The 239,796-nt window shown below is 36.7% G+C and overlaps 6 protein-coding genes across 18 annotated transcripts; 3 read left to right on the forward strand and 3 right to left on the reverse strand.

Moving 5' to 3' along the window:
- The first annotated feature begins 482 nt into the window (after positions 1 to 482).
- Positions 483 to 51,890, forward strand: cog6 (component of oligomeric golgi complex 6). The gene is made up of 19 exons (XM_058745206.1): positions 483 to 670; positions 2,429 to 2,572; positions 3,736 to 3,807; positions 4,020 to 4,078; positions 27,027 to 27,138; positions 27,444 to 27,526; positions 27,675 to 27,745; positions 28,018 to 28,111; positions 34,002 to 34,130; positions 35,597 to 35,688; positions 36,986 to 37,050; positions 37,370 to 37,461; positions 37,643 to 37,760; positions 39,035 to 39,166; positions 39,614 to 39,781; positions 39,877 to 39,984; positions 45,875 to 45,928; positions 46,059 to 46,138; positions 51,193 to 51,890. Exons 1-19 carry the CDS (start codon positions 524 to 526, stop codon positions 51,338 to 51,340), a joined length of 1,968 nt encoding a protein of 655 aa, XP_058601189.1. The 5' UTR covers positions 483 to 523; the 3' UTR covers positions 51,341 to 51,890.
- A 60,091-nt stretch (positions 51,891 to 111,981) lies between these two features.
- On the reverse strand, positions 111,982 to 153,068 carry foxo1a (forkhead box O1 a). 2 transcript variants are annotated; one of them, XM_058799449.1, is made up of 4 exons: positions 152,255 to 153,067; positions 117,141 to 117,332; positions 115,812 to 117,025; positions 111,982 to 115,636 (listed from the first exon to the last, which is right to left on the reverse strand). In XM_058799449.1, exons 1-4 carry the CDS (start codon positions 152,804 to 152,806, stop codon positions 115,633 to 115,635), a joined length of 1,962 nt encoding a protein of 653 aa, XP_058655432.1. In that variant the 5' UTR covers positions 152,807 to 153,067; the 3' UTR covers positions 111,982 to 115,632. The 2 variants fall into 2 exon arrangements, with proteins under 2 accessions (XP_058655432.1, XP_058655433.1); XM_058799450.1 differs by lacking the exon at positions 111,982 to 115,636 and having other exon boundaries at positions 115,808 to 117,025; positions 152,255 to 153,068.
- Positions 153,069 to 153,248: 180 nt separating this feature from the next.
- Positions 153,249 to 166,068, forward strand: slc25a15a (solute carrier family 25 member 15a). Of its 7 annotated transcripts, none has more exons than XM_058799451.1 (7): positions 153,249 to 154,240; positions 155,840 to 155,920; positions 156,226 to 156,484; positions 159,877 to 160,017; positions 162,507 to 162,682; positions 162,877 to 163,035; positions 165,733 to 166,068. In XM_058799451.1, the coding sequence occupies exons 2-7, from the start codon at positions 155,866 to 155,868 to the stop codon at positions 165,852 to 165,854; spliced, it is 912 nt and encodes a 303-aa protein (XP_058655434.1). In that variant the 5' UTR covers positions 153,249 to 154,240; positions 155,840 to 155,865; the 3' UTR covers positions 165,855 to 166,068. The 7 variants fall into 7 exon arrangements, with proteins under 7 accessions (XP_058655434.1, XP_058655437.1, XP_058655436.1 ...); XM_058799454.1 differs by lacking the exon at positions 153,249 to 154,240 and adding an exon at positions 154,264 to 154,368; XM_058799453.1 differs by lacking the exon at positions 153,249 to 154,240 and adding an exon at positions 155,594 to 155,613.
- A 351-nt stretch (positions 166,069 to 166,419) lies between these two features.
- Positions 166,420 to 172,850, forward strand: stoml3a (stomatin (EPB72)-like 3a). The gene is made up of 7 exons (XM_058745352.1): positions 166,420 to 167,284; positions 168,539 to 168,642; positions 168,751 to 168,823; positions 168,965 to 169,047; positions 169,792 to 169,995; positions 171,317 to 171,451; positions 172,298 to 172,850. The coding sequence occupies exons 1-7, from the start codon at positions 167,224 to 167,226 to the stop codon at positions 172,490 to 172,492; spliced, it is 855 nt and encodes a 284-aa protein (XP_058601335.1). The 5' UTR covers positions 166,420 to 167,223; the 3' UTR covers positions 172,493 to 172,850.
- A 296-nt stretch (positions 172,851 to 173,146) lies between these two features.
- Positions 173,147 to 216,911, reverse strand: mtus2b (microtubule associated tumor suppressor candidate 2b). 3 transcript variants are annotated; one of them, XM_058745354.1, is made up of 16 exons: positions 216,794 to 216,911; positions 215,849 to 215,989; positions 203,488 to 205,599; positions 203,118 to 203,328; positions 201,770 to 201,973; positions 194,833 to 194,979; positions 193,609 to 193,707; positions 191,667 to 191,866; positions 184,343 to 184,409; positions 183,504 to 183,718; positions 182,745 to 182,850; positions 179,653 to 179,726; positions 179,472 to 179,570; positions 178,044 to 178,163; positions 177,760 to 177,857; positions 173,147 to 177,414 (listed from the first exon to the last, which is right to left on the reverse strand). In XM_058745354.1, exons 3-16 carry the CDS (start codon positions 205,372 to 205,374, stop codon positions 177,207 to 177,209), a joined length of 3,735 nt encoding a protein of 1,244 aa, XP_058601337.1. In that variant the 5' UTR covers positions 205,375 to 205,599; positions 215,849 to 215,989; positions 216,794 to 216,911; the 3' UTR covers positions 173,147 to 177,206. The 3 variants fall into 3 exon arrangements, with proteins under 3 accessions (XP_058601337.1, XP_058601336.1, XP_058601338.1); XM_058745353.1 differs by lacking the exon at positions 216,794 to 216,911 and adding an exon at positions 211,785 to 212,160 and having other exon boundaries at positions 215,849 to 216,193; XM_058745355.1 differs by lacking the exons at positions 215,849 to 215,989; positions 216,794 to 216,911 and adding an exon at positions 213,996 to 214,081.
- Positions 216,912 to 217,809: 898 nt separating this feature from the next.
- Positions 217,810 to 238,791, reverse strand: rcbtb2 (regulator of chromosome condensation (RCC1) and BTB (POZ) domain containing protein 2). Of its 4 annotated transcripts, none has more exons than XM_058745047.1 (12): positions 238,618 to 238,790; positions 237,703 to 237,834; positions 235,706 to 235,856; positions 233,924 to 234,090; positions 230,504 to 230,662; positions 229,853 to 229,960; positions 228,733 to 228,875; positions 227,548 to 227,738; positions 224,114 to 224,240; positions 221,430 to 221,569; positions 220,865 to 220,995; positions 217,810 to 219,634 (listed from the first exon to the last, which is right to left on the reverse strand). In XM_058745047.1, the coding sequence occupies exons 2-12, from the start codon at positions 237,826 to 237,828 to the stop codon at positions 219,494 to 219,496; spliced, it is 1,584 nt and encodes a 527-aa protein (XP_058601030.1). In that variant the 5' UTR covers positions 237,829 to 237,834; positions 238,618 to 238,790; the 3' UTR covers positions 217,810 to 219,493. The 4 variants fall into 4 exon arrangements, with proteins under 4 accessions (XP_058601030.1, XP_058601033.1, XP_058601031.1 ...); XM_058745049.1 differs by having other exon boundaries at positions 219,555 to 219,691; positions 238,618 to 238,791; XM_058745050.1 differs by lacking the exon at positions 237,703 to 237,834.
- Positions 238,792 to 239,796: the final 1,005 nt, after the last annotated feature.

Raw genomic sequence — 239,796 nt, forward strand, 5'->3', positions numbered from 1 at the left:
GGGGACATTATTATTCTATCTTTATGCAACTAAACTACTCTAACTAAATGAGTATTTAGGATGAGGATTTTATTAGGATATTTTTAAGAATATCTATAATTAAAAACATAAAACTCCAAAGTAAACCATAACCCTAAAATATTTTATTAAAATATATTTAATAATATGAACAATATAAATTATATAACAATAATTATTATAATAATATTATATCAATATTATATCGTTGTCATTATATATATATATATATATATATATATGTGTGTGTGTTTGTATGTGTGTGTGTGCATATATATATATATATATATATATATATATATATATTATAAGATATGTTTTATTCAAATATAAAAAAATACTTAAAACATTTGGAAGCATTGGTCTATTTGGTAGCACATTTCTGGAGATTTTTTTTTTTTTGCGCAAATGTCACTCGAGGCGCGGAACTAATGTGCCGACCTCTTGTTGTTGCAGTGGGACGTTTTTCTTGTTACTCAAAACAGCTTCCTGGAGGTTGACGTGGATGATGGCAGAAACTAAAGCAGAGCTGTCAATTGATGCTTCAAACCTTCACATCTCTAACAGCAGCGGGAATGCGTCCTCACAGCCCAACAACCCTCTATCCAGAAAACTCAACAAGATCCTGGAGACCAGGCTGGATAATGACAAGGTTTGTGACAGTCTGTTCGCATTTGCTAACTTGTTAGATCGCAGTGCACCTGTCACTACAAATTGTTTGCACGTAAGTTATAATTAATAATAATAATAATAAAAATATATAAAAAAATAAACATAATTTCTGAGTCTCTAATTTATACGGTAAATAATATTTCAGTAGCGTGGTGTTCTGCTTGTCAAAACGTTACAGAGAAGAACATTTGTACATGGTTATGTTATAAGATGGTAAATCTTAAGGGGTTTAACAAAGTAATGTGAACACTAATTATTGTAGGGGTGAATATAATTCGTGTAGGCTATAGTGAAAAAACAAATGTTTCAATTATCTTTTTAAATTTTTTTATTAATTTCTCATTGTCTATATTCTCTAGGTTGTATTTCAGTGTAGTAAAGGTAGTGTTCAGGAGTGCTTAGTAAAAGCCATGGGTGAAATAGGAAACTTGTCAGACTTCCAAAAAAAAAGGCAAATCATGGAAGCCCGTTTAGCATGAGCATCTGTAACCTTTACAGCCCAACTGTTTGGTGTTTTAAGAATGCGACACTAATTGCTAAAAATGTAATGACAGACACTACTGCTAAAATATGATGTTATGATAATAAAACCTGGACAGTTGGAGCACCAAGATGAACTTCAACATCTACACAGGCCAGCTCAATCAGCTGGTTTGACTATTATCAAACCACTGTGGATAGATTTGGAAGGAAAATTTAAAAAACAAAGGTTGTATGAATACATTCTAAGAAGGTTGGAAGTTGATAAAGGCAAAGGGTGGTAAAACACTATAATAAAGAAATATTGCATATTTCCCAGTTGTTGAAAATATCTTGTCTAACCCATTTATAATACTTGTGAGTAAAACAACTGAAATTCTTGTACTAGGTATTTATATGGTACTCCAAAGTAAAGAATACTATGGTACTGCCATGTTTGATGTCTGAAAAATATTTTTAGTTTGTTTTGTTATTTTAGTATGTGGAGAAGCATGGTGTTATATGATGTTTTTTTTAGACATGGTAATGTCATGTGTTTTTTTGTTTGTTTGTTTTTTTTTCAAACATAAATCATGGTGCTGTATAATGTAGCCTAAGGTAAGGGTCAGTAAGGTTTTTCTTTTTCTTTCTTTCTTTTTTTGAAAGAAACAAATGCTTTTATTAAGCAAGATCACATTAAATAATCAAAAGTGAGAGTAAAGATTACTACATTGTAACAAACTTCTATTAATCAAAGAATAAATATTAATCAAACAATATATATCATGCTTTCCTCAAAAATATTAAGCAGTTTTCAACATCGATAGTAATAAGAAATATTTCTTGAGCATCAGATCAGCATATTAGAATGATTTCTGAAGGGTCATGTGACACTGAGGACTAGAGTAATGGCCGCTGAAAATTCAGCTTTGCCATCACAAGAATACATTAAAATTTAAACTATAATAAAATAGAAAACAGTTATTTTAAAATTGAAATAATGTTTCATGATATTACTGTTTTTAACTGTATCTTTGATTGGATAAATGCAGCTTAAGAGACTTCTTTCAAAAACATTCAAAGAATCTTATCAGCTTTTGAACATTAGTCTATATCGAACAGCCACAGAATTGCAGTAATATTATTTTGATCAGAACATGCATTATAAATTTTGTAAATGTAGTTGTCATCTGATGTTCATAGGCAACATGCAGTTGATGATCAAGCAGCAGTGAAGATCTTGTTGCTTCACTTATTTCCTATTTTTGTTTCTTTCTAGGAGATGCTGGAAGCGTTGAAATCTCTCTCTGTGTTTTTCACGGAGAACAGTCTGAGAACCAGGAGGAACCTCCGAGGAGACATAGAGAGACGCAGCCTATCCATCAATGAAGAGTTTGTACTAATATTTAAAGAAGTGAAGGAGGTAAATTCACAGTGACAGTTCTATACAGCAGCTCAAAAATGTATAATTAAAAAGCAGTATATGTAATATATGTATAATTAAAATCATCCTGTATCATTACATAACATGCCTGAGACTTTTTTTAATGATCAAAAACTACTACTATTTTTTGAATTAGTTTATTTTTATAGTTTTTATTTGAATTTTAGTTAAAGTCTTAATTAATTTTGTTGTGGTTTTTTATATATATATATATTTTTTTTTATATTTCTATTTAGCTTTCATTTATATTTATTTCAGTTTTAGTCATTTTAGTACTTGTCTACATCTTACAAGGTATATTATATTCAAATTACAAAGTGTGTTTATGCATTTCACTTTTATAGTCTAGCTAACACTGAAAACTATTTGGTTTGGGTTCACTGTAAAAAAAAAAAGAAAAGTTGAGCGAACTTAAAAACATTTTTACCAGCTTCAGCAGATTTTTGAGTTTGCTCAACTTGTTTTTGTGGGAGATTCTCAAATTTTTGTTGTATAAACTTAAAACAACAAGTTGAGAAAACTCAAAAATCTGCTGAAGTTTGTTGCCTTAAAATTTTAAGTTGGCTCAACTTTTTTTTTTTACAGTGTTGGCAAGATTTATTTATTTATTTATTTATTTTAATTAATAGCTTATTTCACTAAGGACAAAGTGACAGTAAAGACTTTTACATTTTTACAATAAATGTATATATTTCAAATAAATGCTGTTCTTTTGAACACCCTATTCATCAAATAATCCAGAATTTTTTTTTATCAAGAAATAAATAACATTTTACAATATATTAAAATAGAAAATAGACAAGTTGAAGTACTAAAATGACTAAAACTGAAATACATATAAATGAAAGCTAAAGAGAAATAATAAAAAAAACTTATAAAAATTACTAAAACACACAACAAAATAAATTAAGACTTTAACTAAAATTCAAATAAAAACTATAAAAATAAACAAACTCAAAATATTAACAAAAGCTATATCAACGATAATAAAATAACGCTAATATGTGGCTTTGGAGAAAAGCATCTGAATAAATGTAAAGATGATGCTGTTGAGGTGGTTTACACAAACTTTGCATACAACCTCTGTAGCACTAGTGAACTTCTTCTGCAATATAGGACTTGAGTGTGTCTTTCTGCTTCAGGAACTAGAGAGTGTTCATGAAGATGTTCAGGCCATGAGCTCCTGCTGTGAAGAAATGACCAACAGGTTGAAGGTAATTATGCATGTTTGCATTTATTTAGCAGATAGCTTTTGGAAAATGATCATTTCTTTACTGCAATTATTAGCAGCCTGCTAAAGATTATTGACAATTAAAAAATCTGAAAAGCATTTCAAGGGATTGAAAAAGATATTTAAATGTATATAGTTGAAGGGCAAACGTGCTCTTTTTCCATAATTTAGCTTCCATGTTTTGTGTGTCAACAGGCAGCCAAAGAACAAACCCAGGATTTGATTGTGAAAACCAACAAACTTCAGGGAGAGAAGTGAGTCTGATATAATGCTCTAAGGTGTTTGAGTGATATGAGGTTTTCAGAGCTGATCTGCTGATCTGGAGAGTGGGTCTGCTTATGGCATGAATTTAAGCAACATCAAAATCCCATTGCTGTTGCACTAAATATCAAAAGGAATACCACTTGACCAATCAAATTCGATGAACTAACATATATACAAAGCTAAATGTACAGCAAATTAAATATACACAAAATTGTTATTAGTTAATTTAAATAAATTCTTAAATTAAATTTTTAAACATTTATAATAATTTGAAATTGATTTCTGAAGGATCATGTAACACTGAAGAATTGCTGCTTTGCCATCACATAATGTTGCCAAAACATAAATTACATTTTAATTAAAATAGAAAACTGTTATTTTAAATGGTAACATTACACAAGTTTTTATCAAATAAAAACATTCAAAAACCTGAAAAAAAATCATACTGACCCCAAATTGTTGAACGGTATGTGTGTGTGTGTGTACTCATATATATATATATATATATATACACATACACATACACATGAAATGTATATGGGGTGTAACCCTGGTGTCCTGGCCAAATTCCCTCCACTGGCCCTTATCAATCATGGCCTCCTAATAATCCCCATCCGCTTGATTGGCTCTACGACTCTCTCTCCTCTCCACCTGTAGCTGGTGTGTGGTGAGCGCACTGGCACCATTGTCCTGTGGCTGCCGTCGCATCATCCAAGTGGATGCTGCACACTGGTGGTGGTTGAGGAGAGACCCCCCCCACATGATTGTAAAGCGCTTTGGGTGTACAGCAATACACAATAAAGCGCTATATAAATGCATCATTCATTCATTCATTCATATGTTAACATGAAATTTTCACCAAACGTATGTGTGAACATGAAATTTTCACCATACATACAAAGAAAACAAAACAAATAAGTTCAGAAATTAAGTTATGTGTAATGAATTGGAATGACAAAGGGAAAAAGTATTGAGCACGCTTACTGAAATTTATTTAACACTTAGTACAAAAGCCTTTTTTGGTAATGACAGCTTCAAGATGACTCCTGTATGGAAAAACTAGTTGGATGCATTGCTCAGGTGTGATTTTGGCCCATTCTTCTACACAAAATGAACACTCTTCATATATTGAAGGTTCCATGATTTTTAGTTCTTTTCGTAGATTTTCTATTGGATTCAAATCAGGTGATTGGCTGGGCCATTCTAGCAGCTTTATTTTCTTTCTCTGAAACCTCTGAGAATTTCCTTGGCTGTGTGTTTGGGATTATTGTCTTGCTGAAATGTCCTCCCTTGTTTCATCTTCATCATCCTGGTAGGTGTTGGGACTGAACCAGCTAATATTAATTTCCACTGACAAGGGGCAGGATTAGTTTCTATGCCTTTTTGCACCTCCCTTTTGTCCATGTGTTCAATACTTTTTCCCTGTGTCATTCCATTTTATTACACATAACTTAATTTCTTAACTTATTTGTTTTGTTTTCTTTATATGCATGCATGTGTTTGTATGTTACCGACATCTGTTGAAAATTTCATGTCAACAGCACCTTTAGAAATATATTTACTGAGAAAAATGGTGATGTGTTCAATACTTATTTTACCTGCTGTATGTATGTGTGTGTATACAGTGTGTGTTACTGACCGCAGTAAGATTCTGCTTTATTCTGATGTTTGTGCCTAGATGAGAAGAAATTTTCTGTAATTTAATTTAAGAGCTTCTGTCTTTGCAATTAATGACTATCCAGCACTTCTTCCAGAATGTTACAGTGTCATATTTCTGGTAAACATCACAATGTTTGATTATTTTTAGCAGTACAACAGAAATAGACATTGTTCTGTTTCACAGCACTGTCAGCAGGTCAGCCTTTCAGAGCAGATGGCAACATATCTCATTTACATTTATACATTTACATTTACATTTAGTCATTTAGCAGACGCTTTTATCCAAAGCGACTTACAAATGAGGACAATGGAAGCATTCAAAATCAACAAAAGAGCAATAATATGCAAGTGCTATAACAAGTCTCAGCTCGCTTAACGCAGTACACGTAGCAATGTTTTTTTTTAATTATTATTTTCAATGGGTGACATGTCCGGTGAGTATGCTGGCCATGCAAGAACTGGGATGTTTTCAGCTTCCAGGAATTGTGTACAGATCCTTGCAACATGGGGCCGTGCATTATCATGCTGCAACATGAGGTGATGGTCGTGGATGAATGACACAACAATGGGCCTCAGTATCTCATCACGGTATCTCTGTGCATTCAATATGCCATCAATAAAATGCACCTGTGTTCGTTGTCCATAACATACACCTGCCCCTACCATAACCCCACCGCCACCATGGGCCACTCGATCCACAACGTTGACATCAGCAAACCGCTCACCCACACAACGCCATACACGCTGTCTGCCATCTGCCCTGTACAGTGAAAACCGGGATTCATCTGTGAAGAGAACACCTCTCCAAAGTGTCAGACGCCATTGAATGTGAACATTTGCCCACTCAAGTCGGTTACGACGACGAACTGCAGTCAGGTCGAGACCCCAATGAGGACGACGAACATGCAGATGAGCTTCCCTGAGACGGTTTCTGACAGTTTGTGCAGAAATTCTTTGGTTATGCAAACCGATTGTTGCAGCAGCTGTCCGGGTCTCAGACGATCTTGGAGTTGAAGATGCTGGATGTGGAGGTCCTGGTGTGTCTGCGGTTGTGAGGTCGGTTGGATGTACTGCCAAATTCTCTGAAACACCTTTGGAGATGGCTTATGGTAGAGAAATGAACATTAAATTCACGGACAACAGCTCTGGTGGACATTTCTGCAGTCAGCATGCCAATTGCACGCTCCCTCAAAACTTGTGGCATTGTGCTGTGTGATAAAACTGCACATTTTAGAGTGGCCTTTTATTGTGGCCAGCCTAAGGCACACCTGTGCAATAATCATGCTGTCTAATCAGCATCTTGATATGCCACACCTGTGAGGTGGATGGAGTATCTCGGCAAAGGAGAAGTGCTCACTAACATAGATTTAGACAGATTTGTGAACAATATTTGAGAGAAATAGGCCTTTTGTGTACATAGAAAAAGTCTTAGATCTTTGAGTTCAGCTCATGAAAAATGGGGGCAAAAACAAAAGTGTTGCGTTTTTAATTTTGTTCAGTGTATATACATCTTCTGCTGGACACATTTTATCCCTGCTATACTTCAGTATTGCATTTCCAATTAATATTCTCTTATCTGTTTTGCTGCTTGTTGTGAATGCAACTGATTACAAGCTAGCTGCTGATAATGAGACAATGTGATACACAAAAGTTAATAATGACACTGAGAGAAGAGGATTCTGGTATATGCAACTAGGTTTTTTGTAGATTTGATTGGTTGAACCAAATCCTGTCTGGAAATTTGGGTTTAGTCAGATACACAAAGTAAAGGGACAGAATGATAAATCGAGGCTCTAGCTTCAGCGTATCTTGTACTTTCTGCCACCCACAGATCAGGTTTATGGCCCTCACTGGTGAAATGTGCTTGTTTATGGCCATTGAGAGGCTGCCAGTGAAAGTCATTTGGGTAGAAGTGATTGAAAAGAGGGCTGATAGGGCATTGACACTGCTGGGCTGTGGTGTGCCGTGTGATGAACCAATGAGATGCAAAGAGAGACAAATCGCTCTGTTCCAAAACCCAGTGAGCTGCCTTGCTGTCTGATTTCTATGGGCAGCTGCCTTCTAGGCAGCATTTATGTGTCCACTGGTTCGGAGCTGAGTGGGTGTTTTCAGTTTAATCTCTATAGGGAGATGCAGGGAATTGTGGGATTGACAGCAGAGTGTAGCATGCGTTTGAAAAGCTGAGAAATAAGTAAACCATATTGAAATCTGTGTGTGTGTACGTATTTCTGTATGTATGTATGTACAGTCATGGCCAAAAATATTGGCATCCTTGGTAAATATGATCAAAGAAGGCTGTGAAAATTAATCTGCATTGTTCACCCTTTTGATCTTTTATTTTAAAAAAATCACAAAAATCTAACCTTTCATTGGATAATAAGAATTTAAAATAGGGGGATATATCATTATGAAATAAATGTTTTTCTCAAATACAGGTGCATCTCAGTAAATTAGAATGTCGTGGAAAAGTTCATTTATTTCAGTAATTCAACTCAAATTGTGAAACTCGTGTATTAAATAAATTCAATGCACATAGACTGAAGTAGTTTAAGTCTTTGGTTCTTTTAATTGTGATGATTTTGGCTTACATTTAACAAAAACCCACCAATTCACTATCTCAACAAATTAGAATATGGTGACATGCCAATCAGCTAATCAACTCAAAACACCTGCAAAGGTTTCCTGAGCCTTCAAAATGGTCTCTCAGTTTGGTTCACTAGGCTACACAATCATGATCTGACAGTTGTCCAGAAGACAACCATTGGCACCCTTCACAAGGAGGGTAAGCCACAAACATTCATTGCCAAAGAAGCTGGCTGTTCACAGAATGCTGTATCTAAGCATGTTAACAGAAAGTTGAGTGGAAGGAAAAAGTGTGGAAGAAAAAGATGCACAACCAACTGAGAGAACCGCAGCCTTATGAGGATTCTCAAGCAAAATCAATTCAATAATTTGGGTGAACTTCACAAGGAATGGACTGAGGCTGGGGTCAAGGCATCAAGAGCCATCACACACAGAAGTGTCAAGGAATTTGGCTACAGTTGTCATATTCCTTTTGTTAAAGGTCCCATGACATGCTGCTTTTTGGATGCTTTTATATAGGCCTAAGTGGTCCCTAATACTGTATCTGAAGTCTGTTTCCCGAAATTCAGCCTTGGTGCAGAATTTCAGCCACTATGAGCCAGTCCCACAATGAGCTTTCCTTAAGACGTGCCATTCCTGTGTCTGTAGCTTTAAGAATGAGAGAGGCGGGGCAAGGTGGAGGGTGGGTGTGTGGCCTTAACCAGCTTGCGCTACCATGCGCTAATGTTGACAGTGGATGTATCGCAATGGCTCATAGACACACAGTCGTTCAAGCTTTTCAGTTTGACCCAGAATCTGATCCGGATGGAGAAGCACTGGATGAAGAAGTTGCAACTCAGTGGCTACAGCAGGACGTCTCCGAATGGTTAGTTTAAAATATTGTGTCTGGATAAAGAACTTTAGTTGGTTTGTTTATGTATGCTGTTACAGTTATTATCATGTAGCTAATGCTAGCCATAGGCTCGGATGAAGGAACTGAAAAAATACTTTGGTGTTCATTTGTACATCCAAACACTGAGCAAGCCATAATGTCTCTCGAGGAAAAAAAAAATATTGCGCTCGTCTTGCACGGTAGTAGCTAATTTTCTCATGGGCGGGCAAAGCAGAGAAAGAGGAGGTAACCTTTCCCCATATGACGACATAAAGGGAAGATTCCAGATTGGGCCATCTGAGCTTTCACTTTCTCAAAGGCGAAGCAGGATACCCAGGGCTCGGTTTACACCTATCGCCATTTCTAGCCACTGGGGGACCATAGGCAGGCTAGGGGAACTCATATTAATGTTAAAAAACCTCATAAAGTGAAATTTTCATGCCATGGGACCTGTAAGCCACTCCTGAACCACAGACAACGTCAGAGGCGTCTTACCTGGGCTAAGGAGAAGAGGAACTGGACTGTTGCCCAGTGGTCCAAAGTCCTCTTTTCAGATGAGAGCAAGTTTTGTATTTCATTTGGAAACCAAGGTCCTAGAGTCTGGAGGAAGGGTGGAGAAGCTCATAGCCCAAGTTGCTTGAAGTCCAGTGTTAAGTTTCCACAGTCTGTGATGATTTGGGGTGCAATGACATCTGCTGGTGTTGGTCCATTGTGTTTTTTTTGAAAACCAAAGTCACTGCACCGGTTTACCAAGAAATTTTGGAGCACTTCATGCTTCCTTCTGCTAACCAGCTTTTTAAAGATGCTGATTTCATTTTCCAGCAAGATTAGCCAAAAGCACCAAAAATTGGTTAAATGACCATGGTGTTGGTGTGCTTGACTGGCCAGCAAACTCACCAGACCTGAACCCCGTAGAGAATCTATGGGGTATTGTCAAGAGGAAAATGAGAAAAGAGAGACCAAAAAATGCAGATGAGCTGAAGGCCACTGTCAAAGAAACCTGGGCGTCCATACCACCTCAGCAGTGTCACAAACTGATCACCTCCATGCCACGCCGAATTGGGGCAGTAATTAAAGCAAAAGGAGCCCCTACCAAGTATTGAGTACATATACAGTAAAAAAAATTTTTTTATTGGTCTCATGAAGTATTCTAATTTGTTGAGATGGTGAATTGGTTGGTTTTTGTTAAATTTGAGCAATTAAATTTTAATTTTAAACAATTAAAAGAACCAAAGACTTAAACTACTTCAGTCTGTGTACATTGAATTTATTTAATACATGAGTTTCACAATTTGAGTTGAATTACTGAAATGAACTTTTCCACGACATTCTAATTTATTGAGATGCACCTGTACACGTCGGACACAATTATGGCACCCCTAGAAATTCTTATGAGTAAAATATCTCTGAAGTATATTCCCATTCATATTCACAATTTTGAGCACTCCAGGGTGATTATGAACATGAAATTATCCAGCCATGACTTCTTGTTTCACAGAAATATAAATAGGAGGGAAAACAAAGCCCAAATTCCCTTAATCATCCATCACAATGAGAAAAACCAAAGAATATATTTCTGATGTGCAGCAAAAGATAATTGAGCTTCACAAATTAGCGAAGTGGCTTTAAGAAAAGAGCTAGAGCAGTGAAAATTCCCATTTCCACCATCAGGGCAATAATTAAGAATTTCCAATCAACATAAAATGTTACACAACTGCCTGGAAGAGGACGTGTGTCTATATCGTCCTAAAAATAGTTGAGTCTCGGGGTCAGAAAACCTTAAAAAAAAAATTGTCAAACAGCACCTACATCACCACATGATGTTTGGGAGGGTTTCAAGAAAAATTCTCCTAGCTCATCCAAACACAAACTCCAGCATATTCAGTTATCAGACACGACTGAAACTTCAAATGGGACTGGCTTCTATGGTCAGATGAAACTAAAAAATTAGCTTTTTAGCAGCAAACACTCAAGATGGGTTTGGTGAACACAGGGATTTTGTTTTGTTTGTTTTATTATTTGACAAAATGTAAAACATAATACAAAAAAGTCCAAAAAGACTAGTTCATACACATTTCAAAACTGTCGAGGATAAAATACACAAAAAAGCCTTCGGCTTATTTCCATTGTGGTCCTCTATATTAAAAAAATGGACGAACAAATCATAAATGGAATGCAATCCACATCAAGTTCAGAAACTCACCACATAAACTCCAAAACATCAACAATAAAATAACCATTTTTTAACTTCCCTTCTAAAACTACTATCAACTTGTATCTCTTGGATACACCCAGGTAATTTATTCCACGCAACCGAGCTAGTATATAAAAAAGACTTTTTAACAAAACCAAGCTTCTGCAATGGCCATTCCAGTCCTCTGACCTGAACCCTATAGAAAATGAGTGGGGTGAACTGAAGAGAAGAAGCACCGACATGGAGCTGGGAATCTAAAGGGACTCGTAACCCAAAAGGTTGCAAGTTCGAGTCTCAGGTCCGGCAGGAATTGTAGGCAGTGAATGTACAGCGCTCTCTCCACCTTCAATACCACGACTGATGTGCCCTTGAGCAAGGCACCGAACCCCCAACTGCTCCTCGGGCGCCGCAGCATAAATGGCTGCCCATTGCTCCGGGTGTGTGTTCACGGTGTGTGTGTGTGTATGCACTGCTGTGTGTGTGTGCACTTAGGATGGGTTAAATGCAGAGCACAAATTCTGAGTATGGGTAACCATACTTGGCCGCATGTCACATCACTTTCACTTTCATACACACACACACACAGTTTGGTCTGTATATATTTGGACACTGACTCAATTTTCATCATTTCAGCTCTGTATGCCACCAGAATAGAATTAAAATGAAACAATCAAGATGAAATTGTAGTGCAGACTTTAAGCTTTAATTCAAGGGGTTGAACACAAATACAAAATAAAATATTTAGGAATTACAACCATTTTTATACACAGTCCCCCCATTTTCAGGGGTTCAAATGTTATTGAACAAATAAATATAATCATAAATAAAATGTTAATTATTTTATATTTTGTTGAGAATCCTTTGCAAGCAATGACTGCCTTAAGTCTGGAACTCATGGACTTCACCAGAGACTGGGTTTCCTCCTTTGTGATGCTTTTCCAGGCATTACTGAAACTGATTTCAGTTGTTGTTTGTTTGTGGGTCTTTCTGGTAAGTGAAATGCATGCTCAATCGGGTTGAAATCGGGAGATTGTCTTGGCCATTGCAGAATATTCCTCCTTTTTACCTTCAAAAACTCCTGGGTTGCTTTTTCAGTATGTTTTGGGTCATCATCCATTTGTACTATGAAGCGCCGGCCAATCAACATTTGGCTGAATCTGGGCGGAGAGTATATCCCTATACACTTCAGAATTCATCCAGCTGCTTCTGCCTTCTGTCACGTCATCACTAAACACCAGTAACCCAGTGCTACTGGAAGCCGTGCATGCTCATGCCATCACACTGCTCCACCATGTTTCACAGATGGTGTTGTATGCTTTGGATCATGAGCTGTTCCAAGCCTTCTCCATACTTTTTTCTTCCCGTCATTCTGGTACAGGTCGATCTTAATTTCAGCCGTCCAAAGAATGCTTTTCCAGAATTGCTCTGGCTTTTTTAGATGGTTTTTGGCAAAGTCTAATCTGGCCTTGTTAGCACCTTGTTGTGAACCCTCTGTATTTGCTCTCTATAGTCTTTTCTTGATTTTAGACTTTTGACAGTGACATGCCTACTTCCTGGAGAGTGTTCTTCACTTGGCTGGATGTTGTGAAAAGGTTTTTCTTTACCATGGAGAGGATTTTCTGATCAACCACCACTGTTGTCCTCCCTAGACATCCAGGCCGTTTTATGTTGTTGCTGAGCTCACTAGTGCATTGTTTTTTTTTTTTGTCAAAATTCACCAAACTGTTGATTTGGCCACTCCTAATGTTCCTGCTATCTCTCTGATGGATTTGTTTTGATTTTGAAGCCTAACAATTTTTCTGTTTCACCTGCATGGAGCACTCCTTTGAGTGCATGATATGGGTTCAGAGCAGCAGCTTCCAAATGCAAATGACACACTTAGAATCAACTCCAGAACATTTACCTGCTAGTTGATGTAGAAAGGACCAAATGAATAGCCCACAACTGTCCAATTATTTATGGTCCCTTGAGAAAGGGGGAGGTAAATATTAAAAAGATGTAATTCCTTAAACTTTCCTCCAATTTTGATGTGAATACCCTCAAATTAAAGCTTAGTGTGTGCACTGCAATAGTATATAACTACTACTACTTTATATAACTGCAACTTGAATATGTTTTGGTCAGCAGCTAAAATAATAAAATGTGTGCCTGTGTCCAAATATATATGGACCTAACTTTATACACACACACACACACACACACACACACACACACACAAATACACAACCAACAACCATGCATTTTTTAAATGCTCACAAAACCAGTAATTGTGAAGTATTATTTACATTTAAAATAAAAAGGTTTAGATTTTAATGTCTTTAAAAACTTATTTTATTCCATTGAGGGAAAAGCTGAATCAGCCATTCAGTAGCCATTACTCCAGTCTTCAATGTCACGTGATCCTTTTAGAAATCATCTTTTTCGAAATAATTTTATTTATTATCAATGTTGAAATGGTTGTTTTGCTTAATTTTTTGTGGAAGCATTTCCCCAGTATATTTTGATGAATAGACCATTTAAAGAATAATTTCTATCTATTTTTTAGAGAATTCTTTCCAACTTAAACTTTTAAACTGTAGTGTATAAAAAATGTATGTAGCACTGAACTAGTTAATTGATCTGTCCATATTTGTTTGTTGAGTTTACTGCAATATATTGTGGGATTGCATTCTTATGAGAGATACAGTGTTGCAGCCTTAAAAACTGGCTTACAGAGAGGTGTTAGAAGGCAACATAGCTTTTGGAACAAATGACAGGCATGCATCTATGATGTCTCGGTAGGTTTTCAACTAGGTTTTCTGATTAGGTTTTGGAACAGAGGTGCAGACTTCAATGAGGTAGGAAACATTGTGATGACTCAGAACAACATCTTTTGATTAAGAGATGAACTGAAAGATGGAAGTTCAGAGATTTGAGTGATTAAACTAGTCTGAGATTGGAAGAGGAATTAGTCCTGTTGTTTGAGAACCAAGAGTCCACTCTATCTATGACCTTGTGGAACGGCCCCTGATTTTGGCACCAGAACAGATGCTGACAGCTGTGATGGACAGTTGGCATTTCTACGCTCTATTGCCATCAACCGTGTACTCATCCAGCAGAAAAGTTTGACTAAATCCACAGTGACACACAAAGAAAGACAGGTGGGAGAGGAGAGAGAGAAAGAGACATTGATGAAACTATAATGAGGTCATTTTTCTGGAATGTATTGTAATGGAGCGCTGTCAGGAAATATTTGTCCTGGCCAATAAAAATGCTTAGTATTAGTTTTGTGCAATTTCCTGAGGTTTCAAATTCATCCATGTCATGGGAACATGCCATGAAAAACCAAAATTCCCTTCCTCTTTTTCCTGAAATAAGAGTTTGATCTAATGAATGCAAAAGCTTTCACTTCAAAAAATTGCTTTTTTATGATGCCACAACCATCATGTATTAATTATTGCTGAAATGTTCATAGTAATACCTATTTCACATTCAGCGTGGTCCTTTTAGATCAGGGGTTGTCCAGTTCTGCTCTTGGAGGGCCAATGTCCTGTAGAGTTTTAGCTCCAACTTGTCCCAATCCACCTGCCTAGAACAGTGGTTTTCAAACTTGTTCCTGGGGACCCACAGCTCTGCACATTTTGCATGTTTCCCTAATTTACACACCTGATTCAGATCATCAGCTCATTAGGAAAGGGCTCCATGAACTCCAATGAGTGTGTCAGATAAGGGAGACATGCAAAATGTGCAGAGCAGTAGGTCCCGAGGAACAGGATTGAAAACCACTGGCCTAGAAGCATCTATATAGTACGTAAAAAAGGTGTGCCAGGTCGATATATGCATTTTAATTTTTATTTTGACAGCTCTGTGAACAGGAATGTCTGAGTACACAGAGCTCACATTCTCTCCATCTTCATTAGTATACTGTCTCTGTTGAAAAGTTCTGTCTAATAAATTATTAGAGCCATTAAAGTAAACAGTATCCGAAAAAATATTATAGCATTTGCTTTTCTGTTATTAGCAATAGAAAGGCAAACGTTTTAATTCTTTTTAGGGCTGGGCGATATATCGAACACGATATTCATGCGCATCTCGTCAGTAAAGCCGGTTCCGTGATTAGCGCTAAATCTCCATCACCTGTATTCAAATAGAGCGCCATTTAATACACAGAGCCGTAGTTCACTGACAAGCTATGCAATATCGCGTTCATTATCACAGATGAATCGCCTTCGATAATGAACGCGATATTGCGTAGCTTGTCAGTCAATCTACCATCAGAAATCATCAAATAAAGATTTATACTATTTAAACAATTATTTGAATATCTAATAAACCTTTCAAACTTTGTTGATTCCAGCTGTGGGATCTTCTGAAGCGTGCAATTGTAGCCTGCCTAAAAACGTGTGTGTGTGTGTGTGTGTGTGTGTGTGTCGGTCCGTCTGTCCATGCAAATTGGATGGAAACGGGAGGTTTGTGCTGTTACTAGACATGCATGATCGACAAACATTAAACCCTTGATGCGCTATAACCAGTTGGCCATTATATATTCTATATATTATATATTATGAATATGTCATATTCACCATGTGCTGTATGTGAAACTAGCACTACCTTGTCTTTATTTAGTATTTTATTATTTGTTTGTAAAAAATACTACAATAGGATTACAGAATATTTTTTTGTAATAGTTTTTTTTTTTTTTTTAAGTATTCATCTTTTAAAGGATTTGTTTATTGCATAAATATAAATTTAATTTAAAACATTATGCATTATTCTGTCCTGCATTCTGAACAAAGTGCTGATGGATAGCTTACAGAAATGAAGTTCCATCACTTCATTTGTGCATACTTAATGCGCTTATAAAGTATAAAGTGATTAACAAAATTCACAAATATTTTCACATTCACCAGCAATCACTTACACATTTGATTAACTAGGCTTTTATCACACTTCCGCATTCGAAAAGCGGAAGCTTCAAATAGTAGTGTAAAATAACTTCTGCTGTAGCATGGGATTATTGATTTGTTGATGAACAGTTCATCAGACACTTAATCTAAACACATAAACCACAGTTTAAAGTAATTATTCGGGTACAATGAAACAAAGAAAAATTGTCATGTAATTGCGAAATATGTGAAATATGATGTATGTTGTTATATTTCATGATTTAAAGGGGAGCGCACAAACTTACTTTATTTATATGTGATAATTCTACATAGTCTGACCACCTTTTTTTTTAACCAAAGAAATGCAATATTTCCCATTAATTATTTGAAAGCAGCTGATTTAATTATCTTAAATGAGTCATATCCTTTGGGTTTGAGTGCAGTGATTAGAGATTAATCATAATAATAATGCCGCAACAATAAAAACAATACCATTGAAAATAACCTTTAAAAAAGTGTATTCCGACAGTAACTTGAGCAGATCCTCGTTTATCTCATGATTGTGGTGACACTGGCAGTGCTGACTGTTGCCTTGCTCACATGATATTGCATATTTAAAATGGAAGATGATGCGCACAGGCTATTGTGTAAGGCTAAATGCACAGTTCGAAATATTGATGTTTATTGTCAAGTTCAACCAAGTTAGTATAATTGTATTAAAATTGCTGACTGGCCATTGACAATAATGTAGGCAGAAATTCGATTGTGCTACTAATCTAAGCTAGATGTGGCAACACACAGGCTGTGTAAAAACTTGTAAACAACCCATATGCCTTAACAATATGCACTTGCATAGAGAAAGCGATTGCACAGCTCCAATAGCATACTAGTTATATCGCATCAGCCCACCACAAGAGAATGTGACACTTCTTTTTTTTTTTTTTTTTTTACAGTTGTTATAACTTACGATCATATCTACTTTAAGAGTTAGGCAGTTAAAAACAATGGTGTGCTTCCGAATACAGACAAAGTCCCTTTAAGACAAATCATTTCACTCTTAAGGCAAGTCATTTTCACATCTTTGCAACGTCTCTTGGAAAGCTATTTCAGTCATCTAATTTCAGCTTCTATGTCTTCGAATAGGGAAAAAAATAAATAAATAAATAAAAATCTCCCAAGCTGTTCACCAGGTGTACTAATAAAATTTCATACTATTTTTCTTATATTTCATGCTAGACTATTCAATGTGCATGTGTAGTCCTAAGCGTGTCTCGAACACTGACTTTCTATAGCAACCAGAGCTTCTATTGACAGCTGCAGTGACACGATTCCTTACCAATAGCGAATGGTTCTTTTATTTAGAAGGCGGAACTGTTGTTTGTTGTCCAATTTGTAAGTAATATGAGTGCACCATCTTTGTATATCTAAAATCTCTGACACATGACAGATGTCAAGTCTGTTCTTTTACTGATTTCCAGATTTCCAGTTATGTTCTTTTACACAGTGCAATTTTTACAGCTTAATACTATAGGAAACAAATAAACACTGTACAGAACGGCATGTGTTTTTGCCTTTTTTTTCTTTCTTTTTTTTTTTTATTGAGTGTGATATCATATATCAGCTTTATATCGATATATCAATATTGGTTGACCACTACTTGTGTGTTTTGCAGCACCTCACACATGACACTGGTCTCTTAAAAACTAGTTAAACTTGAAAATACAATAATTTTTTATTTTTTTTATTCCACTGCCCTGTGTCTCATATTTAAATTTTTTTTCTCATATTTTGCAAAAATGTGTTCTGTATGAATGGCCGGAAACCTTTTTAATTTTGAAGGATGTGGCAACGCAAACTATATCTCCAGCATATGAGAAATACAGCAGCGGAAAAACTGCCCAGTTCTCAGGGTCAGCAAGAGAGTGGAAAATAATTATGAAAAACTAAATTGTGACTGTGATCGATTAACATTAGGTGGACTTAAATGCTAAAAAGTGTAGGATCAACTTACTTTACATCTAAAAATATCTGTTTTAATCCACTGTCCCTATGGAATCACATTCAGTATTCTATGATATAGAGTGTCCCTCCTCCTTATGTTGTCCTACTGTTCTGTTGGGACATTGCCTGTCTCAGTGACATTTTCATCAGACAGATGGGATTGTGCCTGCTTTTCCGGCTGCTTTTTAACCTTGCCTGTTCGTGTCTGTCCCCAGAGGGACAGCTGTGCAAGGGACAGGTCAGGACATGGCTTGTCATGCTTTCATAGAGGACAGAAAGTAGGATCTCAAATATTAATACACACCAGCTGGTGTGCAGTTTTCTAAATCTGGAGATCACCCTGCCAGATGACCTTTCTGTATCTGATATTAAAAGAGAAAATTGTGTTGCAAAAGTACCTGCAAAAAGAGTTGAGTATTACAATATGCATTAATTTATTAGCTTTTATAGCTCTTCTAACTAAAATCACGAACTTAGAGGCTCAAGTCTGTGAGAGAAATTATACAATTATGAAGTTTTGATTCTTTATTCTGCAGTGCTTTGCTGCATGTTGTATAATGTCATCCCGCACAAGTCCCCAATTTTTGACTTCTTAAACCTTGCTGTGCCATAACATGTTTTCTTTTTCTTTTTGTACTAAAGATGTTGGAAGTACTTTGATGTCAGTGGAAAAATGAGTGTCATAGTTTGACTGTTTTTGACTGTTTCTATGGCGTCAAATCTATGCCATTATGCCTCGCGGTAAATCACTTCTGCGAGAGGAAAACAGATCTACACGCGAGGAAACGGGAGCCCGCAAGCTAATTTCAAACACTCTCGCGTGCGTCACTTGTCCTCTGCGTGCAATACAAGCCCTCGCACGCGAGTGATCATCCCCCACATCCTCGCGCTCGATCTTCTCTCACCTGCTCGTGCGAACACTTCTATTTTTGTCAGTCGTGGGGCGGGGCTTGCTGTTTTAATTGTTATCTCTAACGCCATTGGTTACTTCCCCTTTTCCGGAAGTCAGCTGTGATTAGACGCCTGTGAAAAGGCGATCCATAATTCACATGTGACCTGAGACATGGCTTCATCAACAGACCAGATGCAAGTTGTCATTTATTTTTTAAATTTTTTTTATAGATATAACATGGCTGTTTTAATGAAAATGAATTGCATGCATTGTCAGTAGAATACATCATTATAATAAAAGTTTATTAACATAAATTAACATAAATTCTTCCGTTTACTAGTGATTACTAGTGATTGCAATCTTGTGATGTTACAAAGATAAAACAGGACCATAAACCCTTTTTTTTTTTTTTTTTTTTGATAAGTATTTTTATTAGTTTTATATTGCACAATAAAAGAACAAAATACATAAAATAATAATGATTAAAAAATAAATCAATAAATAAAAAAAACAGACTTTTGAGAACAACAATCAGGGCATACAAGCAGTTTCAATGGAAAAATGACTAGGCACTCAATAGAGGGCAGACAAGATACTAAGCATTACGTTGCTGGTCAGAGTCAGCATTACATTGGTCCAAATGATCTAGAAATGGTTGCCATATACTGTAAAACTTATTAAGATTACCAATAACTCCATACCGGACTCTTTCCATATGCAATATTCCAGTAAGATAGTTCAACGAGGTCTTAAACTGAGGAACAGTGTCCGATTTCCACAGCCTCAGAATGACACTCTTAGCAATAATCATTCTGTAAATTATTGTACTTTGTACAGACACATTATGATCTAACAGAGAAATAGAATAACCAAATAATGCAATTTCTGGATCAGGTGTAAAAACACAACCATACATATCCGAGAACCATTTAAATATGTCACAACAGAAATTGTATAGTTTTGGACATGTCCAAAAGAGATGGGTCAGAGAGCCTTCTGCAGATTTAATCCTGTCACAAATAGGAGAGATAGTAGGAAACATTCTGTGCAATTTAAATTTTGAATAGTGCAGTCTATGCATCACCTTAAATTGAATTAACTGATGCCTAGAACTAATAGAGCAAAATCGAATCCTACTGATGCTCTCCTCCCATACATCAGCCTCAATCTGCATAAATCCTTTTTTATAGATTTTAATGACACGTTTCCACGGTTTTTAGCATGGTAAATCTACCAAAAAGGTTATATTTGAAATTTTCATACAACATAAAGCTTGGGCTATATTAACTTTGCAAAATGAAAATAAAATAAAATAAAACTAATAGTCAACTTGTTGCTATATGCTGAATTAGTTGTAGTTCACCACTATATGCTTACCCAACCATATTTATATACAACCTCAAAAATGTGAGAAATGTCCATTAAATAATTGTAAATAATAAGTGTTCCTGTGACTCAGTGGTAGAGCATTGTGTTAGTAGCGCAAAAGGCCATGGGTTCACATACTGATAAAAAAATAACAATAATGTATAACCTGAATGCACTGTAAGTCGCTTTTAAAGCGTCTGCTAAATGCATAAATGTAAATGTAAATTGTAAATGTACATGACTGTAAATCCCAAATTGGTTCAAAGGACATTTGGATGAATAAATTATTTGTTCATATAAATAAGCAAGAGTTGCTGTATAAACTTTTTAATATATTTTGTATTACTATGTCAAATTTTAGGGGTTGATGGTAATATATTCTTTCATTGTAAGAGGGTTCTGCACTTTACCCTACTTATATTTATAAAAAAAATTAAAAAATAAATGACAACTTACATGCATCTAGTCTGTTGATGAAGCCATGACTCAGGTCACATGTGAATTATGGATCGCCTTTTCACAGGTGTCCAATTACAGCTGACTTCCGGAAAAGGGGAAGTAACCAATGGCGTTAGAGATAACAATTAAAACAGCAAGCCCCGCCCCACGACTGACAAAAATAGAAGTGTTCGCACGAGCAGGTGAGAGAAGATCGAGCGCGAGGATGTGGGGGATGATCACTCGTGTGCGAGGGCTTGTATTGCGCGCAGAGGACAAGTGACGCACGCGAGAGTGTTTGAAATTAGCTTGCGGGCTCCCGTTTCCTCGCGTGTAGATCTGTTTTCCTCTCGCAGAAGTGATTTACCGCACGCGCCAGCATAAGTGGTGCGCTCGGTTATTAATGGCATAGATTTGACGCCATATGTTTCATTTAAAATAACTACAAATACCTAATCGTTTGTGATGGCAGACATGCGTTTGCGATAGCAATGAAAGCTCCAACTTATGGACAAGCAAACAGACCGACACCTGGCAGAATTGTTTTTCCACAACCTTCATCACTCCCTCTCATTGTCACTTGCTCATATCATTTAAGCTTTAGTTGGTGTTGAGAGACATTCTCAGTAAGAGGCAGGAAGGGATCATGCTGAAGGCCGTAGCCTGTCACCTGTCTAAAGTCTGAAGTGACGTGATGCATCATATGTAATGCCCCCGACTAAAGATTTTCCTACTCAACTATTAGTCCTTCATTTAAGCCTTTAGTTCACTAGTTGCACATTTGCAGATTTTTGTTTTGTCTAAACTGTTTTGGTGTCCTGGTTTCCAAAGGGATAATTTTAAGTCATTTGATAAACTGTGGTTTCTAATTTGATGTCCCTTTCTTTGGTAGTGATATTGCTGTAAGTGGAGACTGTTATCTGATTGTGCTAATTAAGCTGGGACCTTATTACCAACCCACACAAATGTTCTCTGTCTTTAATACACCCCCATACACAGCAAATAAATGAAAGCCAATAAGTAGGCAAGCCTGCTGCATTGTGTTCTGGGCTTCTGCAGTGTATTCTGGGTTGAGGCATTGATTAATGTCTTCACTACTCATTTTCTGTAATATGTTGTGCTTGATAATCAGAAGGTTTGATTGGAGGAGAAGTTAGCCTGAGGAACGAGTCTCAGCGTTAACAGATCAGACATCAATAATGCATAACTTCATTTATCAGCCGTTTTTCTCTGTGGTAACAAGGTTATTGCGGTACATCATAAAGCTTACAAACATTATTAAATAAATGTATTGTATAGTGGTGAAACTATCATCACTACTGAGCTCAGTATCAGTGAGAGTGGCTTTGCTTTCAGTCACCAGGCTCAGATGATTGATTTGATTTATCATTATTTGTTTTATTTATCGCTTTGTTGACTCATTTGTTGTTTGATTTTATATATATGATTTTATTTCTTATTATTTTATTTATATATTGTTTTGATGATTTATTGGTTAACATTTATTTTGATAGTCCACTTTAGACATTCTTCTAACTGTAACTATAATGTCAACTACTAATCATTGGAGTATTAGTAGACTACTGTATCTGCTTAATATCTGCTGGCACTTTCATTCCCTAACATGCATTTTACTTACTATAAGCAACTGTATATCAGTGACTGGTGGATGAAATGTAGTTGCAAATATACGTAGTAGAATGTCTAAAGTGGATTATTGAAATAAAGTGTAACCTTTTATTGTTTTGATGTTTATTGGTTGATTGCATTCAATATCAAAGATTGCCTGTTAGATATACCCACAATTAATTTGTTTGACTAGAGACAATAGAGCAGTAAGTAAGGCTGTTTTCTGCGGGTTCTTGAGCGCTGAACTGCTGCTGATGCCGTGGAGCTCATATCTCCAAAAATGTTTTAAATGCATATTTGAAGTTTAAACAGCTACATTGTTACCTAAAAAAAAAAAAAAAGACGTTCCATGACACAACAAAAACAGTATTGGTAAAATGACATGGCCGCATTGTTCCATCCATTTGATTTATGAAAAAAGGGAACAAGTTAGTACAACATAGCCATAATTTTTATTGGAATTATTTTTTTATTTGTGGCCATGATTTAACTAAATATGATGAAATTAATTTAATTCACAGGAACAAATTATTAAGGCCACGGTACATATATTTTTGCGTAGGGCTGTGTAAATAAGTCCAAAATTTTACTGAGTAATAATTTTTAGCTTAATGTGAAAATGACATTTGCTGATCGATTAAAACCAGCATAAGTCTAGGTAGGATGTTTAGCCTTGTGGGTTCAGGTCATAATGAAAGCTATAATAATAGAAGATAGTTTAAAATATTAATAAATATTACAATAGTATATAAATAACACTATGACAGAAGTTGGCTGAACTGTTCCTTCTGGATGCCTACAATTCCAGTTTTCTTTTTCAGCAATCTAGTCTCTATGTGTTTGGGTTGTAATTTACATCATCTCTGAAATTTAAGACATCCCTCAGACAAACATACACCCTGCAGAGGTACGCCTTGTGTAGCAGGGAATTACAGCCATTTAATACATCTTTCATATGTTCTCATTGTTCCAATTTTTTAGGTCAGATATCTTTCCCCTGACCTAAAGCAAATGTCATATACTTTATTGACACTGGAAACAGGCAAAATGGTCCCAAAGCAAGCCCACATGACTAAACATTTTCCCTGCATGCTTACATGTTTCCATAGCATGTTAAACATTGTTACAAGCTCATAGCCATGGGGAGACTTAAGGTAATATTATGTATTTAGGGAACATCGTACAGAGAGAATGATTGAAGATGCCTTTAGACTACAGAGTTTTTGCTAATTTCGTGAATATGAAATGAGGGCTCCAATGCTGCCATGTTAATGTTACTTATAAATACACTACTTTAAAAACGTTTGAGCTTCTATAGTTGTTGATGTCTTGGGAATAATATGTTTGATGTCTATTGGCAAGGTTATTGTCAGATTTTAGTAGTTGTCCTTGTCTTCAGATTCTTCACATATTAATTTTTTATTTTTTCTTTGCATTTTCTGACTGTATTTTCTGAGAATGTGAACCAATGTGAAGCTTTCTTTGAAGCATATTGTATTTGTGAAATATCACAATATAGTTTTGTTTTATTTTATTTTATTAAAAATAAAAACAAAGAATAAAATTACAAGTTATAGGACAAATACAATAGAACAAAGATAAAAAATTACATAAAGTTTTTCAGATACAAAAGGCTTATTTAACATTACATAATTGCGTGTGTATCTGACCATTCAAATGCAATAAGAATTGAAACAAAACCGAATTCGCAATCGTATGCTGTCTTAGAGTGGCACTTTGTCTGGGTGTGTTATTCATGAAAATGTTACATTCACATTGTAATTTTCACCTTGTAACATTGTAATGTTTTGCAGAAGTTTTGCAAAGTTCTGCGTTTCCTTACAAATTTTGATGTTCACTCACAAAAATGAGATTTTGTATTCGCTTGAAATAGATTTTTTTGTTCCACCTCATTTTTCATCACCATGCCCCTTTCTGTAGCTCTGCAGCTCTCTAGCTTTCCAAAAACAAGGTAGAAAATAGGGAAGTTCAATTTTTTTTCTCCAACAAATGATCATAAGAATCTATCAGAACGGATGACGCTTTTAGAAACTTTGAATAGACTGAACCAATTGGCAAAAGGATTCGCTCCAAAATGCTGCACGCTGCAAGTTCAAAATCTCACTAGGTCAAAAGGATGGAGGACTTTATTGCAAAATGTCAAACAAGTTGTTTTTCTATGAATCGTTTAGTGATGTTTTATGTCATTACATGTATTATGTTTCATTAGTATTACTTTAACACAAACTAAGAGACATTAGCAAATTACAGGCAGCTCCAAAAAATAAATACATGGTCTGAGTGCTGGTAGGGAGAGAGGAAAGTGAAGAAATGAAAGAGGGCTGAATCAGCAGTGAGTTGCTCTCTGAGGACAGCGGTTCTCATGACTTCTATTGTTCTGATGTCATACTTTATAGATGTTCTTGTTCAAATAATGTTGCCTCAAGCCATCTTTCGTGGTTTTAGTGTTCTACAATACTTTTTATAGTTCTCTTTCCTAAAAGTGTTATGTTGGGCGAAAGACTAGTAATATGTTTATTTCAGGAGTTTGAAGTGTGACTATGGGTTGTGCGCGCCATCTAGTGGTTGGCTCGGGAAAGTTTCTTTGCATAACATTTTCTATCTTTGTATGTATATACTGTAAGTGTGTGCATATACTGTTATTTGAATTTATACGTTTACATAAATGTAGGCAGTCATATCACCCAAGCTCAAGCCAAAAGACTTGCCCACTGAAGCTAAGCAGGGTTGAGCCTGGTCAGTACCTGGATGAGAGACCTCCTGGGAAAACTAGGTCACTGATGGAAGAGTGCTAGTGAGTAAAGCCCTGCACGGGCCTAAAATATAGGCCCTAGCCCGGCCCTGGCCCGTGACGCTCAGGCCCTAGCCCGGCCCGGCCCGTGTCCGACAGCTTATCAGAATTCTCGGCCCAAGTCCGACCCGAGCCCGTCTTTTTTCCCCCTTCTCCCAAAACAGCTTATACTACTGTTTCAGCTATTAAAATACTTCAGTTTTGTATGAAATGGCAAAGTGATTGTATTTCGTTTCGTCATTTTATTGAGTTAATTTATAAAAACGTTTGGAGCATTTTTTTTATTCATTAAATGTTTTTTTGTTTTTTTTTTAAGTAACGACCAAGTGGCAGACAGATTTGATCATGGCCTATGTTTGATCAATTTAGCTTTCTCAAATCACTTGCATTGGAAACATTTCAAAATACGCTGTCATTTTTGCTCATAAAGGTAAGAGTAATAGGCTACATTGTTCGGAACTGTAAAGGGTCTACTTTTATTTGTGTGCACTCAAAATATCAACAAAACGTGCTTTTATTTTTTGAAAAGTTTTTGAGTAGGAGCGCTTCTGAAAAACCGGAAAAACCGGAACACAGCGAAAACTTGCCTCACTGACTTGATAAATATAGTATCTATAGAAAGCTTTGAATTAACGAAATAATTTGAATCGAAAACGAAAACTATTTCATTATAAAATCCCTAAAGATGCATTTATCTCTAAAGGCGCATCCAATTAGGAGACGGCGAGTCAGGATCATCGTCAAATGCACGGATGATCCAAAATGCAGCTTTTCCTGAAGCATTGGGAACTTTTATTCACTCCCCACACTCCAACTTCTCCCTGACGCTCTGCATGGTCAACTGTCACCTGTATGCTAATGCGTGCGAATATGCGTTGTGTAGGCGATGTGGAATATTTATCAGTATTTATTATATTTAGCAATAGTATTGCTAATAGTATGCTAAATTCAGTATTTAAATATTTAGCAATATTTAAGAATATAATCAGTATTTCATACATGTGTGCTCTGCACGTATATGGGCACAATAAAAGGAGAGAGGCTAAATGAGCCCGAGTCCGACCTGAGCCCGATCTGTAAAAAAAAAAAAAATTTGGGCCAAGCCCTGCCCGAATGGACTCAGCGTGTCGGGCCCTGTCGGACTTGCAGACCTCTACTAGTGAGGCCAGCAGGGGGTGCTTAGTCTGTGGTCTATGTGGGTCCTAGCGCCCCAGTATAGTGATGGGGACAATATACTGTCAAAAAGCACCACCCTTCGGATGAGACGTTAAACCTAAGTCCTGACTCTCTGTGGTCATTAAAAGTCCCAGGATGTCCTTCGAAAAAGAGTAGGGGCGTAATCCCAGCATCCTAACCAAATTCGCCTATTCGCCTCTGTCCATCATCATGGCCTCCTAATCATCCCCATATCTACTGATTGGCTTGTGATGGGCGTTCTAGTGCAATATGACTGCCTTCACATCATCCAGGTGGATGCTGCACGTTGGTGGTGGTTGAGAATATTCCCCCTTTCTATGTAAAGCACTTTGAGTACTCAGAAAAGCGCCATATAAATGTAACAAATTATTATTATTATTATTATTACTATTATTATATTTATTACATACATTACCTTCTCTTCTTTAGTCAACGGTTGGAAGTTCGAGCTCAGGTGGCCCAGGCATTCCTGTCAAAGTTCCAGCTGTCTGCCGCTGAGATGGCAACATTACGTTCCGCACGAGATGGTCCCATCACTGAGGTAACCTCATGTTTATCCCACAAAAATCTGCTTATCATTGCCCATGAAATTTCAATTGAGAACCAAAGCACATAAATGAACCCTGAGATTTGATTCATCTTAAAAGATAATTAAAAAAGTAATAATAATTTTTTAACTTCCCATTTAAAAATAAAAAATTCTTAGCTCGATTTTCAAACTTTCTTTACGTGTTACATGACACTGATAAAACTCACAAATTAAATCATCCCATACCGACTAATTCAAAAATAAGTTCAGACAGTATCATCTCTAATAATTGTGTGAACTGTGTGTGTACTGTGCAGGACTTCTTCAGAGCACTGAACCGTGTGAAGAACATCCATGAAGATGTGAAGGTCTTACTGAGGACTAACCAGCAAACGGCAGGGTGAGAGAGAATAGACTAGAATAGAATTAAATAGAACAGAATAGATTAGAAATGTACTAAAAATACAAGAAAATCTAAGAATTAACTATCTTGATTCTCACAGGCTTTTTGCATGTAGATGTTCAGTGATGTCTGTGCTTTACTGCAGGCTGGAGATCATGGAGCAGATGGCTGTGTTACAGGAGACCGCATACGAGCAGCTCTATCGCTGGGCTCAGAGTGAGTGTGCGCTCTGGACCTTACACAGACACACACACACAGCGGAGGCGAGAAGTTTCTGGAATATAAGCACAGTTGCTGCTGCCAGAGAATGTGAAACAGAAAACTGACTCATAGCTTACAGAACGACTTATGACACTCCTGTTTTACATGATGATTTTAGTACTTTAGTAATATGTTGTAGTTACATAATAAAAAAAATATAGATATTTTTTTAAGTTATTTGTGCTTTAGTATTATAGGAGGCCTTATAGATGTTTCTGTGTCTGTAGATGAGTGCAGAGGGTTGACTCAGGAAACATGTGATATTCCTCCCGTGTTGAGTCAAGCTATGGAATCTCTCCAGGATCGTCCTGTTCTTTATAAGTGAGTTCTGTCCCTTACACACACACTTGTCCCAAAACACACTCTTCTAGTGCCCGCAGAGCAGAACAATGCACATCTTTTTTCAGCAGTAATGTTTTTCATTTTCTTAGTGAAATCATTCTAAGATTCTGATTTGGTGCTTTCTTATTATTAATATTAATGCTGAAAACAGTTGTGCTATTTATTGTTCTTGTGGAAACCATAATATGTTTTTAGGATTCTTTAATGTAATGTTATGGAATCGTTTCTGGAAATATACATTTCTTACTGACCCCAAACTTTATATTTTACAACATTAATTACATTTTAATTTATTCAATTTTCAGGTACTGTATACTGTACCGTTTTAGCTGCAGGGAATTAGACTGCAATTCCATCATATATACCACAAGGTGTCAGTCTCTCACATTCTTTTAGAAGCAGTTTCCTGTGTTTAGTGTACCTTCCTCCAACTGTCAGTACATTATAAATGTTCAGACTTCCATAAACGAAAACAACTGTCAAGATTGATTAGTGTTTTTGAGTTAATGAGCCACATCAATACAATGAAACAACAACAAATTGGTTTGAATGGATGAACACAGCCAGAAAAATGACATGTTCCTACAATGTAAATAAACTGTCTTCAGTATGTTTTGAATTCAGTTTAAATTACATAACATATTTTTGGTGAAGTCCACACTGATTGTAGATTGTTCGTACTTTTACTATTACTCATACTTAGGGATAGTCATTTGAACAAACCTCTAACCATAAATGCTAAATAACTACGAAAATGAATGATACCTCAAATTGCGTGTTGAAGAGGTGATTAGGCACATGTAATCAACCTGAACCATATCTAGAGACCTGAAAATCACAGATAGAGACTTACTAGCTTAGGCTAGTATGCATCCACCCAGAAGACCCTGGCAACAACTCAAAACACCACCATGGAAACAAGCCACAACACTTTAGCATCATGAATGGCCATTTTTGAGCTGACATATTTATGTAATATAGGAATGTAAATAAAGTGAACTTGGTGCAAATTGCAGTCCCAAATGTGTGTTAAACAGTACATGCAGAGACGTAATTTGTGTGAAACCGTATACATCGATCAGCCACATCATTAAAACCACTAACAGGTTATATGATTGTACTGTTGTAATAGCACCTATCAAGGGCAGAAAGTGAACAGTCAGTTCTTGAATTTCATTTGTTGAAAAAATGAGCAAGCGCAAAGATCGGAGTGACTTTGACAAAGGCCAAAAAGAGATGGCTAGACGACTGAGCCACTTAAGTAGAGGCAGTGTTATGCTGGAAAACCTTAGGTCCTGGCATTCATGTGGATGTTACTTTTACACAAACCACCTATTTAAAGATTGTTGCAGACCATGTACACTCCTTCATGGCAGTGGCCTCTTTCAGAAGAATAATGCACTCTGCCATACTGTAAAAATTGTTCAGGAATGGTTTGAGGAACATGACAAAGAGTTCAAGATGTAGCATTGGTCTTCGAATTCCCGAAAGATCTCAATACGATTGAGCATCTGTGGGATGTGGCGGACCATCAAATCTGATTCAACTAGGTCCCACCTCGCAATTTACAGGACTGCCGCTAATGTCGTGGTGCCAGGGACCACAAGACAAGTTCAGAGGTCCTGTGGAGTCCATGCTTTGAGCATCAGAGCTGTTTTGGCAGCATGAGAGGGACTTATGTGATATTAGCCAGGTGGTTTTAATGTTGTGGCTGATCAATGTATACTTTGAACTAGGGGTGAACTATTTTTCTGGTACAGTAGGTGTATTTAGCAGTAGCATTAAAGAAATTGAATGAATCAATAATAAAAAAAAAATACACTTCACTGTATACATTTTACAATGATTCCTATTAAAGCAATATCTTATTAAAAAAACTGTATTAAAGTTCTTCAGTCAAGAGCTGTGAGTTTTTTCTTTGTTTTGTTGTTTTATTAACATTAAAGTAATAGTTCACCCAAAAATGAAAATTCTGTCATCATTTACTCAGACTCTAGTTGTTTTAAAACTTGAATGAGTTTCTTTCTTCTGTTGAACATCAAAGTTATTTTGAAGAATGTGGGTATCCAAACAGTTGCTGGTCCCATAATGACTTCCATAGTATATATGTATGTATATATGTGTGTGTGTGTGTGTGTGTGTGTGTGTGTATATATATATATATACTGTGTGTGTGTGTGTGTGTGTGTGTATATATATATATATATATATATATATTATTATTATTATTATTATTATTATTATTATTTTATTTTTTATTTTTTTACTACTATCAAAGTCAGTGGAGACCAGCAACAGTTGCCCACATTCTTAAAATATCTTCTTTTGTGTTCAGCACAAGAAAGAAATTAATACAGGTTTGGGACAACATGAAAGTGACTAAATAATGACAGAATTAAAATTTTTGGGTGGACTGTCCCTTTGATGACAAGCAGAAACAAGTTTAGTACTGTTAGTGTGCTGCCACTTTAAGACCTGCACGTATCTAATATGCAGGCACACAACTGTTTACTTTCACTTCAGACATAACCAACTGTGTTTATATGTAAGCCTTGTGTGTTTTTGACAGTATTAGCGCAGTCAGACACAAATTTAGTCCAGTAATCAGGCACTGTTTGACAGGCTTTTTAGTGAGAGCGCACTTCAGGTGTATGTGCTTCGAAAAATCGAAATGGCACACACATGAAATGTTTAACTGCCAAGGCTTTAAAGCACATGCAATAATGTACTTTTGTGATTGCAATTAAGTACAGTGTCCTGTGAGTGTAACTCTACTGCTGAGTTAACATTTAATGTGAATCTATGTCGCTTTGGAGGCGCCAGAACTGCAACTGATTGAATGTGCGCTGTAACACGATACTATGATATTTCTTCAAAAGCCAATTGTGGAAACATTTTAATCATCCACAATTAAAAATTGTGATATCGCACACTAGAGCTGAATGATTAATCGTTAAAAGGACGCGATCTCGATTTAAACACCCACGCGATCTCATTTCTCAATGACAACGATTCGTCTGTGTTTATTAAACCTTTGAAAAAGTTTTACCGGAACATTAAAATCTGCGTATATAAATATATATAGATATATTTTACATATTTAAATATTTAACAATTAAAAATTTTATTAATTAAACACTTTTAAACTGACTGCATCAATTAATATTTTGTCACAGCCTTTTGTAAATTACACATTAATTTGTTAAGTACAGAATTGTGGGAGAATCGTGATCTCTATTTGCGACAAAAGAATTGTGATTCTCAATTTATCCAGAATCGTGCGGCTCTGTCGCACTATCGCCCCTTCTGTGAACTGAGCTGCTCTGAAAACACTGTATCTAAAGGGTTAGTTCACTCAAAAATGAAAATTTGCCTGTTATTTACTCACCCTCAAGCTATCCTAGGTGTAAATGACTTTCTTCTTTCAGATGAATCCAATCAGAGTTATATTAAAAATTGTCCTGGCACTTCTAAGCTCTATCATTGCAGTCAGCGGGCGTTTCTGTTCAACAGTCCAAAACACGTAAAATAAAGCGCGAATCCATAATAAAACGTGCCTCACATGGCTCCGGGGGGTGAATAAAGGCCTCCTGTAACTAATCCATGCATTTTTGTAAGAAAAAATCCATATTTCAAACATCATAAACTGTGGTACGCAGAAGCAGTTCTGGAGGATGACATCGGCGTTGTGTGATTAGTGACGAATGCAGAGAGGGAACAAAACAAAACGCCGGTCACGAATTAGAAGCACAAAACGAGGATTTGTAAAGAAAAATGTTGGAGGATTTCGATATAAGCCAAGAGGAGACTGGTTTTCCTTTGCTAAAGTAAGTAAACTTTGCTTCCTTTGCTCCTGTAAACAAACAGAGGCGCGCACACAACGCATATGTCCTACGTCATCTGCCGGAGCGGCTTCAGCATACAACATTCAGCGGAAGTGAGAAAAAAGTGTTTATTACATTTGAAATATGGATATTTTTCTTACAAAACCGCAGGGATTCACTACAGGAGGCCTTTATTCACGCCCCAGAGCCATGCTAAGCACATTTTTTATTATGGATGCGCGCGCTTTATTTGACGTGTTTTGGACTGTTAAACAGAAACACCCACCCACTGCAATGATAACGCTTGGAATATATAACTCTGATTGGATTCGTCTGAAAGAAGGAAGTCATATACACGAGGGTGAGTAAAACACAGGCTAATTTTCATTTTTAGGTGAACTAACCCTTTAAGCTGCATACGTGTAAATGAACAAAGTTCCACTTTTTACACTGAAACACACAGTAAAGACTGTTGTATAGACTAATTTAATTAAATTGGAACCTTTTATTTGATATTTAGAATTTTCATAATATATATTGATATTTCAGTTTCATTTAAATAATTGTGCAGCCACATTTGTTTATTTTAATGGGAAACCCTGCTTTAGACAAAGTAAATATTTAGTGTCACATTTTTCCAAAGTTATGCAGTTGTCATATTTCATCTCATTTCCTTGTCGGTAATTCCTTTGCTGACAATCTGTGAAAGCATCTTTCAGTAGTTCCAAAATATTCAGATTCTCTCACACTGTTTGGTATTTCTACCATTTGCAACACTTCAGTTTATCTTTTCATAAACCATACTGTTAACCAAGGGTGCCACAGTACCATCATGCACTTAAACACGGGCTCGCGCATTTCCTTTCTGTGTTTGTTTTTTTTTTCTCACACACTTTTGTGTTATCTTGTTCTTTCTCTCTCTCTCGCTCTCTCTCTCTCTCTCTCTCTGTGTTTGTGTGCCCCTGTCTTTTGTCCTGCACTCTCACTCCCCCCTTTTTATCTATGGGAGTCCAAGGCCGGAGGAGAAAGAGTGAGAGGACAGGGCCTCCAGAGTTCCTGGAATCCATGCCAAACTTCTACATACCTCCTCTCCTCCCTTTTTCTCTGGCTGCTGCGGTCACTACTGTTTAGTCTGCACAGGGCCGTTCTCAGCCCGTAGATCAAAACACAGCCACGTTTCCTAACTGCAAACGGGGCCCTCCATTGTTTTTGTCTGTATGTGTGACCCTGGGTGTCTCTAACCTAAAGTATTTTTCTCTTGCTGATTTCATTGGTATTCCGAAGGTCTTGCAATGTCTGTTTTGTTTCGTGGCCTACTTAATCTTATTTATACTAGAAATGTACAAAATGACATTTTATTATTTTTTTTAAATAAACTAGTCTTTCCAACTAGTCTTAAGGATGCCTTGTAAAATTTTAGGAGGATTATGATCATATGCATGCGCTATTGTGTTCAAAGTTATTGGATCTCTAAATTCATTCAAGGAGGTCTGCAGTAGGACCCTCGGAAGTGCAAGATTTAAAATCTTGTAATCTTTGCTTATGAGACCTCAGAACTCACAGAACTTGTTCTCAGCCAGGGGCCTTAAGATGACTTGACTTAAAGACAAAACAAGCATTAAAATAAGCTAGAACTAGGAATAAAAGTAGGAAATCCTGGATATATATATATTAATAATAAATAATAAACAAATAAATTATTTGAAAGGTTTTTTTGAAAACAATTCACAGATACAAAAGTTTAAAAGAAGAATGGAACATTTTTCATTATTACCTATTTATTTTACATTATTACCTATTTATTTCAGGCACTGCTAAATCATTGACATCAGTAAAACAGCAATATATATTATATGTGGCTTTGAAAAATAATATTTTTTTTGGAAAAACATCTCATTTTAAATGGTTTTCATACAGAAAGATCCTTTTTGCCTGCAGAGCTTGTATTTACATCGACTAATGAGCTAACAGGTCCATGCTAACCAGACAAACCATGAACTGTTGAATTCATATTTAATTCTCACTCTTTGTTTTCATTCTCTCAGGTACACACTGGATGAGTTTGGAACGGCTCGGCGGTCTGCTGTGGTCCGAGGCTTTATCGACGCCCTGACCCGCGGAGGACCGGGCGGCACCCCGAGACCCATAGAGATGCACTCTCATGATCCGATGAGGTAGAGTCTACGACAAGTGCACATCCCAACCCTCCCACCCAATAATTCCATTCAAAAGCTTGTGGAAAGACAATGGATGACATTTTCTCTTCTGCGCACTAAAAATAATCACTTCAAACCGGCTATAATTGAGGGGTCATTTTGAGGGTCACGCCGTTGTTAGCAGCTAAAAGCCTCTCCATTGCTGATTAACGTCTTCGCACGCAGAGCCGCCATGCTCCCTCTATCTGCCGCATCTCCCGAAGCTGAAAATCCAATTCAGTGTCTAAGCACATTAAACCCAACCTGATTCTTTCAGGGAAGTGCTTCCTCTTTCAGAGAATTACTTAGTGCAGGTTCAACGAAAGGTCGGCTGTTGAGATCTATGGATTGTCGCATGCGCTCCAGGCCAGCACCCCGTCAAGCTTTCGAACGCCCTCCTCCCGCATGCCGTTTGGAACCTGAGGAGAGAACATGAGGTTCTTGGCAGAACGTCGATAAAAGTGGGAAGCGGTGGTTCTCAGAACAGCACTTTCCCCCGCTGTCCAGTATTAAAGGATATGGAGCCGACGTAATGATAGCTGACTGTGTGATGGCCTCAAATCTCAGGAAATCTATAACTCTATTAGATGTAACTACAAATCTAGAAGACACTCCAAATAATTATTCATCTAGCCATTCAGTTCCTGACTGTGCAAGCTGTTTTTTAATGATGTTTCCATCACATTATATGCTCAAAATATACGCCATTTGATGCGTAAATGAACACAGGCACTCAACACATTCACTAGAGTTCAAAATGGCTTTGTATTTGATTAAACTAGAGTTGCAAGTATCTTTTAGTAACCTCACACAAGCACTCCTCCATGTGTGTGTCTATTGTTGTCGTCTTCAGAAGTTTGTTGAGTGTACATTGTATGTATGATTAAGAAGATCTGACTGTGCACATACTATGATGATGAGGAAATTTGCATCTTGCACACTATGCATATCCAAGCATGCATGTAAAACAATGAATTATACTTTGGGTTTTTTGGGTTAAGGCCATTACACACCAAGCTAACAGTTGACCATTTTTGGACTGTCATTGAGTCTCTGCTCAGTTTTTGTCGCATGCACCGTCGGCACAAGTTGGACCCTGTTCTGTGGCTTTTTGACCATTTGAGCATGTTGAAACATCAGTTGCTTATTGAGCAGTTCGAGAGAGAGATCAGTCTGGTTGGTTTGTTTAACTTAGTGAACCAGTGCACAAGAAAACCTGAAGTGATGAAAGCAAGCAAATGACAAGTCAAGAGGGCACACATCGATGGCTCTTCTCATTTTACTTCTTCTTTTAACAACCGCCTGGAATAGCAAATTTGGGGGCCTTAGAAATTTGTGATCAAATATGATATGGAAGCCTTTATAGGGTTAAAGTAATTTTGTGTATGGGGTTCCATGCATTTTTATCTTTGTTTACGCTTATACACATACAATCATCCAACCAGGTATGTTGGGGACATGTTGGCCTGGCTCCACCAAGCTACAGCCTCAGAGAAGGAGCACCTGGAAGCCTTGCTCAAGCAAGTTACCGTGCAAGGTACATGTCATTTCACCTAAATCTCATACCGCACAAACACAGTGTATACACTGGAAGAGAGCTTTTCTAGTTCAGAACTAGTTTGCTTTTCATTATGAACAAATCTGTCTACGTTTGGATGTCACATTTGACTAGTGCCCCATTTTTATATCACTTAACTTTTTTCTGTGCATCTAAACATTGATTGTCATTTGATTGTTATAGATTTAATCTAGATTTTTAAATATGTTTTGTTGCATATTTAATTACGTTATTTAAGTTTAAGTGAAAATTATTTTACTCATTGAAAGTCAGTTTTTACATCGATGGATGTGTTCACCCACTGTACAGTTGTGCGGTCACATTAGCAAAACTGCCCTGTAAAAAAGGTCAGTTCCAATTCCAGTAGGAATCTGTGCGATTTTAACTTTCACATGAAGCCAAGTTTTTCTTACAGATTCGCTGACTGAACATCAGAAAGTTGCTTGGTTTTGAAAGTGATTTCTGTCTGAGCTGTGTTTCATACATCTCTAAGTTATTGACAATGGACAGTGGACCTTTTATTGGCCAAAATTTTATTAATGTGACCACACAGAATGACAGAAAATTCTGTCATTAATTACTCATTCTCATGTCATTCCAAACCTGCAAGACCTTTGTTCATCCTCGGAACACAAATTAAGATAGTTTTGATGAAATGCAAGAGCTTTTTGACCCTCCATAGACAGCAATGTAAGTGAAATGTTCCCAGGCGCAGAAAATTGTGTGCAAAGAAAACAAATTTATTCAGACTTGAATTTATTAGACTTTATTCAACAATTTTTCTCCCCCGGGTTACCATCTTCCACCATTATCGAGAGTACCACGACACATGCACTGCACCTTGCTTACGAGCAGAGGAAGTCACTCGGGGGAGAAAAATTGTTGAATAAAGTCTTTTTGTGTGTTTTCTTTGTGCACAAAAAGTATTCTCATAGCTTCGTAAAATGATGGTTGAACCACTGATGTCACATGGACTATTTTACCAATGTCCTTACTACGTTTAGGGGCCTGGGAACATTTCAGTTGCATGGCTGTCTTTGGAGGGTCAGAAAGCTCTCGGATTTTATCAAAAATATCTTAATTTGTGTTCCAAAGATGAACGAAGGTCTTGCATGTTTGGAACGACATGAGGGTGAGTAATTAATGACAGAATTTTAGTTTTTAGGTGAACTAACCCTTTAAGACTATACACATTTTAAAACTGGTTAAAACCATGTTGGGGTTTTTCTGAATGTAGTTGAGTTGTAGATAAATCTGTTCTGCTGTGTTTGTGTAGGGGTTGAAGAAAACATGCAGGAAGTAGTTGGCCACATCACTGAAGGAGTGTGCAGACCACTTAAGGTGAGATGGAAACAGTGTCATTAAGACTGATATTTAAACTTTTATCAAAAAATATCAGCCTGAAGCTGTGGCATAGTTAGTTAATAATTGTGCTTTAGTGCTCAAATGGGCAGCCCAAGTTCAAATTCTGCTTGCAACATATCTCAGTCCCGTAAACTCCTTGATTTGTTTTTATTAATCAGTTTTTTTTTGTGCTTTCCTTGGGACTGTAGCATACTATGTGAATGATTCATATTTTAACAAACTCTTTACTTACTCAACAGTGAATAATGAAAACAGAATTGTTGATTCTTTTTTTTTTGTCCAATTCCTCTACCAGGTGCGAATTGAGCAGGTGATCATTGCAGAGCCAGGTGCTGTTCTTCTGTATAAACTCTCCAACCTGCTCAAGTTCTACCATCACACCATCAGGTACACAAACATCTCTGTGAATGACTTCATTGGGTTTATTGTCTTTATTTTATACTAAATTTAATGGAAGACAAATCCTTCTTTTACTGAAGAACAGAAATCTAAAAATGTAGATCCAGTTTTAGGTATAGCCTATTGCAAGATGCTCCAGTTTTTCTGAATGCATAAGTCTCTCTCTCAGTGGCATCATGGGTACCAGTGTTTCCTCTCTGTTGATGACCATCGATGAGATGCACATGCTCAGTAAGAAGATGTTCTTCAACAGTCTTAGTCTCCACGCCAGTCGCCTCATGGATAAAGTAAGTACTTATCAATGTTATTTTTGAACTTTGGGGTAATAGAAATAAAGGGTAATAGAAATAAAGCTAATATAAAATAAAATGTAAATAATATATGAAAAAGTTAAACAAATTAGAAATGTTGCCTTGGCAACTAACTAAAATATGTAAGTTCAAGTACTAAAATCACTAAAACATTAAAATAAATTAAACTCATATATAGATAATTACAAAAAAAAAAAAAAAAAAACAGAAACTGACACAAAAGCACATAACAAAATTACTGAAAGTTAATATATTAAAAAAATTCTGAAAAGATTAAAATATTTATAAATGCTATAATAGTATTCAAACAATACTTAAATAACTCTTTTTTTTTTTTTTTTTTTTAAATCTCTCCTTTTGTTCTAATGTTCCCACATATCTGAAAAGGTGTAAAAATTCAGAATTTTTTACTCACTCTTATGTCAGTAAACCAGCAAACAATGCCTTACCAGCCAATGAAAACAATTTAGCAACTGTCTAAAAACAACCCAGAATACTTTAACATTGAGGCGCTCTAACACCGCATCCTACTCCTATACCTCTGTAGTGATCAACATAACAAATGTGCCTCACGGTCATTCATGAGTTGGATATGGTTTTTACCAGGCTGAAAAAAACACATTCTCACACCAGGGATTTTAAATTATCCCCAAAATATCCTTGAACACGAACAGGCTAGTTAAAAAACAAAAAAAAAACAGCACTTCATTGATAAGTGGATCAATAACCAGAACAAGATGGCCTCCGCTCTACGCTTCTGAGAGAATTATCGCCTTAGCTGCACACTAATCAAATCACCTCAGGCTTAGGACGTTACGTATCACTCCCTGACGTTGCTTGGTCCCGGGAACACAAGCTTGAGCTAATAAGCTATATTAGAGGCAGCAGAGCTCTAGGTAGTGTTCGCATAGCAGGGTGTTTATTAGTCAGCCTTCAGAGGTGTCAGTCTCGCTGTCAGACATGCCTGGCTTGATTTTGAGGGTCTTGAACGGTAAAAACCGCTCTTAAAAGTCTGAATGTATGGAGTTAAAAACGTGTTGTTAAAGGGTCAGTGACATGATGCTGTTTTTGTGTCTGAATGTATTTAAAAAAAAAAAAAAAAAAAAGTTTATAAAAGCACTTTATACACTGTGATATTAATACATCTCACAATGGACATGTTTTCAATTTTCCTGTGAAATATATACACTATATATTACTTTTTTTAAAACAAGATTTTTAAAAGACTTCTCGCTTTCTTGTTTTCTCAGGTAGAGCTTCCACCTCCTGATCTGGGTCCCACTGCCTCCCTTACTCAGACTCTGTCTCTCCTTAGGGAGGTTTTGGCCTCCCACGATTCATCAGTTTTGCCTCTTGATGCCCGTCAGGCTGACTTTGCACAGGTGACTTTTCTTTTCGTGTTTTTTTGGCAAAATCCAGTGTGTTTCCACCTTTTAATGACTGGAATGTGGCTGAAATAAAGTAAGTATCAAAAATAAATACTCATGTTTCTGTTTTGTTTTGTTTGTCAACTGTATTTATTATACATTTATTAAATGATTAGAAGTTACTTTTTTCATTCAAGAAATGGTGCAGTTGTCTTAATATATTTGTATTAATGTTTATACATGTGCCATATTATCAACTACACTAGAAGACTGATAATATTATACACTATTCCAGTTAGGCATGGAGTACTTTACTCATATTTATACCAGATACATAAATGTATCAGACAGATACAGTGACATAAATGTATCAGACAGATACATTTATGTCACTGTTTTGTTTTGTTTTGTTTTGTTTTGTTGCTTTTTGTTAATCCCATCATCCTCAATGCTGTTTCTCAGGTATTGTCCTGCATCCTTGACCCATTGCTGCAGCTGTGCACGGTATCAGCCAGCAACCTGGGCACAGCAGATATGGCCACCTACATGGTGAACTCCCTATACATGATGAAGACCACATTGGCACTCTTTGAGTTCACAGACAAACGCTTAGAAATGCTGGAGTTTCAGGTGTGTTACATTATAAAATGATAAATTATATGATAATGTAGATAAGTTAAAAATGTGATACATTTGTATTTATTTTTATTGGCCACTTACTCTAGATTGAGGCTCACTTGGACACTTTAATCAATGAGCAGGCGTCTTTCGTGCTGACCAGAGCTGGGCTTAGTCACATCTACAGCTGTGTCCAACAGCACACCGCAGAGCAGGTGAGAATGAATGTGAAAACCACTTAGGATTAGGTAAGGGATGCTAGGGATGTGCGATCCAATATTCAGTATCGGTATCAGCCCAATATTAAAAATCTAGTACTATGTGTTATGGTTGTTACTGTCATGCTTTAAAAAGAACAAAAAACTATTATAAAAGAACAATTATATTCTAGTTCTTCTGAAGACTTTCTGAACTGATTTGAGCTACAGTAAATAATGATATTGTTATCTTTTAGAGCTCCGTAGTTTTAATTCCATTATTGATTCTGCTATTTTCCATTTTTAATACTATCACTTGACATTTCAATAGCCTTATTTGAGGAACAGACAGTATATTAAGTTGTCAAATTTATGTTCCCGGAAACCCTTCCCCCTACTGCAGTTGTCATGTCATTCTCCATTCAGCATTCAAACAGTTATGACAGTGAACATTTTCTTTGCACAAAAGAGGACAGTGGTACTAGAGGAATCATCAATCATGGCCTTACATGTGAAAATATAGCAAAATTAACACAGAATTAAAAAAAAAAAAAAAGACTTGTCATAAGGTCCCTGAAATAATCAGGCCTTCACTTTTAAGTTTTCATTTTGTGATGAGTGATTTTTTTTCATGGTTGTTATTCGCACTGTAACTAAAGCACAAATAGGGCTGGGTATCGACTTCGATACTTTTTAGGCACCGACCGAATTGCCTCGATACCACCGAGTATCGAAAAACGTCTTGTCGTTCGGTGCCAAATTTTGATACCTAAGGGGTTAATCTCATCAACGTCAGTGAGGCCTAGGTGTGTTCGACTAGAAGCGATGCAGCGCAGATTGATCAATCAGTGTTTTGATCAGTGTCTGACATCTGCGAGAGCGACTCGGAAGTGTATGGAGCAGTATGCTACTACACACAGACTGAAGCGTGCGTGACGCTCGCGGTGATTTCAATCACACAACATTTCTTCCATGTTTTAATTTTAATAGTAAACCCCCTTTGTTTGCCAAAATAAATAAATAAACTTTGATTTTCAATAATTTAAAGATTAATGTTATTAATGAAATTAATGTTTTATGCCAGATACAGAACACAGAATTTCTGAGGAAAAATAAAACATTTCATAAGGCTATTTTAAGAATAAATTTGAATAAGCTAAGTTGTTTTTAAGCATTCAAATAATTAGACACACTACACCAGAATTTAATAACAATAAAACATATGGTGAAAGAAAATAAAATGCACACTTATGAAAGTGGATAAAGATTTTAAATTTCTTGTAGTCTTTAACAATCTAGAATAAATGAATAGAAGGGATGATTCTGTCTGAGCTATGTGTTTTAAATTGAAGACGCACTAGTGTAAATGTAGCCTAACAGAACTATTTGAACTTTATTAAAATTATTTGCACTGATTTTTTGTGTCGGATAAATTTTGTTCCTTTGTGCAGTGGCTCAGGAGATGAGGCTTTGAGTCGGTATAAATGTCAACAAGCTGAAAAAATAGTTTTTTGAGATAATGTAATCTTGTTAAAACTGATTTCATAAAATTGGTATCGAAAAAAGTATCGTTCAGGAACCGGTATCGAACTCAAGGTATCGGTATCGATGTTGAAAATTTTTGAACGATACCCAGCCCTAAGCACAAATAACTCCTTTTGCTTTTCCCAAGTCCCATATTTAAACAATATTAAATATTTACAAAATATATAAAATAGAGGAATCCATACTCAGGTCTCATGAGACCAAGTCAGTCGTTTTGGATCTAACCATCCAAAATGGTATGGCATCGCAAGGGAGGAGTATAGTGAGAACTGCCTGGTTCCCACAGTGAAGTTCAGTGGTCATGATGTTCTTATATAGGGATTTATGAGTGCTGAAGATGTGGGGGAAGTTGTGCTTTATCACTGGTGTCATGAATTCACACACCGTTGTGTGATGTAATAGAAAAACTTGAAACAGTAGATGCTACCCTCTCCTCATTCCATGTGTTGTTGATTTTTCAACATGACAATTACTGTATACGGTGCATCCTCCCAAGGTGAAAATCCTTCAGTGTAGAGTCAGAGCAGTATACTTAAAGTTATGGAGGATATATTAACTAATAGATAGATAGATTTGAACTGGCTGCTGTAATACAGTTTTTGACACATGCTAAAATCCAGACAACTCTCCTTCTCACTTTTTGCTCAGTCGCCCGCTCTAAAACTTCAGAAGATTTATAAGCGTTACGGGAATTATATGAATTATTCACAGTTTCACAAGACCCAGAAATAAAGCTTTTAAAGAAATTATCTCCACAGAGCAGCTCATTTACTATTATTATCAGTTATATTAGTGCTGCTTTTATTACGGCCTGAACATTTTGAGTGTTTTTTGCTTCTTATCAAGGGCACAAGAGCAAATGCGTGTTACAAAACAGAAAGTTTAATCTGACTGAATGAAAATTCTTATTGAATAATCAAAGCTGCTGTAAAATATCAGATATATCTTGTCAGTTAATGTGAATGTAAATTGTAAAGTCTTGTCTAATGAACAATATTACATGGTGAAAGAAATAATTTCCTGATTTTTATTTTATTTAGGTCATTATTTTTATTACATTATTTGAAGTTCCATTCACATAATATGAAAGATTAATAATACAAATATATAATTATTACTAATAATTGTAATTATTTATTGAACAGCTGCTCTTGCTGCTGTTTTGTAAAAGCAAGAATCTATGAGAGGCTATTTGTTGTTGTTATTATTATTATTATTATTTTACAACAGTTAAGGAGATGGAGATGGGAAAGACGCAAAATGATGTGGCTTATTATTTTAATAGTATTTTGAAGTTTGTGACATTGTAACTTCTGACAGTTCAGTCTTTGAGCTCTCATTTGCAAAACACCATTTGTGGCTGTCTTTCCCCTTTCATATCACCTCCATCACACATGCACACACTAATAGCGCACATTACTTCCTTATTAGCTTTCTCTCATTTCACAGGAATAGTCTCTATATGTCTCCTGTTTGGACCTTATTGCCATGGTTACCCTACGGTTAGAGGCTCATTAATAAAATCACATAGTGCGGATTTTCACTCAAATTCATCACATGGCAGGAAATGACCTGAGACTGAAAAAGAACACAAAATAGAGCATATTCTGTAAACACGATTACCTTTCCACATCTGTGTCCACATTTACAGCAGCCTGTGCATTTACAGATTGGACAGAGCAAATTATTTATTTTTGTTTTGTTGTTGTTCATTAATGATTTGGCTTCATACAGCTTATGTTCAGGGCATTCAGCATCTCTCTAAAATTGCATGACGTATTATACAGTGTTAAAATTGATTTTTGTTGTAAATAAAACAAAGATTATTGGAATAGGTTTCTTGCATTTTCTAAGAACAATGAATGGCTCACATGAGCTGATTGTTTTTAATGAATCAGAAACATACAGTGGAACTTATGTAGTCTGATTTTTCATTTTAGTGAAACAGTGGAGCCATCTGAGTGAATGATTCTGAATCTGTTTGTTTGATCCAATCTAATACATACTGTACAGCGCAGTCAGTGTGGGCTGATTCTCAAAATAAATGACTTTTATGATCCAATCTTTTTTAGTGATTCAGAAACATACTGCTCAACCAGTGTAGTCTGATTCTCGAATGAATGAATCTTATGAGCTGATTCTGAGTAAATCAGAAACATACAGTGCAGCCAGTGTAGATGTACTGTATTCTTCTGCCAGTGAAGTGGCACGAATGAGGCAGTTCTTTTTAATGAATCAAACACATAAAGCGCAACCAATGTAGTCCAATTCTCAAATGAACGACCCTTAGAACTTTTTTTCTCTTGCACACTGAGTCCGAAATGTTTGTATGTGTTTTTTTGGTTTTTCGTATTCGTCATCCTTTCCTATCAAAATGCTTGCTACGGATGCGAAAAAGCAGAAAATTGAACCTGATCCAAATTTTTTTATGATGGACAAAAGTTTCGGAGGCAGTATGTTAACGTGATTGAGACAACGTGAGGTTGTATTTATTTTTTAATGTGTGAAAAATTCGGACGAGAATTTCGGACTTAGTGTGCAAAGACCTTTAGACATTTATTTTAGTGAATCAGAAACACAGTGAGATCAGTCTAGTCAGATTTTCAAATGAATGATTCTTCTGCTAATGAACTGGTACTACTAAACTACTAAATTGTTACTAAAAATGTACTACTTTCATCATGACTTGAATTGTTACTGTTTTATGTTGTTCCTAAGGCTTGTGAAACATACTCTCTTTTATGGGTCTTCGAGTTTACAACCCAGCTTTGTCTTTGGAGTTCAGTTGAGTAATTGTCAGGTGAAAAAAATACCAGTGAACTTTGTGACTCTTTTTGGACATGTACAGGCACTTTAAGCAAGGTGTTATATTACAGAAGACAGGCGAGAACGCAGAAGCATTGAAAGTAAGCACAGGTTTGTGTGTGGGTCTTGGCAGAGGAGTGCAGTCTGGGCATTTCCACGCCTGTCCTCATCACACACCCCCGTAAAAGGCTGGCGTGTGACTAAGCGTCTTTGGACACCTGCTGTCCACAGCACAGGGCACAACTGTCTCGCCTACTGCATCAATGTCTTCTCTGTCCACTCATGCTGTTAATTACGGCCTGTCTCGCTTTATATGGCTCATGCTGCCCACAACAGACATGATTCATGAATCTGGCCCTCAAAAGCCAACTTTGTGTGTTATGTTGATGGCATCGTTTTAAAAATATTATGACCCTCCAAATTGTGTGTACAATAAATGGACCACTAGACACTAAATGAAGATCCTGTTGATGTTTGACACTCATAATGAATCTTTGTCCTCCGTGCATTAAACTGTTGCAGCAGCATGTGAAGTTCCTAAAACCATAATCAGAATTATTATTTTTATAATAACGCACCCGGACTTCATGAGAGGTTGTGCGTTACAGCACTTCAGAATGTCTAAAACTTAATTGTAGTAAAAATCAGTGTAATAAATGTCCCGTCATATTTTATTGCTGTTATTAATTGGTGGAAAAAGCAATATGGTAAAGGTAAACGTAAAAAGTAATTATTTTATATTTATATTATATTAATATACAAAGTTGATAATTATTTTAATGTTATGGCTGTTAAATGGCCAAGATTGCGTATGATGTATGTTCATTACTATTTTGTCTAAATAAAAATTAATTGTTTTAAATGCTGCAAGTATTTTAGGCATCACAAATATATAGATACACACATACACACATATCCAGTATTGGCTGATTAAAAAAACAAAAAAACATCTCTAGTATAGTCCAATAATATGGTCCAATATCTTTCCAATATATTGAAAGTTCCTAGACTGAAGACAACAATCAATATTAAGTAGTAAAATTTATGATTAATGCTAATCATATTGAACAGTTCTACCAAGTAATCTAGTTAGCATTAGCATAAAGGCATGCTCACATTAGCGAATATTGACAAATTTTGCTAGCAAAAATAGTGTCTTTAGAGAGTTAATAATTGCTGCATTACAAAATATGTCAACTCAATTCATGATGCAGCACAAGAATGTGTTGTATCCTCAGCAACAATGCTTGCACACTGTACAATGGTACAAGTGGAATGTTCTGTACTTCTTTTAGCTTTTTTTTGTTGTTGTTCTTTTTCATCTCCTATTATTATTATTATTATTATTTTATTTCTTTTGGTCTTTTCAAGTGTCACATAGCAGCTACGAATTTGGTTAAAATGTGAAATCTCTCACCTCGTGTGTTTTCAAGCTGTTGCACCTATTATTTCTCTTGTTTGTTTGTTAAATCTGTGCCGTAGGCTGTCTCAGTTCGCGGAGCTGAAGAAAATTAGTTGTGTATTCGTCACTTATGGTTTGCTGTGTTCTTCCTCCTAGGGTCCCTTGACCAACCTCCCTGGAATGGACAGCACATCTTTAAAAACAGCCATGGTGAGACCTGTTTCTTTATTAAGTTCTGCTTGAACAGGACTGTTTTTTCTTCAGAAGGTCAGATAAATTCATGTTTTCAGATGTATTTTGTGATTTTTATTTATTCTTGTTATGTCTGTTGTACTCACAGGTCCAGTTTGACCGTTATTTGGCCTCTCCTGATACGCTTGTGATGCCGCAACTCAACTTCCTGCTCAGTGCTGCTATCAAGTATGAGTCATCTCACATTTAGCACATAATTTGTCTATAATACAGCCAGTTGCAAAGAACATGAAGCATTTTGTTTCGAAACACAATTTTACAATTACACACTTTTTCCCTTTTATAAACAGAGCTCAAGAATGATGGAAAATGGAAAGTTCACAAAAAAATTTATAACTTTCTTTCTTTTGTGGAACTCAAAAGTAGATGCAGAATCTCTAAGCTGCTGTCCTCCATACAATGAAAATAAAGTAGGACTGGGGATATTAACCTATAAAATTGACCAAAAAAGCCCATATTACTGTAGATATCCATCATAACAGAGACAATTTATATACAGTATATAAGTACAATTTCAAAACAGCATGTTTAATTCTAAGTCTGAGAGGGAAGAAATCATTCACGAAAACCTCACTTTACAATAATATTTCTACATACACTACAGTTCAGAAGTTTGGAGTCAATAAGAAACTTTAAACTTTTTGTCTTTTCCCATCAGTGATGAATGTAAAATAAAATGTGAGTGCGGATCATAATCTCCTATAATAAGAAACTTTAAGAATTGCATTCTTTTATTTAGTATTAAATTGATCAAAAGTAACAGTAAAGACGTTAATAATGTTGTAAAAAGATTGGTCAGATAAATGATGTGCTTTTGAACATTCTATTCATCAAAGAATCTCGAAAGGTTTTTCTACCAAAAATATTAAGCAGCTGAACTGTTTTCAGCATATTATTTTCAGAATGTTTTTTGAGTTCCAAATCAGCATACTAGAATTATTTCTGAAGGATCACGTGACACCGAAGACTGAAGTAAGGGCTACTGAAAATTCTGCTTTGCCATTAACTGGAATAAATGAGATTTTAAAATCAATTAAAATAGGAGACAGTACAATTGTAATAATATTTCCCATTGTTACCGTTTAACTGAATTTGTGATCAAATAAATGCAGCCTTGGTAACTATAAGACACATATTTCAGAAACATTAAAAAATCTTTACCGACCCCAAATTTTTGAATGGTAGTGTAAATTAACAATGAAAATAGTATATTTATTGGTATTTTACACTTAAATTTTAAGTTCATCTTAAATGGAACTGGCAATTTCAGTCTATGGCTAACATTTTTTGTAAAAGTACACATTACATTTTTGACCCTCGTATACAATTTAACTGAACAACATTTCAGTTCTTGTCTCAATTTTTTTGCCACATGCATTTATTTACTAGCTACCATTTAGCTACACTATTTCTTACTACTCAGTCACATCCAACCTAAACAAATAATGTTTTGGTCTATAAAATCGATCTGGCAAGTCATTGCATTAACGAAGCGGTGATGAGCATGAGAGGTTTCTCGTGCATTTGTCATGGTTCTTGTTTCCTCCTCTTCCTTGTAGTTGGTGCTTTTAGCATCAGCACATCAGTGTGATGTTGCTATTTGAGTGGTAGAGAGGCGCACACACTGAGTCACATTGTTACTGGGAAATGTAACAGGCTTGAGGAGCACTCACTGTCCCTCAGGTTAATGTTCTCTATTAATGGAGATGGACTCGCGCACAGGCTTGGCACAACTAATTAGCTCCTGGTCCATTTCTCTCTCTCTCTTTCTAGCTATCTCTCCCACACATAAACACGCCACACGTGACTGAACTCTGCATGAGATACAAAGACAAACTAAATAGAGATGGATCCATTTGCACACATAATTTTGTTGAGTACATTTTACTCTTTGTACCAAATGAGCATCGTTTAAACAGCACAACCTGAACATTGTTTCTGACCATTTCCATCCCTCCATGATCAAATTCTGACTCTACCTCCTGAGTCCTGACCCATCTTGTGATGGCTACTTCCAGCAGGATAACACACCATGTCACAAAACTCAAATAATCGCAACTGGCTTCTTGATCATGGCATTGAGTTCACTATACTCAAATAGCTTCAGTCAGAGTCACCAGATCTCAATCCAGTAGAGCACCTTTGGTATGTGGTGGAACTGGGGATTTGCATTCTGGATGTGCAGCCGACAAATCTGCAGCAACTGTGTGATGCTATCATGTTAATATGGACTAAAATCTCTGAAAAATATTTCCAGCACCTTGCTTCATCTATGGCATGAAGAATTAAGGCAGTTCTAAAGGCAAAAAAGGCGATGTACCTTATAAAGTGGCAGTTGTGTAAAGTGAAGATGTATGAAATAGATTTATAATGTACTGTATTTCATGGTAATTTTATGGTGTTTTTACATCCTTTATGAATTTTGCAGTCCTTTTCATTGTAATCACATTAAAGAGAGCAGCATTTTGTTTCAATGGAACGTTTTGACATGTTTGGTACAACTTGAGAGTGAATAAATGACACATTTTATTTTTGCGTGAATTTAAAGCCAGGCCTTAATTTGATATGAGGCCTATTTATGCATGAGATAAACATTTACATGCATGTTAATTGCTTATTTACCATTAAGACTGCAGTATATACATACAGTGCCCTCCAAAAATATTGGAACAGTGAAGACAAAATTGTTCTGTTGGCTGTGGAGTCTAGACATTTGCAAATATGATGAAAAGATGAATATGAGACAAAACTACAGAATGTCACATTTTATTGTTAGCCGTTTCAACACATACATGTTTTACCAAATAAAAATTTTAGAGTTCATCCCACTCATCCAAGACCAGTGTGCAGCATCCACCTGGATGATGTGACAGCAGCCATAGTGCGCCAGAACGCCCCCACCACACACCCGCTTATTGGTGGAGAGGAGACAGAGTGATGAAGCCAATCAGCAGATATGGGGATTGTTAGGAGGCCATGATGGTCAGAGGCCAATGGGCGAATTTGGCCAGGATGCCGAGGTCATACCTCTACTCTTTTCGAAAGACATCCTGGGATTTTTAATGACCACAGAGAGTCAGGACCTCGGTTAACGTCTCATCCGAAGGATGGTGCTTTTTACAGTATAGTGTCCCCATCACTATACTGGGGCGCTAGGACCCACACAGACCACAGGGTGAGCACCCCCTGCCTGTCTCACTAGCACCTCTTCCAGCAGCAACCTAGTTTTCCCAGGAGGTCTCCCATCCAGGTACTGACCAGACTCAACCCTGCTTAGCTTCAGTGAGTAACCAGTCTTGGGCTACAGGGTGACATGGCTGCCTTGACTGAACTGGCAGGGTGTTTTGGGTCACTGTCCTGATGCAATATGAAGCACTTCCCAATGAATCTGGTGGCATTTTCTTGAATATTGATAGGCAAGATGGTTTTGTACCCTTCCAAATTCATTCTGCTACTGGCATCATACATTAAGTCACCAGTAAAGTTGAGAGGGCCTGTTCCAGAGGCAGCCATGCATGCCCATGCCATGACACCACCTCCACCATGCTTTACAGATGAGGCTGTATGCTTGGGATTATTGCAGTTCCCTTTTTTTCTCCACATTTTTGCTTTCCCATCACTTAGATAAAGGTTCATCTTTGTCTCATCGGTCCATAAAACACAGTTCCAAAACTCTTCTGGCTCACCTTTTTTGCAAACTTAAATCTTGCCTTTCTATTTTTGGAGCTGGTCAGAGGTTTGTATCTTGCTGTGTAGCATCTGTAATTCTGTGTCACCCCAGCCTTCTGGAAGTTCTTCTGGAAGTACAGACACGTCTTTTAGGGTTTATTTTCACAGCTTTTATGATTTGTCTGTCATCAACTACTGTTGTTTTCTCAGCCGATCAGGTCGTTGTTGGTTGCTGGTGTCGCTGGTGGTTTCCAAACCCTTGATTTCTCCATGCCCTTTGTTTTTGCTATAGCTCTAATTGACTTCCTCTTTTCTTTTAGCATCCAAATTGCTTGCTTTTCTCTCAAAGTCAGCGCCCTCGTCTTCATCCTGGTTTGTGTGTGTCATTATCGAATGCAAGATTCAGAATGCAGAAGTAATGGTTATGACTGATACATTCTCAGAAATAAAGGTACAAAAGGTGTCACTGGGGCGGTACCTTTTCAAAAGGTACATTTTTGTACATAAAGGGTCCATTTTGGTACCTTAAAGGTACATATTAGTACTTAAAGTGTACATATTTGAACCTAATAGGTACAAAAGTGTACCTTTTGAAAAGGTACCACCCCAGTGAGAGCTTTTGTACCTTTATTTCTGAGAGTGTACGACACTCTCCCTGCTTTTAATATCTGAAGAATTAATGCAACAGGACACAGCTGATCACTTAGAAAGACCTGTGAGGCAACTGTTCCAATACTTATGCTCATATCAGATAGGGGGATGAAACTCTAAAAGTGCTGAACTTCTTAGCTGGTAAAACATCTGTGTGTTGAATCACCCAATAATAAAATGTGACATTCTGTAGTTTTGTCTCATATTCATCTTTTCATCATATTTGCAAATGTCTTGACTCCACAGCCAACAGAACAATTTTGTCTTCACTGTTCCAATACTTTTGGAGGGCACTGTATGTGTAGCTGTACTAGCAGAAGTGCATCTGTAGAGGGCAGTGTTACAGTAGCACTAAACTGAATCCGGATCAGTGTTTTGTGTGGCTCTACTGTCTTTGCTCACTGATCCAGCAATATTCGGACCAGTTTATGTAGTTTTCACTTAGGCGATTCATGTGTGATGTGTTTCCAAGAACCCAGATCAACGGAAGTACCCTCAAGAACCAAAACAGCACCAAGTTATGGCTACCGAAATGTTCCTAGAGTCATTTATCTATGAAGTTGTTTTGATTCACCGAGTTTGCTCAGTCACAAAATATAAAATATAGTTGTCAAGTTAGCCTTGACCAGTTTATTTATTAATCATGTATGGTAAAAAGGTTTCAACGGCTACTCATTTTATTATTTGGGAAACTCTTGTGTCTGTCTAACATGATACATGAAAGTGTAGTCAGCTACAATAAATTCAGGGTGTTGTCCATTTTATTTAATTGCAATGATATCAACAGTGTGACATGAGTACTGTAATGTGATCTGTAACTAATATAAGTTAACTCAAACTGAATGTGTAAATTTAACAAAGTACTACTAATAATTCTCTCTTTCTCTTTCTCTCTCTTACAGGGAGCAGATCTTCAAACAGTCCACAGAGCTGGTGTGTCGTGCGTATGGAGAGGTGTACAAAGTTGTCACCAACCCTACAAATGCTTATAAAGATGCAGAGTCTGTCCTGCACAGAACCCCACAGCAGGTACAGACCCTGCTGTCCTGAAATGTGCTGCACACACCCTACAAACTGTGACAAGCAAGGATTTGACTTCCACAGTGTTCTGGGACTGACACTGAATTCTGGCCACAAGACCATATTCAAATACTCGTCTGGTGATGGGGAGGGGTTTATCATTGTTAATAGTTAATTATGTGAAACAAAGACACTCCAGTGATAATGAGTATATACAGAAAAATTATCTATCTTGATTTCTCGAATGTTGCTTTGCGGACGCTGCTGTTTGCCAGAAGAGAGGAGAGGACAGCTCACACTGAGAAAAAAATATTTATTTTTCCTTCCCATGTGAATGGAGATCTCCACTAGCAGGCCCAGGGAAGCAAACTATAGACCATTTCATTGCCACATACAGATTCACATGCACTGAAATATACATACAGTCATTACATTACATACACAGGGGCTTTTTCGTTCACTGCCACAGAGGCCTGATATGACTCGGTGTCAGTCAGTAATCAGAAACAGCTCTGTCTTTCTTCTCTTCAAATCTTTTTTTTTTTTTTCAACTGCATTAAAATACACACTTAAAAGTTCACAGACTTGTCTTTCTCACAGTTTTTTCCCTCTCAGCTTCTTTTGAAAGAGATAGTTAAATGAAATTTTGCGGCCACCCAGCGGAGAAGTTGACCAATGGGGAGAAAGTCGAAGGCATTCTCTCAGACAATGGTGCTTTCATGTCAGCGGCCCAATGGGCAGTCACGCCATCATTTAATTGCCGACAAAACGCCTGCCAGTGCTCGTTCGTCAACTAAATTTAGCAGAACACTGAAAAACAGTGGAGAAAAAAGCAGTATTACTCTCAGACTATTAATAGAAGTTTGCACCAGTTCTGAAATGGAAGCAGACAGAATAGTAAGGCCTAGCAGAAGTGCAGGGTGACAGAAAAAGACCATTAGGATGTGTGGAGACTACAGTGAACTCAGTGTGTGAGAGTCGCTGGGGGCCACATGGCCTCTCATCTGGTGGAATATTTTAAGCGTGTCACATGGCCGCATTAAAGGGACTCTCCCCGCGGTGCCCGTAGCCAAGACGCCCCTCACATGCCTCGCATTCAGCTCGAGGCTTTCAGCTAGCGAAAAGCAAAGTCAAGTGAAGTACAAGTGCGACACTGTGGTGTGGTGTACTGTGAAATGGGTTATGAATATATATGACTATTTTTAGCCCAGATCATATCTGTGGGAGGCACGGAAACCCATTTTGGTTATCGCACAGCATCTAAACCTGCAACACATCATCTCAACTGGAAACATTTTGTGTGCGGTGCAGGGTCAGTCTGAGTAGGTTTCAAAAGCCCTTGCGTTTTCTACATTCATTGGTTGCAAAAAGTTTTCAAGCACCAATGTGCAGTGGTGTAATACGTACATTTTACCCGGAAAAGCCTGAAAAAACCTTAACTGCTATGTACTCACATTATTTTTGTTACACTTTATTTTAAGGTTTCCTCATTATACATTTAAGTACTGAGTAATATTAATTAACTACATGTATTTACTGTGGTTAGGGTTAAGATTAGGGTTTGGATTAGGGTTACTTGCATGTAATTATGCAATAGTAAGTACATGTAACGTGTAACAAGGACACACTGTAAAAAATTTCAAGCGGTTTCAACTAATTATTATTTAGTAACTAGTTCCACAGAAATGTTTACGTTCAGTCAATTTCTGACCTCAAAGTGTTATCTGAATTGTTATTTTTAGTTGGCTCAACCTTTACTGAACTAGTTTTATAGTCCATTCAACTAAAATGTTTTAATTGGTCAAACATTTAGACTACAGCAAGTTATGTCAATTAAAATTTAACCATTTACTCCATGTGTTTTATATGTTACCTCAACTAAGATTTATTATTTGGCAATTATCGTAAGAAATAAATAAACATATTTTTATAGTTTAACAAAATTATTAAAAATGATTAACTGGTGTTTATCAATCACTAAAAACACACATTACAACAAATAATAGCCTTTATTTAATAACAATCTCCATTTATAGCATATTTCAAACAGACTAAACATACAGGAATGAAGAAAAAAAAGTCACTTACATCTTGGATGGCCTGACTGTCAGTAAATTAACAGCAAATTTTCATTTTTGGGTGCGCTATACCTTTAAAGCTCCAGTTGACAAACATTACATCTGTAATACAACTGCAAAATTCAGTTTAAACTTTGTTTAATGAACCAGTTCTCCTCTGACCAGACAAAACCAGCATGGTGTGGTTTAATTCTAGGCTGCAACACAGGTCAGATTGAGCAGAGGACTTGTCTGGTTCTCGTGGTCCTGTCCCGATGGCCAACAAGGTCTTCGGAGGGGATCTGTCTCTGGAGCTCATCTAGCTGACATGGTCTCCGCTGACATTCAGGGCTGTAGAGGTCATCTCTAGGTGCTGATCCACCATCTGATCTGGATACGGACTGGATCTGGGTGGCTATGGTGACCTTGGAATAAGAATGAAACAGACTAATATTAGCGTAGATGCCACTGAGAACAATAAAGCACATTATAAGTGTAGTAAAAACTCACATATTTACACAACCCTTTTTTATTTATTTATTTTTTTGGCACAAATCCATTCCAATCCATTGCACAACAGGAGGCATTGATTATAGGGCTAGGTTACCTCAAATAGCATAAAAATAATATCCAAATATAACGGTCCTGCCTGTTGTTGATAAATACCAATGGTGACATTTTACAAATTGATTGATCAGTTGTCCCAGTGTTTACTGATCACGGTCTTCCCCAGTGCAGGAACTCGTGTGCACGATCTAGTGATTCACTACCTAGGGAACTGACTGAGACGCTTTGAACGGCCTCGTGAAACGATTCAGTTGTTCATTTTCATTCGTAACGACGGACTTCTCTTCCGAAGTGCCATTCACAAGACCAGAAACGCACAAATAAACTCCATATGTAATCCGCACCATTTGATAACAGCAGTCACGCCATCTACGCTGAAAAATTTGTTGCGCGTGTACATGGCGTTGCGTGGTAGTGATAGCCATGAAGCTTCGAAATCTTTGTAAATCTTTTTTTTTTTTTTTTGAAGAGTGGGTCGGATCGCGTATCAAACTGAAGCCACAGTCAATTAATCAATAATAATAGACTAATTAAAAAAAAAAACACACATTATACAGGCACTTCTTATTTAATGGTATTTTATTGTTTAATTGTATTTAATGTATTAAACTGTATTTAATGTACAAATAAAACATTAAACAAATAAAACATTTGCAATGGGTTTGTAAAATGTTTTATGCATGTTTTGGCCTGAGACACTTGCTGCTGGTATAGCCTATATAAAAATTCATAAAGAAAAAATAAAATAAAATTGTTTTCTGCAAATTCTTGTTACATCCCCCTAAGTACCACTCTGGTGATTTTCATGTTGCTTTACTGTATCATCTTTTAATAATTGCATACCAAAGTCATGACCAATGCTATTTACTACCTCACTATAAAGACACATTTAAAAATTTCATAAAAAGATTGAATCAAATTGTTTTCTGCAAACTCCATCAGATTCTTGGTCTACATCTCCCTAAGTACCATCGTGGTGATTTTCGTGTTGCTTTACAGTATCATTCTTTAATAATTGCATACCAAAGTCATGGCCAATACTATTTACGTTGCTATACAGACATATTTTAAAATTTATTAAAAATCAAATCAAATTGTTTTCTTTAAACTCCACCAGATTCTTGGTCTACATCTCCCCAAGTAACACTGTGGTGATTTTCATGTTGCTTTACTGTATCATTTTTTAATAATTGCATACCAAAATCATGACCAATGCTATTTACCGGTACTACCTCACTGTATCACATACACAAAGCAAAATGAAGATCACCACAGTGGTACTTGGGGAGATGCAGAAGAATCTGGTGGAGTTTGCAGAAAACAATTTGATTTTATCTTTTTATGAATTTTTAAAAATGTCTGTATAGCAACGTAAATAGCATTTGTCATGATTTTGGTATGCAATTATTAAAAAATTATACAGTAAAGTAACATGAAAATCACCACAGTGGTACTTGGGATGAAGAACAAGAATCTGGTGGAGTTTGCAGAAAACAATTAGATTTTTTTTCTCTCTCTATTTATACATTTTTAAATATGTACACCAACAAGTGTCTCAGGCCAAAACATGTATAGAACATTTTACAAACCCATTGCAAATGTTTTATTGAAAGTTTAATACATTAAATACAATTAAACAATAAAATACCTTTAAATAAGAAGTGCCTGTATAATGTGTTTTTTAATTAGCCTATTATTATCATTAATTGACTGTGGCTTCTAATCAAACTGTGGCTTCAGTTTGATACGCGATCTGACCCACCTATACCGATTTACAAAGGTTTCGAAGCTTCTTGGCTATCACTACCACGCAACGCCATGTACACGCGCAACGAATTTTTCAGCGTAGATGGCGTGACTGCTGTGTTTGACAAGAGCAACATTTCACCGTTGCTTGTTGTTAGTCACGTTTAATGTCGTCTTTTTTACCTCACGGGACAATTTCAAAAGTTTACACACGCAAAAATCCATTCAACACGCCCATGTTATCTTCAAATGAGCACATTACTGTGGTTAACCTTAGCACAATGGCTTATAAAAGAGAGAAAGACCGCGCGATCTCTTCATATCTTTTCACATCACGGAAACACAAAAATATCATTACAAAACGCAAAAATTAGCTAAAATTTATTGTAGTAACACCGCTTTTGACATTGTGTTTTATGGTTTTATGGATTATGGACCACATTCCCTACACTTTTCCAAATTTTCCTCATCATACAACCAGGGGCGTAAATTTCATCTGACAGTAGGGGGGGACAATAAACGTAAAATTTCTCAAGAGCAATTTTTGAAGGGGACACAAATAATAAGGCCAAAATTGTACTTGTAAGGATAGATATGTGTACATAGCATGGAGACCGTGTTTAAATATGAGTTCATGGTTCACCACGCGGTCATATTATAATTATTATTTTGCGTCATCCATAGTATTTTAGGTTTCGTCTGAAACCTAGAATGTCTCTTTCGCATTAATTCAACCGCATTAAACCCACTGATCTGCCACTTAACCTCATATTGAATGAAACCCAACATGTAGGTCTACAATATTAGCCTAATATCAGTTCACACACAGCTTATCGCCATGTTAGTTGTACTGGGTGACAAGCTATGTATTAAGCTTGTTAACCTTATAATCGCTCATAGAAAATACATAGGATATCATAATTTTTTTTTGTCATGACTAATTTATTAATGATCCAGCATCATCTGTGTTAAAGAGAAATAATCATTTCACCCGATGTTTAAAGAGAATAAAACAGCCTTGACAGCCTACTTACACATAAATAACTTGCTCTCTCTCACCGGACTCGTGTGTGCATCGGTAAAGAAGGAAAGCAGGCAGTGGACCAAACCACTGTGAGGAAAGGGAGGGGGGAATCAAAACATTTCTGAACTTAAAACGTTTTTTTGCATTTATTTTGTTTTACTAATCACACAGTTATTTTAAGTATATGTCCATTATATAATTTTCAATACACAGAGTCGCTTGTAATGATATTTTTAGGGGGGACAAGCCCCCGGGATTTACGCCTATGCATACAACGCGTATTCGATGTTTTTATATATGTTGTACGTTTGTGTATAAATATATACGTTTTAAATAAAACATTTAGGCCTACACCTTTTTAATATACATTTTGATAAATTCAGTCTAACATTAAGTAGGCTACAAATATTTATTCAGTGCCACTTACCTGAAGCCTGAACTTGACATGCACTTAAATATGCGCTTTTCTTCGGATATACAACTCATAAAACACTTTCTAAATGTCCACTCAAAAAAATTCAAATATGTTACATGATTTTCTCGTTAAATTAGTCTAAAAAATAACATTTATTTAGTGCAACTTGACAAGATGGCGGCGCTGTTTCTCCTGCGAAGTCACTCAGGCGAGTGCATGTGCAGAATGATCTCAGTGTTGGCTGATGTTTAGTCAACATTTAGCATTCTGGATGTTGACTGGATTTGAAAATAACCACTCATTTAATGTTTTTAAAATATATTTGAGCAGACTTAATATAATATGTCTTCTCAACTAAGCCCAAGTGGATTTTTTACAGTGCACCTTAAAATAAAGTGTTACCTTTTTTAATTTGTATAGCGCTTTTTACAATACAGATTGTGTCATTACAGTATTAAGGCCACTTAATATAAAGTGGGAGTAAAAATTCTATAGTATGATAGAGTGAGAATATGGAGTTCATAGTTATGGAGGACGAGGAAACACCTTATTATTACACCGTATTACTCAGAGGCCCAAACTAACCAAAAATGTGCAAGTTGGTGCAGTTGATGATATTTATATGGGCAAAAATTACAATTAAAATTCTGATAGCTTGTAATGCAAATCAACAGATCTTTATAATAGCATGTAATAGCATAGCAGACTACTTAAATGAAATGTAAGATAGTAAGATAAATTTAAATGCTTAGTTTAATGATCAAAGTCTCTGTAGTTTTTATTCTGTGGGGCAAAGCATATAATGCAATGCAATACAATAATGATTCGGAGTCGTACAAATAAGCATTCCTCAAAAGTAAGGTGTATCATACTCACATTGACACTCAATTTTAACATGATTAACATAAAAAATGATACCAGGTCAGTTGTACCACCAATATACTTTTGACTTTATAGCCCCCAAAAATATCAAAATTACATGCTCAACATTGATTATTTATTTAAGTTATTGTATGTATGATAAAACACACACACTGTCATAATAAAAAAATATATCCAACATCCCTTCTCTAAAAACCTTTAACTCAAATATTTCAACAAAATGAAACATGAATTTTGAACATGGTTTTATCCAATGTTCAGATTCTCTTCTGAAAATGTATGCAAATTCATGCATATTCAATTAGATAATACCTCATTTGCATATATAAACATTATATTTCATAACACTAATACAAAACAACTGTCCTAATGTACTGTGACTAATCAGCTTGGGAAGTATGGTAATATCTATGACATTTTTTTTTTTTTTTCTATTCACCTGTGGTGTCTTAGAATTCTTTTTTTAAATCCCCCTTGAATGAATGTGGCTTAAGTGTCCAAATACTTTTTTGGGCCACTGCACAACACTACTTTGGGCTTTAAGAGACTATAAGTTTATTTTAAGTTTCTCCCTGCAGGCCACACTGTACCACCACAACTCTTAACCTTACATGCTTTTAAATGTTACGCTATGAGACGTTATCTAAGCGGGGTCAATACTGAGGTAATGTGATGACATCATGGCTGTGGATAGACCGCTAGATTCAGATCTAGACTAACCCCACCCTGACCCGTCCAAACCCACAATCAACACAGACTAACATAGTCCAGCAAACGAAAGTTGATGAGGTCCTTATATTATAAGCAGACAAGTTTTGTTGCTCAAATTAAGTTATAATTTAAAGGGTATTATCTAAGGGCCTTCTTAATGTTAGTGGTTTGTTGCAACAGGTTGTGAGTCCCTATAGAGTTTATTGTTGTTGGATATAGAGCAGTGTAATTTTAGTAGCATTGATATGCTATTATATATATATATATATTTTTTTTTTTTCACATTTAAATTAGATCATTTTTATTTATTTTTTTTAGATATATTATATCTAATAATATATTATTATATAATATATTTTCTATCCATTTTTGGAAAAGAGACATTCACATTGACATTAAAAAAATTAAGAAAACTATAATAGTATACCAGTGACACTAAAATAATGCTGCTGTATATCCAACAAAAATTAACAGTATAGGGACTCGTAGCCTGTTGCAACTAAAATAATTTGTGTCAAACTTTAAAAACGTAAAAGTTCTTCAAACATGAAACCTTAAAACATTGTTGTTGTTTTTTTAATTCTCACAGAATTAAAATGACTGTTAATACTGTATAGTTACAGTTATCATTAAAGTTATTGTCCTTGTTGAGACCGAGCCTTTAGACTGGTTTAGGATGGTCTAGTCTTGGTCTAGGTCTTGGGTTACACTTTATTTTAAGGTGTCCTAATTATACATTTAAGTACTGAGTAATATTAATTAACTACATGTACTTACTATATGGTTAGGATTAGAGTTTGGCTTAGGGTTACTTGCATGTAATTTATTGTTATTATAATGGTAAGTACATGTAGCGTGTAACAAAGACACCTTAAAATAAAGTGTTACCAGGTCTTGTATTGTCTGCTCTTGACTCAAACTCAGGTTGTTACCACAACAAGTACACAAATACCACCTACGAACATGACTCTTTTGATTGGTCACCTGTTATCAGTTGTTTTTTACACCTTCGCTTCCCACTAAAAGGTTCGTAAAAAGTGCCTAACTGTGTTATAAACATTTATACCTGCTCATGTCGGTGAAAGTGTTCTGTGTTAATGAGTATTACACCAGCTGGTGGTTTGGGTTTGCGCATGTATCAGTGTGCAATGAAGCACACGGCCGTGTTTAACTAGACGCACTCATGCTCATTCCTTCCCATTAGCACGTGTTATATGGCGGCCGCACCAGTGTGCAACAGGTGTTGTGTTCCATTGACAGGTGTAAGAGAAACCATTAGGGTTAACACTTCAGCGCACACAGCTGATATATCCATCCATCCGTCCATCCATCCATTTCTCTGTCTGTTCTATCTTAATTAACCAGAAATGCCCTGTATTTGCCCTTTTGACCTACTTTGCAGTCAAACTGGTTTCAGTATACATTAAACTGGCTGTTACAGTTGGCAGGAGATCAGTTTTGCTTAGAACACTTTGCCCCATGCTGTGTCCCAATTCACTGTAATATGTACTAGGTACATTCTTTTGAGTGTGTTCTTAGACAATATGTGATGCAATCATTTTGAATTGGAAGTCACAATGAGTCGTTTGTGGGGTTGTTGTTGTTAACTAAAAGTAAAACTATTAACATTTATTTATTTATTTTGTTAGTTGAAATAAAGTTGAAATAAAATATAACTGAATGAAAAAGGCAACTAAAGTACATTGATTAAAACTAAAATGGAAATAAAAAAAATAAAGCTAAATAGAAATATTTTAAACAAACATAAAAATCATAAAAGCTCTTAACAAAATTACCAAAAGTATAATTATAAAAATAAAAACTAATCCAAAATAGTAATAAATATTATAATAGTGTATTTAAAAAATAATGCAAAAATAACACTGGTTAATTGTGGAGAAATGCAATTATAAACAAATAAAAAACATATTTGTGTGTAAATTATGTCATTCTTATTACAAAATTCCATTAATAAACATCATTTCTTCTCTTTTATTTGTGTGACAGATTGCTGTAGCCTCCACTGGCAGCACTTAGCCAATAATCTCTTTCATCTTACTATACAAAGACAATATGAATGCATACGCAAACCAATGATCTCTTTTTTTTTAAATATACAAAAACCATAAGAATGAATATCAGAGGGTATTTTGAAAGATACTGTACAATTCATATCTCTCATGCATATTTATTTGCTTTTATTTAATTTTGAATTTCATTTATTTTAATTAAGTATGTTTGAATAAATCTCCTAATTCTGTCATTACAGTGCCTGAAAATTGTTTTATAACATCCACTGTATTCAATGATTATATATTGATAAATATTTAGAGCAGAAACATAGTAATTATGTCATTAGAAAGCAGAAATTGAAAAAAAGACACTTTATTTAGTGCAAGTAATTAAAAATGTGTTTCTGGGTCAAAATGATACTGGGCCAGGCTAAAATATCATAAATCTGTGTCTTTAGCCACACAGCCTCTTATTCTTTACACACATGAATAGTATGCAAATAAGGAATGGTGCGTGAGAGTCAAGATTTGGGTCAAACTGATTTCGGAAGTGCACATAAAGGCCAGCTCAATTCGATGTGATAAAGCTGTTCGATAGGAAGCAGTGGTTAAATCACTGAGTGGTGTTGGACTTTGTCCAGGGCTGCCACGAGCTCTGGATGATGTCAGACATTCTTCAGACTGAATCCAATTGATATCTTGATCTGTTGCATATCTAATTCATTATAGTGAAAGGCATCCAGTCTATCAGTGTCAATAATACTGATCTGTTTTCAAGGCAATGTCTGAGGTTAGTTTAATCTCCTTCAATAGATTTGTGCATTCCTCCTTGTTCTCCCCTGTTCTTCATGCTTCTTCAAAAGTGCCCAAGTCCTTTTTCTGCAGGAATTCACCATTGCAGCCAAATTCTTAGACTGCTATTCTGTGGCTAATCTTGGCACCTGTCTCCTCCCTTTTGCATTAATCAAATCAGAATGAATGCTTCAGTTACGCAATATACATTATTACCCCTTGTTGCAGCTAATGAGGTAAATTAGGATTATTTGTGAAATGCTCTGTGATGGCACCAACATGCAATGACATGTTGGTAGTGATGGGTTTAATCGTAGGTCTGCTTTTGAGAAAAGCAACTGGTAAAATATCAGTTAATCCATGGTCAAGTCACCTGTAATTATATAGGGCTTTGCACAATACAGATTGTTTTAAAGCAGCCTTTCAGTGATAAACAAGAAAATAGTGATTCAATGATGCAAACAAAATTCAATTATGCTGTAAAGTAGATCTGAAATGACAATATAAACAGTCCCTCTTCAGATGAAATCAATTGATTCAGTTCAGTTTAATAATAAAAAACTGACATAATAAAAATGTTTTGCCTACACATAAATTATACATTATACATTAAATCACGTTCAAGTGAAACATGGTCACAATTCTACCTTTTTAATGAGTATATAATCTATCTAAAGTATGATGTCCACTATAGCAAATTCAGCAGTTTTACTAAAATATGTTAATGTTATTGTTTTGTTTTGGGTTGGGTTTTGTTTTTTTGAATAATGGTTTTGTTCTGGTTTGTTTAAGGTTTTTTGTTTGTTTGTTTGTTTTTTAGATAGGAGGTCCACTATAGCAAATTATACACGCTCTGGGCGTCCCGAGTTCGAGTCCCAGTGTTGTGCCCATTTTCGACCCCTGCCAAATTATTACCCCCTCTCGTTGAAATCGCTACCTGATTGCCTAATCCTAACCCCACCCCTAATCCTAACCCCTCCCCCACACCTAACCCTAAACCTACCAATACTAGGGGGGTAGTAATCTGGCGGGGGTCAGAATTGGGCACAACACCGGCTTTTGGACCTGTCCTGATCATGTCTCCCTCTCTCTCCAACTTCGCTTCCTGTCAACTAACTGTCCTATGATAATAAAGGTAAAAAAACACCAAAAATATATCTTAAAACAAACAATAAAGTTTTTTTGGTTTGTTTGTTTTGGGTTTTTGATGTGGATTTTTGTTGTATTTTAAGTTTTGTTTGGAGTTTTTCTTTGGTTTTAGATTTATTTTGATTTTAGGGTTTTGTTTTTTGTCTTAATTCTTCCTAAGTTTGTTATGGACCCCTAGTTAAACACTCATTGAAAGGGCTAAGCAACATAAGAAGGACATGTGGAGTGAGGTGCAATTTCACCAAAAATATTCATGATGAACCCAGAAAAGTAACGAACATACACAAACTCACATATCATATTAAAAATAAAGATAAAAGAACATACAAATGGAATAATACTCGAAATGAAAACCAAAACCAAGACAGTTTCACAATAATCTTCACGTTTAAAAAAGGGAAGTTGGCAAAACGATGACCGACAACACGGTAAAAGACGGCTGACGGGGCATATGTAGATGCAGTACTTATGCCCTTTATTATCATAATGAATGACATCTGAGTGAAAGAGAGTGAGAAAATAAGCTTATCTAATGTAACATGAAACAGAGACATGGTGTCCCAGAGATTGCAGCCGGAAGCTCAGTGGAGCGCTCGGGTCTCTTCTTCATGTGGTTATTCATTGCTCTGTCAGAGAGCCAGACGCTTATGGTTGGACTAACTCTAAAGAGCTGTAAAAAACATTGCCTGCATTTCTGACACTCTAAATGGGAGTGGAACTTTTTATAACACTCTCCAACTAATTTGGACCGCTCAGTGCCACGTCAGTATTATACTAGAGTTTTCTATCTCCCTTTAATTTGAGGACAAAAATAGATGCTCTACTTTTGCATAGGAGAAAAATACTTTTGTTTTTGCACAGTTATAAAGTGATAAACACATTAGAGATAAGAATCACAAATGACATCTCATTAATATCTCACTTGCTTCTCCTATACGCAGTGAGATTATATGAAAAGCAAATGGAGATTCATTTCCTAGCTCTACTCTTATGGTGTATGTCAGCAAATGTCACATTTGTCCTAAAGGTTTTTAGGAGAAACATCTGAGACAAAGATGATACTTAAACTTGATCTCAACAATTGCTTAGCCTGCTAATCATAAATTTCAATATGAACTGAAACCTCTCATAAAAGTATTATAGGAGAAACGTTTGAGAGAAACATGATCTTTATTACATTTACCATGACCTTTATTTATATACCAAAGCAGCTCTACAGTGTCAAACAGGAAAATAGTTTGTCAATAATGCAAAAAAAAAAAAAAAGTCATTTTTTCCAGTTAAAGTCAGTTCATTGATGATTCATTGATGTCATCATCCAGTTCAGCTCTCTTCCAATAATGTCTGTGCAATCGGTGACAGAAATGGAGAAAAAAAAACACCCTTTTTTTGTGTGTGTTTTTTTTTAAACCATTAAGTCTGAGATTAAACAAATAGAGAGAAAGTTTAAATGGAGACTTCAAGTTCGGAGCTCTATACTCTCACTGTATGACAAAAATGTCTTTATTTTGTCTCTACTATTTTTATTTTATTTTATTCATTAGTATTTTAGGAGTCACAGTTGAGACAAAGATGATACTTATGAACAAAAATAATCTCATCTGACATCTAAGATATGAAAGAGATACCTTTGAGCAATATAATGTTTATATATAGTATGATACAATACAATATAATGCAAATTCTAAATAGTTTATAATAGATACAAGTTCATATAATACAAATTCTAAATTAGTCTCAATTGTTTCTCTTAGACAGCTATTGAACTGAGAATAAATTGCATAAGTGTTCTGCTTCTTCTGAGAAAAAGACCCTCACATGTGTTCTCTAGAGTTTCAAAAGGGATCTCAAATGTCTCAAAACTGTTTCCAGGTATTGATACATCTCGATACGAACTCAACATTTCTCATCAAATTATCCAAGCTTCCATACAATTTAATAGCGCTATATTTGTACTGTATCTAATCAATTTGTCTTTCTTTTGTCTCAGTACGTCTTTTTATTTCTCCTAAGGAATTTTTAGGAGAAACATCTGAGACAGTATGCACACTACAGCCGGACGCCCCTCACAGTGCCCCAGAATGCTTTTACTGTACTGAACATGCCAACGATGCTCTATTGTGCAAATATTGTCCTTTCGACGCCAAAGAAATGTGTTTGCTTTGCTAATGTGAACACTTTGTCCGGATTCCTGGAACCTTTACAAAACCGCTTACATAATTTCCAAATAGTGCCACTTCAGACCCTGTTTTTGGCTCTGTCGTGGATCATTGTTATGCTTTTTTTCTCTCTCTCTGTGATGCTGTTATTGTTTTTGTTGTTGTTGAGTGGCAAGAAGGTGGTGACGCAGTTGTAAATATTCAGCTCTGAGAGCTCCGGCGTAATCTCTCTTGGCCGGAGTCATGATTACATGTTGTACTACATCAGAGGGCTGATAGTAGAGTCAGGTGGAGTCGGGTTACTCATTCATGACTTTATGTCTGGCAGTGTGAAACCATGATGTTGACAGTTACTTTCCCCATAACAGTGACTAATTGGTTTATAATTATTAATATTGTGGTGTTATTAGGACTGTCTATATATATTTTATTCAATAAATATATATAAATATAATATATTACTATATCAACCATGACCTTGAGCACATTTTTAACTAATATAATAAAATAGTATATTAAAGATTTAGTATTAAAAATAAGGAATTAGGTGACTGCTATTGTTTATAATTTAGCTTTTAAACCTTGACTTGTTATTTTTAATCAAATAAAAGGGATTTAAATGAGTGTTCTTTTTAAAAAAAAAATACATTTTAAATATGAAAATGTTGCTTTTATTTTTAAGGAAATTTAAATAAGAATTTTGGGTAACACTTCATAATAACTGCACGCTATGAATCATTAGGTAAGCATTAGTAAATAGTCAGTTCATCCTTTATAAAGCATTGTTCCAACATTAATAGTCATTAGTAAGCAGTTTATAAATACAGCTATAAATGCCTTGTTCTTGATTTATAAGCATATCTATTACAAAGGAGATTTAAAGGCTCAGTTATCTTCCTAACAGAAAAAAAAATAAACAAACACAACACAGAGGGATACAGAACTCAGAAATATTTATTTCAAGATGAAAAAAAAAAATGAAACTGTCCAACTGTACACTTTAATTTTTCTTTTAGTTGTACAGTTGTACAGTTTCCTTTTGCATCATGAAAAATATTTCTGTGTTCTGTATCCCTCTGTGTTGTGTTTGTTTAACTTGTCTGTTTGGAAGATAAATGAGCCTTTGTAAATGCTTTACGAGGTATGAATAGTCCTCACTTTAGATGAGCTCACAAAAATAGATGGCTGGCAACTACTAAATGTTTTATAACTACCTGACTTAATCATGAATTACAGCAGGAATATGTGTTAATAAAGCATTTATTAACACATTGAGCAACTATTATCATGTGTCTAAATTATAAGATTCATAAATGTACATTTAAATAGTTTATTAATCATTTACTTACACTTTCTAAATGATATTATGAACCACTGACAACTCCTAAATAACTGGTTTGTAAATAACGTAATAATTTAGAAATTATAAACTGATCATTAATAAAGTATGAAAATACAGTTATTAAACATTATAGATATGCTCAAGAACAAAACATTTATAGCTGTATATATAAACTGCTTACTAATGCTTTAGTATTTGCAAGTATATGTCAACTTATTATTCTAACTCTAAACCTACCCTAACAGTCTACTCTGAGAGTTAGCATACATGTAGCTGCAAATTAATGAGAATTAGTTGACATGTAGTTGCAAAGTTATTTATAGTTATAGAATGTCTAAAGTGGACTATCAAAATAAAGTGTAACCATTTTTTAAAAATAAATATTAAATCAGTATTTGGTATAGAAATGAAATCAATATAAAATCTGTGCCTGTCATTACAACAATAACTACAAGTACAAAAACTGTAAACAGCTTCATCCTTTCCACACTGTTTTCTGCTTTGTCACGCAGAAGTCAGTTCTCCTTGTCAACAGCTCGCTAGTGTAGATCTATATCTCAGGGTCATGGCAGGTGAGGTAAACTGTAGTGCTGCGTCTTGTGGGTGTCAAGGTCGGTAAATAAACAGAGCAGAGATGACAAAACAGAAGGAAAGGGAACATAGAACCATTTCCCATTGTGATATACTCGATCATTTATCATGCAACCTCTTTCTTTGGTCATTATAGGGTTAGAATAGCTTAGAAGAACACTCGGTGGGGTGCTGCCCAACTAAATTAAGGAAAGACAGAAAGGCTGAGGTTAGAAGAGGAGGATGGGTAAATGCAGAAGCGCTGCCTGAGAGGCCTTTAAGAGGGAGGCAATCGCCCTGGTTACTCAGTAACCCGGAGCAACAGTTGTCACTCACCTCTCCCCTAATACCCTTCACCCTCAGGCCCACGTGAAGAGGGACTGCTCCGAACCAGCCAGCTCTCTTTCTCTCTTGAAAGCTGGTTACCCTTCAGGGAGAGACTTATAGAGCCTTCATGAAATGCCTAAAACACTTTGATCATAAATAGACTTCCTCCTTGTGATCTTTGCAATTGTTTTCAGGGCTGGGTGTGGCGGATCAGAGCGTTTATTTAAATGACAGCTTGTCAAATCAGCCAATTCTTCTTATGATTGTGTTGACGTTCTGCATTTCAATACCAAAGCCATAATACAGCGAAATATGCACGGATAGCTTCACCGCATGCACCATAATCCAGAGGCCCAAGAGGTTTGTGTGACTCACTGGAGGAGTGGCGTGGCTTTTGTGCACTAGATGCATGTTGGGATGTTGTCACACACACACACACACACACACATACACATACATACACACGTCCAGACTAGCACAGGGAGGTGCTGAACGGTTGGTGGCAAGAGGAACCAGACTGAACCAGTCAAAGTTCTGAGACTACTTTCCACAGCCAGGGAGGGTGTGACTGAAGGCTGTTTGCAGGCCAGGATTTTGATTAACCCACGGAATGGTACAAACACAAAGACTCTGGTGAGGGTAATTCCATTAAAATTGACTCAAGAATAAAAGAGCTGCTTATGATGGATGCCCCAATGTTTGCTGTTTACTTTTCTATGAAGACAATGTAACTGTACTGTCCCTTTGATCCTCAGGTTGAGAAACACTGTGATGATCATAATAATAATAATAATGTTGCTGGACTATTTGGGTACACCATATTTGGAATAGTGATTTTAAAATGTATTTGATGCCATAGAATATTTAAAAAAATTAATATATAAATAAGAATAAATACATTGCTTTTTATAGTTTCTGTAGCTCAATTTCATCCAGGTCATGACTGCACATTGCTGGAAGTTCTTGGGATAATAAAATGTAAAGTCATAAAAAAAGGATAATATATATTGTATTAAAAATACAGCGAATATATTTACAATATATTTACAAATGTGTAATAATGTTCATTTAGAATTTTTTGATCATTTAAACAAAGTTAAAAATGATAATAATAAAATATATAAAATTGTTTATTTGTTACTTTATTTACAAATGATATTTTACATTGAAAATATAAAATTGTAATAATTATAATACGTACAATAAAAAATAATTTTATACAAAACATTTGATAAGAATTACATAAAACCTATAAACCTTTTCTGAAATTATAAATAATAATTATTGTATTTTATATACTTTTAAAACGTCCTCATTTTCTAAATGAATATACAAATAATCAAATATATACTAATTACTATACTTATTATACTTTTATATATAATAGATCATATTTTTACTTGGAGATTTAACTGAACTTTGAACTTTTTGTTTACAGAAAAGTGTCTGTTGAGATTCCTGGGTGGTTGAATGTGCTGTTTACCATTACTCTTATTTAACCTTTTGAATTTTATAAACTTTGGAAACCATCCGAAAACAACCAGAGACAGAATATGTAATTCAAGAACAGTATTTATACAATTTAAAAACTAAAGATAAAGATGTTGTGGTTAGCTGCTTTAAGTTATGTAACATAAGCAGACTAGAAATGATTCAACAAATTTCAAGTTAGGCAAGTCATGGCTGGAAAACACTGAAAATTTGCCCCACACAGTATGTAATGGGGAGGGGGACTTAACTGAAACAAACTGAACTTCAGTACTGTCACCGAGGGGAAGAGCAAAGCGCTCATTACTTGTAATTGTAAAAGTAAAACATGAACTCTCTCGCTCTGGCCTTTCTCCTGCCGTTGCCAGGCCTAGCAGCACTAATTGAATATTTTTTTCTCTTTCCCCCCTTTTCTCTTACATCAAAGAAAGAAAAATTTAGATTCGACAGTTTAGATTCAAAGTTGAAAAAAATAAACTTCAATCAGTTTTTTTTTTTTTTTCTCTCTCAGGGAAAATGAACCAAATAGGGTGTATACAAAGTGTTTACAAAGTTTGGCCCAATCAAAAGCTCTCTAAAATGACCACATAAACACATACACTGATGCTATGGAAATCCCACATTTCTTCCCTGGCGTTGCATCAATAATGGTCTATTGAACAAAAGCTTCATTCACAGACTTCCCTACAAAGAGCAGAGTAAAGACAATAAGCAAAGCCATTACAGCAGGTTACTGTCCACCGCTGCTGTGAAAAGACTATCTCACGCTCTACATGACTCCTCGTTTTGTTCCTTTGGCTGCTCCGCTTTGGACAGCCATGTAAATGAATGGCCGTGGGTGAATCACACACGGATGGAGATTAAGTCTCGAGTCCTGACTCACAAGATGAATCATGCAACCTGTTGAGAGCCCAAGTCATCAGAGCAGCTGTCTCAACACACCGAGGTTACGAGCCTCCATCGGTACTCGCGGTGGGGTGTGTTTTTATGGCTATCAATCTGTAGGCGTATTTTGGATTCCTTTTTCGATTTTTGGCCTGAGAGAGTTCAGCTGGTCTTCTTCACAATAACAAATGAACTCGGTGGCCACTTCGAAACAGGTTGAAAAATAAACAGTTTTAAGTGTCTGCTCGGAAAAACATGGCCATTTACTGGCTAAGAAATGCTTCATATTGTTTTAAGTTACTGTTACTCAGGAAAAGCTCTCTTAAGGTCATTTCCTGCCATTCAGCGGCGACAGATCTCCACTCACTTTTGGCCGCGAGTCCTTTGCTGGCAAACACGCTCCAAGCTAGTTTTGAAAATAAGCTTGGTAAGCAAATAATAATTGTTCCACCGTGGTACACTGGTAAAAAATTATATTTGTTCGCAGTACAAAAACTATTTAGTTCAGAGTTTGTAATTCATAAGAAAGATTTTACTGTATTTGTGTATAATTATAATAAAAATTTATATTTCTAAAAGTAAATTTCTAAAAGCCTATTTCATCTTTAAAAAAAATCATACAAATAATTTGTATATTTTATATGATGTATTTTTAAAAGAAATTCTATTTTGTATAATATTAGAATTAAAATTTTAAGATATCAAGTCAAGTCAAGTCACCTTTATTTATATAGTGCTTTTAACAATACAGTTTGTGTCAAAGCACTTAACAGTATCAAATTGGAGGATAGAGTGTCAGTAATGTACAAGATTAAACACTCAATTTTCAGTCTTTTTCTATTATTTATATATCTGTCTAAAATTAAATTTTGATTTGATAGTTTTTTTTTTTTAGATTATTAATCAGATTCAGACAATTTTCCATAGCAGCAGCACTTTTAGAGCTTTGTTGTGGTCATGTACTGTGGCTATGAATCATATCAAGAGAAACCAATAGAAATTGGTCCAGATTCATATTTAGTCCTGCTTGCTGGTCGTTATAGAAACCGTTGATCAGATGGTCCACCGAGCATGTGAGTCAGTGATGTGACTGCTCAGATCTCATCTGCTGTCACGATATGAGAAGAGAACGCTGCTGATTGCATAATTGCCATCACGACTCATATAATTACTTGCCATTTTAACAGATGCTTTTTTTGTCCAAATCAAATTACAGTACACCAACTGCAGCCATCAGGAGCAACTAGGGTCTCGAAACCAAGAACAATTACTGAGAATGTAAAACCAAAGGTAGCTCTATAGAAAGACAAGTACTGACTTTGTGGGATGACTGATTTTGTGTCTGCATAATGGATTGAAATATGATAAAATGATTTTAACAGTGCTGAGAATATTGTAATTTTATTAGTAAATCACCTGCAAATATAATTTTAAAAATGTATTAAACTGTAAACAAATTGAAGATGTCTTTAAATAAGTATAATTATTATAATTAAAATTGTTCTACGGATAAGAAATTCTATCTCAGCTGTAAATGTATATTTTAAGAATTGTATTAAGCTGTGAAGAAATTGTGGATTAAGGATAAAAGGATTTTAAAAAATCTATCTCAGCTGTAAATATATAATTTAAGAATTTGTAAAGAACATTTGTTTTTTGACTGTATATATATATATATATATATATATATATATATAATTGACTAAAATTACTGTAAGCTCCCTCATCACTTCTTTAATTGGAATGAAGAGTAACAGTTTATATTATTATTATCATTATTACATTTTTAGCAGTTGTACAGTATGTCTCATTAGGCATTACATGACAAAAACTATTTATGTCTCATTTAAAATTAAAAATTATATGGTAGCAAGGTAAGAGAATAGATTAATCTGCAGCTGCTTCAACACAATCTCGACTATTTATAGTTGCTGATTTTATTTATTATTTTTTTATTTGTACAAAAACTTATGGAACTGCATGAAGGTCCACCACAGACCTAAGCTTTAGTTGTATGCAAGCAGATCATAAAAAAATGTAACAATTAGATTGTACAAACGTAGTTGCAAATTTCCATGAGAGTGTGTTGGCTACTCAGGTTTTCATGTAATAAACTAGTCATTCTCAGTCTCTGTGACGTAAACTGTTATGTTCCTTATTTTATATACTAGAAATGATTACTCAGACTTTGGATTATAGAATCCTATGACGTTGTGTTGAGTGATGACGTTAAATGTTGGGGAATCACCACTGCCATTTCACAACTCATTAATTTACTTGAATGAGTTGCGAAACATGTCTAGTTCACCAAAATATCTGTTCTAGTCATTCCTAACAGTTGATTTAACTTCAGTAAAGGCATATATTTTTAGAGTCCAACTGCACTTTTAGTGGGAAATAATGAGAAGCAGGGCTTTAATTCATCTACCGTGATTTGATTTGGAAAAGTGGGCATTCAATAAGCAGCATGCGATTAGACTTGATTAACCATAATACCAACCATAATATGTGTTCGTTAACACTCATTTTTTTTCATATAAATTGATCAGAAACCAGATTAAGAAGTCAGTGACACTTTTTACTGTCACACAACCAGCCCTCCAGCTGTTTGCGTAACTTGATCACAGATGCGGACCAGGGCAGGATCACTTCTCACATACATCCCGAGAGATACAATGTATCCTGCTCAGACTTGTTGATCTGAAGCAAATCCAAATCCCGCTGGTATCGATCAAGTCTGTTGTCATATAGTAGCTAATAACTTTATCATAGAACTCAAATAAGTACTAGAGCAATGAGGCTGAGTCAGACCACTCTACAGTATTTTATATTGTTTACTGTAACATCAAATGGATCAGGTGTTGTCAGGAATGAAGGTTTCCACACTATAGTTGTAGGTGGGGATGTTTAACTTGGTTTGAAATGAGTAACTGACATCATCTTCATTTTGCGGAATGATTAATTAACTTTGACTCACGGATCGATGGACCTAGCTTCTTTCTTTCTTTCTTTCTTAAATCTCATTTTTATATGCCTGTTTATCTATAAGTACTTGTCTGTTCTTATGTGTTTGTTTTTTCTTACACCACACCTCAAATGATGTATTGTTTAATAGCATTCTGTTACTGAAATGATGGTGGTGAACATTAATTTAATTTATATTTTTACTTTCACATCTAGCTTTTTTATTGTATCCTTACCTTTGTCCTATTCATTTTCTGTTTATGTAATTTTATATATCCTAAATACATAATTGAATAATATTTGTACACATTCATTTTTAAAAGACAGTATTTAAAATACTCATTAGTAAAATAGACAGACAGACAGAGATCGATAGATAGATAGATAGATAGATAGATAGATAGATAGATAGATAGATAGATAGATAGATAGATGATGGATGGATGTGACCTGGCTATTCTCTGTTCCAGACCACAGGCCATACTTAACAGTCTCCTAGTATGAGGCTAATGAGGGGTTAGTATTTCAGCTCAAGGGCTCAAAGCTCTCGAGACGGCTCTCTTACTGCGGCCTGGATTCAGCGAGCCAAAGGCAGGCCGTATTAATTAAAGCAGACTGATTCTCCTGGGATCCAGGAGCGTGAAAGAGAGACAGTGTGTGTGTGGACAGGAAAATGCAGACACCTCTTCTTAGAGGCTATCGGAGCTTAAACTATAGATAGTCCACTCAGAACACCACAGGTGCATGCTGGTTTACGTAATTCATTAAGGGACATTCTGTGCAATCTTATTCCTTGTTAAAGTAATTTTAAATCAGGTTATGTAAAGCTTTTTAGTACTTTTTAGTACATGTGTAATAGTGAATGCAATATTGTCATTCACTCAGCTTGTATAATGCTAACGCAACTGTTCAGGGGCCACAACTGATCCTTTCAAGTCTTTGTTGGGAAAGCTACAAGTTAATCTACAGTCAAGTTACTTGACCAAATAATAATAAAAAAAGTAAGTTACACTATAAGCTACTGACAAAACAAAGCTAACTGCATTGAAGCTAAAATATCAGATAAGTATGTACACTGCCCAACAATAATCTCAACTTGCTGGAGAGCATTAAGGAGCATTTGAACAAATGGAACTAGACATTTTTATTGCAATCAAATTAGCAAGTTTGATTATTGCTTTGTTCACTCAGATGCTGAAGTGTGTCCACAATAAAATGTGACATAAAAACCATCAATTCTTGTAGGAAAAATGAACTTGATATAATAAAGAAAACATTACTCATTACTCAACTTAAACATTAAATTGAAACATATTGTTAATAGCATCACTTTTCAATGTTACTACTCCCCAACACTGGAAAAAGTCTACTCACACACACAGACACACACACACACAAAAATGAAAGGAAAATGTGACATATGACATACATATAAAGAATATTCCTTCTTAACATTCACATACCATTCATGAAACATATGATTCATATTTTGTAGATGTTTTTTGTAGTTGAGTAGATTATATTGCTAAGTAACCCTCTTAGATCCTAAGACATTCATACGGCCTTTTTTTTTTTTTTATCAGTGTAACCATTAAAAATGTCTCTGGCCCTGTGAATTTCAGCAATGACCCTGATGCAACAACATCACCTTTCATTGGAGCAGCCCTATAAGTCTTTTAACTTATAGCACGTTCACAACTGTGTGAGCTTAAGAGCCCAGTGCTGTGTGTCTGTCACTATATTGTAGGTTGCGTTGTAATTTCTTTCTAACCAGGCGCTGATGGACTGGTTTGGAAAAGCTCCTGATAGAGGACGAAAGCACATGTGCTGTACGGCATAGCAGGTGGCAAGCGCTGACTTGACAGCAATTAGATGTACAAATCTTTGATTAGGCTCATGGGAGCACAGTCATTAGTGCGGCTGAGTTCTTCCCTCTCTCTCTACCTCTTTCTCGCACATTCATCACCTCTTTCCCTGATATTTTAAATCAGTCATCAACCATCTTCAGTTGAACTTTTCGTATGTGTGTGTGTGTGTGTGTGTGTGTGTCGGTATAAAGTATGATGTGAGATGTGAAAAACTATTTCACATCTCATATCTGTTTATAGTTTTGATTTTGTAATAATAGGATAAATATATTATTTAACATATTTGTTAATATATTCATAAAATATGAATAATGTATTGTCTAAATACTGTATATTACTACATATACATATTTAAATAACGGTCTGATATTATATTTATTAATATTAAATTGTTACTTAGTATTCTTGGTTACATTGAACCTGGAAAACTTTCACTAACTTTTCAGAACGTTTTATACTTTTTTAACTTTTTTGATATCCCTATAGGTATAGGGCTTTTACTCCATAAACAATGTATCACACAATGTATTTTTGATAATTAATTACAGTACAAATAAAAAATTGATTAGCTCTTAGTTAATTTAATCTCTAAATCAATACAAATCATAATTTTTAAGAAATTTAAGCGAGATGTTTGGTCTTACTTTTGTAAAATGGATGCTTAAAAAAATAGCTTCAAATACAATTTTATTTGCACTTATGAAGTAACAAAGTAGAAAGAGGGTATAATAATGAGTAATGACTACCTTGAAGATGAGGGCTGTTTTGGGAGAGTTGAATTTTGCAGCAAATAACTGTCATTACCTTCAAGATAACGGTTTGTCTTAACATTAATGGCAGTTTGTCCTGCTTTTAAGTGCTTTGGAAATGCCACTGTATTTCACAAGGGCAGTTTGTCACAGACATGCACAGCAATAAAATTCATAGTATTTGTATTGATCAAGGGAGTATACCTGTATATACAGAAAATGTGTCCTTTCCTTTTTTATGCATCAGCAGCATTAAATTCAAAAGTACAATGAGCACAATGTAGTTCAATTAAATGGGTAAAGCCCCTCTAAATTAAATAAATGAAACATTTATGCAATCGTGATTAACTCTTAAATTCTATAATTTTTAATCAAAGTTTATTGTAACAGATAGTGGGGTAACATTAAAGACATTTATAATGCTAAGATTTCTGTTTCAAATGCAGTTCATTTGAACTTTCTGTTCATCATAGAATCCTAAAAAACAAGGTGTCACAGTTTCCACAAAAATGTTAAACACTACCAGTTTTCAACATTGATAATAAGAAATGCTTCTGAGGAGCAAATCAGCATAAGAATGGTTTCAGAAGGATCATGTGACACTAACGTCTGGGGTTAAGATGCTGAAAATTCAGCTTTGCCAATCACAGCAAAAATGTACATTTGAAAATAGATTTTAATAATAATAATAAGCCACACTGTGATAATATTTTACATTATTTTTTGTAATTTTTTTTGGATCAAATAAATGCAGCCTTTGTGAGAATAAGTAACTTTTTTTCAAAATCTTTAACAGTGCCAAATTTTTTGACTAGTAGTTTATACCACTTTTGCAAGCATTTTTATACATGAAAAGCCAATTGTTTTAAATAACCACACACACACACACACACACACACACAGTACAGCTGTCAGCTGAATCCCACAGAGGCAGATAATGAACTCAGTTAGATTTATGTGAAATAAAAATAAAATATGTCATTAAAAATATTATATTAAATGTAAATATTAAATCTTATATTTTAAATGGAGTAAACTGTCAGGTTGATGATATAGTAATAACACAATAGACTTGACTAAAACCAGTTCATTTAGATGTTACTACACAAAGCACATTTTAAATGCTTTATACAGTGTGCTTTCTTTAGTAATGCTCAAACTAACAAGTCCCCTTTGGCAGTCCATCACCTCCAAACTTAAGCATCTCCCTCGTTTGTTAATTAGAGCTTCAGGTCTTTCCCGATTCACTCTTCCCCAGGTGTGAGGTTCACTGTGGAGGCCTCTTACCACGGAAACCAGACTTGGATTGCCCAGAGGCGAGCACACCTCTTATTACTCATCTTAGAGAACATTCCTCAAACAATACACGGCCGCATTTCCCAATGTACTGCTGGTAAATACAAATTCAATTTGTGATAACATGCTTTCAATTTCAAATGTCTAACTCACTGTCTGACATTGAGTAACTGTCTGTGTAGTTGTTAGATATAGGATGGTCTGATGGTTTCAGCTGTGAATCTCAGAGGAGGGCCGTCAGCTGTGCTTTGCTCTGGATGTCTTGGGAATATATGTCACTATGGTGCTAAGATTGTATTCCCAACCCCATTCATTCTAGAAACTGAAGTCTGACTTAACCAGCCCTCTCTAGACTCTGCAATGGAGGAAAAACTCCTTTCACTGTTTGAAGTATAAATAGATTGTTGAGTCATAGAATGCATTTACTGTGGTTACATTCTTTAAAACTGCTTATGATACATTTATGTCTATGGAACAAACATGCAGGAAGGAGTCACTGTACATGCCAAAGCTTAAAGGGTAGCTCATGTAAAAATTTCAATTCTGTCATCATTTACTCAACCTTGTGTTGTCCAAATTTATGTGATTATTTTTAACACAAAAGAACATGACTGAAAATGTTTTTCAGCTGTTTTCACCCATACAATGCACTTCTATGGGATCCAAAGGTTCCAAACTCCAAAAGCCTGAATGGCAATTCATTACTGTACTACTGTATTTTACCTTTTGGCAAATTGATGGCTAATTCATATGAATTTGTACGATCTCATTTGCACACCCCACTGACATTTAGGTTTAGGGTTTGTCCTTCATGCTTACATTTCTACACAAAGAAATCACACTGTACAAATGCATACAAACTTTGTAAAATAGTTATGTTTTCTCATGAGATTGCGTTGGTAATCCACACAATTACCGTGGTTTTATTTAAAATCTTATTCACTCGGGAGTCACGTGACATGCTCATCAACCTAGTCGCACTTGAGTAGAGCTCCGTACGTTTGGCCCCTTTTTGCTGATTGTTTTTTTTTTTTTTCGTTTTATTTTAAGCTTTATTCATTAATAATACTTTCCCCGATGGCACACAATCGGAAACAGCAGGAGCCACCGACCGCGAGTGATATGGTGGACAAGATGGCGAACACTGTTACACACTTTGAGGACATTCTAATGCTGCCTTCACGTGCTATCGGAATTATCGTAAATACGAGTTTCCTAATTGGAAATTGGACGTGAACAGCCTCTCAAGTTGTATTTACTACTGGAAAATTCGGAAATAATTTTGATACCCGAGATTCCGAGTTGGGCGGGTCATAAACTTCAAACATGGTGGAGGGAACAACCATTGCTGCGGTCATTGCTGTTCTCACAACAACTTTGTCGTGTCGCTAAAGTATTTATAGGCTAGATATAAACGATCGTGCAAAGCATATTGTATGTTTTATAAGCAGTGAAATAAGCATGAATTTGACCAAAATTCCAGAATTGTCAGCAAAATGCATACAGGAGCATCTCAATCAATTAGAATTTTGTGGAAAAGTTCATTTATTTCAGTAATTCAACTCAAATTGTGAAACTCGTGTATTAAATAAATTCAATGCACACAGACTGAAGTAGTTTAAGTCTTTGGTTCTTTTAATTGTGATGATTTTGGCTCACATTTAACAAAAACTCACCAATACTTAGAATAATTCATAAGACCAAAAAAAAAACATTTTTAGTGAATTGTTGGCCTTCTGGAAAGTATGTTCATTTACTGTATATGTACTCAATACTTGGTAGGGGCTCCTTTTGCTTTAATTACTGCTTCAATTCGGCGTGGCTTGGAGGTGATCAGTTTGTGGCACTGCTGAGGTGGTATGGAAGCCCAGGTTTCTTTGACAGTGGCCTTCAGCTCATCTGCATTTTTTGGTCTCTTGTTTCTCATTTTCCTCTTGACAATACCTCATAGATTCTCTATGGGGTTCAGGTCTGGTGAGTTTGCTGGCCAGTCAAGCACACCAACACCATGGTCATTTAACCAACTTTTGGCAGTGTGGGAAGGTGCCAAATCCTGCTGGAAAATGAAATCAGCATCTTTAAAAAGCTGGTCAGCAGAAGGATGCATGAAGTGCTCCAAAATTTCTTGGTAAACCGGTGCAGTGACTTTGGTCTTCAAAAAACACAATGGACTAACACCAGCAGATGACATTGCACACCAAATCATCACAGACTGTGGAAACTTAACACTGGACTTCAAGCAACTTGGGCTATGAGCTTCTCCACCCTTCCTCCAGACTGTAGGACCTTGGTTTCCAAATGAAATACAAAACTTGCTCTTGATGCCTTGACCCCAGCCTCAGTCCATTCCTTGTGAAGTTCACCCAAATTCTTGAATCGATTTTGCTTGACAATCCTCATAAGGCTGCGGTTCTCTCGGTTGGTTGTGCATCTTTTTCTTCCACACTTTTTCCTTCCACTCAACTTTCTGTTAACATGCTCACAACAGCCAGCTTCTTTGGCAATGAATGTTTGTTGCTTACCCTCCTTGTGAAGATTCCCAATGATTGTCTTCTGGACAACTGTCAGATCAGCAGTCTTCCCCATGATTGTGTAGCCTAGTGAACCAAACTGAGAGACCATTTTGAAGGCTCAGGAAACCTTTGCAGGTGTTTTGAGTTGATTAGCTGATTGGCATGTCACCATATTCTAATTTGTTGAGATGGTGAATTGGTGGGTTTTTGTTAAATGTGAGCCAAAATCATCACAATTAAAAGAACCAAAGACTTAAACTATTTCAGTCTGTGTGCATTGCATTTATTTAATACACCAGTTTCACAATTTGAGTTGAATTACTGAAATAAATGAACTTTTCCACGACATTCTAATTTATTGAGATGCACCTGTAGGCTATATAGCACGGTGAAGGCAGCATTAGAACTGATTTAACGGCGATAACGAGTTCGCTTCTCACAGGTCAGTTGTTTAGTCGCTATGCTCTAATTGGATCTTCTTAAAGGGGAGAGAACAAAAGAAAGTTGTCACAGATCACGATAGGCATGTAGCCGCACTCGATGAACAGGTTGTGGACTTGCAGGATCGCAATAGGCTCAGCAATCTGCGTCTGGTCGGATTGCCTGAAGGTTCCGAAAAGAACGACCCTATGGCCTTTTTGAAAAGATCGCTACCGACGTGGCTCCCGTCTCTGGCGGGCAAAGAGATTGAAGTGGAGCGAGCGTATCGCGTGTACACAAGGCTGTCCTCAGATCGCGCTAAACCACGGGTTTTCATCTTTCATCTCTGGCATTATAAAAATGAAAATATTATCTCTTATGACATTTTGGCAACTTAAAAAGGTTTTTCAGGCTGTTGCTAAGACCCTTGCTAAGTTTAAATATATATATGATTTACTTTACTTTTCATTTCCAGTTTCTGCAATAGTGCTCATGTTGTGTTTTGTGGAAGTAATAATCAAAATCTTTCAAGAGGCCCACAGCTCAAGATTAATTATCCTGCTCTGATTAGTTGCATCATTTTCTGTTGGAAGGATTGTTCTCCACTTTGCTGTTTCTGCGCTCAGTCTACTTTTTTTTTCTGGGCTGTAAAATTCAGCAGCACTTTAGACTTTATTTTCAGACAGAAATTGTCATCATCATAGGACACCTCCCAATATAGTTGGAATGATATAATGTCTTCATAAGCATATTTAACATAATCACTTATAAAGTCATGTAACAGTGGTGTGGTTTACATTTCAGGAGGCTGTAATTTCTATCCGTTATAATATTTTGCAAATTTAACACAAAATCTAACATCATATTTGGCTATACTGGACTTTATGGTCAGAATATGTTTTGCGTTAAAGCCTATTGATCATTTTCGCTGTATTTTCACAGCTTCCCATTACTGCCAACCAATATGCTGTTTGTTCGGCTAAACCATTTTCAAATCCCCCTTCATATGTTTTCTAATAGACTCATCCTCCTCTTTAAAACCAAGCCAAACCCGCTAATCATGCGATCAGGCCAGTGCTCCGAGCCACGCATGCCTTTGCACATGGCAGGGCAAATTAGAGTGTCTCCAGCAGTCTGGATCTCTAATTCAGCAGCAGCAGGCCTTCATCTCTCCCCTGAATTACAGCTCAACGCTTCCCGCTGTGCATCCCGCTTGGCCCGGCCCTGCGGCGCTCACACAGAGAGGCTGCAGCTTGGTGAACAACACGGAACAAGCATGCAGACCACATGAGATCAATGAGACACAACCTGTGGTAAACACCTTTGAATTAACCATGTGGCAGTTGAGGCAAAATGGGTAATTCACATCACGGCATAGGTCAGGCGTGGTTTGAAGGTTTGAAGACCTTGCAAATATTTGGGGACAAATAAAATCAGTTCCCTTGATTTTGGCAAATGCCTGTTTTGCTTGGAAAAATGTCACATTATTAAATAGAAGACAATATATTAGAGATTTTCTAACATTTGTTCCTGTATGGCTGTAATCTCCATCCCACGATGGCTGTTCTCTCTGGAGACATTCCTAGGGAACATGAGAAGCCCAGAAGAGAATCTTAGGTTAGACCGACCTGAGCTGTTGGAGCCATGACTCACTAAACTTTTAATAAGCACTTATATTTATTTACTTATTTTGCTTTCAGGAAAGAACTGAACAGAGCTGGATGATGACATCACTGAATCATCAATGAACTGACTTCAACTGAAAAATTTAGTGTTTACTATCATTTTCTTGCATTATTGATGCATTTTCTTGTCTAGTGCTGTGAAGCTGCTTTGACACAATCTATATTGTATAAAACACTATATAAATAAAGGTGACTTGAGTATGACTGAGGTCACGCAAAATGATATTCAAACTCACATTACACACTTTGAACATAAAATAAAGTACATAATCAGTACCTGATATTATCTTTGTCATAGTTTGTATGCTGCTGTCCAGCTGTGATGTCAAAGAAATAGAAACCGTTTGTACAATGGAATCCCTGTCATGTATCAAGACAAAAACTGATTAACAAATTTTCATCCTCGTCTTCATTCATGGTGGGGGGAGTTGAGAGAAATGTTGATTTAAATACTTTCATTATTAAAAATATTAAAATAGATAATTTTAAAGGGGTGGCTGACTGTTTTTTTTTTTCTTTTCTAGGCTTGATAGTGTTTATGGGGCACAGTCAAACATGTGTTCATGCTTTGTTTTTTTAAAAACATTTTTTTTTTCACATAATTTACCTTTATTCCACATCGCTCTGTCCCTTCTCTGATAAACGCACTGATCATTTCCTGCTTTTATGAAGCCCCTCCCTCAGAAATACGCGATTGGTTATTTAGACGCCTCTAGTGCACATCTGAACGTCCCGCCCCTTAGCTCAGTGGCATGTGCTCCGCTTGTATTGTAAACAATGGCGTTGTCTATATTTCTTATCAATTTAAGCCCGATTGAGACCCAGAGAATATTAGTGAAGAGGATTGCGTGGAACCTGTGCAAGCACGGCTTTTAATGGTATGTTTGTTTGTAGTTGTCTCATACTTTTAGATACGCTGTTATTTGTAAATGCTAATTGCTTCTGTTAGCTTTTTATATACAGATTCACTGATGATCTGAATGAGAGAGAGAGAGAGATGCAGAGTAGGAGGACGCGAGGAACAGGATTGAGAACCGTTGCTTTAGAACATTGATTTTGAAACTTGTGAATCCATTAGAATTGTTAGAAGAGAGAATAGCGATTCATATATGAATAGCTTTTTACGTGCACCCCTAGTTTTCTTCCTCTTCTCTAAAGCAGCATGGCCTCGCCCCTTCGTTGCGTGTTCCCAGGGTAGGGGTTTATCTGGGTTCATGGCATAACGGACCCAGGAAGTAACTCACTGTAGTCCCTATGAGCCGTTATTGTAGGCATTAAACTGCCAGAATTTTACAAGACGATATCTCCGTTTGCATTGAACTTTCAGCGCTGCAACTTTGCAGATATTGTTTATGCTCAAACAGCAACATTACACACTAACTAACAGAGGTGTAAAAAGTACTAAAAATTTTACTCAAGTGAAAGTACAAATACTCAGTGAAAATTTTACTCAATTAAAAGTACAAGTATCTGGCCAAAAACATACTTGAGTAAAAGTAAAAAAGTACAACTTTAAATTGTACTCAAGTATTAAAAAAGTAGAAGTACTTTCTTTTCTGACAGACATTCAGAAGTTTGGTTAAAGGGAGAAAACGAAACAAAATGCAATGGTGCAGGTCAAACACGTATATATAGTGCAACAACAACAATTAAAATGCAGCACAGCGGAACACTGGGAAAAAATACAGGGAAAGGGATTAAAAGGAAACTCCATCCTTTCCACCCTCAGGCCATCCCATGTGACTTTCATTTATCAGATGAACACAAACTAAGAGTTTTAGGGAAAAAAAATCATGTGTATGGGACATCCAAAAATGACACTTCATAAACTACACAAAGTGAATATGACAGTAACGCATGCAACCCCTGTTAATGAATCAGTGTCTTCTTAAGTGAAATGATAGGCACATGTAAGAAGGATACAAACACTAATATTTTAAACTTGACCGTCGTGTTGTCTTTGTGTGGGTTCTTAAGTGGTTCTGGTTTGCATTATCTGGACTAAAAATCTTTGCTTGTGTTCATCTGAAGAAAGAAAGTCATAAACATCTGGGATGACATGAGGGTCAGTAAATGATGAGAGAATTTGCATTTTTGGGTGAACTATCCCTTTGAAGAGCAAGATGTGATGCAGAGGCTAGAAACATATTCCACACAGAATACTAGAATGTGTTGAATTAATGAGGAGAGTCATAGAATTAAAACATACAACATTAACATTTTGAAAGGCCACTTTTTTTGTTTTGTCTATTCAACGTCACTGTCTGACAGGATAATTAATCTTTTAATTATTTATTAATTATTTATTTTTTATTAATTTAAATTATAATTTTCTCAGCAAATATTGATAAATAATTATGTTACTAATTATATTAATTAATGAGCAAATCAAGTAATTATAGTAAAAAAAAAAACCAAAAACATTGACAGTCCTGATTCCTACTCAATGTGTCATATAATGACATATTATAAATACAACTTATCCACTACCTGGTGAGAACATCACTAAACATGAATTACAATTAATTTAACAAACAATGCTTATTTAAGCACTTTTGGAGATTTTTAATTAATTAAGTGGAAAATATTTCCACAAAAATATTAATGGTATTTAAATTCTCATCACTGATTTTATTTGCACTCAATCTTGTGCATTCAGCTAATATATTACACAGCTAATGGCTCTATCAAAACAGAACAAATAACAAATAAACATTTTTGGGGAAAATGCAACTTTGCTACCTTAATATGCTTCCACGGATTTGATGGTGAACTTTTGAAGCCAGACATTTACCTGATGAAAGTCATAAATGAAGTAGAAATATGTGTGCTTGATGCATGAAACAATGATCATTGGTTCTCACATCAGGTACGCATGTTTGAGCTTGCATTTCCCATATTCAATGTGCATAAGATAAAATAAAAATGTAATGTACTTTTCAAGATGAAATAAAATTGTAAGGAGTAAAAAGTACTGTTTTTTCTTCAGAAATGTAATCAAGTAAAAGTACAAGTAGTCAGTTTAAATTGTACTTGAATAAAGTACAAATCCCCCAAAATAATACTTAAGTAAAGTAATCAAGTAAAATTACTCGAGTATTTTACACCTCTGCTAACTAACTTTTAAAAAAGTGAAATCGCAATCAACCACCCTTTTAACTAAAGGAGGAATAGTTTACTCAGCATTTATACTTGTTTTTGTATGTTTTATTTTCTGTTATAGTATTTATTCCATTAGCTTAGCAACATGGTGTGTGTCGCAGCGCTGGGTTTGCACGAGTTGTGCTGGGTTGTGTCAGGAAAGGCAGTCGGCATAAAACCAGGGCCAAATGGCTATGTGGATAATACCGCTGTGGCAACCCCAACATGCTGACATCAAAATATAGGGTGTGTAGAGTTTCTTCATATGTGTTTGCTTAAATTTTTTGTGTACAACACCAGCACAAAATGTTATGTAACATGGCTCAAACATTTTTTTAACATTTCTATTTTAGCAAAATTAAAGCAACTGATAGGCTTGTGTCTCTAATATCACGTTCAACAAGTCTTCAGATGCTGTGACAGGCTGGGGTCATGGCTTTTGCTTCTCTAATAGTTTGTCTGAGTAATTCTAGTGCTGTAAATGATAGATCAGGTTTGGTTTGGAGTGTTGGTACAGTTTCTCAAGCTCTGGTCTTGAAGCACCTGTGTGTCTCAGCAGTGGGCGACTCATGAAGACTCAGAGCTTATTTCCCTTCACTCCAGAAATCTGCTGAGGAGGCAGAGACTCACAGCAGATGGGCTGAGATGGAGCCAACATAACATATTTCTCCAGGATTAATTGTTTGGCCCTGTGCTCCGTCTCTCTCGCTGTCTTGTGCATTAGACACCATCAGATTTTCATTGGTGATCAGCTAGTAGTCCACAACTCCCTCGTCTGTATTTAAAACAGCTTGACTTCACCCAAGCCTGCAGTGTTACAGGAACATTTCACCAAAAAATTTAAATTCTAGTAATATTTACTCACCTTCATGTCATTTCAAACCCGTACACGTTATTTCTTTGTGGATTACAAATAATAAATAAAAGTTAAAAGTGGTATATATCTAGCACACCCCTTATACATTTATACATTATATACGTACAAACAGATAAGGTACTGAATGTAATGTTTGGACACTTAATTACATATTATTTGCAATTAACCTATTATATGTATTATAGTTTATATTTTTATCAAATGCAATTAGCTGAAAGTTAGAGTGTTTTGACCATTTAAGTGCAACTTATTTTATAATTACATCTATTTTCTTTGATATATGTGACCCTGGACCACAAAACCAGTCATAAGGGTCACAATTTTTATGAAATTGAGATTTATACATCATCATATACATCAATATGTATATTTATTCATGCTGAATAAATAAGCTTTCCATTGAAGTATGGTTTGTTAGGATAGGACAATATTTGGCTGAACAACTATTTGAAAATCCTGAATCTGAGAGCGCAAAAAAAAAAAAAAAAAAATCTAAATATTGAGAAAATCGCCTTTAAAGTTGTCCAAATGAAGCAATGCATATTTCTAATAAAAAAAAAAAAAGTTTTAATATATTTATGAGTTTTGATATATAGGGTCACATATAGTTAAAGAATACTGCTGAATGTACTGACAAGCATTTAAAATACACTTCAACGTCATTTTTATTGAACTTGTATGTTATGTAAGCTATTTATTTCTGTTTAATTACACAGCTATAACGATGAAGTAGCTTTTTACTACATTAAATATATTAAATTTAAATGTAATGCTGAAATATGATGATAAATTTACTTTAATGTAAAACTTTAAATTTGACTATCAAAAAAGTGTGCTTTCTAAAAGTATACATAAATGTGTTAAGAAACATAGACATGAAAGTCATGAAGTACTGTACACTACAAGTTCAATATAATTAAGCAAACGTTTTTCTCAAGGGACATTAGTTTCCAGAAATCAAAAAGTGTGTCCATTCGCAAAGCATTATGGTGTGGGTGACACACTGGAATCATAAACATTGCAACTTTTGACAAACCCATGTAGCTTAATTGAAAGCATGGTCATAAACTGCAGTTTTTAACGAAATAATAAGTTCACTACACAAATAAATGAATGAATAATGCGTAAAAATGCCAGACAAGGACTTCTGGGAACAATATTGTGCGATGACTCAAATAAACCATTTAAATGAGCCATCCAAACGAGTGATTCACAAAATTGATTTGGACTTCACTGCCAAAAATATTTAACTGATGCTTCCTGTCAGCCAGTCATGGATCTAAATGATGTTTTTTTAAACATAGAAAAGAATGCACGCTACAAAAACACTAAACTTTTCTTTTTTGCCAGTGTAAGGGCAACTACTTTACTAAAGACTGAAGAACAAAAACAGAAAAATACATGATTGTCCTCTAATTACCAAATTGCAAAATAGCAAATAACATATAAAATAAAGACATACCTTAGTGTCCATGTTGAACATAAAGAGCTAGCACTGATTTATTGAGATGCTTAAACATGCAAAACATACAAAGAAAAAAAAGCTCAGACAAATGTGTAACACTAATTAAAAACAGTTGTTTAACTTTATGGTAGTTTTCCAAGTTTGTTCATTGGCTTAGAATGCAAATATTTAGCTTTAACACACAACTGGAAATAACATGTTTGGCTGTCGACAAAGGATTTCGTGAGAGCAGAGTGGCGTGGTGAAAGTTATATCCTTTACAGTGCGGCAAATAAATTTGTTATTAGCAAACATGCTTGTTATTGGTCAGTGTTGTTATTGCATTTTGAGAGCGTGGTCCGAAAGCCTCACTGAATGGAGCGTGCTGGAGTAAAGAAACAAAGCAGGGGAAGGAAACACGCTCACACACACACACAATTGTTTTTGCTGCACTACGAGGTGTTGTTTTCAATCCTTTGCCACCCACGTGGCATGTTGGAGTGTGAGGAGAGGGTTCAGGTAACGCCATGTGTTCCCGATTAATACAAAAACAAACACTGGAGGTCAGCAGGCAGAACAGACGCCATTACACTCATTAATATCTACATGACTTTTGACTGGCCTCATGGGCTGATGCCGTGTAACCATGGGTCCTGCCATTGAGAACACTGTGCCACGATTACAAACATCGGTGGGCAAAGATGGCAAACTCTCCAGATGGGAAATTATTGTTTGCAGCATCAGTGTTGGTTGTTTAATTTACATGTACTACTGTGTTTATTTAATACAATTGATTTAATTTTAATATTTAATTTCCTTATTCATTTTCCTATGTATTCTTGGTTGTTTTTCTCCTTTCCAATTGCCAGATGCCAATATCTAGAGAGCAGGGTGGGTGATATATAATACAGATTAGAGACTGATATATCTGTTGGGCTAATAAATAATAAGTGTTTATAGTCAATTGTTAAGTATTTTGTTCATTTTTTGTTGGAAATGGTTATCAGTGGAACAGCATATAGCTCAAAGAGTAGAACACAGCACTAGCAATGCCAAGGTCATGGGTTACATTTCCAGTAAATGCATGAAAACTGAAAGGAAGAAAAGATGAAAGCTGGAAAAATGTGTTGCTTGTGTTCAAATGGCAGACTCATTTGTCTTGCTACAACTAAATTTACAGCTAGCATTTTATGTTTCCTAAATATACATAAATTAAATCATATTTTCACACTTTTTGCATAATTTCACTAAATTATGGCTTGGATGGAAATAACAAAATTAAATATAAATAAAAACTTATTTTTTTTCTACACAACACTTTTTGTATAAAACATAAACTTTTTCAAAACAATTTGCACAAGGGGCAAAATTGTTCAATGAGGTGGAAATGATACATTAGACAAGGACAACTGAGAAACAGTCATAATTTAAAAAATTAAAAAATAAAACAGCAATAATTTTCATTTGCATAAACAAAATGAAGCCTGTTTTAGGAGAATCATGATTCTTTTTTTTCTTCACATTGTGACATATTTCCAGGACAATTCCATGACATTACACATTTGCCCCCAAAACTTAGTGTTGAGTGTTTTATTTAATAATAAATTATAGGCAGTACTGCGAATACTAAAACCAAATAGGATATTTCCATTGGCTTTTGGATTATTAGTCTGTGACCAACAAATGTTTATGATCCTTACATGTTTTGCTCATCATAATAATCTTCACAAATGAATTCAACTTTTATGAATGTTGAAGCCTTAATACAATCACCAGAAGTAAAAACCAACTTCATCAGTCACATGACATCAACATCACCACCATTAAGCTTCAGACTCTTTAAGTCTCAAAGTCTTTATTTAAAAAAAAAAAAACACACATTTTCCATTATAGTTTGAATTAGAAGAATTTGCACGAATGTGATTATAATAAAGCAACTAGTGAGTAGATGAGTTTACCTGTTCAGCGTGATGATGCTTAATGTCCCGATAACCTCTGTAGTCCCATTTAACCAATTGTTAAACAGCCTTTTTCAAGACAAGTAAAACTTTTAAAAAATCACAAGCAGATATTATTTATGTATTTAAAGGGATAGCTCACCCAAAAATGAAAATTTGATGTTTATCTGCTTATCCCAAGGGCATCCAAGATGTAGGTGACTTTGCTTCTTCAGTAGACCACAAACAAAGATTTTTAACTCAAACCGTTGCAGTCTGTCAGTCCTATAATGCCAGTCAATGGGCACAGAATCTTTGAGAGAAAAAAAAAAACATGCACAGACAAATTCAAATTAAACCTTGCAGCTCGTGAAGATACATTGATGTCCTAAGACACAAAATGATCGGTTTGTGCGAGAAACTGAACAGTATTTATATCCTTTTTTACCTCTGATAAACCTCAATGTCCGACTGTCATAACATCCGGGGCGTGACGCATCAACCTGCTCTGGCAAATGGATATATATACATAGATGCCTCATTAACGTATATATCGTCGCAGGGTGAATGAGCACACAGACGCTGAAATGCAATAATTGCCCCCGAGGGTGATTTATTGACACACACTGATCACACATGCTCAGATGAAGGGTGTTCGGTGCAGTAATCCACTCGGTGCTCTTGGGGTATAGTGCAAAGTGTCACTCTTCTGGGGTGCAATCTGATTCTGTGGGGAATGAGAAGAAACAAACATTAGTTCCAGCTGGAGCTCCGTTGCGCCTCTCCACCCGTGCCTCTTCTCCTGGCTTTTATGGTTGAGAGGAACGAGCTCCAGGTGCGCCACTCATCACGCACAGGTGTTAGTGTTGTGTGATCAGTGTGGGAGCGGCGTTTCCAGGGCGACGCTGATCTGGAACTGGGACACTCGCCTGACAGGGGGCAGGCTATAGAGGAGAAGTCGGGGATGAAACATCTATAGTAGCCCACCAACCCCAAGAAGGCTCGTACCTGCATCTTGTTGACGGGACGTGGGAACTTCTTCACAGCCTCAACCTTCTTTTCCTGGGGCATGATGAGCCCTCTTCCGATTTTGTAGCCTAGGTACCTTGCTTCGGTGAGGCCGAGGTGGCACTTCTTGGGGTTGGCAGTGAGGCCAGCCCGCTGAAGCTCTGTCAACACCCTCCGTAGACGCTCTAGGTGAGTCTCCCAGCACTCCGAGTGGATGATGATATCATCCAGATAAGCGGCCGCGTAGGCTTGGTGTGGCCGGAGCAATATGTCCATCAACCGTTGAAATGTGGCAGGTGCCCCGTGCAGGCCGAAGGGTAGCACCCGGTAATGCCAGTGGCCATTGGGGGTGCTAAAGGCTGTCTTTTCCCGGGAGCTCTGGGACAGGGGCACCTGCCAATATCCTTTGGTGAGATCTAGGGTGCTGATGTATCGAGCTTTGCCCAGCCGGTCCAAGAGCTCATCCACCCGCGGCATGGGATATCCATCGAAGGTGGAGACTGCATTGAGCTTCCTAAAGTCGTTGCAAAAATGGAGGGTGTTGTCCGGTTTTGGTACCATCACTATGGGGCTGGCTCAGGGGCTACGGAAGGGCTCGATGATTCCCAGTTGGAGCATCTTCTTTACCTCCTCCTCTATAGCTGGCCGGCGAGCTTCTGGTATCCGGTAGGGTCGCTGCCGTATTACGACTCCTGGGGGTGTGCGGATTTCGTGCTCTATGATGGTGGTTTTTCCCGGGGTCTCACTGAACACATCCGTAAACTGACTGACCAGGGCCTCGAGTTCCGTCTTCTGGGTCGCCGACAGCTGCGGATCCAGGTCTACCACTGGATGGTCTGTTTGGGCGAGCGCAGCGAGTTGCTCAGGCCGGGGAACCCACTTCTTGAGCAAGTTGACGTGGTAGATTTGTTCCGCTCGTCGGTGGCCGGCTTGCCGCAGACGGTACGTAACGGGTCCCATTCATTCCACCACTGTGTAGGGCCCTTGCCAGGTCGCTGGGAACTTACACGCAGCTGTCGGGACCAGAACCATCACCCGAACTCCCGTCTGGAACTCCCGTACTTGGGCGGGCCGGTCGTAGAGGCGTTGTTGGGTGCGCTGGGCTGTGACAAGGACATGGGGCATGGGTCAATTATTTCCCTCATTTCCCGTATGTGCTCGACAAGGCTGCGATGTGGGGCTGGTTGATTCTCCCAAGCTTCCCGAGCGACGTCCAGAAGGCCTCGAGGTTGTCTTCCAAACAGCAGTTCAAAGGGTGTGAACCCTGTGGAGGCTTGTGGTACCTCACGGATCCCAAAGAGCACGTACGGGATCAGGAGGTCCCAGTCGCGCCCATCTTCGGCCACCACCCGCCTCAGCATCTGTTTGAGCGTCTGGTTAAACCTTTCGACGAGGCCATCCGTCTGTGGGTGGTAGACCGACGTCCTCAGATGTTGTACCTTGAGGAGTCGACAGAGGTCCGCCATGACCCGGGACATGAAGGGTGTACCCTGGTCAGTCAGGATTTCCTTGGGTATCCCGACTCAGCTGGCCAGCAGAAACCGCTCTCAGGCAATGTTTTTTTTTGCGTTTGCCACCCGAAGAGGAAGGGCTTCTGGGTACCGGGTGGCGTAGTCCATGGTGACCAAGATGTGCTCATGACCCCGAGCAGACTTTGGCAGCGGCCCCACCAGGTCCATCCCGATCCGCTCAAAGGGCACATCGATGACGGGTAATGGAATGAGAGGCTGGGGGGAGGACGTCGAGGAGCCGTCTGCTGGCAGGTAGGGCAACTACGGCAGAACCGTTTCACTTCTGCATCTAGTCCTGGCCAGTGAAAACGGTCCCGGATGCGTTGGATGGTGTTTTCTACTCCGAGGTGTCCCGCCATTGGATGGGCATGGGCCAGCTCCATGACGGTCTCCGTCTGAGTTTTGGGCACGACCAAGAGGAACTTTTCCTCCCCCCGCCTATGGGTGACACAGTACAGCAGACCATTTTTTATTTCAAAATGAGGGAGCGGGTGTGGGCCCGGCAATCTGTCTACCTCATCGACTCGGCGCACTTGTCCCCAGCAGTGGCGCAGGCCTCTCGTTGTTCCCTGCCGAACGACCCCCCGGTTGTGATCTGTTGAAACACATCAAGGTAGACAGACGGAATGTTAGTAGGTTGACACTCACCCTCCCTCTCGCTGTCCGTGGCTAGGAAGGCCGGTCGCTGGTTAGGCGGTCCCCAACGTTTCCTCGGTGGCCGGTCCCGGGCGGAAGTGGCAGGCCTCCTGGGGGTGCGGAGGAGCTTCTCGAACCCTGGCCAGTCGCGTCCCAGGAGCAGAGGTACCGGAAGGTCTCGCACAATGCCCACCTCGATGGCCCAGGTCCCGGGCTCAGCTGAGATACGAACCGTATGGGCCGGTACATAGCTGGTATCTCTGTGCACGCACGTAAGTGGCAGCTCTGACTTCTGTTCAGGCCTCGGCTTTATCAGGGTAGGTTGCGCTAGGGTGACTGTACTACCAGAATCCAACAAGGCCCTGAACTGGTTTCCCCTCCAGCTTCACCATCCTGATGGGGCCAGGGGGAGGTCCTTCTTTGTGCAGAACGCACCCGGCCATCCAGGCTCGGGCTGTCAGCGATGGGTGTTCGGTGGGCATTGGCTCATCGACGAGGTCGGGGACTGCCGGTCTGCTGACTGGTCGCGGTGCACCTTTGAGCGGACGCCGCTCCATCACCCTGCGGGGCACCAGGCTCACTCTCTCCCCGGCGTCGCGATCTGGAACTGCAACACTCGCCACAATATATATATCTATGTTCCAGAGCCGTTGACACGTCACACGCCGGATGTTGTGGATGAGCTCAGGAGATTTGGACATTGCCTTTATCAGTGGTAAAAATTGTATAAATGATGTTCAGTTTCTCGCACAAACCGATCGTTTCGGTTCTTAGGACATCAATGTATCGTCAAGAGCTGCAAGGTTTAATTTGAATTTGTCTGTGCATGTATTTTTTTTCTTTCTTATATTCTGTGCCCATTGACTGGCAGACTGCAACAGAGTTAAAAATCTTTGTTTGTGTTCTACTGAAAAAACAAAGTCACCTACATCTTGGATGCCCTGGGGGTAAGCAGATAAACATAAAATTTTCATTTTTGGGTGAACTATCCCTTTAATGTTGCTGTCATGGAGGCACCAGTTACAGACACTGAAACACCAGCCACGGCCACAGAACCAGCCACTCAACCATGCCTTCAATCACTGGAGTATTGAGCACCTGCACCTGCACTCAATCACCAGAGCACTATAAGAGCACACTCACCCCACTAGTTTATCGGCTGGTCTCGAGGTTACTTTCTCAGTGGTTCCTTCTTTGACCCTGTGGACTGTTGACACTTACCTGTGCTCTTCCTACCTCGTTGATCCTCTTTGGATTAATGGACTGTGGACTGCTACCTGGAATTACAGATAAGACTATCACCTTGCATTCTCTGAATATAATATTTCAGATTTTATTCTGAGACTTCAAGTCAAGTCAAGTCAAGTCAAGTTGAGCTTTATTGTCATTCCGCTACATGCGGGGGCATACAGTGGAACGAAATGTTGTGCCTCACAGGACCTCGGTGCTACATAAATACAGGCATACAACAATGGAGTAAGACAATATAAACCTATACACAACTATCCTACTGATAGATTTTGACTATAAATATACTGTCTATAAAAAGTACCTATACAAACTAAAAAATACAAACTATACAAACTATACGAATGCTTCAGATAAATACTGTACATGTGCAAGGAGAAACATTGAGTTCAAGCAGCTGGCTGGGGAACAGTGCAGGATGATTTGTAGTGCATGAGCATGTAAACATACATATATTACTGAGTTCTTTTGTGGATTTGTGTACACACAGCAGTGTGTGTGAAAAGTGACTAGTGCGCATAGAGGAGGAGAGTGTGCTACTACAGGTGGTTTGTACAGGCCCACTCACCTGTGTGTAGCACACTTGAATTGCACGTTACATGTTACAGGAGGTAGGGGTTTGTATGGGGGTTCAGAGAGGGCGGGTGATTTGAGTTCAGGGCTCTCACAGCCTGGGGAAAAAGCTGTTGAGCAGTCTGGCAGAGCGGGCTCTGATGCTCCGCACCGCCTTCCTGATGGTAGAAGCTGGAAGAGACTGTGGGAGGGTGTGTGGAGTCCTTCACGATACTGTTGGCTTTGCTGGAGCATCGTGTGAGGAAAATATCCAGGATGGAGGGAGAGGGGCACCGATGATCCTTGCAGCTGTGTTCACTGTCCGCTGGAGGGTCTTGCGGTCTGCTGCAGTACAGTTCCGTACCAGACAGTGATGCAGCTGGTCAGCACACTCTCAATGGTGCCCCTGTAGAAAGTGGTGAGGATGGGTGGAGGGAGACTTGCTCTTTTCAGCCGGGCGGAGGAAGTGTAGGCGCTGTTGTGCCTTCTTGGAGAGTGACATGGTGTTGGTGGACCAGGTGAGATCCTCTGTGATGTGCACCCCAGGAATTTAGTGCTGCTGACTCTCCACAGTCGAGCTGTCGATGGTCAGTGGGGGTGATCAACGGAGTTTCTCCTGAAGTCCATCACAACCTCCTTTGTCTTACTCACATTGAGGGACAGGTTGTTAGTGCCACACCATTCAGCCAGCTGTGCCACTTCCTCTCTGTAGTGTGTTTCATCGTTGTTGCTGATGAGACCTACCACTGTTGTGTCATCAGCGAACTTGATGATGTGGTTGGAGCTGGACTTGGCAGTGCAGTCGTGGGTCAGCAGCGTGAAGAGCAGCGGGCTGAGCACACAGCCTTGTGGGGCACCTGTGTTCAGTGTGGTAGTGCTCGAGGTGTTGTGGCCGACACGGACTGACTGAGGTCTTCCGGTTAGAAAGTCCAGGATCCAATTGCAGAGGGAATTGTTAAGGCCCAGCAGGTTGAGTTTATTTATGAGCTGTTGTGGGATTATTGTGTTGAATGCTGAGCTGAAGTCAATGAACAGCATTCTAACGTAGGAGTCTTTATTTTCTAGGTGGGTAAGAGCCAGGTGGAGAGTGGAGGAAATTGCATCGTCCGAGAGCGGTTCGGACGGTATGCAAACTGGAGCGGATCGAGTGTGTTGGGAGGCTGGTTTTGATGTTGTGCATGACTAACCTCTCAAAGCACTTCATTATGATTGGAGTCAGTGCTATGGGACGGTAGTCATTTAGACAGGACACAGGTGATTTCTTTGGTACCGGTATGATTGTTGTGGATTTGAGACATGTGGGGACGACTGCCTGGCTCAGCGAGGTGTTGAAGATATCTGTTAGGACATCTGTCAGCTGTGCAGCACAGTCTTTCAGTACACGGCCAGGTATGTTGTCGGGACCCGCAGCCTTGCGTGGGTTGATCCTAGATAGGGACTTCCTTACGCCGGCTGGAGACAGACAGAGCGCCTGGTCATTGGGAGGTGTGGGCAGTTTTGTGCAGGTGTGTCATTCTGCATTTCAAACCGTGAGTAAAAGTGGTTGAGTGTATCTGGGAGGGATGTGTCGTCATCACAGGCCTGTGGCGGGGGCTTGTAGTCTGTGATGGTCTGAATAGCTTGCCACAGGCTCCGTGTGTCACTGCTGTCTGTGAAGTGATTGTTGATTTTTTGAGCATATGACCGTTTTGCATTTTTGATGCTGCGGGACAGATTGGCTCTTGCTGTTTTGAGGGCTGCTTTATCTCCTGATCTGAATGCTTCATCTCTGGTCTTTAGCAGCCCACGAACCTCTGCTGTCATCCATGGCTTCTGGTTGGCGCGTGTGGTGATGGTCTTGGTGACTGTCACATCATCAGTGCACTTTTGGATGTAAGCAGTCACAGTTTCAGTGTACTCCTGCAGGTCTGTGTGGTTGTTGTAGGTGGCCGCCTCTTTGAACATGTTCCAGTCTGTGTCCTGGAAGCAGTCCTGCAGTGCTGAGGTGGCATTGTTTGGCCATACCTTGATCTGTTTGTGAACCGGTTTGGCCAGTTTCAGAAGTGGTCTGTATGCTGGGATTAGCATAACAGAGATGTGGTCCGAGTACCCGAGGTGGGGGCGGGGTTCAGCTTTGTATGCGCTCTTAACTGTTGTGTAAACAAAGTCCAGTGTGTTATTTCCCCTTGTTGCAAAGTTCACATGTTGGTAGAACTTTGGCAAAACTGTCTTTAAGTTTGCGTGGTTGAAGTCACCGGCTATGATGAAAAAGCCGTCGGGGTTATTTGTTTGTTGTTCGCTGATGGCGCTGTACTTTGCGCGTCCTTTGCGTTTGCGCACGGGGGGATGTATACCGCGACAACAACAATGGCCGTGAACTCCCGCGGCAGATAGAACGGTCGACACTTCACAAACATAAACTCCACCAGCGATGAACAGTGTTTTGTCACTACTCCAGCATTGTTACACCATTCTTTGTTGACGTACACACACAAGCCACCGCCGCGAGTCTTACCAGACAGTGATGAATCTCTGTCCGCGCGGTAGCAAGTTAGTCCGTGCAGCTGAATGGCGGAGTCCGGGATGTTGTCGTTCAGCCATGTTTCAGTGAAAACAAACACACAACAATCCCTTGTCTCATGCTGTGTAGATCGACTTGAGTTGAATTAAGTCCAGTTTGTTTTCCAGAGAGCGAACGTTTGAGAGCATGAGTGTTGGAAGAGCCGGTCTTGTGGGGTTTTCCCTCAGCCTAGCTCGTATACCTCCGCGCTTACCGCGCTTCCGTCCTCTCTCACACCGCTTGCGACGCCGCCTTGTGCGGGTAGCGACAGTAGGCGAGGCCGCGGTCTCGAGGTCCGGTTTCAGCAGTAAACAGAGGCCTTGTAGCTTCTCAGTAGCCGCCGGCGAGAGTTGGTCTTTGTATGCGTTGCCGATATCCAAAAGTCTTTGGCGAACATATATGAGTTTAGGAGTGATTTCCTTATGAACTAGCGGTAAATTTACACTATTTGGAGACGAACAGACGACATTAAAAGACAAAAAAGCACCGTCTTTCGGACCTGGAGCAGCCGCTGCGTCTGATCGCGCCGCCATCTTGACTTCACCATTGCTATAAATTTATGCTTACACTAATAAAGATAAGTTCACTTTACCCGGTGAACTGTGACAGAAGACCAGCCCCTAAAAGGAAACAATATGGAGACCAGAAATCCAGCTGCACCGGATCCATTCACCGAACTCGTCACTTCACTTCGCGATGCACTTCAACCATCTGTCACTTCATCTGCCTCCGCCTGTCCCATGGCCAAGCCATTCGGATGAGGTGTCAGAGTGTAATGGTTTCCTGTTACAATGCCAATTGTATTTTAACATGCGTCCCCACCAGTTTTCCGGAGACCGCACGAAGATATCGTTCATCTTTTCTCTGCTTTCTGGAAGGGCTCGTCAATGGCCAGAATCTCTATGGAACTCAAAAAGTCTGGTAATTCGATCCCTTGACTCTTGTTGCACATTTTAAACAGTTTGGCGCTAGTACTTCCTCTCTCTCTGCACATGACGAACTGTTTAGACTATGGCAAGCCGATCGGACCATCCACTAGTACACCATTCACTTCTGCATGCTCGCGGCCTCCAGCGGCTGGAACGACATTGCATTCCTCTCAGCATACCGTCGCGGATTAAACCCCAAGCTCCGACAGCAGATGGCTATTTACGATGACTCCGTGGGACTTGAAAGTTTCATGCTAAAGGCCCAACACATCTCACAACATCTATTTGTGGTCTCCACCGAGAAAAAAGCTTCTCCTGACACCTCACCCTCCGGTGATTCCCCAGCACCAGAGGCCATGCAAACGGATCAGTATCATCTCACCGCCACTGAACGTCATTGTCACATACAACAAAAGCTGTGCCTGTACTGTGGAGAAGATAATCATCTCCTGCAAACCTGCCTGGTCCGTCCTCCATGCCCAGCAGTGAGTGCTGTTCATATCAATTATGTGGTTAATAACTCATGATATCATGATGCTGTGTTAATTTATGCCAATCGGTCTTTCCCAGTAAAAATCCTCTTCGATTCTGGTTCATCGGGAAATTTAATCTCTTCACGCCTACTACCTATCTTCAATATTCAACACCAAAGAAGTCCCACATGTTACTAGATCACTACAATTCAAGGAAAACCGCTGGGCAACGGACTGGTGCAGTGGAGAACTCCAGAGTTAACTCTTCGTATTGGCTGCCTTCATGAGGAGACTCTCTCTTTGCTGGTGCTGGAGGAATCCGCGTTGACGTTGTCCTGGGACGCCCCTGGATGGCCAAACACCAGCCTAATATTCGGTGGAGCTCTGGAGGAATTGACCAGTAGAGTAACTACTGAAATCAACACTGCCTACTATCACTTTCAGTTCCTTCCCAAAAAATTGCCATCATGGAATTTACCACTGTTGAGAGCCCTGAAATCACCACCAAAGTCAACCTCCCAGAGGAGTACCAGGCATTCCAGGACGTCTTCAGCAAAGTCGCTGCCACGGAATTTCCACCACACCGGCCATGGGTCTGTGCGATAGACCTCCTGTCTGGGGCCAAATTACCTAAAGGTATAAACTACCCACTATCGATCCTGGAACACAAGGCCATGGATGAGTACATCAAAGAAGCATTACAACAGGGGTTCATTCGACCATCTACCTCTCCGGTGGCTTCTAGTTTCTTTGACCATGTATTGACTATCGCATTCTCAACTCCCAGATAATAAAGTTTGCTTACCCCCTACCTTTGGTACCAACGGCCCTCGAGGAACTGTGTGGAGCTCACATTTTCTCCGAGCAAGACCTTCGCAGTGCTTATCTCGTCCGCATCAATCAGCCACTGACTTACCTTCTTCCAACGGCTTCACTACCTCATAGCAGTAGACCGATTCTCCAAGGCCTGCAAACTCATCCCGCTCAAAGGTCTACCTACAGCCACCTTCAACAACGTCTTCAGACACTTTGGCATTCCAGAGGACATTGTGTCAGATCGACGGCCTCAATTCATTTCCAGGGTGGCGCGGATTCTTCAGACTGCTGGGAGTTTTTCTTCCGGTTCCCACCCTCAGACAAGCGGCCAGACTGAGCGGAAGATCCAAGAAGTGGGGCGCTACCTCAGGGCCTACTGTCACAACCACGAGAACAGCTGGAGCCAATAACTTCCTTGGGCTTAGTATGCACAAAACTCTCTTCGTCAGGAGTCTACCGACCTCACCCCCTTCCAGTGTATACTCTGCTACCAACCACCACTAATCCCGTGGACAGGAGAGCTGTCCGAAGTACCATCTATGGATCATTGGTTCTGATAGAGTGAGAGGGTTTGGGACTTGACTCACGTCCATCTGCAGCGGGCAGTCTGACGTCAGAAGATCCAGGCGGCTGTCCGTCATAGAGACACCCCTCTCTACAATCTGGGTGATCAAGTTTGGCTCTCCATTCGAGACATCCGCCTGCAAGTCCCTGCTACATCTGTCCTTTCACCATCTTGAGGCAGATTAATGAAGTGACTTATGAACTCCAGCTTCCTAGACAAAACCGTATTTCACCAACCTTCCATGTATCATTACTCAAGCCTTTCACTGATCCTGTTCTCCCTCCTTCCACAGAACCGGAATACCTCCTCCTCCACCCGAGGTCAACGCCGACAACAAGCGACGAGGTGGCCGTCTAAAATACCTTGTCGACTGGGAGGGGTACGGGCCCGAAGAAAGATCTTGGGTGGACGACATTCTCAATCCTTCATTATGTCATGTATACCACCAGCTCCACCTGGACTGTTCTGCTCCCAGAGGCAGAGGCCGGCCTCGTCATCATTCCCGGATGCCTGGAGACACCCATGGGGGAAAGGTACTGTCACGGAGGCACCAGTTATAGACACTGAAACACCAGCCACAGCCACAGAACCAGCCACTCAACCAAGCTCTCAATCACCGGAGTATTGAGCACCTGCACCTGCACTCAATCACCAGAGCACACTATAAGAGCACACTCACCCCACTAGTTCATCGGCTGGTCTCGAGATTACTTTCTCAGTGGTTCCTTCTTCGGCCCTGTGGACTGTTGACACTTACCTGTGTTCTTCCTACCTCGTTGATCCTCTTTGAAATGGTGGACTGTGGACTGATACCTGGAATTACAGATAAGACTGTCACCTTGCTTTCTCTGAACTTAATATCTCAGATTTTTAATATCAGAGACTTCACTGTTGCTATCAGTTTATGCTTACACTAATGTTCACTTTACTTGCTTCCTCCTTGTCCTCGTTCTTGGTGAACCGTGACAGCTGCAGAATAAACCTTGAAAATAGTCGAGATTTTGTTGACCATATTTTAGGCATTTAACCAAAAATCAATAAAAATCACATTGATTTCAGGATGATGGAATCAGAAGTTTCTAGGGTTTAGCCTACAAAACTATGTTTTCCCCTGCAGCACTTTATAATATTACAGTGCAAACATTTTCTTTGAGTAAAACATAATTTCTTAATCCTTTATAGTTACATGGATGTGTTCTTGACGGTTTTCATAAGATTCAGCCATTTTCAGACCTTAAACAAATGAAATGCATCTAAATATACTGAATATGAATAAAATCCATAAATATAATTAAGCGCACTATGTTAAGAGCCATACAACAAGGATAGCATGAGTTGTGTTTTGCTCAAAAATACAGGGAAGAGAGTCATGAGACTGGTGCTGGGTATCAGCACAGCACCACCCATGAGTCCCATTTCTGCCTCACGTGTAATCATCAGTCTGCTGCACCCGTGCAGAACACACTTCCTCCTCTACCTCCTAATTGTGTGCAGCTTGCTGTCATATTAAAACGTAATCTTGGGGTGACAATTACTGCCTGTGAGAGTCCGAAACAGCTTAAATTAGTTGAGTTTCAGATATTTTGGTCATTTTGGACATTTTTGTTTTGATTTTGTGTTTTTTTTTTTTGTTGTTGTTGTTTTTGTTTTTTTAATGTTTTATATATTTAAAAATACACACATGAATATAAATATATACACACAGTATGCATTATATATATATATATATATATAAACACACACACGTGGTCAGAATTGTTGGTACCCTTGGTCAATATGATCAAAGAAGGCTGTGAAAATGAATGTGCATTGTTAATCCTTTTGATCTTTAAGTTTTTTTTTAAATCACAGAAATCTAAGCTTTCATTGGAGAATAAGAATTTAAAATGGGGGGAATATATCATAAATGGGAGTAAAATATATCATAATATATATATAATTATAAATATATAATTTTGAGCACACCAGTGTGATTATGATCATGATCACCAGCCATGGCTTCCTGTTTCACAGAAATATAAAAAGGAGGGAAAACAAAACAAAAAGCAAATTCCAAATTAATTGCCCATCACAATGAGAAAAACCAAAGAATATATTTCTGATGTGCAGCAAAAGATAATTGAGCTTCACAAATTAGAAAGTGGCTTTAAGAAAAGAGCTAGAGCAGTGAAAATTCCCATTTCCACCATCAGGGCAATAATTAAGAAGTTCCAATCAACAGAAAATGTTATGAAACTGCCTGGAAGAGGACATGTGTCTATATCGTCCTAATGCACGGTGAGAAGGAGAGTTTGAGTGGCCAAAGACTCTTCAAGGATCACAGCTGGAGAATTACAGAAAAAAGCTGAGTTTCAGGGTCCTTAAAAAATAATTAAATAAAAATAAAACGTTTTTTTTTTCCAGGAAAACCTTAAAAAAAATTATCAAACAACACCATCACCACATGTTGTTTGGGACGGCTTCAAGAAAAAAATCAAGAAAAGAAAATGCCAAAAAACAATCTCCAGCATATTCAGCTGTCAGACACGACTGGGACTTCAAATGGGACTGGCTTCTATGGTCTGATGTAACTAAAAAAATGAGCTTTTTAGCAGCAAACACTCAAGATGGGTTTGGTGAACACAGGGATAAAAAGTACCCCATGTGTACAATGAAACTGTATTTTTAATGTTGTGGGCCTATATTTCTGCTGGACATTCTGGACATCTTGTTTAGACACACGGCATCACTGATTCTATCAAATACCAACAAAAAAAAATCAAAAAGTGACTGACTCTGTTAGAAATCTTATAATGGGCCATGTTTGGATCTTCCAACCGGACCCAAAAACAATATCTCCGCTCCCTATATGCAGAGTACACCGTTTGCGTAGGGCATCATCTCCCAGGGGGGCACCATCCCAGTTGAAAACAAACAAAAAATAATTTCGTTCTATATTAATATTAAAATGAACACACACACATATATCATTATAAAAAATGCATTTTACGTGAACGCATTAGAGCACATGTGACGCGCCATTCCCGCGCCCGCGCCCGTTTGCGGCTGAATACAAATTATCATAATTTATGGACAACTATACCTGTTAGCAATCACAATCCGGCGCTGAGAAAAGAAAAAGAAAAAATATGTTTCAGGTACATTCATAATCTTGTGAAACTTAACTACCCCTGATTAACTTGATGTTAATATTCTCTCTGAGTTTCCATGTTCCCTTACGAAAATTAGCCATGGTTTTACTACGAATAAAACCAAAAATCATGGTTCTTGTAGCCATGGTAACCACAAAGTAGCCCTGGTTTTGTTACTTCAAATAGCCTAATAGTTTACAAAGAAATATTAGGATTATGTATATATATATATATATATATATATATATATATATAGTGGTTATAAAAACAGACCTAAGCCAACAACAGCCTTTCAAATGACTTAAAATGCATTATATACAAAACGAGGCAATAATGATTGGTTAATTAGTAGTTATATGGTTTCATTGAATAACACTGTTAAAATACATAATGTAATACAAAATAAACAATTTATGTACATTATGCCTACATATTAGCCTATTGCAAATGCCTGTAAAGGGAGCCAAAGGCCTGGTAATTGCTGCTGTTAAACTTACAGGACGATCATATCCTTGTTTAATAGGCTACTGACCAAACATTTAGGCTAATTAAAATATCCACTTAATCTTACATTTTTGGCCACCTTTTTGTGATAGATGACACGGCCTCTATAATTTTTTCAACAAAAACATGTGGACATCACAACCCTTACAAAAATGAACCATGGTTTTATCGTAGTAAAACTGCTTAATTTTCTTTTGCGTGATTTCTGAATGCTTGAGACAATAAAATCAATCAGACAAGTGTAAATCTTAGCAGTAGGTAACTGTCTAGAGCTACAATTGTTATTTGTAAATAATATAAATTAATTACAATTTATTTATTTATTTACTTTTATATATTATTAAAGTTCTATTTTGATCCCTATATATACAATGGGTACGGAAAGTATTCAGACCCCCTTAAATTGTTCACTCTTTGTTATATTGCAGCCATTTGCTAAAATCATTTAAGTTCATTTTTTTTTCCTCATTAATGTACACACAGCACCCCATATTGACAGAAAAACAGAATTGTTGACATTTTGCAGATTTATTAAAAAAGAAAAACTGAAATATCACATGGTCCTAAGTATTCAGACCCTTTGCTCAGTATTTAGTAGAAGCACCCTTTTGATCTAATACAGCCATGAGTCTTTTTGGGAAAGAAGCAACAAGTTTTTCACACCTGGATTTGGGGATCCTCTGCCATTCCTCCTTGCAGATCCTCTCCAGTTCTGTCAGGTTGGATGGTAAACGTTGGTGGACAGCCATTTTTAGGTCTCTCCAGAGATGCTCAATTGGGTTTAAGTCAGGGCTCTGGCTGGGCCATTCAAGAACAGTCACGGAGTTGTTGTGAAGCCACTCCTTCATTATTTTAGCTGTGTGCTTAGGGTCATTGTCTAGTTGGAAGGTAAACCTTCGGCCCAGTCTGAGGTCCTGAGCACTCTGGAGAAGGTTTTTGTCCAGGATATCCCTGTACTTGGCCGCATTCATCTTTCCCTCGATTGCAACCAGTCGTCCTGTCCCTGCAGCTGAAAAACACCCCCACAGCATGATGCTGCCACCACCATGCTTCACTGTTGAGACTGTATTGGACAGGTGATGAGCAGTGCCTGGTTTTCCACACATACCGCTTAGAATTAAGGCCAAAAGTTCTATCTTGGTCTCATCAGACCAGAGAATCTTATTCAGGTGTTTTTAGCAAACTCCATGCAGGCTTTCATGTGTCTTGCACTGAGGAGAGGCTTCCGTCGGGCCACTCTGCCATAAAGCCCCGACTGGTGGAGGGCTGCAGTGATGGTTGACTTTCTACAACTTTCTCCCATCTCCCAACTGCATCTCTGGAGCTCAGCCACAGTGATCTTTGGGTTCTTCTTTACCTCTCTCACCAAGGCTCTTCTCCCCCGATAGCTCAGTTTGGCCGGACGGCCAGCTCTAGGAAGGGTTCTGGTCGTCCCAAACGCCTTCCATTTAAGGATTATGGAGGCCACTGTGCTCTTAGGAACCTTAAGTGCAGCAGAATTTTTTTTGTAACCTTGGCCAGATCTGTGCCTTGCCACAATTCTGTCTCTGAGCTCTTCAGGCAGTTCCTTTGACCTCATGATTCTCATTTGCTCTGACATGCACTGTGAGCTGTAAGGTCTTATATAGACAGGTGTGTGGCTTTCCTAATCAAGTCCAGTCAGTATAATCAAACACAGCTGGACTCAAATGAAGGTGTAGAACCATCTCAAGGATGATCAGAAGAAATGGACAGCACCCGAGTGTCACAGCAAAGGGTCTGAATACTTAGGACCATGTGAGATTTCAGTTTTTCTTTTTTAATAAATCTGCAAAAATGTCAACAATTCTGTGTTTTTCTGTCAATATGGGGTGCTGTGTGTACATTAATGAGGGGGGGGGGGGAATTAACTTAAATGATTTTAGCAAATGGCTGCAATATAACAAAGAGTGAAAAATTTAAGGGGGTCTGAATACTTTCCGTACCCACTGTGTATATATATATATATTTATATTTGACAGAGGGGGCACAACAATACAATTCTGCTAAGGGCACCCATTTGGCCAGCAGCGGCCCTGCTTAAAAACAACACAAAAATGGGTCGCTGGGCACAAAACTCCTGTACTATTTTGACAAATGGAGGTTTCAAAAAGTATTTAATAAAAGGGTACCATTAATTGTGTCCAATGTGTATTAGAGAAAAAACATTTCATAATGATATTTCGCCCCATTTTAAATTCTTATTCTCCAATGAAAGGTTAGATTTTTGTGGATTTTTTTAAATAATAGATCAAAAGGATTAACAATGCAGATTAATTTCCACAGCCTTCTTTGATCAAGGGTACCAACAATTCTGACCACGTGTGTATATATGATATTAATATCTTTGATATTATTAATATATTAATTATGGTTATTAATTATGGTAATTTCTATTCATATTCACACAGGAAATGTGTACACTACTGGACATATTTGTACAATTTCTTTGGTAAAAAAAGATGATGAAGATACTACAGGGTGTTACTATGACAGATGAGTGTATAGTTAATCAGGCAAAATTTTATGGCAATGTTAATATGAACTTCAGTATATCATATGATTTATTTTCATATCAGTGAACACGTGACTGGCCTATGGTCTACAACTATTTTTAAAAACTGGTGGGCTGCACTGGCTGTGGAATATGAATGTGGTACTTGAGGCTTGAATTACCCTAATGGTTGGAAAATCCATTATAACAGAATTTGTGAATATATCAAGGGGCATGGTTAATCAATTTTCCTGTGTCATTAAATCATTAATCACACTAAATTGATGTTACATTGAATGAACACAAATTGTTTAGACCAGTTTTTAGAATTACAGTCACAAGACTGACTAAATTCATTTTAGTTTTCTAAAACAAAATATGTATCATCAGAACATTCACTCATGGCACAAATATTGAGGTGCCCCCTGAGGTGAAATAATTCTCAGCTACATTCATACAGATGAGCCTGTGCCGTTTTTGTGTTTTTTTTTTTTCATTGGTTATTAGCATGTGGCCAGATATCTTTCACTTCCCCAGTGTAAACTCCATGACCTTCTTTGGAACTGGTCTTTCTTAGATTCAGAAATGCTGCATCATTTCAAAGTGATGAAATATCACTGGCACATATGCAGCAGTGTGATTCCCGTACTCTTAAGTTCCCAAAAATGAATTAAGATTTTTTTTGTCACTTATTTTAACTTGTTTTATTGGTTTACAAAGTGCAGTAGAAAAAAAAAAAAAACTTTACTGTAGTTGGTTTTGTTGTTTTGTTCATGTAACATGAGGTGCTGACTGGAAATTCAACAGGAGTCTCCTAACCGCACAGTCTTCAAAAGAGGAAACAGATTAAGTTATAGTGCTGTGGTACTTCCAAAATACCACATTATGATCAACCATGAGACTGTCTGCACGGTCTCATGCACTTCCCGTAAGAGAACTGAAGACTCATGCCACACCATGACCAACACATGGACTGAAAGAGTCAGGTAGATGGAAGAGCTTTTCCAAACAGTGTGAAAAGAATCTCCCACACAAAAGATAAATGTACACACTAGAACCTTCCGCTGAATATGTGTTTGTTTATTTTTGTGTTATATATTTTGTGTTATATTCTGTTTATTTCTATTAAATACAAATATTTGGTTTTGATGCTCATCTGAAACAATACATTTGGTAACACTTTATTTCGATAGTCCACTTTAGACATTCTACTAACAGTAAGTAACTTTGCAACTACATGTCAACTAGCAGTCATTAGAGTATTAGTAGACTGTCTGCTTAATATCTTCTAACACTTTATTTTGATGGGTCCTCAACATACAACATACTGACTATAAGAAACTTTGCAAGTATATGTCAACTTATTCTACTAACCCTAAACCTACCCTACTGAGAGTTAGTAGACATGTAGTTGCAAATTAATGAGAATTAGTTGACATCTAGTTGACATGTAGTTACAAAGTTACATATAGTTAGTAGAATGTCTAACCATACATTTTTATGTACTTTAAGAGATGATTCAAGAAGGCGTAAAAAGTATGTAAAAAGTACTACGAAATACCACATAAATAGAGGGATAAAAAAATCTATAAATAATACCTAAAAATAATAATAATAATAATAATAATACTAATAAAATATACCAATATACTTTAAAGGCTTATTTATGACAATAACCTATTATTAAAAAGGTTCTCGTTCTTGGTGGTTTGCCCGGATCAGAAGAGCCCAGCCACAAGTTTCTATGATCTGATAACTCTAGTTAGGACCCAGGTCCCTCCTTCAATAAGTCTATGAAACATTTTCAGCTGTTTCGTCGCCCTCTAAGTGAAAATTGTATATCTGATTGAATAAAAAACTAATATGCAGTATGAATGAATTTATATCATCTATTTACATCAACTTTTTGAAGTTGAGGAGCAGAAGGACTCTCTGGCTTCGCAGTGCTTTGGTTAAAAGCTGGAAAACCAGGTCTCTCTAAAACCAGACTGTTCAGACCATGCTGTATACGCTCAAGAAGGGTAGCTATGTGTTGTGTGATATTAAGAGATCTTATTGTGTTTATCTCAAACGGTCAAATTGTCCTCCTAAGCAGCTGAAACAGTGGGAGGTGATTTAGAATGGTTTGCTGCAAAACTGCTCTCTCATCTGCTTCAAAGTGACAGTTTACCTAAAGATGCTAATTCTGTCATAATCTACTCATCATTTAGATTATGTCATTCCAAACTTCTATTTTCCAGTTAAGTAGATGTTTTGCAGAATGTCCAAGCTGCACTTTTCCATGCAAAGAAGGAGAATGGGAACTGGGGTTTTCATCCTCCAAAAATGTTCAGGTGATATGCAATGGTAGTTTGATAATTGCAGTTACATGAGTGATCTTAATGACATGCTTCTGAATATGAGTCCCACTGCAAGAAATTTGAGAGCTTCAGCAGAGAAAAAGATTTTCAACAAATGACTCAAATGTTTTTACAAGACTTGTAATATTGTGCATGACTTGTTTGGACTATTTTTTTTATGATACTTCGGTTGCCTTTTGTGTGGCTTGACTAAATCACCATTCACTTAAAGAGCAGCTTGGACATTCTGCAAAATAACTTTTGTGTTTCACAGAAGAGAGATTAGGTTTATAACGTCATGAAATGGAAAATGATGACAGAATTTTCATTTTTAGGCATAGAAAATGTCCATATCCATGAGTCAATGAAATCTCAGACTCAATGGCACTTGTAACATCACTCATGTAATTTTGCAAGATTTTTTCCCACCCAGTCCAGTGATCGTCACACAGTGGGAAGTCAACTGAGGACAGCAGTCTGAGATGCCTCATCTCTCTTCACACAACCGTCCGCTACATCTGCTTCTCTTTTTTTTCATCCTTTTCTCTCTCCAAGTGGGTTGATGAATGTGCTAGTTACGTTTGCTCTTGGCAGATCGTCTGCAATTTAGGGGCTGAATGCTTTTTCAGAGTCAGTAACTGGCTCCATATGGAGAAGCAAGGTGAGATACTTCAGCATCTCGTCTCCAGCCAGCAGAATGAATTCCATGCAAAGACTGCCATCATATACAGTATATACATCACATGGGACCAAGCTGCTGCTTAGACTGCAACGCAAACCATATGATGACTTCATATTGTACGAAGCCCCTGTTTTGCGAAAGCTTGGCTGTAGAGGCATTTTGTAAATTTTTTTGTATATTGAAAAAACAAAAACATCTATTTCTGGCAGTATTGAGGTGTTTGTTGCATTGAGTTCTGAATAGCATGGTCATTCTTTTACTGCATCAACAAATTTGATGAGTATGAAAAAGATGGCTATTGTTTAATCCCTAAAGTTTTACCGAGACTTAAAATGAAATGTCCTTATTTACACTTTTTGTTTTTTTTCTTTAGTTTGAGTATTTTTTTCTAATGTTAGAGCTATATATTAATAAATTATTTTACAGTTTTAATGAGTTGATTACTATTATTGTAATGCAGGTGTAGAGGCAAAGGAAAGTAGGAGCCAAATGAGCTGATTTATTAGAAAAAAAAAAAAGAAAAAAAAATGAAACAAAACTAATTAACTCAGAAACTAGGATCATAAAGAACCAAATTAAGCATGCCAGCTATACATCCAACAATGGACAAGACCTGACCAAGAATACCGAAAACAAAGGCTTAAATACACACAGAGTAATAGACTAACAAGAAACAGGTGAAAATAATCACGCAATAACAAGGTGAACATAACACAGGAAACAGGAACAAACTAAACGTCCAAAACACAAAGACACAGAAACATCTTAGCAACTGTGTAGCAACCACTGTGAACTAGTGATGGGAGAAACAAAGCTTTTCATAGCTTTGAATAAACTGAACCATTCGCTTCGCAAAACACCACACATAGTCAAAATAGTGTAAATGCAATGAAAACTCAGGCCAAACATACATGAAAAACAGCATTTACAAAAAAAGTGTTTTATTCAAAATATAACTTATCAAATGTCATTAACTAATAATCTTATACCATTAAATATTAAATCTAGGTATAATGTGTTGTATAATGTTATTAAATGTCGTAGGTATAACTGATCAATTTTCAGGGCTTATTTTGTTTGTTGTATGGACGGCTCATCTAAACAGATCAACTACTATTATTCTGTTTAATTATACAGATGTCTCACTGAAACATCTGCAAATTTATCAAACTGATCCGAGATCAGGTACAAACTATAGACACTTGTTCATTGGTTTGAATCATTGAATATGCATGATTCAAGGGTTCACAGAGATCACTGCCACCAACCCCAACAAGCCCCAACTGTGAACCAATGAAATTTCAAAGCATTTCAAAACAGTTATGATGTAATGAAGCTTTGTTTACTGAACTTATGTGACTTTGGCAGTTTGATAGTGCTCTAATCCAGTGATTCAGTTTCAAAGCTCCATGAAGCAGTGTTGAAAAGCTGCCATCACTACTGTGAACACCCTTGCACTGGAAAGTCTCTTTCATTGTATTCTAAATGCAGGGTTAAAGAGTTAAAGATGACAGAAACAAACTCTTGAGCTGCTCTTTAAAGGTAAAGTGTATGATTTCTGCACTACTGGCAGCATGAAACTGATAATGTTTTCAAACAGGTTTCCCAAACATCCCCCAAAATAACGCCATTGGTCGAAACAATGTTGCTATGTTGGGCTGGTTGGGAAGTTCAAACAAACAAAGAAATGTTTTGAAAGTGCCACAGAGACACATTGTTTAATCTTTCCAGGGGATTCAACCTCCAAATGCTTCAGTTGTAATAGCATAGTAAACATAGTAAAAAAAAAAAAATGCCACACATTGCCTTAATATTTTGTTCTTGAGCTTTTTGCTCAATAATGCAGGAGGTTGTTGAAAATAACCTGAAAAAAACACTTTAAAAGACTCCAGACTGTACGATCATCACACATGTGTCCTCAAGTAACCTGTCTTGCTTTGTGGCCTCTGCAATGTAAGGGCCATGTATGCAGTTGGCTGCCGTCCACACCAATCTTACGCACATACGCGGAAAACTCACACGCACTGCATTCCACAGGAGCTGCTCATGAGGGGCCTTCAGCAGGGTGGCGTCCCTCTTCCCCGCACTTCCTCCTTCTCTCTGTCAACACATGCAGTTTAAAGAGAATGCTGGACCACACTGCTACACAAAGGACTGAGATGGAGAGCGAGGCAAAAACTCAGGAATGAGTGAGAAAAAGTAGTACTGTAAATGTCACTTCTCATATTGCATCAAGCTTTACCACCTGTTTGTCTCCCAAAACCCAGCTCAAGTCCTTGGGTGACCCACTTCTGGGCATTTCAATAATCATTTGTTGGATCTTAAGAAATATATATTGGACAACCCATATATTGGATCCAGATAACTCTGTTAGCTGGGTGTTGTCCAAAAGCAGAGAGATCAGGGCACAATGTCAAGATCGTTCTAGTGACGCAGACCAGCTGGAAGCCCGAACCATAATAGAAATCCAACACCCAGACCTGGAGAGAAGTGCAAAGAGAAAAAAGTGCCAGTTAAGCACTTTTTTTCCTGGCGTCCTTTACTATCAAAGCCAGGACAAAGATCCCCACTGCTTTTCACACGATTGCTTTCCACAGGACCATCTGGCTCCAGAAACCCCCAAGCTGATCACATCTCAGTGCTGAGGAGGAGCCAGAAAGAACCCAAAGCCTGAAATGGGGTGACTGAGTTCATTCTGACTAAAAGCAGAGGGCTATTTCAGGGAGAACAGTGAATGCGCTCCACTTTTTACAAATTTTGATTAGAATTTATTAGTGAAAAATCTCCAGCAAGTCAGGTTTTGCATTGTTACAATTTTTACACCTTAACAAATAACTAATTCTTTAGACACAAATTTAGGTTTTTACAAAAGCTTTTTGCTGAAAATTCTGCGTTGCCATCACATAAATTACATTTTACAGTACATTCAACTAGAACACAGTTATTTTAAATTGTAATAATATTTCACAATATTGCTGCTTTTAGTGTATTTCTGATCAAACAAATGCTTCCTTTGTGAACGTAAGAGATTTTTTTTTTTTTTTCAAAACCTCTTTAAAAAAAATATAGTCTCGCCAGTAGTGATAACCTTCCACAAAAGGGTGGTCCCTTTTTTTCATTGTTATTTGTTTTTAATCTTATTTCTTGAACACTTTACAGAATTTTATGATTTGTTAAAAGGTAAAAAAGTATACACACCCACACGCACATATATAGTTGCAATTACAATTATTCAACCAAGGCATTCATAAACAATTACAGAGTGACTCTGAAAACATAATGTTGATGAAAAGTGAAAAAGATCAAATAGGCTCTAAACATTCAGGCTCTAAATTATTCAACCCCCCAAAAGTCAGAAATTGTAGAAACTCTTTATTCTTTATAACCTCCAAAAACACATTGCCTCTTTCCTTGTGTCTCTCAGAGCATTTCTTTCTGGGCATTTCAACAACCATTTGTTGAATCTTAAGAAATATACATTGTATAACACAAAATCTTCCAGATCATTGATAATCTTCAAGAACATTCTATGACCGATCCCTGAACCAAGATAGAAAATATGTGTTTAAAAAAAAGGGAGTTATGTTTGGAACTGGAACTAAAGTACATTTTTAAATGATTTTTTTTCAATTTTTATTCTTGCATTAACACGTAAATTAAAAGTTAAAAGTAAAATTGAGAAAGTATAAAAGCAGAAGTTAAATGTAAATTTATAATGTTCAATTTTTATATGAATTTGGACATTAATAATGAGCATTTCAATGGCTTTGCAATGTAATCATAATACAGAATAGAAATATGTGATGGTTCTACACTCGTGTTATTAAAGTCTAGCCATATAATGCAGTTTGATTCAGTGTTCAAGTACTCATCCTCTGGCTGAGTTATGAAAAACAAAATGAGACTAAAATTATTATTTAAAAGTTCAACTGACCAGCTGACAGATCTGACAGTCGATCGTCTGGAATGACTCTTTTCAGTGCTACTGACTTAGAGGAACATCTTTGAGCATGTGTGTACATTCAATAAATCTGCTAAAATGAGTGGATATCCCTGATAATAGGGATGACATTGTTCATAATCAAAATAATCCAGGTTTGTCACATACCTTTACCGTACTTTTTGGACATTGGTTTTAAGATTTCCCAGAAGCCACCAAAGCTTCCAAAGTGTTTCAAAGTTCCTTGTGATTGAATAAAGAGACAGTCACATTGGATTCTTCTTTATATAACATAATTTATATACACATGGCTTTTTACAGCGGCAGCATGTTTCTTGTACAGGAATACAAGCACAACATCGGCATAAAGAACAAAATCAGAGCGCTATGGCCTCACATTTCACAAACTGTTTGCTCACTGCTGATGAACTTAAAGAATAAAGATATAATATACATATGTCAGTATTGGCATGTCAGCTTAACAATATCATTTCTCTCTTATAGATTATTACTTTCTCAACTACATAAACAAATTGCACCTTTAGTTACATCATTTTTTTGATTGTGAATCAAATCATTTCTGTACATAAGTTAAGAAATGTAACAGTTTGTTTCAAAATAGATAATCTTCACTTTTTTCATCTCTCTAGGAGAACTCATTACATCTATAGACAAAGTGCAGTATTTTAATTAATTAATTGATTTTTTCATTAAAAATTGGTCCAAACTCCACAATCTGAAGAAAAACAGCTAAATTTTCTTCCAAATTTGTTTCAATGATCATTATTAGTTTTTTTTTTCTTTTTCAATTGTTCATGTTTTTTACAAACTGCTGCTAAATACAAGAATAACAGTGTACAATGTACAAAAAGCTGTGCATGTAAATTATCTTCTACTCTCTAAATATACTTCATATTCTTCAGAACTATGAACTAACATCTGTGACATTAACATGACTCCACAGCTCTATCAAACATGAAATATCAAATATCTCGTCATCGTAAAAACATACTGGAGATGACAATAATCTTAATAATCATTAAAGTACATGGATGTGCATAGGTGGGGTCACCTGCTAAATTCACAAAGCAAATGCATGTTCATGATAATTGGGCACAAAGTAATCTGGTCTTCTTCTTGTGCTGAGTGAGGCAGTGTGGGTCAGAGGTTAATAATAATATTTTAATGACGTGAGCTTGTTTAAGTTAACAAACGTCTGACAATCTTCTCACGACTGAACCTCACTGTCCGAAACAGGCATGACAAGAAATTTGTCTGTCCATACTAAAAAGTGAAAATTATGGCACAGCCAATCATATTTTAAGTTACATATAGAGTTATGTAGAGTGGGATTTTGGACCAATGAGATTTTGCAATGGGTGGAGCTACACAGTAGGAGGCCACAGGAACAGAAACCAAAACACCAACAAGTGACTTGTTGCTTGTTGCTCTATCACATTCCGCCTGGTTAGAAAACAGTGTTAACGTTCTTAAAGAACACCTCTAATAACATTAAGCATTTAATATTAACAAATTGGCCAATAGTGAGAACCTAATATATCTTTGTTTTCTACAAAGCTTTAAAATGTCTTCAGCATTTTTGTATTATAACACTACTCAAGAAACCATTTTGAGTATTTTCAAGTCTTCAATGAATTGTCTGAGATATCTGTAATTTTTGCTGGCCAATTTGAAAATTAAGTCTAGTAATATGGGTGTAAGGAACCTAAAATAGTCAATTCCTGGTAAAGGCAATAAGAAACTAAAATTAAATGGAAATGAAAAACAAAAGTTGAGGCACCACAGACTTTGAAAATCACCACAAACTTGAAGAACATATACATCACAGTGCCTGCAGTTTGAGAGAGATGTGAATTCAAATAGAAATATAATACAAGTGTAAATAATACACCATGACATGATACAATCACACCACTTTTCCTTCAGCCAAATAATGTTGTCAATGTCTCTACACTTTCTTAAAGGCAGAGAACTGTAGCTTTACTATAGCAACAGATTCAATACAGTGGCAAAGGCATCGAAATCCCCTAGCGCTGTATCTCTAAACTACATTAACCTCTGTTAAAGGCTTTGGTGGTGTCCCGGCCCCTTGAGAAATTATGAAGAGCAAACACAACAGTTTATTTATTTATTATTATTATTATTTTTAATTTTGAGGTGGTGTCTTACCCTGGGATTTAGCTCTTATATGGGTCACAACAAAGACAGGCCTAATCTTTGTAGGAACGAACAACTGAAAAAAAAAGTTCTGGATTTTAAAGACCCAGAATCTCATTAAAAAAATACAATACTATAAACGGCTTAGAAGAAGTAATGTATCCAAAAATTCTAATTCTGGGATCATTTTTTTGTCTGCATGTCATTCCAAACCTGTGTGACTTACTTTCTTCCATTATACACAAATTAATTTTGTTTAATAATGTCTTGGCTGCTCTTTTCCATACAATGAAAAAAATTAAAGTATTGGGTCAGTCGAAATTTGTCATTTTTCACATAAATCCTCCAAAACAAACATGGCGCTATAAGATGTGCAAAGAACCACACAAAAACCAATGGTGTTTGCCATCAAATGGCAAAGATGAACCATTTTTGTAGACTCCATGCATTTTCATTGCATGGGAAGGAGCAGCCATGATATTGTTCAAAATGTCACTTTTTGTGTTTCACAGAATAAATAAATTGATTTGGAAAAAAAAATAAGTTACTGTATATTTTTAGTAAATTATAAGTTTTTCATTATTGGGTGAGTTATTTCTTTAAATAATAATAATAAAAATGTCAACCTGAAGCCAATAATAAACAGCAATAAGAATAATTGTGAAAAAACCCTTCTATATATAATAGCCTTCTTATTTTTCTACTTTATATGTTTTTGAAATATATTTCATGTATTTACAAGAAATGTGGAAAGATGTATATAATTCAGATGAGAAACACTATTCCATGTAAGCCTACCAAAATTTAAAATGTCAAGTCCAGTTTCTCTCAGATTTACAAAACAACATTAAATCTGTTGCCCTGATTGTTGATATCATTGTGTAAACTCTCTGTACACCAATTAATAGTAACACACTATTTAGAAATGTAGTACATCTTCCCTATGTCAGATGCTGAGACAGAATGAAAAATGTTACAAGACAGAAATGAAAGTGTAATGATGTGCTGTATGTGACGCAGTTCAACTAGTCTGCAGCAATTTCCCTAACATTTTCAAGGTCATGTTTGTGTAGGACTATTTCTAAATAAATCTATTTACAGTCATTCCTGCCTACCGCTGTTCCAGTTCTTCTTCCCAATAAGGCCAATCATGGAGTCTCCATGAAGCACAGCATGAATGTGTTACTCTCAGCAAAAATTGCAGAGTAGGGTTTTGAACTGACAACACAACAATGAATGAGCTATTACCTTGGGAGTCGCTTTTCTGAGGTGTATCGAATGAACTTGAGTTGTGCTGCCTGGTGTTGGATTTGATGGTTATACCTTATCACAGTTTGCCCTTAATGGAAATGTGGCTGTAAAATCATTACTGAAAATTGGTGTGGACATTGGTAAGTTTGTGTTGCAGCAGATGTAAGGGCCTCAGGTTTTCGTTGCCCTGATTTTTGACGACTGATTCTCTACAGCAAGAAGAAGGCAGCAAAATAAAGCTTGTCAATTTGGCTATGGAGCACAGGCACCTGGTTTGGCACTTAGTTTGAACGTGAGTCCCAATGTCTGAGGAAAATGTCCTTGCAATTTAGCTCTGTACTGAGCCAGTGTGCTTGGCAGTGTGAGGTCGTATCTCAGCCGCCTCTGCTGAAGAAAGCAAAAGAATAATGGGGGCTACGTTCCCTGACGAAGGGTTTGGATGCGTGTGGACAGCCGCTCTGTGCTGCTGTTTTCCAGTTGAGAGATTTTTACCTGTAAAAATAAAAATAAAAATGTCAAAGAAGCCACTTCATATATCATCTACACAAGTCAAAGTTTTTACATGTGTGTTTTAAACACTACTCAAAAAGTCCTTTTGAAAAGTTTCCGGACTTCAGATACTGTTAGGTTGTTAAAATATTATAAATTTAACAAAAGTAGCTCCTACCCAGACACCCAGCTGTGGGTGGTGGTCTTTACACTGTGAGGTGGGAACCCCTGTTGGGTGGCCATGGGGTCAAAGTTGAAGTCCAGCGATTCTCCGTCCATGAGCGTATCATGCAAGATGGACTCAACATCGCATTCAAATCGCTCCACAGGCATCCCGTCTAGATCACTGGGCAGCTTCTCCAGGTGTTGCTGTTGCGGGTGGGGCATCATCCCTGGGCTGCGCCCATATCCGTTGCTGTTGACACTGCAGTAAGGAGGAAGCCCACCTCCAAGATGACTGGAGCCTCCATACTGCATCTGCATGGCTGACTTGACGCTTCCCAAGCGTCCACCAGCACTGCTGTGACCAATCCCGGTCAGAGGGTGCAACGATCGCCCATTCAGTGCCAAAGATGTGGCTTGTCCGTGCATATTGTGTGGATGAGAGAGAGCATGGCTGTGGGATGCTCCACCTCCCATAAGTTCATTCCGCCCACTATTGTAGGGAGGCAACATACATCCACTGCCTCCAGCTGACTGGGAGACGACGGTGTCCACTGAGGGCATGAGCTCTCCAGGCTCTCCATCAGATGTAAGAAGCTCCTTCAGCAGCCCTGCTGTGCAATTAAACTGGCCCATAGTTCCTGGGCCAGAAACAAAACTTGGCTTGATTTCTGGCAGAGGCTGCATCGGCATGGAGGACATGCTGCCCATTCCTGCCTGGCCGTAAAGACACTTACGATAGTCTTGTTGGGTCTGCTGGTTGACCGCAGCCAGACCTGGGGAACTGTAGGGGGAGTAACCAGGGCTGGCCTGCATGAGCGAAGAAGGCGAGGACTGGTTGGATCCTGACCCAGGCCCTACTGTGGACCCCACCGGTTGGTTCTTAGGTGAGAGCAAGTTGAGGTTATCCAGAAGGTTCTCCATCACATTCTCAGAGCCACTGTGACCCAGAGAACCAGCCATTTCAGACAAGCTGGGGAGAGTGGAGGTCATTTTGGCACCTGACCCAGGGCCTGGGTAGACCATGTGGACATCAGAGTCGCCAATTTCGTCGTCAATAAAGGGCGAGAGACGGCCACTCAGTGTGCTGGCATTGGAGCTGGTGCGGGGACGGAAAGCCGTCCAGGCGTCAAAGTCATCATTGCTGTGGGAGTTCGGACTGCCTGGCCACTTGCCATATTGAGAGCCTGGGCTATCGGCGCCCCCCTCGGGACCACCCTGAAGAGCCAGCTATAAAGTTAGAGATGAACAAAAAAAACTTGTAAGAAAAGTAACTGTATGTACAAATGTATACTGTGTACTGTTTATGGAAGAGAATGCAGCAGGTCTAGTGTGCAGCTTTTACCTTTTTTTTTGCTGCTCGTCCTCTGCTCTTGGCAAACTTGCTGTTGTTGTCCATGGAGGCAGCCCGGCGTCGAGGTGACTTGCCGCTTTTGCCGCCTTCGGGGTTGAGCATCCACCAAGAGCTCTTACCTGTCCCCTCATTCTGCACTCGGATAAACCTGCTATGTAGGGACAGGTTGTGTCTGATTGAGTTCTGTGGAAGAGAGAGAGACAGCGAGGAGAAAAAAGTGTGAGTGTTATGTTCGTAGTTTGCCTTGTTCCCGTAAATTCCCCTCTGACGGTAAATCAGCAGAGTGCAAATCCTCACAGCAGCTGTTTTCTATTAAAGCCTTTTTTCTCTTCACCTCCACTTTCGTCCACTCACCATTTCCTTCACCTATATGCATCATTTTCTGTCATTCAAAGGAGACTTGAGGACAGTTTTCCTTGAACATTGGCCACTCTTATAAACATATTCTTGCAAATATTTACAAATTTCTCTCAGTGGTCTATTCAAACAGAACAAGAGAGTGCCTTCGATGTTTCGCTGTGAATCATGAAAACATAATTCTACATTTAGTGACAAAGGACATTCCTAATCCTCAAGTTCAGAGCTCTGAACATGTGCGCTCTTAGTTTTAAGTGCAGATGCAACTATGAGTAAGCCATTCGTAAGTTGATTTACCAAAAGTGCATAAACACTGTGACGTTTTCAGAACATTGCTTTGTTTATTTGAGTGGCTTGGCCTGTCAACTTCTGCCTTCAACCAATGACATGTGTTTCTTTATAGGAGCACAAAAATTATGAAAGAAAAATAAATAAAAAATGCACTGCCACATGGTCTGACATAATTAGCAACACATCACTTAAATAGCAACCTTTCTTAATGACCAACCAAAACAGCCATTTCTGTGCTTGTTATTCTATTCTTGCCAATGAATAGTTGTGGCACTAGGGCACATGTAGTGAAGTAAAAAAATATGTACTTTCTTTCACTCTGATGAGCTCACATCCCATAATGTCTGGCAAACACAGGTAAACATTCAGCCTGGCATATACGCATTACCTATGTTGTCATGGTGATCTCAATCATTAGTACCATTTTCCCTAGAGAGGTGGAAAATGGGGGATTTTTGAAATGCTGGCCTAATGCCTCCTGTGTCTAATTTAGAGTTGTTAATGGATAGTTACAGGATGTGATGGCAGCTTAAGATGGTCTTTGCGGTTGTTTGTGAACTAAAAGGCTTCAGGAAGCACATGCAGAGACACATTTATTAATTAATTTATTAATTTATTTATTTTTGGAAAATCTAGCCTATAAATCCTACGTGCTGAAGAGAAACAGATCTTGAAAGATCGAATGCAGTTCATATAAACAATAACCTATGTGTTCTTTCTTATTCTGAAATAAAATGATTTTTAATCAAATCAAATTTATCAGTCGTAATCCTAGTGAGGTTGCATCTGTCTTAGTCCTGTCTTTCTGAGAGGCCTCCTCAGCATTAAACTCTAAAATGAGACAGTCTAGCAAGTCTTCTAGCTATGTCATTAAGGTTTCCACCTCCATGGTCACAGCACAAAAATAAAATTAGCATTTTTTATAATCAGTCAATAAAAAAAGTTGTAAAAATTAAACTTATTTTGTAATAGTCTCAAGTCTCAATGTCTCACTTTAATTTTTAACTAAAATAACTAAAACTAAAACTGAAATAAAAAAGAATAAAAACTATTCACTTTCTATTAATGCAATACAGCCAATGACAACTATCTGTGGTTTTCATCATGAGCAGTTTAGCATTATGTAATTATTTTTCAACAACAAACATAATCCTTATATCTGCAATAGTTTTTTTTTTTTTTGCATTTCATAATGATATTGGACAAGCTCAGTGCTGACTCATTTTCTGCTAATTCCTTTTCATGAACTGGAATGTGTAGTGCAGGATTATGGATGGTTGGAGGACGCGAAGGATACACTTGATGCATCCTTTAAAATATGAATAACAAAGGATGTGAAAAGAAGGCTGAGATGATCTTCATTGGAGCCTGATGAGGTGTCAGCCTAGGTATACAACCTTACTAGGATACAGCCTTTACAGTCAGTGTGGTGTAACCAACATGCAGGAAGCCATTTTATTGTCAAGTGACAAGAAAGGAAATTATATCACAGAAAGAAGCCCCACACACACTTATGACTATGTCAGTCCATTTTTAAAACTAACACATATTTTGATCTTTTTAAGTTCAAATAGTCAAATGGAGTAACCTTGGGAATAAAAAAAAAAAACAGACACACAGTTGATGTTTTTTTTTTTTGTGAAAACATCAAGATAGATCAACTACTTTTTACTTCACATTCAAGTACTTTTTAATGCATGGCTTAACCACTTTACATTTAAAAAATGAAAAATGGTATAAAACATTTTCAAAAATGCATGAAAACATCTAGACTCCCAGAAATTGAAATAAAGCCAGCCAATTGGAAACACCTCTCACCATTCTTGTGGGCAGTATGCATCACATGGCACAAAAAGGGGAAATTATCAGAATAACTTCAAATAACATCCTATGATGACGTACATTATGTGCATAGTATTTACAGAGTGAAGCAAAATCTAAAAATCAAATGAATCACAACAATTCAGAGCAATGAATCCAAAGCCGAACAATACCAACTGAAGTAATTTCGCTCTGCTAACTAAAACTGTCCATCTGGCTCAAATTTTGAACAGAAAACTGCAGAACTGAAAACAGCGTCACTACTTTAAAACACAACTTCGCATGTCATGTGAAATATCTCTTGGCCAGTCCGCAAATTTGTATAGCGTGACAAATTTAACCACAACCACATTAGAAGAGGATTCACTGATGGATATATGGAGAGGTTTGGGAGAATGGGCGCCCTGGGGGTCTGGGGAATACCAGGACATAACACGGCATTCTGAGTGGGAACAGTCTGGCAGATCAGTATGTTTGGATGTGGCTAAAAACTCTTCCACTTCCTGTTGAGTGTTATCAAAGTGTCCGTGCACTAGCGGTGAACTATTGAAACAGCAGTTCCCTCCCTGATGCTACCTTGGAATGATGACAAACTGGAGCTATGAGAGAGTCCATTTATCCTGTTTGACTGCTGCACTGTATGTTTGTGTCCTCTGAAAACCACAAGCCAACTGAGTTTCTCCAAACCGCAGTTGAATCTGTCCCTAAAAGTATGAGAACAAACGGCCAGAAAAACGACAAAGAGAACCCAAATGATATCAAAGCATGTTCATCCTGTGTGCAGGTCTGCAGCTTCCTTCCCGATTGACACATTTTTAGCCTGTTTTGACAATAGTTGATGTATTAGTGGCGGCAGAACACAGGAACTTCGGCATTCCAACTAATCACTGTGTTCAAAGTTCAAACGTAATCACAGCTAGCCCACTAATACCCTATCTCTTCTGGAACTACAGTGTCCCAATCCACATTCCTGTCGGTGGATACTAAACCCCAACCATCACTCTTGTTGTGTGAAGATCCTATAATCTTGGGTTTGCAACAATACTGCCATTCCACAAATACCACAACAGTACACACAATGAGACGGCATTATATAAAACTGAGCAATTTCTAGAATGTTATGATCAAGTAAGAACACAATGTGTCATCCATGCGACTGAATCATGGTATTATATTGACCTACAGTGAAAATGTGGTATAATGTGCTGTGCTAAAAATTGTCCACATTTCAGTCATTTCATATGGTTATAACTGTAGAGTTATAAATTAAAAAAATTAAATTAATTTAGATCAATTATTTTATGGTGTCCACAATACCACAGTTGTTACAGTTATACTATAATAAAGTTATAGTAACTTGGTATTATGCCTTATTCCATTCAAAGTATGTGCATGATTATTAACAAAGAAGGGGAGATTGTTTACTGTGTTTAGCAGTTCAATTGAGTCACATTTCCGCAGATCACTTGCTTACTGAATTTACTCTTCTCATGGCATTGGAAAGAAGTTATTATCCCAATACCAAATCTGCTGTTCTCATGAAACAAAATTGCTTGACGATTGCTGGCTGTCAAAGTTACAATCATGCATTACATTTATATATTATTATTTATTAGGTTATATCACTTTCTAGATGAGCTGAGCATAACAATCTCCACAACTCTCCCTTGGCTTTTTTAAGATTTATTAGTTACAGATTATTAGATTAGGCCTGAAAAATCAAACATTTTAAATTCCCTGATAATTCCAGGTTGTCCATAATCGTGCAAACCCTGACAAATGTGTCAACATTTGTCGCATGTACAGCTGTTGCATACTCAAAGAGTTATTTTCACACACACACGATTTGAAGCCCCTGTTGCAGGAACAATGAAGAAAGTCAACAGCAAAAGCCAAACACCAGGAAGTGACCACATGAAAGAGGACTGTCACAGGAAGCCGGCCTCACTTCCTGTCTTTCAGGAAGCAGTGGTTGTGCCTCTGAGTTTGTGTGTGTGTGTGTGTGTGTGTGGAACGGACTGGAATGCCAGGCCACAGAGCCAAGCTGGGGGTGGAGAGAGAGCTGCCCTACTGCACTCCTCCTCTGGCAGACTTCTGTTTGGCACAAGATCCAGCCGCAGTCATTCTCACTCCAGAGAGAATAAACAAAGCCCTACAGACCACAGATACAAACCCAAGAGCTCAACTACAGCCAAAGCAGTGCCCACTCCACTGCCCCCTTAAATAATGGACATCTAGACATTAAATATGCCTTAAAATATCTCTGTAAAACAGGGTCCCATGTCCTGATAACTATAAATCTTACAGAGAGCATAACGTTTTACAGAAATACAGCAGCTTTAAAGGAATATTCCAGGTTATTTATAACAAAAGTACTCCACATGTAGCATCTGATTGCATACCATGCATGTGATACATAAGGGTGAAAATAACTTAAATATTGGACATGTAAGTATGCATACTCTACCCAAGTATATGAACTCAAATTCTTTGATTTTTATGTGTCATTACGTTTAGAAATATGCTTCATCATGATTTATAATGCAGCGCAAGTACACATGCATTTTCTGTGTTGCCACAAGGGGCAATATTGTGGGCATTAACTTGAAAAACCATCATCTTTTGCTCTTACCTACTAGGCACAGTAACTGGTTCAATGATTTGACATGATTTTTGATCTGACTTTCTTTTTTTTTCTTTGTCCAGAGCAATTAATTTATTCAGAAACATAAAAAATGTAATTCATATACATTCACTTCATATATACACTTCTTCTATGATTAACACAAACCCAGACATTTGTACCTTTATACAAATTGATTTTATTCAATTATTATATATTTTTTTAAATAATTACAAATGTAAGGACAATAAGTGTATCATTTTATTTTTTCTTTATTTTGGACACTCTCACACTGTGTCTGTGTGATGGGGCAAATTTACAGATAAACCATTATAATTAGTGATTATACACGCCAACAGTAAACTGATTGGTTCAATTTTTTTATGTAATCCGTGAGGCTTGCCCTATTTTCAACAACAGTACAAATGGATTTTGAACGTTGCCTTGATGTGTTCAGTGTAGACACGTGTAGACATGGCGTTAATTGTCATTGTAACAACTAAACCAACAATGGAACAGAGAAAATAGTTTCAAATATTTTGATTAAACAGCATGGATCAGCATGGTCAGTTAAACTGTTGACATGTTTATAACTAGCCAACTGAATAATATAGCACAGGTATTTCAAAGTAACTCTATCACCTCCTTGAGTACTGACGTTGGATTCCGCCAAGTACGCATGCTTGGATTAGGTGTGTGGTCGTATATGTCTATTTGAGTATACATTAAAATGTTAGTGATTTTATGCAACACACTAACATACACTAGTGTGTGTATTTGAGTGAGTGTGCGTGTCACTGTAAGCTGCACAGGCAGATGGAGGTCATGTGTTCGGGGCAGTCCACAAGCCAAGGACACAGAGTTCCATTTCTATTTCTCTCCCTCCTTACTTCAATCCCTTCCTCCAAGGAGCCTGAAAGGCCACACTGTTCTGTGACTGCGACCCCTCCTTCCCCCTCTCATTCCATCTCTAAGCATCCAAGATTTACTGAAGGCATCAGCACTGGGAATCAAAATCCAGTTCTTTATCAGAACTACGGATGTGAAAAACAACATTAAAACAATGACATTTCAGAACTGATTAGAAGGTGGGTTTGCTGAACGATTAGTTGATTATTTCAGACTTAACTTCTTAGTCTCTTATGATTGGGCTGGTTTAGGGTATAGATGTTTCAATGCCTGTGGTGGGCCGCTCAAAAGATGCACAAAGATGACCAAATAATGTGTATTGTAGCGGTGCTTTAAGCCATGGTCACACTAGACTTTGAGCATACAAAATTTCTTTGGACAAAGCAACGAACAAGACATGATGTCACAATCTGCGGCAGCGGTTAAAAAAAAAAAAAAACACTTTAAACAATTTAAAAAATACTAAAATGTAAAAACATAGGATCTATTCGATGTCCGTGAGCTTTATTGTTTTTAATTTAGAGGTCATGCCATAATGTGTTGATTTTCTACTGGTCACACGTCTTCACATGATACGAATTTGCAGGTCAGAGTTCACCACACTTGAACTTTGGAACACATATATAAACCATATAAAAACTAAATGATTTTAACTAAAACAAACAAACTAATAAACAAACAAAAACTAAAATTATTGAAATAAAATATCTAAATAAATTCTAATCAAAACACTGGTTCAACCAATTGATTTGATTACACTTTATTTTGATAGTCCACTTTAGACATTCTACTAACTCGAAGTAACTTTGTAACTACATGTCAACTAATTCTCATTAATTTGCAGCTACATGTCTACTAACTCTCAGAGTAGACTGTTAGGTAGGTTTAGGGTTAGTTGACTAAGTTGACATATACTTGCAAAGTTTCTCATAGTCAGTATGTTGTATGTTGAGGACCCATCAAAATAAAGTGTTAGAAGATATTAAGCAGACAGTCTACTAATACTCTAATGACTGCTAGTTGACATGTATTTGCAAAGTTATTTACTGTTAGTAGAATGTCTTAAGTGGACTATCGAAATAAAGTGTTACAACTGAATTACATGAAGGAGCAATGAACTAAAGTTGGCGAATCAGCATAATTTCAAAATAAATTGTGTTTTAGCTGATTTGTGAGTATGCAGTCTGATTTCGATGTGATGACAGAACATGTAGGCCTGCAGAAGCAAGGAACAACTTCCAAAGCAGAACTAAATGCCACTATAATCGTCCTCTATGCTCTATAATGGAAAACTCCCCAGGAAAAGACAGCAAAAAGAAGGCTGTTATGACTCAGATGTAGCCACATGTGAGAGCTTCTGTTTTGGTTAAAATACACAAAAGACCATTTCCAGCCTGCTCTAGATAACTAGATGTCAAAAAGACTAAAAAATAAATAACACAATGTGTGATGACATAACCTCATTCCTACAGGACTTCAAAGCAGTTTTATGCAGTCGTGGGACCGCAAAAGGTTACAAAATATGAAGCTCCTCACAACGGTCAAAAAAGCCCAGCATAAATCGAGGGTCTAATTATGCATTCATTTAGAGCGTTGGTCTCGTGTTGGGTCATGTCTGGTGTAGAGAGCGCTGCTTTCTGCTGACAGACGTCAAGAATGTGTGAGTGTGGTTAGCAGGAGACAGAGAGAGCGCCCAGACCTGTCATTAGCTCATCACTAGCTCAGCAGGTCTCACACATACTAAGTATAACCCAAGCCCCAGAACTGAAGCAGTCAGGTGGAAACAAACTCAAATGCTCCAAAGCGTTAGCCCTGAAGAAAAACTGGAAGTTTAGCATTATGATCAAAATGATAAAATGACAGTATCAAGTATTGTTACATCACAATAAATAAAGGTACTTTTGTGGGGAATTCCATGGAAAAAATGGCTTCTGTATTTATTACTCACTTGCTAATGCATAATTTTGGATAATCCAACATATTAAATACTTTACAAACAGAAGGTAATCCCATTTGACTTAAAAATAATAACAGTGTCATTACAAAAATTAGCTCATGCCTTTCAGGAGATGTCATGTCTACCATGACCACTAATACTGTATGCTAATATGATGTGTTAAGATTTCACAAATACTGTAACTTTGTAACTTTCAACTTTCATGTTCAATTGTTGTTGTTCTACATCCCCAACTAGACATGACACTATTCGATGACTGTTGTCATGTTGTTCAGTTGCTCAGTTCTTGAGTATGCATCACACTGTGCTGATTTGTAATAAAAAATTAAAAAAACATTTACCTTTTAAAAAACATAACCTTTAGTCAAAGTAGATGTAATTTGACAGACACAAATTAAAATGTACTTTTATAGTGTATGTATACATTTAAGTTTTTTTTTTAAAGCAAATACTGAAATATGTGATTAATTGTGATTTATTCGATTAATTACTCACCATATCATGTAAATATGATATGATTAAAATGTTTAATCGATTGACAGTTTTGCTTCTTATGCAACCATTAGGCAGCACATCAGGGAATTCCCTGAGCTGGCAACAAGACTGGAAACTCAAAAACAATGTCCGTGCCAAGTTCTGTCTGTTTTAAAATTATCTTTCAGCTGTTTGGCTTTTTATTCAGCTCTCCCCAGACAAACCTGAGAGGCAGTCGATGCCAGTGGTTCATATTATCGGTTAAAACTGGGCACGGGGCTTGCCTTTGAACAGTGCGAGTATGCAGTCGCACAGAGATTATAAAGAGACAGGAACAGATAAGACACCCAGATGAGTATATCTCTGTACTCAGCAGAGAAGGAGACATTGATTTATTGCCACATAAAAATGAACTCACAAACTCTTTCTTCCTGTCATGCATACATACACGTACAGAAATTCAGAAGAGCAGAAGTTCCAGTCAATTTTTTCCTTTCTCTATCTTTACACACAGACACACAGGTGCAAATATTTTCTAGCGTGCCAAGTCAGGTCAGTATGAGTGTCAGGTGTTCAGCACTAACAAGGAAACAATCTTCTCTTAGATTTGCACTATGCAGACATACTATGCTCGCCACTTCCTGTTGCGCACTTCCTGTAAATTCCGTCAGTGGCATGCTGAAGCTGAATAAATAATTGAAATGAAAATTCACACCTGATAATCAAAATCTTTAGCAATTGGGCTGCATATCACCAGGTTCCACCAGAAAATGAAGATTATCAATGGTAATTTATTAATGCATTATCAAAGGAATTATTCTAAATTCACTTGGCATCAATGCAACAATGTCCATACAGAACATATGTACTAGACTGCAATGTTTTCGTGCAAATCATAATAGTAAAATTGGCTTTGGATCTGTATTTATTGTGCAAAGCATGCTTGAATTATTTATTTTCTTTTTTTAAATACTAATATTTGAATTAATAATAATTTTTTTACATTTTTTTTTAACTTTATTTCCAGTTATTTTAATCATTTCTTTTGGAAACGACAGTGCATTTTGTGATTTTAAAGCCGCAGTCCGTAAGTTTTGCCTCTTTGTCGCCATCTCTGTTTGAAAACCTGGAATTGCAGCTCTGTGCGGAATTATCTTCCGTGCGCGGGGTTGTGATCCGGTGTTCCGGATGAATCTAATGTTTTGAGGTGAATATGTGGCAGTCTGGCAGTCACCGCACCAGTGTGGATACTCAGGAATCACAGATTCTAGCCTACATCTTGCAATATGGGTAGTTCACAAATAGGCAGTAAAAAATGCTTTTTTTGTAAAAGACCTTTTTTGAAAAAGAAATGCATATATTTATGTAGTGTGAAGTCTGATCTTTGAGAAAATATAAAGGGTCACAAACTTCGTCAATTCTTTCACAGCTTTTTTTTTAACATTTAAACTGATCTCTACCATAAATCTGTCCTATGGTGTGACATAGCAAAATAAAGGGGAAAAAACCCTCTTTATAATACATAAATAGCTTGAGAGAGATTTATCTTCATTGTTAGACACTTATTTTCATATAATGCTATTTATTTAATATGAAATTATAATGAACATAATTTTTTCCCCATGACTTGTTGGACAATTTCAAGACAAACTTTGCTGTCATCTGTTCAAAACTGCTGAAAATTATACCATTTTAAGTTGAGTGATATTTGTATCTCCCCTATTGCAATACTCAACTGTTTTTTTAAGATGTTTTGAGATAAAAACAAACCTGTGGTTCTTTTAAGTGTGTCACACCATAGGACATTATGTCACACCATAGGACATCACGTCACACTAAAGGACAGAAATGGTAGTTATTAAATTATTTCTATTTAATTTTGAACATGTCAAAGGAGAAAGAAAGTTTAACTTTGATACAAACAATATCAACGTGTTTTAAACAAAACAAAAAATAACTTATCAACAAAATTCAGTCTCTTAGTCAATCAGTATGTTACTGAAACTCTTCTAGCCCCCCGCTGCATGTGCAGCACAGCTAAAAATGATTAATATTCAAATTATATTAATTAAGATGTGAATTAATTTTTGAATTGTCCTTTATGGGGGTCTTTGGCACCAAAAATCCCTACTCTATGCAACTTCTAAAGTACAGTTTTTTGACATAGTAAAACAGGAAGTTCATTACTTATGGAAACCACCAAAATCCAAAAATGATCTGAAGTATTTTTGCTTAAGCTCTTTTATAACTTATACAATAAAAATGTATATTTGCATAGTAAAAACTGGAACTGTCCTTTTAAGTTAAACTGTAAAAAACCTGGAGTATTCCACTAAAGATTATTGAAAATATTTTTTTCAGAAAGGGGTGAAATGTTCAAAGCCTTTCAGAATAGGACACTAAACCAGCTTGGAGTGATGGTTGCCAAGTCCTTCGTGACTGACTCTGGCCTGAATGTGTGTCTGTGGGGCCGCCTGACTCACTGGATCAGAATGTTTCTCAAATCAGAACCAGCTCCAACCAAGGTCTCGCCAGGCCTCTAGTCTGTCTCTCTGTTTCGGATTCCACTCCAGGGAAATGAAATATTGGACTCCAGCTGAACTCAATACATCCAGTCAATAGCGGAACACAAGACTTCAGAGTGGGCTCATTTTCCTTCCAAATAAAGATCACGCTCTGTAATCCTGGATCATGCTGGTGTAAGAGAACCGATTTAGAGTCTGATTTCCTCCAGGTTGGTCTAATCTTATTTAGTGTGCTTATAAATACAAACTATCCCTGAATCAGTCAGCTGAACTTAAATACATTGACCACACCTGTTACTGCTACACTTTGGCCTAGTGATGCAGTCAATTCCTGGGCTGCTCATAAGGAAAAGCGTGCAAAGAAAATCATAATAACTATTCCAGCGTTAATGTGCACATTAGACAGTGGTGTCTCCTCAAGCCTGTGTTGATTTCCGAGCTTGTGTTTGCACTTTGATAAGCTATCTTAGCCAACAGGGCACAATCACGGTAATACACGCTGGCCTACTTTTGAAAGTCAATAGAGGAGCTCTTAAACAGCCTGAACATGGGAGAGGCGGATGGGGAAATGTGACGCGCCTGGCGTCCTGTTGTATTTACATATCTGCTTTCATTAAAAACCATCCACAGAGGCGGAAATGACAATTGTCATTACAATCCTCACGTACCTGGCAACTGCAATGTGTTGCCAAGGAAAAGCAGCTAAGGAAACGTAACAGTTCAAGAGGAAATCCCTGAACAGAAGGTGGACCTCTGAAGAAAGTGGTGTAAAAATGAACCAGCATGATTTTGTGGTTTGGGCAGTTGGGTGTAATGTTCTTATTGACTTTTAAACTATATTAAAGAATACAAATTTCAGGCATGTGATAAGCTAAGGACATAAATAAAAGGAAAATCTGTTTTCCCCCTATTTAATATGACAAAATAATATTTTACATTTCATTATTATTTAAATTATAATTAAATAAATAACTAAAGAACTAAGAAATATAATATTATTATTATAAATACAACCCGAATTCCCAGAAATGTTGGGACATTTTTTAAATTTGTATAAAATGAAAACAAAAACACTTTCAAATCACATGAGCCAATATTTTATTCACAATAGAACATAGAGAACAAATGTTTAAACTGAGAAATTTTACACTTTTATCCACTAAATGAGCTCATTTCAAATTTGATGCCTGTTACAGGTCTCAAAAAAGTTGGCACGGGGGCAACAAAGGACTGAAAAAGCAAGACATTTTGAAAAGATTCAGAGAAACTGGAGAAATCTCTGTGCGTAAGGGACAAGAGACTTTGTTGGATGCCCGTGGTCTTTGGGCCCTCAGACGACACTGCATCACTCATCAATATGATTCTGTCATTGACATTACTAAACGGGCCCAGGAATACTTTCAGAAACCACTGTCGGTAAACACAATCCGCCGTGCCATCTGCAGATGCCAACTAAAGCTCTATCATGCAAACAGGAAGCCATATGTGAACATGGTCCAGAAGTGCCGTCGTGTCCTGTGGGCCAAGGCTCATTTAAAATGGACTGTTTCAAAGTGGAAAAGTGTTCTATGGTCAGACAAGTCCAAATTTGACATTCTTGTTGGAAATCACAAACACTGTGTCCTCTGGGCTAAAGAGGAGGGAGATCTTCCAGTGTGTCATCAGCGTTCAGTTCAAAAGCCAGCATCTCTGATGGTATGGGGATGCATAAGTGCATACGGTGTGGACAGCTTGCATGTTTTGGAAGACACTATGAATGCTGAAAGGTATATAAAGGTTTTAGAGCAACAAATGCTCCCCTCCAGACGACGTCTATTTCAGAGAAGGCCTTGTGTATTTCAGCAGGACAATGCAAAACCACATACTGCAGCTAATGCAACAGCATGGCTTCGTAGTAGAAGAGTCTGGGTGCTGAATTGGCCTGCCTGCAGTCCAGATCTTTCGCCTATAGAGAACATTTGGCACATCATTAAACGAAAAATGCGTCAAAGATGACAACGAACAGCAGCTGGAAACCTATATCAGGAATGAATGGGACCAAATTCCAACACAAATACTCCAGAAATTCATTACCTCGATGCCCAGACGTCTTCAAACTGTTTTGAAAAGAAGAGGAGATGCTACACCATGGTAAACATGTCCCCGTCCCAACTATTTTGAGATCTGTAGCAGGCATCAAATTTGAAATGTGCTCATTTTGTGCATAAAATTTTACAATTTCTCAGTTTAAACATTTGTTATGTTATTGTGAATAAAATATTGGCTCATGTGATTTGAAATTCTTTTAGTTTTCATTTTATTCAAATTTAAAAAAACGTCCCAACATTTCCAGAATTCGGGTTGTAATATAATATATTACTCTAACAAGTATTTATTAATACTACTACTATTACTACTACTACTAATAATAATAATAAGTTTGCTGACAACACTGCAATAATTTCAATGTAACATGACCCCGGAAAGGCATTTTTTGACAGTTACCATTTAGACATGACTCTTTTTTTCTTTTCTGAGTTCTCTCTTTTGTCCCCTTTTTCTCTCAGTGTCATCTAGAAACACGCCACTCTGACACACCATCGGCTCATAAGCCAGCTGATCACACACTCGTGCTGCCATGGCTGGCCATTACAAAAGAAAACCTGTGTCACGCGATGATGTCAGCTCCTACTAATTGAATTATGGGCAAGGAGAAGCTAGTAGACAGAGCTCCCAGTGTGCAACTCCTCAATCCAATCCTCTTATGTGAGTGGGTTCCTCGCTGCTGTGCTTCATATTTCTTGGAAGAAACCTAGTTTTTGCTGGTATCCATGAAATACCCCTCTTTCTACTAAATTACCAACATTCTGATGCAAAGTTGACGATAACTTTGAACTTTTTGACAACTGAACTATATGACAGTCTGACCCTCAGTTTGAAATGAATGACGTTACTGATTCAAAAGAAAGATAATCTAATTTTTTACCCAATTTGAAAAATTATCATGAGGAGTTTGAGGACACCTATATTTTCCATTTAGAACTCCATCTCTGCTTCCCAAACCACGTACCTCCATATTTTACATAATACGAAAAGCAGAAGAGTAGATCGTCTGAATCCCTTCCCTGAGTGTAGCATTTAGCTTGAAAATGTACTCTCGCATAAGTAATATTTGAGTTAAAGAGTTTTGATGTGTTGTGTGAAAAGACAGAGCGGTCTGTCATGACTGAAGGGTTGCTGGCAATTTTCTTTCCTAACATCTGCAAAAAGATTCTGGGTACACACAACCCAGACAATATCAGTCAGCTAGCTTAGCTGAGCGTTAGCCAAGCACTTTATGCGCTTGCCAAAGGGTCCTTCTTCAGTATTTGAGAGCAAACTCCCACTAGCATACACCACAGTGGTTTCCTAAGGCAGTCCTTTAGTGTTATGCAAACTAGTAACTAATTTGTTTTTGCATAAATCTTCTTCATGCTCCAGGTTTTACAGCTTAACCCATTAGCCTGCAAAGACAAATACCCATAGCAGGCAGAGTCCTAAATATATCTGAATTCTTTATCTGGGTTGGAAGAAGGAAAGATTGTTTCTAAGGATGATTAAAACAACATATTTTCAAAATGGACTAGTCGATAAACAAATATTCAACATTACTACATGATTAGTTATTTTTATACTGTTAGCATAGTATGCTAAAAACCTTCTGAGAGGTTGTCTTTTAATTCATCAATTTCTAACCAGCACAACTAAAAACATTACCTGTGAAAAAGGGCACTTAAATGTACTGAATGTGCATTTGTAGTGCACTTTAAATCAATATATTTTTTGAAAAACTTTACTTGCAGGTAACACAATATGAAATAAAAGACCACTTGTACGTACACTTTCATGGCTGTTTCTTAACATGTTTAAGTACACTTTTAAAAAGTGAATTTTGTAATAATTTCAAAGTTTTACTTCAAAGTACATTTTAAATCATTATGTTTTAATAATCTATTGTCATGCTTTAAAGAAGAACACTTATTTTGATGTGTTGACTAACATACTAAAGGACATATAAAGTATATATTATACTTTTAATATTTTAATATATTTAAACACACAACAAGAACTAACTATAAAATATATTTTAGTTTTGCATACATGCTAATTATAGCTATAAAAACATGTACTCCCACTTACGCGGGTTAAAAAAATCACCCTAATATTCAGGTAAATGCATTTAATATAAATTTAAACTGTAATACATTTTCTAGTACTAACAAGGGTTGAAGCTAACTAACTTATCAGCTACACTAATCAAATAGTTAGTTGTTGGAAGACGTCAACTAGTTGAGCATCCTGGCCAATCCCTAGATCAGCTAAAAGAGTAGCATATCTCCACACATGAGTGTTAAACGGGTGTATGTTATGCCCTCAATGGCCTTGTCATGGCATACAAAATGATGGACGGAAGGTTAACAGGGTTTCAAAGAGCAAAGCAAAGTCGTCGAGTGTAGCACTATTAGTTGACTTCCTCTCCATTGTATTAGAGCAGGAAGTACTGGCTAGCCCTGATACGCATCCAGCTAATATCACCGTTCCATGCAAAAACAACGGAGCCACAGTCCAACTCACAAGGGCAAGTAGCACACGTTGCCCCGAAGAGGACAGGTTCGAGAACGAATGCTTCCTTATCAAAACATACCCGTCCGATAGCAGAAAAGACGGGAGAAAGGGAGGAAAAAACCACAGGGTAATTCTAACAAACGACAATGATTACCAAAGGCATACATTGAGATAAAAACAGCATTGCTAACAATGAACTTCCATGACTGTAGTACACACCATATTTTAAGAACCTCATTCTGAAAGTCATTTCCTTTGAGCATTTGTACAGCTGTTCCGTCAGAAAACATGCTAATGTTATAAATACAGGTCCTGTTTTGGTCTCAAAGGACTCTCCTTAATTTCAATGGAGAAGATTCAATCGCTAATCTAAGTGACCTTTCTTAGGAGCACACAAACAACACAGCCTCTTTATGTAAGGACGAAATTCTATATGAAGAGTTTATTTGCAAAAACAAATAACATGTTTTTTATTGTGTTATCATGTTTTTATTGTGTTTGTTAGCTGTATTTTTTTAGTTATTATTATTTAATCAAAACAACCCAACTGCAGTTTGATTGATTTTAATTGGAATGCAGGATAAAAAAAAACGAAATTTTTGAACATTTTTAAAAACGGAGTTATCAGTTTTTGCAAACAAATTCTACATATATTTATTTATGTTCGCAGTTAACTGGTGGAAAAGCATGCTTTGGCCACAGGGTATCAAGCAAGCTAGGCTACCCGGTGAATCAGGTTGACGTCAGCAAATGCAGGTGATGAATCAAACCAAGAGAGCTGCCAGAGCCAGGGTGGGCGGTCTCAGAAGGAAATAGATATGGCACCTCTCACACTTATTTTCTCACACATTTTGCAGGTTGTGGATGTTTCCTCGTTGGCAGGAAGTGCATCAACGTGACCTTTTAGTTGGCGGTTTGCTGTAGCTATTCTGCAGTGAAAGCCCTGCACCAACTTGCCCTTGTAATTTCTGAGATAAGGTTTGTTGCTAATTTTAAAATGGAAAGACTGAGAATAAAAATATAAAGGTGGAACTGACCCTAAATCTACAACAAGTCACTGTGCTTCATGCTCTACGACTACTTAGTGAAGACTGAGAACCAGACGTGTTCTGCACAGACCTCTATGGCCAGCTTCAACTCCCCTTACATGTTGTACCCCAATCTTCTAGCAGAAGGAACCGAAAGAAATATTATGAATGATATTAATCACCAATTAAACCTCACCATGATCATTTGTCTGGCTAGAGGAGAGCCCTTGGGTTTGTAATGACATGGGGCGAGAATTGTATTTTTTGGGTGAACTATCCCTTCAAAATTGCAGAAACAGCATTACAAATATTATGCTAGTATGCAAAATAATTGATTCATTCAATTTTATTTCTAAGTTTTTCACAATTTCTTGACTATGTAATAACTGTACAGTATCTTACATTTCTCCCACTTGTAACTAAACATTGCTACAAGTAGGGCTGCACAAACTAATCAAATCAAAATCACAATTGAATCATTTGGTTAATTGCGATTATGAAATCGCGAAGGCTGTTATGCGCAGCTTGTCAGTGAAGCACAGCTCTTTGATCAGTAGTAAATGCTGAGTTTGAGTCGCTCATAATGTGCATTTGAAAAAGCAACACACGTCAAGCATCTTTCCAAACATGAGAAGTATTTATGAGCAAAACTTTAAAACTACTTAAGTGACTTCAGATGATGTTTAATTGCATCCTCTGGGCTGCACATATCGTACTAGTATCCATATAGCCAATGGTTGTACAGAATGGCACTGTGCATGGACAAAGCCATGTTTGTGGCGGTCATGAAGGGAGACATTTTAGAGTGTGCTCAGGAGAAAGTGTATTTTTCTGTGCTTGGATAAAGACTCTGTGTGGTCACGACACACTACTTCATGTCTTTGTGGTGAGGAGGGGTTTCATAGGTGGGTCCGAGTGTTTGTACAGTGGACGAGTGTATCCTGACAGATGTCTGCCTCTAGGGTGTTATTGCAGCCAGGCTGCAAGAGAACTTATTCGAGTGCCGTAGATGCTAACAGTCACGCAACCTTGAACCGTGGGTGGTTGGACTGAAAGGTTTTAGTAAGAATTACAGTTTAGAGTGAGCGTGTTAATAACTGTTCAACTAATTCATCAAATATGAAAATTTGGGTTGTTTTGCTTAAATTGCATACTATGATCATGCTGAGGAAAATGCTAATGGTATCAAGAGTGATGATCTCTGACATATGTTCACTTTAAATGCAAGTTAACAATTCTTAAACTTCATTTGAGGTCATGCAAGTTTGAACTGTGAGTGGTTGGCCTGCAGGGTTTTAGATGAAGCACATTTCTAACTGTGAGCTCAATTAGATATTCAACTCATGCAACAAATATGAGGCTAATGCTGCTGCTTCACACTGCATCATCTTTAATTATTTCAGTAAAATCAATTTAAAATGCCAACAATGTAGGTCTCTTTAAAGGTGAGATATAAAGAAAGTCAGCACTATACAATAGACGGACGGTGATAATAGGTAGAATGAATGTGTTGTTGCGCAAATAAATGACTAACGATGAGTTGCTTAAGTCTGTCATGCCACTATATGTGTAAGAGGGGAAAAAAGACTCTACCTAATTACTCAATGCTTGGTTTGCATTGAATAAGCCCGTCTGCTTTGTAAAATCATACCAGATGCCTTGTGTATGAGTGGAATTGTGTGAGTTTACAGGTCACATCCAAATTGAGAGTTATATACTGTATGAATGTCATGATGCACTTTATGGTGAAAGAATTTGAAATATTTAGCAAAGTGGAAATGAGGACACAGAAAGCATACTTGAAAAGAACGCTTAGGCCTAATTTAAGCAACAGTGGTCAAATCAAGGATGCAGGTAAATCTGATTAATATATATATATATATATATATATATATATATATATATATATATATATATATATATATATATATATATATATATATTTTTTTTTTTTTTTTTTTGCAAATTTAGGAAATGCAATTCTTTGTACATTATTAGTTTTTATGGAAAACACAAAGTAAGTGAAATATTCATAGGTGTATTGACGCAAGAAAGCCCTATTACTGTAAATGTCTCAGACTTGTCTGAGTTATATTTTCCCTGAAATCAAACTAATAAATTAAAAACTTATATATTGTTTATTAAGCCTATGAATAAAATGAAGATTCTATTGAACATAAAAGAAGATATTTTGAAGAAAGTGGGTAACCAAACAGTTGCTGGTCGACATTGACTATGGACTATGGACGTGAACAAGGACCAGAAACTGTTTGATCACCCACATTTTGCAGCAAATACTATAATATATATATATATATATATATATAAATATATATACTGTGTATATATATATATATATATATATATATATGTATTTTCCTTTCTTTGTTTAAAGCATTGGCCTCAAACTCAATTCCCGGAGGGCCACAGCTCTGCAGAGTTTAGCTCCAACCAGCTCCAAAGCACACCTGCTTTGGAGGTTTCTAGTAATCCTGAAGACCTTGATTAGCTGGATCAGGTGAGTTTGATTAGGGTTGGAGCTAAACTGTGCAGAGCTGTGGACCTCCAGTAAACATTACAGTACAAAGCGCATAATATTACAATAATAACGCCTTCCGTTCTCTCTTGGTCTACAATAGCAATCAAATTGATTTCTATAGCACTTTATACAACACAGACTGTGTCAAAGCAGCTTCACAGAGATAAACAGGAAATTAGCAGAATCAATTAAGGAAACCCAGCTATGGAGACAATTCAGATTCTGCCATGCAACAACTCTAAAAGACAATAGTGTCATTGTTTAGCTCAAGTCAGTTCAGATCAATAACAGTTTAAGTTTAATCATTTACCAATCATTTATGGATTTATGGAGTCATTTTGTCATGTTGATTCAATTCAGTTAAGTACCAGTGTCGATGCTGGAAGTTTAATTCAGTTCTGCTTAATTCAGTTCAAATTTTGTTAATATCCGATGATGTCAGTCAATGCGTTCATACTCCAAATAAGTAAGCCAGAAGGCGACAGTGGCAAGGAAGCCAGACTATCAAATTTAAGGGAAAAACAACCTTGGGAGAAACAAGACTCAATCGGGGGACCAGTTCTCCTCTGGCCTTAGCAAACGAAAACGGTGTGATGATGATTGAGGTACTTCACACAAGCATTAGGGGAGAAAAGTAAGACTTGTAGTCTGAAACCTGAAGGTAGTTGGTGACTGGCTTATCAGATGAAAGTCCTTCCTGATAAAACTGTTTGGTAATAATTAACTTAAAACCTTTGTGTATAATGCATTATAAAAATAGATTTAGTGCATTAATTATGCCTTGTAACGCACCTTATGATGCATTGTACAACCTCATGAATAATTGTAACCACAGTTGATACATTATAACACTTAGCAATTCATTGTTACACTTCATTGTTGCATTTTAAATTTGACTATAATTATTTACGACAAGATATAATGTATTACATCGCACATTATGAATAAATGTAATGCATTATACCCTTTTAATAATCCTTTAAAATGTATTATACATAAAAGCTTTAAGTAAATTGTTACCAACTGTTTTTCTGAAAAACTGATTGCTGATGTCTATAATGAAAAAATTCCAAATATCGGTCAATATATCAGCGATATTGACGTTATTAGTTGATGTTAAGTTGAAGTAGTAAAAAATTACTAAAACTGAAATAAAATAAAGCTAAGGATATTACTAAAACAAACTAAAATTAAAATTAAAACAAAACAAAAATCTAAAAATAAAAGCTAATTAAAATTATTATTATATACAAGTAGTATCGTTATATACTAATAGTATATAATGATACTAAAATAAACTTTAAAAAAAATGTATTACAGCAGGGAAAATAATTATGAATTATTGATGAGCAGTTATATAAATGAGAATAAAAAGGTTTATTGTCTAAATACAATGATTTGTAGTAACATAAGCAGTTCTGGTTCTGGTTCAGATCAAGACGTGTGCGGATCAGAGGCCAGATCTAATTGCACGCTGAATTCGATCCCTCTTGGCTTCCAAGAGGCATCAGCCAAAAGCCCTATCATGCAGATTCCTCTTCAACTGCTGTAACATTCCGACGGTTCCTTGTGGGAGACAAGGAATGTGGAAGAGGAAAGAGGTTAAGAAAGGGAAGGATGAAAGGAAGGCTTGGGAGGTGATTTAGAGGAAACAGGAGAACAGGAAGAGGCCACTCATGTGGCGTCAGAGTCAGCACTCTCTCCTTCAGTGATGACATCACCAGTGCACTGCCACATAGCCTTGACTTTATTCAAAGTCATGAGTTTGAAAACAGAAGAGAACTTAAACTGATGGTCATATTGTGAGTAATGTGGGTACAGTGTATCATTTTTTTTCTTTAAATTTTTATATAATAATATATAACTATTTTATAATCTATTATATTTTATTATTACATATTATATTTTACATCTGCTATAGTATTTATATATATTATTCTTTAATTTTACAATATACCTTTGGTGATAAATCATTACTATTGACATATTATAAATTACAATATGTGACCATGGACCACAAAACCAGTCTTAAGTGTACATTTTTCAAAATACATATACATATGTATTTTGAATGAATTAATAAGCTTTCCATTGATGTATGGTTTGTTAAGATCAGATTTGGCCGAGATACAACTATTTGAAAATCTGGAATCTGAGGGTGCAAAACAAATCTAAATATTGAGAAAATTGCCTTTAAAGTTGTCCAAATGAATTCTTAGCAATGCATATTACTAATGAAAAACAATGTTTTGATATATTTACAGCAGAAAATTTACAAAATATCTTCATGGAATATGATCTATACTTAATATACTAATGATTTTTGCCATAAAAGAAAAATCTATAATTTTGACCCATACAGTGTATTTTTGGCTATTGCTACAAATATATCCCAGCGACTTAAGGCTGGTTTTGTGGTCCAGGGTCACATATCTAGAATATTAGTTTAATAATTAAAAATAATAGAAAACAATTAATTACTAAGAATTTCTATTAAATTTGTAATAATTAATATTTAATTAATAATGTATTTGACAATAAAACACTTATAATACATATAAATAATATTTATGAATAATAATAATAATAAAATGATTAATATTCATAAAATGTTTACATTATTGCAATGTAATGTTATTTAATATTTAATAAAAAATTAAAAATCCACTAGAGGTCTCAGACTTTTGTGTCTTTGAAGTTCCTTCCTACTCTTTTGATAACAGACTTCATATATATATATATATATATATATATATATATATATATATATATATATATATATATATATATATATATATATATATATATATATATATATATATATATATATATATATATATACACATATTTAGCATATTAGCAAGAAGCAGTTTGAACTTGTTTTTGGATTGTAATTTTGGAACTGCTTTTTGGATTTTATTCGGCATTCAGTGCAAATTACAGTCACTATAATACTAACATCTACACTACAGACACACATTCCACTGAGAAGTCGATCCAGCTTTTCACTCCAAGTTTTGTATGAGTCACAGAAACCCCAGCGCCTTTGACAGGAAGAGACTGACGCATGGAAATATTGGTCACCAAAACATCAACAACATGGAGCGAACAAGCAGAAACAAAACAAAACAGAGCGAAGAGGCTTAAAACTCCCGCCACTTGTTTTTTCACTCTACTGTGTGGTGTTCAGCCTCAGTGAGTCGGCAGGCCAACAACGACATGAATGATTCATTGAAACAAAACGAAGCACACATGTGGGCACACGTTTAATCTGCCCAAATGGCTCTGCCTCAACCCAGGAATTCACTATCACAAAAACAGCCGCCACGTACACCCAGCTCAAAAGAACCAGTGAAAACAGGTTACAGTCACAGGGTAGGGCCTATGAATTTTTTTCCCAAATCTGTTTTATTTTTCCCCAAATCTTTTATTTTTTTCACATTTTTCCTGCTTCCATTTTAATAGTTAAATTAATTTTTATTAAATTTACATGATAAAAATTAAACAATTTAACAACCTTTTTTTAAACTAAAACTTACATTTTTTAGGGACCAATTACTTATTTGTTTATTTATTTTTTATTTTTTCCCATATTTTATTTTCTTCCATTTTAAGTTTTAATATGTCTAGATTTCATTTTAATCAATCAATTCTGCATTGTCGGTTTTAATTTTTCTAGACTCATCATTTATTACAAAATAATTATCAAAACTGGTGATAAACAAATAAAGGCATAAAACATTAACAATTGTTGAAAATGAATGAAAATGTGATAATTCCGTTTATTTTTTGGCAAAGAGCTGAAGATGATGATGATTATTATATTACTAAGTACATTCTACTGTACAATAGTAATATATTTCGGTAACAAAGTGTCCTTGTTACATATGTTACATGTATTTACTATTATAATAACAATTAATTATGCATAATTGCATGCAAGTAACCCTAAACCAAACCCTAATCCTAACCCTAACCATATAGTAAATTCATGTAGTTAATTAATATTACTCAGTACTTAAAGGGTTACTCCACCCCAAAATGAAAATTTTGTCATTAATCACTTACCCCCATTGTCATTCCAAACCCGTAATAGGTTCGTTCGTGGACGCAAAGTGCGTACGCTATTCTCTGTCATCAGTATGGATCAAAGTGTAAATAAACGTACAATACGTATCCATGCGTTACTGATAATAGCATAGACAGATAATAGCGTACGCACTTTGCGTCCATCGGATGCTCTCCAAAATGCCGCTACGCTGACACAGAGAGGCAGAGAGGACACGAATTGTTGAATAAATGTTGTTATTTTTATTTTCTTTGTGTGCAAAAAGTATTCTTGTCTCTTCATAAAATTCAGATTGAACCACTGATGGCAGATGGACTATTTTGACTATGTTTTTTATACTTTTCTGTGCCTAGACAGTGTAATTTACTTGGCAGTCATTGGGAAAGTCCAAAGCCTCATGGTTTTAAATTGTGTTCCGAAGACAAACAAAGCTTTTATGGGTTTGGAACAACATGGGGGTAAGTGATTAATGACAAAATTTTCATTTTGGGGTGGAGTATCCCTTTAAATGTATAATTTCACTGTAACAAGGACACCTTATACACCAAATAAAGTGTAACCTATACTTCTGTCACAATTTCAGAAAACTTTTACTTTGATGGGCAGACTTCACATTTAAATAGCAGTCTTTTTGGTTTTGCACTTTTATATTTACATGCACTTGTCTATATCACAATTTGACTGATTGTACAGACCTCTTTTTTTAGTGAAAGTGACGTGACATACAGCCATTTAACCCATTAAATTTATGCCATGGCGCCCGGGGAGCAGTTGGGGGTTCGGTGCCTTGCTCAAGGGCACCTCAGTCGTGGTATTGAGGGTGGAGAGAGCACTGTACATTCACTCCTCCCACATACAATTCCTGCCAGACCTGAGACTCAAACCCACAACCTTTGGATTACGAGTCAGACTTTCCAACCATTAGGCCACGACTTCCCACAAGCATTTTATTTATTCATCAAAAATTAGCCAAATTTCATGACATTCTGCAATATGAATTCCATTTTATGACTGATTTCTGATTCAGTCCCTGGCTCTACAGAGGTTGTTTTAAAACCAGTTACACAAATTGTCTGTTCTTATATCTATAAAAAAGGCAGGAAAACGCAAATGTAGATATGTCAGTGATGTCAAATGAAATCCCACAGTGTATGCCTGATAAAACTAAAATGTTAACATCTCCATATTCTCTATCAATCTTGATACAAAATCAAGATTAAGTACTTGATATGCTTTTTGGCACGGAAGTGGGTCAACGTTTGAATATTGTGTGGAAAGGCATGTCTATGTGTGTGAGAGTGTGTTTGTGTGAGCATGAGCCAGTCACTCTGTGTCTATGTGTCATAATAGTGGGCCAGTCTGACAGGCACCACGTATAATCGCTTTAGGGCAGGAGTTGCACAACAGTGGAGAGGGTAATGCCTGCGGTTTGGGGCCTCGGCAGCCGGCGGGCTCATAAAAGTGACGGCTACAATATACTTGCACACAAATTCTGGCATGAAGGCGCATATTTCTCTCTCTCTTTCACTTCCATGCACAAGAATGACCCAAAAAGGGGCAAAGTGTAGCTTGCTGAGAGGTGGCCTCTGTGATCAGTTTGGGTGGTCCTGTCCATCGCTCTTATCGGACTGACTCCCTCATTTGTCACTCAGCAGCAGACGAACCTCTTCTTTTTAACAGGAAATGTTACGTGACAGCTCAATCTTCTTACGAAGAAGCGCTGCCTAATAACAAACATCATTTCTGTTGGCAAAGTGCACAAAGTGATTTTCTTTTCATCACGACTCAGCTCTCCACACCTATAGACCAATTATATTTCCATAATATTGTGCTGACCTACATACACATAAAAGTGCCTGTATACAAGGTCAAAAAGAGTGTCAACATTTGTCTCCAGTTTTCAGAAATCATTTGATTTGCTGCTTAAGAAATACTGTATTTGAATGTATAAAAATAAAGTTAATAAAAGAGAAAAGAAATACTGTTTTTTTTATTATTATCAAGGTATTATAATACATTTCTTCAGGATTTTGGAAGACTAGGAAGAAGCGTTTAATTTGGATTTTTATGTAATAGTGTAAAAGCCTTTATTGTCTCTTTCTCAATGAAAGTATTCGGGGTTTTTTTCAACAAAAATATGGCTGCCGATTTAACGCATTAATTTGGTGCGATTAATTATGAAGAAAAAAATGATGCGTTTAATGCAACTTGCTTTCAGCCCAGACCTGTATGTCATCTTAGGCTACTTTAACACTGCAAGCATTAGTGCTCAATTCCGATTTATTGCTCAGGTATGATTTTTTTGTATGGCTGCTTACATTATCATTTTTAAATGTGGCCAATATTAGATTTCAGTGAGAATGAATGACAGTCCTGAACTGACCCACATGTGTGAAAGAACACTGAAGTGCCCGTTCACACATTCAGTTATAAGCTCCTGTGCCACAGAAGCCAGCAAATCCATAAGTAGGCGATAAGGAGGACGAAGATTTTTTAAATATTTGCAGTACAACCCAGTAAGTTTAGCTTGGCTGTCTCTGTAAAACAACACCTCTTGTCGCAACTTTCGGTCATATTCACAGAGTGATCAAAAAAATACTAGTATGTAAAATCTTTAAAGTGAATCCCAACAGTGTGGAATTATGACAAATGTCTTTTATTTATGTAAAATTATATAGTTTAGCAATATTACATGAGCAACAGTGCAAGAGTGCAAATGTTTTTTTTTCTTGAATATCTGCATGATTGCAAATGTGATCTTGTTTGTTTATTGAACTATTGTATAAAATAGTTAATGGTTAAAAAAGTTAATATTGTTTATCATTTTGGACATAATATTGTCAGTATTACCTGTTTTTGCTCAGTGTCACCGACGAAAATAGTTCCAAACAAAGCCAGAACTGCTTTGCCTTTCACAACAACACACAGCATTACTGAATGAATATGGTTTTTGAAAAACATTTTCAATAAATGGTACAGGTGAACTGAGGAGGAAGCTTAACATTGTGAATGTTAGAGGATATCTATGTTGTTTCTAACTCAGGGAAAAATCTTGTTTTCCATCACATGATGGGCCCTTTAATGAGAGTGTTGATTTACAGTGAAGACAGAGTAGATGTGTTTCTTACACTGGTGCCGTGCTCACCTACTGCCATCATACCAAACAACTTTGTGACTCACTCTGACTCACTCCCCATGACTATTTGGTTTTAAATGGTCCAGTATGTCTACCCTCAGCATCAGATGGGCTCTTAAATCTAGCAAAGAGAAGGAAAAACAAACCAGTTGGTGCAAATTCCTTCAGTTGGATTTTGCTGTGCCAAATTTCCAGAATATCTCTGACCTGTAGGTTAATATTACGTGATTGAAGTCACGCAACCATGTTGTAACATTGTAGAAAGAGCTGCAAGTGGAAAACAAAACTTAAAGCCACAAACTTTAAGTCAGTTGCTACCTAAATATTCACCGGGAAACCTAAATTTATTTGTGTGGTAACAGCCAAGTCAGACAATCCTTTTTTTTTAATCCATAGATAATAACATTGGAAATCTGAACTATATGTTGACCAACGGACTAGAAAGGCCCCCGGTCTTCATTTCAGAAATCTGGTCACCTTATAATAGCCCAAGGCTCCAAACGTCTACATCACCGCTGAAACATATAATCAGTGGTGAAACTGTCCGATATGTATGTCCAAATATTTGCCATCTTTCTACTTGTATTTATATGTTATGGGGTTGGGGGAGCATGTTGCAACCCAAACAGCAATCCTGCCAACATGCAGCTCTGTGGCCTGTTACCTCATGCAATCCCCAACCCTGTTAAACTGAATCATGAGGATGTGATGTTCTGTCCCTGGGCTGCGGCCAGCGGTCCGTCGAGATATCAGCATGTTCTGACCACAGCGAGACCGGTTACACCACCCTGTCACCCTGCCCAGACAGGCAGATGGGCACAGGAGGGTGTGGGGAGAGGCATGCTAACCCCCGTTGGCTCTGTCGAGCCCCAAAATAATTCCGCTGTCCACCTCGTCCACAGTTTAAATGCAGCAGATGGTTTTAAAGGTCTGCTGCGGACTTGCCGGAACTGTCCTACTTGGAAGGTTTTACCACAGTGCACTCTTACATCATAGGTGAGGGACCTCAGATCGCTATGTAACACGGCTCAAAATACACTGCCTTGCCTAAGCTCATTGTTGATAAACAAAATAAGAACAACTGTTAGTAAACCCTGAGCTGAGTCCAGGAGAAAAGGTCTCCCTTTGGAAATTGTGTAGCCATTCAGATCAAAATACTGTAATGACAATGAATTGCTTGAGTTTGATTTCTTTGAACACTGTACTGCCAAGCACTTGCGGGAGAGCAGAAATCTGCAGTACATATTTTCAACGCTTGCAAATGTGTCCCTTGGATCCCACGGTACTTGAAGAATATCAAACATTGCTCTTGTTAATTCCTTTTTCTCTGTCAGTGGTATGTTTAGTCTGGAGAAGGGCGCAACATAAATCTCTTCTTCTTGTCTCTGGTTCTGCTGCATTCTCTGAGGTCAAAAAAGGTAAACAGAGTATTGAAAAAATCCAGAGTTAGGATGGTAATCTCGACTTCCATGCAAATAATATGTGCCAAACCAAGTCTTTTTTTTGTGCAGGGGTATCCAATCCACTATCCTTCTATCCACTATCAGTCTTTAGGATTACTAGAAACTTCCAGGCAAGTGTGTTGGGGAACGTAGACCCTAAACTCTACAGGACATCTTCCCTCCAGAAGCAGGATTGGATGTTTTAGTCCTTTTTATTTCTATTTATTCCCTCACATCGTTCTAAGTCATTTAAGTCACTTTTCACTAAAAAAATCTTCCCCTCCAGTGATCTGCTAAGCATTGTGACCAGATCAGTTTGATTCCTGAATCCTAAAGTATTATGACTGTTTTTTGGGGGTTTTGTTTGTTTTTTAAATCTAGATATGAACTGATTAATTGAATACTGAATAAACTTGAAATCCAACTCCAATTAAGTGTTGACCATTCACATGTTGTTTCTTGTCTTATGAACTTTCATGAATGCACCAAGGAGAGCTAGGGAGAACGTTAAGACAATGAGTGAAAAATGTCTTAAATTAACACATACAAAAGTTATCGAATTGGAATATAATGTGTTATTCATGTGGACCATTTTTATGGTGATTTTTACTTTGACAGCACTATGTCATTCACTTTCATTAAATGGAAAAGAGTGACCAGGATGTTCTTCAAAATAAATTATTTTTCTTCAGAGGTCATACTTGACTGTATGTCATTTGGAACGAGTTAAGCTAATTAAATAATGACAGATGTAACATTTTTGGGAGAACTCTTTAAGGCAGGGGTGTCCAAATCCTACTTTTAGAGGGCCACTGTCCTGCAGAGTTTAGCGGCAATCCTAATTAAACGCACCTGAACCGGCTAATCAGGGTCTTCAAGATTACTAGAAACTTTAAGCAAGTGTTGGGGGCAGGGTGGAGTTAAACTTCGCAGAACATTGGCCCTGCAGTAGCAGGATTGGATATCCCTGATTTAAAGAGTCTGAAGTAAACCAAACGAGCCTTTCAAACTAAACGTTTCTTCAAAAAGCACAACCATATGACACTGGTTTTTCATACACGACACCTTCACACACGTATGCACTTGCATGTGCATATGGCTACTACTCGCATGCCAGAAATAGTGATTCAGCATATAAAACATTCACCATAACAGGGTGTAGACTAAAAGAAAGGATAGCAATACCTCAAGCTGACAGGAGGAAGGGAAAGGTTAAAAGAGGTTTATTGCAAGACTAAAGGCCTGGGATGGAATGTGCTCCGAAATTACATGTCCACCGGCCCTTTTATGTCAGTTTGTTGGGTCTACATTTGGAAATGCAGGTCACATTAGTGCACAAGAGAGGCAGAGCCACCCCGTCTCGCTCACTCTCCGCTGAAGGAGTTCCACTGACTAACAAGTGGCACCAGACTTTGGCCTGAAGCTCTCGGATTCCAGTAAACGTTTCATTATGCAACTTTTAATGAGTGTCGCCTTATCTGAACTCGAGCGAAAGCGCGCGTCAGGCAGCAAGAGCCTGAGGGGATGACTGAGGAGCGCTCTATCCGTCGCTTTGGCCTAGCCTAGCTTTTACAGTTATAAAATAACAGCCAAAGACCCAGGTTATGCACAGTTATATTTGATTAAGTGTAGCGACCCATGCGTAAGCACAAGCTACAGCCAGAAGAGAGGCTGTTGCCAGGATGCGAGACGAGGGAAGGGGTGAGAACAGAGGGGAGGTCAGGGCTTTTGGATGAATGCAAGTATCCTTCATACTCAAGTACAAGGGCTGACTGCACTGTCCCAGCAGGAGCTTCACAAGCAAGACACAGATTTCCTTCGGCCAAAATATGTGATTCTTGGAATGATGTTTCATCTAATGTTCTCAGCTCTTCAAGGAATTAACTGCTCTTTCTCGCAGTAATAGAGCAGAAGGCAATGTGAGCATCGCAAGGAGCAGATGTGATCAGATTTTCAGAACCCAACTACCGTCCTCAAAGAAAAAATGGCATTAAATAAATAAATATTCAATATTTATGTGATTGCCTAATGTGCCATGTAAGACTCATTTGTGTGTTTATTATTAAATAAATTATATTCATTAATTGATTAAACTTTGTTTTTGGTTTTGGTTTTTCACTAACTGAAATCTTTAAATTTAGTTTAGGTGAAAAATGCATTTCGCTGCATCAATTATATAAACAATATGCAGAGTCAGGTGGAATCTGCACATTTTCTTTCAGATTATCTCCACTGGGCAAACATCTGCACAACACATAACTTAGTAGTTACACACTGATATCAACCCAATGTTTGACCATTATAGATCTTACTAAATTTATTTAAGATAATAATAATAATCATTCAAATTTAATAAAAATAAATATACCAGTCAAACTTAATACTAAATAGGCTAGCTTAATATACAATGCATATATTTGTTTACAAATATTTTTTAACTTTCAGTATTATAATTCTATAATCTATCTATTATCTAAGCACAATAATAATAATAATAATTATTATTATTATGGTTAATTTTACTGTATATCATAACTGCATTACATTGATATTCCAATCTTATCATGACATGACATCCACAAAAAATCTTTTACAACATTTCTAAGCTAAACTGTTTTCTTAGATGGCCAGACCAAATGTACCTGAACTGGGGTCTATGTTTTGAAAACAGTTTTCAAAAAGTGTCAGTTGATTGGAGGATGGGTTATCACAGGAGCAAAGTGTGACGTACCACAGGACAGGAAAATCGATTGCGGACATCAAAGAGCGCTCAAGTGATTGGCGACAGAGACCTGCATCAAATATTTACACTGCAAGAGTGACGTATGTTTCATAGATATAGCAAAAGCAGACGGAGGAACAACACAGGACAGATCAAACTGAACCGTCTAGGCATGTTTGTTTAGAAACACTCAGAGACCTCATATCACGTGTAACCTTTCAAAACACATGCAAGAGCAACTAGAGTTTACCGCTCTACAGACAGATATACACTACAGGAGCTTCACAGCACAACACAAGAGCCTCTCTAGAGAAAGCATCAGACTCGATATGCACTGTCATAGCTTGTGCCTTTGCAAATTCTGAATTGAAAACTCAAACTAAGACTGAACTTGTGAATTAGTGGTTATGCGTATGGTTATTCATAATAGAGGTGTAAAAATGATGAAATAAATAAATAAAACAGCAATAATCTGGTATAAAATCTGTTCAAATCTATTCAACTGCACAGATACTATTTAAACTAAACTGAGCTAGACAATGACATCTCTGAATTCAATAATGAAATGCCTTTAACTGAAAATTGAGTGTTTAATCTTATCATTATACATTACTGACACTCTATCCTCCAATTTGATACTGTTAAGCGCTTTGACACAATCTGTATTGTTAAAAGCACTATATAAATAAAGGTGACTTCAACAAATGCCCCTTGATGGTAAATGATGTGCTATGGACGTTCTCTGCAGGGAAGAGACGAGCTATCATGTCAAGTTGCTCAGAGATGGCTGACTCACTAGTTTCCATTTCCTATTAATAGAGGTAATTTGTCAATTACTAAAATCAGGAAGGAAAATGCTCTAAACAATACATGTCTAAATGTGACAGTTTTCTATAGATATCACAACAGTTATTACAATCAGAATTCTAAAAAGAACGTATGATGACAAATATTTTATTTAATTATATTTATTATTATTTAACGAATTGTATGTTTTCATACATATTCATATGACAAATATATTATTTAATTATGTTTACTATTATTTAATAAATTGTATGTAATCTTTTTGTTGTAAATTATTTAGATTTTATTTATTCAGATTAGATATATATTAAATGATATATTAAATGAAAAATAGAGATCATATTATAACACACACACACACACACAAACACACACATTAATATTTGTCTGAATAAATATGTTTTTTTATTATTATTATATATTATTATATAAGTATGAAGCAGGTATCCAACCTGAACAAAAGTTACAAAACATTGATTTAACTGAAGCTAAAGAGTCAGTAAATGTAAGATTTATCTCAGCTGGCCACTGAGGAATGTGTATTTAATGTCTGGTATTCACTTTTCCTTTGAACTGTTTTCTGTTTCCCTTCACTAAACAACCAACATCACCATTTAACTAATGCACAGTTAGACTTTAAGCACATCTGTTACCATGTAAATTTCACATGCCAAAGTTCGTGAACATCTTGTTACAAAAATACATCAGTGCGCTAGCGTAACTGACACTGATTTTTAGTAGATTGCGGGAACAGGATAAAGGGTGACCTGTGCATGGTAACCTTGCTTCAAGAATTCACCCATTGGAGGTGTGACATTAAACTGTTACTTTGTCAAAAACAGTTACTTTATCCCCTGGACTGAAGCCCAGACTGCAGCAATACAGAGCTCTTCTCTGCTTCACGAACCGACAATTTAGCCAGATGATTCAGCACTGAGGGTTGATTGGGGGGTGTTAGGGGGCTGTCAAAGATTCAATTCTCTTGTCACGATCAGAGCGTGCAAGGAGCAGCGCTGATAGATTTCTCCCCCTCTCACCCTTGCTTTTTTCTTGTGTGACTACCATCTCTCTGGAGAAAGCAAAGCTGGCAAAAAGTAAAGTGCCTGCGTCTCTGTGTCTTCCCCAAGAGAACTGACTGCCTGGAGAAAGATGCCTGCCAACATGTTACAGCTTATAGTTTAAGTTACAAGTTACATTCTTCATCAAGATTTTGGATTAAAATTCATATGGACGTAAAAGAGAAAGTTTTCCACAAATTTTAATCAATGTTTTTGATTTCACTAGTTAATACGACAAATGCACGCAATATGACAAATATATTTTAAAAGTACAAATAAACCATGCAGTCTCTTATTTAATTAAAAAATAAATAAATCTTATTCTCAATGTATTATTACTATATGTAAAAGAAAATAATAATTTAATAAAATATATTTAATAATGCAATAATTTAATAAGTATAAAATGACTTGTTTTTAAGATACTATTATTACAATTGATAACAATAACAATAATAGTAATAATAATAATAATATCTTAAATATATAATAGCCATTCGCCAACAAAACGGCCTCAGATGAAATTTTGAATTTCTCTGGTTGTTAAAACAATTCAAAACCGACGATTTTCAAACTAAGCCTCTCCTTCCTTTCAAGCATATTGGTTTGTATAGTGACAGAAGCTGTGCCCCCGAGGGACCCTTTAACTGATCATTACCAGTGCCACATTGTTTATGAGATCAGAATAAAATTGAACAGTTCCTGCGGGAAATTTCCTGTGGTTCTCAAAAACATTGCCCCATTATGAGTCACATGTACTGAGCATCCAATCACAGCACAGATCATATCAGTTTTACTACCACAAAACAAACACACACATGATTTGACATTGGGTTTATCAGATGTGCTTCCGATAAGAGTGGGAAAGGCGTTGAGTGCTGCCCTTGCTACTAAGAATTTTGTGTCATCAGAGGTAAGAGAGGTTAAACGCATCCGTTTCCAAATGCATTCAGTCATCAATTCATATACGCCTCTGCAACGGATGCACAAAAGCATGACAATTGAGGAATGCTGGCACACAGACACACAATAAATCAGAGGGTGGAGCGGATCTTTCCTTGCATGCATAGACTGCCATGCTTGCATACTTGGCAAACATCAGTGGGGTATTGACAGTTAATCCCGCGGATATTAATAGTGTGCGGTGTGATGATGCACTACACCTAACAACACAACTTTGGACCCACTTAAAGAAGAGGTTTCCATGGATATAAAAAGCACTGTTTTCCTGTTTCTCTGGTTGCCAGGGTGGTTCAGGCATACCGGTGGTACAACAATGTAAGACTAATAAATCAGTCAAACTGATTTATTAGGATCTACCTTATCACGTATCATGTGATTTGACGTCTTGATCTTCATGACACATAAACATGGTCAAAGCTCAGTCTTATGGATCTGTGCTACACTTACGTTGAACTCTGCTTTGAATGTACGAAAAACCTCAACCTCTAGTCTGTGTGGTGTCTTTTCATGACCTCAAAAACTTTATTTAACCCATTTAAACTTTTTTTTTCAATTTTATTTGCAATGCTTATTTAGTTAATTAAATCAGTTAATATAGCATTTATTTCCTATAATGGAATTTCTCTTTTTGGAAAAATGAAAATAAGGTGAAAACCTGATTCTCTTGATTAAGGAACGCTGCAATAAATTCATCCTGATCTGATGAGAAAACAACTATTTTAGTTACAAGGTGATGATTTCGTATGAATTTGTACAATGTGATTTGTACGAAAATGCACAGTTTTTAGAAAGAAATATGGAGGTCCACGCATAAATCTAACCGTCAGTGGGCAGACTGTATGAAAAAGTACAACTGAGATTCATAGAAAATAATAATAGCCACCAATTTGGCAAAAATAGTGTAAAAGTTATGAATTTTCATGAGTGTGTTGGATAAATGCAGCATTTTCTCAGTGCTAGTCTAAGTCTGTATCTGGGCCTTGATGGTTCGTGTATTGGTTTAACGTTAGGGTTTCTTGTATCAGACCTGAATTCAAGCTGTGGTCACATTTACCATTGTTATGCACATTTTGCAGGTGAAATACAGTGTCATATGCTAGTCATATGAATTCACTGTATGCTTGGTTTAAAAGTGATATCTGTCTGAGCTGTGCTTCAGACTTCACTACATTATTGACAATAGACAAATCGCCTTTTATCCCACAAAATTTTTCTAATGTGACTAGACCTTACCTAGACTACTGTTTTGTAGTGGTCTGGCACTTAGGGGTCTGGTATTTGAACTGGGTCCAAGTTTTTTCTTGTCCTAACTTCAACTCCAACGAGTTCCACCTGGAAATGTGGAAAGATCCTAGAAGTCTTTAAAACACTTGTTACTCGGGACCTGTCATGTGACATGGGTCAGCACTTGAACTACTGACTGCAGTGCACCACCTCGCCATGTCCTGCATGTAACGAGAGGCAGTCCTACACGACAATGAATGCAGGCTATTGACAATCCCATGACAATACTAAAACAATAAGTGAAGGATGCATAATAATCAGCCCCTAAACTAAGTAATTAGGTTACACGGGACAGCAAGAATCAATACCAACTGAGCAAAACACAAAAGTTAGCATGACGAGGGGGCGTTCACACAAGACGCGTATTTGTTTTCATAACAGCTGGATGGGAGCGCATCTGAATAGGAACCATGGTAACCAAGACGCGTTTATAGAAGTTGAACTGTTTGGCGTGAAAACACAAGGTAAAACCGACTGACGCATGAGTGTAAAGACCAAAACTGAAAACATAAATACCTTCCAACCAGCGGAGCTGTTACTATCCCCCTTGTCCTTAAAATAAGGGACGTTTTTCACCATCCAGTCGTAGATCTGAGACAAGGTGAGCCGTTTTTCGGGGGAGCTCTCGATGGCTTTGGTTATCAGGTCCGCGTATGACATATTTCCCCAGGCGTTGCGTCTGGACGAGCTGCTCTTGCGCTGAGCGGCTGCCGCGGCTGCAGCGGCGGCGGCCACCGGAGAGGAGAGCACAGGCACCTGTTGCTGGTGACTCGGGATTTGCTGCTGGTGAATGCAGTTCTCCTGGCATTGGAAATCGCCGCATAGCATGAGGGGCTTCTGATCAGGGTAGTCCTCATTCTCTTCCAGCAAACTGAGATTGTTAATAAAGTCCGTGTTGCTGGAGGGCTCTTGCTTGACGGACGGAGCCGGGGACGATGTGTTGGAGTCGGCGGCGGCGGGGTTGGGGAACTCCGGACGCGGCAGCGGCCAAGTACAGGAGCGGGGTCTGGAGAGCGGCTCGAAGTCCGGGTCGATCTCGACCATCTGGTTTTGGGCTGCGTCAGCCATGGTACCAGCAATAATGTTTGTCTCTTAAAATGTCACATATGACAGTCACAAGAAAATATGACGTGAAACGCGAAAGAACAAACAGAAAGAAAATGCAGTTACTTTCAACTGACTTGGTTACATTGGAAACGACTGAAAAGTCACAACGTGGCTAGAACGGCATCAGATTGGTGTTGTTATAAAGTTTTGTAATCCAGTCCAGTCCAGTATTATGTGATAGTCCTGTTGCTGTCGCTTGTTGAATGTCTGTGTACCAAAACTCTAAGTGCGCTTACTGGAACTCACTATCATATGTCACCTGACACCGCCCACGTACTTGATTGACAAGTGTCGACAGCCAATCACAGGCGCGCTTTTGAAAGTGAAACAAGCAGGGTTTTCGTCCTTTAAAAACTAGTAAACAAACTTTCACGGAGTTTGGATGTTATGAAAACACTCGCGATTTCGACCACATGGCTTCTAGCTTCATTATATTGCTTGTACATACACAGACGCGTATATTTTTGTTTGTTTAATTATGTTGTAACAAAATGTAGCTAACTAATCGAAATCAAAGAGAGAAAAGAAACAGAAACAGCCTCGACGCTTAACTTTCCAACAAAGGTGTTTTCGCTGACCACAGCGGTTATTTCGAATAAAGATCTTTTTAATGCTATAATGTAACTGGAAATCGCCGATATATAGGCTGTATATATAGGCTATATCTGTTTATTTTGGTGTATTTATTATAAATACAAAAATAGTTATTTGCAATATATGACTTATTTTATTCTAAATAATTTATTATTATGTAATAGGCTATCAATACATGCTTGAATAATTCTGATTTGAATTTTTTTAATCTTTATTTTTTATTTTTTACTTTAAAGAAACTAAACTATGTGTGCAAGGGGAATTTTATTTTTAAATATACTTAATATCAATAGACCATACTGTACCTGCATAAAATATTTTTAAGAATTCATGACCGCATCTTATCTGTACATAGTTTGGATGCTTAGATAACTGTTACTATACTCAAGGCTTATTCTGCCATCTAGTGTTTGAAATACATAAATGTCTCTGGTATTTGTTCTGCTCATATATCGCGTTTGATGAAGTGACCTTGTGTCACAATCCTTATGTTGAGTCAACAACTTCTGCAGGATATGACAGCAACACGACCGCCTTCTCTTATTTCCAGAGCACATGTTTCCAGGAAGCCCCCATACGACGAGCCCTACACACCCCTGCCCTGCGTGTGTGGCATGTACACACCTGTGGGGCTGATCAAGGAAGTGTGAGTGTTAGTACTGGCTTCAGGTGTGTTTTGCGTCAGTAGTAAGAATACTTCTTTCACAGGAAGGTTTGTTCCGAGGCTCTTCAACCAAGCACATTATTGGATATAGTCTGAAGTGTCCTCTGCCAGACAGTCAGCTATCCAGGAAAGGGGCGGTGAGTGTGAGAATACCTGCTCTGTGCGATCATGCGGAGCATATGTGAGATTGCAGTAGCTGAGTTTAAAGTTACTAAGACATTCTGATCTTGGCATGTGAATGTTGGCACATGAGGAGGTTAGGATGGTAAGTGTTGGGCTCAAAGGGACTCTTGGCCCCTCAGGGGGATTCCCTCTAAATCTGGTTTAAAGATTTATGGCTATAAATAGAGTGCTAAGATATAAATAATTCCCTGTTCTTACTTAAGCGCTGAATTTATGTTCTGTGAGGACATTTTTTATTTTTATTTTTAATTTCTCTTTACATTTTTGTGATACTGTATGCCACTATGCATTTTGGATGTGTGGGACCAGGCGAATACTTTTTCTTCATCGTCTATATGTGCCATGGTGTTTGCACTAGTCTTATATTAGGAGTATGTCTAGCCTTTAACCAATACGCTGTAAAAATGATTTTCTGAAATTGTGAATAAAACACATTATTGGTAACAAGAAAATGCTTTAAAATAGTAATTCTACTTAAAACTTACATTTAGTTCAACAATTTATTTGCCATTTAATTGTGAAATTTACTAGTAATGTCTAGTCTAGTAAAGTGTTTTTTTTTTTTTTTTTTGTGTGTATTGGGCACAGGTTGATACTTGTCTTTTTAATATGGTATTGATATATTATGGATATAAACATACCACAAGGTCTAGAGCAGGATTCCTCAAATCTTGCCCTGGAGGGCCAATATGCTGATCAAAAACTCACCTAACTGTGATTTTCTAAGGCTTCATCCAAAAACTCAGGCAGCTAACTTGCTGCCTTATCAGGCAATGACTTTGCAGGCAGCGTTTTTGCACAAAGGCACCTCAACTGATTTTGGACTGGCTTCTGGGGCAGGATAACGGTTCAATGATCTACAACAAAATACAACAAGTTTTTGTGATAACTAAATGAATATTTAATTATTATTATAATACTGGTTTCTCGCTAGAAATAACATCAAAATTGCAAAAAGTTAGTCATGTACACACAAACTGACCACCAAAGGCAACTTTCAGATGTCATCTTTTTTTAGTTCAACCATCACAGATGGAATGCACAGGATTGTGGGATATCAAAGGCAGCAAAGGATACATACATGCTGCCTTCAAAAATCGATCAGATGAAGGTATGCAGCTAACATTGGATTCAGATGTGCCTTGATGCCTTACCTTAGAAAGCATCCTCCGAATTTTTCAGTTTTCGGATACAGCCTAATTATCCTGAAGACATTGATTAGCATGCCCAGGTGTGTTTGATTAGGGTTAGTGCTAAACTCTGCAGGAAAGTGGATATCGTGGGTCAGATTTGAGGATCCCTAGAGACACTTCTAGACCTGTTTTATGTGCGGTTATAAAAAACGCAATCTAAAGACGTCAATCTGTCACATGTTTACATAGAAAAACAATGGCAATGCTTTCTCTGTGAATGTTCTGTGTTTTAATCTGTTGTTGTTCTTCTTGTTTGCTGCCTTGTGAAGTATTCTGTTGATCCTGTCAATGTGTATACTATGGTAAATCTGAATTAATCCGGGTGAATCTGAGTAAAATCTTTTGTCCTGCATTTTACAGGAAGTGATGAAATATTGAAATTAACTATGGCTCCACATCCTGTCACTCAAGCCATCATTGATCTGTCAGCTGGAGCATGTGGTAACAGACTTGTATTATTCATTTCCTGTGTCTACATTAACAACTGTAATATATGGGGGGCTTTATATGCACATCAGTCCAGAACTGTTTATATTTAAAATCCCAATTTTTAATCAGAGTAATTTTGACTGTGCTAATAATACGAGGCTGCTTTAATACGATGTACTGTATTTTCCACCTGCCTGATTTGCACACATTTTGCATTATGATGAGAATTTTGTTACAGTAAGAAACAAGAAAGATCAGTTAAAACATAAAACATAAAGGCATGTTCTGCACTGTTTCCTCTCTTCTGTCTTTTTAAGGTGGGATTGCATGTGTGTTAAGCGGGCAGCCCTTTGATACAGCCAAGGTGAAGATGCAGACTTTCCCCGGCTTGTACAGAGGCTTTGTCCACTGTTTCGTCTCAGTCTATAAACAGGTTGGACTGCGAGGGCTCTATCAGGGCACCACGCCTGCCCTCATAGCCAACATTGCTGAAAATGCTGTGCTCTTCATGAGCTACGGTTTCTGCCAGAATGTTGTCCGCTTTGTTTCAGGGCTGGACCAAGGCACAGAACTCAGGTGAGGTACTATTACAGTAAACTGTCACAAATAAGAATAAGACATACCACTGTACCACTAAACATTAAACTCTAGCACTAAACCTATGAAAAGCTATCATAAAAATGAATTATTAGTTGTTATAATCATCATATGACAACTAATGAATTATAGCAAGTATGAACATCTAAACAAATAAACATAACCTATTTCTATGTATGTATGTATTTTTGTTTGTTTTTTGCATGAAAAGGATTCATTTAATATTTTTTGTGACCATTTTGTGGTATAAATTCCACCACACCAAACTTTTGCCCCAGTAAAGTATATATATATATATATATATATATATATATATATATATATATATATATATATATATATATATATATATATATATATATATATATATATATATATATATATATATATATATATATATATATATATTATTTTATTTTATTTTTTCAATAATCTAAGCCTTTGGGACTCAAAGGCCCCCAAAATTAAATTAAAATATAAATATTAAAAATTTTATGTTGCCTTATCAAATAATAATAAAATAACAGTGATATATATATATATATATATATATATATATATATATATATATATATATATATACTCAGTATACTGTATATACACTATATGGACAAAATAATTGGGATACCTCTTAATTATTAAATTAAAGTGTTTCAGTCAGACCCATTACCACAGGTGTATAAAATCAAGCACCTACAGTCTGCATTTACAAACTTTTGTGAAAAGAAAAAAAAATTCTGAAGAGTTTTACAGATTATCTATAAAGACACTGAGTGGGTTTTGCCGAGTGCTGAGGCGCATGGTGCATAAAGGTCAGCAATGCTCTTCTGATTCCATAGCTGAAGAGTTAAAAAACCCACTGGCATTACTATCAGCACAAAAACTGTGCAGCGGGAGCTTCTTCATGGAATGGGTCTCTATGGACAAACAGCTGGATGCAAGCTTCACATCACCAAGTACAATGGCAAGCATCAGCTGGAGTTGTAAAGCACACCACCACTGGACTCTGCAGCAGTGGAAACATGTTCTGTGACAATCACACTTCTCTGTTTGGTGGATGCCAGGAGAATGTCACCTGCCTGACTGCATTGTGCCAGCTGTAAAGTTTGATGGAGGAAGGACAGTGGTATGGGCTTGTTTTGTTTTTTTTATCTTAATGCCTCACTCGACATTTTGGAGAATGCCATGCTTCCAAATTTGTGGGAATAGCTGGGGGAAGACCCTTTTCTATTACAGTATGATTGTGCCCCAGTTCGCAAAATAAGGCCCATTAAGTCATGGTTGGAAGAGCTCACCCCTAACCTCAACCCCATCGAATATATTTGGGATGAACTGGAACAGAGATTGCAAGACGGCCTTCTCATCCAACATCAATGTGTGACCTCACGAATGATCTACTGGATGAATGGGCAAAACTGACCACAGAAATACTCCAAAATCTTAAATAAAGGTATTGGTTTGAAGAAAGGATTTTTTTTTCTCCAAAAATTTTAAGAAACACATATATTATTGAATGACATATTTATATACCATTGTATTTACATGGGATACGATTGTACATTAACATTAATGGAAAACAAAATGATATCACCATAATACCATGTCCTAAAAAACCTTTTTGGTCCTTATTTGTTAGTGCTTGTCCATGCTGGAGTAACTGTAAAGATACAGTCAAAAACATGGGCTGTTAATGTTATATACTGTGTATGGTGCGTAATTCTGATGTGCTTATGTTTCACTAGTCCACTCAATATGCATGATGCAATTCAATCCTCTAGGACAGACGCTATGTCATGTGACCCACGGTGTGCATGTTCAGAGCACCTTTCTTTATTGGATAAACATTAGATGTTTATGGTTAATACAAGGGTTACAGTTTATTGCATGTCGCTTCTTAAAATACTGTGTAAAACATCATAATATTAATGGATCCCAATAGTGAGATCAAATGGCAATACTATGGTACTTCAAAAAAAAAAAGGCTAGCATGGTACTCACCATGGGATATTTATGAACCATGATATTTTATTCTCTATAATAGATATTTAAAAAAAAAAAAAAAAAAATGCTATAAACTTTTTGTTTGTCATGTCTGTTTATGGTTACTGTTCAGGGAACGTTATTCTGAAGTTTATTTCGTTCCTATGGTTTGTGATTATCTTCACATGTCCTTGTGAGTTATCCTGTTTATTTATAACCCTTTGTTCCCTCTGTTGATTGTGAGTCATTGTCTTTGTGTTATTGCAAATCTGTTTCATTGATGTGTAGCTTTTGGATGATTCCTCATCCTGAATTGCCTTCTTGTTTAAATAAAGAGCTGCGCTTAAATCTTTGTCTCAACAGTTAAGCGAATCCCCATTCGCTGTAGGCGAGATGTATGAGGATCACAATCACCCTGTGGCTCCCCCAGACCCTGGATATTCTCCCTGAGCCCTCCTAGCCATTCATCGCACCTGCCATGGACCCCAGGCGAATATCATGCTCGCCACACACTCTAACCTGCGACCACAGCCACCATGGACCCTCAGCCTAGACCTGCTGCCACCCAGGAGCCAGAGCTTATTGACCTACTGGATTTAAGTCCCATACCTAAAGTACGTCCTCCTCTGCTGGTCCCATCCAGCACTAGTGACTCACCGGTTCTGTCCAGTTTTTTGTTTTTTTTGACCCTTCCTCTTCTCTGCCCTGCATCATAGCCTTGATGGTTGTCAAGGGCCACTGGTCATCCTTCTTTGACTCTGCCATGGTCCTCTTGCTCCTCCGGTTCTTCTTAGCCCACTGGCTCCAACAGTACAATCACAGTCTCCTGATCTACCATGGTTTTTGGGGTTGTAGAATGGAATCCGAAAAGACCCAACCCTCAGGCCCAGGCATCTCTGCCTCGGCTTCCAATTCTCTGGCTCTTTCATGGTCAGCAACTCCTCAGTCTCCACTGTGGATTTCCATTCCTCCGGCTCTTCCAGGCTTTTGGTGAGGGGGATACTGTCATGTCCAGTTTGGTTTCTGTTGAAGAACTGTATTTCATTCCTGTATTTCTATTGTGAACAAAAATGTGTAAAAAAAAAAAAAAGTGTGACCAAAATGTCTTTACAATTTGTCCACTAATTTATAATGGTCATAATTAAGTTTTTAATCTTCTTCGATTAACAATGCAGTGTTAAATTTAATTTACTCCAGAAAATGTAAAAATGTAGTTTGTTTTTTGTTTGGTGTTACTGTTGACTCAGAAATGGTGTTATGATTCATATGCAGACATTCATATTACATTTGATTCAGCATGAAACGATACATGAACTATAATAACAGTGTCAGCGTGACCTCTCCTGAAGTTCAGCAGTGTGTGTGATTAGTAGATGTATTTTGTGTTTCAGTGATGTTCAGAAGGCCTGCTCAGGCTCTGTCGCTTCCGTCTTCTCATCTCTGGCTTTATGCCCCACTGAACTGGTTAAATGTCGGCTGCAGGCCATGCATGAAATGGAGGCATCCGGCAAGATCGCCAGTGGACAGAAAAGGTCTGGTTATGGTTTTTAAAAATGTGTATTTTTTATTCAAGTCAAATAAGACAGTACAGTACAGTAATATACAGTGCCATGAAAAGGTTTTTGCCCCCTTCCTGTTTTTTGGGGGTTTTTTTTGCATATTTGTCACACTTAAAAGATTCAGATCATCAAACATATTTGAATATTACACAAAGATAATGCAAGTAAATACAAAATGCAGTTTTTAAATGATGATTTCATTTCTTAAGGGAAAAAAGCTGTCCAAACCTGGTCTACACTGTTAAAAAAAAAAAAAAAGTTGAGCGAACTTAAAAAAACTTTTTTTACCAGCTTCAGCAGATTTTTGAGTTTGCTCAACTTATTTTTGTAGGAGATTCTCAAATTTTTGTTGTATAAACTTAAAAAGACAAGCTGAGAAAACTCTGCTGAAGCTGGTTGCCTTAAAATTTTAAGTTGGCTCAACTTTTTTTACGTGAAAAATTAATTGCCCCCTCTTGTTAAATCATGAAAGAACTGTGATTAAACACATTTTAGAAAGCTGAGTGAAGTTTCACTAGCCAAACCCAGGCCTGATTACTGCCAGACCTGTTGAATCAAGAAATCCCTGAAATAGAACCTGTCTGACAAAGTGAAGCATGCTTAAAGAGCAACACATCAAAATCTATAGAAATGCAAGAACAGATGAGAAACAAAATAGTTGACATATCAGTCTGGAAAGGGTTATAAAGCCATTTCTAAGGCTTTGGGACACAGTCAGAGCCATTATCCACAAATGGAGAAAACTTGTAACAGTGGTGAACCTTCCCAGGAGTGGATGGCCTACCAAAATTACTCCAAGAGCACAAAGACGACTCATCCAGGAGGTCATAAAAGAACCCAGAACAACATCTAAAGAACTGCAGGCCTCACTTGCCTCAATTAAGGTCAGTGTTCATGATTCAACAATAAGAAAGAGACTGGGCAAAAACGGACCTGGACAACTTGATGGAACCATGAATTCTGCACTACATCAGAAAATCTTGAAGGAGAATGTCCGGCCGTCAGTTTGTGACCGCAAGCTCAAGCGCACTTGGGTTATGCAGCAGGACAATGATCTGAAACACACCAGCAAGTCCACCTCTGAATGGCTCAAAAAAAAACTAAATTAAGGTTTTCGGGTAGCCAAGTCAAAGTCCAGACTTAAATCCAATTGAGATGCTGTAGTATGACCTTAACCCTCTGGGGTCGACAAACGCGGATACGCGTTTTGTGACAGATTTTTCTGATAAGGCCGAAAAGAGCTTGAATTACTCTAATAAAGAGTACTTAAAATAAAGAAAACAAACAGGGTGCGTTCTCAGTCTTCACTCTCTCCGCTAACTGCTTTTTGAAACGAGTCACTAAAATAAACTGAATCTCAGCAAATAATTTACACAGAGACATGATAAATATATCTATAGAAAGTTTGACATGTCTACTCTTAAATGAAGTAAGTCTTACCGAAAACAAATATCCTGTGATAAACAGTCCATTCATGCCGGAAAACCCTCCAATGTGGCTGAATTAAAACAATTCTGCAAAGAAGAGTGGGCCAAAATTCCTCCACAGCGATGTTGCCAGTTATTGCAAACGCTTGATTGTGGTTGTTGCTGCAAAGGGTGGGACAACCAGTTATTAGATTTAGGGGGCAATACTTTCACATAGTGCCAGGCACTATCTTTGTGTAATATTAAAATTTGTTTGATGATCCGAATCATTCAAGTGTGAGAAATATGCAAAAAAATGAAAAGGGGAAAAAAAAAAAAAACGTAAGGGGGCAAAAACTTTTCACACCAATGTATACAGTATGTATAGTAAAGTATATATATATATATATATATATATATTTAAATAAATTGTTTGGACACAGATTTTTTTATTAATATCTGCATAAATTAAAGCAATAACAAGTACTACCATGATCTAAAACACTTTCAATTTAAACAACATAACAGCTTTTTATGAATCACACCAATGAAAATAATTTTGTTTTATGTTACATCAACAAGACAATGAAAAAAATGGCATAATTAAAAAAAAAAGATCTAATTGCTTTTTAAAGTAGACTCTTTGCAAGTAGCATTTTCTATGTACGTGTTTTTGACAGGCCTTGCGAATTCCCTGAATACATGTTTTTACCTGTCATAATTTACTTACTCTCATGTGGTTACCAAACTTGTTTGCACTTTTTCCTGTGGTATTCAGAAGACAAAATAGCCCACTGAAACATTTCTCAAACTTTTTATGTATTTATTTGTTTGTTGTCCCACATACAGGTTAGGAATGATATGAGTGTGCATAAATGATGACAGAATGTTAATTTTTGGGCAAATTAACCTCTTAAGGGGCTAATTTTGGTTGAAGCCATACACTGTTCCTAAGTTCAGAGTGCCTATAACGCCATTGAACTTGGACAAATATGACGTCAAAATCATAGTTGTCCAGTAGTTTGTATCTTGCTGAAATTCCTTTCTCTCTTTCAGCACGGTGTGGTCTGTTGTGAAAAATGTGTTACGGACAAACGGACCTCTGGGTTTCTATCAGGGTCTCACCACCACTATAGTCCGTGAGATACCTGGATACTTCTGTTTCTTTGGAGGATATGAACTCAGCCGCTCAATGTTTGCCCAACACATGGGCAGAGACAAAGAACACATAGGTCAGTCCATGGGAAGACCACTTAAAAATTTAAATTCTGGCACAATATACTCATGTCATTGCAAGAAATGTTTTGAAGAATGTCCAAGCTGCTTTTTCCTTAATTTCATTTTTGTGTTGAAAAGAACAGCTTGGACAGTTCTTCTCTATAAACAGGAACTTCTGCTCTGTATCCTATCCATGTGTTTCTGACAGGTGTTGTGCCCTTGATGTTCAGTGGTGGTTTTGGCGGTGCCTGTCTGTGGTTGGTTGTGTACCCCATAGACTGTGTGAAGTCTCGTATCCAGGTTCTGTCTTTAGCAGGGAAACAGGAAGGCTTCCTCAAGACTCTTAAGGGGATTTTACGAAATGAGGGTGAGATTTCAGTATTTATCTTTGTTTCAAAACCTAGTGACACATACTGTATGTAACATCCTGTCCGTCATGGAACCTCGTAAGTGATTGATAAATTCTCGACACAGGAAACTCAACTTATTGTTTAAATACAGTTTACTGTTACCTAGGCTAATAGCATGATACTCTGATAAGCCCAAAACTGCACATTACACAAATATTGAGTAAAATCACTTTTTGCTAATATCTTTTAAGTATTGAATGAAATATACATTATGAAATGCATTTTTAATCTGAGGCATAATACCCATTCAAACCGAGGGGCATGTGCCTCCTCGGGTTTCTGAGGATTTTGAATGCAACTTTCAAAAAACAAACAATAAATATTTTTACATTTGACAGTTATGTTCCTTGATCATTGCAGATTTAAAATGAATACAGGAGAAGTGTATGGGTCATTCTCAGGAGACAGTGTCACTTGTGCCAGAAAATGTATCTTTCTATGATGTCTGACATATGACATAATAGTCGGAAAATAATATATTTTTTAATGAAACAGTTTATTGATCTTAATTTATTTTTAAAAATAGAAATAAATCTAAATAATAAAGTGTGCATATGATTTTCAAATTAGGTGCTGATATTTAGCCAGGAAGTAAGATTGAATTTCGATACCTTGTAATGTAATTCACAGCAAAAAAGACATGTATACCACAGAGGTATGTTTTTATTATGCTAAGATACCTTTACTTGCTAAAAAAAAGAACTCTGCAAAAAATAAACAAATAAAAAAATCTGCCAAACAAAAACCATAAAATTAAAGTATCCTAATTATAAAATATCCTAAGTGCAAATCAATTTTACGGAAATTTTAATTGAATGTTTTACAGAAAAATACTGTTTTGTTTTTTACAGTTGTTTCCTGAAATATTATGATCAAATACCTTCACTTTAAAATAAAATGATAAAAAATTGTTGAATGACTGGCAGCCAAACAAAAACCATATAATTAAGGTAAAATATCCTAATTTAAATAAAGTGCAAAAATTTGTACTGCGATTTTCATTAAACACTTTAACAGGAAAACACTGTTAAATGTTTTGAGAAAGCAACGTTTATGCGTGGTTAGTGAAAAACTACAATTTAGAAGTCACTGAAATAAGGCCATAAAAAACATATCGAACATTTGTTCACAAGACTTTTGAGAACTGGATCTTGTAGTCAAAAACTCTAATTTAATTGCTCACAGAAAACAATATATTGATTTAAATTTTAAATAGAGGTTTAGATATTAAAGTTTCATTGAAAATAATAAAGTTTGATGTTACCATGATGGAGATCTATGTCTGCTTTAGATGGGCTCTGGACCGTTATCTTTCTAACATGTTTTTCTATTAAACATTTCATGCATATTTCTGTAAAAGTTTTTGCAATTTATGTGATTTAGTATATTTTACTTTAATTTTGCATTCTTTGTTTGGCAGCCAGTAATTAGACCTATTTGTAATAATTCAGAAAGCCTTGTAAGATAAGTTTTTATTTTATATATATATATATATATATATATATATATATATATATATATTTATTTAATAAATAATTTCTGTAAAGGTTTTTGCATTTTAAATTATTTTGCTTTAATTTTATGTTTTTTGTTTGTTTGTTTGGCAGCCATTGCTGCCGTAATTTGATCGTTTTTATTTTATTTATTTATTTTTTTTTAAAGCTGTGAGCAATGGTGAAAGCAATCCTGTTCGTTTGCACCATCTGGTGGTGATTTCACAAATTACTTTCGCCATTATTTTTGTAATTTTACATAAATTTCTATGTAATTTAAGAAAACATAAAAATACACTATATATAATACAGTATTTCTCTGTAAAAAAACCCCCCCAAAAAAAACAACAACAACAAAAAAAACAATTACTGTAGTTTATGGTTAATGATATACTTAAAATAACAGCCACATTGTTAATCTTACAGATATTGTTAGTAATTTACAGAGTTGCATACAATTTAGAGTGAAGCAAAACGACTATATATAAAAAAAAAAAAAAATTTTTTTTTTTTTTTTTTACATTGCACTGCAATACAAAATAAATAATTTTGTTTTATCATAAAAATCTGATGCAGTTTCATAAAATGAAACTCCTTTCTCAGAGAACAGTGGTGATGCCCATTATTGTCCTATATTGGTGTCCTCACTATACTGATACAGTTGATATCCGAATATTAAAATGAAATGTTAACTTAAATGTTTGTTTTTCTTTGGAATATCAGCCCATGCATGTTAAATAATTAGGTAAAATGTAAATTTTTTAATTGTCAGTTGTTGGTTTTTTTTTTTAAATATTGAAGAAATTTTCTTAGTTATTACCGTACTGTTATTCAACCTTGTTGTGTTGTTACATGTCCCCCTTTAAAAACCATTTAAACAGTTGTTTGTCTTTCTGATTTAACTCTACAGTAGGGTTAAATCAGAAAGACAAACAACTGTTTAAATGTTTTTTAAAGGGGGACATGTAACAACACAATAAGACAACACAACACACAATGTTCAGCTTTGTCTGTATCGGGTACAGTACCCGATACAGACAAAGCTGATCATTTAAGGCCTTTTAAATTATCAACATGATCAACACTTTGCTGAAAAACCTGTTGTACAAAATCTGACGCATTGTCTGTCTGATAGTTTATATTCTGCCATCTTGTTTGCAGGAGTGGCACCACTGTATTCCGGTTTGACCCCAACTATGATCCGAACATTTCCTGCCAATGGAGCTCTCTTTTTAGCCTATGAAGTCAGTCGCAAGATAATGATGCAACAGTTTGAACACTGAGTCCAGTCTGTATAATGCCATCTAGTGCATTTGGTTGCTTTTAAAACATGCCTTTGGAAGTTTTTTGTTCCTTTTATGTTGGAGAGAGACAATGGAACTCTCAACAATGTGACTCTCGAGACCCAAAGCTCTCCATAGCTGCCTTAATGCGGTCTTGGTATACACATATCTGAACAACTTTAAAGTCTGAAAAGGCCTATGTTTGACAAATGTGTGAACAAACAATACTGTATTTTACTGTATTTTAATGTTTTTGATATTTTATAAAATGCACTCCTTATGTTGCAACCTCTTGGACATTTATCTACACAAATACATGTCATTCAGCCACTTTACAAACACAAGCTGCACTGTCATTTTCATTTAAATATGATTAAATATTTAGTAAATATTAGTTAAAGATTAAAAATTGTTTATTTAAAAATTAAATATTGAATTATTTTTTTAAATCTTTTATTAATGAAAAAAACTACTACAACTATTAACATGTTTATTTAAGGATTATTTAAAGATAGTTATTTAAGTATAATCAAATGAAGTCAAAAAAAAAAAAAAAAAATACAGTTTCTCTTTATGACCAAGTATCTAATTTACAAAAGGTATACATACAAACTTTATGAAAGAAAATGTAATTGTGATTTTACAAGAACATCAAACAATGGTTTTGGCAAACTTAAATTGTTTTTAATATACTGTATACATATAAAACACATAAGACAACCTGCCCTAACATGCCATTTTATGGAAAATACCCTTGTCTTTAAAACTAAAAAATGTAAAAAAAAAAAAAAAAAATTTAAATAATAATAATCCATCTTCCAATCCATGTCTGTACCTAAATAGACTTTGATAACCTGTAATAATGAAACAATTTTGTAGGAAATTGCATACTTTATTTGCAACACTGAGGAGCAGAGCTTCACCGAAAGGGGCCAAAACTACAGAAATAATATGATATTGGAATGTCAATTTAGAGAATACAACACACAGGTTATATCTGGTCGTATATCAGCATTTGTCATGTGATTTAACAGCTCATATTTCCACTGCCATGTGATGGTGCAGATATCTATGAATTATAAATGTCCCACAATATGTGTTAAAAAACAAACAAACAAACAACAGGAATGGAAAACTCTGAACAAATAAAATATTATTGGATTTATTTTGCACCACGTAATATTCAGGTTCGTGGTATTCACATCTGATATCAAATGAGTCCGAATATTCCTCACCTCCAGTGTTGGTTTACATGCAGCTGGTCTAGTGGGAAGCAGGACACACCCTCATGGGAAGGTGAGCACACCTTACCAGCTTCTGTAACCTGCTGTTTACAGCAACACATCTCAAGTTTGTGTCGCTCTTCAAAATGACCACCGTGATCAGGGTTCAAGACCGGGAGACTGAGAGTAGCAGACATATAATACAAGGTACACCTTTGTTCATTTCTCAAACAAAATCTTAAAAATATTTGAAATATTACACTTTTCAACTGTAACTGTAATGATTAAACAAAGGATATATATACAGCATATACAGGCCACGTTCACACAGCAGCATAATACGGTTGTCAGTCCTGTATTTGAGTCCTTAATACGGTTACGTTCACACACAGTTCAGTGTTTTACACTACAGTCACACCATCTACGCCGAAAATCTTGTTGCGCGTGTACATGACGTTGTGTGGTAGTGATAGCCATGAAGCTTCGAAACCTTTGCAAATTAAAGATCGCGTATCAAACTGAAACCACAGTCAATTAATGATAATAATAGGCTAATTAAAAAACACATTATACAGGCACTTATTATTTAATGTTATTTTATTGTTTAATTGTATTCAGTGTATTAAACTTTCAATAAAACACTTGCAATGGGTTTGTAAAATGTTTTTGTAAAATGTTTTATGTATGTTTTGGCCTGAGACACTTGATGTTGGTATACATATTTTACAAAATTCATAAAAAAAATAAATAAATAAAAAAAAATTGTTTTCTGCAAATTCTTGTTCTGCATCTCCCCAAGTACCACTGTGGTGATTTTCATGTTGCTTTACTGTGTCATTTTTTAATAATTGCATACCAAAGTCAAGACAAATGCTATTTATTACCTCACTGTATCACATATTTTAAAAATTCATAAACATATAAAATCAAATTGCTTTCTGCAATCTCTACCAGATTCTCGTTCTACATCTCCCCAAGTACCACTGTGATGATTTTCATGTTGTTTTACTGTATCGTTTTTTAATAATTGCATACCAAATTCATAACAAATGCTATTTATATTGCTATACAGACATATTTTAAAAATTCATAAAAAGATCAAATCAAATTGTTTTCTGCAAACTCCACCAGATTCTTGTTCTTCATCTCCCCAAGTACCACTGTGGTGATTTTCATGCTACTTTACTGTATAATTTTTTAAATAATTGCATACCAAAGTCATGACAAATGCTATTTACATTGCTAATATGAGCACTTTTTAAAAGTTCATAAAAAATATAAAATCTAATTGTTTTCTGACAACTCCGCCAGATTCTTGTTCTACATCTCCCCAGGTAGTAATAGTTCTTAGAAAAAAAGAATATGAGATGTGTGCCTTTTGCTTGTAAAAACAGTCATGGTGCAACAAAATGTACCATAGGCCTACTCATGGATTGTCCCTGTTAATTCCCTGTCTTTCAGATGATAAACCTCCCTCAATGGGATGCATTGGCTGGTTTATTATTTTTATCGCCATCATTATCACTATAGGATTGCTTCCTGTTACCATATTTATGTGCATTAAGGTAAGATTTGTAGATTTTCCATAGACAATTTAATGTATTTTTCAACACAGAAATGATCATCTAGGATGACTAACTGTATTTACAATGTACTTCACTGACTCACTCTAGATTGTGAAGGAGTATGAAAGAGCCGTGATCTTTCGATTAGGTCGTATTGTGGACAAGAAACCAAAAGGACCTGGTATGACAAAGGTTTACATTGAAATAGTAGCCTACATATTTGTATAATTGTATGTTATTAATAAAGAACATCCCTGATAATAATTACTGTACTTTAAATACATAATCATCTATATTTGTATATTATTTCTACGTTATATAGGAATTTTCTTTGTACTGCCATGTACTGATACATTCAGGAAGGTGGACTTGAGAACGGTGACATTTGATATTCCTGCTCAAGAGGTACGAATAATATCATATTACTAATCATATAATTGTTATTATAGTATTTTTTGTGCTTTTGTATTTTTTATTAGTTTTTATATTTAACTTTCATTTATATTTAAGTTTATATATATATATATATATATATATATGTGTGTGTGTGTGTGTGTGTGTGTGTGTGTGCTTGTTTATGCTACACTGTGGGGACCAAATGTCCCCACAAGGATAGTAAAACCTGAAATTCTTCACATTGTGGGAACCGGCCTACGGTCCCCACGAGGGAAAAAAATGATTAAAAATTAGTAAATGATGTTTATCTGAAAGTGTAACAATGCAAACAGGTTTTCTGTGAGGGGTAGGTTTAGGGTTAGGGGATAGAAAATATAGTTTGGTCAGTATAAAAGTAATAGAAATCTATGGAAAGTCCCCACAATTCACAGAAACGTGTGTGTGTGTGTTTAAATATATTAAATATTTTGAATTTTCAGTAAGGTTTCTTAAGCTTTTCATCTACTAATTGTATTTTATTTTATTTCAGCTTTATTTTAAGAACAAAAAAAGTTTTAGTTTTTTTTAGTTTTCATAGTTAACTTTACTTATTACTACACCTTATTACTGAGATAACCCTTGACCAAGTACAAGTGTCCAAATAAAAGTGTCATACCAATAGAATGTTAAATAAACTAGATCTGATAACCTAATTTAAAGATTCAGTTCATTATATGAAAAGATGAGCATCTATTTGTGTTTATGTGAGAACAGTTCTTGACGAAGGACTCTGTGACTGTGAGTGTGGACGGTGTGGTGTACTTTCGTGTCTTTGACCCGATCTGTTCCGTGGCCAACGTGTTCAACGCAGGCCACGCAACACAGCTGCTGGCACAGACCACCCTGCGAAATGTCCTGGGCACAAAGAGTCTGTCAGAGCTGCTGTCTGACAGAGAGGGCATCTCATACAACATGCAGGTACATGAACTCTCAGAGCAGCAGTATAACGATTCCAAGGGCCCCCAATGGGAAAATAAATGAAAGGATGAATACATAAATATAGAGTATTGTGACAGTATGACAACATCTAAAGGAAATAAAGTTAAAGCAAAAATATTTTTCATTAAATTTAGTCCTTTAATTTACTACATACTTGTTTTTGTTTATTTATTATTTTATATATGTATTCTTTTTATCTTTTTTTTTTTTCATTTTTAAAATTTGTTTATTAATATATTTATTCATTTATATTTATTACAGTTATTTATACAATGACAGTTCACACGGACCATACTGATTAACTTTCAAAGGGACAAAAAGATGTTAAACATATCACAAAGTAGTCAATTGAATTTGTGCATAATATTACAAACATTTAAAAAGTTATGGAATTGGCTTTAATATAAACTTTCATTATGTTCTTCACAACATAATCACTCACTGTGAGTTTACAAGCTGCTGCAAATGGATCGCTGAATCAGTGAGGTGAATTAGAGGACCTAATCATTTAAATTTGGTAATTTTGGTATGGTCAAAATTTTAGTATGTCCCTTATCCAGTTATTTTATAGTATCAGAATATGCTACTCACATTGTGCTTTTATATTATACTTATATTGTGACAACGGGGAAGTTGTGGCCTAATGGTTAGAGAGTAAAGGTTGCGAGTTCGAGTCTCAGGTCCAGCAGGAATTGTAGGTGGAGGGAGTGAATGTACAGCACTCTCTCCACCTTTAATACCACGACTGAGATGCCCTCGAGCAAGGCACCGAACCCCCAACTGCTCCCCGGGCGCCGCAGCATAAATGGCTGCCCACTGCTGTGTGCGTGTGTGTGCTTTGGATGGGTTAAATGCAGAGCACAAATTCCGAGTATGGGTAACCATACTTGGCCACATGTCATGTCACTTTTCACTTTCACTGTGTGTAAAAGAATGAAAACAAGTGTGCAAAAGTTCCGCTGTTTTTTAGTTTGTGCTTGCTGTTTAATACATAAAATTCCTTTGTGTCAAGCACAGTGCTTACTTGCACAAGCATTTACTGCTAAATTTGTCCTAGATGTGGAAATTAATTTGGTGTGATCCCTTGCAGTTTTCAGTTTCAGACATAACTACAAATGGCTGTCCCCCTAAAACTGTCTCCTCTATACCCTTTATAGGGAGCAATTTCAGACACAGTCCAGAATTATTTATTTGCTATTAAACTGATGCATCAGCTATAAAGCTAAACCCAGGGATCTGCCCACAAGAAGGCTATATCATATTTCCAGATCCTGACAGCTTTGTATCATCATGATGACAGACTGCCTTGGATGAGGCCACAAGCGTGTGGGGCATTAAAGTGGAGCGAGTGGAGATAAAGGATGTTAAACTGCCCCTCCAGCTCCAGAGGGCCATGGCTGCAGAAGCTGAAGCAACTCGAGAAGCCCGTGCAAAGGTGAGACCATCGCAACAAAATCGAATGCAGTCATTCATGTACTAGTATTTGATTATGAAAGTCAGTACTGCCTGAATAATGGACCCAACATTGAACTTAGACATGACAAAATAGTGCACTCATATTGAATATTTAGTTTCAACATCACATGGCATCAGTGCTGATGTATTCTGAAGAAGACTTGAGCAGTGCATTGTCTAAGCAAATACATATAATCCAAACCAAACACAATGGCAACAGCTCCTTAAAGATAATGTATCTGATTTTAAATGTAATTGTAAATGTAATTTTAAAAAAAGAAAGACAAATTCCAAATAGATTTTCTAAAAACTCTCACACCCAACTAACTGGAAATATATATATTTTTCTGAATTCATATAAACCAAAATTTGGTGCCATACTAGCTAACTTCTACTGAGTGATACATTAAGCAAATTTGCAACCCTGTTACCCATTATGGCATACGTTTTAATAATTGTATTATTATTATAATTATTAGATAGATTATTCGATTCTTAATTATTATTAGATTTTCATTATAAAAAACTAAATCATTTTGTTTTAATTTTTAACCCCCTTATAAATGGCAATATTTTTAATATGGGTTTTTTTTTAATTAAAAATGTCACACTTCCCACAAGTAAATGTTTTATTTGGATTGAGACTCCCAAAAGCAATGCTCTACAGGCCTTCTAGGGTCATTTGGAGAAAATCAGTGATTACAGCCCTACAGTTTAATATTATAGCTGAGCCAAATATGGAGGAATACATTATGTTGAGGAAAATCCACATCAGGCACAACATACAACACAAGCGACTCAAGTGTATTATTATGTCTCTGTGTAGGTGATTGCAGCTGAGGGTGAGATGAACGCCTCACGGGCACTGAAGGAAGCATCTCTGGTGATCGCTGAGTCACCATCAGCTCTGCAGCTGCGATACCTCCAGACTCTAAGCACCATCGCTGCAGAAAGAAACTCCACCATTATCTTCCCCTTGCCTATTGATATCATTCAGCATTTCACATCCAAAAAAGAATGAATGATTCACAATTCAGAGAAATAATGCAGCCTTTGCAAGGAATAGTTCACCCAAAAATGAAAATATGCTGAAAATTGACACCCTCAGGCCATCCAAGATGCTGATGGGTTTCTTTCTTCATCAGAACAGATTTGGAGAAATTTAGCATCACATCACTTGCTCACCAATGGATCCTCTGCAGTGAATGGGTGCCGTCAGAATGAGAGTCCAAACAGCTGATCAAAACATCACAATAATCCACAAGTAATCCACACAACTCCAGTCCATCAATTAACATATTGTGATGTGATGTTGTTTGTAAGAAACAAATCCTTATCCTTATATATACTGATTTCACCAAATCTGTTCTAATGAAGAAACAAACTCTGAGGCAGAGCCAAAGCTGGTGTATGTGGGGAGTAAATTTCAGCAAATTTTCATTTGTGGGTAACCTATTTTTTAATAACCAGATTGTGAAACAGTTTCTGAAGTATTAATTACTGTAGTATAATAGCAATATTATAAATATATATAATATCTTAGCAATAATAATTTATAATTTATTAATTTATCATATTTTATTTTGACAGACTCTTGGAAACTGAAAATAATAATTAAAAAATATATATCTTCTCTCAAAAGTTATACCTCTTTTTAAATGAGTTGAAAGTCAGCTCTAAGAAACAGGATGTTTTTACATTTTCTTTTAATATTTAAACCCAAAGGGCAATAAAGTGCAACATAATCATCAAAAGAGTTTTTGAATGCATTACAACAGTGAGTAGATACACTAACGAGGTTTGAACGAAACAAATTATATCACAGCTTTAAGACATGCTTTTCCATTAACGTGTTGTAACATAGATCACGCATAAAGCTCATACAAGCTATACAACACAAATTAGGAGAAGAGAAAAAAAAAAATCAATAGGACATTTCATTAACACAATCCATGTTACAGCCCTCTCTTAAATATCCAATGACAGACAGTTGTGTTTGTATTCCAGTTGTACTCCAGTTCATCAAAAAAATTAACATGCAGTCATTATTTACTCATTCTCTTTTAATTCTCAAACGTATACGCTTTTCTACTCAATGCAACACTAGTTCACAGTATGGATACATTTGGAACATAGTGCACAAGTTGTAAAGACTGATTATAAACTATGATGTTTATGGTGCTTTTTAAATCCAATATTTGGTGATAATATAGCTAATAAGATATTTACAAGCAATTTTTAAGTGTCTGGAATACCAAATTAGGTAAATAATTTTTAGCACGGCACAATTGTTAAAATTTGAAGTACGCTACATGGACAAAAATAACAACACACAAGTTTGGAGCGATATGAGAATGAGTAAATAGTGACAAAATTTTCATTTTTTGGCTGAACTGTTCCTTTATGAATGAAAGAAGCATTCAGAAACTCCATAATTATGTCCATGGGACACACACAGGAAAGGAAGAAAAAAAAAAGACAAACGAAAAAAACAAAAAATCTGTGCATTTCACAACCTGATTGATTGAAGATTTCCTTTCATTTATAGTTCAAAAGCAGAGATGAGCATAATCCAAGCAGACACCCAAAGAACTGTAATAGCAGACAGGTAGTTGATTTTTATATTTCATTATTTCATTCAGAGCTTTCAATTTAATTGCTATATGAGTGAAATACATTTAAATAGAAGTCTGGTATTACATTCCGTTCAGTAGATTCAACATGAAGATGTTTTAGAATGCATTGAGTCAAACTGTGAATGACATTGTAATGCACCTTCCTAACCTGAGCTGGATCACTGACTGAGATGGGAGGTGGTACTCTCAGAACGAGCAGGAATAAATAAATAAAATTCTCTAGTACAATGGTCTAAAATCAGCCATCATCTTAGTTCAAGTGTTTGTAAATGGCAGCAGCCATTTGCACTCTCTGTGTTAGTACAGTACAAATGTTAAGGCTGAAGAATGTTAATGATTTTATGTTCCTATAAAAAAATCAATCATGGTCATTTATGCTAATCATAAAAAATGTAATCACTAATAGCTGCAATACTAAGTACACTTAGACATAAAATAAAACATGTATACTGTCCCCTCAGGACATTAAAACATTCATGAACAAGATGACTTCCTAACTCCTTTCTAAAGTTCCCAAAGATTGAGTCCAGATTTTTACCACAACGTCAGCAAGAATACAAGTGCATATACACATACAAATGATCCAATTAATATACAGGAAAGTTGTTTTAGGCCATTCAGGGAAGATAAATGCAGGTATAGTTTAAATACTTTCTGGTTATTATTCACGACTAAAGACTTTCCTGTATTAAGACCATGGCTTTGACACTGTAGACCCTGAATGCATTACAATAAACAATACGTCTCTGTAGAAGCCTGCATTTTTTAGAACTGAGGTACTCATGATCACTTAAAATGCTAACGTAATGCTCTGTAGTACTTTTGCAAACAACTTTCAGCTAAATATTATGCAAGAAAGTCTCTATGAAGTAGGACAAAAGCCCTCATAGTGTCCACATGAATGCAGTTTAAGCATATTGTCTGAGTCAGAGCAACCGGAAGACTTATGATACATACTGTACAGAGAAGAGGGACATAAACAGCCATGACTGATAACTGTGACATCAGTTCATAGGCAGTTCTTACAGCTTAATGCATTCCCGAAGATTTCTGTAAACATGGACAGTTGAGATGAAGGCATGAGGCTTGTTTACCCTCACAAACATGAGATGAAGGTAAAGACAGCAGGTTGAAGTTTTGCATGTTGTTTACACTACTGCATTGTCAGCCCATGCTAATATTAGCATCCATGTATAGTGGTCACAAAATGCGAATGAACCACCTTAAAAAGTGTAAGTACATCTTAAACTCATTTGTATCACCATTTAAGCCCCTAGACTACATAATTATTAGTTGACATCCTGTTTTGACAAAGTATTTACCTCATTTGAATGACAGCTGTCCGTCCTAAACTTGCCTATAAAGATGTCTTCCTGTGCTTTCCTGTTTGGTGTATTGAGTACAGTAATGCCTGGGCTTGCACAGAAGGTTGCTGGTGGGTGGTTTTCCTTTGAAAAAGGCAAATTCCTAGTAAAACTGTATAAGCTATCATGTTGTCCTGATCAATCTTTGGAAAAGCTTGATACAATAGGCAAAGGTTAGGGAACAAGCACCATGATGTCCTGTTCAAACGGAAAACCTCAGCACAAGCCCAAGACCCAAATCCATTAGAGTGGAAGGTACAAAAAGATATATTTCCAAAATTGCCTGTGAAACATAATGCACAACATTGTGACTCACATTATATAGTCTTACAGTAAAAAAGGGAGAATCATTTTCCTTTTTTTGTTCTCTCTAGTGTAGGCTCATTTGTTAATTTAACAATTTTGAAGCTCAAAATTCTCTCATTTCTCATTGTCGTGTTGTTCCAAACTTGTACGACTGACTATTTTGTGGAACGCAAAAGGAGAACTTTTGAAGAATGTGCTGGTCATTCTTTTCCATGCCATTACGGGACTGATGCTTTCAAGCTGTCAAACCACTATAAAAGTGTAGTAAAAGTGATCTATACAACTTGTGTGCTATATTGCAAGTCTGCTAGTCAACTGACTGTGAGAACTGACCAAAATCATATTGGTCGTTGACTGAATAAATGAGATTTTATTAATTAAACAGTTAATTCAATTCATGGAGTTGTCTGCATTTCCCAATGTAATTTGCTGCTTAACTACCTCATCACTAGTGAAATCAACTAGCTAGTCATGACTGTTACCTGAATCCGTAGTAACTTTGTCGTTAGTGGCATCATGCAGGTGGTGCAGTAATAACTTCTGCTAATTATGTAAGATTATTGCTTTATATAATGAACATGTGACCTGAGGACTACTTTGCTTCTTTTGTCCTCTGTTGTTTGGCTTCATTTCCAGATGTTTGATTCCTTTTGACATCAAACTCTTTCATTTCCATGAAAAACTAAAATATGTAGAATTAAATTTTCTTCAAGAAGAAAAAGAAAATAACTTCACTTCTAATCACAAGTTAAAGGCAGTAGTTCCCACCAAACAACTTTGTGAAGCTGTTTGAGAGTTTTTTGGAACTGTTTTTTCATGAAAACATTCAACATTAAACTGGTAACAATGGAAAAAGTATTGGTAACAATGGAACTTTCAACTTTTGCTTGAAATGCTTTAATAAAACGCACCCCCAATTGATTCTCCATGAATCCGACTAATTCTCGAGATCAACTCGGAGTAGTCGGAGTATATCGGTGAATTTAAATTTGACTTCCATGCATCTTTTTAAAGCTTACAAGCTTCAGTCCCTAATCATTGTAATTGTTCGAAAAAGAACAAAAATTTTTTTTTTTACAAACTTCTCCATTTATGCTCCACATAAGTAAATCAGTCATGTAGGTTCAGAACGAGTAAATTACGACAGAATGTTACATTTTTGGGCGGACTATCCATTTACATGTACACACCTTCAACTATTTTGTTCAGTCACACTCAAAAAAGTCCACTCAAACCCTGATCACTGTACCAACTAATATAGTAACTGACACTGGCATGATGAAACTGAAAGCGCTATGACCACCACCTATGGTGAAAGAGGTGTGAGAGCATCCTCTGTTCCATCCAGTCAGAATACAAAATGAGAAACATGAGTTACAGAAAAAAAAGAGTGCGAGAGACAGAGTAAGAAAGGCAGATAATTGGACACTCATCTAGGGAAGGGCTGTTGTCGGGAGGGTGAAGTTGGACTAGAGGCTGGTCGATGAAGGGGCGACTGGGTGGGAGACATTCGAGGGCTCAACTCGCCCGTTTGAAGACGCCACAGAAGCTCTTCATTGGTGCGACTCAGTCGTTTCTTCTCGTTGCTCTCTTTCTCAACGTACACCTGCAGGTTGGCATTTTCCTCTGAAAGTTGCCTGGTAAAATAGAGGAAACAACTACTGAGCTTGTACTATCTGTAGCTTGAAAGGGGTCATGCACTATTACAAATTAAGGTTTTCTGCCTTTTCACAGTGGTGCCAAAGGACCTTTCAGTAAACAGTTCTTCAAAGAATATCTATTGTGAAGAACATTTAAAAAAAAAAATCTAAAACTTTTTCCACTCTGAAGAACCTTTTGTGCAATGGAAAGCTTCCATGAATGTTAAAGGTTCTTCATGGAACCATCAATACCATAATACACTTTTTTAAATAGTGTATTGTGGAAATCCTCTCAAACTAAGGTGCCTTTAATGGTGTAAATTTGAAATGTTTTATAAAAACCTGGACATAGCAAGGTTGCGGTCAATCCTGTCCTTTAGGTCTTCATTTTGCTGCTGTAACACCTGAATACGCTCCTCCAACAGAACATTCTTTTGGGCCTGTGTAAAAACATGACAAATACACTAAATCACTGATTTCTGATTTCAGAAGAGCACTTTAGCTTTATTCTTCATTATATACATTAAAATAATTAATTAAATAAATACAATTAATTAATTAATTAATTAATTAATATTTAAAGCTATCTTTAACATTGTTCTGTAATGTTTGTTATTGTAATTCACCATTTTTTCCAGCTCTGAAATTTTGAGCTCTTGTTGATGAATCTGCTGGTTCTTCATCTCCAGGACCTCTTTAAGGCTCTTCAGGTCTTCCTCAATATGCTGATAAGGAGCAAGGGCATCCTGTACACACACAAACAGAAAACAGATGCAAACTACTGCGTTTCTAAATCCCAGAACCATAACTGTTTTTTTTTTATTTTATATATTTGATTATAATTACATTATAAAAAATAAATTAAAGGATTAGTTCACTTCCAGAATAAAACCTTCCTAATTATTTACTCACCCCCCCCGCATGTCATTCAAGATGTTCATGTCTTTCTGCAGCTGCATTCTTTGTTTCGAAAAGAAATTAAGGTTTTTGAGGAAAACATTCCAGGATATTTTTCCATATAGTAGACTTCAATGGCAGCCAACGGGTTGAAGGTCCAACTTGCAGTTTCAGTGCAGGGTTTTACACAATCCTAGCCGAGGAATTAAGGGTCTTATCTAGCTAAATGATTGGTCATTTTCTAAAAAATAAAAAAAAAATACTAAATTATATAGTTTTTTAACTACAAATGCTTGTCTTGCACTAGCACAACCTCACACATTATGTAGTCGCATTGGAAAGGTCAAGCGTGACGTAGGCAGAAGTACTGCCCCAGTGTTTACAAAGTTAATTTGAAAAGAAAGTCAAACGCCCTTTACCAAAAAGGTAAAACAACGATATTGGATGAGTTTGAAGTTGGAGGAGAAAATTAGATGAGTTTTTCACTCTACCCTACCTTTCTGAACCGAAGTACACCTTTCCAACTTGATTAGTTAATGTGTGAAGTTCCGCATGCGCATTGCAGAGCTAGTGCAAGATAAGCATTTGTGGTTAAAAAGTACGGGTATATAAACTTTCATTTATTTTTAGAAAATGACAGATCGTTTTGTTAGATGAGACCCATATTCTTCAGTCGGGATCGTGTAGAGCCCTTTGAAGCTGCACTGAAACTGCAATTTGGACCTTCAACCGTTGGCCACAATTGAAGTACACTGTATGGAAAAAAATCCTGAAATGTTTACCTCAAAAAACGTAATTTCTTTGCGACTGAAGAAAGAAAGATATGAACATCTTGGATGACATGGGGGTAAATAAATGATCAAGAATTAGTTATCTGGAAGTGAACAAATCCTTTAATTACAAAGCAGTAAAAAAGTGTCCAGCATATTTCATTACTGTTTAAAAAGCATCCCAGAATGTCCATAATTTGCAGAGCTATTCTAGACAAAAAATGGTGACCCAAAAATTAAAATTCTCCAGACATTCACTTGCCCTAATTCCAGATATGTATGAATATCTTTCTTTTCTGGGGATGGGAGAAACATCTGGGGATGAACTGCTGTTTTAATACCACTGGCCACCCACCCACACATACACACAAATATGAAGAACAGTACCACTATCTGCTCATCTGTGCTTCTGCGCAGTGCTTCTTCAAAGCGCTTGGCCCGGTCTCGCAGAGAGCGGTTCTGAAATGTCAAGGTGTCCACCTGATCCTAAACACAACACAGAAACACATGCTATTATTAAGAAAAGGGTACAATGCATGTTGGCATTTAAAGTGAGGACATACAGTACCTGCAGTGAGAGTCTGAGCTTCTCAAATTCCTCTTCCATTGACTTCTTTTGCTGCTCATGTGCCATCTTTAAGTCTAAAAACAAACAACCAGTTCATGTTAGTAATATACAGATGAAAAGAAATTAACAGACAGTTTTGATTCAGTCATCTGTAGTAATGGTGTTAAGCAGGGACTTCGACCAGAAGCTCTCATAGTGGACCAAACCTGTTATATAGCTTTATATAGCTATTACAGTCATGTGTTGTTCATTGCATTGGAACAACACAAAAAAAAAAAACAGAGAAGAAAAGTCAAATCTGATACAATTCCACACAGAACCCAAAAAATGCACTGGACAAAATTATTGGCACCCTTAACTTAATATTTGGTAGCACCCCCTTTTATATAATAATAACTGAAATCAATTGCTTCCCGTAACCATGAATGAGTTTCTTACACCTCTCTACTGGAATTTTGGACCACTCTTCTTTTGCAAACTGCTCCAGGTCATTCAGATTTGAAGGATGCCTTCCCCCAACTGCTGTTTTGAGATCTCTCCACAGGTGTTCTATGGGATTCAGATCTGGACTCATTGCTGGCCATTTCAGAACTCTCCAGCGCTTTGTTTGTAACCATTTCTGAGTGCTTTTTGAAGTGTGTTTCGGGTCATTGTCCTGCTGGAAGACCCATGACCTCTGGTGGAGACGCAGCTTTCTGAAACTGGCCACTACGTTGCCCCCAAAATTCTTTGGTAATCATCAGATTTCATGATACCGTTCACACAGTGCCAGAAGCAGCAAAGCAACCCCAAAGCATCATTGAACCTCCACCATGTTTGACTGTGGGGACTGTGTTTTTTTCTTTGAAGGCCTCATTTCTTTTTCTGTAAACAGTGCCATGATGTCCTTTACCAAATAGCTCTACTTTTGTCTCATCTGTCCACAGTACATTCTCCCAGAAGGATTGTGGTTTTGTCACATATGTTTTGGCAAACTCCAGTCTTGCTTTTTTTATGCCTTTGTGTCAGCAGTGGTGTCCTCCTGGGTCTCCTACCATAGCGTCCCTTTTCATTCAGATGGCGACGGATAGTGAGAGCTGACACTGTTGTACCCTGTATCTGCAGATCAGCTTGAATTTGTTTGGAAGTTAATCAGGGTTATACTACGGGACCGTTGAAAGCTTGAATCTAATTGGCTGACGAACGTTCTAAGGTGTGCAATTATTTTCAGGGAAACGCACGGCGAACATAGTTCCAGGCAGCTCTTGACCACATTACATGACCATATCACTTCGCCAAATTATTTCTGTTATTTCAAAGGTCTTACAACAGCAAAATAACCAAAAACCCACAACGACACTGGCCAAACAAATAAATATAGTAAACAAAAGGATAAAAACGACAGATCATGTCCATGTTTTTGCCACAAAATTACGCTTTATTATGTATGGAAAGCACATACTCTATCTCTCCTGCTCTCTCTCCCTCATGGACCGCACATACAGAACAGTTACAGTTTGCACACACACTAACATAGATCGCGCTAATGTTGTTAGTGCTACTCTGATGATTTTATCAGTAGTTTAACAACTTAAAAACTACATGACTTCTCACAAGCGAGGTAACAACAACGGCTCTGTTCGTGAACAAAAGGAACTAAGTTTCACTATAACTAGAGACATTGCTGCCGAACACTATTGAGAGACGCACAGAGGTAATTCTCTCTCTGGCCGTTTCTCAAACGGAAGGCTGCATCCTCCAGAGGTCGCATTTGTAGGCTGCATACGTCACAAAGAAGATCTTATTTTAGTATATTAATGGTTATAAATTTGACCATTATTCTTAGTTAAGTGTAAATTGTTGTAATATGCTTTTGACTCGCAAATCTAATGCTCAGTTAACTGATATAAACCAGGCTTGATGACGTATGCAGCCTACAAATGCGACCTCAGGAGGATGCAGCCTTCCGTTTGAGAAACTGCCTGCCTACCTCTCTCTCTCTCTCTCTCTCTCTCTCTCATAACTTACTGCATTAGTCTGTTATCAACGGCTCAAGCCTCCGTTACTAGGTTTAAAATGACGTTTTGGAATTAGCAACGGAGGCGTTGGATGAGATGCGGAAGAAATAATCCTACTCAGAATAGCGATTTAAATAGAAAAAACGGACGAATGCCTTGAAATATATCATCTGATCGATGTCTTGAGGTGTGGCAACCGTAGTATAAGCGGAATATTTGACTTCGGTCCGTTGAATTATTAGAAAAATAAATGCACAGCCGAGGTGTAACGGCCACGACACGAACCACCTCGGGTGTGCATTATTTTTCTAATAATTCAACGGCCCGTCGTCAATTATTCCTTACTTCTTTATCCACCATTAGAACAATCCTTCGTTGTAATTTTTAATTAATTTTGCTCTTCCGTCCACGTCCAGGGAGGTTAGCTACAGTGCCATGGTCTGTAAACCTCTTGATGATATGACACAGTGGACACAGCAACATTAAGATCTCTGGAGATGGACTTGTAGCCTTGAGATTGTTCATGTTTTTCCACATTTATGTCTCTCAAATCCACAGAAAACTCTTTACACTTCTTTCTTTTCTCCATGCTCAGTGTGACACACAACACAAAGGTTGAGTCAACTTTTCCCCATTTTAACTGGTTGCAAGTGTGATCACTACATTGTCCACACCTGTTACTTGCCACAGGTGTGTCTAAATACAAATTACAGGAGCATCACATGCTTGAAAAGCAATTATTTCTTACAATTTTGACAAGGTGCCAATAATTTTGTCCAGTCCATTTTTGAGTTCTGTGTGAAATTTGATCAAGTTTGATTTTTCTTCTCTGTTTTTTTTTTGTGTTCTTGCAGTGCAAACAAAAACAATAAGCACGTGAATACCAAAACATTTGCAATTGGAACAATTTTCTGAGAGAAGTGTTGCATTTTCTGACAGAATTGCAACAATTGGCCATGACTGTATATGTTGTATTATTTAGCTTCTAGGATGTGATAATAATAATTCTGTCTAAGTAGGCCACTAACTAGGTTTTTAGACAAAGTTGCTTGGATTTCTAAGAGTGTAATGGATGTGTCTGTCAGCAGGACTCACTCTTGATGGTTCTGTTGTGTTCTTCCTGTAAAGTGGCCAACGTGGCACCATGGGTCGCTTCCATCTCTGTCATTGCCCTCTCATGGTTTTCACTCATTTCCTCAATCTAAAATGAAAACAAAAATAGTTGTCAGTTTTAACAAGGCGCACTGGAATATTGGATTCCGATTGGTCAATTGGTCAACAGAAATTCCAATGGTTTCCATTAAAATACCATTATAAATTAGCTTTTTCCAGTAAAACCATTACAAAATTCCTTTTTGTAGTGTGTTTTGGGCATTTTTCCAATAGGATTTAACATCCCACCAATAGAATCCATCACATGCCAGTAGACACCATTATAGTTTCCATTAAAACCATTACATTTTCTATTGTGTTTTGGGCAGGATTCTATTGTTTTTTTCAGCAGGGATACTGTCTCATGCTGCTTTCATTTTGTCTTACTCTGTTGTCTTTCTCTTTTTCATACCAACACAATTTTGGTAAGCTCTATGTGCCATTTTGAGACTTGTGGACAGTATGAACTTTTAGCAGAAAAGTAAACTGAGAAAAAAAACAACAACTGAATTATATTTTGGCCTTAAGGGAAGATGATTAGTGCATCATCAGACTACATAGTCATGTAACTTTCCGGGCTTTCTTAACCCTCATGTGCGCTCACACCCGGCACTCCTTAGTGTACAATGCTAAAATAAAAGCCTCTTCAAGGTGTGTCAATGATAATTTCAGTCTTTACACCCTGTTACTTCCTCATCTCACCTGTTCCTGGTGCTGGGAACGCAGATGCTCCAGGTGGCTGTTCTGCTGTTGCTGGAGTCGCTGTCTCTCAGAGGTGTGCTCCTCTACCAGTCTCTCCTGTAGGGCCTTGAGCTCCTGCTGTTGCTCCTCTTGTAGTCCTTTCAGCTCCCGCTCAAAACTCTGCTCCAGCTGGGCCTTCTCACCCTGCAGACGCTCCCACCGCTGAACGCTGACCACTAGAGAGACAGAAAATAGTTTGTTATAGTCATTCTTAACCTTCAGAAAATGTTAATGTTGATAAATTTACAATCCTGTTACTTTTAACCTGGGTACCTATTCTGCTGAACAAATTAAATAATATATGAGCTATCATTTTCAATTCATTAAATATGGGGTTTGCAATTTTTGTGACCCTTTTAGATCAAAGGCATAGAGAATAGAAATCATGCTGTAACATGGTTGCATGCAAAATAACACAGACAAATACATTGTTTATGGTCATTAAAGTTAGTACAAATTATTTTTTTTACTGTAATCAGTATGAATCAAAATCATGATGTATGATTTTATATGAGATATTTAATGCATATTTGAAAATCATGGGGCATCATGTATTTTAGACGCAAATCATAAAATATTGCTTTATGTCTGCATGATGTGAGATGAGTCACATGCCAAATTAAATATGAGGGGGATGGAAAGAGAAAAATGCAGTTTACAAATCTGTAATCGGAGAAGGTCTAATATAGTTTCTTTCTTATTTTATGGTTGAAGTCATCTGCAGCACGTGTCAGCATGAGCTCACTGTGAAGTATGATGTTTTTTGTTTTGTTTTAATCTCTGAGGCTGAAGAGACCTACCCACTTCATCCCTGATCCTGGCTAACTGCAGGGACAACTCCCTCTCCTTCACGGCCGCATTCTCACTCTGCAAAACACACACACAAGCTCACATGAGTGTAAGGGACAATTATGCAGAGGAATGGATTTAAAAATGGTAAAATGTGCTCAAAGCATTATTGAATTAGTTTGTAATAAATTAACATGAGGGATGCATGTGCAGAAATTTGTGCATGCCTGGTTATGGATAAAATTTTCATTAAAAACAATTTAACATACCAACCAAAATACCACTTTAAATAAGATCTCTGAATACCAGTGTCAAGCAGTGACTTCTTTGCTATCTAATTTATTAATTTATCAGAACTGACCAATAATAAACACCATGGTAGGTAAATTTAAAAGTAGGGCTGTTGCTAAGAACAACCATTAGGTTGTAGTGCCTTTCTAAGAGACATACAAATGCTTAGATAAACATATATTGTGAGGAGTCGGTTGCCCTCCCCCTTATTGTCATCACCACCCCGTCCCTTATTCGCCTTATTCCCTTATTCTATCTATCTATCTATCTATCTATCTATCTATCTATCTATCTATCTATCTATCTATCTATATATATATATATATATATATATATATACACACGTCACAAATGCAAGATTTGACAAGCATGGGGGAAACAAATGGAACAATATATAATGTGATTTTCAGTTATCTGTAAACATTTTGCAGACTGAGCATTGAGCAAGCAACTCGTGGACAGACTTTCTTGTGCATGAATTAAGGCACTAAAGCTGTTGTGGATCCACTCCCCGAAACCATCCTTAACTGGCACAGATTTGCAGAAAATTACCGTCTTTTGGCAAATAATAATTTACAGACAGTTACTTACATATTTCCCCCATTTTATTATGTATCCCTTATGTTACATTTCAAATAACAGGGGAATTTGATAGTAATCATAGTATTTAGCCAGTCCCAAACTCCTTCCCTCAAATGGCTTGGTTGTGCAGAGCCTTCACAGCTTAAAATGACTACACGCTCCTGATGTATACAGTACCTGCAGCACACATAATTAAATACAAAACAGCAAGTTCCTCTAGCTTTAAAATAAACTACCATGCTCCAGATAACCATGCCACAGAGCTTAATCTGTACTAATTACACTTGCAGTAGTTGTATCTGTTAATAACACACATTTGCTCCACAGTGACATAACCAACCACATCTATACTTGGCATGATTGGTTATGCCACAATACAATGAAATGCTTATGATCTATACTTGTTTATAAGAATCAATGTCAGCAAATGATACAGCATGAGTCAGCATTTTAACATAGCAGTCCTGAATCTTACACTCATTCAGTTCCAAATCCCAGCTGAGATCCCACCGCACCATCTGCTGGTTTAAAACACCTACATGGACAGTGACTGCCATTGTGAAAAGTACTATGGTAGTACCATAGTAGTTCCATGGTACAGAAATCCATGCACCATGGTATTAACAAGGTACTTCCCAGGAACACCATGCCACCAACATTGTGAAAGTCCAAAATGGTAGCATCGTACTTTAAAAAAACTAAACAAAAACATACAGTACATTTGTATGTCAGGCTATTAAAGTTGACAAAAGGTTAACAAACTCTTATTAAATATAGTTTCTGCACCAAATGGAACTACTAAAATAACGACTGTTGTAAAGCAATGTCTCTCTCTTTTTTTCTTTTCTTTTTTTTCATTTTTTAAATAAAATTGATTAAATAAGTTAACAAAAAGATACAAAAGACACACAATTTGTAATGTATCATGCCTTAAATAGATGCTGCTAGCCTTTTTAATTTATAACCCTCTCATACAGTTTGTAAACTAACAGCAGGGTCTAGACCCCACAGATGCCCTGACCTGTCATCATTGTCTCCCTTCTTCAGATCTCACCCAATCAGATTTTCTTCCAGTACACAACATGTCACGCAGATCCCTGGAGAGTCTTTCCATGAATACAAATCTGACTGCCTTGTCTTCACCGTGGTTACCTCACCTACTTTCGTTTCCTGCTGTGAAAGGTCTAGAATAGTGAGAGCAAGGCAGTCTCAAAGACTCAGTCCCCACCTATAAAACAAAAGATAAATCTGCAGGGCGTGACACTGTTACACCCCAACACACCTACAACACTGAACGTGCTTAAAAACATATATGGTCTTTCTTATTAGTGTTTTGTACTAAGCATTGTGATTACTACTGCTCATCTTGAGGATTAGTTTTAAAAAAAACAATAACCCTAAGTATTACATTTACAATAAATAAACCAGCCTTGGCCCAGTAGGTATTGCAATCACCCTAGAGGCTGCATAGCAACATGCTAAATTTCACTAACAACAAACAAGCACTCACAACACCTTAGGAACCACATGGAAAAATTCTGGCAACCACCATGAACAGTTCAGTGACTACACAATAACATGCAAACAACCACTCGCAATACCTTAACAACCACATAGCAACACCCTAGCAGCCATTCAGAACACCTCATCAACTGCATAGCAACACATAAATAACCAATCATAACATCTTAGAAAACATATAGCAACACCCTATCAACCACACAGAACACTTTAGCGTAGTAACATCCACAAGATCTTAGAAACCACATAGCAACACCCTAACAACCACCCAGAACACTTAAGCAATCAGGTAGTAACCTGCAAAAAACAGTCCACAACACCTTAGAAACCACATAGCAACACCCTAACAACCACCCAGAACACTTTAGCACAGTAACCCACAAAAAACAACCCACAACACCTTAGAAACGACATAGCAACACCCTAACAACCACCCAGAACACTTAAGCAATCAGGTAGTAACCTGCAAAAAACAGTCCATAACACCTTAGAAACCACATAGCAACACCCTAACAACCACCCAGAACACTTTAGCACAGTAACCCACAAAAAACAACCCACAACACCTTAGAAACCACATAGCAACACACTAACAACCACTCAGAACACTTTAGCACAGTAACCCACAAAAACAACCCACAACACCTTAGAAACCACATAGCAACACACTAACAACCACTCAGAACACTTTAGCACAGTAACCCACAAAAAACAACCCACAACACCTTAGAAACCACACAGTAACACCTTAACAACCACCCAGAACACTTTAGTTTAGTAACCCACAAAAAAACAACCCACAACACCTTAGAAACCACTTAGCAACATACTAACAACTACTCAGAACACCTTACCGTGGTAACCCACAAAAAACAACCCACAACACCTTAGAAACCACATAGCAACACACTAACAACCACTCAGAACACTTTAGCACAGTAACCCACAAAAAACAACCCACAACACCTTAGAAACCACATAGCAACACACTAACAACCACTCAGAACACTTTAGCACAGTAACCCACAACACCTTAGAAACCACTTAGCAACATCCTAACAACTACTCAGAACACCTTACCGTAGTAACTTGCAAAATACTACCCACAACACCTTAGAAACCACATAGCAACATCCTAACAACCACCCAAAACACCTTAGCGTAGTAACTTGCAAACAACTCTTAACACCTCAGAAACCACATAGCAACACTTAAGCAACCACCCAGTACACTTTAGTTTAGTAAACCGCAAAAAACAACCCACAACACCTTAGAAACCACATAGCAACACCCTAACAACCACCCAGAACACTTTAGCATAGTAACCCACAAAAAACAACCCACAACACCTTAGAAACCATATAGCAACACCATAACAACCACCCAGAACACTTTAGCATAGTAAACCATAAAAAAACAACCCACAACACCTTAGAAACCACTTAGCAACATCCTAACAACTACTCAGAACACCTTACCGTAGTAACTTGCAAAATACTACCCACAACACCTTAGAAACCACATAGCAACATCCTAACAACCACCCAAAACACCTTAGCGTAGTAACTTGCAAACAACTCTTAACACCTCAGAAACCACATAGCAACACTAACAACCACCCAGTACACTTTGGTTTAGTAAACCGCAAAAACAACCCACAACACCTTAGAAACCACATAGCAACACCCTAACAACCACCCAGAACACTTTAGCATAGTAACCCACAAAAAAACAACCCACAACACCTTAGAAACCACTTAGCAACATCCTAACAACTACTCAGAACACCTTACCGTAGTAACTTGCAAACAACAACCCATAACACCTTAGAAACTACACAGAATCCCACTCGAACCTTGTCATGGCAAGTTTTGCAAGGGCAACATGACACCTTCTTCAGAACATTTTAATATCCAATTAGCAATGTTATTAACACTGTCTCATATCAAATACAATAATATATTTTTATTTAATAGGTCAATAAAAAACAAAAGTGCAATGAAATATAATAATATCAGGCCTCCCACATCAAGTGTCAGCAGTCAGGGTGGGGTGCTTCCCTCACTATACGAGCACATGTTTGTTCTCACTGACAGCACACACACACACACTACCATCATCACAAACTACAGTATATAAAAGATGATAGTAGAATGAAATGAACAAGGTCTTATGCAAAAAGCATCACTGATTCTACTTTAGCAAACAAGTCACAGAGCATGAAAGCAGCATCACACACACTATTCTTGCTATTCTTTTACCGTAGTATCCAAACAGCATGTAGGATGGAGACACAGAGAGAGATTACAGCAACACTGGCTCATGCTACGGCAGAATGTAGCTTCATAAAAACCTGTCGGGGGAATACCATACACACGCCACACGAGAGCGAGAGAAATGAAGAGAGAGAGAGGGAGTGGAGGAAAGACGAACAAGCAGAGTGAGGGAGAATGCAGAGAAAAAGACCAAAATCGCCCAAAAACCAGCCTTACCTCATCCTGTGTTTAGCGTCATAGCCTGACTACTGCAACAATGAGTACCGTGAGTCTGCGATTCCACACATGTTCTTCAGACAACCCCCAGCTTCTCACCCTCTCTCTCTCACAAACACACACTCAAGGATGTTGGGAGGAGGAGGGGAGAGATGATGGAGATAGAGGAATAGGAGGATGGGATCAATAAAGAACAAAATAACACGTGTGCATTGTCTGATACTAAAGTCTACTGGGAACGAAGACACATTTTCATCCAATCCGATGAAAGAAAGCATTCCAGATGACATATGATAAAGAATTTGTTATATAGTACAGTGCCAACACTTAACCTATGATGATTTGGGCTTCTACACCATAAATTATGCTCTAAAAACAATCCTAATCAAAAAAGAAAATAAAATTCAGTCATTTTAAGCTTTATAATGATGCAACAGACCTAAAAAGAAACAAAAAACCAAAAGAAACACACTGAAAGAATAATTCACATAGCAATAATATAGCAATGCCTGTGAAACCATTCAGAATATCTTATGCTGCCTTTACATGCTATCGAATTTCAAACTTCCCACCTCTGAAGTTGTAATTATGAGTTTGTATAAAGTGTTCTGTTGTCATAAAGAACAAGAATCATGGAGGACGGCCCATTCATGAGTTCATTCTTGCCTATTTCTCAGGGAAATCTTATTAAAGTCAAAACATATTTAGTCAATGTCCAACAGGTTTTGATTAAGGTCCTAGTTCGTTGGTAACCATATAAACAATCACTACGCTATAGATATTCATCTTGCTGACGATGATCCAAAAAGGTCATAAATACACCATAGTAGTTTGTAAAACTTGTGCACAACCACTTAAAACACCTTAGCAACTACATAAAGCCCAAGCAACCATCCAGAACACCCTAGAGACAACAAAGCATCATGCAAACAATCACTCATGACAGCATAGCAACAACATAATACCCTAGCATAATGCCAATCCAGAAAACCCTAGCAACTGCACAATAACATGCAAATAAACAGTCACAACACCTTAGCAATGCCAGAGCAACCACCCAAAACACCCTAGTGACTGCATAGCAACATGGTAAGCACCACTTTAGCACAAAGTAGTAACACCCTAACAACCACCCATAACACCCCAGCAACTGCACAGCAACATGATTTTTTTTTTTTTTTGGTAAGTAGAGTCATTGCATTGACATCACTCTCCCGCCAGGACACGACCCCCTAATGTGGACTCAGTGGCAAAATATCCTGAGAAACGGGAGTAAAATGATTATCTGCTTAAATTAAATGCAGTTGGATTCAACAGATCCTTACACCTTACTAAAGAACCAGTGGCCCATGGACATTGACATTTGGCCAGGATCATGCTTGTTAACTATCTATCTATCTATCTATAGATTGACTTTGATGCAGCCTAGAAATAAACTGCAGGTTTTGTCTGGCCAGAGGAGAACGGAATACTATTTCTACACACTATTTCCCTGTTTAATACTGTAAAGCTGCTATGACACAATCTGCATTGTAAAAAGCACTATATAAATACTGGTGACTTGACTTGACTCTATCAACTTGCTTTGTACAAAAAACTGGGTTTTTCTAACATTTACCTTGTAGAACACAAAGCTCCTCATTATGCATGTTTTTAAATAAATGCAGACAAAAACTTTACAGCTATGCAGAATACACAGTTGAAGTGTTAAATATTTTTCCAAAATAAGAGGGATCAGACAAAATGCATGTTATTGTTTATTTAGTACTGACCTGAAAATCTTTTATGTGAAATATCTTATTCAGGTCAGTATTAAATAAGCAATAACATGCATTTTGTATGATCCCTCTTATTTTGGTAAAATAATTAACATTTTACAGATTCTACAAGGTGTATGTAACTCTTGACTTCAACTGTAAGTAAATATTAAATTGATGAGTTGTCAGTACAATGTTTAACCTAGGGTACAATTTTACCAGAAAATTCAGCATGTCTGGCACAAAATGCAAATCCATGTTTCACTGCCTGGGTTTCAGTGCTTTCTGCGAATCGCACTGCTGCTCTTTCATTTGGGTGAGTTTGTGGTTAAGAAATTGCCCTTTGACAAGTTAGCGTTCTTCAAATTGTAGATAAGATGTTTAAGCTTAAATTACAATGAATTTTTGTCTTGTCCCTAATGTGACATGAAGCAGGGGCTGAGTTACCCTCCAACAAGCATCACATGATCTGATGATTAGGATCAGAAGCTGTGCTTTTGTAGTAGTGATAGGCTCATTTCCACAAATGTTTCGAAACAATTATTCAGCAGTTTTTTAATACCTTTTACAAACTTAACTTTGAATTCTGGGTCATCCCTATTTAGGATTGAACCTGCAACCATTGTGGGTCTTTGGGTCTTAACTATTAAGTTAGCAGCACTCCAGAATTTACAGCTTTGACAGTGTGTTACCTTCTGGCAGAAGTGTTGTGTGGTTAAGGTGAACACATCCAGGCATCGTGAAGACCTCGTGAGCTCGTCCTGCAGGATGATCAGTTTCCGAGCCTGATCTTCACATCTCTCTTTCAGTCTCTGTATCATCAACCGCTCCCGCTCGGCATCCACGCCCTCCGCACGCCCACCCAGACGGGCCACACACGACTTCTGACGGACTGCGGGATGAACAAAGATACGAAAAAAGTGCATAAAGAAAATGAATTTTGAGTTTGACAGGCTTTGTAAGTGTCACGAATCCGGTCTATGAACCATTCACTCACCACCAGAGGTCACTCGCTCACCACTCATCACACTGGACTCAATTTCCCATCATCCATTGCACTGATTGCACACACAGCTGATTGCACTGATCACACACCCTACTTAAGCCATGGACTTTCTTTCCCTCACTGCCGAGTATTGTATGCACTTATCCCTCTCCTAGCGATAGCTACTACGGAGCCCACTTAGTTATCTTAGTCTTGCCTGTTCTCCCGTGTTTGTTTCTAGCCCGTGTTCCCTGGATTAAGTCTTGCCTTGCCGTTTGGACACCTGTTTGCACCCCTATTGGATTCTAGCCCGTGTTCCCTGGATTATCTCTCTGCCTTGCCCATTGGATACTGTTCGCAGATCGTCGACCCACGCTTGTCCTAGGATTACTCTTTGTCTTGTCCCTGCCATACCCGTTTGCCATTGTTTCGACCCTGCCTGTATTTATGACCATGCCTTTAAATAAAAGCTTGCACATGGATCCGCACGTCTCGTCAGCCCCGTGACAGAAAGATTCTCTCCGTTTATTTTTAAACTATAAGTACGCTTGAAATATGACTGCAATTTATGTAATTTTTGGTTTCATACATGTCATTTAAATCAGTTACTGTAAATTATTGTTTAATTAAATGTTTAATATTTACAGCTGTATAAGGACAAAAGGTTAATGTGAGCATAAAGACTATAATCAGGTCAAACATGCAGCAGTAACTGCTGACTTCCATGAACACACATAATGCTCCCTGATGAGTCAGCTCAACACTAGAGAGGATGGCGTCAGGATGACGTAATCCATAAATATATGTAACATATTGTACATATGGTAATACAGTGAAGCCCAAGAGTGAAAATACTTCGATTTAAAACATTATTTTATTTTTTTAGAATTATATGTTAATTTTAAAATGTACATACATATATACACAATACTGTTCAAAAGTTTAGTCTTTTTTTTTTTTTTTCTGTTTTAAAGAAATTAAAACTTTTACGGATAATCAAAAGTAACAAAGTAAATGATAATGTTACAAGAGATTTTTATTTCAAATAAATGCTGTTCTTTTGAATTTTCTATTCAAATAAATTTCTATTTAAGTTCATTAAAGAATCCTGAAGAAAATGTATCATGGTTTCCACAAAAATATTAAGCAGCAAAAACTGTTATTCTTCTAAATTGTACAAATATTTCACAATATTACTGTTTTACTGTGTTTTTGATCAAATAAATTAAGCCTTGGTGACCATGAGAGACTTCTTTCAAGAACATTAAAAAATATATTTTTCAGTAAAATTGGATCATCCAACAAGCCTTTAGAAGAACTTTTTATAAATATGCATATATCTCATTTGTAAATATATATATTGGTATTTCAATTCATTGTGTATTTCAACTGAATTATTGAGGAAACAAAAAAGGAGCAAAATATCAGATTTAATTAAATTATTGTTCTTATTTTAGGAGCTATATAGGGTGTCAATTTAGCTTCCACTAGTTGAGAAGCATTAGCGAGGGAATCACTCACTGGTTTCCTAATGGAAGTCTCACAGTGTTGCTATGACAACCACTAGTAGCCGGTTAATGAGGGATGGAAAATGACAATGGGAGGAGCGTCAGCAGCGGAGCAGAATAAAAAAGACATCACACACTCACCAGGCGACTGAGGCTTGGGAGAGACCACTGCAAACCTCTTTGGGGACGACACAATGGGTCGGGTGATTTCTCCATCCCTTTGAAACTCCTTTCTAGAGGCTGAATGACAAACGGATATTTATATGTGTCACTGTTTTAAATGAGAACTAGTTACAGTTCCAAAAGTATGTACATATGATGCATTTATGGAAAAATACCATCAAAGTACCATCAAATCAAATGGTTATTCTAATCCAAAAACTCACAGATAAATTCTGCAATCAAAACCAGCTTTATATAAAGATGAAGTAAATGTCTAATGTGTCCACTAGCTGGAGCCATTGGCCCATTAATGTTTTCTTTCTTACACTGTGACTGCAGTGTCAAGTCATCATGAACAGCTATGATAAGATATCTAGACCTAAGATATCTATATATTTATATATATATTTTTTTTTTTTTCTCCCCGAAATCAACACTGAAGAGCATGTATTTATACTGAACTTTCTATTCAACAAAGAGTACGAAAAAAATCACAATTTCACTGTATTGCAGTCTCCACAAAAATATTAAGACAAATGTTTCTTGAGCAGCAAATTAGCATATTAGAATAATTTTTTGAAAGATCATGTGACATTGAAGACTGGAGTAATTGCTTGAAAATTCAGCTTTGCCATCACAGAAATAAATTACATTTTAAAATATATCCAAATAGATAATAGTTATTTTAAATTATAATAGTATTTCACAATGTTATTGTTTTTCCTGCATTTTGATTTATCAAATGAAATTCAGCTTAACATTCAGCTTAATTATGAAGCTCATTGTTTTTATTGTTTTCTAAGATTGTTCTCTATTAGAGGAAATAAAAAATGAATTGATTTTGTCCATAATTACTAGGTTTTGCTTAATCTTCTAAAATAGTTGACAGAGTGAGAATATTATTCTATTATTATTCTAATGATGTCTTTAGTTATCAACAGGCTACTTTAATGACACATACAGACAATAAAAATATAGTTGATGTACAATTATTGTACATGACAGAGGTATTTTTGCACATTACAGTGGTGTAAATGCGTGTTAATTTCATATTCAATATTCATATTCATTGGTATGAATGCTGTTGTCATGGTGACAGCAGCATGCTCTGTCACCGACACACCTCTGCACACAGAGTCATGTGACTTCACCGAGACACAACACTGGTCACATAATAAACGAGCTGGCGGTGGCGTCACTTACCCACGGGTGAGGCACGAGGGGGCGGGTGCAGAGATCGGCGGGCTGGGGGCGGGGGGCTGCTGCGGTTCTGACTCCTGCCACCGCTGCTCTCAGCAGGAGGGAGAGGAGAGCGTGAGAGGAGAGTTTCATCACTGCTGCTGTGTGGACCTGTGGAGAGCGAAATAAGAAGGCTTTGAAGAAAATAATCATTTCTCTACTGTCCTATATACGATTATACTTTTGTTATACAATTAAATACAATATATTATACATTTAAACTTATATACAATTAAACATTTCTATTGCATAGAAAACTTGCAACAGAGATGGAAATACAATTTTTAAATACATGAATTATGTTTCCATCTTTGTTGCCACAGTTTTGGAAGTGCCTTTTTCTGTTCTAAAGAAGGGGGTGTCCCAATACGTTTGTCCATATAGTGTATGTACAAGTCATTGGTGTTTGGTGATGAGTTTTTGGCTCAAGGTCTGCATTTAAAGTCAGCTTGGATTAGGACTTGGCTTTCTGCAGACCAGTCAAGTTCTTCCACACTGACTAAATCAATCATTACTTTTTGAACCTTGCCTTATACACAGAGGCATTGTCATGTTAGAATAGAAAAGGGCCCTATCCAAACTGTTGCACAGAATATAAATATATGCTTTAAACTAAGTTTTGTGCTCATGGAAATTACTAAAGTAGTCAAACCTGTTCATTAGAAAGGGGTGTCCCAATACTTTAGGTAAAATAGTGCACGTGTGTGTGCATATATATATATATATATATATATATAAGTTGTTAACTCTCTTACCAGCATCCATAATTCATACAAGAATAAAGATTGCTTTCATTTACTCACCCTCACATCGTTACCTGCCCGTATGACTTTCTTTTAGCCATACAATGAAGTCATATAAGTTTGGAACAACATGAAGTTGAGTAAAACATGGCAGAATTGTAATTTTTTTTTTTGGGGTGAACTACTGAATTAATTATTTTTTATTTTTTTTAGACGTTCCTGAGCTGAATTATGTGCTGCAAACTAATGGTGGTGTACAGAGTTATATGCAATGTTCTGCTGACACCGCAGACGTGTTGTCTCCATCTACCCATATAGTCTGTTCATCTCAGATTTATAATGGATTTCTAGCCAGGTTTCCTGATTCAACAAAGGTCTTGAAAATGCTGACGCATCCTCCTTCAAGCTCACACATCCTACTACAGCCCAAAAAAGTAATTTGCGAAGCGGATGCAAGGTGAGATAAATGTGACTCAAATCATGATTAATGGGACACTGACTGAGATCAATAAGTCAAGTGTAAAGTTGTCAAGGATTAAACTATACATAATACAGGGTTGTTGTTGTTGTTGCGTGTGCTACAGGTTATGACCAAAGCCGAATACCTTATTCGGAAAAAGCAAAGATAATGGCTTCAAAACAAATAATGAATTCCAAAAAAATATTTGGCTCCTTGTGTTTGCTGGGTAAAAGGTGAGCTGGGGACAGAGCGATATTATACATTAATCTCTAAAATTACTACGCAATAATGAGTGTGTGAAGTTAGAGTAAGTGAGTGTAAACTTTATGAATGAAATGAGCACAGCATGATTGCACATAAAACAGTCCTGTGTTGTCCCTGAGCGTCTCTAACAAATTAGAGCCAAGGGTAATATCAACTAAGGTATTGAATCATACACATTTTCTGCTATTTGATATGTCTACTTAAATATTTGAAACCTTGTAAGATTCATAATATCATTACCCTTAAACACAGTGTTTATGGCACATGTGATGCACTGGCCAAAGACTTAAAGTCTTTTAAGGATTCTGTAGTAAAAAAAAATGTAAATAAATGCATGAGTAATGTAATCTGAGTAACTTGCAATAATTATATGAGTAAAAACATCACATGATGTTAAAATGCAGAGGAAAAAAAAGGCTCCAAATGTTGTCAGAAGAATGACTGTGTCCATCTCAGCAGGAGGTGGACTGATACACTACAGCAGGACATGTGCATTATTTATGATGCATTAAAGATTTTACTGTCTTATATGAAGGAACAGTATGTTTCTTTCTATACATTCTTATTAATATATTAAAATAACTCTAATCTAAATGTAAACAATAAAACCACATTAAATAAACATGTAATCTGAAATAATATTTCAAATTTTCCTCTCCTCAATAATTATTGCTTTTATGAAAGAACAAACAATTCTTGAAACTTCTGGAAACACAAAAATGGTTAATTAATTTAATATACGTACCAATACCAATTTGTCATAATTACAGCTTAGGGTTTACAGTTTTTATATATACATATATATATATATATATATATATATATATATATATACATACACACACACATATACATACATACATACATACACACATATATATATATATATATATATGTGTGTGTGTGTGTGTGTGTGTGTGTGTGTGTGTGTGTGTGTATGTATGTATGTATGTATATATATATATATATATATATATATATATATATATATATATATATATATATATATATATGTATATATAAAATATATATAAACAGAGAAAAGGGGCTGTGGCATTTCCTTTTAATGCACTTTTGATTTTGGCACCACCCACTCTCTGTGAGCAGGAATATAATATATCTAAATGAACAAGTAGATCTTGGTGCAGGTAACATGGAGAAACAGTAGGCTACACATTGTTCATTTACATATACTTCCGACAACAATCTGGATGAAAATCAGCAGACTTGTCCTTAAACTGCAAATATAACTTTTTTTTTTTTACACACACCTAGAAAATCATGGAAATTAAAATTTATTATAGAAGTTAAAAAAAAATTCTATAGTGAGCTAAACATGACATGGAACAACCTTAAATATCGACATTTTTAAATATATTTCAAAATAAACTAAAAATAATGAAAACATTAATAAAAGCTTTTAATAATCACTGACAATGTGGCTGATTTCATTCCAGTCAGTCAAATGGCCCACGACTAAGTCAGATGGCCCTCTTTAAAAATGTATGTGACATTAATAAATCACAGACAACACTTACATGGGTGCAGGTCTTGCTTTTCAATATCCCTTTTTAAAACGAAAGTGAAAAGTGGTACAAAATACCCCAGTAATGAAAACATTTGTGCTGCTAATTCGTCCGTTAGTAGAGGAAACACATCCAGGATCCAGACTTGAGATGACAATAAACATAATCTGCTTTCATAAAGTCAATCTGATATTAAAACTCCATGAAGCTGCCAAAGAGCTCCAAACCAACAATGAGGCTTGAAGATTAATTATACTGCATTATGAGATGACTAAACCCCTTGCAAAATAGTAGAAGCCTAACTCCTCTTTAACTCCTCCACTTTCCCAGAGAGGAAATAAGAGTGAAAGTGGTGACTCAGGCCTAGTTGTGGACACTCTAACTTGGGTAGGGTCGACAGCTGTCCTTTATGTTTTATCTACCAAGCACGGCATCGAACAAAAATGCCACATGCATGTACAAGTCTCTGGATTTAAATAACAAGCCAGGAGTCTTTGGGTTTTTAAGAGGGGACATAAAGTTAGGACGCGAAGGCGCCACTGTTGACCCCTCAGCTGTCCGAGCTGAGAGACAAATGTGTCCCCACTATAGCATCAGACATGTCGGGACGTCTGCTGATGTCATAATGGGATGCTAAACAAGGGTGTGGTTTATTAACACACTGTACTTACAGTACAAGAAAAATATAAACTATAAACCTGAGTGAGAGAGAGAGAGAGAGAGTGAGAGAGAGAATCACAGTCTCTTGTAACACATACATTACACTCAGCAGTTTAGTGACACTGTTTGCTAGGCTCAGCATTTATCTGCAGTCTTGAGGGAATGACTGCAGTGAAATAGTCTATAAATGAATAAGAGGACACTCAAGCCTTGAATGTAAGGACAAGCCCTTCGAAATGTCATGCCTCGAATTCCTGTTTAAATAGAAATATTAAGGAGGCTTATAATTCCTGTATAAACTTATTGTACAGAGTCAATTGTGTGCCTCATATTTTCGATCAAATGCTTACAATGTCCAATTCATGAAAAGTAGGGGCTGACTGGACCATGTTAACCAGCCAAACTTTGAAATAAATTTTAAGTTTGTCATTTTCAGTTGGTGTCTACCCTAATTTGAATGTAAAGTAAGCTACTTCCTGTGAATATGTGAGATTTCTAACTTATTAGCTGCTATAGGCACATAACTGGAAGAAGTGCAGTAAAAAGGTCTCTACTTGAGCTACAAACCAGGATTTTTATGCTTTTGATAATAAATTGAAATGATATGATAACAAATATCAGTTTGCAATATCAGTCAGCATGACAGATACTGGAAGCAGAAGACACCAGAAGCATGTCTGATGTTAAGTTAAAAATAAGGTGTGTTCTTTTACTCTGCAAAACCTGAAAATATATTGGTAATTTCTTTTCAATTATATGACATGAATAACCGAAGCAAAAGATGGTAAAATGAAACATTCCATTCTTCACGTTTTTGATTTCGCATGCTAATCAATTATCCTACTAAGCTAATGTGTTCAGTGCAAGTTACCTACATAAAACAAACACTTGTGATCTATGTTAAAATTGATATTATGATATTCAAATATATTAGACTACAATATCCACACTGAGGTATAATTTTATTTTGATTGTATTTTTGTAGTCAGCTACTACAAGAAGATGACAGGATCACTCATTAAAAGCAGCTAACCCTTGGGGTCCAAACTGGACATTCTGCAGGGAGAACTGAATCTTTGAGTAAGAAATTACAAATTTCCCCATGTTGAGAGCATTATTTTTATATCACAGAAAATCGTGTTTAGCCTTTAAAAATAATTTATGGTGCACAGCAAGTATTTTTAACCAACTGTACCGAGGTAGTCACTCAAAACCTTGTTTGTGAGGGGAAAAACAAGAGGTTTTGGAAAGTATGTAGTTCCCTGAAAAATGTGAAACTGAGTAATGACAGCTTGTGTGGTAATTAAGGAGGCAGCCCAAGATGCTTTGAAGTTTGCAAGCTCATGCTCGAGGCATGAAACAGCCTTCATACAGCAAGAAAAAAACAAAAAAACAAAATTTCAGTATTAATGCAGATTTCTCAAGCAGCAATCAGTTACTTGGAAGAAGGAAAGAGATGTAGATATGTGACCCTGGACCACAAAACCAGTCTTAAAGGGATACACCACCACAAAATGAAAATTGTGTCATTAATCACTTACCCCCATGTCGTTCCAAACACATAAAAGCTTTGTTTGTCTTCGGAACATAATTTAAGATATTTTGGATGAAAACCAGGAGGCTTGTGACTGTCCCATTGACTGTGTGACACAGAGTGTACGCATTTTGCGTCCAGGGGATATTCTCCAAAATGGCGCTACGGTGACGCAGAAGAGACGTAACGGTGCCTAATAGTTGAATAAAGTCGTTTTTGTTTTACTTCCATACAAAAAGTATTCTCGTCGCTTCATAACGTTACGGTTGAACCACTGATGGCAGATGGAGTATTCTGACGATGTCTTTCATATTTTTCTGGGCCTTGACAGTGTAATTTACTTGGCAGTCAATGGGACAGTCACAAACCTCCTGGTTTTCATCCAAAATATCTTAATTTGTGTTCCGAAGACGAACAAAGCTTTTACGGGTTTGGAACGACATGGGGGTAAGTGATTAATGACAAAATTTTCATTTTGGGGTGGAGTAGTAGCACAGGTATATTTGTAGCAATAGCCAAAAATACACTGAAGGGGTCAAAATGATCGATTTTTCTGTTATGCCAAAAATCATTAGGATATTAAGTAAAGATCATGCTCCATGAAGATATTTTGTAAATTTTCTACCGTAAATATATTAAAACTTAAAAATCACTCTGGCATTGTGTCTTTACAAATGAAAAAAATAAATAAATCTGACCTAATTTATTTTATTCGTGTACAGAATCTGCTCTAAATGAATGACTACAAAGCAATCATATGCTGCAGTAGTCAGTTTGCCAGATAATGTAGATAATGTCTGGTTATAACAATCAGATCTGTTCATTTAGTAATTTAGTGAAATCAAAACAGAAAAAAGACAGGAGAATCATAACACAACTTTTGTTTTCTAGAAAAATCTGTAGATTAGTGCTTCCTGCCTATGAATATAATAGGTGCATAGGCACCAGACAGAGGCAGATTTCTGCAGTAATGCTCTTTTTATGTTTCACAACAACACTGTTCTCTCAGCACACCACAGCACAGGCAAATACAATTATAAAACAACACGCGCAGTCTCTATATTTTTCCAACTTCATAAAAAACACTTAAAATCCATTGAACTCAATGCAATTCTGCAATAAGTAATATAACATGTCTTATGACAGGTGGCCTGAACTTTAAAATGACTATTATGATTTAATCTGCTTTAATCATGGATGATATTTCAGATTTACTGGGATTTCGATACTAAGTAAATTCCATTTTAAAAGACTGGAATACACTGCTCTATTTGTCTTATGTTTTGAGATGCCTCGTCTTGCACAGACACAGAGCAACCAGCAGGGTGTTACAGACATTGATTGCACTTTGTATCTACCAGGCAGAAGGTTTATGACAGGAAGAGTTGGATAATCCAAAAGGCCTAAACTAATCCTGACACAATACGAGTACTGGAGCATGTGGTCTGAGAATGGGTCGTTTTGGTAATTCCTACACTTTTGAGAATTTAGACTCACACGCAAAACATTCATTCGCAACAGGAAAATCATTCTTACAAGAGCTTAAAGGTATAAACAGTACAATAAACATCACAACTAGCAGAAGCCTACAAATCTGTTGAACCCAGAACTGTTAAAATCAGGTGTCCCAGTCTGTAACATCTGTGTACCCCAGCAAGTGTGTTTTGCATGTGGCTGACAATAGTTTTATGAAAAATAGAGTTGTAACACTCACGGCTGGATCTGCAGGGGTCACTGTGTATGCTGTCATTCGATTGGTTGCTGGACACAGAAGACACGCTAGCACTGCGGACAAAGCTAAAGGTGGCCAGTCGAGCAGGAGGCAGATGAGAGAAGCCGGGAGGACGCAGTCCAGATTGACCCGGTTTGGGGAGCATAAATTTGGGGGCCACACCCAATGCTAGTCTCTTCTGATCCACTGTAATGCAGAAGACAAATCATAATATTCCCTCAAACAAATCTCATGAGTTCATTTATAGATATCATGGCTTGGAATTACTTTCTACAAACCATTAGAAAAATCAATCAATCAGTCAATCAATCATGATAATACAAAGTTCTGTCATGAAACTCTATATAGCGCATGTTCTAACTCATTCTGATATAATTACATCATTATTCACAAGGTACAGCCGATTGGTTTTAGTAGATTGGTTTCATCAGCCGATGAGCTTGTTGCTCAACATTCAAATACTCAGCTGCTGTTTGCTGTGGCAGTTTGCAGAGTGCTTCAGAAACCCTCCACCCTCCCCAGATCCACCTGTATAGATCTGCTACGGGGTACTTTCATGTATGCTATATATGCGTGAGTAATTTTATCTTTGTTGTATGTAGTAAAGCATCATTTGTCTAAAAGAGCACTTTTTTTTAAATAACTGTCATTATGCATAGATAAATATGTAGTTTGTATACAGATCATCAATAAAATAATAAATAAAAAGTGAAAGGGTGTAGATATTTTCATTTTACATTTCTGACAATTTGAGTGATGTAATCTGTAATCTGTAATCAACAAGTAATCTGAATGGCTGATTTATTCATTTCTGCATTTTCCAGGACATGGTGATATTTAATACAACTGACTGGCAAAAGAAGAATAAGATCATAACTTAAACTTAAACTTAAGATCACATTTAAAAGAGATATATCTAAAGATGACTAAGTTCCAACAGGCTTTGGGGTCTCCGAAGAGATTTGAAAATATTACAAAGCTGTAAGTATGTGACAAGGTATATCCGCAGTCTCCTTGCCATCATGGATTTTACAATTCAAAGAGAAATGGTAAAGCCTGTAAGAATCAATACAATTCTAGAACCAAAATGACTGCAGTTCATAACCTCAGCTGATGGAATGTCTGTGTGTGGCCATTACGCTAAGAAATGAGTCTGATTCTGGGTACTGGCAGTATAGAGCTGTGCAGATAATCATTTAGATTCCTGTCTAGCTATATTTTAAGAAAATGTCTAATACAAATCAATACTGCTTAATTAAACATTGCACATTCTGAAGAAAGTCAACTGACATCTGGGGACTTGACTTTGATGGTTTTAGTGCCTACTGACCTGCAGGTTCCTGGTGACAACTTGGGGCCTGAACAGCTGGAGCTGTATAACTGAGGGGTGACGCTGACCTTTGACCTGGCAATACTGTCCTGTTCTTAGAAGCAGGCTGTCTGGTGACAGCTCCAAGGCCAAGCTGAGGCCTTAAGGCTCTCGGAAAGCGGAAAACGGCAGCAGCAGCATCATGGGTATTTAGCTGAACCACTCTACCACCCTAAAACCGTAAGAAACATCTCTTTGTTACCACAAATTTAATAAAGCAGTTGAGAGTATTAATAAATTATGCTTACTGCTCATGCATTCACTAGCACAACACATTTATCTAGAGTTCAGTAGTGCTGTGTTAGCAGCTGAGAATCTCTAATAGTCCTACCTGTAAATATTGATCTGGCAGTTCCCCGTGGAAACTCTCAGATTTGCCCACCAGTTTATGGGGGACAGTGTGGCTAGGTGGCTTGATCCCAGACGCCATCAGTCCTGGAGGGGAGTAGTACCCTGACCTCTGTACTTCCTGACGATACTTGTCATAAAGGATATTAGAGGAGCTCAGCACAGGTGAACCTCTGGACCCCTCGGCCTTAGACTCTTTTGAGGTTGGTGAGCTACTGTAAGGTGTAAGTCTTGGTGGTAGTGTCGATACTTCATAGGGACCTTCAGACATTGGTTTTGTTTGAGGGCTTTTGCGGACATATGTTATGATTTTTGGTCTAACATTTTTGGGCTTTTGAGGTGGAGAAGACTTCTTAGATTCACACTCTGCCCGAGTGGGTTGTTGAAGAATGGCAGGTTTTGGGAGACTGCTACTATTACTGAGAAAACTTTTACTTGGTTGTCTCAAACCAGTTGTTCCCCTCTGTAAGGTTTCATTTCGTTCCTGACTTGCTTCTCTTGTGCTAATAGGTTTGGCTGGTGATGAAGGTGGCTGTTTCCGAGGTGAACAGGTTATCTTAGGGGATGGAGGGGTCTCATGGCGAGACGGGCTGCCCCAAGGTCTTCGCCTTTCCAAACTCGATGCACTAGAGCTGCGGGTCTTTTCAAAAGAAGCTTGCTTCTTGTATGATTGGGGTTCAGAACCACCAGAATGCACAGGTGAATCCTTTGAGGATAGTTTTGAGGTTTTAAGAGCAATTTTATGAGATTCCTCATCCTGGGATTTAAGTTTATTTATATCACCAGCGGAATCATGGGAGAACCTTCTGTTGTGTAAAGAAGACTGTGTGTTGTCTGAGACAAGAGGTTGGCAAGATTTCTTCTCAGATGATATTGTTTTTAAATTTGGAGCCCTGTCTTCTGTTCCTTGGTACTCCTTTACATGAACTCCAGATTCTCCTAGATTGTCCTGACTGGTACTTCCTGATTCATTAGGGACCTTCTTGATCCTTGCAATGCTACATTCACTCATGCCATTTGTCAGTTGACCTGAGCTCTCATATATTACAAAGTCTGTAGCTGGTTTGTTTTCTTGTGCTTCTAAAATTGGTTCCTCAGGCAATGTGGTAGAGTTAAGATTGAGATCAACACTGCCGACGTGCATTGTACTTTTTCCTGCTTGATGATGCATGCCATCAGTATGTACGGAGCTCCGGCATTTATCTGAAATAGTTAAACACGACTGTGAGGCAAGGGTAAGGTCCTCAGAGAGAGTTCGGTATGGCCCTGAGGGAGCATGCCATGAATCAGAGCTTTGGGTTCGACCCGCATGGTCCAGGGCACTAGCAAGACTTCCTCCAAGACTAGACATTGTGGAGAGGCAAGAGACAAAAACATCATTTTCAGAGCTAAACTCAGTCCTTGCTATGCTGGTCACCATTTCTTTGCTAGTGGACTGAGGACAAATAATAGACTCTTGCTCCCTTGAAATGAACTGGGAGAACCTTTTGCCATCCTTCAGAGACATTGCTTCGGTCTGCATCATATTGGTGGATAGAGCACCCTTGACATCTCCTTTAGGAATACTGCTCTCTTCGTCATCCTCTAGTTCCTGACTTTCCAGCATCTCAAACTCAGCTAACTCTGGGTCATCACATGGGGAATCTGTGCCCTGGATAATCATCTTCACATGTTCCTCGGTGTGAGACACCACAGAGGACAGGGTTTCAGTTGCCTCCAAAGTTGTTCCTCCATCTCCTCTTTGGATTTCATTAGCATTGGCATCACCATCTAGGGAATCTTCAGCATGTCTGTTGTTGTTCCTGATTTCCTTACAGCCATCTTCAATGCTGGTCCCGAAGGGTCTGGTGTGTTCATCACTAACACTCATGTTTCCTGAAGGTTCATGTGTTCTCAAGCTTTCATGTAGAGTCTTGTTGATCCTCCCTTGAGGTCTGGAGCTCTCACCACTTTCAAACTTAAAGCTAAAGTAAGTATTGGCATCTTTCACACTGTTATGTGAGATACTGATTTTGAGAAGATGACATAAGGAGTTGTCTTCAACATGTCAATGTGGGTAAACAACAACAGATTTAGAAATGTCTTGACATAAAACCTGTAACAGAAATACAAATAAGAAATAATGTAGACATAAACAGACACGTTAATGTACAATATTCTAATTTTATACCCATAAAAAGATTTGATGGTATATGTTTTGAGATCCACAAATCCTCTCTTTGTGCAGAATCTCTTTGTTTACCTTAAAGAGAAATAGTACTATAATTAGGGGCAATTTGGTATCTGATAGTCAATGAATAGAATGTAATAATTGGGTTGATTAGTCTAATTGACTGATAATTAAGCAATTTCATTTTTCAGGTTAAACATTGCATTAGATAATCCTTAATGTATGGTGCAAATTTTGTTCTTGAAAAACCTTTTTTATTATTAGCACATTTGAAAATGGTTGTGGTACTAAATGAAGTTTGAAAATTGAACAGTTTTTTGTTTTCAATTCATTTGTTGTTACTGTACACTTTTCTTCTTTCGCATTTCTTTTGCACAATTCTGTGATCTGTGAAAATGACATCTCCCTTTGCATTGCTACTTTGTTAATTCCTTGGTAAACACAAACACTGGCATTTTCTCCATGAAAATGACAACACAATTTCTTAAACTGATTTTCCAGGTAAAAAATAAAATAAAAAATCCATGGCATAATACATATTCTAATGCTTCAGTCAAATGGGATTTGGAGTAATATTGTATTCAATTATGAAATTCTTTCATACAGAATTATAAACACTGATAATTCTCAACGCAGTGTAAAAGCACACTCATGCTCAGTTCTCCCTAGCAACAACAACAGCTCCTACACTCCAGAACTTCAACCGTAGGAGGTCATTCCCTGAGGTAATGGCAGACAAATGTTCTCAACAGAAACATATTTTCCAGGAAAACAGGTGCATTAACTGATTTTGTAATAGATAAATAATAGATGAACTTCTAAAGTATCTAAAATAGCAAACGATGTATCTTAATAGATACCATGCTGAAGAAAGACTATTGTTCAACAAGAAGGCAAATTACCTTTATACTATTATATAGTGTACATTTTGCCCTATTGCAAATTACATATTTTACCAAAATTCAAACCCCACTAAATGCTGTTTTCATAAACAGATAACAAAAAACCTAAATCACCTAAATCTATAAGACATTCTGCTAGGCTGACTAAACAAAATATATTTTGTGCATTTATACTTCTTGGCATGGTCCATTTCCTTGACCTACTTTGTGCATCTGATGGTTTTGTGCATCTACAGTCAATCATTACAGTTCACTTACTATCATAATGATGTCTCATCATCTTTCTATTCTTTAAAAATGTCTGTAATCATTTTTTACAAATGAAATACTTGCTTTTCGCATATGTCAAATTCAATAAAAAACATACCTTGCTTTTGAAGAAATTGTCACTAATCTAACTGTTTTATTGTGTAAATTAAATTTATTCAGTAAATATGAAAGTTACATAAAAAAAAAAAAAACTGACCTCCATTCCCCAATGACATGCTCATGCTAAATGTTATGGAATAATTTAAACAGTCTCTGTTGAGCTGTCAGAGACGATGACTAACTGTCACAGACTGATTGTTAATATGACCGTTTGTCAGTCACATGTGACGAGTCACATCATAGTCAGGTCTGCAGGTCACAGTAACGCAGCGCTGTATGACAGCATGAAGAGATTTAGAATACGTCTCAAGAGATACCCTGCAACAGATCATCACGACCATTTAGAGTCAGGAGCTCAATTATTTACAAGAGGAAGGTAGACAGAAATAGAGAATGAAAACAACCAGTGTCAGGTAAGCTACTTTGAAAATGCAGCTTGTCAAGCAACAAGCTACTCAAAATTTAAAGGAGCACAAAACAGTTTTTATCACGCACACAGGAAAAAAAAAATCCACCATTTATGCTGACATTTTTTTAAATATACTATTTTTAATCAAAAACGTTTCTCAATTTAATCACAATTTTAAAAACAAAGGTTCTTCAGTGGAAAAGGGTTATTCTGATTATAATTTCCTTCACAATAAGAAAAATATGGTTCTTTAAAAGACTGTTGTCCCAAAATGGTTCTTCTATGGCATTGCAAAACCCCTATTTGGAACCTTTTTAAAACAGTTATGCACAACAGGATTTAAATAAATATTCAATTATTCTGTAAAATTATTATAATAAATATTATTTTGTTTTGTAAATACAACATAAATGCTTCACAGAATCATTTAATAATTTACACAAACCAAACCAATTAAATGAATCTGACATCCCAAAGCTCAAATCCACACATCCACATAAACACTCTATCATACCAAACACACACTCACCAAACCTTCTACTTGACCTACTTTCACAGAAAAGGCTCAGAAGTCCTCAAGTTAAAATGTTCAAAGACTTCACAGCCCAACACCAGGGAGGGTTTGAGCTTACAGATAGATTTGAATACTAATTATTATACAGTTTACAGAGTGTGGAGTTTTGATGCAAAATGTATTTAACTTGTTGGGACGTTTTTTTAAATTTGAATAAAATGAAAACTAAAAGACAAATGAGCCTATTTATTCACAATAGAACACAGAGAACATAACAAATGTTTAAACTGAGAAATTTTACACTTTTATCCACTAAATGACAAAAGTTGGCACGGGGGCAACAAAGGGCTGAAAAAGCAAGAATTTTTGAAAAGATTCAGCTGGGAGAACATCTAGCAACTAATTAAGTTAGTTGACATCAGGTCTGTAACATGATTAGCTATAAAAGAGATGTCTTAGAGAGGCAGAGTTTCTCAGAAGTAAAGATGGGCATAGGCTCTCCGATCTGTGAAAGAGTGCGTAAAAAGATTGTGGAATACTTTAAAAACAACTTTCCTCAACGTCAAATTGCAAAGGCTTTGCAAATCTCATCATCTACAGTGCATAACATCATCAAAAGATTCAGAGAAACTGGAGAAATCTCTGTGCAAAAGGGACAAGGCCGAAGACCTAGCTCTATCATGCAAAAAGGAAGCCATATGTGAACATGGTCCAGAAGCTCTGTCGTGTCCTGTGTGCCAAGGCTCATTTAAAATGGACTGTTTCAAAGTGGAAAAGTGTTCTATGGTCAGACGAGTCCAAATCTAACATTCTTGTTGGAAATCACGGACACCATGTCCTCCGGGCTAAAGAGGAGGGAGACCTTCCAGCGTGTCATCAGCATTCAGTTCAAAAGCCAGCATCTCTGATGGTATGGGGGTGCATAAGTGCATACGGTATGGGTAGCTTGCATGTTTTGGAAGGCACTATGAATGCTGAAAAATATATAAAGTTTTTAGAGCAACATATGCTCCCCTCCAGATGACGTGTATTTCAGCAGGACAATGCAAAACCACATACTGCAGCTATTAAAATTGCATGGCTTCATAGTAGAAGAGTCTGGGTGCTGAATTGGCCTGCCTGCAGTGCAGATCTTTCACCTATAGAGAACATTTGGTGCATCATTAAATGAAAAATATGTCAAAGACGACCACAAACTCTTCAGCAGCTGGAAACCTAGTCCAACACCAAAACTCCAGAAACCCATAACCTCAATGCCCAGACGTCTTCAAACTGCTTTGAAAAGAAGAGGAGATGCTACACCATAGTAAACATGTCCCCGTCCCAACTATTTTGAGACCTGTAGCAGGCATCAAATTTGAAACGAGCTCATTTTGTGCATACAACTGTAAAATTTCTTAGTTTAAACATTTGCTATGTTATCTATGTTCTATTGTGAATAAAATGTTGGCTCATGTGATTTGAAATTCTTTTAATTTTAATTTTATTCAAATTTAAATAACGTCCCAACATTTCCGGAATTCGGGTTGTAGTATAATATAGGCGAATTGGCACGCAGCACAACTCAAGTCCCACAAGTTGTTCTAAACCTGTATGCTTTCTTCTCTTGAACATAAGACAAGATATTTTGAAGAATATGGGGACCAAACAGTTGATGGTCCCCACTGACTTCCATTAAAAAAAAAAAAAAACACACACAAAAAAGGTCAATGGGGAGCAGAAAAAAGAAATTCACATAGGTTTGGAACAATTTGAGGGTGAGTAAATAATGACAGTGCCTAAATAAATGGTGAACTACCTAAACTTTAAGCCTTTTGTACAGAGTAATGCTTAAGTCTTGAACTTTATACTGACACTTACTGGCATATTACTTACTTTAGGTCAGCAGTTCCATAGACAGACCCCATTCACAAGCTTATTCATTACATTTGAAATATTGTGCAACTGAAAGTGTCAGAAAATACGAAAACCACTATAATAAATTTGACTTTTTATGTGAGATGGAACTGCCTGGGTATTTAGCCATTTTTATTTAATTTTCATTTTTTTGTATTTTATTTAATTTCATTTCATTTTTTCATTTGCACAAAAAAAAAAAAAAAGGTTTAGATCTATAATAAAATGCATCAGGCAATTTAGTTTTAGTTACATTATTCCACAAAGGTTGCATGTTCTTCAAACTATACTGCAATCTCAGACATTTAAGATTTCTTGGGATTATAAAAAACAAGACATTATTTTTAAAAATTATTATTATCATTTTTTTTTTTTTTTTATAAAGGTTGCAAAAGAAAACACAGACAGGATTACAAACTATGTCTATGAACCAAAACTACCTGACTTCCTCATCCTCATTGGGCTAGTGACAAATTTATACATAAGACATGCCTCATATGTTTATATGCTAAATGAAGGCTATAGGACACAATTCTAAGCAGCTATGAAGTTTAAGTATATTACCAGCCATTAACAGCATCTGGAGCCTTGCAATTCAATGATTCTCAACTAAAGATGATCAAACTAAAGTTCTGTGGTTTCTATCTCATATATTAGTGTGTTTAGAGGGAACAAGGCACCAGTCAGATGAACTGAAAAAAGCCCAATTTAAAATCAGACTCTTATAATGACTGGCGGAATCTCTACACGGCTCAATCAGCTGGGATGAGGTTTCCTCCTGGCTGATGGATGTTGAGCTGACAGTGAACAGATGAGAGCACAGCAATGGCTTTGTTTCCACTTTGTTCAAGTGAAATGCATGATAAATTCCTGCTCTGCACTTCTCTGCAGTGAATTGTGACTTATTACTGCAAACCAAGCTTACTAGATCAACACAGTATATAAAACTGGCCACACAAGATGTGGTTTTGCCAATGGTTTTTAACTCTAATTTTAGCCAGACAGAAGACTTTGACCATGACATTGTGTTTTGCAGCATAAGCACTAAATCTGGGAGGGGTATAAACATACTTTACAACAGATTTTTAATTGAATTCATAATTAAAGTGCTTTAACAAAATGCAAGTTTCACATTCTTTCACTCTTCAAGGAAGACACAAACTGTTCAGTGTTTCTGAACAGTTTTTGGTTGAATAAATGATACAATGACTATTATCAGATTATTTCAGATTGAGCGGCAGTTAATACGCCTTCGATTATGAGCGTGGTTTAGCCTAGCTTGTCAGTGAACTACGGCTCTGTGTATTAACTGCCGCTCAATCTGAAAGCAGGTGATGCCGATTTACTGCTAATCACAAAACCGGCTTTACTGACGAGATGCGCATGATAATCGAATACGATTAATTGCACAGCCCTACAAGAGAAGGCTGCCAGTTTGTAATACTTGTTTTGAAAACGTGCCACATTGCATTGACTCTTGTATCAGGGCACAGGAAATCAATTCACGGTGCAAATATTCTAATATCCGGGTACGCTTAATAGGAGAATTTAGGCCATTCACATTCAACGATAAGATATTCAGAACATGCATTGTGTGCTCGCAATGCCAAGATTCTGTCTAAGTGAAGAGAAAAAAAAGCAATGCCATACTGCCAGTGACCTGTAAACATTAGTATGTATTCTAGATACCAATCCACCTAGATGCATATTTCTTTTAAAAGAAAAGCAGAATAAATTAAAGTACTGATGTCTGTAGAAGGGCATAGAAAAAAAGCAAAAACAAGGAACGACAAACAACTGTGTATAAAAACCAAAGCAGACCGCACATTACCGAGAGTGTAGATCTGCATAAACAACAGAAATAAATGTTGATGCGTGACCAGTCCACTTCAACACAAGACATGTCCCCAAAGGCCCACTGAGCCAAAAAGCATAGTAATTGAACCTGCTCTCCATCAGCCTGAAGAATAATAATAATAATAATAAAGAAAAATAAAGAAAATAAATCATTATTATTTACCAATCAGCGGACGAACGTACAGGGCAGGGGCAGAATTCCAAAAAGAAATGAACAAGTGTCCATGGCCACCTTGTTATTGTCCTCTTCAGGGCAGTTAGGATCACCTCAGACCTCATCGTTAGTTTTCCCTCGTTGAGCTGAGAGGATGGAGACGGTAGCCGACGCCCTCTCGCTGCTTTGTAGCGCTGCAGAATACGTCTTCAGTGACAGTGAAGTAACAAAATCCTCCGCCTTTTGAGGAGAGTCGAACATCATCTGCTCACCTTTGTGCCGTAGTTTAATTACCGCCGGATAGGTGAGGAAGGGCTGGAGACCAAGGGCTGTCATCTTCTTCAAGACTGGATTAAAGCTCTTTCTCTTGGTAGTTGTGGCTGGACTAAAATCGGAAAAAAATAGTAGAGTGACATTGTCCTGCGTATACTTCACTGGACAAGCCCCGCCGAGCACCCCCAGGACTGCCGATCCGCCACGCCATCTCAGTACACGGAAGATGAGAGCATGCGGCCGACCGGAGGGGTCACGTCATCTGATGAATTAGCATTTTTTAACAAAGTGAATGGTTCAAATGACTCACTCATAAACACAGTCTCTTGTCACCACCTACTGGCGTAACGTGAATTAACGTAAACTACAGACCAAATGCACGGAATAACAGTTTGTTTGAATGCACAAACACAGACAAGCAGAGTGATACAAACAGTGAAATGTCCCAATACTGTTATCCAGCACGTTTGGAATGCTACTCTGCCAATCAGATTCAAGGCCTGGAACTGTTGTATATGTTGTATAATAAGTTCTTTGCCATTTGAATGCGGTGTCTTTGACAATTAAGGTTTGAAGACAACTGCTTATTATTAAAAACATATCAGCTGTTAGATGAGGTTAACAAAGGTCAAACACAAAACTTGCTGTCTATTTATTTACAGGCGAAAAAATTTAGTTTCATCCCATTTGGACAGAAGATGGTGCTATACCAGTGTGAATTCTGCAAAGTACATTTTACTTAAAAATTGTCATTAAACACAGCACAGTCACTATTTTGGGATATATATTAATGAAAATGTTAAGTTTATTATGGGTTGAATTAATTATAGTGCTTGCAATAAATATTTCTTAAAGATATACTTGAAATTAAAATTGCATTAATGAGCTGAAACGCAAGTACTTAAGTTTTAAGCTTTTCACACATTCCTACATAATACAGAGCTGTCAGCAACATAAAAATGATGTAACTGTAAGCTTAGTGTTTACTCAGATGTACATTAGCGAGCCTATGTAAATACAAATGTTCAACTTATATATTCTGTACATTTTCTTTTTGCACTTGTAATGTTTGACAGAGACCTATAGCTCTATATAGATAGAAAGGAAGCTTCCTAAGAGGTCAGTCACTCAATACATGCGATCCCACATGCAGTTTCTCATTGCAGTCTGCAGCACCAGCCCTGCGGTAATTCTGCTGTCCTGATGCCAGAAATACATCCAGATGCATTCATGATAAATTGGTAACATTTTTAATGTTCTATCTATCTATCTATCTATCTATCTGTATTTCTATCAATCTCATGAAAATATGTAGCTATTTTATGAGGTGGCAATTTCATATGAATTCATGCAATTTGATTTTTTACAAAAAACACCAATTTGCCAAAACATGAAAAAGTTAGAACAGTATGTATTCATGTCTTTCAATCAATCTCATGAAAAAAATGACTAATTTATGAGGTAGTGATTTTGAATGAATTTATAAAATTTGATTTGTATCATTTTTAGAAATCCACTAATTTGCCAAAACATTAAAAAAAAAAAAAATGTTATGGATTTCCATGAGAGTGTGTTGATTTATCTGTCTGTCTGTCTACACTGTAAAAATGTATATGATCAGTAAGTTATGGCAGTTTCATCTCTTCAAAATAATTTGAGCAATTTGAACTTTTTTATAAATTAAATGAAATTCAACTTTATTTTTTGTATCATGTAATTTTAACATGATGCAAATTCAGTAATCTGTCTCTCTTACAGTATCAGTGCAATTAATCTTTACAATGCAGTGAAAATATATTTTTTACAGTTTAGTGTTAACATGCTAAGTACCTTTAGATTGAGCAAAAGGAAAAAAGAGAGATGGTTAACATACGGTAAGGACAGACAGTTCTCCTCTTGACTGATGCAGTTTCTGTCGCAGACATGAAGTATAAATAAAACACTCACAGCGTGTTCCTCAAGGCGTCAGCATGAAACCCACAGCCAACGGCCATGAGAGATTGTCTTTGTTACTTCCACCTCATTGTTTTTCCTCTTTCATGACACTGTAACACATTCAGGGCACTACTGGCAGTAATGCGGCCGGCAACAGGAAGTTCAAGAGGCAAATTGCTGTCATAGTCATTAAGGACATGCATGAAATTCCCCTCATTTCCCATGATGCATTCAGAGCATGTCCACTGCACCTGTTCACTAATCAACCAGCTAACCTAGAAGGGACCTGGATTAGAGAAACATGTTACATCTGTCTTTCCTTATGTATGTGTGCCTTTTTAGCCCCTTTTCTCCCTTCCCTTCCATATGGAGGCAGCGATTTCCACTCTCAGAGCTATAGTGCTAATTAAATATTAACATCCAAATGAAACCAGAGGCCACGCCTCCTTTCCTCCTCAAAAGCAAATCAGTCTTGTGTGAGGGGATTTATTGCATGTTCTTTACTTGATTTAAAGGATTTTGAGTGTTCAGTTTCACAACCTGACACAAGGTGTGAATAAAAACAAAAAGTGTGCACTGTGTTCCTGTTTTTTGTGAGTTGCTATGATGCATACTGTGAATGTATTTTGCTTGATGTTGTCTTGAGCAAACACAGAATCAGAATAGCTGACTCAGAACTGATTGAAAAAAAAAAGTTAGAATTCTTTAATGGCATACACTTAACAGTTTACGCGCATTATGCAAGGAAAAATGTAGCTAATGAGTTTCTATTTTTGGCATTGCAGGGAATACAGCCACTTATCTTTAATAACTTCATGCTAATTAATCAGCCTGTCAATCAGTTTTCCTACTTTCCTTTCCAATCTTAATTTCTTTAAAAAAAAAGAAAAGATTTATAAAGAACGTTTACATGAACCAAAACACACCATAGGAACATATATCTGCATACTGTACATATTTCCTTATTGGACATGTACTGCAAAAGGTAAACAGAGAAGACATATTTTAAAAGCAGCATTTATACGTATTCATATTGTTGACATAACTTCAATACTTTTAATAATTACTACGTTAATACCTCATTGATTATTATTAAGCTACATTATGCATTGGTAATTAAATAAAATCAATTTACATAGATATAATTGCATAATATGAATAAATATTCCAATAAATATTATGTAAGTAGCATTACAATTAACCAGATTATAATATTAATTTTTATTAAATATAAACTCTAACATAAATGCACAAGCACAAAAAAAAAAACAGATTTAATTAATTGAATCTAATTTTATAATACATAAATGATTTTTAGTTTGTTTGTTACATTAGAGTAACAATATTGATATATTTGTTGTACTTTATGTAAAAATGAATTATGTATATATTATGTATATGGATAACTTTATAACGCCTAAGACTATTGTTAGTATTATTTATCGATACTCCAGTTTTTACACATAAAAATACAAGAGTATTAATGTACAGGTATATTTTAATATAAGTATAGGCTGCGTTTGCATAAATATACTTACTATTATAACTAGTATATTAAGAATTAATCAGATTATTATTATAAACACGTGCAAACACCCACTAAAAATAACAATAATAGCAGAAACTCATAGCAATATGTATAAATAATAGATTACAGCATTCACTTATTTATTAATTCAGTTCCTATGCGTGCTAAATGAAAATAGCCTACATGGCAGATAGATTCGACCGCGAGAAAAACAGCATGTGATATAAGCACACGTTGAGTTCTGCTGCAGATATACACGACAGCAGGTGGATGTGATGTTCTGAGTGTGCGCCATCACATTATCCACAAACACACACACACACACACACAGTCTTACCTGATCTTCAGCATCCGCGAGGAAACGCTGCACGACTGATGCAGAAGACGAAGGATTGTTTGATTCCGCACAGCATCCTCAGGACGAGTGAAAGATCAGGCTGAGAGGATGAGAGGAGAGCCAGACGCGCACTACAGGACGCTGATCGCAGGAATGAATGGTGAGAAACGAAGTGACCAAATATGGCTGTGTTCCAAAAAACAGCGAGTTCTCTAGCTAGACAACATTTTAGAGCATCATTCCCTTGATTTCGGTCAGTTATCGTTACAGTTCAGCAGCGTTTTGGACAAAATGCTAGGTGCATCTATGATATTTAAGAAATGTTGTTGTTTCGACAGGCGATTGTGGTCCCCAAAATGCTGTCTGGGTAGGCGGCTCACAAGGTTTTAAAACACAACCTGTGTGTTAAATGTGCATAGAGCGCCACTCATAGGCAGATAAGCACACAAAACATGTCTTACAGCAGCAAATTGTACAGAATTTTTTTTAGAATTTTAAGTCCCAAGCGCTAAAGCAACGGTAATGGCAAAGGTATCAGGGTTTCTTTTTGACAGGAATGAAAACGAGGCTGTGAAGGCATAGAAATGCAGTAGTGATGGATTGTATTATTTAACAACATACCAATTTGTTATATTATTATTATTGTGATTAATCTTTAAGAAAAGACTTTCAGCAGACAAAACTAGATAAAACATTTTTCAAAGTTGTGAGTTGTGAACAATACACGACCTACAGTCTATCCCTCACTGCCTCGCTTTCATCGTTAAATTCAGTAAGCATTCTAACCTATACAGTATATCCGTTTTGCATTTTTAATTAGTAGGATATTTAAGATTTTAAATATGTAATGTGACAACATGCCCAACTATTAACCCATTTTAATCCCACCGGTCACGATAGTGACCGTAAAAACGTTTTTCATTTATAAAGCTCTAAAAACCTTACCGACTGATGTTTTAGTGCACTTCCTGCAAATATGGAAAAAATAAAGAGTCTCAATTAAATATGTGCAGTTTCACATGATTAGTGCAAATTGTCACATGACCAGAGCAGTTTATTTCCTGTTTGCACCTTGAGAAGATGATGGCTGCATCAAAGCTCCAAAACAAAAGGCTAGTAAAGTATGTTAACATAAAGATGTGACAAATATTTTTGGTACACATTATCTTTAGGGTGTCTAGTATTAATATATGCATTCGTATATATTCAGTTTTGTTGAGTGTGGTCATAGAGTGAGTAAACATGTTGATGGTCACAATAGTGGGATACAGGTGAACTTTATTTTACAATATAATCCAATGGCAGTTACTAGTGAAAATGGCAATGACAAAATATTGCACTAAATTAAAAATTCAAATGTTAGAACAAAAATTACAATAATGATGTTGTAATACTCGTAGCATTGATATAAAAATTTAATGTTATATTTTAGGGAAAAAAAGTAACAATTTTGAAATGTGGTGATGGTTGAATTTTGAACATGAGTGTTCCTATCAATGTTGCATAAGGTTTTTTTATGCATAATAGTAACCCTAGAATGTGATCAAACAATTTAAAATAGCTGAGCTAAGATATATAACAATTTTTATGACTGCAGAAATATGTGATTTCATTACTCACCATATCCCACTATTGTCACCGAGCGTAAAACAATTTTTCACACACTTTCCCAAAAAAAAATTATTATTGATTATTTCAAAGGGCAACTAATGACACATCATTTGGATATTTTCAAGTCTGGGAAAAATTTGGGATTAAATGGGTTAATGTCTGTTTACACCATAGGTTAATAAATGAAATCAAATGTATTAAAAACTAATTACGTATAGCTACTCTGATGCATAATAATGAATTCATACTTTATTACATGCAAAAATGTGAGGGGAAAAAATCGTGTGGGAAAAGACAAGTGCAGTATATTGCAATATTATATTTGTAATAATAACTTTTCCAAAACACAATAACTTATATAGCATATTTATTTAAATATTCAAAGTGCTGTATGACATTTGCTTAAATGAAAACAGTAAGTTTGGTATCATCTTAAAACAGAGATTATTCAAGTGTCAAATTATTTAAGTCCCCATTTATAACATGACCACTGGGGAACATTTAACAACCCTATCTTGGCAATCGGGCAGAGTTAGCGGTCCTGGCCCTCATTTGTGGGGTTACAAAAGAAGGAAATAATGTAGAAATATCTACGTCCCAACAGAAACCCCTGACTGTGTAAACAAGTATGAAAAGACTGTAACAACTGACCATCAAGAATCAAGAAGACATTGTGACCTGTGAGAGAGAGTGAAAGCTCTCTCTGATTGTGTCAGGTTGTGTTTGCTTAACACCTCTTAACCTACTGTAAACACTTGAATTATGTGTTTATATGCTTGTTGTTTCAAGTGCTATTTCAAGATTAGTTTGGTTGGTTGATGCTATAATGAGTGATGAAAATATCTGTCTGATTCACTGTGGGTAAAAGAAAGTCTTTAGGGTCAATGGAAAATGAATGAATGACATAATATGGGCACATGGTTAGTTTTGCATCAACACCACCAGACGGCACTATTTCCCAACTGCGCAGCCTATACATGTCATTAAGAAATATCTGGCTCATACTTCAGTCCAAATTAAAAAAAAAAAAAAAACACACTAAAATACATTCATGCTATCTTGCTAAAATAAAATTTATATTTTGATGTGTGTGTGTGTGTGTGTGTGTGTGTGTGTGTTTTAAACATCCAACAACCAGGCTTTTCTCAAGCAAAATATAATTTTCTTTTCATTTTGGGCTGAAATATGGTCTGCACAGTTCCTTGACAGTTTTTGAGACATTCACCCTGACACTTGTGTTAGTGCTTGTAAAAATATGACTTCTGACATATTCAAAATAATACTGTTAAACAGAAAAAGCGCAAACATATCAAAAGTAACATTACTGTCAGTAAAAAAATAACATAAATGAGATTAGTTGGATCTGTAAATTAAATTGGAGCTACTTAATACTACATTTAAAAATAAAGCTATAACACTCTAATATGACATATTACTGTGTAAAGTTTCTTCTAATGCCAGGGAAAAAAAACATGATATCCTATGACACAGGTAACCTCCATCAGGAGGTACGGCTGTTGGCCTGCTTTATAAAGGCCATCATGACAATGATAGATGGATTTGAGATGGACAACTTGTTTGGCTGACTGTGACTTTCCAATCTGGAAATATATTGCAAATTAATGTGATCTTGACCCAAAACAATAATTCAGTAACAGAAAAGCAACTCTTTCTCCCATCAACCATCTCCTACGTGAGATGGTCTTCCCTTTTGCTTATGCACAGATGAATCCCTTGCTCATAAAGCACCTCAGAGGTTTCTTTTCGTTTAGCCATTTCAATACAATCTTTTGAGACTCGTCTGGTCCCTTTGAATCCAGTCTTGAATTCTTCCATTTACATAGGGCTTCAGAAGGGGATGTAATTTAAAGGCACTGGGACCCAGAAGACAACCAGTGCAGTGGCTTTTACCACTTCTTCACGGTCGAGCCACAGGAATTTGGCTCCTCTCTCTCCAAATCTGAGCTATTAGAGATAACTTGCCTGGATGTAGAAGAGCCAAAGCAAAAAACCTCCTTAGCCAATGTCTTTCTGTTAGTTCTTGAATGCCCCGTAGCGGCTGGCTTTGCTGATGAAGTTCTTCAGCAGATCGTGGTCCATGTCGGCAAAGGCCTGCGTCTGAGTGACAGCCGTCAGGTGGTTAACGCAAAACTTGAAACAGAACTCTTCCAGATCCTGCACATGAAGAGTGGATGGACTGATTCAACGAGAAAGAGAACCACCACCAAAGACCTACAGAATAATATATGAAACCGCAAATATATGTACGTTTAGGGCTCTGTTCCAAAACCTAGTGAGCTGCCTACCTAGACAGCATTTTTAGACACTGTATATGTGCTATCTTTATTTATAATTGAATGGTGCTATCTTATGGCAGATGTCACACGTCATCCTTTGGAGTGGACCCAAATCTGTTTAAAGCCAGAGGTCACTTCTTTTGGTTTTCTGGGGCCAGATTCACAAAAAAACTTCTCAAGAAGTTTCTTAGTATAAATTCTAAGTTCATAAGAACGTTTATAAGTACAAATCTATAAAAAAATCTTGTTCTCAAATATTTATTTAATCTTACTTTTTCCCCTTAGGAATTAAATTGCAAGCTTTAGTGTTATCGTACTGTATGGCATTCTTGCTGAAGAGTCGCTGATCAATGAAAAACACCCTATAAGCCATCTTTTTTGCTGCATGCAGATTAACATAATAATCATAAGCAGAAAATAGCAGTTTAAAAAACTTTTCTGATTTCATGAATCTGGCCCCGTAGTTGGTATGAAAACAAATCTCTGAGTACTGAGTCATAGCATAGCAATATGCTAACATCAAACTGTGAATGTTAGTCAAGTCAGCTATTTTAACCCGATAATAAAATCATTAGCAAATGAGCTATTTCAAACAATATTTGTGTTATTCATTCTTTTCTTTCTTATTAGTGTATAAAGCCATTAAGTTAGCAAGACGCTAACATCAAAATCCACTGGATCAACTATGAATGTTGGTCGTCTCCTGTGTGCTTCATTTAAGCTATTTCACCCAATATTTGTGCTTTTTTTTTCACTTCTTAGATTATGAAGTTGTTAGCTAACATCAAACTGTATTGTACTGTAGCAATAAGATAACATCCATTTATCCCAATGTTTTTTTCAGCGCTTTTTAGAGTATTTGTTGTTAGCTAAGCAGTACACTAACATCAAAATCTGTTGAATGAATTGTTAATGTGTTCTTTGTATTTTTTATTAGTTTAACAATATGTTAGTCGAGTCTCTTGTGTATTTCACGTCTTCTTTGGACCTTTTAAGTATGGAGTTGTTAGCTTAGTAACATGTTAATGTTTCTCTCACTAACATTTGGAACAGGACCTGTATTTAACTGAACGGATGTATGACTGAAGGTGTGAGTGTGCACACTCACCCGGGCTTCATACTTGACAGCAGCTGAGAGCAGTGTTATAGCGTTCTCCTCTGTGATGCCTCTCTTGATGGTCTCCTGACACAGTCTTTTCAGACGGCTCTCACGGTAGTACGTGGCCAAATCCAGAAGACCTTTACAATGCAACGATCATAGGATCATAAACACTAAACAACATCAGTCAGATATTTTAACAAAAAAAATGCTGCTATACGGTGTAGTGAAAGGGTGAGTTCACCCAAAAATGAAAATTCTGTCATTAATTACTCAGTTGCTGTCTATGGAGGATCAGAGAGCTCTCGGATTTCATCAAAAATATCTTCATTTGTGTTCAGAAGATGAACGAAGGTCTTACGGGTTTGGAACGACATGAGGGTGAGTAATTAATGACAGAATTTTCATTTTTGGGGGAACTAACCCTTTAACAAGTTTTTCACTGTGTCATGTTGGACTCCATCTAAAAGCATGTCAAACAGGTATGTATTTGTGGATTTAAAAAAATAAATCAGTGTAATTCAGATCATTGATGTATGAACGAGATCTAGCAGTCATGACGGGTGCAGTTTACCAATGGCATCCTCAGGTGGGAGGTTGATGGTATCAGTATACAGATACTCCAGGAATGCACGATATACCAGATAAGTGAACTGATGAATCTCTATGGTCTCTTCATCAGTCTCGTTCAGCAATGCTCGGAAATGCTCACACCTATCAATACAACCACAAAATTATTATTATTATTTTTTAAAGTTTTATTAATTGTAATTAAAATGATTCCAATTTTTAAGATACTGCAGCAAAAGCTAATACTAGCCCACCTAATATAAAGTTCAAACATCATTAAAGACAAGTAAACAGTCAATAACAAAATAAGAAATAAATTACAAGCAAGTGTCATGAATAAATACAACAGAACAAGCATGCAAATGAAATAAACAGTGCTTTAAGTTTGTCAGGAAGGTTTACTAACAGAAGTATTTAGGTAAGAAGTAGCCTACTACAGAAATTGAATAAAATGTAAAAGAAACCACTGCATAGTCTTCACTGTACAAATTAAATATAGACTGCTCCTTAATAATGCTACAAAGGTTATTCAGTCAAAAGCAGTAATTTTCTTAAGCGTAGCAGTACAAAAGCTCAAGTTTACATGTAAAATCCTTCATTGTATATTGTATTATCATGTTAGATTTGGTTAAGACACAGTATAAAGCTTATTCAAGGATACAAGGTGACTTATTCCACACTCTTCTAAACACTTTGTGTTTCTAAAACTTTAAAAGATAGATTGTGTAGTACAAGCTATCAGTTCCAGACCCAGAAGATATGTTCCCTGTTGGTCTGCTGACTTTAAACTCCCCTATTATTATTACACTGCTCTGTGAAGAAGAACTACACTAAATGTGTAATTTGAACTCTATGTATTTTTTACAGCCTTCTTCTCAGTGTCCTGTCTGTCTTGCTAATTTGACTCATTTTGTTGTACAGCTGGAAAAAACAAACAAACATGAACTTCAAATACAGAACGACTCTTCTGGGCTCAACAATGCAAGCATTTCACCCACATTTGAGTAAAAAAATTAGATTTGTGAGAACTATAAAATATATTTAAATGCATATATCCACATAAAAAGGTAAAATATTAATACATATCTTAAAACTGATTTTTAAGTCACAAAAAGTCTTAATTCTTTCCCCACCAGCATTTTCTAAAGAAGTTTGCTCATCAGCTTTTCACAAAAAAGTAATGGCCCCCAGAATATTTTGTTGTATGGATATGTGAACATATAATATATCAAAAGAAAGAACAGAGCCTCTGCTTATATTATATTAATGTATATTCTTTCTTTTGTAACACCATTAGAATATTAAGTTCCATCCAAAAAACATTTGTAACAAAAAACATTGTCAAAGAAAAACATTTTTAAGCAGAATATCAATTCCAAATACAACAGAAATATAAATCAAATATCAATGCATGTATGAATGAATGCATTGTAATGTGTATTTGAGTGTTACACTGTGTAACATTTCCCAGAATGTAAGGGGACGCCACAACCTTTAAGTTATTACGATGTCTCCTTCTGCAAACCCCTTAAATGCTCCTGCATCTGGTTGGGTGTTGCTTTTTAGGAATCATCAGGATTACAACAAGTGCATTAGTGCTCCAGGAGTCTTGAGTTGGAGGGTCATCTCTTCCTTCCTCACCACCAGCACTGGCTGGTCCATGATTTTACAACACTCAGAATGAATGAGAAGAGAGTGTTGCAATTACCCTTTGGGGTTTGTGGGGTTTGTCGAATTCCATATTGTTCTGATGTAATTTTTAACCATTTTCATTGTTTGTTTGTCCTTCAACGTCAAGACCATCACATTTTCAGTGTGCCGCATGATTGTTTCCCCAATCCTAAACCCAACATTTTATTATGACTGGTGGTTCACCTGTTTTTCCTAATTGTACCACAGGCGTGGGTTTTCAGATCAAGTAGGCTCTCAAGACAATGGTACAGAATTGTAAACGCTGAGCAATCTGTAGCCACGACCACATCAAGAAGAGAGACAACCATGTCTCCCAGCACTTTCTCCACAGTCTCAGATTTGGCCAAGATGCAAGATTTTATGCCATATTTGATTTTTTTTTTGTACAGCCAGAAAGCTAGGTGCCCATGCAAGAGAAGCATATCCATGTGAGTGCAAATGTTTGTGTCAGGTTGAATTTCATGGAATTTTGACGCAACATGATCTAAGACAGGGCAGACTTCATACAGCCTTTCAGTATCGTTGTCTGGGCTTGCTTTATCATCACTGAAGTGAATAAATGTCCATATGATTTCAAACCTGTTACAAGGCATGACCTTGATGAAATAGTGTAGCTAACATTTTATCTGTAGACCAGTGAGAATAAAAGAGCCACAGGAAGCCTAATAAAAATGCTAATTTTAAATAAAAAATAAAAAAGTAATAAGATACAGAAAATATGTTTCATAATATTAACATAGTGACTTTAGAGACACGAAAAGGAATACATATGCATTTATACACGATCAAGAATGTGTCTGCACATGTTCATGTCAAAAACAAGTTTTAATCATGGGAATGACACCGGTGGGGAAAACCCCAATCTGTTGTTGATTATTCACAGACGCCGTTTACATACCTGAGGAAAACGTTTTTACTTCTTATTCACAAAATAGGGCTAAAAACAGTGCAAAAGACTTTAGAGATGTTGTTACTTGATTACAGGTTTTAATTTACCTGATTTTAAGCAGGGCTTTGTGCACGTGAATACACTTCCCATCAACCAGGAACTTTAGGTCAGAGATTTCCGAGCTGTCGAACTCGCGCTTTAGCGACTGGGCAACAGTCAGGTAGTCATCTCCATCTAATGAGCAGAAAAGAGTTAGGAAATAATACATTATTTGTTTAAAGCAACTTTCTCGCAAAGTGAAGCATCCAGAGTTGCAATAGGTTTCCACATGTAAAAACAAATTTAAAGTTTTGTTATTAAAATGCTGATGATTTACATGTCTAAATCATATAGGCCACATACAGACTACAGCTGAATTTAGTTGTCACTTCACCTTTTATTGCTTAGAACTCTTCTGTACTCACACGGTTCGGTAATTTACAGGAATGAAAACATTCTACAACCAAACTGACTCAAGAAAAATTCAGGTAGTGAAACTCTATGCAGTGTTTACGGAACCGAACTGAACAACTAGACTTATTCAAACACGTATCAGAGTTGTGTCTTCTGTATGTGTGGTGCAAGAAATCACAAGGAAACGTTTTGACTCAGTATTGCCAAAAGAAAAAAAAAAAAAAAAGACAAAGACAAAGAAAAAAACTGCGAAATGAGAACAAGCCCATAATAAACTAAATTACAAACTCAATATCTTGGAAATAAGCCACATACCAAAATATAGCGACCTGCACCTGCTTACTTTATTAACTCCATATACTGGATCACTTTAAGAGCAGAGCCCAAACAACAAGCTAAAACTTTTAGAAGCTGTTAAATGTAAACAAACAGTTGTCTATATTCTGCAGGTAGTATTCTGTAATCGTCTGTAATCTTTCTTAACAGCTCAAATGTTTGGTGTTTTAAGAACAACAGTCTATATCTGCAAAAAAGAAAAGTAGCCAATGAAGTAATGTGTCCAAACAACAAGGAACAACTGCAGCAAAGTCATGATTAGAAAAAATGGACAGATGGAGCACCAAGATGGACTTTAACATCTGCCCTGGCCAGTTCAATCACCTGATTTGAATATTACCAAACCACAATGGATAGTTTAGGAAAGAAATGTGAGAAGCAGATTGCCTCCTTCAACACCTATGAAACAACTGGCAGATGTTCTGATAGACGATTTTCCACTGAAGACGATTCAATGAATCTATTCTAAGAAGGTTAGAAGCTGTATTAAAAGCTAATGGTGGTAAAACACCTTAATAAAAACATAGGGGAGAGCAGGGCACAACCTAAAGCAGGGCTAGTTGTAACATATACTACCGTTCAAAAGTTTGGGATCAGAACTTTATGTTTTTTAAAAGGAGTTTCTTATGCTCATCAAGGCTGCATTTATTTGATCAAAAATACTGGGGAAAAAAATGTAATATTGCGAAATATTGTTATGATGTAAAATAGCATTTTTCTATTTTAATATACATTAAAATCTAACTTATTCCTGTGACGCAAAGCTGAATTTTCAGCATTATTACTCTTCTATTACTCTTATTAGTCTTCAGTGTCACATGATCCTTCAGAAATCAGTCTAATATGCTGATTTATTATCAGTGCTGGAAACTGTTGTGCTGCTTAATATTTTTTTGGAACCTGTGACACTTTTTTTCAGGATTCCTTGATGAATAAAAAGTTAAAAAGAAGAGCATTTATTTAAAATAGAAATCTTTTCTAAAAATATACACTATCGTTCAAAAGTTTGGGGTCAGTAAATTTTTAATCTTTCTTTTTTTGAAAGAAATTAAAACTTTTATTCAGCAAGGATGTTTTAAATTGATAAGAAGTGATAGAAAAGATTTATATTGTTAGAAAAGATTTATATTTTGAATAAATGCTGTACTTTTAAACTTTTTATTCATCAAAGAATCCTGAAAAAAGTATTGCAGTTTCCAAAAAAAAAACAACTGTTGCCAACATTGATAATTCTAATAATAAATCAACATATTAGAATGAATTCTGAAGGATATCGTGACACTTCAGATTGGAATAATGGCTGATGGAAATTCAGCTTTGCATCACAGAAATAAATTATATTTTAAAGTATATTAAAATAGAAACCCATTATTTTAAATTGTAATAATATTTCACAATATTACTGTTTATTTACTGTTATGATTAAATTTAAATGCCAACTGCGCAGGTAGGGCACATTGTAAGACTGTTAAAACATGCCTCGCTATTAGAACTATGTTATTCTATGAAGGAATCAACAATGTTTATACACTGTGTACTGTTACGAGAAACAGGCAAAGAAAGACCTGAAAGGGGAAGAACCTGAAAGTTCAGAATTTATTATTTTAAGAAATATGTAGCATTTGTACTGGCTTGTCTATTTCGTTCCCTGTTGTGTTGTATTTAGCTCTGTGTTTTTCTGAATACCTGACTGAATGTTTCTTCATCTATTTGCACACAATATTTTGAACTATGCGGTATAGCTGTTTTACGGTGTGTTTATTGTCAAACTCCAAAAAATCTTTTTATTATTAAAAAATACTGTTATTTTATATGGAAAAAAAGTTGTAAAAATTATTTTGTATTTAATTGACAAAATGTTTTAGTTTGCCTTGTACAAATATATTTTTTATAAGAACAGAAAACATTTTAAGCTGTTATGTGTTTAACTATGGGGCATGTTGTCACATTTCACTTTCACTCTTTTGGGGGAAAAAGATTTAAAAAAAAGTATACAGTGTATTAATGAAACAAGACCACATATATGCACTAGTACTGAACCCCAAGTACAACCCCTCCAGAAAAGTTGGGACATTTTGTGAAATGCCATAAAATCAAGAATACGCTATTTGTTCATTCTCTTTAACCTTTATATAATTGACTAAAGTACAAAGATTTTTTACAAAGAGAAGATGCTCCTTTTATACCCCCATTACCAATTCAGCTGCTTACTGTGAACTGTTTGAAACCAGTTTAATTTGGATATTCTATAACATTTTCACTTTTATTTTGCCTCTGTCCCAACTTTTTGGAGTGTGTTGCAGCCATAAAAATCTAAATTTGTTTATACTTACAAAATACATTTAAGTTGGTCAGTGAAAACTTTGGAAATCTTTTCTTTATACTTTTGTCAATTAAATAAAAGTTAGAGAGAATGAACATTACAGATTCTTGATTTTGATGAAAGCCAAAAAGTATTAGGGTGCGCCCCCCTTATTCTAACATTATATTTTCTAACATCTAATTCTATTATATTCTAACAGCCTAGAAATAAACGTGACAATAACAATACACAGCCAGTAATTTGCCAACTTGTTTTAATTCAGTGTCTATGAAGTCTTGTGTTTGCTGGTTGGTTTGGTCCAAGACTTAAAGACACTTTATCGAAAAACTTTCTGAAATGATTATGGAGAAAATGAAATGAAAATGTACTTCAGAAACCAAGGCTGCTGAAAAAGTGGTCAGAAAAAACCTTGTGGAATAACGCTCTTACCCACAGACAGGAGATGCCAGGTGACTGCCGGTGTGGCAAAGCAGGCGAAGACATCGTCAGTGCTGGTGAAGTGTGTGAGGTGAGGGGACGCCACGGCCTGACCCCGACACTGACCCCACATCAGCACCTGACCGCTCTGTGTTTTCGCCGCTGATGTGTGACTGGTGTGACATGCAGCAACCTCCACCATTCTGCAGGAGACAAATGCTGTTGTTATATGATCAAACATGTTAAAGCTTTTTTTTTATATGTTCGATATAGATGATACATTACATTTTTGTTTGGTAAACATTAAAACTGTCAGGAAACGACAATGAACAACCCACCACATACAATAATTCATTGTTTATAATGAAACATTTATTAAAAAAAAAAGCTCTAGTACTGGGAGAAACTACAGAAACTACAATATAAAGAATTGATCAAATTGAATGGCTTATTTACACAATAATTATTTTAGATTAATCTAAGCATATTCAGGTACGTTAACATGTAACATTCTGCTGCTTCTATGTTCTCACACACACACACACACACTGATGAGCCAAAACATTATGAACACTGCAAGCACCACATGTGTTTGAGTTTGTGTAGTAAACCAAACTAGACCATTCATTCACACAGAGACAAGCAGAACATGCAGACTTATTAGCACCATGCACTAACTGCCTGCTTTCACATTTATTTCTGCAGTGTGATAGGCTGTTAGATTAACCCATATCAAGTAAAAATGTCTGTCATTGTTATCAACATAAATTTCATTGCGGTCTAGGGCTAGAATGTTATACAGTATATAGTGATATAATGTAAATTTTGATCATACAATTTCTGATAAATTTAAAAATGTAAATGTGAGTATTTTCAAATGGCATAGTAAAACTTTGGGCCACGTTCTTTGCCAAGTCTTAAGCATTAAAAAGTGATAGATATACAAATATATACAAAATCAAATGATTACCACTAAGCAAAAATACTTTTTTGCTATTAAAAAAAATACTATTTGCTATTGTTAATGTTAAAGAAATGCATGACAGGAACTAAGGGTATGAATTCCATTCAAGTATGTCTACAATGTCACCCAGATGTGTTCAAATGCACAGAAAATCAGGTGAGATGACAGGCAAATTATTTCCGCCATATCAACTGTTAAATCAGTCGGGTGGGAAGCTGCGCTTTGAATCTTACCTTTCTTTGTCCATGTTGATGAGGGTGGGCACAGCCTGGTTGCTTTTGTTCCCAGTACCCAGCTGCCCGTACGAGTTTGCACCCCAAGAGTAAACAAATCCTTCGTCTGTAAGAGCCAGTGTGTGTGCATATCCACATACCACCTGTAAAAAAAAGACAGTTCAAGGCTGATAGAAACACATTATTTACTGGCATATCTGCCACTTATGGTTCATTTATTTTGCAACTGAATGTTTACAGTAATGCAGGGTAATTGAGATAAATGTGAGTATTATTTGGCTACTCGTGCGGTTTTGGCAGGGGGGCCATAAGCTGTTTCAGCTGTTTTTAGGCCACTGATAAGACTGACATGACCATATAAATTTTTTTTTCTTCTTTGTCAAATATTACTTATAATTCTATTTGCTGTACTTTGTCTACGGGTCATTAAAATCATACACAATACACAGATCATAGCAAATAATTTGACTTAATACCAGGGGTGATTTTGCTAAAGAGATGGTGCCAGCTCAAAAAACAAAAAAAAGGATTATAAAATAATTGAAAGAACAACAATAAAACAGAACTTATGTTAAATTAATATTTTTCATTATCTGAAATAGGGCTTAATTAACTGAAAATATAAATAGATTTATATAACTAGTACAAAAATTAATAAAAGTAAAACCGAAATAAATATAAATTAAAGTTAAATAGGCATTTACAAAAAAGAAAAACCTAATAAAAACTGACAAAAGCATAACACAGAAGTACCATTTTTAGATTTTATTTTATGTTAAAAAAAACTTAAAATAAAAATAAAGCTAATTCAAAACATTAAAATATACTGCAACAGTATATAAACAATACTAAAATAACACTGCATTTTACTGTATTATTACACTTATGAATCAATGTGAAAAATAAATAAATACGCTTAAAATTGAAACTTTGATGTGACTTGGCTTTAATAAAATGTGTGTTAATACGAACACAGAATATATTATATTTTAATTTAATGTATACTATATTGTTCGCTGCAAAGTGAAAGCTATCACCTAAGCCTTTCTTACAGAAGCCATCTCATTTTAGAACACCACCACATTCCACTGATTAATACCCAGAAGTCTTTGTTTGTCACCTGTACAATGTTAATTCCCTGTAAGGCGGCGATCCGGCAAGGGGTTTGCTGGTTGCCATTGTTACCCAAACCAAGCTGCCCATTGCAGTTATAACCCCAGCCGTAAGTCTGTCAACACAGAGCCTTGAGATTAACCAAGTCCTAATTACAGCAAGTAATGTACAGTAACAATAATTACCAAAAAAAAAAAAAAAACTACAATTATCATTTTACTATGAAAACATGAAAGGAAACACTGTCAGTATTAGGTGTGAGAAAGTGTTGAAGGCATAATAAGGCACAACAAAACTCACAGCTGACAGTTGAGACAGCTACAATCCACAACTGCTGCATATCAAAAGACTAAGTAAGAGAACTAAATATCATATCCTGACAGCATGTCAACATTTTCTAACAGCATGCTCATCAATTATAGATTTTTAACACATTACTTTAGAGCAAATAACTATTTAAAACACACTCAATAAATAAAAAATAATTAATCATGCCCCCTGACACATGCATACACTCCATAATAAAGAATTTTATTTTCTTTATTTGGTGGCTAATCCAGCAAATAGTAATACATGTGATTACTTGTGAAAACATATAATCTAATTTATTTGATTGTCATCTGTAAATCTTGAGTAAACTCTTGTTATTTAAACTCACCTCCCCATTGTCCAGAACGGCCATAGAGCAGAGCTGTCCACAGGCAATGTTGACCACCACCTTATTCTGCAGGCAGCTGCTGACCCTGCGTGGGGTGGGCTGGTTGGCTGTGGATCCAGAGCCCACCTGCCCAGAGTTGTTGTATCCCCAAGCATACACCTAAGAACAAGAAAGGACAGGAAACAGAATTTAAAAACAAATATGCAAATAAGTAACTGTAGACTGTTCAAGTAACTGTAAGCTGTTTAAAAAAAAAAAGAAAAAAGAAAAAAAAGCATGAAATAATCAGAATGCAAGGTTATGCGACAAAGCGACCAGTGCAAATCATTTGAACTGTGTCTCTACATCATAAATAAAATGAGGCAGTAGTTTACTGCTAACTCGCTCAGCTTACAAGCAGTTTTGCTCATGTCCGGTGTAGACGGTGTTAGTCTTCAGTGTCACATGATCTTTCATAAATCATTCTAATATGCTGATTTGGTGTCCAAGCCACATTTCTAATAATTACCAATGTTGAAAACATTGTGAAAATGTGCTGCACACATATTTTTGTGAATATATTTGTGATAAAAAAAACATTTATGCTATCATTGTATGAATACATTTTTGTTTCGTGAACCTTCTGTAAGATCCACAAACTTTGTTTTGTTACTGTCATCTACTGCAGTTTTATCCCATGTTCTGCCACTCCTTCAATAATGCCTTAAAGGGCTAGTCCCAAAAATGAAAATTTGATGTTTATCTGCTTACCCCCAGGGCATCCAATATGTAGGTGACTTTTTGTTTCTTCAGTAGAACACAAACAAAGATTTTTAACTCAAACCGTTGCAGTCTGTCAGTCAGCCAACTGGGATTCTCAGCTGCTCCGTCTTTTTAATCAAGTACCTAATTGACTTCACTCATGTTTCAGTAACTTCCTTGGAAACTTCAGAACGTTCCAGCTAGTCATTTTCAGGAACCTTGTGTTAGAAATGTTTGGGGATTTTTCTGCATGTTCACAGGAAACTCCTTCTTTTATTTATGATGTTGAACATGTTAAGCAAGTGCATTTGAGTTGCCCATTTCTGGTAACTTGTCAAAAATGGTGAATATTTGTGCAATGAATCTTTTATTAACAACTTACTAAAATTTTTGTAATTGTGTTTTTCCATTTTTTCCATTTCATTAAAAACTAAAGCCGTAACCCTAGTGAAAAATAAATATACTAAAATATATTTGAAATACATTTATTTCATGCCAAGTACACTACAAATACATTTACATATATATGTACTTACTAAAAGTACCCTGCAGTTGTACTTTTAGTATACTAAATTGGTATAAAAGTCTGCTAAATTGGAACAAAAACTTTTGTACTCAATGCACTTTAATTGTGCGGAAGTAGTGCTGAGGTCCAACTAAAGATATACTTAACCCCTTAACTGTCACTCACAGTTTTGAACATAGACATTATAGTGCACTATCCAAACTTAATTTTTTATAATTCATGAATGAAAACATTTTCCAATGTGATTTTGATGTACCATTTCCATGGTAATGCAATGTCTGATTTTAAAATGGGTTTCAAAGGATGAATTTTGAGATTTTAAGTTTTCAACTGATATATAATTTCTTATGATTTCTAAAGCATAATAGAGAAAAAGGCAACTAAGGAGACTTTCTGTGACAAAGGTCAGAACTCCTGTTATGATGTAAATTTTTTAGGGCCACTCTTGTCATAAATTAATCTATTACTTTTCCTACATATTTTTTTAACAAAAAAAGTCGTAAAATACCTATTTAGGAGTCCTAGACCTTTCCAACGATATATAGTTTGTCATGATTAGATTAGGATTTAATTGTAATATAGTGAAGTAAACGTAGGCGTCCCACAGAGAGGACGGTGACAGTTAAGAGGTTAAGTATATTTGATTGTGCTAAAGTGGAACTATTTCAAGTATCCTTTAAGGTACACTTTAAATATCTTGCATTTAAAAAAACAATATTATTCAAAGATCATACAATCCTCATCAATTCATAGCTTTCAGTCACGTGACCGGTTCAAAGCCTTGGAGGGCAAAACATCCATAGAACTGCAGGACAAGCCTGTCAATTTTCCATCTGTTTCACAGCCGCAAATATTTAGATCACCTCTCAAAAGAATGAAACAGGTATGTGAACAAAATGCACGTTTCGGCCATTTGCAATCCATATTAAGCACCCGCGCAAATATTTCAATCATTTAACAGTGCGACAAAACATTGTAAAAACAGTGCCTAAAAACAGTGCCTAAAAAGTGCCTTAATATATTTAAAAAAGTAATATTAAAAGATTTGGCAATCACCATATTAATGAGGCATAATTTACATAGACAAAACAGATGAGGCCTGAATATGAACGCAATCCGCTTAATGGTTCAGTATTTTCCTTATAATGGTTTTCTATGGGAAATCATTTGTGAAACTTGTGTTCATATTCTGGCTTCATCTGCTTGCCTGTACAAAATATACATCATCAAATGAGGTGTTTCCTGAATTTCGCCTTTTAATATCTGCGTTTTACCAAATTACTACTTAATGCAAACTGCGTAAAAATAACTGTCGGTCAGTAGAGCAAAGCTTCCTTTTGCCCTCCAGGTGGGCGTTCCTATAAGGGTGTGACATCACGTGAAAACTATCAACAGTGACATTAAAACACATTTTGGGCTTAATATTAATAAATGTGCATTGTGCTCAAGTAGTAATCCAAATAAAGTTAAATAATTTGTATATCAGTATGTCTCGAGCAGTATGTACTGTAAGTAAATATGTAAATAGATTTGAAATATAGGATGAAATAAATATTTCATATAAATTTTAAATATATTACTTTTTACTAGGGAAGTGAAAACAATTAGACAGAACAGCGGTTCTGCACTATTAAAGCCATATAAAATAGCTGCCTTTATATTTTAGGAAGGGGTCCCTCACAATATAGTATTTAGGGCTCTTTGACATGAAAAAGATTAAAGGACAAAAACCGTTGTACAAATATATAATGTATAATGATATAAAGACATCAAAAACTGTTGTATAAAGGTATGATGGCATTCAGTACAATGATAGTAAAAGAGCAGTATTATATGGAGGATAACACAAAAATAAAAAGGTAACTGCAACTTTTTGTGAGAAAAAAAATTTAACTCAGAATTCTGAGTTTATATCTCCCCCCACCCACCCAAAGAAGAAAAGAAGAAGAAAATAAACGCTGAAATTGTGGGATGAAAAGTCGAAATTACATTTTGTTTTTTTTCGTTCTGTTGTGTGATTTATTGTTTTGTTCTCCACGATGTAAACTCAGAAATGTAGGGGGAAAATCCAGAAAAAAATATTTTCCATTTCCTTATTTTTGTTTGATAAAATCATAATCAGCAACCAGCATATCTATTTTTTTTTTTTTTACCTCTCCCTCTGTGGTCAGGGCTATGGTGTGATGAGAGCCACATGCCACCTCTGTCACCCTCTTGCTGATGAGGTTGGTGGAAACCAAGGCAGGAGTTAGACCGTGGTTGGTGGTGCCATTACCCAGCTGACTGTAGCCATTGTGACCCCAGGCATAAACTTCTCCATCTACAGACACAGAAGACAAGATACAGATCTGAAGATGACAAAACTTTGGCTCAGGTCTTTAAGTAGGAGACAAACATACTGGAAAAGCAGATCTAGAACCTACTATACAAGGCCTAAATTAACAGTGCCAAACAAAAAACAAACATGGCTTTGGTGAGTATAAAACTGAACTTATCAGGTATAAAAATGCTTTGCTTTCCAAAACTCATGTTGCAACACATATAGAATATTTCTCATATTATCTTTTTTCTCGAAGAAGTTTTCGAAGAGTCAACAGAATTACAGTACAATTGAGAAAGAGGCATTGGCTTTATTGTTAGCACTTCAACATCTTGAGGTGTATTTGGGTGGAAGTAATGTTCCCATTACGGTTTACACCGATCACAACCCCTTGGTGTTTCTTTTGAGAATGTCCAATTCCAACCAACGTTTGATGCGGTGGTCTCTGATTGTTCAAGAATATAACATCGAGATTCGGCATAAAAAAGGAACTGATAACGTTGTTGCAGACGCTTTGTCTAGAACTTATGTTCTGGATAATTAAGACTTATCCAGTGGTATATTTTTGTATTACAACTGTCGGCTGTAATCTTTTGTGGTGAGGGTGTTACGTCCAAGGACGTATTTGTTTTGTTTTTCTCTCTCTCTCTCTCTTTCCCTTTACTTCCCATAAGCAGGAGGTAATGGCTGCCACCTGATTCCACTGATTGGTGATCTAATGTGATTGCAGGTGGAGGAGAGGTTGGATATAAGCTGCACCATTGCACAGTGCGGTGTGTGTGTGTGTGGAGGCTTCTATTCTCAACCCCACGAGCTTTATTAGTTGTTTTGATTTAATCTGTTGTTGAATTGATTTCTTTATAGTGTTATAGTGTAACACTTTTGTGGTGACTGCTGCTTAAGTTAAGAAATTTGGTTTTGGTTTAGAAGTTATCATTTGTTTGTACTTTCTTCTGATATTCTTTGTTATTTTTGACGTTATTGTTAATTTATTGGGACTATGTTAGTAGAGCGGCGGGTGCCATTTTCTTTATACCTTCTTTTTCTCCTGTTTATGCTAGTTAGGGAGTTAGTGTATTGATTGTATTTGTTTCTTTTTCTTTGTGTTAGTTTAGTTAGTTTTTTTTTAGTTAATATTTGTAAAATAAACGAGCTTGTTTTCTTGAGATTGAGTTGTCTGTTGACATTTGTTAAAGCATTATACTTCTATACATGCCTCTTGACGCTTTCATTACAACTACAACTGCAAGACTTCATTGCAACTGCAGCTCACCATGTTTTTACATTTTGCTCATAATAATTTTCAAATTCTGATCACACCCACTTCCCTAAGGTCTGTTTATATACATTTACTATCTTGATATACTAGTATAAATATCATTAGGAAAGTATGGGGGCGGGGAATGTCCTGCTTATATATTATCTGACCCCTCATATTAGGGCTGCACAATAATAAATAATATTAATAATAATATACATTTATGATAAAAATTATAATATTCATGAGTTTTCACCATAGAATGATTTCTAATTTCACCATCCTGCAAACAGAATTATTTGGAACAGGCAAATACCAAATCATCGCCATTGTTTCATGTATAAAAATCTGTCCAACCTGCAGTGGCGATGACCATGTGTGGCCCTGTGCCATAGCTTAAAGACACAATTTTTTTCCCACACAAGATGTCTATCCGCCTGGGCTCAATGGTGCTTTGCGTGTCCCCAAGTCCCAGGCAGCCACTGCAGTTCGTCCCCAGTGCAAACACCTGTGGGTGACACACACAAACACATGAGTTAGGTTGTTTAACACTTGACACAAACTTCTCATTACGTTTATATTATCTTTACTTATAGTTAGAACTTAATCTTCACATAAACTATAAATTGTATATGAATAAACTAGAAATTGAATACAGATTTCTTTTCTTGTTTGATTTACATCAATGAAAGACTGCAGCAGGTTTCACTTTAAATGCAGCGCTGTCTATTTAAAATCTGATGTGCATGAAACGGCTGAACTGACATACATCCGATTGTCTTACCAGTTCTTTACGGTCATTTAGTACATTTTAACTCACTTAAGACTGTTTATGAGGTTACTCGCCAAAAATGTTGGCATTTGGCATAATTTTGTGTTTTTGTTCGCAAGCTCACTGCGCTACAATCGTGCTTCACAGACAACTTGCCAGCACAGAATAGCATGTTCCTATAATCTACTGTACCGGTAGCCAAAGGGATACCAGGGGAAAAAATGGATGCTGTGCTAAATACAGTAAATATTTTAAGGCGTTAAACTAAAAACAATTAATCACACAATTACCATGTTAATTTTGACAGCCCTACTTATAGTTTATTATGCCACTGACTCTCACTCAATATTCAGAGAATATCAGTCAAGATCACGTGTGTATATTTACAGAACAGATAGTTCTTGTTTTAAAATCTGACTGGATGAGTGACAATCAGCCTCTCAAGGGTCAACTCTGACTCCTCCTTCTAACATAACTACAAGTAAGGGATAATCAACGGGTAGCTGTGCATTAAACGATTTGAATGCACGGCGTGGAGGCGAAGAACCACCCTCCGCTGCACGCCGGGTGGTTCTTCGCCTCACGTCGTGCATTCAAATCGTTTAATGCACAGCTAGCCGTTGATTATCCCGTTTATGCCATGGTCATTTGCCAGCATTCACATATTAAAGATGTTAATAATATTTGCGCTGCAATATTTGACCGGAACAATAAAAATGACGGTTATTTTCGTCTGCATTACTATTCAACTGTAACTGTATGTTACTATGGTTACCAATGTTTATAGGAATCGCATTAATATAGAACGTGATTAAACTGACCTGGAACTACCTGTGCAGTTAAACGAATTTAATCAACACCTGCCAGCCAATCAGAATCGAGTATTCAGACAGACCATGGCATAAACCTGTTTACACAGCATTCTTAAAGGCACTTTGTGCTGTCAGTTCAGCACTTGATCCCTACTTACAGTATGTACATGAGATACATTAGATTAAAGAGTCACTTTAATGAGAAAGCTTTTGTTGAAAAGATAATATGGTACCTTAAGTGCAGTGACTGTCCATGTTTTATTGTGGTTAAAAAGCATGAATGGAAATCAGTGCTAAAAAAGGAAGTGGCCGGGCTCAGGATGTGCACCAGAGCTCTTCTCAGGAAGCAAACAAGGCATGTGTTAGTATTATGAGCCTAAATATAGCTTTATCTATCTGCTTATCACCAGCCCAAGATCACTCTGCCTTTGTCTCTGTCCTATCAGTACATGTGCGCAGAGCTCAATAAAACATTTTTTTTCTACTGTAGCTTAGATTTTTTTACTTTGCCTGACAAAATTTTCACCGCCTTTATTTGATCAAAACAACAGTTAAAAAAAATTAAATTTACCTTAAATTTTAAAACTATGGCAAACAACTACTAATTTGTTTGTAATTATGAATGTATTCTTACTGAAGCATACTTATCACTGAGTCCTGATGTGTGTGAGAGAGCAAGAGCTCCACCCAACATAATGAAGCTTTTCCAGCAAGGATGTGTACTCATTTATGGTTCATCTGTCCACTAAAAGCTTTCAGCATGTCAGTACCTCATCATTGACGGTAACGTAGATAGCCTCATTCGCAGCGCTACCGAACACACAAGCTTGGCGGATGAGCCGCAGTTCCTCAGGGGGCAGGAGGGCAAACACCGGCCACTTTCCCACGTCCAACATACTACTCTGTGATATAACACATATACTCACATTAAGAAAGCATTAGCTCCATCTTGAAAAATTATTAGCATTTTTGAGTACCTCTCTCTCTCTCTCTACACACACACATACATAGTATTACCTAAATTGCAATGAAGTATCACATTTACCTCTATGTTCATAAATATGTATCAACGTGGTGCCATCCTGTTCTTGGAAATAAGTACTACGGTAACGCAAAAGTAGTACAAGGAAATACCATGACATTTGAATATAAATAAAATATTTACATTTTGAACTGAAATTCTAGAGTAACATTGTTACTTTAGTTAATACATATTGCTAGCTGTCAGACACTTGTTAGTTTACCTGACGTAGATAAAAGAAATCCTTACAAAATAAATTATAATAATAATGTGACCAAACAAACAGCAACCTTTAAAATAATAATAAAATTAAACGTCTAGTCAGGGTTATAAAGTATAAATTAATGTTTATGTAAATAAACGGGCGTGTTGTTATTCAGCTGCTGTTAGTTAGCTAACAAGCTAACAATCGTTTAACGTTACATTCATAACACCTCGTGTGTTTATAGAAATAAAAACAGTCCACAAGTCTGCATAAGCCTCAAGCTAAGATGTTCAATTACACAAGTTTATCGCTCAATAGCAGCTGTTATAACATATCTAAAGGTGTTTGAATGAGTAAAGCTGCTAGCTGATGTTAGCCGGCTGCATAGATTGGCGTCGTGGAGAAGTGTCAATACAACTCCGCGCGCGGTTTTACAATACAAACTCTCTAAATGTTTACCTTGTGTTAACTTAAACTCCCAAGTCTTCATTCCGGGTGACAGAGGATGATGTAGATATGGTAAAGCGGTCAGTTTTGCATGACCACGAGTGAGAAGAGCAGAGATGTGGATGTGCCCAGTCTGGCTGCCAGTGTGTCATATGGGTGGATTTGACCCACACAGGATTAGAGACAAACTTCCCTTACAAACAAATTACCATGGCAACTACAGTAAAATCGCACATTTACTACAGATATTGGCACTACTGTAAATTATAAATTGTGGTTAAATGTGAAACAGCCTATTAATGATATACAGAAGCTATTTTAAGTCATAAATAAGACCATTAAAGTCATCACTAGTGACATGAAAAGTAGAACAATGGCGCACAAAAAATTATGGTTTGGTACATTTTTGATACAGCGGCGGAAACTTTATTATTTTTTATTAAACTTTGGTGTACTGAACAAATAGTGGCTTTGTCTTTAAATTAAATGTTCTTATAAGCATAAAAAAATCCATCTCAGCTAATGCTATAAACTATACAAGGAACCCTATTACTCCTTGTATACTAAGTCAATACAATTCTGTTTTGGACCCGGCAATGGAGGCTTGGTATGAGATAAGTAAGAAAATATTTCTTCACACAAGTGTTTTAAGGACAAAATACTGACAATTGTCAGTATGAAGTGTCGCTGTCATAGATTAATTAAAACAAATGAACGATGGAACGATGTTCTGAGGTGTGGCGACTCTGGTATAAGCAGAACAAGGCCATATTTGGGTAACATGGGGCCCCGGTGCAGGTTGAAAATGTGAGCAAACAACAACAACAAAAAACAACGTTAGACCCATTAAAATGGTTTGCATTCCTTTTTTTTTTTTTTTTTTTTTTTTTTTTGAACGACAATTGTACACATTTACCCTTCAAATTAAAATATGTGTTATATATTTTCTTACAAATTACAACTGTAATTTCTAAGGCCTGGAATAAACACATTTTGAAGGTGTGGTGCCACCCCTGGGAAATAATGTCAATTACTCAGTTACTAGTTACAAGAGTTGAGTTTTATGTTTGGTGTTATTAATTCTAAATGCATTTATAAAACCTCCTCATTAAATCCTTACTCAAAATGTGAGGACTGGAAACACACTTCATTTTGGGAATGTCATGCATCAACAACAAGGAAATCTCAAGA

This window comes from Onychostoma macrolepis, chromosome 15 (genome assembly GCF_012432095.1).
Source record: "Onychostoma macrolepis isolate SWU-2019 chromosome 15, ASM1243209v1, whole genome shotgun sequence".
NCBI classification, from domain to species: Eukaryota; Metazoa; Chordata; class Actinopteri; order Cypriniformes; family Cyprinidae; genus Onychostoma; species Onychostoma macrolepis.

Bases quoted from the DNA above. Each gene is read 5' to 3' on its own strand.
- cog6 (XM_058745206.1), top strand. From the start codon at position 524: ATGATGGCAGAAACTAAAGCAGAGCTGTCAATTGATGCTTCAAACCTT. The intron at 671-2,428 runs GTTTGTGACAGT...GTTTCTTTCTAG, and splicing joins CCAGGCTGGATAATGACAAG to GAGATGCTGGAAGCGTTGAA. The intron at 28,112-34,001 runs GTGAGTTCTGTC...TCATTCTCTCAG, and splicing joins GATCGTCCTGTTCTTTATAA to GTACACACTGGATGAGTTTG.
- foxo1a (XM_058799449.1), bottom strand. From the start codon at position 152,806: ATGGCTGACGCAGCCCAAAACCAGATGGTCGAGATCGACCCGGACTTC. The intron at 117,333-152,254 runs GTATTTATGTTT...TCTCTTCCACAG, and splicing joins ACAGCTCCGCTGGTTGGAAG to AACTCAATCAGACACAACCT. The intron at 117,026-117,140 runs GTAAAAGCTGCA...CTAACTTTATAG, and splicing joins GACGAGCAGCAAAAAAAAAG to CTGGCTCTTCAGGGTGGTCC.
- slc25a15a (XM_058799451.1), top strand. From the start codon at position 155,866: ATGGCTCCACATCCTGTCACTCAAGCCATCATTGATCTGTCAGCTGGA. The intron at 162,683-162,876 runs GTCAGTCCATGG...TGTTTCTGACAG, and splicing joins CAGAGACAAAGAACACATAG to GTGTTGTGCCCTTGATGTTC. The intron at 163,036-165,732 runs GTGAGATTTCAG...TCTTGTTTGCAG, and splicing joins GGGGATTTTACGAAATGAGG to GAGTGGCACCACTGTATTCC.
- stoml3a (XM_058745352.1), top strand. From the start codon at position 167,224: ATGACCACCGTGATCAGGGTTCAAGACCGGGAGACTGAGAGTAGCAGA. The intron at 167,285-168,538 runs GTACACCTTTGT...CCTGTCTTTCAG, and splicing joins TAGCAGACATATAATACAAG to ATGATAAACCTCCCTCAATG. The intron at 171,452-172,297 runs GTGAGACCATCG...GTCTCTGTGTAG, and splicing joins CTCGAGAAGCCCGTGCAAAG to GTGATTGCAGCTGAGGGTGA.
- mtus2b (XM_058745354.1), bottom strand. From the start codon at position 205,374: ATGAGTGTTAGTGATGAACACACCAGACCCTTCGGGACCAGCATTGAA. The intron at 203,329-203,487 runs GTAGGACTATTA...TTACGGTTTTAG, and splicing joins TGCCAGATCAATATTTACAG to GGTGGTAGAGTGGTTCAGCT. The intron at 177,415-177,759 runs GTTTTTATAAAA...CTATTTTACCAG, and splicing joins CGCAACCTTGCTATGTCCAG to GCAACTTTCAGAGGAAAATG.
- rcbtb2 (XM_058745047.1), bottom strand. From the start codon at position 237,828: ATGTTGGACGTGGGAAAGTGGCCGGTGTTTGCCCTCCTGCCCCCTGAG. The intron at 230,663-233,923 runs GTAAAAAAAAAA...TCTTGTTCTTAG, and splicing joins CCCTGACCACAGAGGGAGAG to GTGTATGCTTGGGGATACAA. The intron at 227,739-228,732 runs GTAAGATTCAAA...TGTCTCCTGCAG, and splicing joins ATCAACATGGACAAAGAAAG to AATGGTGGAGGTTGCTGCAT.